We start from the raw sequence: 288,358 nt of genomic DNA, 5'->3' as shown, positions 1-288,358 counted from the left end.
CATTAAAACAAAATCACAGGGCAAAATCACCATGACAGATTCAACCTAAGGTAGTGCAGAGACAGTGGGTCCCACACCAATGAAACATATTAGTCCTAAACAATATTTACAGGACAAATATCCCTACTTGAAAACCGACAAAGACTGGGTGTTTTGTAAAATGGAATAAATGGACAAACAAAGAAGAAAAGTACAGATATCCGATCACAGGAACATTTGATAAGACTAAGTGTGATGTATATAAGTGACATAGTCAAGGGAAGGCAAGGCAGTAATAAGAAGGTTACCATACTGTCAGCCACTATATTTGGACTAATTCGGACTGAAGGACAGACATTTTATGCTCAAAGTCAGTTGAAACAGTTGAAGAGTCAAAGGGTGGCGGAACAAGGGAAAAAGAGAGACCCGGGATGTGGGCCCCTTCACCCTACAGCTCCCCCACCTTATGAAGATAAAGAAGGTGTGGAAGTGAGAGAAGGTTTTTACCCTTTAACAGCTACTGGTACAAAGGTAATTTGAAGATGAAGAAGGAGGAGAGGGTGAGAGTCTACAAAAAAAAAAAGAATAGAACGAGACGGAGAAAAAAGTTTCCGTAATTGGCGAATTGCGGAATTCGGGTCCCCCGGGTCCTCGTCAACCCCTCTAGGAAACCCAGGCAAAGACAAAGGCAGGAAGATTCCATATATGGCCAGCAGTTCATATAAGGGCAGTAGTGGACCCTGGGATCCGGAGAAGGACTGGGAAACAGGCAGTAAGAAAAAGATCTCATACAAACCAGTGAGAACTGCCATATGATGGAAGAACAAAGTTTGAAACGAGTAAAAGAATACTGTGTTTTCGAAGAACAATGGAAGGACTTAAAGCGTAAAGTCCGCAAACACCGAAAACAACTGAGGGACCTACAGGATGACGATTCTGAGGAAAACAGGAGACAATATGACGAACTAAGAGAACAACTCACGGAAGAGGAAAGAATGGAAGGTGATATAGAAGAGAAAATGGAAAGAAAAACTGGAAGAGGAAAAACGTAGAGGATATAGCGCAAGAAGTTCAGATGATGACCCAATGGGCGTGTTCCCTCTAATGTACAAACAAGGCCCGGGGGGGACAAATTTATGCTGAATACAAGCCCTGGAGTTTTGGAGACATTGCAATTGCTGCTAAATCCCTACCAAGAATGTCGAAAGGAGCCGAAATCTGGATAAGAGAATTTGAAACAAGGCACGGCCACCAGAACCTATGCCTTGGAGATAGGAAGGCAATTTTATCCCGGGCACTCACCCATGGACAGTTCAATGATGTAATGATCCGTTGTGGGTTATTGGCTCAACCCGCTGAGCTGGAGTTAAGCCAGTGCAGACAACACCTATGGGACTGCTTGAGAGATATGTCCCCTACCATGTGAGACATGAGTCAACTGACTATAAATTTGGACTCGACTCAGATTTCGGAGATTGGATAGATAACCTGAAACAGAAATGGCTTGAGGAATTGGGAGAGTGCCATGACCATTCTGAAGCCACCGAGAACATGTTTTATGACAGAGCCTGCCGCAACCTCCCAGAAAAAGTACAGATGCAACTGAGGGATGTCGTGGGCTGGGATAGAAAGGCGGGTGGGGAATGCGAGGATTATATGAGACACCACTGCCAGAACTGGCTTTGTGATAAACAAGCAGAGAAATCAAGAAAACAGGGGCTTGATGGTGCAGTAAAAAAGGCTCAATTGGAGAAGAGTAATAAAGGAGGTGAGCCTGACATGGTGATGATGAACACTCCTGCTCCTACAGTGCCCCCAAGTGGACCTGCACCGGAACCACAGCCCATAGTGCCTTATGTACAATTTCCCCCTCAGACCTATGGGAACCCACAACCATGGGGCCCACCATCACCCAGAATGCCACCTATGCAATGCTGGGGGTGTGGACAATTTGGACACATGTGGAACCAACATGAGGAACCAATGTCCACAAAATCCTCAATATCAAGGATGGGCTACAACACCTGGAGTGAACCGTAGAGGGAGAGGAAATTTCAGGATGAAACCGAGGAGGATACCAACAATAAGGTGGACATGAGCAGCAACCCCAAACCTATGGAGGACCCCCCCCAGCAGGCACAGGGAGGTTACCAGCCTGGTACTGGCCACCAAGGAGGATGTGGAGGAAATCAACCACAGAGGGGGAAGAGGAAGTGTCTGGCCACAAGGAAATCAGAACACCACCAGTTCCTATTTTCCTGACGATCAGCAATGAAGAGGCCCCGACCCTTTCCTCCAGTGTCCCCAGTACATATTCGAAGATGGGGAAAAAGGACCTGAACTCTCTGACACTGCCCTGACTGATGCTGACTTGGAGCTTTTCGTTGACGGTTCTGCATATATGGATCAAACTACAGGGATGAAACATGCAGGGTTTGGTATTGTGACAGTTGATAGAACCACTCACATACAACAACCATTAGCAGCTCAACAGGCTGAACTTTTGGCACTAACCACTGCCTGTAAAATGGGAGAAGGGAAAATGGTTACAATTTTCTCTGATTCTGCTTATGCAATAGGGGTTTGTCACTCCTGGTGTGGTGTCTGGAGGAGTAGGGGGTTTCACAATGCTTGTGTAACTCTATTCGTAATAGAACTATGGTTTTAGATCTCTTGGAGGCTATGATGTTGCCCTTTTGTGAATATGGGTAATGCCGTGGCAGCTGAGGCTGTTAAATTGGCTGCCTCAAAGTGTCATAGCCACTCCATGTTCTTCTCTGCTACTGTTGGGAAAGATGCTGATGATTTGGCATGTAAACAGGCTTTGGATGTTGGTTCTCATTTGGTATGGCAACAGCGGGGTTGTAAACAGACCATGTCTGCCAGCTTGTCTTATCGCCTCTGTTTGCCAAGTGGCCCATGGTATGGCCCATTTGTCAAGGGGGGATAGGATAGAGGCAATTTTTTTGGATTGGTTCTGTTCAAATTTTACTCAGCATGTGAAACAGTTGCTGTTTCGATGTGCTACATGCATGCAATTTAACATTGCCAAAGGAACACCTCTGAAACCAGGTCATTTCCCTACACCAAGAGGACCATTTGTCCATCTTGCCATGGATTTTATAGATCTTGCAGAAAGAAAAGGAAAAGTTACTGTTTAGTCCTTATTGACAGGTTCACCAGGTGGGTGGAGGCATTTCCACACCACACACTGTAATGCTAAGACAGTAGCAAAGCTACTAGTGAGGGAGATAACACATCAGGAACACCAAATCTAGGTATTATCTGCAGACAATGGTACCCACTTCACTGGTGATGTAGTGAAGCAGGTAGCCATAATGATGGGAGTGGACCAGAAGTTTGTTTCTATCTACACACCAGCTCTGTCAGGAGGAATGGGCCAAAATTCACCCAACTTATTGTGGGAAGCTTGTTTTGACCCAAGTTCAACAATTTAAAGGCAATGCTACCAAATACTAATTGAGTGTATGTAAACTCGCTGACCCACTGGGAATGTGATGAAAGAAATAAAAGCTGAAATAAATCATTCTCTCTACTATTTTTCTGACATTTCACATTCTTCAAATAAAGTGGTGATCTTTACTGACCTAAGACAGTGAATTTGTACTAGGATTAAATGTCAGGAATTGTGAAAAACTGAGTTTAAATGTATTTGGCCAAGGTGTATGTAAACTTCTGACTTCAACTGTAAATAGGAATGCAAGAACACAAAATAGCAGGATGTGTAAACATATGCTCTGATAAAAGCATATCAACAAATGCAATATTAATATAGAGTAACAAGGATATTCACACATCATCAATGTAAACATCCTGAAGGCCAATCAGATTGAGAGGGGCCGGTCTTTTTTTACACTGGCTGTTGATGATAAGCATATTCAGTTCATATCCATATGTGAACCATTTCAGGAAACTAGGCGTATGTCGCAAGTCACGACTTCACCGGAGAGCCGTTTGAATGTAAAAAAAACATGTTTTATCAAAATGCGTTTTTTGTAAGAAATGCCTTCTCGAACATGTGAACTTTCATGCCATCTGTAAATACGAATAAAGTTGTTCAATTACGAGCTTAGTTGGTTTAGCCAAAGAAAGGAACCTTCCTGCTAGCCATGATTGGCTGAGATAATGAGTGGGCTGGACATGCCGAGATATGCCATGCTTCTACACCTGCATTGCTTGCTGTTTGGGGTTTTAGGCTGGGTTTCTGTACAGCACTTCGAGATATTAGCTGATGTACGAAGGGCTATATAAAATAAACTTGATTGATTGATTGATTGATATGAGTTTCAGATCAGAATAAACACAAATGCTTTGTTTGTAAATTATGGCTATCCATCAAATAATAAAAAATGGTGCTGTCTGGTTTAATATGATTTATACATTTACTCAAGTATGACAATTTAGTACTTTTCCACCACTGGATGTGGCTGGGGGTTATAGCATTTCTTTCACATGACTCATCAATATAGACAAGTGTGTCTGGGTAAGCATCATCTATTATTTCTAAAATATTTATCTGGACACTTTCTGTTTACCTGGAAATTTTCCTTATTGTAGGCTACTACCACTTTTAATCTTTACTACACTACTCACTGTTTAGCACATGACCTCTAAGGGGGGCTAGCTTAAGAGGGTGTAAACAATGCTGAATGGGTGTAGACAAAGGAGAGCTCTCCAGTAGATACTACAACATTCAAGGCCCTTTTTGTCAAAAGTTCAACTTTCAAAGCAGAATAACTTTCCAATTTTTCCTAAAAAATGCAGTGTATGATATATCATTTTGTAGCTCTGAGTATCTACTAACTACTTTAAAATTTTGCTACATAAGACCGATTTGAGCCAGTGATTGAAATTAAGACCCCATCCCATATATATTTTAGATTAAGGCTGTAACTGTCATGATCGTCGTAACTTTGAGGTAGAGTGGACCAAGGCGCAGCGTGATAACAATACATACTTCTTTATTGACGAGAAGACGAAAACGAAACGAACACTATACAACCTAAACAAAACAACAAACAGATGACCGTGAAGCTATTCAAACAATAAGTGCAGACACTGGCAACTTACACATAGACAATTACCCACAATAGCCTAATGCCTATGGCTGCCTTAAATATGGCTCCCAATCAGAGACAATGATAGACAGCTGTCTCTGATTGAGAACCATTCATGCAACCATATACATACCTAGACACCTACACTAAACACAACCCCATAAACTCTACAAAACCCCCTATACAATACAACCACCCAAGACGAGACAAATACACACAAACATCCCCCCTGTCACACCCTGACCTAACCAAAATAATACAGATAACAAAGATAACTAACAAAGATAACTAAGGTAACCTAACAAAATGTGGGAAAAGTCAAGGGGTCTGAATACTTTCCGAATGCACTGTTCCTCGAAATTGCCTCGCTATTCATGTTGAACTAAGCAAGCTGCTAAATCATTCAGCGTACTTCTTGCCAAGGCTACTGTAGGTTATCTGAAATTAGATGTAGGCCTATCAGGGACTTTAGTCTACCTGCATCTAGCTAAGCAAATCGTGGCAAAGTTGAAGTAAGTAGTGGTCCATGTATCATCCGTTCATTGGTAATTCCATTCAAACCAGGAAGTAGAAAAACTGGAAATAGTTCATGTGTTTGGTTTCAGAATTTTATGAATAAAAATTGGATATCAACAATTTTTTTGTTTATGGTGTCCAAATGGGGCATCGATTAATTAACAGAAAATAAATAACGACAAAATGTATCCTGTTTTTCGTTTTGTAGTACACACACACTAATATAATATTTACTGTGGATAGTCAGTCCTTGTTTTATTCATTTATTGGTCTTTTTACCTATTTTATCGAATTTATATTACTTTTTTTTTTTTTTTTACGTTGATATTATTATTATGAACATATCAAATACAAAAACATAAATATACAAACAAGAGGAAATAAACCTAACAGACAGGGGTACTACATATTCAATTTGTCAAAAAGTATTATGGTGCATATTGCTTCATTGTTTTTAAATTTACTGATATAATTTAAATATTATTTAGAAATTATATTAAATAATGTGAAGAGGGGTTTGTTCTCAGACCCACTTCTCAGAATCTTCCATGAAAAACAAACAAATTTACAATGAAAGTTAAATCAGGGTCCATATCAATCTCTCAAATTAACATTAATAGCAGTTTCTTTTAAAATTAAAATATTCTAACTCACTCCAAACTCTTCTGACATAAGAACAGTCCCAAAATAAAATAAAGTTTCTGGGTCACAACCCCAAAATACACAGTTGTTATCAATAGCTATTTTGAATCTGTGTATAATAAAGGTCTTTACATGGTGGATTCTATGAATGAGTTTGTATGATACTTCTTTCACCTTATTAAATATACAATATTAGCCAGACAACAATTCCAGTTCCAGTTCACTTGTCCTTGGGCCACATTCCAGTAAATGTTAGCAGAGGAAATATTAACATCTTGACATAGTTTTCTTATATACATGTTATTACATTTATAGTTTAAAATGTTAATTCCTTCTAGCTGTATTGAGGCTACAAAATCGTCAACAGTTGCACTTGGAGTATTGTTATATTCTCCTAAAAGAAGAATAACACCTTTAGGGACAGCTCTAACAACAATTTGATACTCCTCAGGAGTGGATGTAACATTGTGTTCTCATGAATTCTGGATAATCATATAGTTGTCCATCAATATTCAATAATTGCTTAACCCAGATAATGCTGTTGTCAAACCAGTTCTGGAAAAACAAAGACTTGTTTTTGTATTTTATGTCTTTATTATTCCAGATTGTATATCTATGTGGTGAAAAATGTTTGTACATGAGGTTCCAAGTTAGAAATACTTGTTTATGAAAGTTAGCAAGCTTAATAGGGATCGTACCCACATCAAAGTTGCATTTGAGTAAGAATTCTTGACCACCAATCTGTAGGAATATTAAATTAGGGATTATATTCCTAATGCAATCCTTATTTCTTAACTTGTGTGACCAATAAAAAAAAGAGAAATTAGGCATCCTTGTTTAATTCCACGTCTAATGTCGAATCTCTGAAGTTCCATGGGATAATGTAACAGAGCTGTTACTATTATTGTAAACTGTCTTAATTACACTTTGAAAATATTGACCAAAACCAAAAAATCAAAGAGTCAAAAAGTAAATAATGTTCAACTGTATCAAAAGCCTTGTAAAAGTCTTCAAATAAAATAAAGCTATCTTCCATAATGTGCTCATTGTAGTCTATCAAGTTCAATACTAGTCAAATATTATTACATACATGTCTGCCCTTCATAAAACCAGACTGGGTATCATCAATGATGTGGTCAAGACCTTTAAGTCTTTCTGCAAAGATGGATGCAAGTATCTTTCCATCATTGTTCATTAATGTGATTGTTCTACAATTTTCTAACATCCTAGGATTTTTGTTTGGTTTGGGGATTACAGAAATGAGGCCTGTCATAGAAACAGCCAGGTCCCCTAAATCAATTGCCTCCTTAAAAACATTAAATATAAATTCAACAATATCCTCCTGAAAATATGTATAGAATCCACTAATAAGGCCAGCGTTCCCTGGAGATTTGTTATCTTTTAACTTGCTGATTAATTTATTTCTATTAATGAAATTAAAAAATGTATCACAAGACTTTTTAATGTCTTCATCTATGAATTTTGCATAATATTTGACAGAGTCTAGAAAGGCAGATATGTCACTAGTAGGACAGACATTACTGGTGTAAAGATTACCATAGAATTCTGAAACATATCATAGGGGTTTTCATTTTCTTTGCCATCTATATTAAGCTTATGAATAGAGGTAAATTCAAATTGTCAAAGTATTTTGTTTTTTTCACCTTCAACCATCTCCTTCTTGATCTTACAAATGCACCTTTTGCTCTCTCTTCAAACATTCGGTCCATTTCTACTTGTAGAGAAAATAACTGACCCTTTCCTTCTTCATTAAGGACCTCCATAGAGATTAGAGAAAGTATTTCCCAAGTTGATCTTCCCTCAATCTTTTAAATTCAGCAATTACTTTACCTCTCTTCATGACTGTTTGTCTTATTTCATACTTCATTAATTCCCAATATTGCCAATAAGACTTAAATAGTTGGGCTTCCAATTTTCTTGTATAATATCTTTGGCATCCATCTTGAAATTATCATCTTCCAACAGTCCACTATTGAGTTTACAATAACTGTGATTTGTTTTATTAACTTCAGATCCATTAATATTTAAAGATAAAAATATCACTTTATGATCGGTAAGAATGAATGGTTCAAAGGATACCTTGAGTACAGTGTTATCTAATGAATTAGAAATCAACCATGACTGTCTGGACATGTCCTTGTTACTCCAAGTGAAGTCCTTTTTATCAGGATATTTTGATCTCCAATTATTGACTAATCCAAGACAATGATTATTCAATTTAGAATTAACAATGCTGGATCTGTTAGGAGGGGGATATGTGTCTATCATCACAATAGATACAGAATTAAAATCTCCACGCTCCCCATCCAACCTGACAGAGCTTGAGGGGATCTGCAGAGAAAAATGGGCGAAACTCCCCAATTGCAGGTGTGCCAAGCTTGTAGTGTCATACCCAAGAAAGACGGCTGTAATTGCTACCAAAGGTGCTTCAACAAAGTACTGAGTAAAGGGTCTGAATACTTATGTAAATGTAGTATTTCCGTTTTTTATTTTTAATACATTTCTAAAAACCTATTTTTGCTTTGTCATTATGGGGTATTGTGTGTAGATTGAGGGGGAGGGGGGAAACACTTTCATCCATTTTAGAACAAGGCGGAAAAAGTAAAGAGGACTGAATACTTTCCAAATGCACTGTATCAAAAATGTTTTTCTTTGTTCCTACATTTATTTTTTGTACTGTGACAAACACTCTAGACCTCATTTGCACTCTCTTGTACCCTTAGGAGTGTCCCAGTTGAGGCCCGGGAACTGAAGGGGGCTTCAGAGTGCCCTACAACCCGATGGCACCGGATGTGGGGCAGCCATGAGGTCTATGTGCATCGGACTGAGGTGAGGTTGAGAGAGAGAGTGGTTATATACACTGAACAAAAATATGAACACAACATGCAACAATTTCAAATATTTTACTGAGTGCCAGTTCATAGAAGGAAAACAGTCAATTTAAATAAATGTATTAGGCCCTAAGCTAATGAAGAGTACGATTGCTGATCTAGAACCAGTTTTGCCTTTCAGATCATCATACAGGGGAGATCTGGTCCTGTATCCATAAAGCATCTCAGAGTAGGAGTGCTGCTTTAGGATCAGTTTTGCCTTTTAGATAATAATGAATGAGATTATATGGACAGATCCCAGATCAGCACTCTACTCTGTGACGCTTTAGGAATATGGGCCCAGGTAATATTATAGTTGCACCACTGAACTCTATTTTTACATATAAGAGACAGTACTTAGTCATCCTTTGTCTGGTAGATGTAAATGCACTCTTACCAACATGGCAGAAAATACACACTGAGCATTCGAGATGAGTGTAAGGGATTGGGTCACAATGTAGTCAAACATGCACCTACTATGTTCAGATCCACCACCACATATCTCCCTTTCTAGGTACCTGTGGCCAGAGCAGCTGTCCACTCTGGTGGCCATTGCTGTGTAAACAGGAAGGATGACCCACCCTCACCCGACCGGTTTCCTCGGTGCAGTGGCGTCGGCGCTCTTCACCTCGTACGCCGTCCAGCGCCGACCAATCACGACCTGGGGGCTGGGCCTGGTCAAGGAGGCCTGTCCAATCTCCAAGAGCTTTGTTCAATCGCAGGGCTTTGCTGTCAGGGAGACAGAGAGACTGGGGCTACTTTAATGAGAAGTGGGAGTGGTAAGAATAACCAATAACATCAATGATAACATGAAAATCAATAGGGGGCGGGTGTGTTTTGGTTGAGCTGCCATATCATTTTAAGTTCATTATTTGCTAATTCAATAGACACTTTTTTCATGTTAAGGTCAATAACATTGGATGACATTTATACAGTACAATACAGAATCAAGTGACGGGCAACATTCAATTTCAATAATGTGGATGGATACAGATCTTAGCTTATGATTTCAAACCATAACCCTCAGCAAGTCAAGGCAGTTGGCTGAAAGGTGGAATTAATTACATGCTGATGTACAGTAAATAAGGAATTAAAAAACTAAATCAATGTAAAAGCATTCATGTCTGCTCTGGAGTGACGTTTCCCCAGAGGTATCTAGGATCAGCTTCCCCTCCCCCAATTCTAACCTTAACCATTAGTGGGTAAAATTCAAAAACCAACCCAAGATTATTATCTAGGGGCAACTTCACCCCACACCTCCATCCCCTTCTATGACCCCCTTCCCCTCCATAGGTACCTGGAGCTGAGAGGCCTCTCCGAGAGGACAGGCCCCGTGCTTTGGCCGGCGTCCTATGGGCCGGCAGAGAGAGACAAGGTCTATGAGAGCTTCAGCCTGAAGGGATCCAATGATCGCCCTGGATGCCCTGCTGGGGGCGGGGTCAGACTGGGAGGAGCTGATGAGCCGCGGGGGCTTCCATGGAGGTCAGTTCACAGTGCAGTGTTTTGCCTTAGAGAATGATAGAGGCTTCTAGTGGCCAAAAGGCCCTATTAGCATAGGCAGCGCCATTGAGGGCTTCCACCATTTTAATGTAGTTAACTGGGTGGGACTTCCAACTGGGTCATCAGGAGATATCAGCCAATCGTGAAGAAAATTGACTACTTCAAAATGGAGATTGCCTCAATAGCAATGGCCATGCTGTCACAGACGCTATAATGGCACAGATACAAAGATGAGTTCTATCGATCTCTATGGTTTGGCCGCATTCCTGTCTGACTACATTGCTGATGCATGCCAGATCTTACAACATCTGGATAGCTGTTTAAAATTTCAGCTAACCACATCATATGATATAGCAATCTCATGCTCGACTGTGCAGTAAAGGACGTGGCATGCAACCATTGGTTGATGCAATGCAATGTGATCCGCCGGGAATGTGACACGTGTTTTTATGTCACAATTTCTTGGTAGTGAGTGACTTGTTGGCCATCTTAGAAAGGACAATATTGGCAACACTGTCTGAATTGAGGAAATACATAAACTAAATTAAGGTTTGTGTGGTCTCTTGGGCCCCTTTTTTTATACTCGCATTCCATGCATTGTTTACTTCACAGGACTTTCTGTAGAGATTGAGAAACATTTTCCGCCATCCACTTCCTTATGGATGAAACACAGGCTTCCAGGGTAGGCAATTTTGGGGCTTCACCATGTTTCATCTAAATGTACAGCTGTGTGTCATCCCTGGATGCCCTGGATCCAGCAGTGAAAGTTGGCATTGTGTTTCCGAATGACATCACCAAGAGGTAGAATATATAGTGAAAAGAATAGTGGTCCTAAAACAGAACCTTGAGGAACACCGAAACATACAATTGATTTTTCAGAGGACAAACCATCCAGAGACGAACTGATATCTTTCCGACAGATAAGATCTAAACCAGACAAGAACTTGTCCTTGTAGACCAACCGATCACCACAAAGGTCTAGGGGTACGAGGACAGGTGCAGAGCCTTGGTCTGATGCCATTGAAAGGTAATTTACTACCTTCACAAGTGCAGTCTCAGTACTATGATGTGGTCTAAACCCGTTTCGTATACATTATTTGTCTTCAGGAAAGCAGTGTGTTGTAGCGCAACAGCTTTTTCCCAAAATCTTGAGAGGAATGGGAGATTCGATATTGGCAAGGTCAAGGTTTGGCTTTTTCAGGAGAGGCTTTATTACTGCCACCTTTAGTGACTTTGGTACACATCCAGTGGATAGGAAACAGTTAACTATGTTCAACATAGAAGGGCCAAGCACAGGAAATATCTCTTTCAGTAGATTAGTTGGAATAGGGTCCAGAAAGCAGCTGGAAGGTTTAGAGGCCATGACTATTTTCGTGAATGTATCGAGAGATATAGGATTAAAAAACTCCAGTGATCCTAGCAGTTCTATGCAGATTCAGGACAACTGAGTTTTGGAGTAACACGCAAATTCAAAGAGGAGTCCGTAATTTGCTTTCTAATGATCATAATCTTTTAGTAGAAGAAGTTCATGAATTCATCACCACTCAAGTGGAGGTCATCCTCTCTTGGGGAATGCTGGTTTTGAGTTAGCTTTGTGACAGTATAAAACATTTATTTTGGTTTGTTTTTATTCTCCTCAAATTTAGGTTGGAAAAGTAGGCTGATCGAGCAGCAGTGAGGGCTCTTCGATATTGCACGGTACTGTCTTTCCAAGCTAGTCGGACGACTTCCGGTTTGGTGGAGCACCATTTCTGTTCCAGTTCTCTGGAAGCTTGCTTCAGGGCTCTGGTATTTTCTGTATACCAGAGAGCTAATTTCTTGTGACAAATATTTTTTGTTTTTAGAGTTGCAACTGCATCTAGGGTGTTAAGCAAGGTTAAGCGGTTAACATATGTTTGTACTCCAATATCCTTGGGTAGGTGGAGGGAGTCTGGAAGGGCATTTAGGAATCTTTGGGTTGTCCAAGAATTTATAGCACGGCTTTTGATCATCCTTGGTTGGGGTCTGAGCAGATTATTTATTGCGATTGCAAATGTAATAAGATGGTGGTCCGATAGTCCAGGATTACGAGGAAAAACATTTCGATCCACAATATTTATTCCACGGGACAAAACTAGATCCAGGTTATTACTGTGGCAATGAGTTGGTCCGGAGACATGTTGGACAAACCCACTGAGTTGATGATGGCTCCGAAAGCCTTTTGGAGTGGGACTGTGGACTTTTCCATGTGAATATTTAAATCAAACATTTGAATATTATCTGCCATGACTACAAGGTCTGATAGGAATTCAGGGAACTCGGTGAGGAACGCTGTATATGGCCCAGGAGGCCTATAAACAGTAGCTATAAAAAGTGATTGAGTAGGCTGAGAAGATTTATTGACGAGAAGCTCAAAAGACAAAAATTGTTTTGGAGGGTAAATATAAATTTGCTGTCGTAAATGTTGGCAACACCTCTGCCTTTGTGGGATGCGCAGGAGATACGGTCACAAGTGTAACCAGGAGGCCTCCATTTAACACAGTAAATTCATCAAGCTTGAGCCATGTTTCAATCAGGCCAATCACATGAAGTTTGTGATTAGTTAATTGACTATGACTGTTTTGGAAGTGAGGGATCTAACATTAAGTAGTCCTATTTTGAGATGTGAGATATTGGGGCGGCAGGTAGCCTAGTGGTTAGAGTGTTGGACTAGTAACTGAAAGGTTGCAAGATCGAATCCCCGAGCTGACAAGGTAAAATAATCTGTCGTTCTGCCCATGAACAAGACAGTTAACCCACCTAGGCTGTCATTGAAAATAAGAACTTGTTCTTAACTGACTTGCCTAGTTAAATAAAGGTAAAAATAAAAATAGAAATTATCACAATCTCTGTCAATATTGACAGGAATGGAGGTGGTCTTTATTACCAGTGAGATATCTAAGGTGTATACCGCCATGTTTAGTTTTGCCCGACCTAGATTGAGGCAGTCTCAATGAGCTGACTATACTGACAGTGCTAGTGGCAGACTCCACTAAGCTGGCAGGCTGGCTAACAGCCTGCTGCCTGGCCTGCACCCTATCTCATTGTGGAGCTAGAAGAGATAGAGCCCTGTCTATGTTGATAGATGGGATGAGAGTGCCCTTCCAGCTTGGATGGAGTCCATCACTCCTCAGCAGGCCAGGCTTGGTCCTGTTTGTGGGGGAGTCCCAGATAGAGGGCCAATTATGTACAAATTCTATCTTTTGGGAGGGGCAGAAAACAGTTTTCAACCAGCGGTTGAGTTATATTGCGCTTGGTGACCTCTGACTGTTTCATCCTAACATCCTTGGTACCGACGTGGATAACAATATCCCTATACCATCTACACTTGCCAGTTTTAGCATCAGCCAGCACCATCTTCAGATTAGCCTTTACATCGGTAGCCCTGCCCCCTGGTAAACAATGTATGATCGCTGGATGATTCTATTTAAGTCTAATATTGCGGGTAATGGAGTCGCAAATGACTAGGGTTTTCAATTTGTCAGAGCTAATGGTGGGAGGCTTCGGCGGCTCAGACCCCGTAACGGGTGGAGGAGAGACCTGAGATGGCTCTGAATCAGACTTGTTGCTTAGTGGGGAAAACCGGTTGAAAAGTTTCTAAATCTGCAGAATGAGCGACACTGGTTGTGCATGCCGAAAGCATTTCTTTCCAGAAGCCATGAGAAAATTGTCTGGCTGAAACTGTGCAGAGGGATTAACAATACTACCTGTATTTACTGGTGGCACAAACGCTGTATCATCCTTTCCTACACTTAAATTGCCCTTGCCTAACGATTGCGTCTGAAGCCAAGTTTGCAACTCTGCTATCCTCACCACAAGGCGATAGTTCTCCTGTATATAAAGAGTACAGCGACTGCAATGAGAAGGCATAATGCTACTTAGCTTTCTTTTTTTGTCTGGAGGAGGTCCTGCAAATCCAATTGTGAGATGCTACCATCCCGCCATACTAACATCCCGCCATACTAATCAAACCCAAATAAGAGGTGCGTTTGATTCAGATTGGGTGCACATTTTTGAAAACCATATTTCTTTTCACTCCTTAATAATTGTTGGGTGTTTATTGGACAGCTAGCCAGTCAATAGGAGATAGGAAAGATATAAGAGTGTGCCAGAAGGTGAGTGGGACATATTTGTAACTGTGAGCACTGACAGCAGTGGCACAAACTACAAGACCAACCCCAGGCCACATGGTTGCATTAGAATCCACTTCCACATAACTTCACCTCAGTAACTCACCCACCTCCATCTACTTGATTCATAACTGTACACACATCTCTCTCGCCCCTCCTCCTTCCCTTTATCTGCCTCTTCCTCCCTCATCTATTTTATATTCACTTCTACATCCATCTCACTCCCCCATTCACCTACTTCTCCCCCAATTCCAGGTGACAGTGAAAGTGCGGCAGTGATCGCCTGCTGCTGGAGGGCGTCCCGCCCGGCAACTACACCCACCTGGAGTACAAGGAGCGGCTGGAGAGCAGCGCTGAAAAGCTCTACGCCCTGTCACACACAGGAGGTGACAAGTACGATCCATAAAGCACTGAGGGGGAGACGAAGAGAGAAAATGTGTGAGAGAAACTGTGAGTGAGAGAATGAGACTCTAATGTTTTACTGTCTTAACCACATGCATTATCGCTGTACTCTGTCTTGCCCAAAAGTAACTACGCTTGGTAGGAAGTCAATTGATCCTGTGTGGCGCTGTCACAGTGTAATAGAAAAACTGTCATGTCAACGTAGATGCCTGGAGGGAATGGTTCTGTCCCACTGATCAAGAGCAAGGTTGCATCCCAAATAGAACTCTATTCCCTATGGGCTCTGTTCAAAAGTAGGGCATTATATAGGGAATAGGGATACATTTGGGACACATATAAAGTCTACACCCACGCACAATGAGGAGGAGGATTCAGTCATACAAGAGGCTATTGAGCATTGACAATACATGATAAATTAAGGGAGTACAGTGCATTCGGAAAGTATTCAGACCCCCTTGACTTTTTCCACATTTTGTTACGTTACAGCCTTATTCTGAAATGTATTATTTTTCTCATTCATCTACACACAATACCCCATAATGACAAAGCAAATAGGTTTTTAGAAATGTTTGCAAAAAAAAACATTACCTTATTCTGACCCTTTGCTATAAGACTCGAAATTGAGCTTAGGTGCATCCTGTTTCGATTGATCATCCTTGAGATGTTTCTACAACTTGTTATCCACCTGTGGTAAATTCAATCGATTGGACATAATTTGGAAGGGAACACACCTGTCTATACAAGGTCCCACAGTTGACAGTGCATATCAGAGCAAAAACCAAGCCATGAGGTAGAAGTAATTGTCCGTAGATCTTCGAGACACGATTGTGTCGAGGCATAGATCTGAGGAAGGGTACCAAGAAATGTCTGCAGCATCGAAGATCCCCAAGAACACAGTGGCCTCCATCATTCTTAAATGGAAGAAGTTTGAAACCACCAAGACTTGGTCACTGACAGAGTTCCTCTGCGGAGAGAGGAGAACCTTCCAGAAGGAAAACTCTCTGCAGCACTCCACCAATCAGGCCTTTATGGTAGAGTAGCCAAACAGAAGCCACCCCTCAGTAAAAGGCACATTGACAGCTCGCTTGTAGTTTGCTAAAAGGCACCTAAAGGACTCTCAGACCATGAGAAACAAGATTCTCTGGTCTGATGAAACAGATTGAACTCTTTGGCCTGAATGCCATGCGTCATGTCTGGAGGAAACCTGGCACCATCCCCTTGGGGGAAGCATGATGGTGGCAGCATCATGCTGTGGGGATGTTTTTCAACGGCAGGTACTGCAACACTAGTCAGGACAGAGGGAAAGATGAACGGAGAAAAGTACAGATAGATCCTTGATGAAAACCTGCTCCACAGTGGTCAGGACCTCAGACTGGGGCGAAGGTTCATCTTCCAATAGGACAACGAACCTAAGCACACAGCCAAGACAATGTAGGAGTGGCTTCGGGACAAGTCTCTGAATTTCCATGAGTGGCCCAGCCAGAGCCCAGACTTGAACCCAATCAAACATCTCTGGAGAGACTTGAAAATAGCTGTGCGGCGACACTCCCCATCCAACCTGACAGGCCTTGAGAGGATCTGCAGAGAAGAATGGGGAAAAACTCCCCAAATACAGGTGTGCCATGCTTGTAGCATCATCCCAAGAAGACACGAGGCTGTAATCGCTGCCAAAGGTGCTTCAACAAAGTACAGAGTAAAGGGTCTGAAATGTGATCTTTCCGTTGTTTATTTTTAATACATTTGCAAACATTTCTAAAAAACTGTTTTTGCTTTGTCATTATGGGGTATTGTGTGTAGATTGAGGAAATAAAACTATTTAAATCAATTTTAGAAAAATGCTGTAATGTAATAAAATGTAGAAAAAGTCAAGGGGTCTGAATACTTTCAGAATGCACTGTATTTACAATAACCGTTGCTAAATTAGGGCTGGGAATTGCCAGGAACCTCCCTATACGATATTACCACGATACTTCGGTATCGATACGTATTGCGATTTGATGTTCCAAACATATTGCTCACTATATGTCTGCTGCAGAGGGACCAGAGAGCCATGAGAAAGCAAATTTTGTAGATAAGTGCTCAAAACATGTTGGCTCACTATTTTAAAAAGATGGAGAAAAAGCTATGTGATGAGAAGTACAGCCGACTAGCACTAGCTAACGTTAACTACCTAGCAAATCGATACTCAGTCACAGTATCAATATAAAATTGGCAAAATTATATCACGATACCCTATACATTTTTTGACGCATAAATTACTACATAAATTGTGAACATTTAAGAACTCTGGGTTGGACTGTCATTTTGCAACCACGCTTCATATAATGTGGACATGTTTATGTGTGAATGTTAATTGTTAAGCTGCCAAGTGTTAAACGGTAAACACTAAACTCCAGTAAAAGTGTAACAAAAACCTCTTAAGTGACCAAAGGACAATGGATACCCATGACGTAAGAACTGCTTAAAAATCGGTTTTAACTGTGGGAACTGCATTTGGTTGTTTGTTTAAATGACATGATTACTTTGTTAGTGTCTTCTTTACATTGAAATGTGTCTTACAAATGGTTTCCCTTTGGTGTAACATTGTGGTTATTATGAGATAAGACTTGACTAACTAACATTCTTCCAATAAAAAAAGTAATACATTCAACAAACAAGATGTTTCTGTAGTTAAGTTTAAAACTTTATTTTTTGGTCATTGTAGTTTAAAGTATTTTTTTTGTATTTTCCATATTTTTATTATTCATAATTCGCTATAAGAGAGAGGAAAGGGGAAGGGTGGGTTGATACCGGGTTAAAGTAAAAATCCAATCTCCTCTTTTATGCCGTTCTGTTCAATCCTCCTTTTTGCAACACTCAACGATTTCTGAGTAAGTGTTTGTATTTCTTCTGTCCATTCGCCCAATATCAAGGAACTTAAACTATAAAGGAGTCAGTCTCAAAGCGATTTGATGTTGTCAAACGTTGTGTCCTTCGCTCGTTTGGCGTCCATGTCTTTTCTCTCCACTATGATGATCTCACGTGGTCGTGTCTTTTGTCTTTAAAATGGAAGGAGCTGGAAGAGAGAACGGGACGAAGGTTTGGATTGGGTGCGGCTTCTGTTGGCGCCGCTTATCATCATCATCCTCAGTTGGGCTATAACCGAGGCTTTAGCGACGATGAAGCTGAGAAGTGTAGCTGACCAATGAGGTCTTGCCGCTTCTCCCTGCAAGCCCATCACTGTGTCACGTGATTGCGTCACTTCTTGGTTGGGTGTGGTCATGTCCAGAGGGCGAGGGGGGTGGACCGTTACAGAGGGACAGTTCTTTTGGGAGGGGAGAACAGAGGAGCTCAGTTTCCAGGAAGGTGGAAGGGAGAGGGGTGCGTCTGTACCTGCATCGCTGTAGGGGAAAAAACAGAAGGAAGAATTGAGTATCGATTAACACAATATTACTATGGACCAAAAAATAAGATGAGTAGTGGTGTTTCAGTTCAAAGGGCACCATTCACCTATTTGATATTTATCGAGGATGTAATAGTACCTTTAGACAAAATATTACAAAAGTACTTTTCGACTACAGTCATCACAAAACACATTAGAAACCAGCATTTATAACTACAGTTTTTAGGAAAGTTCTATATAAACGGCCAACAACAAGACAATATATATGCGAAGAAGTCCAGATACTGCTTCTCCAATAGAAATCCCAGATCACGCTTGTAGGTGATGTCATGGCAGCGAAACTCATGCGCAAAAACACACCATGGGGTCCAACGGAGTCGCGCCGAACTGCGCATGTGCAAACCCGTCAAACGAAAAGGCACTTATTCGCTATAGTTTTTGACAAATGTAAACGTGTCAGTTTAACTTTCACAAGGTTATAGTAATGACATGTTCAGCTACTTAAGACATTGAATCAGGGGTGAAAGTACATTTAATTTCTTACTGGTACGAGACACACAAGCTCGCTTAATTACATATCGAATCCCTATTAATTTCATATATGGTCTTTCTATAAATAAACGGGGCCAATGTGTCACATTAGGATAAACATTTCAAAATGTTTTGAAACAAAAATAAAAAAGGATTTTCATGCAGTTCCACATGTGTACTGAGAGGAATATATAAAAGTGAATATATTCAAATTAGCCCATAACTCTACCTATACAACAACATAGGCCTAGGACTATACATCCTTTAACTTTAAGCAGGGTCATACAGACATTGGCAAGTCAAATTCAAGAACTTTCAGGGACTTTTTCAAGAAATTAATTGTCATTTTCAAGGACCTCAATGTTATATAATTGTACATACAGTGCATTCGGAAAGTATTCAGACCCCTTGACTTCTCCCACATTTTGTTACGTTACAGCCTAATAATGACAAAGCAAAAATGGAAATATTGCATTTACATAAGTACTCATTTACATAAACCCTTTACTTTGTTGAAGCACCTTTGGCAGTGATTATAGCCTCGCGTCTTCTTGGGTATGACGCTACAAGCTTGGCACATCTGCATTTATGGAGTTTCTCCCATTCTTCTCTGCAGATCCTCTCAAGCTCTGTCAGGTTGGATGAGGAGTGTCGCTGCACTGGCTGGGCCACTAAAGAACATTCAGAGACTTGTCCCAAAGCTACTCCTGCATTGTCTTGGCTGTGTGCTTAGGTTCGTCAAGAGTGCAAAGCTGTCATCGAGGTTACTTTGAAGAATCTCAAATATAATATATATTTTCATTTGTTGAACACTTTTTTGGTTACTACATGATTCCATATGTGGTATTTCATAGTTTTGAAGTCTTCACTATTATTTTACAATGTAGAAAATAGTCAAAATAAAGAAAAACCATTGAATGAGTAGGTGTGTCCAAACTTTTGACTGGTACTGTATGCCTATTGTAATGACATTCAGCGATTGTATAATTGAATTGCATCCACTGTTTTCTGCGCACGTCTCGGCCACTCATCTCTGCCTTGGGAAGTTGGAGCGTATACCACCCGGTTTCATGCGGTAATGTAAAATAATGATGTAATAGCCTAGTTTTCTTGGTATTTTGTATTAATTGTGATCGGCTCACGTTTTACCAATACAGCGTAGCCCCACTATTTATTTTGCAGGGACGCCGTACCGGACCGGCTTACTTTTACCCACGCATTGAATCAAATCTAGGTTGTGCCTTTAGATTTAGAGAAAGTTACAACTAAGGATGAATTTTTCACTTCTACCATTGACTTCCCAAACCCCGGTCTTTTTGCACTGCGGAAATGTCGCCCCTCTAGTATAACACTCTGGTCCCCTTCTCTGCATTAATACAAGCTTAGGGAACCTTCATACCTTGTGGATGTCCTATGTAGAAGTGTTGGTGGGCCCCTTGCTGGAGGCCGTGTTGGGGGTGCTGCGAGACTTGTCCAAGGCCGTGCTGGGGGGGCGGGGCCTGGAGCATCACTACCTGCGGGTGGCCGTGTTGGCCCTGGTGGTGGGGTCCCTGCATGGCCCCTTGGACGTGAGCCTACGGAGAGGGACCAGGGACATACATCAAATGTGTCACACAATATATAAAACACAGGTAAAAAGACATGATCTGCCTAAATATAAACATTAGGACATTGTGTTCGTTCTTACAATCACTCTAAATTCCATATTGCTTGGACATAGAAATTGATGGACAGTTATGCTTTTTCATTTTAGTCATTTAGCAGACTAATCCAAAGCAATTTACAGGAGCAATTAGGGTTGAGTGCCTTGCTCAAGGACACAGAGACAAACGTTTTACCTAGTCGGCTCGGGGATTTGAACCAGCGACCTTTTGATTACTGGACCAACGCTCTTAACTACTAGGCTACCTGCCACCCATTTTGGATGGAATTGAGTAATTTTTTTTCACATCTTCCAAAAGTTGTTTACTTTAAAAATCTGGCATTAGATAATACATTTTTGACAGCTTCGAATAGATATGCAACACAGAAAAAGAAGGATATCTGTTTGTGGGTTAGCAACTTTCAGTTATGAAAGAATAAAGGATGCTGTCAGAAAAGTGAGGAATTCCTGATAAAATCAACAACATTATTATCTCTGGTTACAGTCATAACCAGGGTTATATAAAAAACAATTGCTGAAATATGGAGTTTTCCAAAGGCACATTTAAATGTCATGTTGCAAAATGTAACTCCAGCAGTGTAAATGTACCTGTGTTATCTGCCCCAGACCGGGGTACGTGTGCGTGATTCCCTGGTGGCCATGCAGGCTGTAGCCCTGAAGGGGGAACGAGCCCTGGGGCGGTGTTTGTCCGGGGTGCATATTAGGGGGGGTGGGGACTGAGAGCGGCCCGGAGTGATATAGAGACTGGGTTTGGAGTCCCGACTGGGCAGAGATGGAGAAGGAAATCATTAGCATAGGATAAACTTAGAAGAAAAAAAGCTCAGACTCAGCAATATGACGTGACCACGAGTAGTAGTGTGAAACAAAGACGATAGCTGTGTGACGACAACAGTCGAGAAGATTCATCTCTTGCTTCACGCTCTTTGTATTGAAAGTCAGCCCACTTGTCCCATCGCTGTCCGAGTATACCTTTAACATGGACCTTCAAAATGCCCAACAACGCTGTATGTCGATAAAAAAAAACGTGGGCAAGACAAAAAGGGGTATGTTCTAGAACTGGTATGCGTTCCGGAGAGGGATGGTGAGATTTGAAGCTGGGATGAGGGGTGTTGGTCTTACCTGTCCAGGGCTGGGGGCGTGCTGCTGAGGGGGAGGCTGGTTACACGTAGGGGTGCTGGAGGGCCGGGGCTGGTGCACTGCACCCTGGTGATGGGAGAACAGCTGTGGGGCTAGAGAGGGGCGAGAAAGAGAGAGCTGAAGACACTTTCCATTGTACATTTCCCAAAACAATGATCCAGTAGCCTGGTACAAGATCTGTTTGTGCTGCATACACAACTCCTATGGTCGTTGGTTGGCTATACAGCACAAACAGCAAACAGATCTTGGACTAGGTTACCCCCAAAACAATGATCCAGTCTAAATCCAGGATCCAACCAGTTTTGGACTCACCATAGATACCCTGCTGTGGCACCAGAGGCCCCTCACCTTGGCCGGGGAACTGAGGGCCCATGGCCTGGGGGTGACTCCCTCCCTGGCCCAACATCCTCGCACCGCCCTGCAGCATGGAGTACATCGGCTGGGGAAGGGAGAGCGGGTGAGATACATAGAGAAAGACAGAGACATTGTTTTCAGTATCTGACTGCTACAGTTATGATGACCAAAACTGGATAACCACTAAGGCAAAGGGAGGCGGTTCGATTCAAAACTCTGGGGATAGGAAATTGAGGTCTGGCCCCCCCACAGTACAGCCATAGACACAGACAAACACACACCTTCCCACCCACACTCACCCACTTCTCCACACACCTTCCCACCCACTGACCTGTCCAGGGTAAGGCGTCATGGCCTGGATGACCTGCTGCTGGCTGTACTGCAGGTAGGGCTGGGGGTAGGGCGACGGCACCAGGGGGGCTCCGGCTGCAGACGCTGCCGCCTGTAGCATGGCCTGCGGCGGGCCCGAGTTGCCATGGTCCGAGCGGGGGGCCCCCAACCCTAAGCCTGGGGGAGACCAAAACATGACTGCATAACAACGTTGACAGGGAGGAGAACTCGCTCACAGTCACATAGACCACACTGCCCAAAATGACGCACTAGTAGATATGAACATGCTTTAAAAGAACAATAAAGAACTGATTTGATCCCCAGGGGGAAATTACGTCACATGCTTACGATTTAAACTTCGGAGCAAGGATAAATTCACTACTAGTTTTGCCCGACATTCAACTTTACTATAGAACTACAACAGTTTGCCATGCATTAGTAGATAAAGAAGTTAGAATACAAAGAAGTAGTAATAATAATATGTATTCGTAAGATAAGTAAGATGTATATAGAGCTCGGCCCCAGATGTATTTTTCTTTTTTTACCTTAATTTAACTAGGCAAGCCAGTTAAGAACAAATTCTTATTTACAATGACGGCCTATCCCGGCCACCCCTAACCCGGACAACACGGTGCCAATTGTGCGCCACCCTATGGGACTCCCGATCACGTCCGGTTGTGATACAGCCCGGGATCAAACCAGGGTCTGCAGTGACGCCCCTAGCACTGAGATGCAGTGCCTTAGACTGCTGCGCCTCTCGGGGGCCCCTGTTTGTAATGTTTTGCCAACTCAGCTTGATACTGACCATAGTAGTTGGCCAGACAGCACAAACAGATCTGGGACCAGGCTAGAGTATGTCAAGGTGTAAACAATGCATGCACACTGGTAGTGCAGAGCGCGCATACCTTTGACTCTGGGGTATTTCCCCTGGCAGACTGTAGACATGGTATACTGGTACATATGTGGAGGCTGGAGGGAAACAGAAGCCAGGAGACAAGAGGTCAACACAAAGCTACAAGCCGCATTGGCTTTTCAATGAGTGGATTTAGGCAATTTTAACATGAACTCGTACTAGATCCTAAAATGCGCTCAAACAATAGCGTAACACTGTATATAGTCACACACTACATCACCACTGGTGAAACTCAAGTATAGCATTGACTGTAATTATTATATATTATTATATTATTATTCAGGGCTCGAAACACCCAGTTTATAATCAAGTATAATATTACCAATAATCCCAAAGCCTCACATTCATACAAACAGGGGGAGCAGTATTTGATGGGGAAACGGAATGTCCCACAGCATGCAGTCAATTCAATCACAGTGTCATAAGTGTCTTGTGTGTGCGATCTGTGTGTGCGTTACCTGTACAGAGTGGATCTGGGAGATGTAGGAGAGGTAGGGGGCGTTGTAGATGGGACCCTGGCTGCCTGGGTGCTGCAGCACCATCGCAGGGCTGGGAGGGGGTGGCCGGGGGGGCGTGGGTGAAGGGTTGGGCTTCGTCTGCAGACACAGAGGGAAGGGGAAGAACCATTTATATCAGTTTGGTAAGTAGATGTCTAGGCAGTGTTTGGTACACTCCAGGGTGAACTCTCCCCTAGATACAGATAAGACCAGCTTCCCCTCCCCCAATCTAGGGATGGGCACGGTTATTTGAATATTCGATGTCTCCCCAAAATGAATGACATTATATGAATATTGAAATGATTTCAAATGCTCATCCCTACTCCAATCCTAAATCATTAGTGGGGAAAATGTAAAACGGACACAAAAATAAGTATCTATGGGCAACTTTACCCTACACCAGGGATGGGAAAATATTATTATTATTTTTTTTTTAAATTGGGAACTCAGGGTCTCAACTTACGGTTGAGAGCTAGAATAGTAGAATACACACGGTGCAAATGTTTTTCTGTTTATTTTTGTGCAACAGCAATCTCTTATGTCAGACAGCTAGGTTTCCATCCAATTTGCAACAGATTTTCATGCAAAGTTTAAAATCTGCATAAAATAATATGCGCATTTTCCCACCAGAGATGTGTTTCCATCAAACTGACTTATTGCGGATAAAAGTATGTGCGTGATGACGTTGCGCACATAAAAATAATGTTTGCGGTTAAATTCCCCATGTACCGAATGAAAAATACAAGTTAAATGGTTTCCATCGCATTTTCAACTCTGATAGTTCTGTCACAAAAACTGTTACGTTATATAGCAAATGTGCTCACTCTGGTCTTGGTACGTGTGCTCTAGCCAACAGCTCGCAGATACAGTGCAGGTAGGCAACTAACAGCGCCGTGAAAAAGTATTTGCCCCCTTTCTGATTTTCTATATTTTTGCATATTTTTGACACTGAATGTTATCAGATCTTCAACCAAAACCTAATATGCAGTGTTAGGTTTCCACCAGACATAAAAATGGACCCATCTCGTCCAAAAAGTTGACTCAAGTTTGCCGAAAGCACCTGGATGATCATCAAGACTCTTGGAAGAATGTTCTATGGACAGATGAGTCAAAAGTATAACTTTTTGGACGGCATGGGTCCCATTATGGCTGGTGAAAACCAACCACTGCATTCCACAGTAAGAACCTCATACCAACGGTCAAGCATGGTGGTGGTAGTGAGATGGTTTGGGGATGCTTTGCTGCCTCAGGACCTGGGACGACATGCCTTAATAGACGGAACCATGATTTCTTCTCTGTATCAGAGAATTCTACAGGAGAATGTCAGGCCATCCGTCTGTGCGCTGAAGCTGAAGTGCAGCTGGATCATGCAGCAAGACAATGATCCAAAACACACAATCAAGTCTACATGAAAATGGTTAATAATTTTTTTTTTTTTAGTTTTGGAATGGCCTAGTCCAGACCTAATCCCAATTGAGATGTTGTGGCAGGACTTGAAACGAGCAGTTCATGCTTGAAAACCCACAAATGTCGCCGAGTTAAAGCAGTTCTGCATGCAAGAGTGGCCCAAAATTCCTCCACAGCGATATGAGACTGATCAACAACTACAGGAAGTATTTGGTTGCAGTCATTGCAGCTAAAGGTGGCACAACCAGTTAAAGAGTGTAAGGGTGCACTTACTTTTTCACACAGGGGAATTGAATGTTGCATAAATTTGTTAAATAAATAAATGAAGTATCCATTTTTTTTGTTATTTGTAAACTCAGGTTCCCTTTATCTAATATTAGGTTCTGGTTGAAGATCTGATAACATTCAGTATAAAAAAATATTCAAAACTAGAGAAAATTAGAAAGGGAGCAAATACTTTTTCACAGGACTGTACATTATGAGATTATTATGGATAAGAGTGATATTATTTTTATTTGTCAAACGGCAGCGAAGCATCGATCAATAAGACCCTAGATATTTTGTCACAGAAATAAGACCCTAGATATTTTATTGGAAAGAAACATCAAGCTCATCACATGCAATTTCACCACCCTGTGAAGTTCATCATAACTTATTTCATCTGTAGCCTAATAAACTGCATGGTTTTCCAAGTCGTAGTGGGAGAATCACACAACATATCATCGCGTGACTTCAATATGGCGGTTATTATATCAATACTTGCGCATAAAAGGCATTTCCACCACAATCTCACATAATTCATTTTACTGACACAAAAAAAGAGCCCACCAGGTCGAACAAACAAATTGTCTGTCTGCATTTATCAAATTGTACCGGCATGTCCTTTTTCCATCAGACTGGCCTTGACTTTTTTCATGCATCAGGTAAATCATCCACATGAAATGGTTAGATAGAAACCTGGTTAGACACTCAAAAAATACTAAACACTCAAACATTTCAAAATCAAAATTTCACTTAGGGCTCTCAAAAAAAGTCTGACTGCATGTGTGGGTACGCGGACCCGCGAGCCACTGCGGCCCCTCATAATGAGTTTTTGTGGCCTTCCCCCCCGATCAAAGTTGCCCATCCCTGCCCTACACCATTTCGTGCGTAGACCTCTAGACATCGTTTGGTGCGTAGACGTCTACCATCGTTTGGTACATAGGCGCGTCTAGACAGTGTTTTGTGGTATAGATACAGTAGATAGATAGCAGACGCTTTTAACCAAAGCCGACTTACAGTCATGATGTGTGCAAGCGTCATACTCTACCAACTGAGCCACACGTCAAGACAAAGTCATTGTTTGGTTAGTAGACATCAAGACATTTTCGATCCTAATAATTTTGCTCTTCTTGACACCTTGCTTACCAGAGTGAGCGCGATTGTGTTTGGGTTGAACTCTTTGGCGTTGGGATTCAGAGTTGACTTCCTGACTTGACTGAGAGAGTGAGAGAGAGGACACTGTTAGTACTGTATACACAATGATATCCACTGCTCTGTAACCAAATCCATCTATAAACCAGAAAGTAGTGCTGAGCGATGTGCTTTTTGAGGTAGGTTCGGTTTCGATTATTAAACAAAATAATCCCGGTTTTTCGATTTAGGTTTCGATTATTTTAAACATTAACTGCATGTATTATGTGAGTTGAATGCTTTAACAGAATGAAACAATTATTAAAAATCCCATGGTGGTAGTGACTGCCCATAACTGCTTCAATAAAATATTTCACATTTCTATAGAGCTGCTGTCTATGTATACTTATGACTGCTAAATACCAACTATCAATCACTTAGATTATGTATTTTCAGGTAGATACCTCGTGGAGCAACTTCTCTTTATCCCTCTCGATCGCAAGTCTTATTTCTCTTCTCTCCATTTCAGTGTCTGGACAAGTAGACGTGCAATGGATTATGATCATTGGCTAAACTATGTAGAATTGTGGCCTGTTGGGAACTACAACTCCCTACTACATTGCACAGTTTGGGCTTGATCTGATTCATCTCTAGAGAAACTGCATGTTGAGCTCACAGAAGAAAAAAAACGAACAAAATGGAATTCTAATAATTGAACCGATGTTGGTCAATTAGTCGTTTAAAAAAAGAAAAATAACTGACATTTTGGTTAATCGCTCAGCACTACCAGAAAGAAATCCCCTTTCAGTCTTCAGCAAAACTCACTCAATCACACCCTCCACTCGCTCTGCCTTCTCCTGTCTGGACTCCTCACTTCCTGGGGTCCTGGCTGACTGGGATTGTCCTGGCGATTGCCTGTCTGAAATGGGGCTGGCGGTGGAGGCGGCTGCGCTGGAACTGGGCTCCTTGGCGGGGTCCCCTGAGGGGGAAGCGGAGGGCTGGGAAGTACTTTGGGGGGCGAGGGTCTGTTTGGAGTCTAAGGAGGCGGGGCTGGGGTACGAGGGGAAGGGCTTGGCCGTGTCAGAGGGAGATACCGCTGCTGCACTGGAGCCACATCCGCTGGGCTGAAGCTGAGGAGAATCACATCAAATCAATCTTTATTTATACAGCCAATTCATACAAAGCAAGTGCAACGCAATGCACTCTATGCTAAAAAGAAAGAAACAAGAGGGAAATAAAATTACAAGGAGTATGAAACTTTAGTAAGGGGTGCTAGACCGCTTGCATTTCTCAAAACACATTTCCAAGTTAATTTACATGCTTAAAAGGATTTAACAGTAGAACTGGGTTATAAACTAGAAATGTAAGTCATTTATTTCTGACTACTTATGTGAATAAACTCAGCAAAAAAGGAAACGTCCTCTCACTGTCAACTGTGTTTATTTTCAGCAAACTTAACATATTTGTATGAACATAACACGATTCAACAACTGAGACATGTGTTCCACAGACATGTGACTAACAGAAATTGAATAATGTGTCCCTGAACAAAGGGGGAGTCAAAATCAAAATGAACAGTCAGTATCTGGTGTGGCCACCAGCTGCATTAAGTACTGCAGTGCATCTCATCCTCATGCACTGCACCAGATTTGCCAGTTATTGCTGGGAGATGTTAACCCACTCTTCCACCAAGGCACCTGCAAGTTCCCAGACATTTCTGGGGGGAATGGCCCTAGCCCTCACCCTCCGATCCACCAGGTCCAGACGTGCTCAATGGGATTGAGATCCAGGCTCTTCGCTGGCCATGGCAGAACACTGACATTCCTGTCTTGCAGGAAATCACGCACAGAACGAGCAGTATGGCTGGTGGCATTGTCATGCTGGAGGGTCATGTCAGGATGAGCCTGCAAGAAGGGTACCACATGAGGGAGGAGGATGTCTTCCCTGTAACGCACAGTGTTGAGATTGCCTGCAATGACAACAAGCGCAGTCCGATGATGCTATGACACACCGCTCCAGACCATGACGGACCCTCTACCTCCAAATCGATCCCGCTCCAGAGTACAGGCCTCGTGTAATGCTCATTCCTTCGATGATAAACGCGAATCCGTCCATCACCCCTGGTGAGAAAAACCGCGACTCGTCAGTGAAGAGCACATTTTGCCAGTCCTGTCTGGTCCAGCGACGGTGGGTTTGTGCCCATAGGCAACGTTGTTGCCGGTGATGTCTGGTGACGACCTGCCTTACAACAAGCCTACAAGCCCTCAGTCCAGCCTCTCTCAGCCTATTGCGGACAGTCTGAGCACTGATGGAGGGATTGTGCATTCCTGGTGTAACTCGGGCAGTTGTTGTTGCTATCCTGTACCTGTCCCGCAGGTGTGATGTTCGGATGTACCGATCCTGTGCAGGTGTTGTTACACGTAGTCTGCCACTGCGTGGACGATCAGCTGTACGTCCTGTAGCGCTGTCTTAGGCGTTTCAGAGTACCGACATTGCAATTTATTGCCCTGGCCACATCTGCAGTCCTCATGCCTCCTTACAGCATGCCTAAGGCACGTTCATGCAGATGAGCAGGGACCCTCCTGGGCATCTTTCTTTTGGTGTTTTTCAGAGTCAGTAGAAAAGCCTCTTTAGTGTCCTAGTTTTCATAACTGTGACCTTAATTGCCTACCATCTGTAAGCTGTTAGTGTCTTAACGACCGTTCCACAGGTGCATGTTCATGAACTGTTTGGGAAACAGTGTTTAAACCCTTTACAATGAAGATCTGTGAAGTTATTTGGATTTTTATGAATTATCTTTGAAAGACAGGGTCCTGAAAACGGGACGTTTTTTATCCGTCCAACTTGGTCCTGCTTCTTGAAATACCACCAGCCCAGGACTTGACAGAAAAATTATTTTCATCAAGAGAATTTAGACTCAGGGGTAATTGCAGATTTCTCGTACACACATGGCTAAGGAGCAGCGACAGAAGTCTTACCCTGAATTCTTTGCCGAATTTCCGCAGCTCTTCAATTTGTGACCTTTGCTGAATGGAGGGAGCTGAGAGGAAACGGGGAGAGAAAGAGGGAGAGAAAGGATACAAAAAAGTTCTCAAGCAGGAGAGAATGTGTTTTTGGCTGCACTTTTCTTTCAGACAGCACCTTATGGCAAACAAATGCTTTTCTACAGGAATACTCTTCTCATCTACGACAACAGCTAATTGACACACTAACATGCACACACTTTTTGAGGTGAGACACCACAACAGCAAACAGTTAAAAATAGGGTGTGGCCACTAGCCATCCTACCGACCAGAATATCTGCTGTCATTTTCTGTTCATTTCCCAAAGGTGTCTACATGCTGAATCAGAGCAAACTGTCACCATTCATCGACACCCAGCAGGTGCTTTAACCATTCGTTGTCGAGGTGTGTCTGACCTTTAATACACACAAACTCCCTCCCACAAACACACATTTCACAGACACACACACCTTTACTCTTGCCATCTTCCATGTTGCCTGGACTCTCTGCTGATCGATCTTTGGCAGCCATACAGAGAATCTCGTTCACTGTAGAACAGACAGACATAAAGAGAGACAGAGATAGAAAAAAAAACACACAGGGGACCAATTAGCCACTGGAAAACCCCAACCACTTGAACAGATTCCCACAAAACACCTGTCTGGTTCTTGTACAGGTGACCCTGTCCTGACGACAGTTGGGGCCCCTTTCATTACTTAATATAGACTCAATAAGCAAAGAGAAAAAAAATGGAGACCGGACGTGGAAGATGTAGTAGTGCTTTCAGCCAAATGTATGAAAGTTTGTTTTATAAATACTTATTATCATGAGCAATTTCTTTGTCGTCACTACTACTCAACTACCACAACCTGTCTCCACTTGTTTAAATATATAGTTTGTTGATTGTTCGTACCATCGATGGGGAAGAGCGGGGCGAGGCCTGATGTTATCTGGGCGGGCATGGAGACAGATGACGTGTCCAGGTACTGCACTGAGTCCTGCGAGACAGATTTCAGGGAGCGGGAGGCTGAGGGAGGACAAGACAGAACAGAGGTCAGAATGAAAGACAATGAGTCGTTATAAATGGTTAGCATGTCTGGCTGTGTCTGAAATGGCACACTGTTCCCTTTAAAGTGCACCACTTTGTGCCCTGGCACCCTATTACCTATATAGGGCCAAAAGTGGTGCACTATATACAGTTGAAGTCAAAAGTGTACATACACCTTAGCCAAATACATTTAAACTCAGTTTCACAATTCCTGACATTTAATCCGAGTAAAAAATCCATGTCTTAGGATCACAACTTTATTTTAAGAATGTGAAATGTCAGAATAATAGTAGAGAAAATTATTTATTTCAGCTTTTATTTCTTTCATCACATTCCCAGTGGGTCAGAAGTTTACATACACTCAATTAGTGTTTGGTAGCATTGCCTTTAAACTTGGGTCAAACGTTTCAGGTAGACTTCCACAAGCTTCCCACAATAAATTGGGTGAATTCTGGCCCATTCCTCCTGACAGAGCTGGCGTAACTGAGTCAGGTTAGTAGTTCTCCTTGCTTGCACACGCTTTTTCAGTTCTGCCCACAAGTTTTCTATAGGGTGGAGGTCAGGGCTTTGTGATGGCCACTCCAATACCTTGACTTTGTGGTCCTTAAGCCATTTTACCACAACTTTGGACGTATGCTTGGGGTCAATTTGGAAGACCCATTTGCGACCAAGCTTGAACTTCCTGACTGATGTCTTGAGATGTTGCTTCAATATATCCACATAATTTTTCCCCCTCATGATGCCATCTATTTTGTGAAGTGCACCAGTCCCTCCTGCAGCAAAGCACCCCCACAACAACATGATGCTGCCACCCCCGTGCTTCACGGTTGGGATGGTGTTCTTCGGCTTGCAAGCCTCCCCCTTTTTCCTCCAAACATAATGATGGTCATTATGGCCAAACAGTTCCATTTTTGTTTCAACAGACTAGAGGACATTTCTCCAAAAAGTACGATCTTTGTCCCCATGTGCAGTTGCAAACCTGGCTTTTTTATGGCAGTTTTGGAGCAGTGGCTTCTTCCTTGCTGAGCGGCCTTTCAGGTTATGTCGATATAGGACTCGTTTTACTGTGGATATAGATACTTTTGTACCTGTTTCCTCCAGCATCTTCGCAAAGTCCTTTGCTGTTGTTCTGAGATTGATTTGCACTTTTCGCACCAAAGTACGTTCTTCTCAGGAGACAGAACGTGTCTCCTTCCTGAGCGGTATGATGGCTGCGTGGTCCCATGGTGTTTATACTTGCGTACTATTGTTTGTACAGATGAACATGGTACCTTCAGGCATTTGGAAATTGTTCCCAAGGATGAACCAGACTTGTGGAGGTCTACAATTTTTTTTCTGTGTCATGCACAAAGTAGATGTCCTAACCGACTTGCCAAAACTCTAGTTTGTTAACAAGAACTTTGTGGAGTGGTTGAAAAACACGTTTTAATGATTCCAACCTAAGTGTATGTAAACTTCCGACTTCAACTGTATATAAGGAATAATGTGCCATATCAGATGCATATGAAATATGAGTTAGTAGTTTACTAACCAACATCTACCCTTAGTAGCAATTCTCATTGGATTCATTGGACTTAAGTCTATGATGAGGCAGAATGTCTGTGTCTTGAGTTCTGGAGTGCGTCTTGAACAAGTGTGTAGACAAAGTGTGAGATAAAAGGCATAGTTGTATGTTAACCTGTGGACTGGGTGTGTGAGTTAGGTGTCCGGACCGGTCGGTTTGACTGGGCGGGTCTCTGTAATTTGGGAGACATCCTGGAAGACACTGAGGCAGGGAGAAAGAAGAAAGGAGGTTCAATTTCCCGACAATCAACTGGCAATATATTATTGTAAGCGTCACCTATTACTTTCAAGACACAGTGCAAAGTTAAGAAATAAGGCCCGATGAGGACACAGCCCTTAGCCATGGTATATTGGCCATATATCACAAACCCCAGAGGTGCCTTATTGCTATTATAAACTGGTTACCAACGCAATTAGAGCAGTAAAAATAAATGTTTTGTCATACCCGTGGTATATGGTCTAATATACCACGGTTGTCAGCCAATCAGCATTCGGGGCTCGAACCACCCAGTCTATAAAAACAAATAATTCATGACTTCATGATGTACACTTTCTGGAGTAACACATCCACGTGGACACACAGATATCCCATTACAACACAGATAACTCCCCGAACACACACAAACACACACTAATAACTTCACTCACCTCCGTTGACGGGCCTACCAGTGTCCGACAGAGACAGCGAGTTGGAATGGGGGGTGGGGGGACTAGCTGAAGAGGGGGTGGCGTTGGCCGAGGCCGGACCCCCGGGGGAGGTAGGGGCGTAGGGGCTGGCAGTGCCAGGGCTGCCCTGGGGCTGGTGGGGGGAGTAACCTCGGCCAGAGAGGGGGCTGCTGCACTCCGAAGAGGGGGGAGGGGGCTGGGGGCCACCAGTGGCCAAGGGCAGGTGAGGTTTGGGGGAGGAAGAGGAGGGAGGGGCTGAGCGGTAGCCGGCGCTCATGCGGTTGTGACCTTGGGGTCCGCCGCTTCCTCCTCCAGGGCCTCGCTCCGCCCGCTCGCGTTCTCCTCGCATGCTGCCCCCCGACACGCCCATCTCCCTAGCTCGCTGGGGTAACGGAATGTATTTGCTTTCCCTGAAAGAGAGAGAGATAAACAGAAAGAAAGAATGAGGGGGGGAGTGGACTGTAGATCATGCTTTCCCCAATCCATCCACTGCTGCCAAAGACTTTCAGCATGATGAGGGGATCAGTTTGAGCAAGGTGAGGGGCAGAATCACTCATCTTGATCACATAATGAGCAGTTAATTGGGATGCCAGTTGATTTGTAGATCAGCCATTCTACTCAGTCCGACTGAAATGTGGTCAATCTGAAATACACAAACCACTTAGCAGTAGCCAATAGTGACACCCCCCCCACACACTAGCCAAAGGCTACATCCCAATTTTCCACCCTTCTCCCCAAGTGTGGACTTTTTTACTCACCATCATGTATTTAAAAACATGAAATCATTGGCTAGAAAGAGTTCATTTCCACCATTGTTGAATCCATGAAGTGCACACTTCTGGAAAAGGGTGGAGAATTGTGACATAGCCAAAGAATACAGCCTGACCGGAGCACTCACCTGCTGACTATGCTGGGGCTGTCGCAGCCTTTCTCCCTCTCCCTGGGGCTTTCCCTCCCCCGCTCGCCACCGCGCACCACTGCGCTGTACTTGTCCTCCTCGCTCTTGCCCTCCTCGTTCTCCAACGAGACGCGATGGCGGTACTGGGGGCTGGACTCGATCTCACTAGCCATGCGGGCGGCACGCGCCTCCCGCTGCCGGAAGCCCTCCGTGCTGCCCCTCTCCAGATGGACCCTGAGGGACAGGGAGGGAGATGGAGAGAGAAAAGGATAGAGAGATGGTGAAGATCAACACTATGCATAGATACATACATACAAACAATCATGTATGAAGATCAGATCTGTGTTCAAATACTTTTGTGTTTGCTTGAGTCTGCTTGGAGTGCCAGATGGGCGAGAATTGCAGTTTTGGGACTCCTCTATTGGATTATTAAGCCAGGCATGCTCAAACAGGAACAGATTAAGTATTTGAAATTATCTTTCAAGTATTTCAAACCCAGCTCTGATGGAGATTCAGGGGCATAATTCTTTCAAAAGGTTGTCCTTTCGCTTAGACTCTGTTTAGGCCTTGAAGACTTTTTTGTGTTGACATGGGAGGTGGACTTACGTGTACATTGAGAGGCTGGAGTCGTAGGTAGACTCGACGCCGAAGTTCACCTTGTTGTAACGAAACATTTCGTTGGCATCCCAACCGTTGGACTGAGAGAGGGCGAGAAAACTTTGTGTAAGTTGCAAAGCCTGTGGCGGAAAGCTCCAGGTTGTGTGTGTCAATGGAGGCTCCTCAGAGGAGGAAAGGGAGGATCATCCTCCTCAGTGAATTTCATAAAAATTTAAATAGTGAAACTATACTAAATATATTCACATCGCCAAATAATTAATTATAACACACTGTTTTGCAATGAAGGTCTCCAGTAACCTCAACAGAACTCTCTGGGGTAGCACCATGGTGTAGCTGGAAGACAACTAGTTTCCGTCCTCCTCTGGGTAAACTGACTTCAATACAAAACCTAGGAGGCTCATGGTTCTCACTCCCTTCCATAAACTTACACAATAATTATGACAATTTCCAGAGGATGTCCTCCAACCTATCAGAGCTCTTGCAGCATGAACTAACATCTTGTCTACCCAACCAAAGTAATCGAGAATGAATCTAGTACTGAAAGAGTTATCTACAGGTAGCTAGAACTGCAGAGCATAAAATGTGGTGGGTAGTTGACTAAAAGAGAAAGACAATAGTTGAACAGTTTTGAACAAATTAATTTCTTCAAAAATGGAGAGAGCTAGCTATATTTTATTGTATTTTTTACATTTTTACTTTCACTTGTTTAGCTAGCGAAGGCAGCTAGCTAGTCTACTCAAATACCTAGGTCAAACAGAGAGGGATACTATGAAAGCTAGCTGGCTATCTAACACTGGAACGCTTCCAAATCAAGCTAAACTTTTGGTTTTATAAATGTATTGCCACCGGGGCCTGCCGGTGTAACTGCTAAACTGCTTGCTGTACTGCATGATTGTAGCGGGTTTACTAACACGTTAGTTATAGTAGCTATGTTGACAACGATGTAGACAGTGTGTAGCGTTTATGGTATGAAGTTTTGGCTTGGGAAGGTTCTCTCACCTGGTCACAGATAGCTGTTGTGGAATGAAATTCACAAGCGAAGGGAAAAGGTGAGAGGAGGAGACCGCATAGATGCGAGAAGGAATTATACAATGAGTAAAGTGATCATGCAGTTTGTATAAGGCAGCTATGACAGTGAACTGTGTTTTTGCGGGTGATCAGGGGTGTATTCATTCCGCTGATTGTGTTGAAAAAAATTTCTTAAACGGAACGGGGATAAACATACCTGAATTTATCCAATAGAAACTTTCATTTTCAACTGTTGGACTAATGATTACACCCTAGATCAGTTAGATGGAGGCAAGAGTTTGCAAGGCGGTAGAGGGCAGGTCCCAACAGAGATCATTGGGGCGCTGTCTACATTTTTCATGCTGCGGGCTGGAGCGGGCAGACAGACGACTCTGGGTAAAAAAATATTTTTGTTGTCCCTCAGATTATGTGGAAACTGTCATTTTTCTGGTTTGTATGCATTAAAGCAAATGTATGCTTGATCTGTAAATGTGGTCGCAATTTTCGGAGCCTCCGGGGGCATGCAGAGGCCAAATCAAGCTCCGTACCACATCACCGTGCGCCTCTCAAATTGTGAAACAATGCAGAGGGCTCCGTATATCTCTGCATTGACATGATTGGTTGACGGTAGGTGGAGGCGGTACATCCTGTATAAACACAAACTCACTTCCTTGACAACTTCCTACACAATAGCTCTGCTCCGCTAAGCGCAAGAAGTATGTGTCAGGAGTTCACCTAGTGGTCATGATTAGGACTGTACCAAATGATTGATGTATTAGAATAATTGATTAAGCTTATGTTGTATTAATAGAAGGGGAGGGGTTATAAGACCTCTCCCTCACGTTTATAGGGTCCTAGACTACAGATTAACAATATATATACATTAGGAGGTTTTAATATTGTTCCACAGTTGTGTTCTAGTTCTCTTTCTGCCTCTTATAAAGAGACCCCTCTGATAAATGTGTGACTGAGTCAGAACTCTGCAGGGGAGTGTAGGAGATAAGACTAGTCAGACATTCCACTATAAATCAACTTAGACATTTACTGGTAAGTTTTTAGATAACACCAAAAGCCTTGTTTATATAGCTGTGTAGGTAGGCATGGTTTTGGTCACGAGTAAAAGATAATGACGTAGGCAGCGACATCACTAGGGCTGGACTTCGGGTTTAAAAAAATAACTTGGGACCTTTTGTTTGATGCAGAACTTACTCGGAAACATGCGTACTATGTTCCTGATTGTCAACATCGGTCTGCAATTGCATTAATAAAGGTTTTGAATGTTTAAATTAAAGATATTGTCATAATGCTAATTTCACCAATGAACCAATGATTGACAAGAAACAAGGAAACGAACCCCAACATATGAATGCCCTGAAGTCTGGAGGCTGCACCTCAGTAAATGCTGTACGGCCACTTCAGATGTTGGATGACCATGCAGAGCCTTTTAGCCTACCTATTGTATTAAAAGCACATATTTTTTTGCATTATTCACACACTCAGAATTCACTGCTTCAACTTCAGTAGCCTACCTCTTCTCTCCTAGTTGGGCGTGCGAGTTCATGGGTGGAGAATCACGTGGCAGTTCATTTCATATCAAGGTAACTTAAATATGATTAGACTGTAGTTTACTACAGTGTCAGTAAATAAATACTGATAATGGAAAGAAATGGCACTCAACCAACGTGAGTCGAGGTGTAATCAGAAAATATAATAATTGAAAATGAAAAGGCACGTTGTGCCTATAGGTCAGGCTATAATGGTGAGCGAGCACTGCAACGTTTTCATTTCCAATAAGTATTGATTACCCATTTATTTGTCTCTGCCTGCAAATCGGCCTCCTAAAAGGTAGCCTATATTCTATATGCAAAATGTAGCAAGTGTCGCGGTCATCATTCTTGCTACTTCAAGTTCAGTAGCCATATGTGCGAGGTCCGGTGCGCGTGTGGTTTTAAATAAATAGAGTAGGCTATAGCTTATGTGTGGATGTAGAAGCACTGGGCAGATATCGTTACAATAAAATGTACAGTTGAAGTCGGAAGTTTACATACACTTAGGTTGGAGTCATTAAAACTTGTTTTTCAACCACTCCACAAATTTCTTGTCAATTAACAAACTATAGTTTTGGCAAGTCGGTTAGGACATCTACTTTGTGTTCGACAAGTAATCTTTCCAACAATTGTTTACAGACAGATTATTTCACTTATAATTCACTGTATAACAATTTCAGTGGGTCAGAAGTTCACATACACTAAGTTGACTGTGCCTTTAAACAGCTCGGAAAATTTCAGAAAATAATGTCATGGCTTTAGAAGCTTCTGATAGGCTAATTGACATAATTTGAGTCAATTGGAGGTGTACCTGTGGACGTATTTCAAGGCCTAACTTCAAAGTCAGTGCCTCTTTGCTTGACATCATGGGAAAATCAAAAGAAATCAGCCAAGACCTCAGAAAAAAAAATGTGGACCTCCACAAGTCTGGTTCATCCTTGGGAACAATTTCCAAACGCCTGAAGGTACCACGTTCATCTGTACAAACAATAGTATGCAAGTATAAACACCATGGGACCACACAGCCGTTATACCGCTCAGGAAGGAGACGCGTTCATACTTTGGTGCGAAAAGTGCAAATCAATCTCAGAACAACAGCAAAGGACCTTGTGAAGATGCTGGAGGAAACAGGTACAAAAGTATCTATATCCACAGTAAAACGAGTCCTATATCGACATATCCTGAAAGGCTGATCAGCAAGGAAGAAGCCACTGCTCCAAAACTGCCATAAAAAAGCCAGACTACGGTTTGCAACTGCACATGGGGACAAAGATTGTACTTTTTGGAGAAATGTCCTCTGGTCTGATGAAACAAAAATAGAGCTGTTTGGCCATAATGACCATTGTTATGTTTGGAGGAAAAAGGGGGAGGCTTGCAAGCCGAAGAACACCATCCCAACCGTGAAGCACGGGGGTGGCAGCATCATGTTGGTGGTGATCCTAACTGACCTCAGCTCACTGGTCACCATAGCAGCACCCACCCGTAGCAGGTATATTTCACCTGTCACCCCCAAAGCCAATTACTTCTTTGGCTGCCTTTCCTTCCAGTTCTCTGCTGCCAATGACTGGAACGAACTGCAAAAATCCCTGAAGCTGGAGACTCATATCTCCCCCACTAACTTGAAGCACCAGCTGTCAGAGCAGCTCACATATCACTGCACCTGTACATAGCCCATCTGTAGAAAGCCCATCCAACTACCCCATCCCCAGTGTTTTTTTTTTCTCCTTTGCATCCCATTATCTCTACTTGGCACATTCATCTTCTGCACATCTATCACTCCAGTCTCTATCACTCAAGTGTTTAATTGCTAAATTGTAACTTTTTTCTTTTGTGTTATTGACTATATGTTTTGTTTATTCCATGTGTAACTCTGTGTTGTTTGTGTCGCACTGCTTTGCTTTATCTTGGCCAGGCCGCAGTTGTAAATGAGAACTTGTTCTCAACTAGCCTACCTGGTTAAATTAAGGTTAAATAAAAAAAATAAAAAAATAAGACCGGGAATTTGTACTAGGATTAAATGTCTGGAATTGTGAAAAACTGAGTTTAAATGAATTTGGCTAAGGTGTATGTAAACTTCCAACTTCAACTGTACTTCCTATATATGATTAGGCTATAGTTTACTACATTGCCTAGAAATAAATATGAATCACCCATATTTCTCTGTCTAAAAATCTTCCCACTACGAAAAGGTAAGCTATAAAAATAGCTCAAGAGAAAGGGCAAGTCTCTCCAACTATGCTCTCTTTAACTACATTTAGCATATTGGCTGATATAGCCCAGTAATACAGATAGCCTAATATAAATGGGCCACGTGAAAATCTCTAGTAAGTTAACCTATTTCTTAAGTTATTTTTGTGCATTTGATATTGCCTATGGGGCGCAAAATTGCTGGGACCATGGCGGGCAAGTGAGCTGCGTCACATAGGCCTAAAATAATATTGCTGTTTGGGACCAGTTCTTGTGGTAGCGGGTGGAAGTCGGACTGAAAGGCAGCAGGTGCGGGCGGGGTGTGGTATGAAAAGCTGCGGGTGTTGGCGGTTGCGGGATGAAGATAACAGTCCCATGCAGACCTCTACAAGGTAGTATTGAATGTGTACACTGTCACCTTGCTTACTCAAATTTCTGGCCCATAAAAAATGTAATCATCCTCCCTCATCTTTAAAAGGCACAGACCGCCACTGGTGTTTGTGTGTCAAAAAGAGTGATGGTGTGTGTGATTGTCAGAGTGAGTATAAGCGTTGGTATGTGTGCATACATATAAGCGTGTTTAGACTCACAGCATCGTTCTCCAAATCGAAGGCGTCTCCGTTGCCATCTCCTCCCTCCCACCTCTGCAGCACCTTCTCTTTGTGTTCCCCATTGACACGGGTCGAGCTGATGGACGTGTCTATGAACGTGTCTGCACATACAGGGTAGAAACACAAGCGTTATCCAAAAAGTAACGCGTGAGACAGAGAAGAGGTATATCTCTTTATATGACCCATAAACTGTCCCCACAACGTGTGTTTATCGTAAGCAGACAACACATTACATTCTTACACAACATAACTATGACCCCATGCAAATTACCCTAACTTCTTATTAGTTTAGCCCTCAGATGTCAACTTGGAATTTTGCCTTAAAGGAATAATCCACTCAAAATCCCCTTTATTTGTTTTATTAGTCCATTGTTGATACAGTCCCAAAAGGTTTCGCATTACAGCAATCATGTTTTCAAGATATAGGACATTCAAAAAGCAAATTGCAACATCATCATAATGATGTGACAAATTACAATTAGCTTTCTGAAAGTCCTATATATATATATATATATATATATATATTGAAACTTGATTGCTGACAGGTTTATGTGAATATTCTAAAATCTGAATAAGAAACAGAAGTTCAATGTGATTCCACTGCATTTTCTACTGATGGTTTGGTCACAAACTGTTGCGATAAATAGCATACTTGCCCAATTTGGTTTTGGCGCATGCTCTATAGACAACAGTTCGCTGATAAAGTGGACAGGCAAGGTTATGATGATGATATGGATAAAAGCAAGATCATTTTTATTTGATAATTAGCAGCCAAGCACCAATCATCATGTCACCAGCATCATTCAAATAATAGCCTACCCTCGATATTTATTTCCATGGCGCTCATCACCGTGCACTTAACCATCCTTTGTGATGAAGTTATGAAATAAGTTATGCGGTTCATCATATCTTATTCTACATAACTATGCTTTTCCACATCGTGGTGGAGGAGGTGGTAGTAGTAGTACAATGTAACATATCATTGCGTGACTCCAAGTTTAGTGCGACATGATGGTTTTTATATAAATATTTGCATATAAAAAGGCGTGTCCACCGCAATTGTCGCATAATCTATTTCACCGCCCAAAAAAGCATCCACTCTTGTCTAGCGTATTTTGTTTCGTTGACATCAGGACATTTTACTGACAAATTTCCTGTTTCCATCAGGCCTGTCGTGACTTTTTATATGCGTCAGGTATTTCATCCAAATTAAATAGTTGGATGGAAACCTGGTCAATGTAACCATCGACAATGACCTACAAATCCATTAAACCACTCACCCCTAACCGGACAATCTACACGTTGATCAAACACTAACCTATAACACATCCCTCCCTCCGTCCAACCCTCTCCCGATCCCACTTCTCCCTAGCTGTCTCAATTGCTTCAAAGATCGACCTTCTTCTGCACTTGCAAAGTGAAAACAATATGATGGAAGATCATCATTAGGTTGGCTTTCACCTGGTCTGTTCTTATAGATTAGTGAAGATGAAAGAGAGGTGAGGGGGTGACAGATTTGACACAATTGAGAAAAAGCACTCATCTGTACCTCTGGTGGCGTAGTTTAGGTCCACGTCTCGGCAGGTCATGGTGACCACGTCGTAAGAGCTGAAGACCATGGTGTCGGTGATCTCCTCCCTCCGGGGCAGGGCGGGCCTCTCGTCTTCGCCTCGCTTGTGGACTGCGTCCACTGCCAGCTCACACTGCAGACAGAAAAACATTTAAGTCAAATGGAAGTAGGGCTGACCCCGACAAAAAATACCTTCTGTATTTTCGACTAATCGATTGGTTGACATTTTAAAAAGTGTATTTTTCCATATACGTAGACACGCCCTGTGTGTTTAAATAAATCAACTACACACACACACAGTTTGGATACCTACTCATTCCAGGGTTTATCTGCATTTTTAGTATTTTCTACATAATAAATAATAATAATGAAGAATTCAAAACTATGAAATAACACACATGGAATCATGTTCTTCAAAGTAGCCACCCTTTGCCTTAATGACAGCTTTGCACACTCTTGGCATTCTCTCAACCAGCTTCACCTGGAAACTTTTCCAACAGTCTTGAAGGAGTTCCCACACATGTTTGGACACACTTACTCATTCAAGGGTTTTTCTTTATTTTTACTATTTTCTACATTTTAGAATAATAGTGAAGACATCACAACTATGAAATAACACACGTGGAATCATGTAACCAACACAGTGTTAAACAAATCAAAATGTATTTTATATTTGAGATTTTTCAAAGTAGCCACCCTTTGTCTTGACAGCTTTGCACACTCTTGGCATTCTCTCAACCAGCTTCATGAGGTAGTCACCAGTAATGCATTTCAATAAACAGGTGTGCCTTGTTAAAAGTTAATTTGTTTGAGCCAATCAGTTGTGTTGTGACTAGGTAGGGGTGGTATACAGAGAATAGCCTTATTTGATAAAAGACCAAGTCCATATTATGACAAGAACAACTCAAATAAGCAAAGAGAAACAACAGTCCATCATTACTTTAAGACAAGAAAGTCAGTCAACGCAGAAAATGTCAAGAACTTTCAAAGTTTCTTCAAGTGCAGTCACAAAAATCATCAAGCACTATGATGAAACTGGCTCTCATGAGTACCGCCACAGGAAAGGAAGACCCAGAGTTACAGTACCTCTGCTGCAGAGGATAAGTTAGAGTTTCCAGCCACAGAAATTGCAGGCCAAAAAAATGCTTCCCAGAGTTCAAATAACAGAGACATCAACTGTTCAGAAGAGATTGCGTGAATCAGGCCTTCATGGTCGAATTTCTGCAGAGACACCACTACTAAATGACATCAATAAGAAGAAGAGACTTGCTTGGGCCAAGAAACATGAGCAATGGACATTAGATAAGTGGAAATCTGTCCTTTGGTCTGATGAGTCCAAATGTGATATATCTAGTTCCAACCGCCGTGTCTTTGTGAGACAGAGTAGGTGAACGGATGATCTCCGCATGTGTGGTTCCCACCGTAAAACATGGAGGAGGTGGTGTGATGGTGCTTTGCTGGTGACACTGTCTGGGATTTACTTAGAATTCAAGATACACTTAACCAGCATGGCTACCACAGCATTCTGCAGCGATACGCCATGCCATCTGGTTTGCGCTTCGAGGGACTATCATTTGTTTTTCAACAGGACAGTGACACCACACACCAAGGCTTTTTAAGGGCTATTTGACCATGAAGGAGAGTGATGGAGTGCTGCATCAGATGACCTGGCCTCCACAATCACCCGACCTCAACCCAATCGAGATGGTTTGGGATGAGTTAGACCGCAGAGTGAAGGAAAAACAGCCAACGAGTGCACAGCATATCTGGGAACTCCTTCAAGACTGTTGGAAAAGCATTCCAGGTGAAGCTGGTTGAGAGAATGCCAAGAGTGTGCAAAGCTGTCATCAACGCAACGGGTGGCTGCTTTGAAGAATCTATACTTATTTAACACTATTTGAATATTACATGATTCCATGTGTTAATTCATAGTGTTGATGTATTCACTATTACTCTACAATGTAGAAAATAGTAAAGATAAGAAAAACCCTGGAATGAGCACAGTTGAAGTCGGAAGTTTACATACACATTAGCCAACTACATTTACACGACATTTAATCCTAGTAAAATATCCCTGTCTTAGGTCAGTTAGGATCACCACTTTATTTTAAGAATGTGAAATGTCAGAATAATAGTGGAGAGAATGATTTATTTCAGCTTTTATTTCTTTCATCACATTCCCAATGGGTCAGAAGTTTACATACACTCAATTAGTATTTGGGAACATTGCCTTTAAATTCTTTAACTTGGGTCAAACGTTTCAGGAAGCCTTACACAAGCTTCCCACAATAAGTTGGGTGAATTTTGGCCCATTCCTCCTGACAGAGCTGGTGTAACTGAGTCAGGTTTGCAGGCCTCCTTGCTCGCACACGCTTTTTCAGTTCTGCCCACAAATTTTCTATAGTGTGGAGGTCAAGGCTTTGTGATGGCCACTCCAATACCTTGACTTTGTGGTCCTTAAGCCATTTTGCCACAACTTTTGACGTATGCTTGGGGTCATTGTCAATTTGGAAGACCCATTTGCGACCAAGCTTGAACTTCCTGACTGATGTCTTGAGATGTTGCTTCAATATATCCACATAATTTTTCTCCCTCATGATGCCATCTATTTTGTGAAGTGCACCAGTCCCTCCTGCAGCAAAGCACCCCCACAACATGATGCTGACACCCCCGTGCTTCACGGTTGGGATGGTGTTCTTCGGCTTGCAAGCCTCCCCCTTTTTCCTCCAAACATAACAATTGTCATTATGGCCAAACAGTTCCATTTTTGTTTCATCAGACCAGAGGACATTTCTCCAAAATGTATGATCTTTGTCACCATGTGCAGTTGCAAACCGTAGTCTGGCTTTTTTATGGTGGTTTTGGAGCAATGGCTTCTCCCTTGCTGAGCGGCCTTTCAGGTTGTGTCGATATAGGACTCGTTTTACTGTGGATATAGATACTTTTGTACCTGTTTCCTCCAGCATCTTCATAACGTCCTTTGCTGTTGTTCTGGGATTTATTTGCACTTTTCGCACCAAAGTATGTTTATCTCTAGGAGACAGAACACATCTTCTTCTGAGCGGTATGATGGCTGCGTGGTCCCATGGTGTTTATACTTGCATACTATTGTTTGTACAGATGAACGTGGTACCTCTGTACAAACTCCCTCACGACGCCAGGTCAGCGGAGTCAATCACCACCTTCCGGAGACACCTGAAACCCCACCTCTTTAAGGAATACCTAGGATAGGATAAAGTAATCCTTCTAACCCCCCCCTCCCCCTTAAAAGAGTTAGATGCACTATTGTAAAGTGGTTGTTCCACTGGATATCATAAGGTGAATGCACCAATTTGTAAGTCGCTCTGGATAAGAGCGTCTGCTAAATGACTTAAATGTAAAATGTAAATGTAAATGTACCTTTAGGCATTTGAGAATTGCTCCCAAGGATGAACCAGACTTGCAGAGGTCTACAATTTGATTTCTGAGGTCTTGGCTGATTTCTTTTGATTTCCCCATGGCACTGACTTTTAAGGTAGGCCTTGACATACATCCACAGGTACACCTCCAATTGACTCAAATAATGTCAATTAGCCTATCAGAAGCTTCTAAAGCCATGACATAATTTTCTGGAATTTTCCACGCTGTTTAAAAGGCACAGTCAACTTAGTGTATGTAAACTTCTGACCCACTGGAATTGTGATACAGTGAATTATAAGTGAGATAATCTGTCTGTAAACAATTGTTGGAAAAATTACTTGTGTCATGCACAAAGTAGATGTCCTAACTGACTTGCCAAAACTATAGTTTGTTAACAAGAAATTTGTGGATTGGTTGAAAAATGAGTTTTAATGACTCCAACCTAAGTGTATGTAAATTTCCAACTTCAACTGTAGGTGTGTCTAAACTTGACTGGTACTGTGTGTGTTGGTGTGTATATATATACAGTATATAAATAAATGTATATATATAAATGAATGTGTTGATCCCATGTTTCATGAGCTGAAATAACAGATCCCAGATCGCAATATGCAACAATTTAAAAGATTTTACTGATTTATAGTTCATAAGGAAATCAGTCAATTGAAAATGAATTAGGCCATATTCTATGGCTTTCACATGACTGGGAATACAGATATGCAGCTGTCAGTCGTAGATACCTTGGATCAGAAAACCAGTGACCACCATTTGCCTCATGCAGCGCGACATCTCCTTCGCATAGAGTTGATCAGGCTTTTGATTGTGGTCTGTGGAATGTTGTCCCACTCCTCTTCAATGGCTGTGCGAAGTTGCTGGATATTGGCGGAAACTGGAACACGATGTCATACATGTCGATCCAGAGCATCCCAAGTGAGTATATGCAGGCAATGGAAGAACTGGGACATTTTCAGCTTCAAGGAATTATGTACAGATCCTTGCGACATGGGGCTATGCATTATCATGATGAAAAAATAGGTGATAGCGGCGGCTGAATGGCACGACAATGGGCCTGGGGATCTCCTCACGTTCTCTATGCATTCAAATTGCCATCGATAAAATGCAATTGTGTTTGTTGTCCGTAGTTTATGCCTACCCATACCATAATCGCACAGCCACCATGGGGCACTCTGTTCACAACGTTTACATCAGCAAACCGCTCGCCCACAGGACTTACACGCCAACAGGCCTTACACGTGGTCTGCGGTTGTTTGGCCAGTTGGACGCACAGCCAAATACTCCAAAATGACGTTGGAGACGGCTTATGGTAGAGAAATTAACATTCAATTCTCTGGCAACAGCTCTGGTGAACATTCTTGCAGTTAGCATGCCAATTGCATGCTCTCTCAAAACTTGAGACATCTGTGGCATTGTGTTGTGTGACAAAACTGCACATTTTAAAGTGCCCTTTTATTGTCCCCAGCACAAGGTGCACCTGTGTAATGATCATGCTGTTTAATCAGCTTCTTGATATGCCACACCTGTCAGGTGGATGGATTATCTTGGCAAAGGAGAAATGCTTACTAACAGGGATGTAAAAAAAATGTTGCACAAAATTTTAGAGAATTTCTGGGATATTCTGGGCCATCAGAGTTTCCTGCGCCAGTGAGCTCGGGACAGACACAGCTGTAGTATATTTGTGCAAGGAATAAGAAGTAATCAGGTATTTTATGAGGTTTCCACTGGATCAGAGGATTACATTTTTCCCTTTCATGCCGAGTGGTTATCGAAAGGGAAAGAGCAGAATTTTTTTTTTTATACATTGAGGAACCATTGTCAAATCTCAAAGTATTCTAAAAACAGACTTCCTTGTTTGAAAAAAATATATAAAATAAGAAAAGACTTCCTTTACCTGCTCTTTGAGGTGAATAAAAAATTACTTAGAGATGCTCCACAGCTCATTAGTGGTGGTGAGCTAAGACAATCAGAAATACTAATCAGACATCCCTAAATGGGCACATTTATAGGCCTAGATTTGCGCACAGGCCAGGTAGCCTAGGCCTACTATTATATTACTCAACATTGACAGGAGCACTCCTAACAAAACACAAATAAATTGACAAAACTCATAAATGGAATGACATAAACCAAAATCTGTTTCACACACGTGTAGCATAGGTTACGAGCTCTGAAATGAACAGGTCCACTCAGACAATGAGAACGGTAAACGACTGTCATAATTATATATTAAATGCATTAACAGAAATTACTGTAACCAAACAAACATTGTAGATTAGAAATGATGGGAATTAATGGTAAATGTAGGCTACTACTGGTGATACTGTATAGGTAATGGGGAATTGATAGACACTAACAATCAAAGGGCAAACAATTTACACAGTGAAGTTATTAAACAACGAATGCGCACAAAGTGGCGGAAGAGAGCCGTGCATCTTAGCCACACTCCCCGTCTTGGACCGTCCCATCCCCGCGGCCTCCGCAATGGATTAGTCCACTAAAACAGGCCTGAATCGGAAAGGTGTCTCATTTGTCGTGAAAAAAATATTTCTGTAAATCTATTTGCGATTGCTCAACTAAAATAATCTTAGTCGACCAACAGCCTATCTACCAAACAATTGACCAGTCGACTAAATGGGGTCAGCCCTTGAGGGAAGACAACCTTCTTTAGACCGTAAGGACTAGTAGAGACATCAGAGCCGCGAACACAAACCCTGGTCCCTGGTCAAGAACTACAGAGTGTGGTTTGGATCTTAGAGACTTTCATGTACTTACCCGTGAGCCGAGGGTCTTGAAGATGCCCTCGTACACGTTGCCGTTCTTCACTCTTACGTCACAGGTGGAGCCCTGTAAAGGACGCAAAAAAGAGAGGGGCATGGAGGGAGGTATGTAGGCAGGAGAATGAGAGAAGGAGCAGGAGATTGAAGAAAATACTATCAAACACACTCTATGATGAGCCATCTCGACAACATTATGGTTCGATATAACAAGATGCTAAATGTCCGTGCAGACATAGCCCTGAGAAATGGCTGTAGACGCCATTGAATTCTACAGCCATGTCTCAGGACTAAAACAAACAACAACAAAAAACTGACCAGTGTTAAAAATGACTCACCACCACAGCTGTGAGGAAATGTATCATTCTGGCATTGTTGTAGACGCCCTCAAACACCTAGGAAAGGGACCAGAACATTCACCTTGAAAGAAACTCCATTCATTAGACTGCAGCTTTGTGCAGCATGGCCGACGTTTCAGAAATCGATGACAATATATGTGATCTTCAAATATCGACAAAAAATACACACTGCTTTCAAACGGAGAACAGATGTTAGTTGCGTGCCTATTTCTTAACTGGCATAAAAAACTGAAAACAACATTAAAATGTACTGAACGGGGATGTAATTTCAAAACAAATCCAGGGGGTAATAATTACATAGTTCTATGGAGTTTTGGTTTTGTTGTTCTACAACCTTTGAGTCATACTCACAGGAGAGGACAGGAAAGGTGGCTTCATAGAGGTTCGACTCCTGGGGGGGAAGAGTACAATGGGGTTAGAACAGATTTGACATTGAACAAAAATGCAATAGTCCTTTCACTATATAAAAGGCTGGTCCTACTATACAGATTGCATTAGGTGTGCTAATGTCATAGCAAACCACAAAATTAAGAAAGTCACATTTCTAAATGTACTCCTACAAAGTGTAGATAGCTGTAATATGCACTTGACAAAACTGTGGATGTAGAACAATACAAAGCAGAGGTTTGGTGACTAAACCAATCAGCTAACATGAGATAACTCATTTCCTTACAAACCTAGCGTGACATCATTGGAAAATAGCAAGATAACTTTGTATACCTTTTCGTCTGACAATCTCTGTGAATGAATTTATGACTAATCTCTTGCTTTGTTAGCAAAAAGTCATTAGTTAAAAATTCTTTATTTCGCGCCACAAAAAAACCCCCGCTTAGAGTCAACATCCTCCTCTGAAACACAGTGAGCGGTTGGCAGAACGATCAATATCCCATATTCTCCCGCCTTATTATTTGCTCATACTCGGATTGGCTAGTATGTATGGAGGACCGTTCGCGCCACCCCCAAAATAAAATCTGACTAGGAGCTGTGAGATAGCAAGTCATTATGAGATGGTAAGTAGAGCCTGACCAAAATTTTGGGCTGATATTAGTTTTTCACTGAAATATTTATAAAATCGGTCTTTATTCTACACATAAAGCGCAGATATTATAAACATAGATTGAACAAATGCATACATCTGCTTATTTGTGGTCATTTAAGAAAGAAAATCAATGATTGTCTGAGGGCGCTCTACGTGCTACTCATTGAACATCATATAGCTAGGAAGTCCCGATGTGAGAGAGTGGGCATGGTGGTTTGACGGTGAGTAGCTTGCAACAGCCAGCGTATTTGAATAAGTAAATAATCAAAAGTATTTTGTACATAGTGTTGATGCAACCTTCTCTTTTAACCGAAAATAGCTTCTGGTTATCAGATCAGCGATTACGCACCTCGAACTGAAGTAAGATGTTTTCTTTCATGAGCCTGATGCAAATGATATAATGTTGCTCCCGTACTAAGAAAATAAGGAAATACAGGGGGCGCAGATCAGGATGCCTTGTGAGAATTCGTCGGCGAGTGGGTAACCTGCCACTACCATCCGTTCTATTGGACATTGTGCAATCACTGGAGAATAAACTGGATGAGCGCCGTTCGAGACTATCCTACCAACGGGACATTAAAAACTGTAATATCTTTAGTTTCACAGAGTCGTGGCTGGCTGGGTTTTCCATGCATCGGCAGAACAGGACAGCTACGTCCGACGAGGGGTGGGGGTGTGTGTCTATTTGTCAATAACAGCGGGTGCGCCATGTCTAATATTAAGGTAGTCTCAAGGAATTGCTCGACTGTGGTAGAGTACCTCATGATAAGCTGAGAGACCACACTATTTACCAAACGTTTTAATGCATATTTTTCGTAGCCCTCTATTTACCACAACAAACTGACGCTGGCACTAAAACCGCACAAGCTAATAAAAAAAACCTCTAGACCACCTTTACTCCACACACAAAGACGTGTACAAAGCTCTCCCTCGCCCTCCATTTGGCAAAACTGACCATAATTCTCTCTTCCTGATTGCTGCTTACAAGCAAAAACTAAAGCAGGAAGAACCAGTGACTAGATCAATAAAAAAGTTGTCAGATGAAGCAGATGCTAAGCTACAGGACTGTTTTGCTAGCACAGACTGGAATATGTTCCAGGATTCATCCAATGGCATTGAGGAGTATAACACCGGTCATCGGCTTCATCAATAAGTGCATCGACGACGACGTCCCCACAGTGACCATACGTACATATTCCAACCAGAAGCAATGAATTAAAGGCAACATCCGCACCGAGCTAAAGGCTAGAGCTGCCACTTTCATGAAGCGGGACACTAATCTGTACACATAAGAAATCCCACTATGCCCTCAGACGAACCATCAAACAGGCAAAGCGTCAATACAGGACTAAGACTGAATCCTACTACACCGGCTCAGACGCTCGTCGGATGTGGCAGTGCTTGCAAACTATTACGGACTACGAAGGGAAACCCAGCCACGAGCTGCCCACCGACACCAGACGGGCTAAATGCCTTTTATGCTCGCTTCAAGGCAAGCAACACTGAAGCATGCATGAGAGCACCAGCTGTTCCGGACAACTGTGTGATCACGCTCTCCATATCTGATGTGAGCAAGACCTTTAAAAACAGGCCAACATTCACAAGGTTGCGGGGCCAGACGGATTACCAGGACGTGTACTTGGAGCATGCGCCAACCAACTGGCAAGTGTTTTCACTGACATTTTCAACCTCTCCCTGACTGAGTCTGTAATACATGAGTCTCCATTCAAGCAGACCACCATAGTCCCTGTGCCCATGAAAGCAAAGGTTACCTGCCTAAATGACTACCGCCCCATAGCACTCACGTCGGTAGCTTTGAAAGGCTGGTCATGGCTTACATCAACACCATTATCCCGGAAACCCTAGACCCACCCCAATTTGCATACTGCCCCAACAAATCCACAGATGACCCAATCTCAATTGCACTCCACACTGCCCTTTCCCACCTGGACAAAAGGAACGCCCATGTTTGAATGCTGTTCATTGACAACAGCTCAGTGTTCCACATCATAGTGCCCAAAATGCTCATCACTAAGCTAATGACCCTGGGACTGAACACCTCCCTCTGCAACTGGATCCTGGACTTCCTGACAGAACACCACCAGGTGGTATGGGTAGGCAACAACACATCTGCCACGCTGATCCTCAACACGGGGGCCCCTCAGGGGTGCATACTTAGTCCCCTCTTGTACTCCCTGTTCACCCACGACTGTGTGGCCAAGCACGGCTCCAACACCATCATTAAGTTTGCTGACGACAACGGTGGAAGACCTGATCACCGACAACGATGAGACAGCCTATAGGGAGGAGGTCAGAGACCTGGCCGTGTGGTGCCAGGATAACAACCTCTCCCTCAACGTGAGCAAGACAAAGGGAGATGATTGTGGACTACAGGAAAAAGAGGGCCGAACACTCCCCCATTCACATCGACAGGGCTATAGTGGAACAGGTCGAGAGTCAAGTGCCTTGGTGTCCACATCAACAATCTATCATGGTCCAAACACACCATGAAAAGTTGTGAAGAGGGCACGGCAACACCTTTTTTCCCTCAAAAAAGATTTGGCATGGGTCCCCAGATCCTCAAAAAGTTCTACAGCTACACCATCGAGAGCAGCCTGACCGGTTGCATCACTGCCTGGTATGGCACCTGCTCGGCAACCGAATGTAAGGCACTACGGAGGGTAGGGTGTACGGCTCAGTACACCAAGCTTTCTGCCATCCAAGACCTATATACTAGGCGGTGTCAGAGGAAAACCCCCAAAATTGTCAAAGACTCCAGTCACCCAAATCATAGACTGTTCTCTCTGCTACCGCACGGCAAGTGGTACCGGAGTGCCAAGTCTAGGTCCAAAAGGCTCCTTAATTAACAGCTTCTACCCACAAGCCATAAGACTGCTGATCAATTAATCAAATGGCCATCCAGATTACTTTTGTGATACTTTTCTTTTTCACTTTAGTTTATTTAGTAAATATTTCTTAACGGCATTGTTGGTTAAGGGCTTGTATGTAAGCATTTCACGGTATTCGTTGCATGTGACAAATAAAATTTTATTTAATTACAGTAGTTAACATTTTCTTGCTAGCTAGCTCTATCTAGCCAGCAAGGTAGTTAGCCTAGCAATCTGTTACTTATGTGCAAACACTGAAATCATCCTTGATACAAACACTTACTGTCTAGGCCTATTATATTAGTGGGCTTATTTATATAGTTAGTTTTCTGAAATATGCAATCTGCAAAAAGCAAGACAGTTGGCACAGCCTTATCATTCAGGCCAAGTGCTAGCTTGCATTCATGATAAGATTGTTTGCTAGCTAGCTAGCTAAATTAGAACATCTGCATGACTAAAACCAGTGTTGCAAGCATTTTCCTGCATGGATGTTTTCAGTCATCAGCGCATGCTATTTTCAGTTTAAATATATAGCTAGCCAATACATTTTCTATTGTATAACAGTGTAACTTACAATATGGTTTCAGGAAGAAAATATTTTAGTAAAGAACAGCTAGCATGTGCTTGTCATAGGAAGCTCTTATTGCCATTAAGTGTTTCTATACATGACTTTTGAATGTTGTAAAGCACTAGTGAATCTACTGAATACAAATGTGACGCTTACGAACTGTGCATTACTGCATAGGTTGTGAACTTGTTTTAGATATACTTTGAGACAAACAGTTTTAGATATACTTTGAGACAAAATTAAATTCATTCAGCCAGCCACCCCTTGTGGTGGTTTAGCAAAAACACTTTTGCATACTTCTTATCCACTGCCACAGATATACACATCTTTAACTCGTACCTAAGGAAGTAAACTGAACAAGTGTGTATTGTATTGATATTAAGTGCCTTCAGAAAGTATTCTCACCCTTCAACTTTTTCCACAGTTTGTTGTGTCACTGGCCTAAACGCACACAATACCCCATAATGTCAAAGCGGAATTATGTTTTTAGAATTTTTTACAAATTATAGTAGTAGTGTCTTGAGTCAACAAGTATTCAACTCCTTTCTTATAGCAAGCCTAAATAAATTTGGGAGTAGAAATGTTTAACAGGTTACATAAGTTCCATGGATTTTTGAATGACTACATCTTCTCTGTACCCCACATATACAATTAATCTTTAAGGTCCCTCAGTCGAGCAATGAAAACACAGATTCAACCATAAAGACCAGGGAGGCTTTCCAATGAATCGCAAAGAAGAGCACCTATTGGTAGATTGGTACAATTGTTAAAAAAGCACACATTGAATAAATAAAAAAAGCTGACATTGAATATCCCTTTGAGCATGGTGAAGTTAATTACACTTTGGATGGTGTATCAATATACCTAGTCACTACAAAGATACAGGCATCCCTCAACTCCTTCTTATTCATCACAAAACCATTTGATGTTGCCAATTTTTTTAACGATTACTTTAATATGATGCCAACAACGAAGTGAGCCATCATATTTATGCATAAAAAAACGAATAATGAAAGAAAAGAATTGCAAGTTTGAATTTTGTAAAGTTAATCTGGGAGAAGTGGATTTTTTTTTGTAATCGATCAATAAATGACAAATCTCCTGGCATTGACAACTTAGATAGAAAGCTACTGAGGATGGTAGCTGACTCTAAAGATATGACAGATAGGAGTGGCCATAATCTGAGTCTAGAGGAAAGTGTTTGTCATCAGGCCTGGCGGGAAGCCGAAGTAATTCCGCTACCCAAGAGAGGTAAAGCGGCCTTTACTGGTTCTAACACCAGACCTACAGTTGAAGTCGGAAGTTTACATACACCTTAGCCAAATACATTTAAACTGAGTTTCACAATTCCTGACATTTAATCCTAGTAAAAATTCCCTGTTTTAGGTCAGTTAGGATCACCACTTTATTTTAAGAATGTGAAATGTCAGAATAATAGGAGAGAGAATGATTTATTTCAGATTTTATGTCTTTCATCACATTCCCAGTGGGTCAGAAATTTACATACACTAAATTAGTATTTGGTAGCATTGCCTTTAAATTGTTAACTTGGGTCAAACGTTTCAGGTAGACTTCCACATGTTTCCCACAATAAATGGAGTGAATTTTGGCCCATTCCTCCTGACAGAGCTGGTGTAACTGAGTCAGGTTTGTAGGCCTCCTTGCTCGCACACGCTTTTTCAGTTCTGCCCACAAGTTTTCTATAGGATTGAGGTCAAGGCTTTGTGATGGCCACTCCAATACCTTGACTTTGTTGTCCTTAAGCCATTTTCCCACAACTTTAGAAGTATTCTTGGGGTCATTGTCCATTTGGAAGACCCATTTGTGACCAAGCTTGAACTTCCTGACTGATGTCTTGAGATGTTGCTTCAATATACCCACAATTTTCCATCCTCATGACGCCATCTATTTTGTGAAGTGCACCAGTCCCTCCTGCAGCAAAGCACCCCCACAACATGATGCTGCCACCGCCGTGCTTCACGGTTGGGATGGTGTTCTTCGGCTTGCAAGCCTCCCCCTTTTCCTCCAAACATAACAATGGTCATTATGGCCAAACAGTTCTATTTTTGTTTCATCAGACCAGAGGACTTCTCCAAAAAGTACGATCTTTGTCCCATGTGCAGTTGCAAACCGTAGTCTGGCTTTTTTATGGCAGTTTTGGAGCAGTGGCTTCTTCCTTGTGAGTGGCCTTTCACGTTATGTCGATATAGGACTCATTTTACTGTGGATATAGATACTTTTGTACCTGTTTCCTCCAGCATCTTCACAAAGTCCTTTGCTGTTGTTCTGGGATTGATTTGCACTTTCTTCACAAAGGTACGTTCATCTCTAGGAGCCAGAACGCGTCTCCTTCCTGAGCGGTATGACACCTGCGTGGTCCCATGGTGTTTATACTTGCGTACTATTGTTTGAACAGATGAACGTAGTACCTTCAGGCAATTGGAAATTGCTCCCAAGGATGAACCAGACTTGTGGAGGCCTACAATTTTTTCTGAGGTCTTGGCTGATTTCTTTTGATTTTCTCATGATGTCAAGCAAAGAGGCACTGAGTTTGAAGGTAGGCCTTGAAATACATCCACAGCTACACCTTCAATTGACTCAAATGATGTCAATTAGCCCATCAGAAGCTTCTAAAGCCATGACATCATTTTCTGGAATGTTCCAAGCTGTTTAAAGGCACAGTCAACTTAGTGTATATAAACTTCTGACCCACTGGAATTGTGATAGAGTGAATTATAAGTGAGATAATCTGTCTGTAAACAATTGTTGGAAAAATTACTTGTGTCATGCACAAAGTAGATGTCCTAACCGACTTGCCAAAACTATAGTTTGTTAACAAGAAATTTGTGGAGTGGTTGAAAAACAAGTTTTAATGACTCCAACCTAAGTGTATGTAAACTTCTGACTTCAACTGTACATTTTATTGTAAAGATATCTTCCCAGTGCTTCTACATCCACACATAGGCTATAGCCTACTCTATTTAATTAAAACCAGACGCGCACCGGACCGGCTTGTATTTTTACTTTGTCATTATGGGGTATTGTGTGTAGATTGACGAGGAAAAAAACAATTTAATCCATTTTAGAATAAGGCTGTAACGTAACAAAATGTGGGAAAAGTCAAGGGGTCGTTCTGAACGCACTGTATGCTGTCTCGATGGTGGTTATACACGGCTACTATACAAAGCCTACTAATGATAACGACATGACTTATTATAATGATCATAATAATAATTGTAATAACAACAAGGAGATCAAGAAAAAGGAGGGTATAGGAGCGGGAGCTGAGTGCACAAGTGTGAGAAACAGCTGTCGTTAGATTACAAAATAATTGTTCTTCCTGTTTGGAACAGTGTAAACACTAAATACAGAATAAATAATACCAGTCTGTTCTAAAAAATATATATATAATAATTGTAAAGCCTTTATTACAGCATAGCAAAGATTAAAAAGAGCCAAATCTGTGATATTGCTTTATCCAACATTTTGTCGTTGCATGAGGCTTGGCGCTCACGGAATCAGTCGGCTATTAAACAGGGAACAGAAGCAAGATCCGTCTCATTTCTGTAGATATACAGTACCAGTCAAAAGTTTGCACACACCTACTCATTCAAGGGTTTCTTTATTTTTACTATTTTCTACATTGTAGAAAAATAGTGAAGACATCGAAACTATAAAATTACACATATGGAATCACGTAGTAACCAAAAAAAGTGTCTAACAAATCAAAATAGATGTTATATTTGAGATTCTTCAAAGTAGCCGCCCTTTGCCTTGATGACAGCTTTACACACTATTGGCATTCTCTCAACCAGCTTCATGAGGTAGTCACCATTTCAATTAACAGGTGTGCCTTGTTATTTTGGGGAATTTCTTTTCGTCTTAATGCGTTTGAGCCAATCAGTTGTGTTGTGACAAGATAGGGGTGGTATACAGAAGATAGCCCTACTTGGTAAAAGACCAAGTCCATATTATGGCAAGAACAGCTCAAATAAGCAAAGATAAATTACAGTCCAATATTACTTTAAGAAGGTCAGTCAATCCTGAAAATGTCAAGTACTTTGAAAGTTTCTTCAAGTGCAGTCGCAAAAACCATCAAGCGCTATGATTAAACTGGCTCTCATGAGGACCGCCACAGGAAAGGAAGACCCAGAGTTACCTCTGCTACGGAGGATAAATTCATTAGACTTAACTGCACCTCAGATAACTGCACCTCAAATCAAATAAATACTTCACAGAGTTCAAGTAACAGACATCAAAAGTTCAGAGAAGACTGCGTGAGTCAGGCCTTCATGGTCGAATTGCTGCAAAGAAACCACTACTAAAGGACACCAATAAGAAGAGACTTGCTTGGGCCAAGTAATACGAGCAATGGACATTAGACCGGTGGAAATCTGTCCTTTGGTCTGATGAGTCCAAATTTGAGATATTTGATTCCAACCGCCGTGTCTTTGTGAGATGCAGAGTAGGTGAACGGATGATTTCTGCATGTGTGGTTCCCACCATGAAGCATGGAGGAAGAGGTGTGATGGTGCTTTCCTGGTGAGACTGTCAGTGATTTATTTAGAATTCAAGGCATACTTAACCAGCATGGCTGCCACAGCATTCTGCAGCGATCCGCCATCCCATCTGGTTTGCGCTTAGTGGGACTATCATTTGTTTTTGAACAGGACAATGACCCAAAACACACCTCCAGGCTGTGTAAGGGTTATTTGACTAAGGAGAGTGATGGAGTGCTGCATCAGATGACCTGGCCTCCACAATCACCTAACCTTAAGGCAATTGAGATGGTTTGGGATGAGTTGGACCGCAGAGTGAAGGAAAAGCAGACAACAAGTGCTCTGCATATGTGGGAACTCCTTCAAGATTGTTGGAAAAGCATTCCTCATAAACCTGGATGAGAATGCCAAGAGTGTGCAAAGCTGTCATCAAGGCAAACGATGGCTACTTTAAAGAATCTCAAATATATTTTAATTTCTTTAAACACTTTTTTGCTTACTACATGATTCCATATGTGTTATTTCATAGTGTTGATGTCTTCACTATTATTCTACAATGTAGAAAATAGTAAAAATAAAGAAAAAAGCCTTGAATGAGTAGGTGTGTCCAAACGTTTGACTGGTACTGTGTACAAATGATTTATAAAGCCAGGCACATTTAACAGATACAATATTGATTATAGACCTAATTACGTTGGGATTTTCTCTCTCCTCAATTTTCTTAGACAATCAGGCTAAACCTTATTCCCACGAGACCAGTATTACTAGAAAATGTTGGTTATGTAATTATCACCCCAGAATATCCGTTATTCCAGAGGACGATTCGGACGGGATTAGTTTTTTCCAAACTGCCTCCTGTAATTCTCAGCAGATAGAGATAATTATGAGATGGCCGTGTTGGAGAGGGAAAATAAATGAAGATAAGTGGCTACAAACTACAGTCGTGGCCAAAAGTTTTCAGAATGACACAAATATTAATTTCCACAAAGTTTGCTGCTTCAGTGTCTTTAGATATTGTCAGATGTTACTATGGAATACTGAAGTATAATTACAAGCATTTCATAAGTGTCAAAGACTTTTATTGACAATTACATGAAGTTGATGCAAAGAGTCAATATTTGCAGTGTTGACCTTTCTTTTTTAAGACCTCTGCAATCCGCCCTGGCATGCTGTCAATTAACTTCTGGGCCACATCCTGACTGATGGCAGCCCATTCTTGCATAATCAATGCTTGGAGTTTGTCAGAATTTGTGGGGTTTTGTTTGTCCACCCGCCTCTTGCGGATTGAGCGCAAGTTCTCAATGGGATTGAGGTCTGTGGAGGTTCATGGCCATTGACTCAAAATATAGATATTTTGTTCCCCGAGCCACTTATTTATCACTTTTGCCTTATGACAAGGTGCTCCATCATGCTGGAAAAGGCATTGTTCGTCACCAAACTGTTCCTGGATGGTTGGGAGAAGTTGCTCTCGGAGGATGTGTTGGTACCATTCTTTATTCATGGCTGTGTTCTTAGGCAAAATTGTGAGTGAGCCCACTCCCTTGGCTGAGAAGCAACCCCACACATGAATGGTCTCAGGATGCTTTACTGTTGGCATGACACAGGACTGATGGTAGCGCTCACCTTGTCTTCTCCGGACAAGCTTTTTTCCGGATGCCCCAAACAATCGGAAAGGGGATTCATCAGAGAAAATGACTTTACCCCAGTCCTCAGCAGTACAATCCCTGTACCTTTTGCAGAATATCAGTCTGTCCCTGATGTTTTTCCTGGAGAGAAGTGGCTTCTTTGCTGCCCTTCTTGACACCAGGCCATCCTCCAAAAGTCTTCGCCTCACTGTGCGTGCAGATGCACTCACACCTGCCTGCTGCCATTTCTGAGCAAGCTCTGTATTGGTGGTGCCCCGATCCCGCAGCTGAATCAACTTTAGGAGACTTACTGGCGCTTGCTGGACTTTCTTGGGCGCCCTGAAGCCTTCTTCACAACAATTGAACCACTCTCCTTGAAGTTCTTGATGATCCGATAAATGGTTGATTTAGGTGCAATCTTACTGGCAGCAATATCCTTGCCTGTGAAGCCCTTTTTGTGCAAAGCAATGATGACGGCATGTGTTTCCTTGCAGGTAACCATGGTTGACAGAGGAAGAACAATGATTCCAAGCACCACCCTCCTTTTGAAGCTTCCAGTCTGGAATTCAGACTCAATCAGCATGACAGAGTGATCTCCAGCCTTGTCCCCGTCAACACTCACACCTGTGTTAACGAGAGAATCACTGACATGATGTCAGCTGGTCCTTTTGTGGCAGGGCTGAAATGCAGTGGAAATGTTTTTTGGGGATTCAGTTCATTTGCATGGCAAAGAGGGACTTTGCAATTCATCTGATCACTATTTCATAACATTCTGGAGTATATGCAAATTGCCATCATACAAACTGAGGCAGCAGACTTTGTGAAAATGTATATTTGTATCATTCTCAAAACTTTTGGCCATGACTGTACAGTAGAAAAGCTAAAGTATGCCATGAAGGCTTTCTTTGAGAAAAGGAGTGTAAGAGGTTACGTTTTTTTCTCGGCATGAAGATATTTCAACAAGTCTAGGCAATAACTGGGCTTCACTGATAACTCAAGCTTGATTGCCAAGTTTCTAAACTATAGCAAACCATCTTTGAATAGAGGAAGTGTGATCATAATCATTAGGATATTTTAGCAAGACGTCCTAAACGTTTAGGTCAGTTGTATGCTGCTTTGCGATCTATTAAAAGCAAGGTTTACATTAAATAGGCGCAATATTTTTTTACTGATGCATTTGGCAATATTCAACTCATATGCACAAAACATATGAACAAAAGCATTCACTGTGAAAGTTGATATACCTAGGCCATTCATATATAGGCTATGTGCAGCACTTCAATGTATCAAATCAGTTATTGTTTTCTTGCTCAAACCGTGAGCAACACCTGTCAAACTCAGATATTACTCTCAAAACACAGGGATGTCGATTCACACGGGACTAATATTAAATCAGAGGACTTTGGAGTTCGCCCACAAAAAAGTGGGTTATTCTGCCTAGAACTGTTACTCTCCTGCCATGTACAAATTACTGACATTGCAGATTCGGACGGGATTAAAATGACAGACGTGGCGTTTTGCGCTTGAGCACATAATTACATTACCCGACCACCCCCAATAAAAATAATCCCGTCCTAATAGGGTTTAAAGCAAGAGCTGTTGCTCGTCTCTACTGCATCCGCCTCATTGTTCTCAATCCCAATATGCTGTTTAATTTTGCTAGTATGCACATAGCAACATATGAAAAGGCTCCAATTCTACGGCGCACAGAAGATTGTCCGCGGTTCTCCACCTGGTTACACTTGTGATCATATCCCCCGCGCATCCCTCAAAAGTGGAGGTGTTGCTACCATTTGTGAAAGCAAATGTTTATATATATATTTTTTTTAAACTGCTATTTTGTCTTTAGTCATGAAATCTATGCAGCCTACCCAATCACTTTTTATACCTACTATTTACAGGCCTCCTGGGCCATATACAGTGTTCCTCACTGAGTTCAATGAATTCTATCGGATCTTGTAGTCATGGCAGATAATTCAAATTTTTTGTGACTTCAATATTCAGGGAGAAGTCCACAGACCCACTCCAAAAGGCTTTCGGAACCATCATCGACTCCACTCTCCCAATCAACACATGTGACTTTGTTGTTGTTGTTTAGGATAGTTATCATTATTTTAGTTGCGGAAACCTAGTCCCACTCAACATGCCTCAGATACCTCTTTTGTCCCACCTCCCACACATGCAGTGACCTCACCCAGCATAACTAGTGCGTCCAGAGATGCAACCTCTTATCGTCACTCAATGCCTAGGTTTACCTCCACTGTACCCGCACCCTACAATACCCGTCTGTACATTATGCCCTGAATCTATCCTACCACACCCAGAAATCTGCTCCTTTTATTCTCACACTAAACAACCAGTTTTGATAGCCTTTAGCCGTACCCTCATCCTACTCCTCCTCTGTTCCTCGGGTGATGTGGAGGTTAACCCAGGCCCTGCTTGTCCCCAGGCGCTCAAATGTTTTGACTTCTGTAACCGTAAAAGCCTTAGTTTCATGCATGTTAACATCAGAAGCCTCCTCCCTAAGTTTGTTTTACTCACTGCTATAGCACACTCCGCCAACCCTGATGTCCTTGCCGTGTCTGAATCCTGGCTTAGGAAGGCCACCAAAAATTCTGACATTTCCATCCCCAACTACAACATTTTCCGTCAAGATAGAACTGCCAAAGGGGGAGGAGTTGTAATCTACTGCAGAGATAGCATGCAAAGTTCTGTCATTCTTTCCAGGTCTATGCCCAAACAGTTCGAGCTTCTAATTTTAAAAATGAATCTCTCCAGAAATAAGTCTCTCACTGTTGCCGCCTGTTATAGACACCCCTCAGCTCCCAGCTGAGCCCTGGACACCATATGTGAATTGATTGCCCCCCATCTATCTTCAGAGTTCGTTCTGATAGGTGACCTAAACTGGGATATGCTTAACACACCGGCAGCCCTACAATCTAAGCTAGATGCCCTCAATCTCACACAAATTCTCAAGGAACCCACCAGGTACAACCCTAAATCCGTAAACATGGGCACCCTCATAGATTTTATCCTGACCAACTTGCCCTCCAAATATACCTCTGCTGTTTTCAAATCAGGATCTCAGCGATCACTGCCTCACTGCCTGTATCCGCTATGGGTCCGCGGTCAATCGACCACCCGTCATCACTGTCAAACGCTCCCTAAAACACTTCTGCGAGCAGGCCTTTCTAATCAACCTGGCCCGGGTATCCGGGAAGGATATTGACCTCATCCCGTCAGTAGAGGATGCCTGGTCGTTCTTTAAAAGTAATTTCCTCACCATCTTAAATAAGCATGCCACTTTCAGAAAATGTAGAACTAAGAACAGATACAGCCCTTGGTTCACTCCAGACCTGACTGCCCTCGACCAGCACAAAAACATCCTGTAGTGGACTGCACTAGCATCGAATAGTCCTCGCGATATGCAACTTTTCAGGGAAGTCAGGTACCAATACACGCAGTTAGTTAGGAAAGCAAAGGCTAGCTTTTTCAAAACAAACGTTTGCATCCTGTAGCTCTAACTCCAAAAAGTTTTGGGACACTAAAGTCCATGGAGAATAAGAGCACCTCCTCCCAGCTGCACTGAGGCTAGGAAACACTGTCACCACAATAAATCCACGACAATCGAGAATTTCAATAAGCATTTCTCTACGGCTGGCCATGCTTTCCTCCTGGCTACCCCAACCCCGGCCAACAGCTCCACATCCCCCACAGATACTTGCCCAAGCCTCCCCAGCTTCTTCACCCAAATCCAGATAGCAGATGTTCTGAAAGAGATGCAAAACCTGGACTCGTACAAATCAGCTGGGCTAGACAATCTGGACCCTCTCTTTCTGAAATTATCCGCCGCCATTGTTGCAACCCCTATTACCAGTCAGTTCAACCTCTTTTGAATCGCCCGAGATCCCCAAAGATTGGATAGCTGCCACGGTCATCCCCCTCTTCAAAGGGGGGAGACACTCTGGACCCAAACTGTTACAGACCTATATCCATCCAAGTCTTCGAAAGCCAAGTTAACAAACAGATCACTGACCATTCTGAATCCCATCATTCCTTCTCCGCGGTGCAATCCGGTTTCCGAGCTGGTCACCTCAGCCATGCTCAAGGTACTAAACGATAACATAACCACCATCGACAAAAGACAGTACTGTGCAGCCATCTTCATCGTCCTGGCCAAGGCTTTCGACTCTGTCAATCACCGTATTCCTATCGGCAAACTCAACAGCCTTGGTTTCTGAAATGACTGCCTCGCCTGGTTCACCAACTACTTCTCAGAGTTCAATGTGTCAGATCGGAGGGCCTGTTGTCCGGACCTCTGGCAGTCTATGGGGGTACCAGAGGGTTCAATTCTCTGGCCGACTCTTTTCTCTGTATATATCAACGATGTCGCTCTTGCTGCGGGTGATTCCCTGATCCACCTCTACGCAGACGACACCATTCTATATACATCTGGCCCTTCTTTGGACACTGTGTTAACAAACCTCCAAACAAGCTTCAATGCCATTCAACGCTCCTTCCGTGGCCTCCAACTGCTCTTAAACGCTAGTAAAACTAAATGCATGCTTTTCAACTGATCGCTGCCCGCACCCGCCCGCCCGACTAGCATCACTACTCTGGACAGTTGACTTAGAATATGTGGACAACTACAAACACCTAGGTGTCTGGCTAGACTGTAAACTCTCCTTCCATACTTCTCCTTCCGATAGAATCGGCTTCCTGTTTTGCAACAAAGCATCCTTCACTCACGCTGCCAAACATACCCTCGTAAAACTGACTATCCTACCGATCCTCGACGATGTAATTTACAAAATAGCCTCCAACACTCTACTCAGCAAACAGGATGCAGTCTATCACTGTGCCATCCGTTTTGTCACCAAAGCCCAATATACCACCCACCACTGCGACATGTATGCTCTTGTCGGCTGGCCCTCGCTACATATTAGTCGCCAGACCCACTGGCTCCAGGTCATCTATAAGTCTTTGCTAGGTAAAGCTCCGCCTTATCTCAGCTCACTGGTCACCATAACAACACCCACCCGTAGCACGCGCTCCAGCAGGTATATCTCACTGGTCATCCCCAAAGCCAACACCTCCGCCATTGCAGTCTTTCCTTCCAGTTCTCTGCTGCCAAATGACTGGAACGAATTGCAAAAATCGCTGACGTTGGAGACTTATCTCCCTCACTAACTTTAAGCATCAGCTATCTGAGCAGCTTACCGATCGCTGCAGCTGTACACAGCCAATCTGTAAATAGCCCATCCAATCTACCTACCTCATCCCCATATTGTTTTTATTTACTTTTTTGCACACCAGTATTTCTACTTGCACATCATCATCTGCACATCTATCACTCCAGTGTTGATTTGCTAAATTGTAATTACTTTGCTACTGTGGCCTATTTATTGCCTTACCTCCTTACGCCATTTGCACACACTGTATATAGACTTTTTTCTATTGTGTTATTGACTGTAGGTTTGTTTATTCCATGTGTAACTCTGTGTTGATTGTGTCGCACTGCTTTGCTTTATCTTGGCCAGGTCGCAGTTGTAAATGAGAACTTGTTCTCAACTGGCCTACCTAGTTAAATAAAGGTGAAATTAAAAAGATATTGCCACAATCATACCATGGATCTAGTTTTGTCCCGTGGAATAGATAAATGTTTTCCCTCATAATTCTGGATCGTCGGACCACGTTATTACGTTTGCAATCACAACAAATAATGTGCTTAGACCCCAACCCATGATTATCAAAAGCCGCATTATAAATTCTCAAACAACCCAAAGATTCCTCAATGCCCTTCCAGACTCCCTCCACCTACCAAAGGACGTGGGAGTACAAAAATCAGTTAACCACCTAACCGAGGACCTAAACCTTGCGTATTACCCTAGATGCAGTTGCACCGCAAAAAATATTTAAAAAGTAATTGCCTCTAAACCTTCCAGCTGTCTACTGGATCCTATTCCAAGATGCAGAATATCTAAGCAAACAGCTGGAGGCAGGGCTTTCTCCTATAAAGCTACATTTTTATTGAATCCATGATCCATGTGATCCATGTGAGAGTTGGAGACTTGGTCTCGACCTTTAAGTCTTTACTGAAGACTCATCTCTTCAGTAGGTCCTATGACTGAGTGTAGTCTGGCCCAGGGGTGCGAAGGCGAACGGCAAGGCACTGTAGTGACAAACCACCCTTGTTGTCTCTGCCTGGCCGGCTTTCCTGTCTTCACTGGGATTCTCTGCCTCTGACCATATTACCTGGGCTGAGTCACTGGCTTGCTCGCGCTCTTCCATCCTTCCTGTCCTTGGACTCGTGCGGTGGGGAGATCTTTGTGAGCGATATTCAGCCTTGTCTCTGGGTAATAAGTTAGTGGCCCATTGATTTCCCTTTGGTGGTGTTGGGGCTGTGCTTTGCCAAAGTGGGTGGGGTCATATCCTGCCTGGTTGTCCCTGTCTGGGGGTAACATTGGAAGGGGCCACAGTGTCCCTGACCCCCACCCCATCTCAGTCTCCTGTATCTATGCTGCAATAGTCTATGTGCCGGGGGGGCTAGGGTCAGTCTTATATCTGGTGTAATTCTCTTGTCTTATCTGGTGTCCTGTGTGATCTTAGATATGCTCCCTCTAAATCTCCCATCTCTCTGTCCCCTCCTGGAGGACCTGAGCCCTAAGACCATGCCTCGGGACTACCTTGCCTGACGACTCCTGGCTGTCCACGTCCCTAGTCCACCTGTTCGTGCTGCTGATCCAGTTTCTGCTGTTCTACCTGCAGCTATGGAAGTTTGACCCCCTTGGACATGCTGTCTCGACCTCTAAATGCTCAGCTATGAAAAGCCAGCTGCCAGTAACTCTTGAGGTGCTGACCTCTTGCGCCCTTTACAACCACTGTGATTATTATTTGACTCTGCTGGTCTTCTATGAATGGTTAAACATCTTGAAGAACGATCTGGCCTTAATGGCCATGTACTCTTAGAATCTCCACCCGGCCCAGTCAGAAGAGGACTTCCCACCCCTCAGAGCCTGGTTCATCCCTCTAGGTTTCTCCCTAGGGAGTTTTTCCTAGTCCCTTGCATCGCTTGCGCTCTGAGGTTTTAGGCTAGGTTTCTGTATTAGCACTTAGTGACAACTGCTGTTGTAAAAAGGGCTCTATAAATAAATTTGATTGAATAGTCGTGCAGGTCGACCACTTATAAAAGGGTCAATCTGGGATTCAAACAAAAATAAAGCGTACTCCTCGCCACTTCATTTGGTAAACGGCTGAGAAATGGGGCAGAAGAAACGTAACCACTCTCAAATACATAGAAGCAAGGACTCTCACATATGGAGGCAATGACGGACCATCCATGAGATCAAAATAATTAAAAAAAAGTTAAGCTATACAATGTTTGTAGACCATGCAATTGTAAACAAACACTGTATAGCTTACTCTCATGGATGGAGTACGTAATGGAGTAAAACAAAACTTACTTTGGGTTCTGATGGGGTAAGACATTCTTTTTTACACTATTAAAATGCTCTGAATTTAAGAAATTGTACCCTCTGTCATCTTTAACTATCAGGAAGCCTGAAAGAACAGGCCGAGTGGGCAGGGATCTTATATTCATGAGCTCACCTTGACTAACAGCTCTTTGATACACCCTTGTGTTCATTGCCAGGTAACAAGGTAAACAATTGGCCACATGTCATTACGAGCCTAAATAGTATGCCTCAACCCATCTTCTCTGCAAAATGCTCACATGGTCAACAGAGCTGATCATGGACTGTTGGATATCAGACCAACAGCAGCAATACACAATTGCATCTCCATTGATTTGTAACTAATTACAGAATACAGTTCACTGATAAGCTTCTTCACAAGAATGAGTAAAGCCTGGGTCATCTTACAGGATTAGACATAAGGGAATGTACATGAAAACAGCATACAATAAGTGTACTGGACATTTTATTGGTGCCTCTACATTAGCATTATAAATGACAATATGTTCAGAATTGTATATATATTGATCAGATATTTATTTGATCATTTACAATAGGTCAGAATAGCAGAAATATTGATCAACATGAACACTCATGAGAAAAAATGGTTAGACATTTGACATAAAAAAAATGTTTTTGCCATAAGCCTAATATTGGGACCCGGCCTTTAAAGTTTGCCGGTACCATTGATTCATAACACTCATTGCCCATCCAAATGCTTTAAAAAAATATGAAGCAACTAAATGTGATATCAAACCAAGTGAAAGTGAATTACTTAGGCTTTTGGAATCTCAACAAACTACAGAGATTGATGGGGAGGGGGACCCATGTACCCTGCTTCAATCAAGCAGGATTCAGATTCCGAGTGTTTAAGTAACGTGTCGTGACTACCATTAATGTGATGACTGCTATTTATCAAATAATTACCTACTCCGTTTAATTATTACTCGATTAAATTGTAATCATGTAACAATTAACTCATTAGGAACTTAGTCACTCTTTAAAACAACTTTTCCCGTGGTGCCCCATCTCCCGACTTAAACTCTAAAGATACATAGATCTCTTACATCAATACAGTCAATTATTACCTGTCTCATTCTGAACGTCACAAATATCTTAATCCGCAACAAACCTAGCCTGAGTGATGAATCAGCAATTCACAAATAGTTAGTAAATAAATAAGCCTAACTAAATAATCACACAGAAATACATAAACACACAAGGTATAGGTTATCGATTACGAACATAAAATGAAAAGTCCCAAGTGAACTAACCCGATATGACGGCTTGTTACACAATGGAAGGGGGGGATAAAGAGCGGGGAGAGAAAGAGAGTGGACTTAACGTACATACACTTGGAAACTACGCTCACCGTAAATATAAATATTTAGCACCCTAACAACCACTCATTCGGGTTAGAAGTGCAACATATATTTACACGTAGATGTCTTTCTCTGTAGTCTCTCTGTTGAAACCACTATCCGTTTATGGCGAGTAGTTCGATGCAAGTCTCTAGTTGTCCACCAGAGGTCAATGTCCTTAGTTGTAGGCATCGGTCTTGGAGTGTTCGTTAGAATGGATAGTCAAAGGTGCACAGTGGGATCTGCAATTCCCCCTGTCCGTTAGAGTAGATACCTCCGAGGTATCAATGATGGTGAGAGAGATTTGTCCTTCCCTCTCGTCTTGGTCAACTGTCCTAGACTACTTTACATACCAGCTGCAGACTTGGAATGTTTTGGTCTAGTCTTCAACGTCTTCACTCGTCAAGAGTTTGAAGGTCTTACCATTTTCTGGTCTTGTAGTTTTAACCATTTCATGACATCCGGCTTACACCGTACACCTGCTTGGTCTACTGTACATTTTGTTACAAGTCCTTTTAAGCACTCTGGCCAGAAAGGCGGTTCCATCATGTTGACACGAACTCTGAGCTCACATGGAAGTGGCTACTGATTGGCACAAGTTTTACAAGAAAAACTATTCTCATTTAGAAGGATAAAATCACATTGCTATATTTATTCATACAAGTTGTACAACATTTACATGTAAATCTGATATACACATTGTGAAAGCTCTTAGTTACAATGTTTCCATTATAACTTATTTCTGATAAGTTTAATGACATCACAAAATAGACAAATTTTCCATATTCCATCTGTCATATTTCCCAACATTTGGATATTGAAATATATTGTCCCAATGTTCATTGTTTGAAGTTTTCGCAAAGTCTCTCTGTTGTACTCAGACATTCCATTCTCAATACTGCAGAGCCAAATGGAGAGTTTCTGCCAGGTATTTACGATCCGGTTGTTAAGTCAACTCCCCCAGGAGAGAGCGAGAGAGTTTGGCTGTCTGTCAGCCATTGGCCTAGCTGATGGGTCCTTTTGATCCTCACCAAGGAGTTTAGGTTTAGTTTATTAATTCGAACATTTAAAAAAAACAAGCACACATCAAACTTAAAAGCCATACATGCACATGAATAAAATCAGAGGATAACACACAATAAAGTCTGGGACTTATTTCCATTGTGGGAGAGAGAGATGGTTTACATGGGATGACACATGTACAGGGTTGCATGTGTGATTGCAGGGTACATTGAAAATCTTAGGCTTCAAGCTCCAACATGCAAGTCTAAGTGGAATAAAATGAATATGGTAATAAAAACAATAGAAATAGCACAACATACAAAACTATGGCAGTGTTGAATAAATAAAATGTCCATTGGGATGAAGGCAGAGTAAAGACTTGAGGGGGTGGGGGGCAACGATCTTAGGAGGAGCAACATAACCATTGAGGGGGTGTGGGGATCAAGTGAAATAAATAAAATACAAAAATAAAGTAATACACATCGTCACAACTGCAACAGTGATGAATGTCATTGGGGTGGGTGCAGAGTAAAATGCCATAGGGGGCAGCAGGAGAGAGAATGTCCATAGGGGAGAAGCAGGTAAAGTAAGTGACCGTTGAGGGTGAATGTCCATAGGGTGTGTATCAGCGGGGAGGGTGGAGTGGTAGCTGACCAGTGATGGCCAATAGTTTATACCATCAGACTGCAGAATGGCCAGCCTTAATTTGCCATGATGCTACTGTACTGCCCGCGTCAGAGTGATTGAAGCAGGGAGACAAGGGCATGGCTTGGGTGGCTGGGGTTCCTGATGATCTTCTTGGCCTTCCTGCGACACCTGGTGTTGTAGGTGTCCTGTAGGGCAATGGTGCGTTCGGATGCACATACAGTTGAAGTTGGAAGTTTACGTACTCTTAGGTTGGAGTCATTAAAACTTGTTTTTCAACTACTCCACATATTTCTTGTTAACCAACTCTAGTTTTGGATAGTCATTTTTCCAACAATTGTTTACAGACAGATTATCTCACTTATAATTCACTGTATCACAATTCCAGTGGGTCAGAAGGTTACATACACTAAGTTGACTGTGCCTTTAAACAGCTTGGAACATTCCAGAAAATTATGTCATGGCTTTAGAAGCTTCTGATAGGCTAATTGACATCATTTGAGTCAATTGGAGGTGTACCTGTGGATGTATTTCAAGGCCTACCTTCAAACTCAGTGCCTCTTTGCTTGACATCATGGGAAAATCAAAAGAAATCAGCCAAGAACTCAGAAAACAAATTGTAGACCTCCACAAGTCTGGTTCATCCTTGGGAGCAATTTCCAAACGCCTGAAGGTACCACGTTCATCTGTACAAACAATAGTACACAAGTATAAACACCATGGGACCACACAGCCGTTATACCGCTCAGGAAGGAGACGCGTTCATACTTTGGTGCGAAACGTGCAAATCAATCTCAGAACAACAGCAAAGGACCTTGTGAAGATGCTGGAGGAAACAGGTACAACAGTATCTATATCCAAAGTAAAACAAGTCCTATATCGACATAACCTGAAAGACCGCTCAGCAAGGAAGAAGCCACTGCTCCAAAACTGCCATAAAAGGCCAGACTACGGTTTGCAACTGCACATGGGGACAAAGATCGTACTTTTTGGAGAAATGTCCTCTGGTCTGATGAAACAAAAATGGAACTGTTTGGCCATAATGACCATCGTTATGTTTGGAGGAAAAAGGGGGATGCTTGAAAGCTGAAGAACACCATCCCAACCGTAAAGCACGGGGGTGTCAGCATCATGTTGTGGAGGTGCTTTGATGTAGGAGGGACTGGTGCACGTCACAAAACAGATGGCATCATGAGGCAGGAAAATTTGGTGGATATATTGAAGCAACATCAAGACATGAGTCAGGAAGTTAAAGCTTGGTCGCAAATGGGTCTTCCAAATGGACAATGACCCCAAGCATACTTCCAAAGTTGTGGCGAAATGGCATAAGGACAACAAAGTCAAGGTATTAGAGTGACCATCACAAAGCCCTGACCTCAATCCTATAGAACATTTCTGGGCAGAACTGAAAAAGCATGTGCGAGCAAGGAGGCCTACAAACCTGACTCGGTTACACCAGCTCTGTCAGGAGGAATGGGCCAAAATTCACCCCACTTATTGTGGGAAGCTTGTGGAAGGCTACCTGAAACAGTTGACCCAAGTTAAACAATTTAAAGGCAATGCTACCAAATACTAATTGAGTTTGTAAACTTCTGACCCACTGGGAATGCGATGAAATAAATAAAAGCTAAAATAATTTTATTTTTATTTTTTATAATAATAATAATAAAATCACTACTATTATTCAGAAATGTAACATTCTTAAAATAAAGTGGTGATCCTAACTGACCTAAGACAGGGAATTTTTACTTGGATTAAACGTCAGGAATTGTGAAAAACTGAGTTTTAATGTATTTGGCTAAGGTGTATGTAAACCTCCTTCTTCAACTGTATCACCCTCTGAAGAGCCTTGCGATCCGTGGAGGTAGAGTTATTTACCATCTCCACAGCAGCCCCGTTGATGAAGATGGGGGCATGACCAGCCTGGGTCCTCCTGAAGTCCACAATCAGCTCCTTTATTTTGCTACCGTTAAGGGATAGGTTGTTTACCTGGCACCACGCCTTTAGAGTGCCCACCTCCTCCCTGTAGGCGTCATTTTTGGCAACCAAGCCTACTACTGTTGTTTCATCAGCGAACTTGACGATGGAGTTGTAACTGTGTGAGTCTACGCAGATGTGGGTATACAGGGAATACAGGATGGGACTGAGGACGCACCCTTGTTGGGCCCCCATGTTGAGAACCAGTGTCGAGGAGGTAATGTTGCCTACCTTCACCACCATGGGGCGGGCCTTCGGGAAGTCCAGGATCCAGTTGCATAGGGAGGAATTCAGACCCAGGGCCGTGAGCTTTCTAATGAGCTTATCGGGCACTGTGGTATAGAAGGCCGAGCTGTAGTCGATAATAGTAGACATCTTGAAGCAGGTGGGTATTGAAGTGGGAGACAAATCCAGCTATGGCCTCCTACTTGTCAGGCCTCACACTGGGCAGACAGGGGTCCTGGGATGGACAGCTCGCACAGCTTCCCCACATTTGGCGCTGGATCAAGGGTGGCCTCGTTGAAGAGGAGATCCAGGAGCCTGTCTATGTTGCTTTGGGAAATCTGATTTTGTATGACAGCCTTCCTGCTGCGGATGGAGCTGGAAAGAGGAGCTGGAAAGTGACATATTAACAGCATCCGTATTAGCTTCCTGGTAAGACCCATCAAACGTTCTCCCGAATTGATGAAGCAACTTTGCGCTAAATGTACACTGCACACACGACTGTAATTCAGTGCAGCCTGTCCACCCAAAATGAAAAGCAGACTGCTGGTGGATTTCTTCAGAAAATAGTGTAACGTTAAATTTACACTCTGGCATCCAGTCACAGCACAGTGTGCTTTCGCCGGCATGCTGGTAAGTAGCTTGCTAGCTAACAGTCACACCACTGATGAAAGGTTACCAGTATCTTTGTAAACAAAGCCAAAGCAAGGTGTAGGCACACGTGATGACGGTTTAAAAATAAAGATTCACCCATTTTGAATGTTATATTGTTTTTGTGCATCTCTGAGTGATGTTCTTTCGATTACCTGGGTCATTTCATGTTGCCATGTGTATTTGAGCTATTTCCGTTCAAGCAGGCATACATTTGGCCAGCATGACGTCGCATTGCGATAAAGCCGCTCTCACTACGCTGAAAGTTAATAGGAATACGACTTTTAGATTGCGAAAACATCTATCATACATGTCAGATTTCAATGCTGGCCTATGTCATAACGCAGGAGGTTGTCTTCTCTTGAATAAGCCATTGATCATATTTTTCGAGAAATGTGAAATTTAAAAGAGGGTTTAACAGATTTCCACAACGATTTTCACGTCGCTTCCAACTTTATTATAACGACAACAGGAAACATTTGTTGACAAAAATATTGTTCTTTACATATTAGAGTTACGTAAAACTAAATTATAGGAATGAGTGGTTTTCGGTGGAATTTTCCTTCAAGGCGGTACATACTTACATTAGTAAAGATGATAACACGCTACCATTGGTGTACATTTAAAATGGTAATGGTGGTAATGCCTACCTCCTGATTCCAAGTGTTTGACATGGGGGAGGGGACCAGAAACTTAATCAAAGTACCAGCTACAGTCATTGTTCATACTTAGGTAACCCTTATTTCAACTGGTTTTATCCAAGTATCATCCAATTTGACAGAATACATGATTTCCACTGTTCAGGACCTTTAATATACAGCTATTGCAGGGTTCTCCCCAAAGACTGTAAGAGGGGCACTGCACCACCTTGTGGACTAGCTGCGCCACTATGTAAAAACATAAATACAATTGTTTTTATTTGTCACCATTTAAGGCCAAGCACCACACCCTAACACTGTATATATTTTTTGCTGTAGATTGCAGGAAATGGCAGTTACAGGTGTTCAAAAATGCCAAATTCTGTGACTTACAGTACCATCTCACAGTAAGTCAGATTTGTTTTTTGGGGGGAGTGGCAGGAACAGGCTTCCATACTTCAAGAAACAATAGCTATCCTGTATAAAAATGTGATGTACCAACACTAGATTGCTCCTTTAATGGATTTAATTGAATTAATGAATTAAATCTGATGTCAAACAGAAGTCAATTAACATGCACCAACTCACATCAACAAAACTGGAACAATAACTCCCTCTGTGATTGACTAAAGGCTATACATAAGGTTATCCTTGGAAGTTGAGGCGGGCCTGATGCAAAGTACACATTGGATTCAGGTGATACAGATCGCCTAAACGTATCTCACAATAACAACTCACTATGTCACAACTCCATCTGCGGACCGCGGTTACTACATGCCGTGCCCACTACTTGTCACTACATCCAGCGCCCACTGCCATTGAGGCTGCTAGCTAGCTACTTCCCTCTAAGTAATGTTAACAGAAAGCAGTGTTCGGCAGGCAGGGGCAAAAGACACTGGGAGAATCTCAATTTCATACTCTTTGTGTCTCTCCTCACCTTCTCAAAACTCATTGAAGGTGGTCAGGGAGGAGGGACCTCTGGCTTTCTCATCCAATCGGTTTTGAGAAAGAAGCAAGGATAAAGGACAGAGGATGCGAGGAGTAGGCAATTGAGAGTCTCCCATAGTGCACCGGTGTCCCCTAGCTAGCTAGCAGCCTCCTTTGGTCGGGTTTTCAGTGGGTGACATCCAACGTAATTGGTACATTGCCGCCACCTACTGTGCTGGAGTGTGGACCAGAGACAGCGCTAGCAGCACAGTGGGTGTGGCATAGTGGGCGTGGCATGTAGTAACCTCTTGTCTACTGATAGATGACATATTTTCTTGGTGCCGTGAAATAGCTTCCATAAGTACTACAATCACGCACAATATATTTTCACAGGCCCATCAACAAAATCCCATTTCCCACCACAACAAGCTACACATGCTTTGACCGGTAGGCCTTGAAGCCATGATTAAAATCACCAGCCTTTCCTATCTGGACATCCTAATTTCACTCACCTCCCAACCTGTGCTCTGTTGTTGATCCCACTGGCTGTGGAAGACATACTGACAGGGCCCGGAGTCCAGTTGGAGGTTTTTCGCCCACCGGAACTGGGCTGTTGTTTCAACATGGCCAAGCAGCAAGCTTTCACAAAATCAAGTTACAAAACTAAATATTATTCGAGCAAATAATTGGAGACAATTTGATACACCTACAACGGGAAGTTACTTTTTCGTAGCAGGTTAGGAGAACTCAAGCAGCATGTTTGGAGAATTAACGTTGAATGTTAGTATACTTAACTAGATCGGTTAATGTTAGGAAAAAGGGTTAGCGAAAATGCTCTCCTAACCTGCTACCTATGGTCACTTCCGGTCGTAGCTGTATCTCAGTTGAGTGTTTTTAGGGAGTCCCAAATAATTCGTTTAGCCTGTATTAATCTCAATGACTGAGAACTACCATGCTAACTAACGCTAATAGTAATTGGCATCGCAAACTGGAAAGCTACATACAGTAAGGCGGCCCGACATTAAAATATACCTTGGTTTCTGATTGTATTCCCTGGCGGGCTACTTTGTTGCTAAACAGAGAATAAGTCGATACAAAATAGCAATGTTTTCACACCAGATCGTGGTTGAGGATTCTACTGATCCAAGCTAGCTACGTTAGCTAGCTGGCAGTCTCTTGGACATTCGCTTGGTAGCTTCCCTGTCTGGATTACTTGCTTCTTTAGGTCAATTTGACGTATTCTTCTTGAAGGTTAAACCTTAGAATCTCAGTTGTGATGCTAGTATACTGGTCATAAGCTTTTTAAATTGTATTTTCTTCAGGTTTCGGGATGAAAAGCCGCAGTCGCTCACCACCTCTCGATGTAAGCTTCACTCGATCAGAGCGCTGTTGAGTGGTCGTCACAAACCAATAATAAATCAATTGTTCCGGGTCAGGGATTTTTGGAATCCTTCAGAATAAGAGTCCCATCGTGTGTAATAATTGGGTTGAAAATGACGCACAATTATCGATGTATTTTCTACTAGTTATCGAGTAAAAGTATTTCTATAAGATACGTTTTTTTTGTTCAAGCCAAAACGGTCAACAATCTGTTTTGTGTGTGTACTCCTATCATTTATTGCACTTACACACGTTTCTGTGTTGCAGTGAAAGGGGTGTCCATTATACTCAGGAACACTTCTAGCTTCTAAATCCAGAGTTAATATACAGAGGAGCGTAACTACTCATTTTAAGGCCCTCAGCTTTTCATTTATACCTATCAGCCTAAATCCAATCGTTTTCTCATATTGGGCATATACACTGCTCAAAAAAATAAAGGGAACACTAAAATAACACATCCTAGATCTGAATGAATGAAATATTCTTATTAAATACTTTTTTCTTTACATAGTTGAATGTGCTGACAAAAAAATCACACAAAAATGATCAATGGAAATCAAATGTATCAACCCATGGAGGTCTGGATTTGGAGTCACACTCAAAATTAAAGTGGAAAACCACACTACAGGCTGATCCAACTTTGATGTATTGTCCTTAAAACAAGTCAAAATGAGGCTCAGTAGTGTGTGTGGCCTCCACATGCCTGTATGACCTCCCTACAACGCCTGGGCATGCTCCTGATGAGGTGGCGGATGGTCTCCTGAGGGATCTCCTCCCAGACCTGGACTAAAGCATCCGCCAACTCCTGTACAGTCTGTGGTGCAACGTGGCGTTGGTGGATGGAGCGAGACATGATGTGCTCAATTGGATTCAGGTCTGGGGAATGGGCGGGCCAGTCCATAGCATCAATGCCTTCCTCTTGCAGGAACTGCTGACACACTCCAGCCACATGATGTCTAGCATTGTCTTGCATTAGGAGGAACCCAGGGCCAACCGCACCAGCATATGGTCTCACAAGGGGTCTGAGGATCTCATCTCGGTACCTAATGGCAGTCAGGCTACCTCTGGCGAGCACATGGAGGGCTGTGCGGCCCCCCAAAGAAATGCCACCCCACACCATGACTGACCCACCGCCAAACCGGTCATGCTGGAGGATGTTGCAGGCAGCAGAACGTTCTCCACGGCGTCTCCAGACTCTGTCACGTCTGTCACATGTGCTCATGTGCTCAGTGTGAACCTGCTTTCATCTGTGAAGAGCACAGGGCGCCAGTGGCGAATTTGCCAATCTTTGTTATCTCTGGCAAATGCCAAACGTCCTGCACGGTGTTGGGCTGTAAGCACAACCCCCACCTGTGGACGTCGGGCCCTCATACCACCCTCATGGAGTCTGTTTCTGACCGTTTGAGCAGACACATGCACATTTGTGGCCTGCTGGAGGTCATTTTGCAGGGCTCTGGCAGTGCTCCACCTGCTCCTCCTTGCACAAAGGCAGAGGTAGCGGTCCTGCTGCTGGGTTGTTGCCCTCCTACGGCCTCCTCCATGTCTCCTGATGTACTGGCCTGTCTCCTGGTAGCGCCTCCCTGCTCTGGACACTACGCTGACAGACACAGCAAACCTTCTTGCCACAGCTCGCATTGATGTGCCATCCTGGATGAGCTGCACTACCTGAGCCACTTGTGTGGGTTGTAGACTCCGTCTCATGCTACCACTAGAGTGAAAGCACCGCCAGCATTCAAAAGTGACCAAAACATCAGCCAGGAAGCATAGGAACTGAGAAGTGGTCTGTGGTCACCACCTGCAGAACCACTCCTTTATTGGGGGTGTCTTGCTAATTGCCTATAATTTCCACCTTTTGTCTATTCCATTTGCACAACAGCATGTGAAATTTACTGTCAATCAGTGTTGCTTCCTAAGTGGACAGTTTGATTTCACAGAAGTGTGATTGACTTGGAGTTACATTGTGTTGTTTAAGTGTTCCCTTTATTTTTTTGAGCAGTGTATATTGCACCTTACACAATTTTCTGTATCTCGTGTCGCAGTAAAAGTTTGGTCCATTCTACTCAGGAGGGCCTCTAGTATCCAAATCCAGAGTTTACATCAAGAGGAGCTGCAAAATGAGCAGCGATATTCCTCTGGGTGTAAACTGTGGACATGGAAACTAGAAGTGCTCCTGAGTAGAATGGACTCCGCTTTTACTGAGACACAAAGTACCAAAAATGTGGTCTTTGTGGTTGAATCTGTGTTTGAAATTCACTGTTCGACTGAGAGACCTTACAGATGTGTGTGTCGGGGGTACAGAGATGAGGTAATCATAAAAAAAATCATGTTAAACAGTCCATACAACTTATTTAGACTTGCCATAACAAATGGGTTGAATACTTATTGACTCAAGATATTTCAGCTTTTCATTTATAATTCATTTAAAAAAATGTCTAAAACCATAATTCCACTTTGACATTATGGGGTATTGTTTGTACGCCAGTGACACAAAATCTCAATTTAATCAATTTTCAATTCAGGCTGTAACACAACAATATGTGCAAAAAGTCAAGGGGTGTGAATACTTTCTGAAGACACTGTAGTATGTCCAGTGGCAATTTTAACATGTAAATCTTCGTGGGGCAAACTCAACATTTTCAGGGGGTTGCATGCCAGCAAAGCCACTACAAAATACTGAACAATACATTAATTGCACTATAACGGTGACAAATGGTGCCCAAAAACTGTTAGAGCCTACATAAAGCTGTCCCAACAGCAGAGCTTTCCTTTCAGCACCATGAAGTGAATCCTTACCAATGCCACACCTGGCTATCAGCAGAGCTTTGTCTGGCAGCAAAACAGTTCATTCAGCCTCATTTACTGCCGTTTTAAAAACCATAACAAAACAACCCTCGCAATATCAACTGGAATTACATGGGTCTATTACTGAACTTTTAGTTAAAATAGAAACATTTGAATGGGAAGAGACTGTAACTGGCAAACATGGTTACAGACCCAACAACATTATTTAGTATCTCCTCGTCAAGAAAAGTACATGAGCTAATTATAATGCACAAAGTAAGCAAAACTGTCACGTTCGTCGTATTGAGGAGACCAAGGCGCAGCGTGGTATGCGTACATTCTATTTATTTAAACGAATGACCACTGAACAAACGGCTATACAAATGAGTGCTGACAGGCAACTACACATAGACAAGAACCCACGAAACCAAAAGGGAAAATGGCAACCTAAATAGGATCCCCAATCAGAGACAACGATAAACAGCTGCCTCTGATTGGGAACCAATTCAGGCCACCATAGACCTACAATATGCCTACACTAACAAACACCCCTAGACATACAAAAACCCTAGACAATACAAAAACACGCATACCCACCCTCGTCACACCCTGACCTGACCAAAATAATACAGAAAACATAGATAACTAAGGTCAGGGCGTGACACAAAACAATGAAATCATTCCAACATTGCCTAAAATTATGAATAAGATACTAATGAGATAGACCTATATAAGAAATGGGCCTATAACAATTGAGATGTACAAACTATGCCATAAGGGAAGAATGAGTAAATAAGAGGCAATCTGTAATTTCGATAAAGACATTCATGAGCGAGCTAAGATGGACTTAGTCAATATAGCTATTTGTTCAATACTTTTTAAACGTACAGCGGCATAATTCAGAACATGGGCCATTCTTACTGTATTATCCCTGTACACCAAGTCAGAACCATAGAATAAATAAAGGAGGCATATAAGCAGACAAAGAGAGCTCTTACAATATTCAATGATGGCATTTCTCTAAAACAGGCTATAGGCTACATGTGCACTACCAAGTCAGAACAGTAGGCTAAGTTCTGAGGGGGAAAGGGACCAAATTATTAGGGTAAGGCACATGGGCTACTAATAGCTTACTACACAACATACACTTAGTATTACTTTCTTAGCTACAGTATACAGTAGGGTGCCGTCTTTCGGATGGGACGTTAAACGGGTGTCCTGACTCTCTGAGGTCATTAAAGATCCCATGGCACTTGTCGTAAGAGTAGGGGTGTTAACCCCGGTGTCCTGGCTAAATTCCCAATCTGGCCCTCAACCATCACGGTCACCTAATAATCCCCAGTTTACAATTGGCTCATTCATCCCCCTCCTCTCCCCTGTAACTATTCCCCAGGTCGTTGCTGCAAATGAGAACGTGTTCTCAGTCAACTTACCTGGTAAAATAACGGATAAATAAATAAAAAATAAAATAAATACATATGTTCCTGGCATATTACATAATTTATGCAGCAGCATGCAGCATACTCTGGGAAAAAAGTTTGAATCATGACGTCAGTGATCTTCAGGTCGGAGCTCTAGAAAGAGGCCTGAGTTCCCAACTTGGAATTCCAAGTTGGATGACGGTTCAAAAAACATATGTTCCCAGTTGTCTTGAACTCAATGAAGTCTGAGATTTCCCAGTTCCGATTTTCCAGTTGTTTTGAATGCGGCAGAAGTCATTCTGGATAGACAGCATGACCAATGTATTCAACATTTTCTAGCCCATGTGGTTGCGTGTTAATGTTGATACTATTTAGCTTGGAAAAGAGACTCTTTCAGACAGATATTTTAAATCCTTAAACCCAGACTTGGACCTCACACCCTCTCCACCGAATAGCAGGCAAGGGAAGTAAAATAGTGATTGCTTTGCAACTCTTGCAGTTAGCCATTGATTCCTTCCAAACCACTCATTGTAGAATTTGCTTTTTCCAACTTGTTGTGTAATGTTTATGTCCAATGTCCGATGAGCACCGATACGTTTTATCTATAATTTCTCTTCATATAACAAGGATTGAAAAGGATTTGCCAGTAGATTGTCGACGTGATTCATCATGATGACTGCTTGCTAGGTAAGATTTTGAAAGTATAATATTGACATGATCAGTCCAATCAAAGCTATGGTAGATATAATGTGATTTTAAGTCATTTTATTTATGGCCAATGAGGGATGGGCACTTCTAATGTAAATCTATGGCAGCACCAAAGGGGGCTTGAATTGCCTAGCTCTCCCTGTACATTATGCGGTGACGTAGTGTCCCTATGAGTGACAGAACACTGAGCCAATCACGGCGCAACTAGAGAGGATTACCAATGCCTATGCTCTGTATTTTCCGCTGGCTGCCCCTCAACCACAGAAAGCACTGAGCTAGGCTGAAACACCTGTATTTTGGAGCTGCCTTACTCAAGTAAGCAAAAAAGAGATCATGTGTTGCTTAATTTGGCTTTATTTGCTCAATAAATGTGTTTTTACATTGTTTGCAAACTGATATGACACAAATGAATGCCAAAATAACATGCAAAACAGGCAACAATATATATGTATTTATTATTATTATTTTTATTTTAGCTGAACAGGTGGGGCTCCAAACCTGCCCTGAATGACGGGTCACCGCTGAGTATGTTCAATAGGAAAAACGCACTAAACGTTGTGCAATATGAATAAGTTGATTGTTATAATTATAATAACAATATTATTAATATAATAATATTAATATTGTTATTTGTATTACTGTTGTTACCATAATAACTATTTAACTTCCATAATAAGTAACTATCTAATTACTTTTAATGCTGGTAACAATAATGTCAATGCTATAATATAATTTTTGCTAAAACGGTGATTAACTTTTGTTTATTTCTTCATACTGTAAAAAAATAAAATAATAATAAAAAGTCTGCTCATATTTCCTCATAAAATATGACGAATTTCGACCATTTAATTATTTTTTTACCATCTTCATTGCGGGACTCTTACTTTGAAGGGAAATCGCCGAGGTCACGGACTTATTGTTGCTAGGGTGTCTTTTTCCCCCCAAAGTAGGGTTAACCAAAACCACCCCACTTTTCAGCTAGGGGCGTATTCCAGCCTACATAGTCCACGTATTTAGTCAACAGCATAAGAGCGGTGATTGGGTGACTGCAGGTCAAAATCCGTGCTGATTTAGGCCTGGGCTGTCTGGGACGCCATACAGGCACTTGGGGAATTGTGTTCCAGCACCTCTATGAAAACAAAGTATCCTATTGCTGGCCCAGATTCACACATCGAGGCAAAAAAGGTTGATGAGAGCGAAATGAAGGAGGGATCTTCATTGAATAGCAATAATTTCTAAAATGTATTAAATCGTTTTTTCCCCCTTATGAGTCTACACACAATACCCCATCAAGGATCTCTCTTTACTTTGCTCCATTTATCTTTTCCTCGATCCTGACTATTCTCCCAGTCCTTACCGCTGAAAAACATGCCCACAGCATGATGCTGCCACCACCATGCTTCACCGTAGGGATGGTTCCAGGTTTCCTCCAGATGTGATGATTGGCATTCAGGCCAAAGAGTTCAACCTTGGTTTCATCAGACCAGAGAATCTTGTTTCTCATGGTCTGAGAGTCCTTTAGATGCCTTTTGGCAAACTCCAAGCGGGCCTTATACTGATGAGTGGTTTCTGTCTGGCCACTCTACCATAAAGGCCTGATTGGTGGAGTGCTGCAGATATGGTTGTCCTTCTGGAATGTTCTCCCATCTCCACAGTGGAACTCTGGAGCTCTGTCAGAGTGACCATCAGGTTCTTGGTCACCTCCAAGATCAAGGCCCTTCTCCCCTGATTGCTCAGTTTGGCTGGGCGGCCAACTCTAGGAAGAGTCTTGGTGGTTCCAAACTTATTCCATTGAAGAATGATGGAGGCCACTGTGTTCTTGGGGACCTTCAACGATGCAGACATTTTTTGGTACCCTTCCCCAGATTTGTGCTCCGACACAATCCTGCCTCGGAGCTCTACGGACAATTCCTTCGACCTCATGGCTTGGTTTTTGCTCTGACATGCACTGTCAACTGTGGGACTTTATATAGACAGGTGTGCCTTTTCCAAATCATGTCTAATCAATTGAATTTACCACAGGTGTACTCTAATCAAGTTGTAGAAACATCTCAAGGATGATCAATGGGAACAGGATGCTCAATTTCGAGTCTCATAGCCAAGGGTCTGAATACTTACAGTACCAGTCAAAAGTTTGGTTACTACATGATTCCATGTGTTCTTTCATAGTTTTGATGTCTTCACTATTATTCTACAATGTAGAAAATAGTACAAATAAATAAACTCTTGAATGAGTAGGTGTGTCCAAACTTTTGATTGGTACTGTATGTAAATAAGGTTTCTGTTTTTTTATTTCTAATTCATTTGCAAAAAAAATGTAACATCTGTTTTCGCTTTGTCATTATGGGGTATTGATGAGGAACATTTAAAAATGTATCAATTTTAGAATAAGGCTTTAACTTAACAAAATGTGGAAGAGGTTTAGGATTCTGAGTACTTTCTGAATGCACTGTATAGTCCTTTTCCCACACATCTTCATCTAAAATTGTTGAATGAGTTGTAAATGATAGATATTATATTCCTTCACTTTTAGCCAGGTACATACTGATCGTTTTTTCTTATTATCTGCTAAGCTATTACAATTATAACTAGCTATACTTATTTCACCATTTACCATAATGAGTGTCAATTCTATTTACCATTATACATGTTTGTAAACTTACCATTAAAAAGTACCATGATGATAGTGTCCATATTGCTGTACCATGATGTTTGCATTGCTACTGAGTAAACCTCCAATTTTTCTCTACAGTTTCCACCTGCTAAAACCTCCCCCCATCCCAAATTGTGTTGTTGTCCCAGTGACTGGCAGACCACCTCTGTCCACCTGGCTCCTAGGGCCTTTGAGAGAATAGGATCCATCCTTTAAAAAGAACACACAGTGCCATCTACAAAACAGAAGCAGATTAACAGCCAAAAGCATTTGCAACGCCCTCACCTCAACTGTATTGTATACTGTTATTTATAAAACACATACATACACACACACACACATATACATATATATATATATATATACAGTGGGGAGAACAAGTATTTGATACACTGCCGATTTTGCAGGTTTTCCTACTTACAAAGCATATAGAGGTCTGTAATTTTTATCATAGGTACACTTCAACTGTGAGAGACGGAATCTAAAACAAAAATCCAGAAAATCACATTGTATGATTTTTAAGTAATTAATTAGCATTTTATTGCATGACATAAGTATTTGATACATCAGAAAAGCAGAACTTAATATTTGGTACAGAAACCTTTGTTTGCAATTACAGAGATCATACGTTTCCTGTAGTTCTTGACCAGGTTTGTACACACTGCAGCAGGGATTTTGGCCCACTCCTCCTCCATACAGATCTTCTCCAGATCCTTCAGGTTTCGGGGCTGTCGCTGGGCAATACGGACTTTCAGCTCCCTCCAAAGATTTTCTATTGGGTTCAGGTCTGGAGACTGGCTAGGCCACTCCAGGACCTTGAGATGCTTCTTACGGAGCCACTCCTTAGTTGCCATGGCTGTGTGCTTCGTGTCGTTGTCATGCTGGAAGACCAAGCCACGACCCATCTTCAATGCTCTTACTGAGGGAAGGAGGTTGTTGGCCAAGATCTCGCGATACATGGCCCCATCCATCCTCCCCTCAATACGGTGCAGTCGTCCTGTCCCCTTTGCAGAAAAGCATCCCCAAAGAATGATGTTTCCACCTCCATGCTTCACGGTTGGGATGGTGTTCTTGGGGTTGTACTCATACTTCTTCTTCCTCCAAACACGGCGAGTGGAGTTTAGACCAAAAAGCTCTATTTTTGTCTCATCAGACCACATGACCTTCTCCCATTCCTCCTCTGGATCATCCAGATGGTCATTGGCAAACTTCAGACAGGTCCTGGACATGCACTGGCTTAAGCAGGGGGACCTTGCGTGCGCTGCAGGATTTTAATCCATGACGGCGTAGTGTGTTACTAATGGTTTTCTTTGAGACTGTGGTCCCAGCTCTCTTCAGGTCATTGACCAGGTCCTGCCGTGTAGTTCTGGGCTGATCCCTCACCTTCCTCATGATCATTGATGCCCCACGAGGTGAAATCTTGCATGGAGCCCCAGACCGAGGGTGATTGACCGTCATCTTGAACTTCTTCCATTTTCTAATAATTGCGCCAACAGTTGTTTCCTTCTCACCAAGCTGCTTGCCTATTGTCCTGTAGCCCATCCCAGCCTTGTGCAGGTCTACAATTTTATCCCTGATGTCCTTACACAGCTCTCTGGTCTTGGCCATTGTGGAGAGGTTGGAATCTGTTTGATTGAGTGTGTGGACAGGTGTCTTTTATACAGGTAACGAGTTCAAACAGGTGCAGTTAATACAGGTAATGAGTGGAGAACAGGAGGGCTTCTTAAAGAAAAACTAACAGGTCTGTGAGAGCCGGAATTCTTACTGGTTGGTAGGTGATCAAATACTTATGTCATGCAATAAAATGCAAATTAATTACTTAAAAATCATACAATGTGATTTTCTGGATTTTTGTTTTAGATTCCGTCTCTCATAGTTGAAGTGTACCTATGATAAAAATTACAGACCTCTACATGCTTTGTAAGTAGGAAAACCTGCAAAATCGGCAGTGTATCAAATACTTGTTCTCCCCACTGTATATATACCCCTTTCACCCTGAAACACACACACGCTGGTCCCCCGTTGTGACCATTTTTCCCAATCATCTCTGAGCAGTCAGATGTTTTGATCATTTTGTGCCGCCAGGGCCACAATCATTTGCCCCCTCTCTGATTTGCCCCATCCCCATGGGTAACTGCAGCTAGTGTTACCAGCACTGCCACTACCTGGGTGGGGGTCTCCACCGGAATTCCCACCGACTAGGTACTAGGTCGTCAAGGTTCTCATTAGCAGCTTTGAGAAATTCCTTGTATATAATACTCACCCATCCGGGGGCTTTGGCTTTGTTGGACCAACTCTGCCAGGCAGGCTCAGACTCTTGAGGGGGCGATGCTGCTTAGTGGGTCTCTGACCGTGTTTTTCGTTCTGTCTTTGCTGCGTTTAGGTTACTTGCCTTAGGCCTATAAAACAGATAAGGACTTATCCTGACTGTGTGGATCGCTCAGGTGGGTGTCTAGGGTATAGGGTTGGGGACCGTTCCATCATGATAGGACAATAAATAAATAGACTATATTTGTAATTGATTTTTAAAAGTATATCCCATATCTGCATAAAATCTTAACCGCTCTCTGTCACAAATCCTGCTCGCAAACACACATGGGGTCTGGCACACACCCCATCTTCCATTACAACCACACTCCCCCGACATACTGTGCCTTCTATGTCCTCTGTTTTTATCTCTACCATGTTGATTCCTACCTTATTTCGGGCTTTTGAGTACTTGTGTTCCAGTTCCTTATGTTTGAAGATGTATTATTTCAATCATTGTCCTTTCTTCTAATGCTGTCTGTTGTCTATTTATAAATACTATAAATAGAAAGTCAAATACTAATTATTTTACAACATTCCCTATTTTGAATGGTGTAGTGTATTTGTAGTTTATTTATTTATCAATTGTTGTATTTGATTGTTTTCATGTTTTTTATTACAATCCCTACCATGGTTGTTGGGTGTTCCATTATTCGACTCCTCTATGGGGACTTTGTATTATTTAGAATAGCTGTCACGTTCTGACCATAGTTCTTTTGTATTTTCTTTGTTTTAGTGTGGTCAGGGCGTGAGTTGGGTGGGTATTATCTATGTTTTCGGTTTCTATGTGGGGTTTCTCGTTTGGCCTGATATGGTTCTCAATCAGAGGCAGGTGTTAGTCATTGTCTCTGATTGGGAACCATATTTAGGTAGCCTGTGTTCTATTGTGTTTTGGGGGTGGTTGTTTTCAGTCTTTGTGTGTCTGCACCAGATAGAACTGTTTCGGTTTTCACGTTTGTTGTTTTGTATTTGAAGTGTTCAGTTTTTGGTTTATGATTCAATTAAGATGAACACTAACCACGCTGCGCTTTGGGCCTCTCCTTCCACCGACGACAGCCGTTACAATAGCCAGGGTATTCTGGTGTCTCGGAACAGTTGGTTATCAATGTACAGTTTATCAACTACGAGAGCTTTACGTTTCCCTTTTACTCTATTCACTTTGAAGAGTGGGTACAACTTTGGCCGTTCTGCAATTTCCTTCGTGAACGGATCATTCATGCCTATTTTCGTGACAGCGAGTCTTTTTCCCAGGTGTTTAACCATTATTTTATCCTTAAAGAATGCAAATTTGGCAACAGTTGGCCGCTTGTATCGCTGTCCTCTCTGTCTGAAACGATGTACTGTACATGTTCGAGATTGATTTTGTCGACAGTATCGCCTGGGATCTCTATGGCTTTAACCAGGAAATCTTTCATCACACTCTCTGGATCTTCATCCTCATTCTCTTTAATACCGGTAAGTACCATCATATCTTGCATAGATCTAGTCTGTCTTTCAAATAAGGCTTTGTCTCAAACATGTTCTCTTTTTTAAGTACTTTAACGTACATTTCAATAGTATTGACTGCCTTTTAGCTTGTTTGTTTCTTTTTTCCATTGTAACTCATCTCGAGACTCACCTACAACTCCTTCATATCTTTACTGATAGTTCAAGTATGCCCAATTTATAATTTATCGACTTTAGCAAGTCGGTTTCTACACTTACCATTCTAGGTGGTGAAAAGCATAAATTGTCTGTCAGTTGAGGAGTTTCGTTTTCTTTTGGGATTTGGTTCTCCACGCTTACTCTCCGACATGTTTTGGTATTGACTGTGTTGGTAATGTTGGTCGATACATTTCTCAAGCCTTATCATTTGTTTTGTGTTGTTATCCAGATTGAAGGTTATTGCCCATGAGTATACAAGTATGTGGAGTGAAGTGCTGATATTTTGTCAGATTTACAGATACTGAAAATTACGTTTTTATCTTGAGGCATTCTGCTCTGCTGTCTTCAGTCCGCCATTGTTCTTCCTTACCTCTTCCCTGGAGAGCGAATCTTTGTTGGACACTTTACAGCTATTTGTTACTGTATTGTTAATTCTATAGAAGTTGTCTCTAATATAAGAGGGTGATTTGTAATCCTCAGAGACTGTACTAATAGGATCTGGTGTCATACGATGAAGATTGCATCATTCAATAGTTTTTTGGATGAAAATCAAGTCAACTGTTATCAATACCATTTTTCATTATAGCACTATAGAGCTATTTGCTACTGTATTGTTAATTCTTTAGAAGTTGTCTCTAATAAAGGGGGTGATTTGGAATCCTCAGACACTCTGCTAATAGGATCCAGTGTTATACAATTCAGATTTGCATCATTAGGGTATTTTTCCTACAGCCACCACTGCCGAAAATCGTCATTTTCAATACAGACCTGTTTTACAGTACTATACAACTATTTTCTACTGTGCTGTTACTTCTATAGATGTTTTCTACAATCAAGGTGGTGATTTGGAATCCTAAAAGACTGTACTAATAGGATCCAGTGTTATAAGATCATGGTTTGCGTCATTATGATCTTTTGTTTCGGTAGAAAACCATGGCCACCGCTGAAGGAGAATTGTGACTTTCAATGAAGATCTGTGGCAGTGCTATACACCTATTTGTTACTGTACTGTTAATTCTATAGAAGTTGTCTCCAATAAAGGGGGATGATTTGGAATCCTCAGACACTCTGCTAATAAGACCTGGTGTGATATCATGAAGACTTGTCATTCTGTCACCCCCTGACCTTAGATCCTTTTTATGTCTCTATTTTGGTTTGGTCAGGGCGTGAGTTGGGGTGGGCATTCTATGTTTTGTGTTTCTATGATTTTCTATTTCTATGTTTTGGCCGGGTATGGTTCTCAATCAGGGACAGCTGTCTATCGTTGTCTCTGATTGGGAACCATACTTAGGTAGCTTTTCTCCCCACCGTTCTTTGTGGGAAGGTGCCTTTGCTTGTTGGCACTATTGCCTTTAGCTTCACGGTTTGTTTTGTATGGTTTATTGTTTTTTGTCGGCGTCATTCTTAAATAAAGTAAAATGTACGCTCACCATGCTGCACCTTGGTCCTCATCCTTCAACAGCCGTGACACATTCAATCGTTTTTTGGAGGAAAACATATTGTCGACTGTTACCAAAACCGTTTTTTCATTGTAGCGCTATACAGCTATTTTCTACTGTACTGTTCATTATATAGATCATGTATCTAAGGTTTGCGTCATTAAAATCGCCATTTTCAATACAGACCTCTTTTACAGCACTATACAGCTATTTGTTACTGTACTGTTGTAACTATACAAGTTGTCTCTAATAAAGGGGGGTGATTTGGAATCTTTGGAGGGAGTTGAAAGTCCGTGTTGCCCAGCAACAGCCCCAAAACATCACTGCTCTAGAGGAGATCTGCATGGAGGAATGGGCCAAAATACCAGCAACAGTGTGTGGAAACCTTGTGAAGACTTACAGAAAACGTTTGACCTCTGTCATTCCCAACAAAGGGTATATAACAAAGTATTGAGAAACTTTTGTTATTGACCAAATACTTATTTTCCACCATAATTTGCAAATAAATTCATAAAAAAATCCTACAATGTGATTTTCTGGATTTTTTTTCTAATTTTGTCTGTCATAGTTGAAGTGTACCTATGATGAAAATTACAGGCCTCTCACATCTTTTTAAGTGGGAGAACTTGCACAATTGGTGGCTGACTAAATACTTTTTTGCCCCACTGTAGATGACCACTTGCCGTCCAAGCATGTCTGGGAACACCTCGTTGACAAATGCCTGGAACACTGACGGAGCATTGGCTAAGCCAAAAGGCATCACCAAGTACTCGTAGTGACCAGACAATCTTCCATTCACCCCCCTCCCGGATAAGGGTGAGATTGTATGCACTCCGCAGGTCCAATTTGGTAAAGAACCGGGCCCCGCGGAGATGTTCGATAGCTGCGGGCACCAATGGGAGAGGGTAACGGTATTTGGTGGTGATATCATTTAGTCCTCTGTAATCAATACATGGACGTAATCCTCTATCCTTTTTCGCCACGAAGAAGAAGCTTGCAGACGCAGGAGAAGTGGACGTGCGGATGAAACCTTGTTGGAGCGCCTCATGGATGTACTGTGCTCCTCCATGGCCTTGGTTTCTGCCACCAACAGACGGTAGATGCGCCTGCGCGGTGGCGCAGAGCCTGCAAGCAGGTCGATGGCACAGTCACAGGGGCGATGAGGAGGGAGACAAGTGGCGAGGGTTTTGGGAAAAAAACTCCCGCAGGTCCTGGTATACCTCCGGGATGTTGGGCTGAAGGGCAACCACAGGACTCTCAACCGACGTGGAACCACAGGGAATGGGAAATCAGGTGCTCCGGCATTCGGTAGCCCAGTTCGTGACTCTCATCCTCGACCATGAGATGGTGGGGTTATGGCATTGGAGCCATGGGAGGCCGATGATGATCTTGTGAGCTGGTGCACTAATGATGAAGGTAATGTTTTCCTGATGGCTGGACTCCACTGTGAGGGTGAGTGGTATGGTGATGTGTGTGATGGTTCCGGATCCTAGTGGCCGATTATCAAGGGCTTGAACTGGGAGAGGAGAGTGGGTATGAGGTGATGTCCAGAGAGGAGGCCAGGTCAATAAAGTACCCCGCGGCACCGGAAATTACTAGCACTGTAGAAACAGTACATGAGGGACAGCCAGCTAGTGAGAGTGACACTAAAAAGGGTTTGGTGGAAAGTGATATTCTCACCTACCCCAGGAGGTGGAAGATCACGTGATCCTGAGTACCGGACACTGCTGAAGCTGGTTCCCCCCTTGACCACAATAGGGACAGAGCCCCAGCTGTTTCCATCTGCGTCGCTTAGCTGCGGAGAGGCGCGTGACCCCTACCTCCATGAGTTCAGGCTCTGATACAGAATGGTCACGGAGGGAGAGAAGCGATGAGGGTACCGATGCTCCCGAAGTAGGTTATCCAGATGGATGGCCATCGCGATGAGTGCGTCCAAGGAGAGGTTGTCGTTTCTACATGCCAGTTCCGTCTGGACCTCCTCACGCAGTCCTCTTCTGAATGGCGTGCCGGCTCATTCCATCCGCTGGATGCTGCTACTGTCCGGAAGGTGAGCGCGTACTCTGCAGCGGTCTGGTCATCCTGCCGTAGTGGGAGTAGGCACTCACCCCCCACTCTGCCCTCCGGTGGATGGTCAAAGATACCTCTGAACAGAGCCATGAACCTCTCATACGAAGCCAGCTCCTCCCCTCTCTCCCAGACGGCCGTAGCCCACTCCAACTCCCACCCAGTCAGCAGAGAAATAACCGTGGCAACCTTTGACCTCTCGGTGGTAGGGGCTATTTTGTGCACCAGATGGGCTGGTGCACAAAATAAAGGGAGCACTGGAGTAGGAAGCCACAGCATTTAGATGAGGTTCCGTCATATTTATCCGGGAGGGACAAACGGGCATCGCTGACCTGGGCGGACTGCTGAATGGACTGGTGTGCTGGCTCACTGGGTCGACTGGCAGTAGAGTATCCTCCGCTAGTTGAAGGCAATGCCGCTCGAGTATTTTCGAGATGTTGAATAACGCGAAGGACCTCATCCATCGCCGTCCCCAGTTGTGCCAGCTGGTCGTGGTGTTGACAAAGTAGGTATCCCTGTTCGTCGACCGTCTGGGAGATGCCCTGATTCCCTGCTACTTCCATTTGTCGAGGCAGTATTCTGTATGGAGACGCTGCGAGTCGAAAAGCAGGTGGTGAGTTTAATAATACAAGAAACATAGACCTATACAAAACAGAAGTACCATCTGGACATGAAACACATAACCAATACTGCCTGGGGAATGGAACTAAGGGAGTGACAGATCTCGGGGAGGTAATCAGTGTAGTGATGGAGTCCAGGTGTGCCTCATAATGAGGCGCAGGTACGCATAACGATGGTACTAGGTGTGCGTAATGATGATTGCTAGGACAAGTGGTTAGTAAACCGGCAACATCGAGCGGGAGTAGATGTGACAGACTCTCCAAACTCCCGCCAGTGGAGAGTGCTTGTTCTGTTGTTGAAATGTTTGCTGTTGCTTTCACACGTTTCAATGCATGTGGTAAATCTATATTCCATCTAATCCTACAATAATTGCTAACATTAGCGTTTCATCATTCCATCCCTGTATCATTTATTGCAACACTTAGAAATTTCTGTTTCTGCGCACCATGCTTTGGAGTCAATTCAATGAGAGAAAATGTTTGTTTGATCCATTTATGAATGGTGAGGAAATATAATGAATTCTAATTTACACAGATGTACCAATGTAACAATGGTTGTGGAAATTGACTTTTACATTGTAGAACCAGTTTATTGGCTGTAATTGCCAATTGGGTAATTGCATGGCACTGGGGGGGTTGCTTGACTTCCTGTTAGACAGATTCGATTTGGTTTCTCAAGGGGAGGCTGTGCAGTCTTGCGCTCTACCTGTGTCCTTTCAGATAGGACAGGCTCAAGGGATTATCCAGTACTTTTGTATACCCTACTATTTAGCCAGTAGTTCTGAAATTAGCGCCCACTAACCAAAAGTGGTCCCTTCAAATTGTGTACTACATCACATATCGTATGTGCAGATATGTGCACCACGTCATTGCTCTCTCGCTCTACTGTGTGTGCATCTTGCTAACTGTTACTCAAATGGTAAGGTGCTGAAGTACATTGGCTAGAACTCGAAATTACTAGGGGGCCGGCCAAATAGGGAAAATGGTGATTCACAGCTTCCAGAAAACAGATACTTTCAAACTAGGGATTTCGTGGCTAATTGAGGTGAGACAGTAATTCTGCCCATATATTTTACATGTATGAATTACACATTGACACATCCAGCCCAAAGCAGGTTTAAAAAAATACTTACTAGTCGCCAATGTACCGGAGCATGTCTTTAAGCCTTATATGATATTGTGCTTTCACCATTTGATCACCAAAACCTGCAAAATAAATCTGCACTCTGAGCACGTCAACCTGCCTTGCCTTCTGCTGATTTTATGCCCGTAAGACTGCTACAAGATCCCTATTCTACAATTACATAATCAAAATGTGTTGTAGACAAAATAATGAAAATGCTGTCTGGTTGTAAGATTTGTAGTTGATCAAGTCATTGCATGTAAAGATTTTTTTTACTTGACTTGTGACTGGACTTGACTTGTTCTTATAATGCACGACTTGGACTTGACTCAACATTCGACCCGTTCTACTTGGGACTCGACTTGAGACTCGGAACTTGTGACTTGAGACTTGAGTTGAATAATAGTGACTTGGTCCCACCTCAGTCTGCAGGTTTCATAAGCAATCTATACAGTCCTTTGCCATTTATTCTGTAAGATTCTGTATCTCTGCATTTGCGCCCTGGTATTCATTCAGTATGTGTGTACACCTCTGTTGTCCATTACAGAACCACTACTTTTCTCACTTTCCATCCCCATGTTCATCTTTGTCAGTGTGTGTGAATAAAGTTCCCTGTGTGTGTTAACTCTTGGATTGCCTTACTCCCCTCTAATCTGGGCGGTGTCATTGGGTCACAGCCAGCAAATACTTACACAGAACCCGAACCGGCTGCGCGCGTGCGCCATCGTGCATAAATTGATTTTGTCCCCCCACACCAAACACGATCACAACATAAAGGTTAAAATATCAAAATAAACTCTGAACCAATTATATTAATTTGGGGACAGGTCGAAAAGCATTCAACATTTATGGCAATTTAGCTAGTTTGTAACGGTTTTCTTCCGTTGGTGAAGGAGAGGACCAAAATGCAGCGCGGCTAGTGTTCAACATGTTTAATAAACAAAGAGACGATAACGTGAACACTATACAAAATAACAAACGTGAAAACCGAGACAGTCCTATCTGGTGCAGAACACAAAGACAGACAACCACCCACAAACCCCAACACAAAACAAGCCACCTAAATATGATTCCCAATCAGAGACAACACAACACCTGCCTCTGATTGAGAACCATATTAGGCCAAACATAGAAACAGACAAACTAGACACACAACATAGAATGCCTACCCAGCTCACGTCCTGACCAACACTAAAACAAGTAAAACACACAAGAACCATGGTCAGAACGTGACAGTTAGCTTGCAATTGCTAGCTAATTTGTTCTATTTAGCTAGCTTGCTGTTGCTAGCTAATTTGTCCTGGGATATAAACATTGAGTTGTTGTTTTACCTGAAATGCACAAGGTCCTCTACTCCACCAGTTAATTCACACATAAAACGGTCAACCGAATCGTTTCTAGAGGGGGGACAAAATACATTTATTTATTTAAAATATATTTATGCCCAATAGCCACGATGGCGCACGTGTGCAGCCGGTTTGGGTTCCGCAGTAGCCCTGGGCAACGCAGACGCTCGTTGGCGCGCGGAGCAGTGTGGGTGCAATAATGGAACAACATAGATTTCTACATTTATAAGGTCGAGGGTTCGAGACCTGCTCCCTGCTGTTTCATTACAATATGAAAGATAAGGGCCATATGTTCTGAAAACCATTTGGCAAGTGATGCTTATTGACGTTTCCAAACGTTAAAACCAGCACCAGAATTGTAGTTCACATGGCTAGTTGTGGTTAATCGCTGAAGAGTTCGAGAGCTAAACTAGGCCTACAGTACCGACATCGTCATCATCAAACATAACTGTGTCACATATTTAGTGCGCATATACACACTATATTACGGTTACGGGCACTGACGGCAAACAATGGCGGCCCCCGGTGGGAACGATTAGATAAATGTTTTGTAATACCTATTTTCACAGCAATTTACCTATTGTTCTGATACTTCTGCAATATTGAAAACTGTTTCGTGACCAGTAAAACGGATCACATTGTTAATTCTGATATGAGGGCAGTTGGTAAGTGGACATGGCTAACGTTAGCTATTCAGAACCAGAATTGAGTTTTGTAACGTTAGTTGAGGTCGGATGAGATAGAGCAAGTCTACGTTGAATCAATACATCTTATTCAAATGCTCTTGCTTTTTCGAAAATGCAGGCATCTGAGTTTTTTGTCAAATCAAGATCACATTTTATTTGTCACATGCTTAGTAAACAACAGGCTTAGACTAACAGTGAAACGCTTACTTGCGGGCCGGGAACCTTCCCAACAATGTAGAAAGGATTTTTTGTTTAGAAATAATTACACGAGTAAAGAACTTGGCTATATACACGGGGTACCAGTACCAAGTCGATGTGCAGGGGTATGAGGTAGATTTAGTTAGGATAGTCTTGGAGGTAGTGCCACATTGTCATTCTAACATGTTTCATTTGATCATATTTACTGATCTATTTTCAACAAGTAAAATAATGTCAAATGTTGATTATCTGCACAACCTAACTCTCCTTCTCTTACTTTGATAGTTGCCATGAAACTTTGACATGTTGGCACAGAAACTGCACCTGCTCCGACACAACGTCCTGTCATTTGTATCCTCTCGGACTGGCAGTGACCTCACCAGGCGCCAGTATGATGTCATCGTGGTGGGGGGAGGACATGCTGGGACTGAGGCGGCGGCCGCAGCAGCCAGATTGGGAGCAGAGACCCTCCTCATTACCCAGAAGATCATGACTATCGGTGAGAGAGAGGAAGAGCCTCCTGTTATTTACTTGTGGGATCAGTAGGAATAGAGCAGTGTTTCGCACGCAGGAAGCGGCGCAGGTCCTAATCCAGGCACTTGTCATCTCCCGTCTGGATTACTGCAACTCGCTGTTGGCTGGGCTCCCTGCCTGTGCCATTAAACCCCTACAACTCATCCAGAACGCCGCAGCCCGTCTGGTGTTCAACTTTCCCAAGTTCTCTCACGTCACCCCGCTCCTCCGCTCTCTCCACTGGCTTCCAGTTGAAGCTCGCATCCGCTACAAGACCATGGTGCTTGCCTACGGAGCTGTGAGGGGAACGGCACCTCCGTACCTTCAGGCTCTGATCAGGCCCTACACCCAAACAAGGGCACTGCGTTCATCCACCTCTGGCCTGCTCGCCTCCTTACCTCTGAGGAAGTACAGTTCCCGCTCAGCCCAGTCAAAACTGTTCGCTGCTCTGGCACCCCAATGGTGGAACAAACTCCCTCACGACGCCAGGTCAGCGGAGTCAATCACCACCTTCCGGAGACACCTGAAACCCCACCTCTTTAAGGAAGACCTAGGATAGGAGAAAGTAATCCTTCTAACCCCCCCCCCCCCCTTAAAAGAGTTAGATGCACTATTGTAAAGTGGTTGTTCCACTGGATATCATAAGGTGAATGCACCAATTTGTAAGTCGCTCTGGATAAGAGCGTCTGCTAAATGACTTAAATGTAAAAATGTAAATGTTTCTCTGAACCACCCACCCACTCACACTCCCTCCCTCTCTCGCACCCTTCTCCTCTCGTTGTACCTCAGGGGCCCTCTCCTGTAACCCCTCTCTGGGGGGCGTGGGGAAGGGCCAGCTGGTGAGGGAGGTGGATGCTCTGGACGGTCTGTGTGGGCGAGCAGGCGACTGGGCCGGGGTCCACTTCTCCATCCTAAACCGCAGCAAAGGGCCCGCTGTGTGGGGCCCCCGGGCACAGCTGGACCGGGAACGCTACCGCCAATTCATCCAGGTACCTACCACTCGGCACAGCCAGGATCTGTTCAAATTCATTTAATTGAATTGTTTAAACAGGAATCAGACAAGTTGTTTACATAAAGTCCTGTGTCGGCTTAGTTGATAAGAGTGTGGCGCTAGCAATGCCAAGTTTGTGGGTTTAATTCCTGCATGTATCACTTAAAAATAAATGTATGCACTCACTGTACTGTAAGTCCCTTTAGATAAAATCGTCTACCATGTGGCAGATAAAAGAGCACATATTGGCTCCAAATCCATTTGGCAGTGATACTCTTTTTAATTGACCATCTATCTCAAGAAAATCTGTCTATCTAGAAAATGATTAATGCTTTAATCCTCTCCTGACTCCTCTGCAGTCAGAATTGCTGTCCACTCCCAGGCTGACAGTGTTGGAGGGCTCAGTGGAGGAGTTGCTGGTGTCACAACCCAACCCAGAGGAGCCTGGACACCACAGAGTCACTGGGATAAGACTGGGTAGGAAAGACTGACAGACTGATAGACTGACTCTCTCACACAAACACACTACACATTCAAACACTACACTCTACACAGTGTCTCTCTTAGTATCTGGTACTAGTGTTTTCCTGTTGAATCTTTGACCATTCCCCTAAAGCGTCATGCTGTCATCTGTTTATGTCCTCTCTTTCTCTCGCTCTTAAACACACACTCCTCTCTCTCAAACACTCCTCGCTCTACACCTCTCTCGCTCTCTGTCAATTTTAATTAAATTCAAAGGGCTTTATTGGCATGGGAAGCAAGTGGAATAGATAATAAACAAAAGTGAAATAAACAATCTGAAATGATCATGAGAAGATTACAGTCACAAAAGTTTCAAAAGAATAGTGATATTTCAAATGTTATATTACTGGCTATGTATAGTGTTGTAACAATGTGCAAATAGTGTGCAAGTACAAATGGGAAAATAAATAGATAAACATAGTTTGTATTTACTGTTAGATTCTAATGAACCTATTAAAACTCACTGACAATTAGTAAAGCTCAAACCAAGTTTATTCACCCATTGGGTTATACAGCTGCATAAGACACAGACATGGTTCCAACAGTGGTAGTGTGTATATACAGTTGAAGTCGGAAGTTTACATACACCTTAGCCAAATACATTTAAACTCAGTTTTTCACAATTCCTGACATTTAATCCTAGTAAAAAATCCCTGTCTTAGGTCAGTTAGGATCACCTCTTTATTTTAAGAATGTGAAATGTCAGAATAATAGTAGAGTGATTTATTTCAGCTTTTATTTCTTTCATCACATTCCCAGTGGGTCAGAAGTTTACATACACTCAATTAGTATTTGGTAGCATTGCCTTTTTAAAATTGTTTAACTTGGATCAAACGTTTCAGGTAGCCTTCCACAAGCTTCCCACAATAAGTTGGGTGAATTTTGGCCCATTCCTCCTGACAGAGCTGGTGTAACTGAGTCAGATTTGTAGGCCTCCTTGCTCGCACACACTTTTTCAGATCTGCCCACAAATTTGCTATAGGATTGAGGTCAGGGCTTTGTGATGGCCACTCCAATACCTCGACTTTGTTGTACTTAAGCCATTTTGCCACAGCCTTGGAAGTGTGCTTGGGGCCATTGTCCATTTGGAAGACCCATTTGCGACCAAGCTTTAACTTCCTGACTGATGTCTTGAGATGTTGCTTCAATATATCCACATCATTTTACATCCTCATGATGCCATCTATTTTGTGAATTGCACCAGTCCCTCCTGCAGCAAAGCACCCCCACAACATGATGCTGCCACCCCCGTGCTTCACGGTTGGGATGGTGTTCTTCAGCTTGCAAGACTCCCCCTTTTTCCTCCAAACATAACAATGGTCATTATGGCCAAACAGTTATATTTTTGTTTGATCAGACCAGAGAACATTTCTCCAAAAGTACGATCTTTGTCCCCATGTGCAGTTGCAAAACGTAGTCTGGCTTTTTTCTGGCAGTTTTGGAGCAGTGGCTTTTTCCTTGCTGAGTGGCCTTTCAGGTTATGTCGATGTTTTACTGTGGATATAGATACTTTTGTACCGGTTTCCTCCAGCATCTTCACAAGGTCCTTTGCTGCTGTTCTGGGATTGATTTGCACTTTTCGCACCAAAGTACGTTCATCTCTAGGAGAAGCGTCTTCTTCTTGAGCGGTATCGCAGCTGCGTGGTCCTATGGTGTTTATACTTGTGTACTATTGTTTGTACAGATGAACGTGGTACCTTCAGGCGTTTGGAAATTGCTCCCAAGGATGAACCAGACTTGTGGAGGTCTACAATTTGTTTTCTGAGGTCTTGGCTGATTTCTTTTGATTTTCCCATGATGTCAAGCAAAGAGGCACTGAGTTTGAAGGTAGGCCTTGAAATACATCCACAGGTACACCTCCAATTGACTCAAATGATGTCAATTAGCCTATCAGAAGCTTCTAAAGCCATGACATCATTTTCTGTAATTTTACAAGCTGTTTAAAGGCACAGTCAACTTAGTGTATGTAAACTTCTGACCCACTGGAATTGTTATACAGTGAATTATAAAGTGAAATAATCTGTCTGTAAACAATTGTTGGAAAAATTACTTGTGTCATGCACAAAGTAGATGTCCTAACCGACTTGCCAAAACTATAGTTTGTTAACAAGAAATGTGTGGAGTGGTTGAAAAACAAGTTTTAATGACTCCAACCTAAGTATGTAAACTTCCGACTTCAACTGTATACCCCAATTTGGGTGACGTTCCCTCCTCTCTAAACATTACATCTTTATTATTAGGCAGGAAGTTAAGTGATGCGGGCAACAAACTGTTCCTTCTCCTTTAATGTGACCAGACCTGACCTTTGCCCCCCATTCCTCACTAAACCACATCTCTCCATTAGTGCCTGCCAACATGTGATTGCCTTTTCTTTACTCAGTACATTCCAAGCTTAATTGCCTTCATCATATGCATTCCTTCTACAGAACCATTTACTTCGAGTGTAGATACCAGACTATGGCACTCAATATTTCAATATATAGTCTTCACTGATTGCCCTTTTCTTGTGGCAACAGGTGACATATTCCACATACGTTTTTCCAGCTGCAGATTATGATCGATAATGTCAAAAGCCACACAGAAGTCTAACAAAACAGCTCCCACAATCTTTTTATTAAACAGTTTTTACAGTCATTTTCTCACTTCAAATAATATTTTTGCAGGAATCTCTTTGAGAATGATTTTGCCGACGATTGTATCTCCGCCGGGCTTAGAATTAGTAACTGGAATAAGCAATTTCATAAATGTGTCAAGTGCAGCGTTTGCTTGTTCCTCATTACACACCAGCAAATATTATTTATATCATCAACATAATAATCACTACAAAACTTATTGTATGACCTCTTATACACTATATTAGGCCCAGGCTTTGGAACTTTGGTTTTCCTAGATGTGGCTACTATATTGTGATCACTACATCCTATGGATTTGGATACTGCTTTAAAGCAAATTTCTGCAGCGTTATTAAATAAGTGATCAATACATATTGATTTAATTCCTGTGCTATTTGTAACTACCATGGTTGGTTGACTGACAACCTGACTCAGGTTGCAGGCACTGGTATAAGTTTGATGTTTTTTCTTGATTGGGCAGCTTGGTGAAAGCCAGTCAATATTTAAATCACCCAGAAAATATACTTCTTTGTTGATATGACATACATTATCAAGCATTTCACACATATCATCCAGATACTGTCTTGGTGGTCTATAGCAGCTTTCCACAAGACTGGGCTTTAGGTGAGGCAGATGAACCTGTAGCCAAACAGTATTTAACATGAGATCCTCTCTAAGCTTTACAGGAATGTGGTTCTGAATATAGACCGCAACACCACCCCAGTTGGCATTTCTGTATTTTCGGTAGATGTAATAGCCATGTATTGCTAACACTGTATCATCAAAGGTATTATCTAAGTGCGTTTCAGAGACAGTCCGTATATGAATGTAATCTGTTTCAAGAAAGTTATTGACTTTATGAACCTTGTTTCATATGTTAATATGGGCTATTTTTTAGCACTTTTCTGGGTTGCTTTATTGTTTTGAATGCTTTACTGGGAAGCTTATCAGAAGTAGACTTGCTTATGTTATTTATATTGGAGCTGATGGTGCACGGTGAGCTGCACACAGTGGACTTCCTACTAGGGCACACCGCCTCAGTGTTAACAGTGTAACTCTGGTTCATAGGCACATGATTACTGCATACAATAGCTGTAGAATCAACAGAGGTATTCAGGGCAGTTAGGGGGACAAATTAAGTTACTTACAATGTGCCTTCCAACGTCCCTGGGATAATGTACATTTGATGCAGTATTATGACAACTTATTGTCACAATGGTAGGGATAAACTGAGCTGGTCTTGGGTCATTGAGAAGTCTTAACGCAGCCTTGAAATGCATCCAGGAGCCAAGATGATTTGGATGGATGTTATTCCTGTAGAGTATCTTCTGTTTCCAGAAGGAGTCATAGTTATCTATAAAAGTGATTCCAACAACGCTACAGTACTCTTTTAGCCAGATGTGTAATGCCAGTTGTCTGTTGAATCTTTCACACCTGTGGCCCAACGATGGTACCGGACCTGAAATGATTGACCGCTTTTTGGAATCTTTCAATGCTAGAATCAGTTCTTTAAAATACATTTTCAGAAGTTGCGAGCTAGCCCTCCCGATGTCGTTTGACCCCACGTGGACTACGACAGCGTCAGCTCCCGGCATCTGTCGTAGAATGGTCAGAAGCAGCCTTGTAATGTCCTGTACTCGTGCTCCTGGGTAGCACAGGGGTTTTGCACTTAAACCGAGATGTTTCTCACCATAGGGCTGCCGATGATGACAAGTAGTGAAACAGCCGGGGAGGTCCGGCCGTTCTTTCTCCTCGAGTGGTTTACAAGACCCCTTGAGGACTGAAGGGCGGTGGGGCCCGATGGACCAGAGCCGGTTGTAGTATATGTGGTAGAGACCCCCCTGGGCTGGAGATAGTGTAGAGGATGAAGGAATCTCTGGAAGCAGGTGGGCAAAACTGTTGGTCAGCAGGATGGGATCCCCCAAAAGCCATTTCAGCCCCATTCACCAAAGACCGCAGCCTTGCGCTAGGCTTACGGTGTGTGACGTGCCTCACATGGGATGCAGGATCGATAACAGTGGCATCCACCAGTCAGTCAGAGAGTGGCAACGACCAGCTGAGGAGTAGAAAAGGAAAAGGTCTTCGAGTGGGAACTATCCAGGATACGCTGCAGTGTCTCAATTTGCTTACTCTGGACGTCCAGCTCAGACATACAGTACCAGTCAAGAGTTTGGACACACCTACTCATTCAAGGGTTTTTCTTTATTTTGACTATTTTGTACATTGTAGAATAATAGTGAAGACAAACTATGAAATAACACATATTGAATAATGTAGTAACTAAAAGTTTTAAACAAATCTAAATGTATGTTATATTTGAGATTCTTCAAAGTAGCCACCCTTTGCCTTGATGACAGCTTGCACACTGTTGGCATTCTGTCAAGAGTGGCTACTTTGAAGAATCTCAGATATCAAATATATTTTGATTTGTTTAACACTTTTGGTTACTACATTATTCAATATGTGTTATTTCATAGTTTTGATGTCTTCACTATTATTCTACAATGTGGAAAATAGTAAAAATTAAGAAAAACCCTTGAATGAATGAGTAGGTGTGACTGGTACTGTATATTCCTCAGTAAGCTGACAATTTCCACATTGGAAATTTGGCCTGACAATATTATCCCGGAACTGTGACAAGTAGGTGCAGCTCCTACATGGGATGAAATGTTCACCGTAGTCTCTGAAGGTGGTTGCTGCCAATCTGGGAAAAGTCTGTTTCCCCGTATGGCAGAAAGTGGTAGACGCCATTTTGAAACAACTCTGTTCAAATCCTTGCAAATAAAATAGGTTGTCGAGGAATCAGCTAAAAGTCAATCAATCCACACAGTGTGATTTGTCAGATTGAATCACACAGTTGGTGGGATCACCACAGTCATAGGCAACAAGCCAGAACCCAACCACAGACTAGAATCCAGCCACCACCCACAATAAACACAACCAACTGCACAGGGAGGCTGTGCACGCTCCTATTATGCACAACTAGAATGACAGAGACATAGGACACAGACACAAGGAACTCCAGCATAACCCCTGGAATATGAACAAAGGAAACCATACATTCAATTAAATAAACAGAAATTCTACCTCATGAGACTTGCAAACATTCATGTGCACAATAAAGATTGTGCCCACTCAGAGGGTAAGACATGGGCTAAATAAAAATGTAACTAACATGAAACAGAAATGTCGAAGTGTATCAATAAATGGTATGGGGATGGAATGTTGAAACGCTAACATTAGCAATTATTGTAGGATTAGTTGGAATATAGATTTACCACATATGTATTTAAACATGTGAAAGCAACAGCAAACATTTCAACAACAGAACAAGCCCTCCCAACTGGCCACTGGCAGTAGTTTGGGGAGCGCAAGTGCGTCTTCGCCACAGTAATAATTTTAACAAATTCCAAATGCAAGCTTCATAAGTAAATTATAAATCAAGCAATTTTGACAAAAGACCATGTGAGTAATTGTTACTTGATGCCCCATTGCTGGTGAGCTTGCAAAGTAGGCCTAAACAGTAGTGATGCTACGTTTGATACTGGAGCTCCGAGGCATGCGTCGAAATTGCTAAGCAGATAATGCAGTGTTCACATACTAGTTGGTACTCGGAAACTCAAATGTGCGACTTGCTGATTCATTGAACGTGGCACGTGTATAACTAAAACCAGTTAGCAAGTCAGACATTTCAGAGTTTCATATTTCCATCTAGCACTTATACAGTGGCAATAAAAAGTATGTTAACCCTCAGGAAATACCTGGACTTCTGCATTAAATTGTCATAAAATTTGATCTGAACTTCATCTAGGTCACAATAGACAAACACAGTCTGCTTAAACTAATAACACAAACAATATGTTTTCATGTCTTTTATTGAACACACCGTGTAAACATTCACAGTGCAGGGTGGAAAAAGTATGTGAACCCTTGGATTTAATAACTGGTTGACCCTCCTTTGGCAGCAATAACCTCAACCAAACGTTTTCTGTAGTTGCGGATCAGACCTGCAACGGTCAGGAGGAATTCTGGACCATTCCTCTTTACAAAACTGTTTCAGTTTAGCAATATTCTTGATGTCTGTTGTGAACTGCTCTCTTGAGGTCATGCCACAGCATCTCAATCGGGTTGAGGTCAGGACTCTGACTGGGCCACTTCAGAAGGCGTATTTTCTTCTGTTGAAGCCATTCTGTTGTTGATTTACTTCAGTGTTTTGGGTCGTTGTTCTGTTGCTTCACCCAACTTCTGTTGAGCTTCAATTGGAGGACAGATAGCCTTACATTCTCCTTCAAAATGTCTTGATTAACTTGGTAATTCATCTTTCAGTCTGATAGCAAGCTGTGCAGGCCCTGAGGCAGCAAAGCAGCCACAAACCATGAATCTCCCTCCACCATACTTTACAGTTGGGATGAGGTTTTGATGTTGGTGTGCTGTGCCACTTTTTTTCTCCACACATAGTGTTGTGTGTTCCTTCCAAACAACTCAACTGTAGTTTCATCTGTCCACAGAATATCCAGGTGTGCACTTTTGCAAACTTCAGACGTGCAGCAATGTTTTTTTTGGACAGCAGTAGCTTCTTCCGTGAACACCATTTTTGTTTAGTGTTTTATGTAAACTCGTCAACAGAGATGTTAGCATGTTCCAGAGATTTCTGTAAGTCTTTAGCTGACACTGGGATTCTTCTTAACCTCATTGAGCATTTTGCGCTGTGCTCTTGCAGTCATCTTTGCAGGACGGCCACTCCTCGGGAGAGTAGCAACAGTGCTGAACTTTCTCCATTTATAGACAATTTGTCTTACCGTGGACTGATGAACATCAATGCTTTTAAGGATACTTTTGGAACCCTTTCCAGCTTTATGCTGGAAGTCAACAATTCTTAATCTTAGGTCTTCTGAGATCTCTACTCTTTCCTGTGGCTATATTGTCTCACATTCCTACCGCCCAAAAGGACCAACTGGAAGGACAACCAGGAAAGTGCATTAAAATATAATTTTATTCATAATTCTGGCTTGTAAAGGTCATGATAGGAAACTTTCCTGATTCAAACATTTCTGCCCGACGTAGAATTCAATGCCATTCAACGACTGGTTTCCAGGCATCCCAGCAGCTTGTGAATTCTTGTAGTTTGTACATCCAGGTACTGAGCACCACAGCATGACTAAACTTTACAGATGTTGTCGACACAAATGTAATATTTATTCGCAAGCTGATGTTCTATGAACGAGTGTCTGGTACAGTGAGTAACGTTAGCTCTCTGACACCCATTCTCAACTGGATGCACCTCGACAGGGACGTACTACATCCTGAAATCGCAATGAATTCTTGATATTGTGGTTTAGTTACAACCAGGAGATATAGATGGCCTTTTTCTACCAGTGAGATGCAGAAACGCTCGTATTTGCGTGTAGTGAGGAAATTCTTGATTTTTATGACACATACAGTGGGGAGAACAAGTATTTGATACACTGCCGATTTTGCAGGTTTTCCTACTTACAAAGCATGTAGAGGTCTGTAATATTTATCATAGGTACACTTCAACTGTGAGACACGGAATCTAAAACAAAAATCCAGAAAATCACATTGTATGATTTTTAAGTAATTAATTTGCATTTTATTGCATGACATAAGTATTTGATACATCAGAAAAGCAGAACTTAATATTTGGTACAGAAACCTTTGTTTGCAATTACAGAGATCATACGTTTCCTGGAGTTCTTGACCAGGTTTGCACACACTGCAGCAGGGATTTTGTCCCACTCCTCCATACAGACCTTCTCCAGATCCTTCAGGTTTCGGGGCTGTCGCTGGGCAATACGGACTTTCAGCTCCCTCCAAAGATTTTCTATTGGGTTCAGGTCTGGAGACTGGCTAGGCCACTCCAGGACCTTGAGATGCTTCTTACGGAGCCACTCCTTAGTTGCCCTGGCTGTGTGTTTCGGGTCGTTGTCATGCTGGAAGACCCAGCCACGACCCATCTTCAATGCTCTTACTGAGGGAAGGAGGTCGTTGGCCAAGATCTCGCGATACATGGCCCCATCCATCCTCCCCTCAATACGGTGCAGTCGTCTTGTCCCCTTTGCAGAAAATCATCCCCAAAGAATTATGTTTCCACCTCCACGCTTCACGGTTGGGATGGTGTTCTTGGGGTTGTACTCATCCTTCTTCTTCCTCCAAACACGTCGAGTGGAGTTTAGACCAAAAAGCTCAATTTTTGTCTCATCAGACCACATGACCTTCTCCCATTCTTCCTCTGGATCATCCAGATGGTCATTGGCAAACTTCAGACGGGCCTGGACATGCCCTGGCTTGAGCAGGGGGACCTTGCGTGCGCTGCAGTATTTTAATCCATGACGGCATAGTGTGTTACTAATGGTTTTCTTTGAGACTGTGGTCCCAGCTCTCTTCAGGTCATTGACCAGGTCCTGCCGTGTAGTTCTGGGCTGATCCCTCACCTTCCTCATGATCATTGATGCCCCACGAGGTGAGATCTTGCATGGAGCCCCAGACCGAGGATGATTGACCGTCATCTTGAACTTCTTCCATTTTCTAATAATTGCGCCAACAGTTGTTGCCTTCTCACCAAGCTGCTTGCCTATTGTCCTGTAGCCCATCCCAGCCTTGTGCAGGTCTACAATTTTATCCCTGATGTCCTTACACAGCTCTCTGGTCTTGGCCATTGTGGAGAGGTTGGAGTCTGTTTGATTGAGTGTGTGGACAGGTGCAGTTAATACAGGTAATGAGTGGAGAACAGGAGGGCTTCTTAAAGAAAAACTAACAGGTCTGTGAGAGACGGAATTCTTACTGGTTGGAAGGTGATCAAATACTTATGTCTTGCAATAAAATGCAAATTAATTACTTAAAAATCATACAATGTTGATTTTTGTTTTAGATTCCGTCTCTCACAGTTGAAGTGTACCTATGATAAAAATTACAGACCTCTACATGCTTTGTAAGTAGGAAAACCTGCAAAATCGGCAGTGTATCAAATACTTGTTCTCCCCACTGTATGTCAATAACATATTAATGGACATATACAGTGAAAGAGCAGCAGTAAAATGTCCCTTAACATAACTTTGCCAACTGACTAATAATGAATTATATCAGAATAGAGAGTCTGAAAACAATCATTGTTAAAATATGGAGAGTCCGGGTGCTGGTAAACAGCAACACGTGAAGAGATGTTTTCTCGGTGCTTCGATCCAGGGCGAACAATTTACTATTAATACTTGACCAACACCTCCCCCACCGTGTTAATTTTGTAATATTTAATTTGGAATCGAACCCAATTTACTAATCTGGCATTTTTTTCAGTTTCCCCCCCCCCTTTAATTGTAAAATGTCGAGACAACAAGGGCCGCAGGCCACAAAGGAGCAGGCCTCTGCTGAAGCCTCGGGCTCGCCTGACACGGACTCTGATCCCCCCCGACCTAGCCATGGTAATGGCGGCTATCATTCAATCTGAACAGACTGCGCTGGCTAAGGTGGAGTCATTATCCACTGATCTATCCGCACAAATAGCTATCCTCACAACCGAGGTCAACATAAAGATCGACTCCGTTAAAGAAGACTTGGCGAGACATGACACCCGTCTGAATAGCCTGGAAGGCGGCGCAAATATTTATTCCGACAAAAAGGTTTTAAATTATCTGGTAATGCCAATATGGAATACTATCAAACGCATCTCAAAGATGCTCTCTGGTGGTCAAACTAGCAGTAACAGAAGAAATGGCTGATAATTAAATGACGTACCACAGAATGCTGCAGCAGCACGCAGGGTGTGCCGCAGTATGACGCAACATTTAAAGGAGGAACCACTGTACATCCACAGGAGGACAGGCAACATAATACTAACTAGCTATTGTGGGCTCATACTGTAACCCTGCACTAGTCGTGCTAACGCGACCAAGGACCAACTAGTGAATTCATATCTTGATTAGAAACGTGCCTCCACCCTGCTGCCCAAAAAATGACAATTATTCATCCACGCAGGGTACACACTACCGTTCAAAAGTTTGGGGTCACTTAGAAATGTCCTTGTTTTTGAAAGAAAAGCACATTTCTTTTGTCCATTACAATAACATCAAATTGATCAGAAATACAGTGTAGACATTTAATGTTGTAAATGACTATTGTAGTTGGAAACAGCTTTTTTTTTTATTGTTATGGAATATTCTACATGGGCATGTTAGCTAATCCAAATGTATCATTAGAAAACCCTTTTGGAATTGTGCTGATTTTAAAGAAGCAATAAAAGTGTCCTTCTTTAGACTAGTTGGAGCATCAGCATTTGTGGGTTCGATTACAGGCTCAAAATGGCCAGAAACAAAGAACTTTCTTCTGAAACGCGTCAGTCTATTCTTTTTCTGAGAAATGAAGGCTTTTCCATGCGAGAAATTGCCAAGAAACTGAAGATCTCATACAACTCTGTGTACTACTCCCTTCACAGAACAGAAACAGACACCACACAAGTTCTCAACTGGCAGCTTCATTAAATAGTACCCGCAGTCCCAATGTTTGTTGTGACATACGTGTACAATGAAATCCTTCCTAGTCAGAAACTGCCACAGACACTTACCCAGGCGACTATTTTGGTTTTGCTTAAAAAAGACGAATCCCCTAGACTGTGGCTCATACCGCCCTATAATTATTTTGTGCTGCAATTATAAAATTCTCACTTAGGTCCTCTCGTGCCGTTTAGAGACAGTGATGCCTAATAATTAACTGACCAAACCAGATTTATCTCAGTTAGGCAATCCTTCTATAATTATATTTAATGTTCTTTATTCTGAGTGGGAATATCTATTTACAGTACTGGAGAGATTTGGATTTGGCCCGTCATTCCTTTCCTGGATTAAGATTTTGTACTCGTCCCCAGTGGCTTCTGTTCGCACCAACAATGTTACCTCCAGCTACTTCCCTCTCCACAGGGGGGGCAGGCAGGGTTGCTGTTTATCCCCTTTCCTATTTGATATGACTATTGAGCATCTTGCTATAACATAACTCACAAGTTGTCCTTATATGCAGACGATCTTCTTTTATACTCTTGGACATGCTACAAGGTTTTGGCACATTCTCTGGTTATAAGTTAAACCTAACAAAAGTGTGCTCCTCCCCATTAATCAGTTAGCAGAAGGTATTGGGAATGCCAACTTCCCATTTAAGGTGGAGCATCAGGTCTCTACTTATTTGGTGATAAAGGTCACACACTCATTTAAGGCTCTGTTTAAATATAACTTCAAAACACTCCTGGAGCGCACTAAGCAGGATTTCATAAGGTGGTCGTCTCTTCCCATTTCATTAACAGGTCGCATTAATTCTGGTAAGATGACTGTACTACCTAGTGTAGCAGGCTCAATGAGGTGTGGTTTCCACGTCACCAAGTTCAATAACAAAACACGCACACGAGCACAACTAGAATACAAATGGGCAATTTATTAGGGAGATTGGCACAGTGTGGGAAAGGGGGGAATTCAGCAACCAGTCCACAATCCGTTCTCATTGCCCGTTCTGTTCTCCAGGGGCAGGAAGTCCATATAAGGCTTGGTTAGGTACACTGTGCATGGCTCCCGACAAAAGTTAGACTTAACCTGGTCCCCATTAATACAATACGTGGAGAGCCTGCCTTTTACTCAGTGTAATTTGCGTAGTTTGGTAAGCAGTGATGTCTGTTCTAGTGGCCATTTGTGCTGATAATAATTTTTATACAACTTTTTTTCCCATAGTTTTTGTTTCTATTACTGTTTGTTTCTTTCCTATTTAACTTACTTTTATAGATGCCTTGGTGGGTGGTGGGTGGTGTGGAGGGAGGGAGGGTATGGATGGGAGAATGAGGGGTTGGGGTTGTACTGCTTTTGTTGTTATATCTGAAAATCTATAAATCTATATATTTTTTTTAAATAAATAAAAAATATGGAGAGTCAGATGGGGCCATATACACTGAGTGTACAAAACATTAGGAACACCTTCCTAATATTGAGTTGCACACCCTTTTGCCCTCAGAACAGCCATAATTCGTTGGGCCATGGACTCTACAAGATGTCGAAAGCGTTCCACAGGGATGCTGGCCCATGTTGACTCCAATGCTTCCCACAGTTGACCAAGTTGGCTGGATGTCCTTTGGGTGGTGGACCATTCTTGATGCACACGGGAAACTGTTTAACCTGAAACCTAGCAGCATTGCAGTTCTTGACACACTCACGCCGGTGCGACTGACTTAAAAATCCTTCTTTAACCTGTCTCCTCCCCTTCATCTACACTTAAAGTGGATTTTACAGGTGACCTCAATAAGGGATCACAGCTTTCACCTGGATTTACCTGGTCAGTCTATGTCATGGAAAGTTCCTAATGTTTTATATACTCAGTGTACATTGCACACGTCAATGTCTCAATCTGAGTTAACTTTCTTTTTTTTTTTCTTTATGTATTTATTTTCTCCCTGCTGTGATATAATTTGAAAGATCTTATTTAAACCATCTTATAATCCCTCCTGAGTCTCAGCCACAATTTACATGTGGATGTTTCACTGAAGATACAGTAAACTCCCTGTAATTTTTTGGAGAGGATGTTTGTAAATCTATTCGACTCCCCGTCTCATAATGTCTACATACAGTATTTATAAAGTCTAGGTCTGGGATTTTCACACCAAATGTTGAAGCACAAACCCTGAATATTATAGCAGCTTATACTTAAGGATGCTATGTTTCAAATGTTCCTTTAGGACATATTCTCTCTATTCTCTCCTCTTAGTGGATGGAAGCCACCCCATCTTGTCCAGCTCAGTGGTACTTACCACTGGCACTTTCCTGTCCGGCTCCCTCTTCATGGGCCAAACCACCTCTCCCGGGGGGAGGATGGGGGACGCCCAATCATGTGCCGGACTTTCATACACACTGAAAGAGACATTGGGGTTGAGGGTGGGTCGGCTGAGGACTGGCACACCCCCTCGGATAGTGAAGGAGTCCGTAGATCTGTCCTTGGCTCAGCTCCAAGCCCCGGACAAACAGCCCACTCCCTTCAGTTTTCTCAACACGCACACCCACTGCAAGGTAAAAACTACAAAGAAAGACTACAACTGCCAATATGCCAACATAAAACATTACACCCGGCAAATATTGTTTTTGGGTTAATTCGAAGGTAAAGATGTACTGCTGCACATTTGCAATATTGAATTTGACTCTTTGCACTTAATTGGATTTCAGGTATTTCTAAATGTTATTCTTTAAGAACCAGACAAAATTATAAACAAAATGTTGCGTAATACACCTTAAATTCTCTAGAAGCTGGCTGTGATGCTAACATGCTATGCCCTGTAGCCAGAAGAGCAGCTCCCCTGCTACCTGATCCACACCACACCTGGAGTGGAGAGAGTGGTCAGGGAGAGTGTCCACCTCAACTGTCACATACAGCAGGACGCCAAAGGTCCCAGGTACATGCAGACAGAGACACACTCACCCACACACACAGTAAACTGTGTGTAAACTGTGTACACATTACTTTACACACTGAATTCTGTCTTTCCTCCTCTTAGATACTGTCCCTCCATCGAGTCGCGAGTGCTGCGGTTTCCGGGGCGACGGCACCAGGTGTGGCTGGAGCCGGAAGGTTTGACCTCTGACCTGTTGTACCCCCAGGGCCTGTCCATGACCATGCCCCCTGACGTGCAGCTCCGCCTCCTTAGGGAGATCCCCGCCTTGCACCGAGCCGAGATCCGCACTCCTGGTATGCAGCCCTAAATACAGACACCCACTCTGTGTCCCAATAATCTGTCCTTTCTCCTGAAGTGTGCACTTGTTCACTTCCAATCCAATGAGTGAGTGGGAAGAGTGCAGGCAGACAAATGGTATGCAGAATCTCAGGTCAACCTATCCCGTACCCCTTGACTGTTTATGCACCTTCCTAGATCTGAAAGAATTGGATGGGCGTTAACAATATAGTAATAGCTCCACCTTGCTAGCCTTCTTGTATGCTAAGTAGGATTTTTGCCATTTTACTTACACCCATCCAGTTCTTTCAAGTCTGAGGAGGAATCCAGAAGTTAACTCTAACTGCTGAACTTTCGATCAGATTTAAGTGCACCTGTTAGACACAGTTATCATCAAGCTTGATTGACCTAAACATGTTTTAGTTCGCTGCCTACAACTACATTAGCACTCTCCGAGGTGTGTCATTGCGGTTGTTTTGGAGAGACTACACTATAGTTGGACTGCGCTTAACCACTGATCTACAAATCACCTTCCATCCCAAATAACTACTCATTATTATGTGAAATAACTAAAGTTATGAAGTTTAGCGATTCTGCGTCTCACCTTGCTCAAACTGATTTCCTCAAACACGCCGATTATAACCTCCTTATCTCTCTGGATTCCAGGTTACGGGGTGCAGTATGACTTTGTGTGCCCCACCCAGCTGACTCCGTCTCTGCAGGTGAAGAGCACTCAGGGGCTCTTCCTCGCGGGTCAAATCAACGGCACCACGGGCTACGAGGAAGCAGCCGCACAAGTAGGGGTTAAATCTGTTCTAATCTGGGACACCTGGGTCCCAGGTGTTCCAGATTCTTATTGGGCAAGTACAGGTATTCCCTCCCTGTTTTAGTCTGTTTTCTGCCATTTGGTGCCTAGACTCTCTGGCCAAGAAACGGTGACATTAATTGTTCACTTTACTATCAGAAAAGAAAACCAGCAGCACTCTTGGACTGAAGGCTGTTAGCAGAATAGCCATTTTACATGTTTACCATTTTGGTCATTTAGCAGACGTGCTTATCCAAAGCGACTAACAGTACAGCGTGTGCATAAATATTTTGTATGATCACTGTGGGACTTACACTCTCAACCTTGGCAATGCTACCAGCCGTTTGCCACACTTTACCAACTGACCCACCACAGGACCCTACAATATATGCTACAACAAACCCATTTCTCTCCAGGGCTTGTGGGCGGGGGTGAATGCAGGTCGGACGGCCCTCTCCCTGCCCCCCATGGCACTGTCTCGTACCCAGAGCTACATCGGGGTGCTGATCGATGACTTGGTGGGCCGAGGGGTGACAGAACCTTACCGCATGTTCACTAGCCGCGCCGAGTTCAGAACCTACCTCAGGCCCGACAATGCAGACCTCCGTCTCACCCCCAGAGGTATCATAATGTGTGTTTCTGACAGTACCCAACTACTGGGTGCACTTGTTTTGGCTTACATAGGGCCCCGGGTAGGTGGAGTTTGCATATTTTAGACCATTCCATTGGCCCCAAAAGGAAATCTCCACCCACCCGGGTCACAGGGCAAGCTAAAACAAACACACTCCAGTAATGTAGTGATACATGAACAGAGTGTATTATTGTCTGTGTTCAGTTGAGGTCAAGCATGAGTCACTGACAGGAAATCCAGCAGCTTGGAGCTTAATATTGTTAACAAAGTGCACACTGTCATTGGCTGCATAGGTTTATAAGATAAGAAAATGATTACTGTCATTAGCCAACTGGAGGAATTTTAAGACATATTGCATCTCTGGCCATGATCGACTGATCACAGACTGAGCAATCTTACTGATACAAATAATGGTCAGTCTGCAGTCACCAACTGCAATGTAGTCAATCTCAAAATTCCATGTCAGACTTTGTGGATTAATAATATTTGACCTTTGACCCGGTCTGCAAGGGTTTGAGGAGGTGGGCTGCGTGACTTTGCAGCGATACAAGAAAGCAGTAAGTGTGAGGGACGGCCTCCAGGAAGCTCTGATGGCCCTGCAGTCCGTGGCTCTATCCTCCACCCGCTGGAGAGAGAAGCTGGGCAACATCAGCCTGAGTGAGAACAAGAGCACCACCTTAAAGTGAGTAGGAAGTGGTTCAGCATGCATTTACTGGGATGCACTCAGCAGAAAACAATGTGGGACGTTTAGATAGAAATATACAGTGTATTCAGACCCCTTGACTTTTTCCACATTTTGTTACATCACAGCCTTATTCTAAAATGGATTAAATATATACACTGCTCCAAAAAATAAAGGGAACACTTAAACAACACAATGTAACTCCAAGTCAATCACACTTCTGTGAAATCAAACTGTCCACTTAGGAAGCAACACTGATTGACAATACATTTCACATGCTGTTGTGCAAATGGAATAGACAAAAGGTGGAAATTATAGGCAATTAGCAAGACACCCCCAATAAAGGAGTGGTTCTGCAGGTGGTGACCACAGACCACTTCTCAGTTCCTATGCTTCCTGGCTGATGTTTTGGTCACTTTTGAATGCTGGCGGTGCTTTCACTCTAGTGGTAGCATGAGACGGAGTCTACAACCAACACAAGTGGCTCAGGTAGTGCAGGTCATCCAGGATGGCACATCAATGCGAGCTGTGGCAAGAAGGTTTGCTGTGTCTGTCAGCGTAGTGTCCAAAGCATGGAGGCGCTACCAGGAGACAGGCCAGTACATCAGGAGATGTGGAGGAGGCCGTAGGAGGGCAACAACCCAGCAGCAGGACCGCTACCTCCGCCTTTGTGCAAGGAGGAGCACTGCCAGAGCCCTGCAAAATGACCTCAAGCAGGCCACAAATGTGCATGTGTCTGCTCAAACGGTCAGAAACGTCGCTGCACAGATATTTTCAGGCTCTGGCTGGGCCACTCGAGGAAATTCAAAGACTTGTCCCGAAGCCACCTGCATTGTCTTGGCTGTGTGCTTAGGGTCGTTGTCCTGTTAGACTGGGGCAAAGGTTCACTTTCCAAAGTCCTGAGCGCCATGGAGCAGTTTTTCATCAAGGATCTCTACTTTTCTCCGTTCATCTTTTCCTCAATCCTTACTAGTCTCCCAGTCCCTGCCACTGAAAAATATCCCCACAGCATGATGCTGCCACCACCATGCTTCACCGTAGGTGCCAGGTTTCCTCCAGATGTGACACTTGGCATTCAGGCCAAAGAGTTCAATGTTCGTTTCATCAGACTAGAGAATCTTGTTTCTCATTGTCTGAGAGTCCTTTAGGTGCCTTTTGGCAAAATCCAAGTGGGCTGTCATGTGCCTTTTACTGAGGAGTGGCTTCCGTCTAGCCGCTCTGCCATAAAGCCCTGATTGGTGGAGTGCTGCAGAGATGGTTGTCCTTCTGGAAGGTTCTCCCATCTCCTCAGAGTAACTCTGGAGCTCTGTCAGAGTGACCATTGGGTTCTTGGTCACCTCCCTGACCAATGCTCTTCTTCCCTGATTGCTCAGTTTGGCTGGGCGGCCAGCTCTAGGAAGAGTTTTGGTGGTTCCACACTTCTTCCATTTCGGGAAATGCTGGAGGCCACTGTGTTCTTGGGGACCTTCAATGCTGCAGACATTTTTTGGTACCCTTCCTCAGATCTGTGCCACGACACAATCTGCAAAAATGTCTATATGGGCTATTGTTTGTAGATTTAGGATTTTTTATTTAGTCCATTTTAGAATAAGATTGTAACGTAACAAATCAAGGTGTCTGAATACTTTCCAAATGCACTGTATGACATGTAGAATACATTTTTTTAGGAAATGTCTCTGGAACATTCAACAAGGTTTGCCTATATAGCCCTGACTTTCTATTGTTCTATGTATGGGAACAGTATCCTTAAAACATCCGTATCTGGTATTTGTGTACACACACAGGTTGTCAAGAAGATAGTGACTCCTCATTCTGAAACAGACTAACATTCTGAAACAGACTAACAACACTGCAACCTATGCGTCACGTCTTACTACATTTTCAAAATACCTTTCTATTTTCTCAAGCAGAGGTGTATATAGTCTGTTCATTAACCTTTACTATACCATTTATCTTTCTCTCTCAGTGGTTTGGATCTGTTGCAATACAAAGATGTGTCCTTTGAAATGTTGGCCTCCGTCTTCCCAGAGTGCCTTTCACAATATTTTGAGTACTCACAACGACTCAAGATTGAAGGTAACGGCTCTTTTTAAGTCTCAATCAGTCTGCGTCTGAAAGGGCAGTCTATTTCCTACATAGTGCACTACTTTTGTGGCTCTGGTCAAAGGTAGTGCACAATATAGGGAATAGACTGTCATTTCAGACACGCACTCGGCACGTTTTAAAGTAAAGTTTAACAGACAGCTTTGTGGCTTTCAGCTGTGTACAGACCCCACTGCGAGAAGCAGAGTCGAGAGATGGAGAGAATACGGAGGGAGGAAAGTCTGTCTCTCCCCTCTGACATGGACTACCTCTCCTTACCAGTGTCCCTCTCTCAGGAGGTCAGAGAGATACTGGACCGAGTCAGGCCCAACACTGTGAGTCTCAGTAAAACTACAACATAAACCACATTCCCATCCACAGTTTATGCGAGTAAAGTCATATTGAAAAAATATATAATTAGGACAACTGATGGAAACAGGAAGTTTCGGTAAAATGTTATAAATACCGACAGATAATGTGTTTGATCGACAAACTGGGCTATTTTCTTTGTCAGTAAAATGAATTATGCTAGAAATGGTGGTGGAAACATATAAAATTGTATTTGTTACATGCGCTGAATACAACAGGTGTTGACCTTACCGTGAAATGCATATTTACGAGCGCTTAACCAACAAAGAGTTAAAAATAAATAAAGTGTGAAATAAACTAAAGGAAAAATAGTAACAAAAAATAATAAGGCTATATACAATCAGTACCGAGTCAATGTGCAGGGGTACGGGTTAGTTGAGGTAATGTGTATACGTAGGTAGGGGTAAAGTGACTATGCATAGATAAGACAGAGTAGGGTGTTGAAAGTGCACTGTGATGAGCTTGATGCTCATTTCCAATAAATATCGAGGGTCTTATTCTGATGACCTGATCAATGCTTGACTGCTGTTTGACAAATAAATATTCTCATTCTTATCCATAATAATCTCATCATGTAGACTAGACTGCACTGTATCTGCGAGCTGTTGGCTGGAGCACACGTACCTCCTCTGGTCTTGTTACGTTTGCTATTTAACACAACAGTTTGTGACAAAACTATCAGCAGTTGAAAATGGGATGGAAACAAATTCGGTACATGAAAACTTAAGTGAAAAATGAAATTTTATGTGCACTACGTCATTGCACAGATTTCTATCCGCAATAAGTCCGTTTGGTGGGGAAAATTGGCATATTTTCTTTATGGGGATTTTAGAATATTTTCATAAATCTGTCGCCAATTGGATGGAAACTTAGCTACAGCTAGTAATTTTTTTATGACAAAAAAATATATAACTGACCGAGTGTGACGTGCGCCCATGTCCGGACACTCATACTTGCGTCCTAAATAGGTTGTTTGGGTATGCGAAAATAAAAAAAAGTGTGACCCATGTGTTTGACAACAGCTGATAATCAGATAAGGTGATGGGCTGTACCAAAATGAACAAATGACAATTGCGCATTCGATGAGACATTCTCAGTGTGGGTGAGCCTAGTATGTTGTTACTTGTTGCTTACTGCATACATTTTATCTAAACAATGCATTCTAAATAGTATGTAGTATACAGTATGTAGTTTTAGTGGTAAGTGGTAAGCAAGACCGATTCCAGACACAGCCTAGGTGTTGTGAGATAGGCCTTATATAATGACATGTTACACTACCACAATATAGTAAATAGATCTAACACCCTTCATAAGAATCCCAGTGGTTATCCAAATCTTCACCTGCTAAATGAGGTGTCCAAACTCTTAAGACTACAGTGCCAGTCAAGTTTGGACACACCTACTCATTCAAGGGTTTCTTTATTTTTTACAATTTTCTACATTGTAGAATAATAGTGAAGACATCGAAACTATGAAATAACACATATGGGCTCATGTAGTAATCAAAAACAGTGTTAAACAAATCAAAATATATTTTAGATTCTTCAAAGTAGCCACCGTTTGCTTTGATTACAGCTTTGCACACACTTGGCATTCTCTCAAACAGCTTCACCTGGAATGCTTTTCCTAACAGTCTTGAAATAGTTCCCACATATGCTGAGCACTTGCTGGCTGCTTTTCCTTCACTCTGCGGTCTAACTAATCCCAAACTACCTCAATTGGGTGGAGGTCAGGTGATTGTGGAGGCCAGGTCATCTGATGCGGCACTCCTTCACCTGTTCAAATAGCCCTTACATAGCCTGGAGGTGTGTTGGGTCATTGTCCTGTTGAAAAACAAATGATACTCCCACTAAAGTGCAAACCAGATTGGATGGTGTATCGCTGCAGAATGCTGTGGTAGTCATGGTAGTTAAGTGTGCCTTAAATTCTAAATTAATCACAGACAGTGTCACCAGCAAAGCACCCCCACACCATCCTACCACCTCCTCCGTGCTTTACAGTGGGAACCACACATGCAGAGATCATCCGTTCTCCTACTCTGTGTCTTACAACACGGCAGTTGGAACCCAAAATCTCCAATTTGGATTCATCAGACCAAAGGACACATTTCCACCGGTCTAATGTCCATTGCTTATGTTTCTTGGCCCAAGCAAGTCTCTTCTTCTTGGTGTAGTGGTTTCTTTGCAGCAATTCGACCATGAAGGCCTGATTCACAAAGTCTCCTCTGAACAGTTGATGTTGAGATGTCTGTTACTACAAATTTTATTTGTCACATGCGCCGAATACAACAGGTGCAGACCTTAGTGAAATGCTTACTTACAAGCCCTTAACCAACAATGCGGTTTTAAGAAAATCCCCCCCCCCCCCCAAAAGAATTGTAATAAGAATAACAAATAATTAAAGAGCAACAGTAAATAACAATAGCGGGGATATATATACAGGAGGTACCGGCACAGAGTCAATGTCAGGATGCTCTCGATGGTGCAGCTGTAAAATCTTTTGAGGATCTGAGGAACCATGACAAATCTTTTCAGTCTCCTGAGGAGGAATAGGTTTTGCCGTGCCCTATTCACGACTGTCTTGGTGTGCTTGGACCATGTTAGTTTGTTGGTGATGTGGACGCCAAGGATCTCAACCTGCTCCACTATAGCCCCATCGATGAGAATGGGGGCGTGCTCGGTCCTCCTTTTCCTGTAGTCCACAATCATCTCATTTGTCTTGATCACGTTGAGGGATAGGTTGTTATTCTGGCACCACACGGTCAGGTCTCTGACCTCATCGTTGTCAGTGATCAGGCCTACCACCGTTGTGTCATCAGCAAACTTAATGATGGTGTTGGAGTTGTGCCTGGCCGTGCAGTCATGAGTGAACAGGGAGTACAGGAGGGGACTGAGAACGCAGCCCTGAGGGGCCCCCGGGTTGAGGATCAACGTGGCGGATGTGTTGTTACCTACCCTTACCACCTGGGGGGCGGCCCGTCAGGAAGTCCAGGATCCAGTTGGAGGGAGGTGTTTAGTCCCAGGGTACTTAGCTTAGTGATGAGCTTTGAGGGCACTATGGTGTTGAACGCTGAGCTGTAGTCAATGAATAGCATTCTCACATAGGTGTTCCTTTTGTCCAGGTGGGAAAGGGCAGTGTGGAGTGCAATAGAGATTGCATCATCTGTGGATCTGTTGGTGCGGTATGCAAATTGGAGCAGGTCTAGGGTTTCTGGGATAATGATGTTGTGTGCCATGACCAGCCTTTCAAAGCATTTCATGGCTACAGACGTGAGTGCTACGGGTCGGTAGTCATCTAGGCAGGTTACCTTAGTCCCTGTGCCCAAGAACACTATGGTGGTCTGCTTGAAACATGTTGTGATTAGACTCACAGGGAGAGGTTGAAAATGTCAGTGAAGACACTTCCCAGTTGGTCAGCGCATGCTCGGAGTAATGTCCTGGTAATCCGTCTGGCCCTGCGGCCTTGTGAATGTTGACCTGTTTAAAGGTCTTACTCACATCGGCTGAGGAGAGCGCGATCACAAAGTCGTCCGGAACAGCTGATGCTCTCATGTAAGTTTCAGTGTTACTTTACTCGAAGCGAGCATAGAAGTTATTTAGCTTGTCTGGTAGGCTCGTGTCACTGGGCAGCTCTCGGCTGTGCTTCACTTTGTAGTCGTAATAGTTTGCAAGACCTGCTACATCCAACGAGTGTCGGAGCACGATTTAATCTTATTCCTGTATTGACGCTTTACCTATTTGATCATTTGTCAGAGGGCATAGCAGGATTTCTTATAAGCTTCCAGGTTAGTCACGCTCCTTGAAAGTGGCAGCGCTACCCTTTAGCTGTAATCCATGGCTTCTGGTTGGGGTATGTACGTACGGTCACTGTGGGGATGACGTCTTCTATGCACTTATTGATAAAGCCAGTGACTGATGTGGTGTACTCCAATGCCATCGGAAGAAAGACGATACATATTCCAGTCTGTGCTAGCAATACAGTCCTGTAGTTTAGCATCTGCTTCATCTAACTACTTTTTTTATAGACTAATCACTGGTGCTTCCTGCTTTAATTTTTGCTTGTAAGCCGGAATCAGGAGGATAGAATTATGGTCAGATTTGCCAAATGGAGGGCGAGGGAGAGATTTGTACACGTCTGTGTGTGGAGTAAAGGTGGTCTAGAATGTTTTTCCCTCTGGTTGCACAGTTAACAGGCTGATAGAAATGAGGTAAAACTGATTTAAGTTTCCCTGCATTAAAGTCCCCGGCCACTACGAGCGCCGCCTCTGGATGAGCGTTTTCCGGTTTGCTTATGGCGGAATACTGCTCAAGTGTGGTTTTAGTGCCAGCCTCGGTCTGTGGTGATATGTAGACAGCTACGAAAATACAGAATAAAACTCTAGGTAGATAGTGTGGTCTACAGCTTATCATGAGATACTCTGCCTCAGGCGAGTAAAACCTTGAGACTTCCTTAGATATCATGCACCAGCTGTTTACATAAATGCATAGGCCCCTGCCCCACCAGAGGCTGCTGTTCTGTCCTGCTGATAGTGTATAACCCGCCAGCTGTATGTTCTTAATGTCGTCGTTCAGCGAAACATAAGATATGTTTTTAATGTCCCGTTGGTAGGATATACGTGCTTTCAGTTTGTCCCATTTATTTTCCAGCAAATGAACGTTAGCTAGCAGAACGGTAGGCAAGGGCAGATTAGCCACTCGTCGCCTGATCCTCACAAGGCATCCCGATCTCTTTCCGTGAAACCTACGTTTCCTTTTCCAGCGAATCATGGGGATCTGGGCCAGGTCGGGCATCCGTAGTATATCCGACTAATTGCAGAACTCCTCGTCCAACTTGAGGTGAGTAATTCCAGTTCTGATGTCCAGAAGCAGCAACAGTATGTACAAAACAAGTTACAAACAACGCTTAAAGACAAACAAAATAGCATGGTTGGTTAAGAGCCGATAAAACGGCAGCCCTACCCTCCGGCGCCAACTCCAAAGCATTTATTTGGGCTGCAGTCTGAGGCGCAGTGTACTCGAATGAAATTATCATTTTAAGAAGGCATACCAGGTGACTACCTCATGAAGCTTGTTGAAAGAATGCCAAGCGTGTGCAAAGCTGTCATCCTAGCAAAGGGTGGCTACTTTGAAGAATCTCAAACAAATCTAAATATATTTAACACTTTTTTGGTTACTACATGATTTCATAGTTTGTCTTCACTATTATTCTACAATGTAGAAAATAGTAATAAAGAAAAACCCTGGAATGAGTAGGTGTGTCCAAACTTTTGACTGGTACTGTATGTGGGCTTATAGCTTTCATCAAGGAACACTGCTATCTACCAAACGTTGAGCTGCCCTGTGCTTAAATAGTCATGATAATACATTATTTGTAAAATTATTAATGTTGAGCAGATTGATGTTTTTGAGTTTGACACTTGTCTTGTCTTTGTAAATTAGCTGGGCGCTGCTACCCGTCTACCAGGCATGACGCCTGCTGGGATCATCCACCTTCTCAACTATGTCCTCAGGGCCGGGCAGAGGAACAGACACACAGAGCACAGAAACCGATCGAGCCAAAAAGAGGGGGGAAAGGGACAGCTGTGTGCAAGCAACATACCGATATCTCAGTGAAATAATGTCTAAGATTATTTTTTTTACAAAAATGAACTATGGTAGTTTAGGAAATCATCACTGTTTAATTTAAAATGACCTGAGATTTCAAACCAAACAATTGTGCCCAATTTCACTAATTTCATCTATTCAGCCTCACAAACAGTAACAAAAATACAACATACAAGCTAAATTGATTATCGAGTGAACATTTCTAGTTCTGTAACAAACATTTTAGTGAAACCAGCACAACAGTAGTAGTGCAACCAACATTATATCCCATGTGACCTTTTTGAGGTCACTACTGTTGGTGGTGACTGTCTGTCCATCCAGCTCGCCTGTCCCTCTGGAGAAGAAGTCAAACGGAAATTTCCACTTGGGCTGTGGCGTTCCCCTGGGGGGTTCTGGGTAGACTGTAGTGTCAACAAACATCACTTCCATGGTCACAACAAAAGGCGAGACGAGGGGACACTGAAGAGGAGAAAGACAGTGTAGTGTGCAGGGGGAAGAAGGTGGTTGAGAGGGAAACAATGGCATTCCAGGTCATTTCTTTTACAGTGACATGTCTCAGACTGCAGCTATATCATATTAATGTGGTTCCAGAGAAGTTCAACACTTCTGGCTGTGAAATCTGCTCAGCACAACTACAGAAAAGATCATACATAATAAGCCCTTGAGGTTTATGCACACGTTTTAGGGATAGTTTACCGAAATTACACACGTTTCATTGGTGAACTATCCCTTTAAAATGGCAAAGGAGGTCAGAGGACACCCACCAGTTTAAATGAACAGAGACTAGAGGGGTATTCAAGTCTTACCCTACGAGGACCAGACTACTGCTGGTTTTCTGTTTCTACCGGATAATTAATTGCACCCACCTGGTGTCCCCAGGTCAAAATAAGTCCCTGGGGACTTATGGGGAGGGAAAAAAGCAGTGGAACTGGATTCGAGGTCCAGATTTGAATTTGAGGGGATTAGAAGATATGGAGAGAGCTTAAACTGTTCACCCACTGCAAGAGGAGACATGCTTGACCCTTACCTTGACCTTCTGACAATGGAAGAGGTATTTGGCCCCTAGGATGTAGTTCTGGGGAAAGGCCAGGAGACCTGTCTGAGCCCACAGCACCTGGACTGACAGGGAGTGGGGGAGGAGACACCCGGACTCACACGACTCCTTCAGAGACAGAGGGAAGAGAGAAGTCAGGGGGAGGGTTTAGTTTTTTGTAAAAAAAAAATAAAAATCTAGTCCAGGGGAGGGTCATTTAATTTTGTAATTTAAATTTCAAAATAAGTTGTTTATTAGGCTATATATCGATGTGTGCTCAATGTCGCCCCTCATCTCTGATTTTCTGCTGGGTGTTATAATGTGCGCCTATAGGCTATTTAGTGTGGTCTCAATCAAAATGATCCATAGGACATGCTCAGAGAAGCACAGCACAGCAAAGTTACACTCCATTTAGACTTGAGTATCCGGAGAATCAGCAATTGTGGGTTTGATTAGAGGCTGAAAATGGCCAGAAACAAAGACCTTTCTTCTGAAACTCGTCAGTCTATTCTTGTTCTGAGAAATGAAAGCTATTCCATGACAGAAATTGCCAAGAAACTGAAGATCTCGTACAACGCTGTGTACTACTCTCGTCACAGAACAGCGCAAACTGGCTCTAACCAGAAAAGAAAGAGTGGGAGGCCCCGGTGCACAACTGGGCAAGAGGACAAGTACATTAGAGAGTGTCTAGTTTGAGAAACAGACGAAACAAGGCCTCAACTGGCAGCTTTATTAAATAGTACCTGCAAAACAACAGTGAAGAGGCGACTCCGGGATGCTGGCTTCTAGGCAGAGTTCCTCTGTCCAGTGTCTGTGTTATTTTGCCCATCTTTATCTCTATTGGCCAGTCTGAGATATGGATTTTTCTTTGCAAGTCTGCCGAGAAGTCCAGGGTCCCGGAGTCACCTCTTCACTGTTGACGTTGAGACTGGTGTTTTGCGGGTACTATTTAATGAAGCTGCCAGCTGAGGACTTGAGGCGTCTGTTTCTCAAACTAGACACTAATGTACTTGTCCACTTGCTCAGTTGTGCACCGGGGCCTCCCACTCCTTCTATTCTGATGCTCCAGATACTCAACTAGTCTAAAGAAGGCCAGTTTTATGGCTTCTTTAAATCAGAACAACAGTTTTCAGCTGTGCTTGGATTAGCTAACAACGTGCAATTGGAACACAGGAGTGATGGTTGCTGATAATGGGCCTCTGTACGCCTATGTAGATATTCCATAAAAATAATTAAGTCGTTTCCAGCTACAATAGTCATTTACAACATTAATGTCTACACTGTATTTCGGATCATTTTGATGTCATTTTAAATGGGAAAAAACAAGGACATTTAAGTGACCCCAAACTTTTGAACAGTAGTGTGCATTTTATGGACACAGTATATTTTACATGTTCTTTTTGTTCTTTTTTTGTTCCACATTTCAGCTCCCCTATCTCTGAACACTATCCAGTTTTGATTTCTATTTGCATATTATCAACTCTGGCGTGATGTTTCACAAAAGTTATGAATCTTTTTATTTTCATAGTTTCTACAGATTGAAAATAAAATCTGCTAAGAGTATTTTATTATTGATCAACTGACAATGACTTTTCAGATCACTCAGCAGTGCTATTTGCAGAGTTAACTCCAGGTAAATGTTGCAATTCTTCAACCATTCCTGAACCTGTGACCAAAAACAACGATCTAATGATTGTCTCTTCGCAGCACAATCTGCAGAGCTGGGATGGTTGTATCCCCCATATACAGGGCCTTCGTCAAGTATTCAGACCCCTTGACTTCCACATTTTGTTAGGTTACAACCTTATTCTAAAATTGTTTATTTTATTTCCCCCCCCTAAATCTACCCCCAAAAGACAAAGCAAAAACACGTAAGTATTCAGACACTTTACTCAGTACTTTGCTGAAGTACCTTTGGCAGTGATTACAGCATCAAGTCTTCTTGGGTATGACACTACAAGCTTGGCACACCTGTATTTGGGGAGTTTCTCCCATTCTCTGCAGATCCTCAAGCTCTGTCAGGTTGGATGGGGAGCGTTGCTGCACAGCTATTTTCAGGTCTCTCCAGAGATGTTCGACCGGGTTCAAGTCCGGGCTCTGGCTAGACCACTGAAGGACATTCAGAGACCACTCCTGCGTTGTCTTGGCAGTGTGCTTAGGGTCATTGTCCTGTTGGAAGGTGAATCTTTGCCCCATTCTGAGGTCCTGAGCGCTCTGGAGCAGGTTTTCATCAAGGATCTCTGTCCTTTGCTACGTTCATCTTTGCTTTGATTCTAGCTAGTCTCCCAGTCCCTGCCGCTGAAAAACATCCTCACAGCATGATACTGCCACCACCGTAGAAATTTTCCTCCAGATGTGACGCTTGGCATTCAGGCCAAAGAATTCAATGTTGGTTTCATCAGAACAGAGAATCTTGTTTCTCATGGTTGGAGAGTCTTTAGGTGCCTTTTGGTAAAGGCATGTGCCTTTTATTGAGGAGTAGCTTCCATCTGGCCACTCTACCATAAAGGCCTGATTGGTGGAGTGCTGTAGAGATGGTTGTCCTTCTGGAATGTTCTCCCATCTCCACAGAGTACCTGGTCAGAGTGACCATCGGTTTCTTGGTCACCTCCCTGACCAAGGCCCTTCTCACCCGATTGCTCAGTTTGGCTGGGTGGCCAGCTCTTCTAGGAAGTCTTGGTGGTTCCAAACTTCTTCCATTTAAGAATTATGGAGGCAACTGTGTTATTGGGGACTTCCAATGCTGCAGAAATGTTTTGGTACCCTTCCCTAAATCTGTACCTCAACAAAGTCCTTTGACCTCATGGCTTGATTTTTGCTCTGACATGCACTGTCAACTGTGGGACCTTATATAGACAGGTGTCCAATCAATTGAATTAACCACAGGTGGACGCCAATCAAGTTGTACAAACATCAAGGATGATCAATTGAAACAGGTTGCACCTGATCTCAATTTCAAGTCTCATAGCAAAAGGTTCTGAATACTTATGTAAATAAAGGCATTTTTTTGCAAAAATGTCTAAACCTGTTTTTGCCTTGTCATTATGGAGTATTGTGTGTAGATTGATGAAAAAATATATATAATACATTTTAGAATAAGGCCGTAACGTAATAATGTGGAATAAGTGAAGGGGTCTGAATACTTTCCGAATGCACTGTATCTGTAGTCATACATCTAGTATTCCACAAAATATTAAACTCAATTACATGAAGTAAATTTTTCTAACACTGACATTGAGGAATATCAACACACCGACAAAACACTGTTGATTTTGGAAGTAACTGTGCCTTTAAAGACGAGCATCATTGCCTACTCAACTCACGCTGTGCCGTTGGCATGTGCCAAATGTAATATTTAAATGAGTAAATTAAGAGTCTGCCTGAGGTAAAGCATTAAAGGGATAGTTTACTATCCTTTTAACAGACTCACCTGTGGCGTCACAGAGCATGCCTGTGTGATGACTCTTGCCCAGTCTGGTTGTGACCCCACAGTCATGGCAACCAGGTTGGGTGTGGCAACCCCCCGGAGGACCCTATAGAGCTGGGAGCGCAGCTTAGAGCAGTTACTCGAGGGAGAACTAAGAATTGACAAAGAATGAGAGAGACACAGAAAATAATGAACTAAATCCTGCAAAGAGGTTCAGGAACTTTCTTTAAAGGGATATTTCGCTGAAAAATTATGAACTTTCTGTACCTTGAAAGAAGCTCATACTTGAGTACTGTGACTATGCAACTATGAGCTTCTTTCGAAAAGCAAGACGATTAACAAATACGTGTGTTTCAAGTTGCCACAACAACAGATGCGATTGTAACGGATGTACAGTCAGGTCCAAAATGATTGGCACCCTTGATAATGAAGAAAAGAAGAAAAAAAACACCAATAATTTTGGACTGGACTGCATATAAAACTACAAATGGAAAAGCCAGGTGGACAGGGCACTGTCACTAAGGGATGAGCATGATGGATGGGTAGTGTAGTCTCACCTGAAGGTACAGCCTGTGATGGTGTTGTGAGTGAAAAGGATGGGCATGCGGCTGCTGGGGTTAATAGAGCACTCTCCCCCCAGTGACACACCCAGAAGAGTTAGCTGACCCTGAGTCAAAGAACAGGAAGTCTCAGTATATTGGCACTACGCCTCACCCCATTTAAACCAATGCAGTGTAGTATAAGAATGGAAAAGTAAATATAGCTGCAAGCAGCAATGAAACGTGGTGCTGGCTATGAGCAGGCTTAAAGAGAGTTGCATGGAAGCATTATACATCCTCCCTTGTAAAAATTCAAAACAAGTTCTATGTTAGTTTAGGTCAAATTAGGATTCTAGCCTATTGAGACAAATATTTTGGGAAAATAGAAAGTTATATTCCAAAATGCATCATACGGGGATGATTTCTGTATTTTGATAGTTAAATATCTTGGAAACTTGAGTGCTGCCAATCAACAATGGACTATTGAAACGAATAACAAAAGAGTGTGTGGAATTGTCCTTTAACTCTTAACATACATTGAGTTGTCAATCGGATGTACGGTTCATGATGATTTTCGAAGATGTTTGTTCCTTAAATTGAGAGAAACTCTTACTGAGTGTTGTGGTTCCTACTACTGACCACAAAACCCTCAAATCAGTTTCAAGTTTAGTTATTGGGGTTTAATTCAGAACACAATATTTTTTAGAAAGGTTCAATTTTGTCCATTTGACGTTTATCATTTAGATTTTTTCAAACATAGTAGCGACTGACATGGTGAAAATACTGTATATTTGGAGTTCTGAGTCAATCAGATTTACAGCTCATGAGAAGATTAAGATTTTATTTAAAATCCAATATGGCGGACCTCATGAGTCAAATTTGTTCCTTATGATGAGAAACACTGATATACCAAGCTTCGTGTTTATACGTCAAACAGGGAACTGGGGCTGAGCCTTAGACTTTGAATGCTTATTACAGCACCACCTATAGGCCATATTGCCAAAGTATATATGTTTTTACCAATCGTGCATTGCGATATTGAACAAGTGTGAAAGAATAAATTAGAAGAAAAAAAAATCCATCAAAACAAAATGTTTTCTTGCAGCTTTGCTGCCAGCACCCCTGATAAGAACATTCAGTACATAGTGTCAAGGTTGTGATTCTTTAAAGCAACTGTAGTGTAGGCCCATTGATTTCACTGATCTTTTGTCTTCTCTGAATAGTTTTTCAATTAAAACAAAGTCGCATACATGTCTCTGTATATCAACAAGTAGTATGCCAAAAAATGAATAACATTGGTTCTGCATGTCATGACGTGTGCTATTCCCAAAGGATACAGGTTGGACTGCTTCGCCAAACTGACCAATCACAGGAGTCCCCATTGTTAGTCCCACCACAGGGGTTGGTTCAGGAGTAGGAGGGGGCGTGGATAACTGTGAAATAGATGACTTTCAATTAAATTTGAATATTGAACCATAGCATTGATACAATAGACATACAGTGCATTTGGAAAGTATTCAGACCCCTTCCCCACATTGAGGAAAACAATTTACACACAATAGCCCATAATGACAAAGTGAAAACAGGTTTCTAGAAATGTTTGCAAATGTATTAAAAATAAAAAACAAATACCTTATTTAAGTATTCAGACCCTTTGCTATGAGACTTGAAATTGAGCTCCGGTGCATCCTGTTTCCATTGATCATCCTTGAGATGTTTCTACAACTTGGAGTCCACCTGTGGTAAATTCAATTGATTGGACATGATTTGGAAAAGCACACACCTGCCTATACAAAAAGGTCCCACAGTTGACAGTGCATGTCAGAGACCAAGCAGAGGTCGAAGAAAAACCAAGCAGAGGTCGAAGCAATTGTCCATAGAGCTCCAAGACACGATTGTGTCGAGGCACAGATCTGGGGAAGGGTACCAAAACTTTTCTGCAGCATTGAAGGTCCACAAGAACACAGTGGCCTCCATCATTCTTAAATGGAATTAGTTTGGAACCACCAAGACTCTTCCTAGAGCTGGCCGCCCGGCCAAACTGAGTCATCGGGGGAGAAGGGCCTTGGTCAGGGAAGTGACCAAGAACCCAATGGAACTATGGAGATGGGAGAACCTCCCACAAGGACAACCATCTCTGCAGCACTCCACCAAATTAGGCCTTCATGGTCGAGTGGCCAGATGGAAGCCACTCGTCATTAAAAAAGGCACCTAAAGGACTCGGACCATGCAAAACAAGATTCTCTGGTCTGTTGAAACCAAGCTTGAACTCTTTGGCGTGAATGCCAAGCGTCACATCTGGAGGAAATCTGGCACCGTCCCTACGGTGAAGCACGGTGGTGGCAGTATCATGCAGGCGGGATGTTTTTCAATGGCAGGGACTGGGAGACTAGTCAGCATCAAGTGAAAGATGAACGGAGCACAGTAGAGAGAGATCCTTGATGAAAATCTGCTCCAGAGTGCTCAGGAACTCAGACTGGGCGAAGGTTCACCTTCCAACAGGACAACGACCCTAAGCACACAGCAAAGACAACACAGGAGTGACAAGTCTCTGAATGTCCTTGAGTGGCCCAACCAGAGCCCAGACTTGAACCCGATCAAACATCTCTGGAGAGACCAGAAATTAGCTGTGCAGCGACGCTCCCCATCCAACCTGACAGAGATTAAAGGATCTGCAGAGAAGAATGTGAGAAACTCCCCAAATACAGGTGTGCCAAGCTTGTAGCGTCATACCCAAGAAGACTTGAGGCTGTAATCACTGTCTCAGGTGCTTCAACAAAGTACTGAGTAAAGGGTCTGAATACTTACAGCACCATTCAAAAGTTGACACCTACTCATTCCAGGGTTTTTCTTTGTGAAATAACATATGGAATCATGTATTAACCAAAAAAAGTGATAAACAAATCAAAATATTTTATATTTGAGATTCTTCAAAGTAGACACCCTTTGCCTTGATAACAGCTTTGCACACTCTTGGCATTCTCTCAACATGCTTCATGAGGTAGTCACCTTTTGGAATTAATTTCATTAACAGGTGTGCCATATTGAAAGTGAATTTGTGGAATTCTTTCCAATGCGTTTGAGCCAATCAGTTGTGTTGTGACATGGTAGGGGTGGTATATAGAAGTTAGCTATTTGGTAAAAGACCAAGTCCATATTACGGCAATAACAGCAAAGAGAAACGACAGTCCATTACTTTAAGACATGAAGGTCAGTCGATCTGGAAAATGTCAAACTTTGAAAGTTTCTTCAAGTGCAATCTCAAAAACCATTAAGCGCTACGATGAAACTGGCTCTCATTTCCGCCACAGGAAAGTAAGATCCAGAGTTACTTTTGCTGCAGAGTACAAGTTCATTAGTTAACTGCACCTCAGATTGCAACCCAAATAAATACTTCAGAGTTCAAGTAACAGACATCTCAACATCAACTGTTCAGAGGAGACTGAGTGAATCAGGCCTTCATGGTCGAATTGCTGCAAAGAAACCACTACTAAAGAACACCAATACAAAGAAAATACTTGCTTGGGCCAACAAACACAAGCAATGTACATTAGGCCGGTGGAAATCTGTCCTTTGGTCTGATGAGGCCAAATTTGAGATTTTTGGTTCCAACCACCGTGATGGTGATTTATTTAGAATTCAAGGCACACTGAACCAGCATGGCTACCACAGCATTCTGCAGCAATACGCCATCCCATCTGGTTCACGCTTAGTGGGACTAAAATTTGTTTTTCAACAAGACAATGATCCAAAACACACCTCCAGGTTGTGTGAGGGCTATTTGACCAAGGAGAGTGATGGAGTGCTGCATCAGATGACCTGGCCTCCACAATCACCCAACCTCAACCTAATTGAGATGGTTTGGGATGAGTTGGACCGCAGAGTGAAGGAAAAGCAGCAAACAAGTGCTCAGCATGTGTGGGAACTCCTTAAAGACTGTTGGAAAAGTATTCCAGGTGAAGCTGGTTGAGAGAATGCCAAGTGTGGAAAGCTGTCAAAGGCAAAGGGTAGCTACTTTGAAGAATCTCAAATATATTTTTATTTGTTTAACACATGATTCCATATGACTTATTTCATAGTTTTGATGTCCTCACTATTATTCTACAATGTAGAAAATAGTCAAAATAAAGAAAAACCCTTTTGACTGGTACTGTATGTAAATGTAATATTTCAGTTTTAATTTTTAAAAACCTGTTTTTGCTTTGTCATTATGGGGTTGTGTGTAGACTGAGGGGAGAAAACAATTTAATCAAACTTTAGAATAAGGCTGTAACGTAACAAAATGTGGAAAAGGTCAAGGGGTCTGAATACTTTCCAAATGCACTGTACCAGGGTAGGTGTCAATTCCATTTCAGTTTAGTCAATGCAGGAAGTAAACAGAAATTCCAAGATTGAATTGAAATGGAATTGACCCCAACTGAGACAGATATTTCCCGGATGCATAACTATAACCATCAGTCATGTGTTTTCATGGTCATCACCCACATTCACTGTTAAAGGGATACTTTGGCAATGATTTTAACTAGCATTAGCGCATGACTAGAAGTCTATGGGTATCGGTTAGCGCAATAACTAGAAGCTAGCAGATACCCATAGACTTCCCGTCCTTGCACCAGCTAGTTAGCAACTTCCTTCAAACTGCATGCAGAGACAAAAAATGGTATCCACAAGTGCATCTGCCTCTGGGGAAGTAGATAAAGGGCCTCATTGCCAAAATCGCAAAGTACCCCTTTAAGTTTGTCAAAGTCCCAACATCAGCGTATAGCTACTCTGCAAAAGGGCTATTTGACACGAGAATGCATGCACATCGCTGGAACATGTTTGTAAACCAAAAATTGCTCTATACACCATCGATTGAAAGCCTACCTGGAAACGGACAGTGTGCTTCTGCAACAGATTCGTATTGGAGTCAGTGTCTACCAAGACCATGTTTACCGTTGCCATAGCGATCTCCCCTATAATTGTGTACCATATAAGATAGTCCACCTGCATGTGGAAAAGAATGAGAAGATGTGAGCTAGGAAGATTAAATGGATATTCAGTCATTTTGTCAAAATTATTTAACCTGATTGTTTAATCTCTAACCTTTGACACCACATTGAGACAGGAACCATTTTGTTCTCTCGGTTTAGGCCAACCATGGCCAACTACTGGAGTGACTGGGATCTAACACAGGAAGAGAATGAGAGGTCAGTGTGTGCAGTCCAAATCTTTCCCCTTAGCCTCAAAGAATGCACTTCACTCCCTTCCCCAAAGTACAATGCCTAGTGAAAGTCTACACCCCTTGCAGTCTTCAAATGTTGCTGCTTTAAATTCAAAACTGGATTACATTTTTTTCCTACTGATCTCACAACCTACTCCACATTCCAAATGAACAGAAAATTCAAAACAAAAGATGTCTTGATTGCATATACTTGGTGGAAGCACCTTTGGCAGCCATTAAAGCTGTTTTGTCAACATTTCTCAAGCTCAATACATTTTGTTGGAAATCTTTGATGGACAGCAATATTCAAACCTAATCAGATTTTCAAGCAAATTTAAGTCAGGACTGAGCCTGGACCACTCAACACCTCTTAGAGCTATTCTGGTGTGTCTTTGGCTTTAAAATGTGTGTAATTTAAAAATAAACTATCCCAGGGTTAAGTTTTCAGAAGATCGAGACGTGTTTCTCTAATCCTTTACCTTGGCTTTCCAGTCCATCCTGGTGAAAAGTATAACCATAACATGATGCTGCTGCCACAATACTTAAAAATAGAGAGTGGTTCACTCTGTGGTGTGTTGTATTGAATTTGACCCAAACCTGTGGTTTTTAATTGTAATTTCTTTGCTGTGTTGTATTACTTAACAGCCTTATAGCAAACCCAATGCATGATTTGGAGTGGATTGTTATTTTTTTTTTTTTCCCAATTTTGTGATATCCAATTGGTAGTTAGTCTTATCCCATCGCTGCAACTCCCGTACAGACTCGGGAGACGCGAAGGTCGAGAGCCATGCTTCCTCCGAGACACGACCCTGCCCAAGCCGCACTGCTTCTTGACACACTGTTTGCTTAACCCGGAAGCCAGCCGCACCAATGTGTCGGAGGACACACCGTACAACTTGCGACCGGCCAAACCCTTCCCTAGCCCGGACGCTGGGACAATTGTGCGTCGCTTCATGGGTCTCCCAGTCGCGGCCGGGTGCGACACAGCCCGGGATCAAACCCAGATCTGTAGTGACGCCTGAAGCACTCAGGAGGCCCATGGAACAGATTTTCTTTTAACACAGGCTTCCTTATTTTAACTTTTTCATACAGGGCAGTAATTTGGATTTACTGCAATGTTGTTGGTCCTCTAATTTCAAGTACGGTGGTGGCAGCATCATGTTATGGGTATGCTTGTCACTGGCAGGGACTGGGCAGTTTGTCAGGATCAAAAGGAATATAAGGTTAAGAGGAAAACCCGCCATAGTCTTCTGAAAACTTTATCCTAGGGTTAGGTTATTTTTCAGTGGGACAATTACACAAATTGTAATGCCAAAGACACACCCGAATGGCTTTCTGACCGGTGTTGAGTGTTCCTGAATGGTCCAGTATTCGTCTTGACTAAAATCTGATTGAAAAACAGAGACATGGTTTGAATATTGCGGTCCATCAATGATTCCCAAACAATTTTACTGAGCTAGAGCAATTTTGACCAAAACAATGGATATATTGTATGTTGCCTTAAGAGTTGTGCAAAGTTGGTAGAGTCTTATTAAAAATGATTCACAGCTGCAATGGCTGCCAAAGGTGCTTCCACCAATAATTAACTCGGGTGTGAAAACACATGAAATCAAGACATTAATTAAAAGCATTTTCTATAATTTTTCATTCACTTTGAAAATGTGGAGTAGGTTGTAGATCGGTAGGAATAAAATCCAATTTAATCACTTTTTAGATTTCAATTTTAGGGCAGCAAAATGTGAAGACTGCAAGGTGTGTGTAGATTTTCACTAGCAACTGTGTACTCATTCACCTTTCTCCCCGAAGGATGTACTCGTTCACTGCATATATTGAAAGCATGGGATTTGTGTAAGAAGAAAAGGTGGAGCTGCTCTCACACCAATCCAATGCTTTGAAATCTATGAGGGGAAGTGAATTAGTGCACTTCGGAAAGTGAGTGCCATCCAATCTGAGACAAGTCGCATGTTTTTGCCCTCCAATGTGTGGTCAATCTTACCAGATTATCTGGTAATATCTGAATACTCTCACGGACTGGAATCTGTAATGACAATAATTAGTTGTGGCAGAATGTGTTAACATTACTGGAATATTTACAGTGGAAGATAAGGCAATATCAATGTGGCCAATTGCAACAAAGAAGCTGAACTTCTTACATAGTACTGTGTTATTGCTGGCTTTCTTAAAATTATATTAACGGGAGATTACATGCACCTGCGTACTAAAATAAGATTGATTGCAATGCAAAACCCACAAGAATAAACCAGTGATTTAGCTGATCTCACGTTGATACCAGACAGCTGTAACTTTTGGTGTCTAGGTTCTTTATTCCCGCCCCCAATGAAATAACGACATATCAGGAGCATCGGAAACCGAAAGGCTGATGAATGTAAAATACTTAAGTACAAGATTCTAAAAAAGTAGTAGGCCTATATTTCACTCAAACATTTAATCGTAAAATAGAAAATTATTATAGCCTAATGTGCCATTTGAAATAACTTAGTTAGACTACATTTTCATTTGATAAAGATGACTCAATTATGATTGGCTTGATTTAGTTACACATTTTAAAATATGGACAGTGCAGGGATATCCCCCCATTTTTACATTTTGTCTGAGAACTTAAGCTAATTGATTGCACACAAATTGGTCATTTTAATTTATAGGATTCAGATATTAAATAAATGGTAACACTTTACTTGACACCCAGCGCCATAACACATTATGACACAGTCATAACGACATGAGTGTCAAAACCCCCAAAACCTACCATGGTAGTTATATCATGGCTGGTTATGACCAGTGGTAAAGTACTTACGTAAAAATACTTAAGTCTTTTTGTGGTCTGTCTACTTTACGATTTCTATTTTTGCCAACATTTAGTTCACTATATTCCTAAAGAAAATGTACTTTTTACTCCATACATTTTCTCTGACACCCAAAAGTACTCGTTACAGTTTGACAGGAAAATGGTCCAATTCACACACTTATCAAGAGAACATCCCTGGTCATCCCTACTGCCTCTGATCTGTCGGACTAATGCATCGTTTGTAAATGGTGTTGGAGTGTGCCCCTGGCTATCTGTAAAAATAAATATTTTAAAAATGTAAGTGCCGTCTGGTTTGCTTAATAAGGAATTTGAAATGGTTTATACTTGTACTTTGATACTTAAGTATATTTGAGCAATTACATTAACTTTTGATACTTAAGTACATTTAAAACCAAATACTTTTAGACTTTTACTCAAGTAATATTTTACTGGGTGACTTTTACTTGAGTCATTTTCTTTTAAGTTATCTTTACTTTAACTCAAGTATGACAATTGAGCACTTTTTCCACAACTGGTTATAACACCTCCTACATAAGAGTGTCAAAACCCACAGAATTTAGCACAAGGCAAAACACTCCATTACACCATAGCCTACTTGTCAACAGTATCTTTGTTATTTACACATTTTCTGAAATTGACCGTATTACATTGTCATTGTAATGTCAGACATGAACCTACCCCAATGCTATTTCTGATGACTGGGATGAATGCAGGAGCAGATTTTAGGAGCAGGACAAAACACCCTCTGACTGATGACTGACATAAGGGCATGTATGTGACAGGCTTATCTGGCTTATATGATTACTATGGTGATAATGCTTCTTGACAGTGTCAAAGTGTATTTTCTACAAGTTATTTAAAATGATGAAAAAACATGACTAAAGGAAGGACTTAACAAACTTTCAAACGAAAGGCAACTTCTTGGCAGGAAAAAAAACAATGAATAAATGTGGGTTTGAACACCTATGTAGGCATCATAACCAGCCATAAAATTACACTATTTAATTTTTTATTTCACCTTTATTTAACCAGGTAGGCCAGTTGAGAACAAGTTCTCATTTATAACTGCGACCCGGCCAAGATAAAGCAAAGCGACACAAACAACAGAGTTACACATGGAATAAACAAACGTACAGTCAATAACACAATAGAAAAAAATCTAGATACAGTGTGTGCAAATGAGGTAAGATTAGGGAGCTAAGGCAATAAATAGGCCATAGTGGCGAAGTAATTACAATTTAGCAATTAAACACTGGAGTGATAGATGTGCAGAAGATGAATGTGCAAGTAGAGATACTGGGGTGCAAAGGAGAAAAAATAAATAAATAAACAATATGGGGATGAGGTAGTTGGATGGGCTATGTACAGGTGCAATGATCTGTGGGCTGCTCTGACAGCTGATGCTTAAAGTTAGTGAGGGAGATATGAGCCTCCAGCCTCAGTGATTTTTTGCAATTCGTTCCAGTCATTGGCAGCAGAGAACTGGAAGGAAAGGCGGCCAAAGGAGGAATTGGCTTTGGGGGTGACCAGTGAAATATACCTACTGTAGCGCGTGCTACAGGTGGGTGCTGCTATGGTGAGCAGTGAGCTGAGATAAGGCGGGGCTTTACCTAGCAAAGACTTATAGATGACCTGGAGCCAGTGGGTTTGGCGACGAATATATGAAGCGAGGGCCAGCCAACGAGAGCATACAGGTCGCAGTGGTGGGTAGTATATGGGGCTTTGGTGACAAAACGGATGGCACTGTGATAGACTGCATCCAATTTGCTGAGTAGAGTGTTGAGGCTATTTTGTAAATGACATCACCGAAGTCAAGGATCGGTAGGATGGTCAGTTTTACGAGGGTATGTTTGGCAGCATGAGTGAAGGATGCTTTGTTTGCGAAATCGGAAGCCGATCCTAGATTTAATTTTGGATTGGAGATGCTTAATGTGAGTCTGGAAGGAGAGTTTACAGTCTAGCCAGAAACCTAGGTATTTGTCCACATATTCTAAGTCAGAACCGTCCAGAGTAGTGATGCTGGACGGGCAGTGATCGGTTGAAGAGCATGCATTTAGTTTTACTTGCATTTAAGAGCAGTTGGATGCCACGGAAGGAGAGTTGTATGGCATTGAAGCTCGTCTGGAGGTTAGTTAACACAGTGTCCAAAGAAGGGCCAGAAGTATACAGAATGGTGTCGTCTGCGTAGAGGTGGATCAGAGAATCACCAGCAGCAAGAGCGACATCATTGATGTATACAGAGAAAAGAGTCAGCCCGAGAATTGAACCCTGTGGCACCCCCATAGAGACTGCCAGATGTCCGGAAAACAGGCCCTCCGATTTGACACACTGAACTCTGTCTGAGAAGTAGTTGGTGAACCAGGCGAGGCAGTCATTTGACAAAGCAAGGCTGTTGATTCTGCTGATAAAAATGTGGTGATTGACAGAGTCGAAAGCCTTGGCCAGGTCAATGAATACGGCTGCACAGTATTGTCTTTTATCAATGGCGGTTATGATATCGTTTAGGACCTTGAGCGTGGCTGAGGTGCATCCATGACCAGCTCGGAAACCAGATTGCATAGCGGAGAAGGTACGGTGGGATTCGAAATGGTCGGTGATCTGTTCAACTTGGCTTTCGAAGACCTTAGAAAAGGCAGGGTAAGATAGATATAGGTCTGTCACAGTTTGGGTCTAGCGTGTCTCCCCCTTTGAAGAGGGGGATGACCGCGGCAGCTTTCCAATCTTTGGGGATCTCAGGCGATACGAAAGAGGTTGAACAAGCTAGTAATAGAAGTTGCAACAATTGCGGTGGATAATTTTAGAAAGAGAGGGTCCAGATTGTCTAGCCCAGCTGATTTGTAGGGGTCCAGATTTTGCAACTCTTTCAGAACATCAGCTATCTGGATTTGGGTGAAGGAGAAAAGGGGGAGGCTTGGGCAAGTTGCTGTGGGGGGTGCAGGGCTGTTGATCGGGGTAGGGGTAGCCAGGTGGAAAGCATGGCTAGCCGTAGAAAAATGCTTATTGAAATTCTCAATTATCGTGGATTTATCGGTGGTGACAGTGTTTCCTAGCCTCAGTGCAGTGGGCAGCTGACAGGAGGTGCTCTTATTCTCCATGGACTTTACAGTGTCCCAGAACTTTTTGGAGTTTGTGCTACAGGATGAAAATTTCTGTTAGGAAAGCAAAGGCTAGCTTTTTCAAACTGCTTGTGTATGTTGGTTCCTAACTTTCCTGAAAAGTTGCATATCGTGGGGGCTATTCGATGCGAATGCAGTACGCCACAGCATGTATATGGTCACAACAGGTGTAAATATATGGGTCATGACCATGTTATGACATGGTTATGATCGTGTCATGACGCTGGGTGTCAAGTGTTACCAAAGAAATGTAGTATCCAAAATCCAGATTTGGGCCAAACTTCTTCCTACTAATGATTTAAGACATAAAAATGTTCAAAAGCCACACAAAAGTCCACCTCCTCCGTGGGCTAGGTCGGTCTTCTGTGCACGGTTCTGCGGCTCATCCCATGCGCCTTGAACCTTGCTCGCTTGTGCCTTGAACCTTGCTCGCTTTCAGTGGATACAGCTGGAGAACTGCATTGTGCACCACTCCGGAGCCATGACCAATATATATTGTCCTGCTAATAACATATGAGAATATCCAACAGGCTTTTATATAATTCTAAATGAATAATAAATCGCTTTGTTTAAAATAATTATATTGGAGATGATTTTTGTTTTCAAATAACGTAAAATGAGCGAGAAAAAGGCCATTCTTGAACATGGGGTGAGTCATCGTTACTAATTTGTAAATAAAGCCAGTTTGTTATTTAGAATTATTTCTTTTTAGAGGGAGAAATACCTACAGTTATCTCATGGGTCTCCCAGTCGAGGCCGGCACGGGTACTGAACTAGCATCTGTAGCAACACAGCTTGCGCTATGCGGTGTCTTAGACCGTTGCGCCACTTAGGCGCTGTACAATGTGACCGGTTGGGAGTGGCCTACGGTACTGCAGTAAGAGCAAAATAATCCTAACAAGAATAAAAACCTCAGTTTTAGTAAGTAATATTGAAGTCGTGCACAATTATCAGTTTCTATTTAGGTTTATGTCGCCCATTCATTGTCAGAGACACAGTAGGACCCAAAAGCATAATCAGTGCTCTATCTCCTCCTTGCGCTGGTCTGGAGCAATGAAGTGGTGACGCAGTGTACCATACTGAACCAGAAATGACCTCTAAGTCTCACCCCATAAGCTCACAACTTTTAAAGGAGGAACCACTGTAGTATGAAGCTGCATCTTGGAGTATTGCTTCTCCATATTATGTCATTTATTCCCCGTGAATCCCCCCTTTCAAAGAAATGTGTAATTGAAGTCGCTTGCATTATTTACCACGGAATTAATTAGCTTTGTTTCTTAAGGATCAAATTATATTGTAACAAAATAATGTTTCAGGAATGCTAATCGTATCTGTTACTAACCACAGAAACTATTTCAGAACAATCAGATGATTGGTGTCGAAATAGTCTTTCTTGTGCTTCGAGGTGGAACGACCCTTGGAACTATTTGTCAATCATTCCGTACATCTACCCTTGGTCTGCTCAATAAGCAGGTTCAATAATACCCACCAGAGGGTGAAAATGTCTCAAAAGATTTTGAACTAAAAGTTTAACACTGACATCAGCTTTAGGGAGTGGTAATCAAGTGGCCAATAACGGTTGCAATTGAAATCAGTTCTGTGGGTGATTGTATTGTGTATTGATCATTTAACGAGAGATTATCTTGTGTTAATACGGAAGCCAACAGTGGTTGCAATAGGCCCAAGATATTTATATTATAGAGATACTGTACGCATGCATCCAAAACTTGAACACACACACTAACCTTGAGCAGGCTGATGTCATGGAAGTAGGACTGTGCATTGAGACTGGGGTCTGTGGCACAGGATAGGGGGGTCAGTGTGCGGGTGCAAGAGAGAGAAATAGATCGCAGGAACCCTACAAGGGGAGACCAGAAATAAAAATATAGAACAAACCAAAAACGTTGTAATACAAAAAGTATTACTTGAGTACTGGTCAAAACAAACATGAGCAACTCTTATTGGACAAGTCCTGGTAGACCATCCCTGTTTCAGTCAGTTTTCTTCCATTTGGTGCCAAATGAACATGACCCCGGTCTCCCAAGACTATTAGCACCACCCAGCAGTTCAGCAGTGCGTAAGATTTCTACTTTATTCAGAGTATAGGGACTCGGTTCAGAAGAACACAACGTTGGCCAACAGTCAGATAGAAATATGCTATTTAGAACAAAAATGTCTATCTGACTGTTGAAGGAATCATGTCAACTCTATTCATGTCATGTCTATCTGCAAGGTTCAACAACATTTGGCTACTGAACAGGTGCCATCTTACTGGCAGGGTTACGCTCGACACAGGAAGACGTGGCGGCCCCTGGTGAAGGCTGTCGAAGGACCCCACGAATGGAGGAGCTGTTGAAATGGGACATGATTGTGTCATCAACCTGCGACAAAGTAACAAGACCGATCAGAGAGAAAAATTACTAGGCCCGTCTGAATGATTAAATCGCTGGTTAAGATTATTATACAGACACCACATCTCAACATACCCTGTAGAAATCTTTGGTGTGGGTACTATAAGTTGCAGATCCCTTCCAAGAGAAGTGGTAGGAGGAGTCCAATGGTGTATTAGCAAGAGCTGGTAGGATCTGTGAAACTGTAGTATTATCTGTAGAGAAGGAATGGATGGATCACCATCAGGAAAATGTGTGTGTGTGTGTGTGTGTGTGTGTGTGTGTGTGTGTGTGTGTGTGTGTGTGTGTGTGTGTGTGTGTGTGTGTGTGTACCCTCTTTTGGTCGAATGCAGACAAATTTGTTTGTGACAGTGACGCATGAAGGATCCACATTGACTCTGAATATCAACCAGCTCTCAATGCATTCACCATATCTGTAAAACAAACAATTCAATTGGTCAAATCAATGTTCCTTGATGTGCTTTAGCAATACATAACTAAATAAATCACTTTACAGTGCATTCGGAAAGTACTCGGACTCTTTTACTTTTTCAACATTTTGTTACGTTAGTCTTATTCTAAAATTGATTAAATTAAAACATTTCTCTACACACAATACCCCATAATGACAAAGTGAAAACAGGTTTAGATTTTTTTGTAAATGTATTAAAAGGTATTTCTGTTTTATTTAAGTATTCAGACCCTTAGCTATTGTAAGAATATTTAAGATAAATACACAGCACAGAGGACTAAAGGTCAAGAGGGAATTAACCATCAATGGAAATAGTTGTTTCTTTGTAATTGGAACTGAAGATTAATGGGTCAGGGACACGGGAGGAATTTCAGTTCGAATTGTCTATACATTGAGCCTGAAACAGAATTGGTATTTGGCCCAATTTTACTGCAATGAATTCTAATTGGTCAACCACAGGCTAGGCTTGGGTATAACTACATCCTGTCTCTTTTTTCAATGGAGAAACCATTGAGGACAGGGAAGAATAAACATCTACTTCCCAGCATAACTGATTTGTTCTCTTTGAATAAATATATTTTGCTACCCCTGATTTCCTTTGGGCTATGTGTTATTGAAGAATAACATCAACAGCTAACACATGGTGCCGTGACCCGGATGAATTGGTCTTGACCAACAAGAAAAAAAACAAATCAACTGTGCGTTGATCCAGGGGAAAGATAAGAGGGCTGCGCGCAACCCACTTCGGGGGAGTCAGCTCTTAATCTCCTGACTGCTAACATATTGCTGGGTGAGTCTAGACCTATATCTAAAAGAACCAGATCAGGTTAAAATAAGTGCATGCATTGAGTGATACATATATGTGATGTATAGGGGTTCGAATCCTCTGTTAAAGCCCTATCAGTTAAAATAAGCCACAATTGATTAAGGGTGTGAAACCTTGTTCCATAGAAGTGAGTTTCTAGTTGAGTAGCAATTTAGGGTAATGTAAGCCTTATACAAGCTTTTGAAGTGAACACACATTTTAGGGGTAACCAGGCCCTGTAGAAACAATGTGTTCTATAAGATAGGAGGTTAGAGTCCTCAAGGGGTTGTAAAACTATAAATACTTTTGAAGTTAATGTAATGCCATTTAAAAAAATGAGAGATCCACTCTGGAAAAGGGCAGGACAGCTGTTCTGGATGTGAACATGGAAAGTATCAAATTCACTGGCTAGTGATATGAAGAACATTTTCAAATTAGAGTGTTGGCAAGAGATCAAATAAATATGTCATAGTTGACAAAGATGGAATCTGTCTGATATACAAAAAGCTTGGGGAGAAATAGAATGTCTAACTTATTGACAAAGACACAATGGTCTTTAACTGTATTAGCCAAAGTAAGAAAACATGATAAATTCCTTTGTGATACTCAGGATAGGACTTTGCAGAGAGAGAGAATTTGAGGGCTCTTGGTAAACACAGACATTAAAAGCCGAAATTCAACAATTACAGGAGGCAAGAGTGGAAAAGGCAGACTTGGCCCCTACCTGTGGATTCTCTATTCCCTCAATCTACCCTCATTCTGAGTTGCGCAGGGCAGATCAGGTTAAGCATCTGGTCAGCACTTCCTGGCTTTGAGTCAACAGATTCTGACAGCGGTGACGAACGAGGTCTTAAGGAGTAAAGACAAACCTCCAGTGACAGAAATCACACAAATCAGCATCTCCAAAACAGTTGGATGAATGGTCAAAGCCTTTGAAGCATCCACAAGACGTGGGACCATTTAAAGTGATATAAGGAACTCCACAATCTACATCCTTATGATGGGTTACAGTTGTTAGCCTTTGTTTTGAACAACCGTGAACATGGTGTACTTGAAGAAAAGGTTTATAGAGCTGTGGGTGGTGAAGAGCAAAGATGTGGCTGATGGACGGAGAGCCATTCATGTTTTCCTTTAGGGTCTGACCAATGCTGTGGGGATGTTTTTCAGCGGCAGGGACTGGGAGACTAGTCAGGATCGAAGCAAAGATGAACGGAGCAAAGTAGAGAGATCCTTGATGAAAACCTGCTCCAGAGCACTCAGGACCTCAGAATGGGCAAAGGTTCACCTTCCAACAGTACATCAACCCTAAGAGCACAGCCAAGACAACGCAGGAGTGGCTTTGGAACAAGTCTCTGGATGTCCTTGAGTGGCCCAGCCAGAGCCCGGACTTGAACCTGATCTAACATCTCTGGAGAGGCCTGAAAATAGTTGTGCAGCGACGCTCCACATCCAACCTAACTGAGCTTGAGAGGATCTGCAGAGAAGAATGGGAGAAACTCCCCAAATACAGGTGTGTCAAGCTTGTAATCATATCCAAGAAGAGTCAAGGCTGTAATCGCTGCCAAAGGTGCTTCAACAAAGTACTGAGTAAAGGGTCAGAATAGTTATGGAAATTAGATATTTACATTTTTTTAATTTTTTTATTAACATTTCTAAAAACCTGTTTTTTCTTTGTCATTATGGGTATTGTGTGTAGATTGGTTAGGGGGGAAAAACGATTTAATCAATTTTAGAATAAGGCTGTAACGTAACAAAAAGTGGAAAAGGTGAAGGGGTCTGAATACTTTCCAAATGCACTGTACATCCCACCTTGACACCAATGTAGCAAACAGTGGCGGTGAACGCAGCATCCCTTGCGAGGATCGAACCTGGACAGCCATGACCCCAAGGCAAATGCACAGGCGTATAAACTTACATGACTTCATCTAAACATCCATTGAAGACAGAGCTCAAGTCAGGGATGTCACAGTCCACAATGTCACAGCAGCAGCCAATATCACAGAAGTCTGGGGTCAAATCACATAAACACACTACAAGACAGCAAAGGTTAATCTCAAAACTATGGCAGTGCACTAATGTATTTTGTCAATGACAATAGACATAAGTTCCTTGTGACGTGTAGCTACCAACCTACCTTTTGGAGTTAGACTTGTTTTGGCAGTAGTTTCAACAGGAGGTGGGACTGTTTCAATGACTGGCTCGGTGGTGGCTTCAGATGATGGAGCCTGGTCCGTGGTTACCGTGGAAACACCATCTTGAGTGACAGTTTCAGCAGAAGCAGTTGCAAAAGTATCCAATGCAACAGTTGAAACGGTATACATCGGGTCAGTGGTACTGAAAGGCTCATAGGTTTTTGGACTGTTCGTTGTTATTGAAGACTCTGTGTTGACTCCTCCATCTGTGGCCGCATGGGTCACACGTACAGAAAGTACAATAACTAGCTGCACTGCGCGATACAAATGGTATGTGGACATTTTTGTCTAACAGGTGCGAACTCTACCGGCTAACGTTAGCTAGATAAAAACATAGCTAACGTTAGCTAGCAAACTGATTTGGCTTGAATAGGTTGCAAAGCTACTTCTGCATCACGTTTGCTAGCACCGCAAAACAATAGCTAACATAAACTAGGAAACGAGACGAATTACTCATGTGAATTTATCTATGCACGAAAATCCAACACTATTGAAGACATGCTAACAAAATGTAGCTATAAAAAGCCTCACGTTGCCAAGGAAGCTCAAACCGCTTAGCTTACATCCGTTTCTTCTTCTTCTATGGTATTTTGGAGGTCCGCAAACAATCCCCTGCCTACTGTGTACGGCCAGTCGTGTAAAGCCGTAACGGACATTTTGGTGACCTTATTTGACCTTTTCTGCTGCTTTTGAGACATGGTTCGATCCCTCCATGGGGCACTACTTGAGTAAATAAAACACTAAACAATACAGTAACTATTGGTCACTCTTATGTATTATTATTCTAATAAGTATTCATTACAGAATTGTGTCAGTTATTAATGATAAACCTTTAAACTGCACTCTTCCGCCCCTCCCTCCCCAGCTCTCCATTTTTCAGCTCCAGATGACAAAACCTACACACAGTCCAAGGGTTGCAGGTCTGCCAATTTCCTTCTGGTCACACATTGTATTCAGAGAGGCGGCCACACGGAGGAGCACTCTTTTCTATTCGAGGACGTTTTTTAAATTATATGTATGTCTAGTAGGGTTGAGGTTAGCACACCTGTCTAGTGATTATTTGGCCGGGTTTCAATACCTGCTATAGTAACTATTGTTTTGCTCTCCCAAAAGCAACACAGGCCTAATACGAGACAAATAGCTACCTGTAAAGTAATGAGTGACCATTTTAGAAAATCATGGGACAGTCTTTGGTTGCATGCTATTTTACGTCAATCATATTGCTGCTATAGCCTATAACTGATGCTTCGTGGTCTTATGCTGCCATCTATTGGAAATATTTAGCATTTAAGTTATTAATTCACATAGACATTGGTGAAGCAGCTGAGAAAGTGTATTTTTCTTATTAATTCCTGAGATCAGTCTCAAACCTGCCCCACCTATCCCAGCCAATTGCTGGACTTTCACATATAGGTTACTAGGTCACATCCAGTTCAAACCACATTTGAAAAATAAAATGTGGCTTGTTTATCAAGTGTTCTGCCTTGCAATAATATATATTATAAAATAACTTTTTTAAATTGCTAAATGCTTGCATAGGGTTTGATTTTTAAAAAGCAAAACGCTATTTAGTACTATAATGGTATTTACTAACATAATATTATTACAAAAATAGTTTAAAGTGTTCTAGGCTACCCTACCCAAGAATTATGGTTAAGGCTAAAATAGGTTATAACTAGGGTTAGGGTTAAGGCTAAAATAGGTTATACCTAGGGTTAGGGTTAAGGCTAAAATAGGTTATTCCTAGGGTTAGGGTTTAAGGCAAAAAAACAGTATGGGTTTAAAGCTCTTGCGCCTCCCTGTGGCCTTCTGTGGGTACTACATAACCCATCCGTGACACTTGCTAGGCTCATAATCGGAGGCAACAACTGCGTCAGATCTACAAATCAATGAGCTAGACCTATCCATTTGGTTTGCAACTCTGTGAACCTGCGCAGCATTCGCTCCATCCAATGCCTACTAACAAACCGATTGGCGCATATCAAATTACCCAGCAGCCATTTAGAAACAACGAATCGTCCAAAAAATAGGTTATTTCTTCATTTAAAAATGTCTTCTGGCTGTTAAAAAAAACAAAAAACGGCCACATCTTGACAAAGAGGACAGGGACATGCGTTTTGTTTAGGTTTACACCTTTTTCTGAAAGAAAATAACCATGTTAACCATGATCAGAAAACGTTTAACGGCTATGCGCCAGGCATCGTTAACACTGTTGATCACAATTGTGTACCCAGGTGAACAGTGAGTGCACTCACCAAATAGCTGGAACCTAGTTAATTACTTGAGATAAGCCTAACAGGCTGACTACACCGCTCGCGAGCGTTGCAAAATAAATTTAGACATACATGTTATTCAATTATTGCACCCACACTGCTCGTGTGCGCCAACGAGCGTCTGCGTTGCCATGGGCTAAAATAGAAGTCAGTTCTATTTCTGACCCAGATCGTGCTGCAAGTCCTGCCTCTCCCATCTCCTCATTGGTTTATAGAAGCAGGTACCCACGTGCCATCTCCTCATTGGTTATACCCATGTGGGTGACTGAAAGACGAACGAGGTCAGTGGCAGTAATGCACCTAATTTATGAAAGTTGCCAATTGCAATATAAAGTCAAGAGAAGAAAAAGCCTGTAAGGAGGAGAGATGACTAGAAACGATTCGGTTGACCGTTTTATGTGTGGATTAATTGGCGGAGTAGAGGACCTTGTCCATTTCAGGTAAAATAACTCAATGTTTATATCCCAGGATAAATTAATTAGCAAAAGCAAGCTAGCTAAATAGGACAAATTAGCTAGCAAGTGCAAGACAGCTAAAAAATGTTTAATGCTTTTCGACCTGTCCCCAAATTAATATAATTGGTTCAGAGTTTGTTTTGATATTTTAACCTGCATGTCGTGATCGCATTTGGTGTGGGGGGACAAAATACATTTATGCACGATGGCACACGCGCGCAACCGGTTTGGGTTCCGTGTATGAGTTTAACGTGGGCATGTCTCATTGCCAACAATTGCGAAGCAGGCATTGTGACGTAGAACAATAGTTTGGGAATAGAACGTTCGGAAGGCGAGTTGGTGCCACGGTGCTCAATAGAACTAACAGGAGCTGGCAGGGTGAAAAATGCCCTAATAAGTGCTGTTTTTTCACAATTACTTCAAAACTACGGCAAGCAGTTGGGACAGATGGTAATATTATGAAACTGGGCTCCACGGCGGGGTGGATGCAATGAACTAGTTATCAGAAAAAAAGCATTGTTAAAAATGTTGTGTCCAGCCTACTGATATGCCTCTGTACTCTTGTAATTTTTCATAGTGGAACCATCCACTCCCAAGGAGAACACGAAGTAATAAAAAATGTCCCCATACGTAACTTCAGGCCATTTTATCATGTCAAGTAAGTATTAATCATGGACGGATGGGATACGGTGATACCATCCGACCTCCGAAGATCCATGTGTGTGTTGCCAAACGTAAGCCATGTTTTGTTTTTGTGTTAACGATGCATGTTTTTTATTATTAGCTAGCCGCCGCTCTGATGTAATTTGCTAGTGTTGCCGGAAGTTGTGAAACTGAAACAAAAACACAATCGCCTTAGAATGGAACTAGCTGAAGTGGGCGGTCTTTAGCTAAACGACCCTAAACAGTTTCCCATGCATTGTCAATGGGGTTTGTAAACCAACCCGGATGTAATATAAAATTCTGGCCACACGTTGACTCAGTGGCGCTTCTCCATGCAGGACATGGGAGGGATGCACATTCTGTAAACAGGAATCGGTGCGTCACAGGTCACTGAGCTAAGGTTAGCTAGTTAGTCACAGAAATGTACGTTCAGTCTTATTTATTTCAGTCCGATTTGACTTCTTACGAAGTCATTATGGCTCAACATAACCACGGTTATGAGCTAAACTCAGCAAAAAAAATAAACATCCTCACTATCAACTGCATTTATTTTCAGCAAAACTTAACATGTGTAAATATTTGTATGAACATAACAAGATTCAACAACAGACAAACTGAAAAAGTTCCACAGACATGTGACTAACAGAAATTGAATAATGTGTCCCTGAACAAAGGGTGGGGGGGTCAAAATCAAAAGTAACAGTCAGTATCTGGTGTGGCCACCAGCTGCATTAAGTACTGCAGTGCATCTCCTCATGGACTGCACCAGATTTGCCAGTTCTTGCTGTGAGATGTTACCCCATTCTTCCACCAAGGCACTTGCAAGTTCCCAGACATTTCTGGGGGGAATGGCCCTAGCCCTCACCCTCTGAGGTGTGTCAGGGGTCCTGCCGGGGCCCGCCTCTCCTCTGGCGCCCCGAGCACCTGGGTCTCCCAGGCATGTCCCTATGGCGGTGACGGATGATACCATCACACCTGTCACAAAGGGAAGCCATAAGCTAAACCAAGCCAACCATGCCACAGAGCAGGGGCCCGACACCCTGGAAGAGCTTATGTCGTGACCCCCTTGGAGGAATAGGAACCCGGTGAGGGATAATTTACCCAGTACCTCTGCAAACACAGGGGAAGACCCCTGTGGGAAAAACAGGCAGACAAAAAAAACAGCAACCAAGTAATGGATTTGTTTTTTGGTTTTACACCAACTGCAATATTACCAACCAGGTTAATATCAAGCAGTAAAAACAGCACCATATGGAGTAACACCCGTTAAGGAACCCCAAAGTTAATGTCTCAACGTAGTTTTCCACGACACTCACTCTGTAGGGGAAAGAAACAGCACCTACAGCCGGGGAGCAGCATGTTAAGCAATTCACAACAGACATAGAACAAGCCAGTCGGCAAGTTGTGTAAGGTAAATTACAGTTTGTTGGTCGGCAGGAGCCACCAATATATTAATGCACACGGAGTCGTAGTGTACACAAGCACGACAATCCACTGGCAGAAGATACAGATCAACCGTGTACAGCAAGTGGAGCAATCAAGAGGGGCTGGCCATGTGGCCAGCTGTTTCAGGATGCAAACAGCCAGAGAGTACACTTCCACGCAAGATATTACACTTATCAAGCGATCTTCAGAAAGCTTGTACCTCAAACCATACGGACGTCTGCCGAGAAAATGAAAGAGAACGTTTGCGGCCATGGGGTCTATATATAGGAGCGGACCCCAGCCGTGACACATGTGTACACGGAAGTAAATCCTCAACTCGGATGTATCCCTCCGCCGCGGGGTGATACCAATATAGTGAAACAACCTCTTATCTGGATGCCTCACTCTAGTTCCCGAGAGAGAGCACCATACTGGTTAGCCAACTTTGTTTTATAACTTTGTAATCATCTGTAAAGTTATTTTACATGCAATCATACAAGCTAGATATATTTTGTTAAAAAGCCTGTCGTCATTCATTGATTGTTTCTTTGGAGCTAGCTAGCTAAGCTATCACTAGCTAGCTAACGTTAGGTGGATAATAATGTGATGTACAGTAGACTACAGTAACGTTACAGTATTGCAAGTTGGTTGATGTGGGGTGCAGTAGAATACGGTACAATATTACTAAATGATAACGTAGCCTTGTGACCAGCTAGCAGTTGGTTGATGGGGTAGGGTACTGTCACGCCCTAACCGTAGAGTGTTTTTATGTCTCTATTTTGGTTTGGTCAGGGTGTGATTTGGGTGGGCATTCTATGTTCATTTTCTATGTTTTGTATTGCTTTGTATTTGGCCGGGTGTGGTTCTCAATCAGAGGCAGCTGTCTATCGTTGTCTCTGAGAGCCATACTTACGTAGCTCTTTCCCACATGGTTTTTGTGGGTAGTTATTTTCTGTTTATTCTCTTTATTATTTTGTTCTTAGTGTTCAGTTTCAATAAAAAGCATGAACACTTACCACGCTGCGCTTTGGTCCACACCTTCAACAGACGACCGTTACAGGTACAGTATACAGCATCAATAGTCTTCCAACTGTTTTGTTATTCGTTGGGTCCCTTAAAATTTTATTTTTGACTGGGTAAAATAAGCTAATGGTTGTGTGCACTCTCACTAGATAGAATTGTGGTTTGGTGGCAGATTTTCAAAAGAAAATAGACATAGCGTTACAGTATATCATCAGCAATTCTCAATCAGATGATATACACAGCTAACCCATATTGAATTTCATTTATTCATAAATGTGGACACTAATTATTGTTAATATTCTAATTATCTAGGCCCTTCATTCCCAAACCTGAAGCCCCCTGTCCCCAGCAGGAAAGACCAGGAGAAAGTGTTGGCTTAAGGTACAACTTCCTATTGAGGAAATGTACGATGAATCTATGTCATATTAAGACATGAATACAAGCAATCTATCAAATGTATTTTAGAAAGCCCCTTTTACATCAGCAGTTGTCACAAAGAGCTTATACAGATACCCAGCCTAAAACCCCAAAGAGAAAGCAACGCAGACATAGAAGCACAGTATCTAGGAAAAACTCCCTAGAAAGGCAGAAACCTAGAGAGGAACCAGCCTCTGAGGGGTGGCCAGTCCTCTTCTGGCTGTGCTGGTGGAGATTATAAAAGAGTACAGCCATTTAGGCAAGATTATTCTTCAAGACGTTTAAATGTTCATAGATGACCAGCAGTGTCAAATAGTAGAGGGTTATAGAGGGTGCAATAGTTCAGCACCTCAGGAGTAAACGCCAGTTGGCTCTTCATAGCTGAGCATTTAGAGGTTGAGACAGTAGGTACGGTAGAAAGAGACAGGATCAAACAGCGGGTCTGGGACAAGGTAGTACCTCCGGTGAGCCTTGAGCAGGTCTGGCTTCCATAGCTGCAGACAGAAACAGCAGAGACTGGATCAGCAGCACGACCAGGTGGACTGGAGACAGGAAAAGCCAGGTAGTCCTGAGGCATGGTCCTAGAGCTCATGTCCTGCAACCTTTATTTAACTTGTGTAGACTAAGCCCTAGAGGTTTGTAACTTCACATGATTTAGCCTACTTGTCAGTCCAGATCTGAATATTTGATATCCTTTTTACTATACACTGTTGATAGCTTTCGAAAAAATTACTAATCACTGAATGTCCTACTACAAGGATGTGGTCAGAACACACACACACACACATCAGATTGCAAGGGCAAGTACAATGAGCAGTTGGGAAAATGAAGTCTGCTGCGTGGGTTGCCAGATATACACACACACGTAATTCATTTGTTGTATTGTATTTTTTATGGATCCCCATTAGCTGCTGCCAAGACAGCAGTTACTCTTCTTCGGGTCCAGCAAAATTCAGGCAATTATACAACTTTAAATACATTACAATACATTCACAACACATTATGTGCGTGCTGTACGGAGTCGCATTAACAAAGCTCATGCAGCCCTGTTACAAAGTTATAACACTGGAATTTGAGATGTAATCTACACCTTGATTTGGCCTTATAGAAATCCTCATTATTTAGTTTAAATGATTTTGAATTTGAGCGTCATTATTTCTATATAACCTACACTTTCTCGTTTTGAACTTGTAACACGATTAGGACGGGTGTGGTTTTGTGACAATGATCAAGAGCTGCTGCTTACCGATTTGACAGATCCAACACAGTTACACCTCAGACACCGCCAAAACATCAGATATGCGGGTGTCGGCTTTCGCCGGGTAACACTTGATCTGATTGAATCTAGGCCTTACACTCATTCAGTCTATTTAGTTGTATGATTATTGTCAGTTAAGAAAATTGTGCCTCTCTCTTTTAGATCTGCCACCCCCAGCAGTTCAGCTGCAGTCACAGCAGTCCTCTGCTGTGGTATTTAATTTACCGGCTGCACCAGTTCCTACTACACTGGCCGTGGATGGAGAAACTTTTGAGGATTCCCAGATGGATACAGGTTATTCAGAATTATATTACATACACATATGCTCACTCACACCAACAGATGTGCACACAAACATGTTGTTGAGCTGATTACTTACTGTCACTTTGTGCATCTCTCTTTCAGATCTGCCATGCACTCCACCACTGCCCGACAGGCCCAGTGTATGCACTTCTGGGTGAGGCTATCAAGACTGACAAAAGCAGAGATGGGTGGTTGACAAGGAAAAATTAAACAACATGCACACACACACACACTGTCACACACACATTATCCCCAATGTAAATAAATTGTAATTACTTGTTTATTTTATGTATGCTCCATTTTATTTTAGGATTGGAGATATCTACATATCCATTATCGATATCTACATAATTACTCTAAATATCTATCCAATAAAAGTGTGACTGTTAATATTGTATAAGACTATTGTGTAATTTTTCTGAGTTGAAAAACAGGCCTCCCTCTCACACACACACACACATTAGACCCAATGTTAACACATTGTTTATTTTATGTATGCCCCATTTTATTTGAGGATTGTGTGCAATAAAATACATTCACAGTTAAAGCAACAGTTTGGTTTATCAGATATTTCTCTGATTAAAATGAATGACCAAAAGGAAGTCGGCAGACCTGCAACTCTCTGGGAGTGTGTGCAGGTTTTTGTCATCTGGAGCTGAAACAGGGCCTCAACAGCACACATGTGAAAAGGGTTCCCAGGAGTGGCAGGCTAATATGTTTATTGTCCTGCAAAAAAAGTATTTTTTTATGTACCAAAGCCATTCCCTGGCTACCCATCCACATCTTTTGTTCTCCACAATACATGTATGTAGCGATTAAATTCAGGGTCAGGCAACCAAGGCCAAGGAATGGAGAGAGAGAGATGACCTGGAAGGAGTACCAGACCTCAGAGATGGGTGGCTAACAAGAAATAAAACACACTCTCACACACATGAGTATGTCAATATATTGTAACTACTTGTTATATGTATGCTCCATTTTATTTTAGGATTGGAGATATTTAGGCCTACAGATTGTGTTATCCATTTCCCACAACGAACATGTGCAGTTGTGCTTACTCACAGTTGGTGGAGAGGTCATGGTTAGGAGAGATGGTGGCTGACAAGGAAAATGAAAATAAAACATGCACACACACTCCCTTGGAGTTTGTCATCTGGAGCTGAAAAATAGAGAGATGGAAATGGAGGGGAGGAAGAGTGCAGTATAAAGGTTTATCATCAATAACACACAATTCTATCATTAATACATAGTGATAAATAGTTGCTGTTTTGTGATTGTTTAGCGTTTTATTTACTCAACAGTAAGTGCCCCAAGGAGGGATCGAACCGTGTCTCAAAAGCAGCAGAAAAGGTCAAATAAGTTTACAAACATTGGTTGTGGTGGGAAAATAAATATAGCCAGTTACAACTGTTATGGCTTAACAGATCACAAAAATATATAAATTTTTACCTGGCTAAAAGAGAAAGAATATATATTTTTCATAGGCAAAGAAACTCAAAAGGGGTGATTATATTAATTAACAACAATTTTGATACGATTGTGCAAACTGTACTATTGGACCAAAAACATATCTGGCTAATTAACAGGTATGGGCCAAATAATGACTTCTTCGAAAATATACAGTGCATTTGGAAAGTATTCAGACCCCTTCCCTTTTTCCACATTTTGTTACGTTGCAGCCTTATTCTGAAATGTATTTAAAAATATATATTATCATCAATCTACACACAATACCTCATAATTGTCACAATTCCAATAGTGGTGATGAAGGAGTCAGGCGCAGAGAGCAGGGTAGTGAGTAGCAAGTGGATTTAATATTCCAAAAAGATATATAACGAGACGGCTATGCCACACATCCAAGGGCGCGTCAAGTACAGTCCAAAACAAACAGGACAAAATCCACATGGAACAGACACCACAAGAAAAATACGACACCACAAACAGAAAAACAAGCCCGCACAAAAGTCGGCGGGCCAACTGGGTTTAAATAGCCCACAATAAACCTAAACACAAAACAGGTGCAACAAATCAGACAAAACTAAATGAAACAGAAAAGGGGATCTGTGGCAGCTAGTAGGCCGGAGACGACGACCGCCGAGCGCCGCCCGAACGGGAAGAGGCACCATTTTCGGCGGGATTCGTAACAATAATGATAAAGCGAAAACAGGTTTTTAGCTTTTTTCCCTAATGTCTAAAATATTAAAAACAGAAATACCTTATTTATATACGTTTTCAGACTCTTTGCTATGAGACTAGAAATTGAGCTTACGTGCATCCTGTTTCCATTGATCATCATTGAGATGTTTCTACAACTTGATTGGAGTTCACCTGTGGTAAATTCAATTGATTGGACATGATTTGGAAAGGCACACACCTGTCTATTTAAGGTCTCACAGTTGACAGTGCACGTCAGAGCAAAAACCAAGTCATGAGGTTGAAGGATTTGTTTGTAGAGCTCCAAGACAGAATTGTGTCAAGGCACAGATCTGGGGAAGGGTACCAAAACATTTCTGCAGCATTGAAGGTCCCCAAGAACACAGTGGCCTCCATCATTCTTAAATGGAAGACGTATGGAACTACCGAGACTCTTCCTAGAGCTGGCCGCCCGGCCAATCTGAGCAATCGGGGGAAAAGGGCCTTGGTCAGGGAGGTGACAAAGAGCCTGATGGTCACTCTGACAGAGCTCTAGAGTTCTTCTGTGGAGAACCTTCCAGAAGGACAACCATCTCTGCAGCATTCCACCAATCAGGCCTTTATGGTAGAGTGGCCAGACGGAAGCCATTCCTCAGTAAAAGGCACATGACAGCCCGCTTGGAGTTGCCAAAAGGCACCTCAAGACTCTCAGACCATGAGAAACAAGATTCTCTGGTCTGATGAAACCAACATTGAACTCTTTGGCCTGAATGCAAAGAGTCACGCCTGGAGGAAACCTGGCAGCAGCATCATGCTGTGGGGAAGTTTTTAAGAGGCAAGGACTGGGAGACTAGTGAGGATCGAGGCAAAGATGAACGGAGCAAAGTACAGAGATCCTTGATGAAAACCTGCTCCAGAGCGCTCAGGACCTCAGACTGGGGCGAAGGTTCACCTTCCAACAGGACAAGGACCCTAAGCACACAGCCAAGACAATGCAGGAGTGGCTTCGGGACAAGTCTCTGAATGTCCTTGAGTGGCCCAGCCAGAGCCTGGACTTGAACCCGATCGAACATCTCTGGAGAGACCTGAAAATAGCTGTGCAGCAACACTCACCATCCAACCTGACAGAGCTTTAGAGGATTTGCAGAGAATGGGATAAACTCCCCTAATACAGGTGTGCCAAGCTTGAGGAAGAATCAATGCTGTAATCACTGCCAAAATTGCTTCAACAAAGTACTGAGTAAAGGGTCTGAATTTAAAAAAATGTATTCTAAAAAAATTCAAACTGTTTTTGCTTTGTCTTTATGGGGTATTGTGTGTAGATTGATGAGGGGGGAAACGATTTAATCAATTTTAGAGTAAGGTTGTAACGTAACAAAATGTGGAAAAAGTCAACGGATCTGAATACTTTCCGAAGGCACTGTAATATATGTAGCAGAAAAGCTAAAAAAGATGTGTCCTCCGAAGAGGGGTGGTGGATGGGTTATATTTTGGGTTAATATATTTTGTACTTCCAAGAAATGTAATGAACTATATGAATCATGCATTGAACTGCATCCATCTATTCTGCCAACAATGCCTTACTGTACGTCATGGAATTTTGAGTCAAATAGTACCTATTTTTAAAACCTCTTATGAAGTTGCTTTTGTAGCATAAACTTGGAATTTAATATTTTTGACTGACATGATTGTGTTTGTTGAATATCTGCAGAGTAGTTAAAACACCGTCAGTTCCACTTTAAGGGCCCTGAGTATAATGGACACCCCTTTCACTGCGACGCAATGTACAGGAAATAGTGAATGGTTCAATATGTTCGAACAATTTGAAAAACGGAATGGATTTAAACTGATTGCATCAAAATTAGCAGCAACGCTGGTGGGAGTGTTAACTCTGGATTTGGAAACTAGAAGTGCTCATTGCTGCAACAATGTACAGTAAATTGTGTACAGACAAAACATTGTTGATCTAATTCTTTGTATCATAACTTGTATATAACAGAACGCTATTTGTGCACATTTTCCACAAGTGTCACTCTAATTATTCATTTACAACGTGTTCAGGATAGAGCTCCTATTTTGAAGCGTTCAAAAAAAATCGTGACCCGGAAGTACTTAGTTATTCTTGCTTGCTTCTCAGCGGTCCTTTTGTTGAGGGCTGGGTGCTATCCAGTTGAAGGTGAAACATATTGAAATATAACTCGGTGAAATCTAAACCGGTATGAAAAGTCGATAATTAAAGCGTTTTGTTGAAATATTCTTCGGGGAAATCCATTAAAATTTCACCCCCAACTTCAACTATTGATGTATTATCTGGCGCAAGGTTAGCGGGCTAACGTTAGCTGATTAAACTAGCTCACCTAGTTAACAAGCCTGCTACATTTTTTTAATTATTTTAAACGGAAAAATTATCACAGGAATATTATGGCAGAAGCCGATAAATTAAACATCGACTCCATCATACAGCGACTTCTGGAAGGTAAGAACAGCTCTTTTTCCCCCACATTTTTTATGTGGTGAACTAGCAACTTCACATGCTAGCTAGCATCAACAACTAAGCTCACCGTATGCTTCCCAGTCGAAACAGGTCGCGCATATATTATGACGACATTTTGTGACGTTTATGTTATTTTTGGTGTTCGGCGATTTTTTTATTTTTCGTCTGTTCGAGCAAATTACTTATACTGTAACGACCCTTGGTTTATAAGCGCGGATATCGACTGCCGCTTGAGCATGCTTTTGGGGCACAGTCGATAGCGCGCTGGACTTCGGGCTAGAGGGTTCGAGGCCTGCTCCCTGCCTGTTTCGTTACAATACAATAGAAGCCTGACGGGGCGCTGTTTTGAAGTTACCACGCCCCACCATTTGGGAAGATATATATTTGGGAAGATATTGTAATGCTTTTATTAATGTCTACTTTTGTTTTTACCACATTTATTATATTCTAGACACCTTAATGCATACTTACAAATGTTATTATGTGAGATAAACATACAAAATATGTCAACATTTTCCTCAAAGTATATATATTTTTTAAAGTTCAAATGTTCTTCAAATGTTCAAAAACACTTTAACACATGTACTTTTGTCCTCTGACAAAACATTGAATTAAAATATTGTGTATTTATTCCGCTTCTTCTCGGTAGTGCCAATATGGCCAACTGGAGGCTTCTTTGCCTCTCGTTGGCCTATACATAGCATATGCACTCCAGGGTTTATATACATTATGTTAGCTTCACATAGTCGAGTTGTGCTAAGAGCAAACCGAACCTAGCATGCAGACACCTTTATCTGGCTAGCTGGATAGGTAGTTGGCTAGCCCTTGATCATGACTCTCAGTTCCGTTACATTACGTATAATTCATTGGACGAAGGTGTCTTCTTTACCTATAGCTGTATGGATCTGGGGAAAACTGCTACAGTAAGTGTCTTTTATTTGAAGGATTCCTTCTCACTGATTGAAGACAAGGGCCATATTTTTCGAAAGCCGGATCGCAAATGAAGTTAATTTTTTTGTTAAATATTATTACATTTTTTTCAAACAATACAAAACATACAACAGACAACTTACAGACCTACAGTTCTCACCCCTATCCCCAGTGCCTGCACTACTCTCCACCACAAATTGCACCATTTTGGTCTTCTCCGTCGCCCACGCTCTTTCAGTAATTAGATAATGAATCATATGATTTTTCCATTGTCTTAACAATGGAGGATTGGTTGATTTCCAGTTTAAGTATACGTTTTTTTAATATAACTGAAGAGAAGAGTATCACCCAACACATCAGGTACATTACTGCACCCTCATGACATGTCTTGAAATATGCAGACAGAAGGATTAAAGGTAAATTTACATTGTAATACTTCTGACAGCCAACTTTCTAACTCCGCCCATACCTTTTTGACTTCATAGCATTCCCAGAAGGCATGGATTATTGAGTCATTGTTAGTTTTACACTTAAGACATGACTGTCGTTGTGCTATATAATTTGTGAATTTTGTGTCTTGTGTAATAAATTCTATACATTTGTACTGGATTAAGCCTACATTTTTGTTAACTGTAATTTTATTAGTTATGTTCCAAATTTCCCCCATCTTGTGCCAATATCAGTTATTTTTAAGTATTGGGTCCACTAGTTTCTTTTTTTCCCTAAGAAGCTGTCAGTTGGATAAGCTCTCTGCAAGGTTTTGTATATCTTACCTATCATATGAATATTTTCTGACTCAAATACGATTCCTTTAAGATTTTTTTGAGTTGCTTTGATATTCGCTGCTGCTGAAAAGTCAGTTGAAAACAGCTACACAGTTATCTCGCTCCACATGAGGCACAGTGTTGTGTATGAACAAGTATTCACTTTGTCCTTGTCTCCTGTACAGTGAAGGGCTCCCGACCTGGCAAAAATGTGCAGCTGGCGGAGAACGAGATTCGTGGCCTCTGCCTCAAGTCCCGGGAGATCTTCCTCAGCCAGCCAATACTGCTCGAACTCGAGGCACCACTCAAGATTTGTGGTGAGGCCAAGTTGTCACTTCTGGGGTTGGGAAGCGGGTGCCTCAAATGTGGTTCATCAAAGTAGTAGAACTTTATTAGTTCCAAGAAGGGAAATTGATTAATCATCATCACCGTTAACATCAGCAATACAAAGTGTAAAGACAGGAGATGGCTCAGGAACAGAAGACATGCTCCTTAGCAATAAGGGAAGCAAGTGTAGAAAAGTAAAGTGCTACCAGCACCATATGTAGACTAAGGCAATTAGGAAAACTATTCTCTATCTGTTTACCAACACTCGACAGAAAGGAATCATAACAATGAATACTGAAAAAAATTATACTAGTCCTACTAGCTAGTTTAACTGAAGTATTTTATTGTGGGTGATGATGCCCAACAGCCTATTTTATAATCCCCTCTCTGTTTTGAACACAAACATCAATACAGTAACAACCCGAACAAACATTTTCCTGTTAGTATCTTGTGACCTTACACACCATGGTCAACTCTGCCCACCCACAGGTGACGTCCACGGTCAGTACTACGACCTGCTGAGACTATTTGAGTACGGAGGCTTTCCCCCGGAGAGCAACTACCTGTTCTTGGGGGACTATGTGGACCGAGGAAAGCAGTCATTGGAGACAATCTGCCTGCTGCTGGCCTACAAGGTCAAATACCCAGAGAACTTCTTTCTGCTGAGGGGCAACCACGAGTGTGCCTCCATCAACAGAATATACGGCTTCTACGATGAGTGTGAGTTGTTGGGGCTTGGACAGATGCATAACACAGACAGACATGAAAAAAACACGATAGAGCACCTGCATCCACGTGAGGCTTCATAACTGAGCATAACAGTCATGGGCACACACACACACAGTAAATGCATATAAAAAATAATGTGAGTACACAGAGATAATTGTAAGCACTACAGTATGAGCGGTATTCTGACTTCTCCATCAGGCTTGGGTGGTATACCGTATTTGGAAATAGCCACGGGGTGTTTTTATAAAAAAAATTGTACCATTGAAGTTATTTATTTGAAGTTTTTCCAGAAATGGTTATATTTGTAGCTACTTTTTAAGGAAATACCTGCAGTCAACTTGTGCAATGCATTAGGGGATAAAGCATATCGCTTTCGTCATTTCACCTGTCATATTAACTTACATTATGAACAGTTGAGCCATTCACGTGTTTGTAAATACAGTGGTTCTTCCTTTAAAAGTTACAAGTTTATGCTGTGACCGTTTGTGGTAGATGGTGGCATTCTGTCATTGCACTTAATGGAGGCGTTTTCAGTCTGAGTCTCTCCTCTGCCGCTAGAGTCCTGCATCAGGTGGTCCTGGAGTTAAGAGAGAACTTGGGTAAATACAATGGGGGAATTTCACTTGACATGTGGACTGGTGATTTTCAAGAAAATAGGCACGGTGTGCTTTTGGTTTCTCTCCCTCTTAAAAACAGAAATAAATCATTCTAAGTAACAAACTGGCTTTATTTACTAATTAATAACAATGTCTCACCCCATGTTCAAGAATGGCATTTTTCCTTTTACTCAGATTACAATCGCTCACTTTCAGTTATTTGAAACGAAATCATCTCCAAAATGTAGTTATTTTTTAAACAAGTCAAAAAAGTTGGTTGCAATTTCAGTAAAAAAAAAAAAAAGAAGAAAAAGTAAGGAGCTTGTCTGTCGGCCCTGCATTAAAGATCAAAATTGGTTAAAGAAAATTGTGATAAATTTAAATGTATAGCACCGTCTCTTCAAAAACATTTGAAAACATGTTTTCACAAGGGCTAGTAGCAGGACAATAGACACAATGTGGTCCCCCCAAAAAACTCTCTAACATAGGGTCCAGCATATCTATTAATGATGTCATTGAATGTCTCGCCAGCTTTGATCCATGCCTTGGCCTGCACTACGCAAACTTCTTTGTTTGTCAAACGAATCATTGCTTCAACTACAGAACAGTACAAAACAAGAGAACAAACACATGGTTAATGTTATGGGGGGAAAAAGTGAGAGAGAAAAATGTGTTTAAATAAAATGTCTTACAGAGCCTTTCCATATGTCCACTCAAGTTTCTTCAACTGTCTTCTGACTGTGATTAGAGCGATGCTTTTGCCAATCGCTCATCATCTTCAACCATCAGTGAGTCCATCCCCAGCTAGCACAGTGGATCTGGGCCGATTCCGGCTGAGAGTCAGGGCACTCGGCTGAGAGTCAGACTCGGCGGACGTCATGTGGTACGAGTCTGGCAATATTACTAATGGCTAGTATGCGGGGATTGAGCTCAGGCCGATTCCGGCGTGAGTTATCTGGCCCAAATGTGTTAGTTGGCCGACTCGGATGTCCATGTCCCATCGCGCTATAGCGACTCCTGTGGCACGCCAGACGCATGCACTCTGATACGGTCACCAGGTTGACGTGTTTCATCTGACACATTGGTGTGGCTGGCTTCTGGGTTAAGCATGCATTGTGTCAAGAAGCAGTGCTGCTTGGCGGGGTTGTGTTTCGGAGGACGCACGGCTCGCGACCTTCGCCTCTCCCGAGGCCGTACAGGAGTTGCAGCGATGGGACAAGACAATTGGCTCTTACCGAGTCCATCAAATGCATTCTTTTCTAACCACATCTGGATGGATCCATAACAAATTACTATTGGAATAAATATCACTGAATGACAGAAATATTGGAATAAAGTAGGCTAATGCAACTTGTTGCTTACTGGAACACCCAAAGTGATCCAATTGTTATAATAGGATTTGAAGCAATAGCCTTACCCGCGTGTGATCAACTATTTCAGCCGCGTTTCGCGCTGCTCTGAGACAAGCAAGACTACATAATAAACATATACATTTTAAAACGGTATTTTATCAAATTCAATGATTTGTCCTATTGTAAAGTGTAGCCTAAAGACCAAAATGGGCAAACTTGCAATGTATTCGATGCTTAATTACTCTAAAACCACGCTTGTGGAAAAACAAAATGCCTCCAGCTGTACAGCCCTACTGTAAATAAAAACACAGAATATCTATATAAGGGGCTTTTATATAATTATAATGCAGGGTTAATAATAATAATGATGATGATAATCATCGTTGGATAACAGATCACAATATTAAAAACTTTCACATGCATTCATGAATTAAATCTCTTTAGCCGACATGTTGCAGTTCATCTGATGAAGGTGCACATGGGCCTATTTATATAATGAATATGAAATCGGAGGGAAGAAATTATAAAGTAATAAAGAATTAGACCTCTCACTAAAGGCGTCAGTGATACAAAAGTTATACTTAAATCCGAACTGGTTGGAGATTATAAGAGTACATGGCCATAAAGGCCAGAATTTTTCAAGCTGTTCAACATTCATAGATAACCAGCAGGGTCAAATAATATAAACAGTGGTAATAGAGGGTGCAACCGGTCAGACTTTTCATAGCCGAGCATTCCAAGGTTGAGAGAGGTTGAGAGAGGTCGACTGACTGACTGCGTATGGACAGGGGTCGCGTTTTATATTGAAAGTCAAGTGTTTTTTTGCACATGCTGTATATAGATTTTTTTCTACTGTATTATTGATTGTATGTTTGTTTATTCCATGTGTAACTCTGTGTTGTATGTGTGGAACTGCTTTGCTTTATCTTGGCCAGGTCGCAGTTGCAATGAGAACTTGTTCTCAACTAGCCTACCTGGTTAAATAAAGGTGAAAAAATAATAATAATAACATTTCTAATGTTTATCATAGAAAGAATGTAACCAGCTACCTTTCCTAATTTTTTGCTTAAAGTTAATCTAGCATTTTACTGGAGAAAAGTAGGCTGGCTACACCAAAAAAAGTAGCTACACATCAGTCAGAGCGCTGTTTACTGATAGAACGCTCGTTCTTGAATACTCATCCGAGTAGAGAAGGGCAACTGAAGGACAAAATTGATGCAGAGCAGAAATTACAATAAGAAGCATTTTAGATCTGCGTTTACAAAAAGCCGCAAAATATTTCTTATTAATTTGATATTTTTTCCTATGTGGAAAACAAAGAATTTTGTGTTAACGCGACACCTAAGTTTAACTTGCTAGTTATCTAAGTGGCTGAATTAATAAGATTACAATGCATCATATTGTATTAGCTTTGGGCCGTGTTTGAGAAGTCAAAAGCCCTTTGGATGAGTTATCTGTGCAGCTGCCACTGCTCTCTTGATTTTCCTTGCGTTTCTTCTCAGCCCGTGGCCGCCTCCCCCATCTTCTCCAAGTAGAGCAGTCAGGCCCATTGCCCTAGCGACGTCACACAGACACTGTGTACACATGCTGTTCCAGAGCCAGTACTGTACTGTTCTTCCTCCAGACAAGCATGCGTCAAAAATGTGTTCATTTGCACATTGTCTCTCGTTCACATTTGCTTGTAAAGTTCCAAACTCACCAAAAATGACATTAGGTAGCTCCTACCTAATATACATATATATATATATATATATCTTTATGAGCTGGATGGCCAGTCTTTGCAATTCCTGGGCTTTTCTTTGTGTACTAAGCTGATAATAACGTAAATCCCGGGATGAGAGAAAGACAGTATGACAATATGAAAATCTGGATGCTGCCCAACTCTATTCTCCATACACTTAACTTGAATTTTCACGGTTAGGCATCGGATGTTGCCACACGGATCTCAAGTCGCCCCATATCTTCAGTATATAGAATAAATGCATTAACATTCTGAACTCGTATGCACCCAATGCCATAATGACTTTAATTCAACATGACTGGTCAAATAAAACATTATTAAATTAAGTTGAGCAAACAAGCTGAACTCTTGAGTTTTTGTGAGAAACTTTGACATTTTTTAAAAAGTTCGACAAACAATTTTGATTTGTTGCTTACAGAGCATGTGTTATGTGAAACGCAAAATAAGAATGCAAAAATTTATGTGAGTGATTTTCGGGGCAAAGCAAAGACCAGGTTTATTAGCTTTGAAGATCAGATAGAAATGCATTTTGTATAACAGTAATTATTTTATGTCATGAAGAATTGGGCATCGTCATCTCTCTTCATTACGTTGCAATTCCCAACATTCTGAACTGTTCATTTTACTGAATAGGCCCTAGATTAATTTAGATATTTCCCCTTGTAGGTAAGAGGCGGTACAATATCAAGCTGTGGAAGACCTTCACCGACTGCTTCAACTGCCTGCCTGTGGCGGCCATCGTCGACGAGAAGATATTTTGTTGTCATGGAGGTATGAAGTTGTAGTATTTATCAAATGGCTCCTCTGCACACATTTGCTGTTGATTTTGAAACACCCTTGTGTCCTTGCCATAATGTGCCATGTAGACTCCCATTGCAACTGTAGAATATCAACTGCATAGAATGAGTGAAAGGAAAAACTCAGCTGAGAGAGAGAAAATGTACATATTTTGGATAGGGCCAGGCTGGGATGTATGCTGTAGGTTTTGTCATTCTGACCATGACCGATGAGCTTTAGGCAGACTGAGAAGTGTAAATCACCGAGATGAGTTCCATTATCGTAAACGGTATTCTTTTTAATTATCTTTTAGGTGGTTGTAATTGAAAAGCCATATAAAAAAATATATACAACCTTTGCACCCAAGCTATCTCTCGTGCGACAGACTATACCTCATAAAAAAAATGTAACTCCTCCCATCCCCCAGGCCTGTCCCCTGATCTCCAGTCTATGGAGCAGGTGCGGCGGGTTATGCGACCCACGGACGTGCCCGACCAGGGCCTGCTATGCGACCTGCTGTGGGCAGACCCGGACAAGGATGTGCTGGGCTGGGGAGAGAATGACCGTGGCGTCTCCTTCACCTTTGGCGCCGACGTGGTCACCAAGTTCCTCCACAAGCACGACATGGACCTCATCTGCAGGGCCCACCAGGTCAGTGACTACCGAGGGGGAAGAGGTAGGGTTTAGGGAGCAGAAAGATCCCAGCAGGTATATAGTTTTTTAACCTTTATTTATACAGGTAAGTCAATTAAGAACAGATTCCTATTTGGTGACCTGTTAGAATGACAGCAGAATACCACCCTGCATCCCACTGCTGGCTTGTTTCTGAAGCTAAGCAGGTTTGGTCTCTGGATGGGAGACCAGATGCTGCTGGAAGTGGTGTTGGAGGACCAGTAGGAGGCACCCTTTCCTCTGGTCTAAAAAATATATCCCAATGCCCCAGGGCAGTGATTGAGGACATTGCCCTGTGTTGGGTGCCGTCTTTCGGAAGGGACGTTAAACGGGTGTCCTGACTCTCTGTGGTCATTAAATATCCCATGGCACTTGTCGTAAGAGTAGGGGTGTTAACCCCGGTGTCCTGGCAAAATTCCAAATCTGTCCTTCATACCATCACGGTCACCTAATCATCCCTAGTTTACAATTGACTCATTCATCTCCTCTCCTCTGTAATTATTCCCCTGGTTGCTGCTGTAAATGAGAATGTGTTCCCAGTCAACTTACCTGGTAAAATAAGAGTTAAAAAAAGTCTTGAAAAAATGCGTCCTTAAATTAAGATTAAGTCATTTTAGAAGCTTGCAGGATTCATTACTTACCAACAACAGCTGCAATTCCCAATAAAACCACATCACGTTTTAATGTTTATTTTCTTTGCTAAGTTTAACACTATCATGAATCCTAGTCGAAGTTTTGTAGTTCAGAGTGAAGTATTTATTTTGTTTCATAGCGCTAGTTTCTCACCCTGGCTTTAGCCGCTGGGGGAGCAGGCCTGCTCAGGCAAGTCCAGATGGGTTGCCTAGCAACACATGCCTTGAAAGGGAGGCAACCTCAGCGCAACAAATTCCCATGATTCTATGCTAGATTAGGACCGAACAATTAGTGACAGCTAAAATGGCTTTGAAAAAATACGATTTCAGCTAATGGGGAGAAATATCTAACAAAATAACTACATTATGCATTCACTGATCATATCATAAACTTTACTTATAATTAGTGTTGCACGGTATACCAGTACCACGGTAATATTACAGTACCAAAACGTCATGATGCTTATGATACTAACATTTTACAATACCGTAGTACTGTTTCTAAAAAATACTAATCTTACACCTTTGACACAACAGTAGGTTTACTACCTGGCCCGGCCTTTACTACCCGGCCCGGCCTTCAACCAGTTTAGTGGTTTTGTTTGTGATATGAATAAATTACTTCCCTCTAGTACAGGCTCTATGTGGTTTGAAAGTGAATAAGCCTAGAATTCCTTGCACACTTATCCACAGTGTTACATAGCTAAAGGAGGAAGGACAAAGCTACCTTGGTTCCTTAAAATCACATCATTGTTAACCCATTACAAACCGGGGTCGGTTTTGCAATGGAAAACAAACTAGCATTTATTGGTCAAATTCAGATTGTACCTCCTCATTTCACTCCATTTCATACCGTTTCGTGCCTACTAAACACAGCCCTACTTCGTTCCTCAGGTGGTTGAGGATGGCTACGAGTTCTTTGCGAAGAGGCAGCTAGTGACACTGTTCTCGGCCCCCAACTACTGCGGCGAGTTTGACAACGCCGGAGCCATGATGAGCGTGGACGAGACCCTCATGTGCTCCTTCCAGGTAAAGGGATATCACTAAAATAACTTTCTAATCTTTACGTTTTAGTAATGTGTTGAGGACGTTGTTGTCTGCGTGTCCTTTGTTTTGGCTGTAATGGTACTTGTCTGTATTAGCTGGTGTAAACAAATTTCCCCTTTTGGGATCAATAAAGTACTATTTTAAAACTGCACTAATGTTTTATAGTATTATATAGTTGGCATTTATTATAGGGTTTTCTTGATTTTGAATGCAAGTCTCTTATTTGTTTGTTCTCAATCCTTCCCAGATCCTCAAGCCTGCAGACAAGAAGCTGTTCTATGGGGGTGGAGGGGGCATGGGCTCCGGACGTCCTGTCACCCCCCCCAGGAAAGCCAAGAAGTGAAATGACTCGCCCCTCCTTCAGCCTCCACCTGCACTCCCACCATGCCTGCCCTCTCTACCTCTCTTTCCTCTCTTTCACCAAACAGCCAGAAATCAAACCAGTACCCAGGGCTTTTTCCTTTTTTTAATCGTAAGAAAAACATGTAATGCTATGAATTGTTTATGAGTGGGTGTTTGAGAGAACGAGACATGGAATGCGTGTGTTTCAGTCTGCGAGCGAGCATTAAAAAGTGTGTGCGTGTGTGTGCATTATGTGCGAAAATTTGAGAGATTTGTACTATCCCCTTCTCTTACCACTTTGCCCCATTGAAAGGATGGAACCACAGTGTCGTTCTGTACAGTAATTGTGACTGGAAAAAGCTGGGTTCGGAAGACAGTGGAGACAGCTGACCAGATGAATTTAGCAGCAAACTCGTGCAAACAGATGGTGTGTTTGTGCAAAGGGGATTAGTTTCTTTTTCCCTGTCCCCTGTACTGTAAAATATCAAACCGATGTGTATGTGCCGTGTGACTACTCCCGCTTCAAGAAAGACATTTCAATATCCTCGAGCAGGAGAGGTTAAATGTGTCAATTGTCTCAAAGGAAAGCAAGCATGCCCTCCACTCGCACACACATACAATGACCCTTTTCACAGATTCATACGAGCCAGAGCTGTAAAAACCACACAATTTAGGTTTGTACAGATTTGATTACTTGAAAGAGATTTTTTGTGAATTCGTTTTGTAGTCTCATCAAGTTGACCAATAAAGCAAGAATCTGAATGAAGTTCTTCTTTCATTGCTTGTCTATTATCATTGCTAACCACTGCAGTTTGTTGTCATATAAAAAGGAATGATACCCCTATCCTCTTTCTTTTTTTGTACTATGGCTTCCTGGCTCAAATATTTCATGTCGGCAAACCCTTCTGGGGGCTTCATAATTTAAATCCCATTTCTTAATCCTCATTCTATACCAACCTAAGTTGATTTTGAAACTGACATGGACTAGTGCTTTTGTTATGAAATCCAGTTGAGTTATATATTTTTTTTAAAGAACTGCACACATTACCTCTACATGTATTTTTTTATTGTGTCGAATTTTCGGTCAGAGACCTTTTTAAGACAGTCAACTTTGGGGCTGTAATTCTCTGCACTTCAAATGAGAGAAGCATGGTGCTGCGTGTTCACATGTCGTCCTGAAATACCTTCCAATAGCTTAGTCACATATCAACCAACTAGGTGTTGTCTATTTGCTGTCCATAGGGTGGCGCTCTGAGTTGCCACACTGAAGTGGGCTGAGGTAGAATGTAGTTACTTGAGGGGTCATTGGACTTTCATATGGTAAACGTTTCTCATTGGTTAAGCACCCCAGTAAGGTTATTGTCAATGAATGGCTTACGACAGAATCTCAAGTAAAACTATTAACTCATTAATGAACAACGGAACGCATTACTTGATGCTGCAGAATTGGACTTTTCGCTTGCTATAACCCTGCATGAAGCTTCTGCAACAAATAAATGACGAGGTGCAAATGTCATTTAAGTAATTCAATAATATTGATCCCATGTTGCTGGGTGGACTCGTGCTAAAAAATGTGGACCACTCTTTCACACTCCATTCTATATATATATAAAAAATATCACATTTCTCTTCTGTATCTCCCAGTCTCTGTTTTCATTCGTCTTGCTGTCATCAACACTCGTCCTTCAAGGCGCTCTGTCCATCAATATGCCTTCCTTTCACAACCCCAATAAGGTGAAGGGTGAAGGAAATAGCAGTGTGTTAAGTTTAGACCTAAAAATGCAACATATGACCATGCTCTATGACCATTGCTCTGTGAAAAATGGGATGTCAACTCAAACCTTTCCCTGTACTATAATTTCCCTGTACTGTACTTTTCTATTCTTGGCCACATCAATTCCTGCAGCGTCATTCCCTAGCATGTGCCATTTTCAATTACAGATAGTCATTTGAAGAAAGAAGTTGAAGAGAGTAGGTTACGAATGCACATACAGTGGGGAGAACAAGTATTTGATACACTGCCGATTTTGCAGGTTTTCCTACTTACAAAGCATGTAGAGGTCGGTAATTTTTATCATAGGTACACTTCAACTGTGAGAGACGGAATCTAAAACAAAAATCCAGAAAATCACATTGTATGATTTTTAAATAATTAATTTGCATTTTATTGCATGACATAAGTATTTGATCACCTACCAACCAGTAAGAATTCCGGCTCTCACAGACCTGTTAGTTTTTCTTTAAGAAGCCCTCCTGTTCTCCACTCATTACCTGTATTAACTGCACCTGTTTGAACTCGTTACCTGTATAAAAGACACCTGTCCACACACTCAATCAAACAGATTCCAACCTCTCCACAATGGCCAAGACCAGAGAGCTGTGTAAGGACATCAGGGATAAAATTGTAGACCTGCACAAGGCTGGGATGGGCTACAGGACAATAGGCAAGCAGCTTGGTGAGAAGGAAACAACTGTTGGCGCAATTATTAGAAAATGGAAGAAGTTCAAGATGACGGTCAATCACCCTCGGTCTGGGGCTCCATGCAAGATTTCACCTCGTGGGGCATCAATGATCATGAGGAAGGTGAGGGATCAGCCCAGAACTACACGGCAGGACCTGGTCAATGACCTGAAGAGAGCTGGGACCACAGTCTCAAAGAAAACCATTAGTAACACTACGCCGTCATAAATTAAAATCCTGCAGCGCACGCAAGGTCCCCCTGCTTAAGCCAGTGCATGTCCAGGCCTGTCTGAAGTTTGCCAATGACCATCTGGATGATCCAGAGGAGGAATGGGAGAAGGTCATGTGGTCTGATGAGACAAAAATAGAGCTTTTTGGTCTAACTCCACTCGCCGTGTTTGGAGGAAGAAGAAGTATGAGTACAACCCCAAGAACACCATCCCAACCGTGAAGCATGGAGGTGGAAACATCATTCTTTGGGGATGCTTTTCTGCAAAGGGGACAGGACGACTGCACCGTATTGAGGGGAGGATGGATGGGGCCATGTATCGCGAGATCTTGGCCAACAACCTCCTTCCCTCAGTAAGAGCATTGAAGATGGGTCGTGGCTGGGTCTTCCAGCATGACAACGACACGAAGCACACAGCCATGGCAACTAAGGAGTGGCTCCGTAAGAAGCATCTCAAGGTCCTGGAGTGGCCTAGCCAGTCTCCAGACCTGAACCCAATAGAAAATCTTTGGAGGGAGCTGAAAGTCCGTATTGCCCAGCGACAGCCCCGAAACCTGAAGGATCTGGAGAAGATCTGTAGGGAGGAGTGGGCCAAAATCCCTGCTGCAGTGTGTGCAAACCTAGTCAAGAACTACAGGAAACGTATGATCTCTGTAATTGCAAACAAAGGTTTCTGTACCAAATATTAAGTTCTGCTTTTCTGATGTATCAAATACTTATGTCATGCAATAAAATGCAAATTAATTACTTAAAAATCATACAATGTGATTTTCTGGATTTTTGTTTTAGATTCCGTCTCTCATAGTTGAAGTGTACCTATGATAAAAAATTACAGACCTCTACATGCTTTGTAAGTAGGAAAACCTGCAAAATCGGCAGTGTATCAAATACTTGTTCTCCCCACTGTACAGTATCAGTCAAAAGTTTGGACGCACCTACTCATTCAAGGGTTTTTCTTAATTTTTTACTATTTTCTACATTGTAGAATAATAGTGAAGACATCAAAATTATGAAATGACACAGCCAAAAAAGTGTTAAACAAATCAAAATAGATTTTAGATTCTTCAAAGTAACCACCCCACTGCCTTGATGACAGCTTTGCACACTCTTGGCATTCTCTCAACCAGCTTCACCTGGAATTATTTTCCATCTGATGCAGCACTCCATCACTCTCCTTAGTCAAATAGCCCTTACACAGCCTGGAGGTGTGTTGGGTCATTGACCTGTTGAAAAACAAATGATAGTCCCACTAAGTGCAAACCAGATGGGATGGCGTATCGCTGCAGAATACTGTGGTAGCCATGCTGGTTAAGTGTGCCTTCAATTCTAAATAAATCACAGTGTCACCAACAAAGCACCCCCACACCATCACACCTCCTCCTTCATGCTTCACGGTGGGAACCACACATGCGGAGATCATCCGTTCACCTACTCTGCGTCTCACAAAGACAGCGTTTGGAACCAAAAATCGCACATTTTGATTCATCAGACCAAAGGACAGATTTCCACCGGTCTAATTTACATTGCTCGTGTTTCTTTGCCCAAGCAAGTCTTTTCTTATTGGTGTCCTTTAGTAGTGGTTTCTTTGCAGCAGTTCGACCATCATCACGCAGTCTTCTCTAAACAGTTGATGTTGAGATGTGTCTGCATTTATTTGGGCTGCAATTTCTGAGGCTGGTAACTCTAATGAACTTATTCTCTTCAGCAGAGGCGATTCTGTGTCTTCCTTTCCTGTGGCGGTCCTCATGAGAGCCAGTTTCATCATAGCGCTTGATGGTTTTTGCGACTGCACTTGAAGACACTTTCAATGTTCTTGAAATTTTCTGGATTGACTGACCTTCATGTCTTAAAGTAATGATGCTTTGCTTATTTGAGCTGTTCTTGCCATAATATGAACTTGGTCTTTTACCAAATAGGGATATCTTCTGTGTACCACCCCTACCTTGTCACAACACAACTGGTTGGCTCAAACACATTAAGAAGAAAATAAATCCCACAAATGAACTTTTAACAAGGCACACGTATTAATTGAAGTCCATTCCAGGTGACTACCTCATGAAACTGGTTGAGAGAATGTCAAGAGTGTGTAAAGCTGTCATCAAGTCAAAGGGTGGCTACTTTATAGGATCTCAAATATAAAATATATTTTTTATTTGTTTAACTTTTTGGGCGACTACATGATCCCATATGTACTATCCTGCTAGAGCTGCCCCGGTCACCTGTAAGTGCTGTTATTGTGAAGGAGAAACGTCTAGGAGCAACAACAGCTGAGCCGCAAAGTGATAGGCCACTCAAGCTCACTGAAAGAGACCGCTGAAGCGTGCAAAAATAATTTTTCCTCGGTTGCAACACTCACTATCGAGTTTAAAACTGCCTCTGGAAACAACGTCAGCACAATAACTGTTTGTCGGGGGCTTTATGAAATGGGTTTCCATGGCCGAGTAGCCGTACACAAGCCTAAGATCACCATGCCTCGGCTGGAGTGGTGTAAAGCTCTCCCCCATTGAAGCAGTGGAAACGTGTTCTCTGGAGTGATGAATCGCGCTTCACCATCTGGCAGTCGACGGACGAATCTGTGTTTGGCAGATGCCAGGAGGACGCTACCTGCCCGAATGCATAGTGCCATCTGTAAAGTTGGGAGGAGGAGGAATAATTGTCTGGGGCTGTTTTTCATGGTTTGGGCAAGGCCCCTTAGTTCCAGTGAAGGGAAATCTTAATGCTACAGCATACAATGACATTCTAGATTATTCTATGCTTCCAACTTTGTGGCAACAGTTTGGAAAATGCCCTTTCCTGTTTCAGCATGACAATACCCCCGTGCACAAAGCGAGGTCCATACAGAAATGGTTTGTCGAGACCGGTGTGGAATAACTTGACTGGCCTGCACAGAGCCCTGACCTCAACCCCATCGAACATCTTTGGGATGAATTGGAAGCAGACTGCGAGCCAGGCCTAATCGCCCAATATCAGCGCCTGACCTCACTAATGCTCTTGTGGCTGAAGGGAAGCAAGTTCCCAGCAGCAACATTCCAACCTCTAGTGGAAAGCCTTCCTAGAAGAGTGGAGGCTATTATAGCAGCAAAAGGGGGACCAACTCCATATTAATTCCCATGATTTTGGAATGATATGTTCGACAAGCAGCTGTCCACATACTTTTGGTCATGTAGTTACCTCAATTGCTACCACACTTATTGCGCTATGAATGGACAAGTCAAATGCAAATGCCTATTCAAATCAGACAAGCTTGCAAAACTAATGACACTATGTCAGAAACAAGGAGGCCTCTTTTGCTCCCATCCAACAGGGCTCGTTTTCCTGTCGGCTCCCATGAGTCTTGTGCGTGGGATATCCCTAAGTGAAAGGAATGGTGTGAACAACCATGTACTGCTGAATGCCCTTTACGACAAGTAAAGGCCCCAGCATGATGCAGGGAAAAGTCCTAAAATGGCCCCGACATCTAAAGGTCCCCACTAATGCATAAAAGTATGACTTATGGAACTAAACCTTATGGAACTGCATTCTGAAATAATATGCAACTGGGTGCTATGCCCAGTTGCATGGTGTCACCTGGGCTATTTATACCCAGTGAGTCATTCTGACTACATAGAGACTCAGCTGCCACTTCTATTCTTACTGTATCTAATGCTGTAACAAGTACCCCGCTTATACCAACGCTATAGCTACTTTACCTATAGCCTAGACAGTGTACTACTAATTAACGCAGCACTGTCAATACCTCAACACAGCAACATTCATGTTTTTATCGATGTTCTTTCATTGCTCACACTGAATTTGCAGAACAAAAAGGTCTTAAGGCCTGCACAGAAGGCATTTGCTCTGTACGATAGCTAATTAACGTTACGCTAACTACAGAACTTGACCAGAGTTAAAGCTATACACATTCCTTTCTCTGTGGATAGGCTCTGAAGTATTTTTGAATTGTCCAATGTTGTAAACAAGATTTTTGTCCCTATTTGTTTTCAATACATATTGAGTTATGTTACTGTATGAACTTATCAGTGACTTGGCCAAGGGTGGTATCTCACGAACAGGATCCATGAAGCAGACAGCTACCTTTGGTAAACACCCAGTAAATATTTGAGTTTATGAAGAAAGACCAAATGTACTTGTTATCTCAAAGTTTAAGGAATAGTTCAGCCAAATTACAAATTGTATTTGTTTCCTTACCTTGAAAGCAGTTGGTTTGTTAGCCACTGTAATATTAGCATTTTATTACCAATTATCAACGTACGTTAATGTTCCCCAATTAGCATGAAAATATTTCATGCCAATTTCAATGCCGACATTAGTGGTTGGTGGCAGTGTTAGTTTAAAAGTCCTTAAGAGTCTATTGACGCACCCGTCAGTTTAAGCTAGCGATATCAGTTTTGGCTGCGTCTCATTCTACCGCATCCGCCTATGTCGGCCTTCCGCATCTGCGGTGGAAGGTGGCTGAGCTACAGGGGTGTTTGTCAGACCGTGAGACATCCTGAAAATGTCTGTAGCGTCCAAACTATTATGATCACTCTATGGTGTTCTCAGTTTTGCTCAAAGACCCCCACAAGTGTCACGGGACTCTTCTGAAGGTAACCCATACAAACTAATGGAAGTATGGAGGTAGTTTTGTGCCAACAAAAATAAGGGGTTGTGTGTCCCAAAAAAAAGCAACATTTTTCTGTGCTTTCATATATTTCCTAGATATAGGACAGACACTTCAAAACCTTATTCCTTATGATACATTTTTGGACTGTCTTTTTTGCCATTTATGAATGTGTTATTCAATGTGTTTCTAAGGGCTATAGTAGTAAATGCCAAATTCTATATAATTCAACTTTTTTTAATACCTAAAGGGGTCCTAAAATTCCAAATCAAATAGCTAAATGATCCATGGTATGACCATCTTCAAACAATTCCATATGTTAGCTGAGTTACTTGCGTCTCCTTAGCTCTGACATTTTGAGTTACTGGAAGTTTAACTGTGCAAGTCAGCAGGAACAGGCTGCGTTCATGTTTCGTAAGTTAGCTACCCACACAGCTGCAACACTGCGATAGTTATCACTCGCACAGAACCGGGACGCATATAGGATCCGAGGGTGGGGGGCTAAGGCAGCACATGGCGATCCTTCAGGCTGGCATGACGGTGTGGCACGTTAGTGCCGCTGTTGGAGTGGCAGGAAGGGGTGTTGTGGGTGTCCCGGGGTGCCTGGGTTACACCACCCCAAGTTATCACAGGCAGCACAGAGGGTACTGACTGACACTGCACCCATAGACAGAGATCAGCAAGAGTGAGGGAGGGAGGGGGAGAGAGAGAGAGAGAAAGAGAGAGAGAGAGAGAGAGAGAGCGAGCGAGCAAGGATATTGAGTTAAATGTCACTGCGCTACCCTGAGGGAGACACTGACAGGCCGACCCTTTTCACAGCCCCCAAATCTCAGAGGTCAGGCAGGCCATACAACAGCTGAGAGGACCCAGCCTGGCTGAAGAGGGGAGGAGGGGGGGGATGAAGGAGAGGAGAGGGGTGGTGAGAGACATTGGCAGAGGAAAAGGAGCATAAAATGTGTCATAAAAATGTCAGGGGACACCGAAGGAAAATTAATTCAAGGCTGAGAATAAAATAAGTGCTTGTACAGCAATAATTTGTTTTTGGTTGATATACATGTATGGTCGGGACGTTTGGCATGTGTACTGTACACATTGAAGTTATCAAGAGTATGTATCTTGCCACTTGTACTGTACACTAATGTACTGCCTATGAAATAGTTGAAGTCAGGGCTATTTTTATTCAGAACACACATATGGTGTTTAAAAGAAAACATATGCATCAAGCCTTATAATAGTTTGTTTGTGACCGTGTGTCAATTACTGTATGCATGCATACATAGAGTGCATCAAGTTTTAATTTGCTCATCTATCACTTATTCCCAAATCAACCCCTTGGCACTTGTGTAGATGTGATTTAATTAGATAGGTGTAAGCAATATGGTGGTAGCTCCATCTTGCCCTCTGATAGGCCAGGTGTAGTTGCCATACTGCAGACATCTATTGAATCCTTTTAAATCAATACAATTGCCTAGAGGGCAGGGCCTGAGGGTTAATTTGGGATTCAGGATATGTATGTGGCCCTTCACTACTCACCTACTGTACAATTCATTTTATGGGGCTGCTTTGCCCATCTGCAGGGAGAGGAGACCTAGGTCATAAGGTCAGCCGCAGCTGCCTGGGCATCTGAACTCAAGGCCTGGAGAGCCCATTGCTTCTCAGTATCGAACAATGCTTCTCAGTATTTGTCGATGTGCCCTTGAGCAAGGCGCTCAACCCTAATTGCTCCTATAAGTTGCTCTGGATAAGAGCGTCTGCTAAATGTCTCATATGTAAATGTAAAATGAACATTCGAGTCATGGTAGGCGCATTGTTTAAAGCAAACGGTCACTCACAAATCCATAAATTGTGCGTTTAAACCAAATGAGAGTTCAAGAAATGTGTAAATACATTTCCTATGTCACTTTATTGCACCACATTCATTGCTTTTCCGTCTTCAAGGTTCTTTGTTAAAACCGAATGGTGGTTCAAAGAAATGTGTAAATGCCTTTCCTATGTCCCTCCGTTGTACTACATTCACCATTCGACCGAGACTTAACTACAGACCCACGAGTAAGGCAAACGGGAGCAAATGGAATCTTTTCCTCCTGAACTGTCCTGACCAATGAACCATGGCCATAGGCGGTGCCCGGGAGGACCGTTTGTCAGGTCATTCATCACGGATGAATGACAACTTCTGTTTCCCTCTAGAAGAAACCCCGTAACAGCCTTTAGGTCAAGAGGTGGCCATTTAAAATGAGCTGTTACACAAGTAGTAAATTAAACCAGTGGTGAAGACAACCGTTTTTTATTGAGTATTACATTTAGAGAAAGATCTGGACTCGCATGGGGTCATCAAACTGGGTTAATAAATACAACTAGGCTTTATTTTTTTGTCTATGAAACTGGCCACAGTTTTCTCTTACAAGTGAAGTAAGAAAAACAACCATACTCCGAGAATATTTCAAACTTGAAGTGAGATACATTACAGAACTGATTGAAAGTGCATAAATCTCAATGATCAATGACCCTTTGACCAATGACATATGATACTTCCATAAAGTCCAAGTAATGCACCAGTTAACCACTGACCTAATTCCTAGAGATTTATGTCTCTGACTTTCAAAGTCCATTTTTGGTAAATTTAATATTCTATGTCACTATCTTTTCTCTTTGAAATACATTTTACCAGGGTCTTATCATTTGTTGCTCGTCAGTCAGCAGGCATTAACCGAATCAATGCTCTGGTTCTGCCACAAGAAGACATTGTACAGTTGCTGCATGGGTGTCGATTTCGGGGATCAACTGTCACACATCTACTTAATCTGCGTCATATCTCCCCAACTGCCTTTCCCTCCTTCCCCTCCTTGTTTAAAAAAAGAGGAATAAAATTGTTCTCTCCACGGCGGGGTTCTCTCTACTGCGCGATAGTAAGATATACCTGCTCTCCTCTCCTGCTGCCCCACCAGTCATTCCTTTAACTCATACTCTTATGCCTTTCTTCTTTTATTCCCTCACTCCTTTTCTCTGCCCTTCTATTCACTCTCACTCCCCTTCTTTTGTTCTTTCTCTTTGTTCTTCTCATTTGCTCTCACATTCTAACACGCTGTGTTACTCCATGCTTCCCAAGGTCCCCCCAGGCCTCAAATGGTATGCTTGATCTCTTTCATCTGTCCAACAAGTCTTTTGATACTTGTTTAATGAAAGGAAAGGAGGTACAGTGAGATAATTATTATGATAAATGCCCCCCAACAGAAGTGGCATAACTGTGGTTTGAACTATCTGTTCGGTTCCATGTGAACCCCCGTGCATCAATGTCCCACCCTGGTTGCCTTCGATGTCACTGCGCTCCGCTCATGCTTGTACTAAGTTAACCTTCCACCACCTCTCTCTATCCGTCTCGCTCTCTCGCACTCTTTCTCTGTCTCGGCCCCCTTCCTCAGCAGAAACCAGTTGAGCCGTCACTCAATGTTTCCCCTCCTCCCCCAGATCTTCTGTCTCACTCTCTCACCTTCTCCCCTATCCTTATTCCACTGACCATGCATGTTCCAAAAACAGTTCTTATTCCATGGTACACCGCCCCCCCCCTTCAACTCCGTATCCCCCCACACACCCCCTTCCCCCCTCCTCCCCCAGGCCAAGTCCACAATTCCTGTCCAAGTCTACCAGCTTACCTCCCTATTACTCCACCTCGAGCCCCACCCTCACCATTCCATATCTCTCATGCTGGAATTTAGAGGCGTGTACCCGTGGGGTCCCCACCAATAGTGTGGCCGTGCTGATATAAAACCCTGCAGCAGTGTTTGCTTATTCGCCTTTCTGTCAGTCCAGCACTCCTGCTTGTGGAGGGGTCGAAAAAAGCCAAGGGACCAATACAAGTCCTAGCACCACACACAAAACAAGAAGGAGCAACACAACGAAAATCAAAAGAGCACGGCTAGACACGGCTAGTAGCAAGGATGGAGAACGCGCACACGAAGACGCCGGCAGAATGCCTGGCCTTCTTCGGGGTGAACATGGAAACTGGTCTCACCCCAGACCAAGTCAAGAAGAACCTGGCCAAGTATGGCCCCAATGGTGAGACCCACGGAGGGATGGAGGGGTGCATGAAGAACGGGGAACATAGAAAAGAAATGGAAACTGATGGTAGAATAGACTAAGTGCAGTACAGCGGGCAGTGAGGTTCTGTGTTGGATTATTTATTTTTTTGAAAAGGGTTAGGTTAGTTGCCACAGGTGGTAGACATGGACATGCAGAGACGGAGAAGCAGAGACTTTTGGGGGCTTTGAAGAGCTATTTAAAGAGGAAAGGAAGCGGAGTGGGAGGCAGAGAGACGGGTGATGGCTCAAGAGTCTTCATGGGTAATATGCAGGGCGAGCATTTTATTTAATTTTTTATTTAACCTTCATTTAACTAGGCAAGTCAGTTAAGAACAAATTCCTTATTTACAATGATGGCCTACCAATAGGCCTCCTGCGGGGACGGGGGCCTGGGATTAAACAAATTATATAAATACTATATAAATATAGGACAAAACAAACATCACAACAAGAGAGACAACACAACACTACATAACGAGAGACCTAAGACAACAACATAGCAAGGCAGCAACACATGACAACACAACATGGTAGCAACACAACATGATAGCAGCACAAAACATGGTACAAACATTATTGGGCACAGTCAACAGCACAAAGGGCCAGAAGGTAGAGACAACAATACATCACACAAAGCAGCCACAACTGTCAGTAAGAGTGTCCATAATTGAGTCTTTGAATGAAGAGATTGAGATAAAACTCCAGTTTGAGTGTTTGTTGCAGCTCGTTCCAGTCACTAGCTGCAGCGAACTGAAAAGAGGAGCAACCCAGGGATGTGTGCTTTGGGGACATTTAACAGAATGTGACTGCCAGAATGGGTGTTGTATGTGGAGGATGAGGGCTGCAGTAGATATCTCAGATAGGGGGGAGTGAGGCCTAGAAGGGTTTTATAAATAAGCATCAACCAGTGGGTCTTGCGACGGGTATACAGAGATGACCAGTTTACCGAGTAGTATAGATTGCAGTGATGTGTCCTATAAGGAGCATTGGTGGCAAATCTGATGGCCGAATGGTAAAGAACATCTAGCCGCTCGACAGCACCCTTACCTGCGGATCTATAAATTATGTCTCCGTAATCTAGCATGGGTAGGATGGTCATCTGAAGCAGGGTTAGTTTGGCAGCTGGGCTGAAAGAGGAGCGATTACAATAGAGGAAACCAAGTATAGATTTAACTAAGGGTAGAGAAAGCTTGTTGGACACTAGGAAAGCTTTGTTGTAGAGCATTTGAAACAAAATCTGAGGGGCCAGCTGGGTATAAGACTGTATCATCTGCATATAAATAGAAGAGATTTTCCTACTGCCTGAGCTATGTTTTTGATGTAAATTGAGAAGAGTGTGGGGCCTAGGATCGAGCCTTGGGGTACTCCCTTGGTGACAGGCAGTGGCTGAGACAGGACATTTTCTGACTTTATACACTGCACTCTAAAAGCATAATTTTTGTCCTAGTGCAGGGGGGGGGGGGGGGGGGTCCTTAGATGGCTAACAGGGATGAATGATATGAAATATGATCACTGAGTTGCTGATCATTGACCAATTACATGCAGCGTGAACTAGATAGACCAAGCAAAGTTAGATGGTAGTCTGCTTCGATTAGCTCGCTGAAATGCCCACACCATTTTGTGTTAATTTAACATTGCATAAGCTGGTCACAATTGCATTTCTGGCCACAGTTTGTTAATGATCATGCTTTTGTAGCAAAAAAGTATTTGATGAATAAGCAAGTGTATCAATACACTTACAGTAAAGACTACAATCAGCAACATGGTAATTGCTATTATCAGATAATTGTCCACAATTCCATGGGCTACATTTCAATGCATTTCTGGTTTATGGCTAGTTTATGGGCAATCCAAATGTTATGTTGAATTAGTGTGTTCTTCCAGATTTTAAGGCTTGTTGATACAAAGCAATAGTTAAAACACTGATACATTATTCATTGGATCTGTTGTACACTAAGACACTTTAAAGTACAGTTTAGCTAGGTCAGATGTTTGTTTTTGGTTCATCCAAAATGGTTGAAAGTAAATATGAAGAAATTCACCAAACTGTGCTTTAAAATGTCTTAGTGTACAACAGATCCAATAAATAATGTATCAGTGTTTAACTATATTATATATCTGCCCAGTCCAAGTGGTGATGAACTAAGCTAAGTCTGACAAATCATACAATATCATGCAATTTATTTTGTGCTAATATTGTTTTTTGGGTTCTGCCCACCTTCCCTTCCCTGCATCGTGATTGGCCAACCCCAGCACTGCCAGCTGAGGAGGGTAAGTGTTTTTTTTCACATCAACTGTCACTCATCCGAATTCACAAATAAGAAGCACATTGTGGAAATGTACCAACATTTATCAATATTATGTTTACTTTTTACACGTGACTCACATCAAAATGACTACTGGCTTCAATCCAAAATAAAATCAACCTTTATCAGGAGTAAATTGTAACATGCAAGCAATCGTTTGATTGTGAAATGTCTTGCACATTATTGCATAATCCTCATACTCTTGTATAATCCTGGTAACTGAGCATCCACATTTATAGATGAATGACTCCAAATCAATCAATACATGGGTAATTTCCCCTTTTTATATGATAATCACTTATTTGGGGTTGGAAATCAAGCAAAACATTACATACATTATCTCTCTTACACAGCATTCGGCATAATACGTATCTTGCCTCCAGACACTTAGACAAAAATAACAAATACACACAAATTCTCAGAACATTATTTAATAATACTTTTTTTTCTATTTCTCTCTCTCTCTCTCTCTCTCTCTCTCTCTCTCTCTCTCTCTCTCTCTCTCTCTCTCTCTCTCTCTCTCTCTCTCTCTCTCTCTCTCTCTCTCTCTCTCTCTCTCTCTCTCTCTCTCTCTCTCTCTCTCTCTCTCTCTCTCTCTCTCTCTCTCTCTCTCTCTCTCTCTCTCTCTCTCTCTCTCTCTCAGGTAAGACCACCTGGGAGCTGATTGTGGAGCAGTTTGAGGATCTGTTGGTCAGAATCCTGCTGCTGGCTGCCTGCATCTCTTTTGTGAGTAAACAAAGGCTATGCTTGTATTATTTCATCCTGGTTATTTTGCTCACGATAATAGTAACAGTAGCCAAGAACACCTGTGAAATTATTTCAAGATGTTAATATCAAGTTTAATTTCCTTCCCACCCCAGAGTGTGAAGAAAATACTTATTTCATATTTTTTTAGGAGGGGGACCACCCATCATACACACTCATACCTAATCTACACATTTTTTGTTAAGACCCTTAATTGATATCAAACAGCTGTGACAGTGGCACTTAAAGTTGTAGGCCTACACCTGTAATCCAAGCCACTGGCCTGAAGGATGATCCTGCATATCACTGCTTTGTCATTGCCGTCTTGTCACTTTATCAAACAACTTGTACCTTCTCTTGGCACTCTAAGTCCCCTTCCCGCTTAAAATATATTTTTGAACAGGAGAACTTGGGGTGGGGGTACATTGAACAGGACAAATATAAGCACCCCCTATTTGATCTTGAGAGGGGTGGTTGGAGGTGTATTAATTCCTACCACACGCTTTCCACCCCTTTGGGCAGCTGTCAGGATGGCCTTAGAAGGCGAATATTGAGGAGCGGGTGAGAGACGGGGGGTGCAAGGAGTAAGGGGGGGTCGAGGGGGTAATGATTTATTTTAAGAAAGACTCAAGCCAGGGAAGAGAAACTGTATCCTTCGGGAAAAGGTCAGGTCCGATGGAAGGAACGATGGGCTTCCACAGAAAGAGGTAGAGAAGGTTGAAGTGGATACTGTAGGAGCATGGAGTTATGGGACATGGAGATCAAGTGTACAGTGATTGTGTCATTATTGTGAAATACAGCAAACTGGAGCACTAAACTGTAAACTGGAGCGGTTGCTTAACTTTAGACAACAGCTGAACAACATCAACACAATTTAAGATTTTTTTTTTAACACAGCCAGCTGATTCGGTGTTTACCCATTAAAGTGTTGGGGGCATATATAGAGTGTGCGACTATTTTTTAAATATTTTGACATGGATTTACTATTCCAAAATTGCAAATGCACAAATGCTACATTTCAAATGCATAAAACATACGATTTACACAATTCAAACATTTTCGCACACTGCATTTATAAATTAATTAACAAAATGCAAGTTAAGTAGGTCTATTTCTAAACCTGTAACAGTTTTGCCTCCTGTTGTTGTGCCCATGGACACTAGCATTGAGTCTGTGTAAGAGTATCAGACAGTAAACAGACTAAATTAGAACAGTGATGGAACAAACACATGAAACCATTTTCTAAATGCCTGATAGTACCCTGCAGTGCCCTCTGAACACTGCTTATTCACAATCATCCGCAACATCCTCACAGCTTCCCTACGGCTTTTAAGCCAAGGGCTTCCCTCTGGGGAATTGTCATGTCCTAAACTCCATAACATCATTATAAACATGTGTAAACCATATATAAATCAACAAAAACCTACAGACAACCACAGACTATCAAATAGCCCATAGAAATTCTTTGCTTTGCAGCAGATTCAGAATCAGACAACTTTATTGCCATGCCGCAAATGTTACTAGGAATTTATTTTGATGTTTTACACAAAACCACTGTATCAGATAATAATTGCATTGATTTAACGTTGATTTAACTGTGATCAAACACGGTTTCTCCTGCAGACAGTGTGACTGTATGCTATGATGCAAATGCTGACACCAAATGCTAACCATTTTCCGCTGTTGTCCACCTGTTTGTGCTCAGGTGCTGGCTTGGTTTGAGGAAGGCGAGGAGACCGTCACTGCCTTTGTCGAGCCCTTCGTCATCCTCCTCATCCTTATCGCTAACGCTGTTGTTGGAGTGTGGCAGGTCAGTCGTGTTGACATACACACGTACACGTTGAGCAATGATACATACCCGCAGCTGTGATGACCTATAGCATGTGGGTTGGTGACATCGTGCACGTGGGTTAGGGTTACTGAGAAAGAGCAGTTTGCTCAATTGAAACAGAATTACTTTTGGACACCAGTGAGAATGACAGCCGGGTCAGGCATGTTTTGAGTAATAACAAACAAACAGACAGCCACCTGCAGTATTGACTGTGGCTCTGTTAGTTGTGACTGTAACATGGTCTATTTCCTTAACATTTCTAACAGTTGTATTGTCTGGAGTTGTGTTTATGAGTTAGGGCTATATGTTATGACTAGGTGTATAGTTATGCCTGTATGTTATGACTAGGTGTATAGTTATGCCTGTATGTTATGACTAGGTGTTTGTATTGGCTGTGGTTATGTCAGTGTTGACTGCAGTCCTGTTAACTTGGTGATTGTATTGACTGTAGTTGTGTTAGAGTTGAAAGTGGGTGTTTGTATTGACTGTAGTTGCACGCGTGTCTGGTTGTCTGCCACAGGAGCGCAATGCTGAGGACGCCATCGAAGCTCTGAAGGAATACGAGCCTGAGATGGGCAAAGTCTTCCGTACTGACAGGAAGAGCGTGCAGAAGATCAAGGCCAACGTGATGGTTCCTGGTGATATTGTGGAGGTGTCCGGTGAGAGACCCATCTTTCTCTTAACGACCTATATTTTTATTCTGTAATTTCTTGTACACCGTTTTAAAGACCTAGGGACACCTAGACTACAGACTCAGGCTGCAAATTAGCGCAAGCTAAAGCATGATGGGACAATTCATCTGACTGTGTCTGTGTCCCCCTAACAAATACATGTATTTTATTATCGCTTACCCGATCAAATGTTTTCCTTCCTTTTTTAGCACTTTGGGCGTTAAGTGGCTTTATTGTGTAAACTGTTGAGAAAGAAAGTTAGGTACCCACAGAGTGTATATTTGAGAGGATTCTCAAGAGCAGGACATACGAGTGCAAGATGGAGGGGAGATGGGGAGGCCTCTTACCCATATAAGGCAGCGAGAGGGAGGGAAGGAGGGAGAGGGCAAACGGCTGTGAAAACATGCTGAGGGAAGGAAAACAAAATCTTGGGTATAAATACCCCCCTACCACCTGCCACACCTCTTCTCCCCTTCTTGCCCTCTCTCTCTCTCTCCCCGCTCTCCCATAACCCACTGGTGTTCATTCATCATAGTACACCTGTTGCCCTTCAAGTCAGTCATTTCTATGGCATTCCTATGGCTTATTCTGATTGGTTAGTGTATAATGTGTCAGTTGAGGTTAAGCATGCATACTTATCTCTCCCCCCCCCCCAGTCGGTGACAAAGTCCCCGCTGACATCAGGATTGTTGCCATCCGTTCCACCACCCTCCGCATTGACCAGTCCATTCTTACTGGTGAGGATCCTTACACACCACGACTCCCTACTATATAATACATAACATGTTGTTTTAACTATGCAGGAACTAAAACAACGATACACAGTTACATTATTAAAAATCATTACGGATAAAGAACACAATAAAGTCTAAAGACCTATTTACATTGTAGTCCTATAAGAAATGTGAGAAAGGGTGCTTTTTACACCTGTAAGGCATTGTCTTGCATACTGTTTTCTTGTTATGTGTCCTCTCGTTGACCATTGTCTGTGGGTCCCCCTCAGGTGAGTCCGTCAGTGTGATCAAGCATACTGACCCTGTCCCCGACCCCAGAGCCGTCAACCAGGACAAGAAGAACATGCTTTTCTCTGTAAGTATCCCTCCATCTCCCCTTCCCTCCATACCTCTATCTCTCTATTCTATTCTCCCCTCCATCACTTAATCCTTCTTTTCTTCCCTACCTGCCTCCATCCTTTTTCTACACCTCTATCCCTCACTCTGGCCCTCAGTCTTTCCCTCTCTTTCGTAACACACCCTCTAGCGTTCTCTATTCATGACAAGTCAACTTTTCTTAATCATCTTAGTTCCTAGATGAACAGAAGGCCTACAGTAGTGTATAACAGTTTGCAACAGGGTGTACAGTGTGAAATAGTGTATAACCATATAAAAAATGTAAAAAACATTGTACACTAAATTCTACGTTATTTTCTCACGGTCTATCCTCCACCACTTCCACCTCTACCAACCACAGGGCACCAACGTCGCTGCCGGCAGGGCCATTGGCGTGGTTGTGGCTACCGGCGTCGCCACCGAGATTGGCAAGATCCGCGACCAGATGGTCGCCACCGAGCAAGAGAAGACCCCCCTGCAGGCCAAGCTGGATGAGTTCGGCGAACAGCTGTCCAAGGTCATCTCCCTGATCTGTGTTGCCGTGTGGGCGATCAACATTGGCCACTTCAACGATCCCGTCCATGGAGGTTCCTGGATCCGTGGTGCCGTCTACTACTTCAAGATCGCCATTGCCCTGGCTGTGGCCGCCATACCCGAGGGTGAGGGAGAGAGGGATGGAGGGAGGGAAGGATGAATAGGGAAAAGAGAGATGTCATGGGGAGGGGAAGGGGGCATGACTGTGTGTGTTTGGAGGAGAGATGGGTTGTGCGGTGTATGTGCGTGCCCGTGTATGTGCGTGCCCGTGTATGTGTGTCTTTGTGTCTTTGTGTGTAGTTTTGGTCAGGTATGTGCGGTTCACACAATGCTCTTTATTTGTGATATTCCATTGTGACTAAATGCACACTATGTTATTCTCACTATATCACTACTATTTGATTTACTCACGGTTTCGACTATCATCTCTCTACCAGGTTTGCCCGCTGTCATCACTACCTGCCTGGCTCTCGGTACCCGCCGTATGGCCAAGAAGAACGCCATTGTCCGCTCTCTGCCCTCTGTGGAGACCCTGGGTTGCACCTCCGTCATCTGCTCTGACAAGACCGGAACCCTGACCACCAACCAGATGTGTGTGACCAAGGTGGGTGCTGCACAGAACAATAGTACCCTATAACGGGTCTGCAACTGGCAGCCCACGGGCCAAATCCGGACCCCGAACCGATTTAATGTGGCTTGCCAAGGTTGTCTTAGTAGAAACATACAGACACATTTGTACACAGACACACATTTCACTGGGACATTGGGCAGCATATTGTTCACTATGTGACCAATTTGGGCACATTCAGACACTTGACAGACTCACGCACATACACAAACTGAACAGTAATTTCACAACTTCCCTTTGTTTCTTCCTCTCCAGATGTTCATCATCAAGAATGTCGATGGCGACCATGTCAACCTGGACATGTTCGACATCTCCGGCTCCAAGTACACCCCAGAGGGAGAGGTGTAAGTAGTCCCGTTTCTGTGGCAACCAGCGTTAACTTTACGACATAGGTACCATTCAAGCTACTGAGCCTCACATGACAATTATGTGAACGCATATTCTCTTTATTCCCTCTTTCTCTATTCTGCCTATATCTTCCTTCTCTATTCTCCCTTTTTCTTCCACCTCTCTATCTCTTCCCTCTCTTAGCTCCCAGGGAGGTGCTAAGACCCCCTGCGGATCCTATGATGGCCTTGTTGAGCTGGCAACCATCAGCGCCCTGTGCAATGACTCCTCTCTGGACTACAACGATGTAATGAATTGATTTGTTTGTTATTTATTTATCACAGTAGTAGGCAGGGACAGCGCACCATTCATTCATTCCATCCATCAATAGTTCAGTTTTCCCATCAAGTTTTCCCATCAAGTTTCCCATCATTTTCTTCTGTAGTCCCCTAAACACAGATAAAACGACATGGCTAACACATATTTATGCTCTGACAAAGTCATTGTGACAAAGCTTTGAATTTTGTTGTTTAGTTGTCACATACAGCGGATAGGTGCAGTGACATTTGTTGTTTTACAGGGTCAGCCATAGAAGTACGGCACCCCGGGAGCAAATTAGGGTTAAGTGCCTTTCTCAAGGGCACATTGACAGATTTTTCACCTTGTCAGCTCGGGTATTCAAACCACAACCTTTTCCGCTTGGCAACTGAAATGTACTCCCTGCAGTCATGTCTAACATAACATCATAATAACATGTTTTATGATTACGAAGGTGTTCCGTTGCTGTAGATTCTACCCTCTGCCTCTTCTTAACTTCTTTCCTCGGACACTTCATCTCTACTTATCTCCCTTCCCTCCAGGCCAAGAAGATCTATGAGAAAGTGGGCGAGGCCACCGAGACTGCCATGTGCTGCCTGGTTGAAAAGATGAACGTGTTCAACTCCAAAGTTACAGGCCTCTCCAAGCCTGATAGAGCCAATGCCTGTTGTGCTGTGATCAAGCAGCTGATGAAGAAGGAATTCACCCTGGAGTTCTCCCGTGACAGGAAGTCCATGTCTGTGTACTGCACCCCCGCCAAAGGCGATGGTGGAGCTAAGATGTTTGTGAAGGTCAGCTCCTCTCTCTCTCTCCACTTTCTAGCTCTCTTCTTCTAGTCCTCTTCCTCTAATGCTGTTGTGTCAAACATGGGCTTATGCCTTATTGTTCCGTTGCAAGTAGTTTATTCGCCACTAAATTATAGTCTCTCAACAGTTCTACTGACAGCTGTATTTTCAAAGCGGTAATGGAAGGAGTTTGATTTGGTCCCTTTGTGAAAACCCAACCTCTCTCCGTTTCCTCCTCACTCAATAGGGTGCCCCCGAGGGTGTGATTGACAGATGTGCCTATGTTCGCGTTGGCACCACCCGCATTCCCCTGACTAGCGCCGTCAAGGACAAGATTTTGGCTGTGATCAAGGAATGGGGTTGCGGCCGCGATACCCTGCGTTGCCTGGCCCTTGCCACCCGTGACACCCCCCTGAAAGTCGAGGAGATGAAGCTTGAGGATGCCACCAAGTTCATTGATTACGAGGTGAGGAAGAAATATTTCCCTCTGTAGATAGATGGGTGGACAGCAGGATGGATAGATGAGAGGATGGGATGGATACATGGACAGATACATGGATGGACACCTTTTTTTGGATGGATGTCTAGCCAGGTATATCCAAGTTGGTTTTGACTCATCCTCACCTTTCTCCCTCACTCCTCTCGTCCCCAGACTGACCTGACCTTCGTTGGCTGCGTTGGTATGCTGGATCCCCCGAGGAAGGAGGTTACGCCCGCCATTCTGTTATGCAAAGCTGCTGGAATCCGCGTCATCATGATCACTGGTTAGTGTACCACTACCTCCTCTCTAGCACCCATTCCCAATACAGACCATCTTCCTTTACAAAGGGATTGTGTATATGTTTCTAGTTTGATCTAGTTTGTGTCGTCTGTTTCTAAGTAAATATTACAATCTCCTGTGAGTTTGATCTAGTTTGTGTCGTGTCCGTTCTTAAGTACATATTATACTTGTCTGTTTTTTTGCTTCTGTGTTGAAAGTGTTGTTGCATCCACAATGGTTTTTGTTGTGTCTGTGCTATCACGTGTCTATTGTGTTTATATCTCTGTGTACATAGACGTCTTTATTCCACGTTATATTAACATGTTTTTTGTTGTCACATATTACCTGGGGTTGAATTGGAGAGAAAACATTTTTTTCCTGTAAAATTACTGTAAAAAACAACAACTGTAAACTCACCAGTAATTCAACTAAAATGTCAAAATGAGTTTCACGTTGAAAACGCAGTTCCCCTTCAATTCCGCCCCTGCTCATTATTACTGCACAGTACATCTTTCTCTTTATCCTTCATCTGATTGGCTAATGTCACCCTTCGACTCCCTCAGGTGACAACAAGGGAACCGCCGTGGCCATCTGCCGTCGTATTGGCATCTTCACAGAGGATGAGGATGTGACTGGAAAGGCCTTCACTGGCCGTGAGTTCGACGACCTGCCCTCATTTGAGATGCAAAGCGATGCTGTCAGAAAGGCTAGTTGCTACGCCCGTGTGGAGCCATCCCATAAGTCCAAGATCGTTGGGTTTCTGCAGGGCCAAGACGAGATTACTGCCATGGTGAGGCCAAGACATATGTGTAGATACACATGCTATATACTATAAAATACACAAGTCTTCAAACATTTGATAGTAGTTCAAGTGAATCCAAAAGTTTACCCCAAATCCCTGTAACGTAACTGTTAGTGCACTGGAAGTGAGTGTTCCTCCAGCGATCTTTGAATGACTGACTTGTAAATGCACCACTTCGACTGACCCTCTCTCTCTCCCTCCCTTGAAACCAGACCGGTGATGGTGTGAACGATGCCCCTGCCCTAAAGAAGGCCGAGATCGGCATCGCCATGGGCTCTGGCACTGCCGTTGCCAAGTCTGCCTCTGAGATGGTCCTGGCTGACGACAACTTCTCTTCCATCGTGTCCGCCGTCGAGGAGGGCCGCGCCATCTACAACAACATGAAGCAGTTCATCCGCTACCTCATCTCCTCCAACGTTGGTGAGGTCGTCTGGTGAGTGTTCCGTCCATATGGGACGGACTGGGTTCGAACCCTGGGCTCTCTGATACTGTGTTAGCCCATCGAGCTAAAAACCTAGGTCTTAGGTCGTCTGGTGAGTGTTCGTATGGGACCAAATTTTGAACCCGGGCTCTCAGATTGTGTTAGCCCATCAAGCTAAAGCTTAGGCATTAGCTTAGGGACCTAACTTCTCTCCTCCTTGTCCTCCCCATCCCTCCAACTGTAGTCTGCTTTCATCTATTATTCTCTGGGATTTGTACTTTTTTAAACTTGTAACCACTTGTAAAATCTAAATCAATCAATCCACCTTTTCTTCCCTTCACTCATTCAGTATCTTCCTGACTGCTGCCCTGGGTCTGCCCGAGGCTCTTATCCCCGTCCAGCTGCTGTGGGTCAACCTGGTGACTGATGGTCTGCCTGCCACCGCCCTGGGCTTCAACCCCCCCGACCTGGACATCATGGGCCGCCGCCCCCGTTCCGCCAAGGAGCCCCTGATCTCTGGCTGGCTGTTCTTCAGATATATGGTCATTGGAGGTAAGTGTGGAAGAATAGGACAGGGGAACTATCTGTTTATGTTCCAAATGGCAACCTATTCCCTTCAAAGCGCACTATTTTTGTCCTTGGCCTATAAGGTTTGCACTATATAGGGAATATGGGCCCTGGTCAAAAGTAGTGCACTATGAAGGGAATAGGGTACCATTTAGGACATATCCCCTGTCTGCTTTGCATTAGTAGGGCCCTGTAAGGGCTGGTTGAACACCACCAAGGTGTTCACCACCTGAGTCTGTGTCTGACGGTAAGTCTCTTTGGTCCGCACCAGGATATGTCGGTGCAGCCACTGTCGCAGCTGCCGTCTGGTGGTTCATGTACGATCCCACCGGCCCCGGAGTCACCTTCCACCAGCTGTCCCACTTCATGCAGTGCCACGGCGAGAACGAAGACTTCACCGGCATTGCATGCAAGGTGTTCGAGGCCTCTCCCCCTATGACGATGGCTCTGTCCGTGCTGGTCACCATTGAGATGTCCAATGCCCTCAACAGGTCAGACGCAGAATGCACACGCACAGGCACATGCACAGACACACACTCATACACATACAGATGCAAGAGCACAGACACACAGACACACACACACACACACACACACACACACACACACACACACACACACACACACACACACACACACACACACACACACACACACACACACACACACACACACACACACACACACACACACACACACAGATGCAAGAGCACAGACACACAAGCACACGCAGAGGCATGCACTCGCGTACACACACACACACACTAATCATGTGATGTTAAATTGTCTCCTTTAACCCCCCTCCCTTAAAGCTTGTCTGAGAACCAGTCTCTGGTGCGCATGCCCCCATGGAGCAACTTGTGGCTGGTTGGAGCCATGGCTCTCTCCATGTCCCTTCACTTCATGATCATCTACGTCGACCCCCTGCCCGTAAGTACTGTCACTGTGGAAAAGGTCTCATCACAGTCCTCTGTCACCGTGGAAATGGTCTCATCACAGTCCTCTGTCACTGTGGAAACGGTCTAATCACAGTCCTCTGTCACTGGGGAAATGGTCCCATCATATGCTTATATGCTTAATAAATTTGACATTTATATTGCTCAGAAGACACTACTGAGTATTTTCTGTCAGTAGTTTGTCAGTTGTTCTTCCCTAATAACCCTGTGTTCTTCTCTTCCCTTCTCCCGCCCAGATGGTCTTCAAGTTGACTCACTTGAACGTGGAGCAATGGTTGATTGTCCTGAAACTCTCTTTCCCTGTTATCCTGATTGACGAGGTGTTGAAGTTTGTCGCCCGTAACTACCTGGAGAGTAAGTGTGCCTCTTAACACACACACACACAAACACACCCTTACCATTGTAACCAAATGATGATATTCTATCCTTGTATTTGCAAGCAATTCTGCTTCTAAAGTACTTTGAATAACAGTTATACCCTAGCAGTTCTACTGTATAACATTCCTTGTTTTCCATTTGAATAACAGCTTCGATAAAAATCTTAAATTAATTCCTTCTTACATTCACCCTGGTTATCTTTTATTTGGTATGAAATGAATAATCCTTCCATCTGGTTAAGACAATGTGTATCATAATGTTAATGCTTGTTTAACCTCTTCTAAATGTCTCTCTCAATTGTTTCAATCATTTTATCACCGGCTCTCACTGCCTTCATTTCTTCTGTATCTCTATACTCCGCTCTCTCTTTCTCTAACTCCCCGTATTCCTTCTTCCTATCTTCATACTCGCTCTCACCTCTCTCTCTCTCATTCTCTTTTATTTAATCATATAACTCCATCCTTTCGTTCCTCAATAACACGTTGAATCATCTTTCTACAGACTAATCCTGCCTATCACCCACCATTAGCCTGTAACCACAGCAAGGTATCCCACCAACTGCATCGCTAGCGGTTCTCTCTTTGTGTGTATGTCATTGTGTTTATGTCAGGAGAGTGTGTGTACATGTGCAAAGTGAATCTGTGTTTTACAACCTGCCCAAGTTGCGTTTTTGTCGTTTTCAGTCTTTCCGGGGATCTCTAGCCTATATGCTCAAATGTGTGTGAACATGCTACTTCTGTATTGTATCTGTACTGCTCTGTATTCTGCTGGTCTGGTTTATGAATGTTGTTTTCCACTGTTATACGTATAATTCGTATCAGTGATGTATCAGTAGGCTTTGGGGATTTGTCCCAGATCTGTTTGTGCTGTGTAGCCAACTTGTATGGTTGTTACATGGAAGTTAGTTATACAGCACATACCAGGATATCATGAATCATGTCCTGTTGTTTGTTGCTGTTGTGAGTTGTCTAGATGCTTCGGCATTGGCGTGGGGGGGGGGGTCTGAGTCTGAGGGGGTAGATGTTTGACGCAGTAACTGTTGTTGCCATAAACATTTGTAACATGATCTATTATTCGATAACAGTGTGATATATTTTTGCTCAATATACTGTACCTCTGCAGTAAATAACCATATTGTAATATTTACATAGTGAACGTTCAGATCCTATACTAATAATATTGCATAGAAATCTTTATAGATTTATAAATTACAAGAAAGTCTAGTATTTAGCTATTGTAGTATTATAGCTATTGTGATAATACTACTATGGTTGAAATAACATGGTAATTATAGTTTCATTACATATTACATAGCTCTGCTGCTAATTTCATCAGCTTTCATTTGAAACTAACATTGCAGTTATCTCTTTCCCTCTGATTTCCTGCTTTTCTTCTTTCACTCTAGAAAAAATAGAAATCTAGAAGAAGAGGAATTAGAGAGGTGGAGAAAGGGAGGACAAGGAGGAGAAGATTGAAAAAGATGACTATCACAACCAATGAATGAGGAGCTCTTGTGAGCCAACCAATAGAACAGAGGGGACAGAACAGGAAAGTCAACGAGAAAAAAAATAAACAATTTTAAAAATGCACATAAAACAACCTCTGTATATGGAAAGAGATTAAATTGGATTGGGGTTTTACTCCACCAAAACAATATTCAAATATTTAAGATTTTATTCATAGAAATAATGTATTAAAAAGAGAGTTTTTGTTAAACTTGGATACTCTTGACTGTTGTTTTTTTTGTTCAGTTTCTCCACCACAATCCAACTTGTGTTACATTTCTCTACTACTCATTACTTTATCCGGGTCTTTGCCCCTATGTGCTCTACATCAGTCCAATGTAGGAGAGAAGTACTGTGCTTGAAGGTTGTCCATGACAACAAACAAAGGACAAGTTCACTCACAACAATAAGGTATTATATCTTTACCATTAATTAAAAAGTGATCACAACCACTGATGTGTTGTGAAGCACATTTTATTGACTATTTTTAACAACGGGCTTTTCAAGACATAAAATCAATGGTTCACTCTCAACAGTACATCTGCATAAGCGGACAAACATTCAAATAAATGGTCTACATCTAAGCAATATTGGAGTGTGTTGTGTGTTTTGATACTTTCCTTTGGCTTCTCACAAATCCCACAACATTGGAAAATGTTCAACTGGTAGTGATTCCGACCTCGTATGGTAAAAGTCTGCCCAGTTGCATTGTGTTGGAAATACAGAGAGGAAAATCCCACTAGATGTCAGTCCGGAAAGGGATGTCAGCATCCTTCATTTTTCTTTCGTAGTCTTCATCAAACAGTTGTGCCTGGGCAGGGGAGAAATGATTGGTCCAATCACCTACTACACCTGAAAGAAAACAAGAAGAGATTGAGATTGAGTCATTCCAACACACTCAGATACTGAAATACTAAATATCCTGAAATAGTCAATACACTGAAATAGTTAATGTATCGAAATATACTGAAATAGTCAATATACGTGCTGAGAAAAACTTGTTCCAAGAATCAGGCAGAACTCATTTATCAGCAATAAGAGTTTATTCAAGCAATTGCAGGGAAGCTTTACCCTCCAGATGAAACCGGAGAGTAACATAAAAATGTAAAATGATACAGTAATTTGTATACTTCACCTACACAAAGAATTGCTTACCCCTCCAAGGGGGAGGCAAGTTTACATGAAAGATAAGGGGTACTTTACTCCCTTAAAGCATTAATACAAACAAAAGCAGGTTCTAACCAGTTCTCACAGCCTATGTGTCTAAGATAGGGGAGTGATAAGAACTTTCGAGCCTAAACAGACTGGAAGTCAGCCTGGTTGGGCCTTTGGTGCACCAAAGATAAGGAGCCAATAACAAATCACTCTTTTGTGCAGTGTATGAAGAGGTTATTGGACAGTTGAAGGACAAACACCAGTGAATAGTACTATTCAACTCAAGCATTTACATAGCATTAGACTGTAACAAAAACATTTTGCCCCATCATACTGAAATAGTCAATGTATTGATAGAGTGCATTTACTCCAATAAACAACTGTCCAAGGCAGTTAATACATAACATGCTCAGAGTAACTATAGAGACAAATAGTAATGGCATCTTTTTGTAGCCACTAACTCCGCCATGGTTAGTTGGACAAAGCCTATGGAGAAAATTAATGGCGTTTGTAACGGCGTTCCTCTCTCTCTTCATAAGAAGAGGAGGAGTAGTGATCGAACCAAGGCGCAGCGGGTTGTGAATACATGATGAATTTTATTTTAAATAAACAAAACGAACAAACACGAAAACGAACTATACTTGAAAATGATACAAAATAACAAAACGAAAGTAGACAGACCTGAACGACGAACATACATAAACACGAGAACGCACGAACAGGGAAAAATAGCCTACATGAAATGAACAAACCGTAACAGTCCCGTATGGTGCGACAAACACTGACACAGGAGACAATCACCCACAACGAACACTGTGACAACGCCTACCTAAATATGACTCTTAATTAGAGGAACGCCAAACACCTGCCTCTAATTAAGAGCCATACCAGGCAACCCTAAACCAACATAGAAACAGACAACATAGAATGCCCACCCAAACTCACGTCCTGACCAACTAACACACAAAACTAAACAGAAAACAGGTCAGGAACGTGACATAACCCCCCCCTCAAGATGCGTACTCCGAACGCATCACCAAAAAGTCCAGGGGAGGGTCTGGGTGGGCATCTGACCACGGTGGTGGCTTAGGCTCCGGGCGTGGTTCCCACCCCACCATAATCAATCCCCGCTTCCGTATCCTCCCCACAATGACCACCCTCCAAATAACCCCACCTAAATTTAGGGGCAACACCAGAATCAAGGACAGCTCTGGGACAAGGTAGCTCAGGACATAGGGATAGCTCAGGACAGAGGGATAGCTTAGGAGAGAGATGTAGCTCAGGATAAAGAGGTAGCTCAGGATAGAGGGGCAACTCCGGACTGAAGGGCAGCTCCGGACTGAAGGGCAGCTCCGGACAGAGAGACAGCTCTGGACTGAGGGGCAGTTCTGAATTACTAGCCGCTTCTGGCTGAGGGACAGCTCATGGCTGACTGACGGCTCTGGACGCTCATGGCAGGCTGACGGCTCTGGACGCTCATGGCAGGCTGACGGCTCTGGACGCTCATGGCAGGCTGACGGCTCTGGACGCTCATGGCAGGCTGACGGCTCTGGACGCTCATGGCAGGCTGACGGCTCTGGACGCTCATGGCAGGCTGACGGCTCTGGACGCTCATGGCAGGCTGACGGCTCTGGACGCTCATGGCAGGCTGACGGCTCTGGACGCTCATGGCAGGCTGACGGCTCTGGCTGCTCATGGCTCTCTGACGGCTCTGGCTGCTCATGGCTCTCTGACGGCTCTGGCTGCTCATGGCTCTCTGACGGCTCTGGCTGCTCATGGCTCTCTGACGGCTCTGGCTGCTCATGGCTCTCTGACGGCTCTGGCTGCTCATGGCTCTCTGACGGCTCTCGACGCTCATGGCTGGCTGACGGCTCTGGCCGCTCATGGCTCGCTGGCGGCTCTGGCAGATCCTGTCTGGTTGGCGGCTCTGGCAGATCCTGTCTGGTTGGCGGCTCTGGCAGATCCTGTCTGGTTGGCGGCTCTGGCAGATCCTGTCTGGTTGGCGGCTCTGGCAGATCCTGTCTGGTTGGCGGCTCTGGCAGATCCTGTCTGGTTGGCGGCTCTGGCAGATCCTGTCTGACGGACGGCTCTAGCGGCTCCTGTCTGGCGGGCGGCTCTAGCGGCTCCTGTCTGGCGGGCGGCTCTAGCGGCTCCTGTCTGGCGGACGGCTCTGTAGGCTCATGGCAGACGGGCGGCTTTGCAGGCTCATGGCAGACGGGCGGCTTTGCAGGCTCATTGCAGACGGATGGCTCAGACGGCGCTGGGGAGACGGATGGCTCAGATGGCGCTGGTGAGACGGATGGCTCAGATGGCGCTGGTGAGACGGATGGCTCAGATGGCGCTGGTGAGACGGATGGCTCTGGCCGGATAAGGCGCACTGTAGACCTGGTGCGTAGTGCCGGAACTGGAGGCACCGGGCTAAGGATAAGCACCTTCCTACTAGTGCGGGGAGCAGGGACAGGGCACACTGTATTCTCAAAGCCCACTCTATACCTGATGCAAGGTACCGGCACTGGTGACACCGGGCTGAGGACAAGCACATCAGGATTAGTAGGGGGAGAAGATACAGTGTGTTCAGGGCTCTGGAGACGCACAGGAGGCTTAGTGCGTGGTGCCGGAACTGGAGGCACCGAACTGGATACACGCACTACAGGGAGAGTGCGTAGAGGAGGAACAGGGCTCTGGAAATGCACTGGTAGCCTAGTGCGTAGTGTAGGCACTGTAGGTACTAGGCTGGGGCGGGGAGGTGGCGCCGGAAATACCGGACCGTGGAGGCGTACTGGCACTCTTGAGCATTGAGCCTGCCCAACCTTACCTGGTTGAATACTCCCGGTTGCCCGACCAGTGCGGGGAGGTGGAATAACCCGCACCGGGCTATGTAGGCGAACCGGGGAAACCATGCGTAAGGCAGGTGCCATGTATGCCGGCCCGAGGAGACGCACTGGAGACCAGACTCGTTGAGCCGGCCTCATGACACCTGGCTCAATACCCAATCTAGCCCTCCCAGTGCGGGGAGGTGGAATAACCCGCACTGGGCTATGCACTCGTACAGGAGACACCGTGCGCTCTACTGCGTAACACGGCGCCTGCCCGTACTCCCGCTCTCCACGGTAAGCCTGGGAAGTGGGCGCAGGTCTCCTACCTGCCCTTGGCCCACTACCTTCTAGCCCCCCCCCAAGAAATTTTTGGGAATTACTTACGGGCTTTTTGGGCTTCCGTGCCAGACGCGTTCCCTCATAGCTCCGGTTCCTCTCTCCGGTAGCCTCTGCTCTTCTCAGTGCCTCCAGCTGTTCCCATGGGAGGCGATCCCTACCAGCCAGGATCTCCTCCCAAGTGTAGCAACCCTTTCCGTCCAATATATCGTCCCATGTCCATTGCTCCTTCTTTTCCTGTCCCTTACTCCGTTGACTCCGCTGCTTGGCTCTGGTATGGTGGGTGATTCTGTAACGGCGTTCCTCTCTCTCTTCATAAGAAGAGGAGGAGTAGTGATCGAACCAAGGCGCAGCGGGTTGTGAATACATGATGAATTTTATTTTAAATAAACAAAACGAACAAACACGAAAACGAACTATACTTGAAAATGATACAAAATAACAAAACGAAAGTAGACAGACCTGAACGACGAACATACATAAACACGAGAACGCACGAACAGGGAAAAATAGCCTACATGAAATGAACAAACCGTAACAGTCCCGTATGGTGCGACAAACACTGACACAGGAGACAATCACCCACAACGAACACTGTGACAACGCCTACCTAAATATGACTCTTAATTAGAGGAACGCCAAACACCTGCCTCTAATTAAGAGCCATACCAGGCAACCCTAAACCAACATAGAAACAGACAACATAGAATGCCCACCCAAACTCACGTCCTGACCAACTAACACACAAAACTAAACAGAAAACAGGTCAGGAACGTGACAGCGTTTTGGATAAACGCTGAAAATAAGGTCTGTGTTTTGTTCTATGAGATAATATTCATCAGCTAATGTCACTTTTTGGGAATTTTGAAAAATGTATGTAATTAAAGAAAAAACAAAGCACATAAAGGCTTCATAATAATTCATAAAGGTCAAGTTAACTGACTATGATCTCATAGAACTAAACTTGTAAGATCTCCTAAGCCTGTGTTAACCTCAGACCTTATTTTCTGAGTTTATTATTCTTTTTCCATGAATTTTTCCTATACGGATGGCTGAACTGGGGGGCCAGGACCGAGTTTGGGAAACCCTAGACTAGACGTGACATAGTAAACCAAAAAATCTGGGACACTCAAATTAGTATGATATGTTACGTTTGGTATGGTTATATAAGACAGAAGGTTAGTTAAGGCAAAAATGACAGGAGGGGGGATGGATAGGCGTATAACGCAAAACTCTAACAGCCCAAAAGGAGGGTGGGTGGGTGGTTGGTTGGATGGGTGGGTGGGTGGGCGTACAACGCGAACGCCTAGCAACACAAAGGTTGAGTGTTCCAATCTCATCACAGACAACTTTAGCAGTTCAGCTAATTAGCAACTTTGCAACCAGTTATTACTTTTTAGCTACTTTGCAACTACTTGGCATGTTAACTAACCCTTCCCTTAACCTACCATTTAACTTAACCCTAACCCACCTAACGTTAGCCACCTAGCTAATGTTAGCCACCTAGCCACCTAGATAACGGTAGCCACAACAAATTGGAATTTGTAACATAGCATACATATTGCAAATTCGTAAAAAAATATTGTACAAATTGCAATTCGTAACATATCATACAAAATGGATGACGGACAACCACAAATTAATTCATACTATACCGAACATAACATATAATACTAATTTGAGTGTCACAGATTTTCGTTTACTATGTTACGTCTACCCCTGAGTTCAGGTTGATCATATATATAAAGACAGCTAGGGAGAGCCACAGCAGTGTGCAATCTGCCACGGACTCAGATAAGTCACATATGTATTAATAGTAGATAGAAGGAGGCAGACCTTTTCTCATGAAGGGGGAGATGGACTGGTCAAAGACTGGTTTGGGGATAAAGGAGTAGTTGGTCATCGGGTTCTCCTTCATGGTCTTAAAGGAGGTCAGCTCCACAATGCGGCTGATGACATCATCAGCGAGCGACAGATCAAGGTAGCGCATGATGCGCTCCACTTCTCGTTGAGGATTCTGTGAGGAAAACAAAAAATGAGTATTTAGCTGGAATACGTGGGGGGGATAGTACCCGCAAAACACCAGTCTCAACGTCGACAGTGAAGGGGCAACTCCGGGATGCTGGCCTTCTAGGCAGAGTTCCTCTGTCCAGAGTTGGTGTTCTATTGCCCATCGTAATGTTTTCTTTTTATTGGCCAGTCGGAGATATATCTTTTTCTTTGCAACTCTGCCTAGAAGGCCAGCATCCCGAAGTCGCCTCTTTACTGTTGACGTTGAGACTGGTGTTTTGCGGGTACTATTTAATGAAGCTACCAGTTGAGGACTTGTGAGGCGTCTTTCTCAAACTAGACACTCTAATATACTTGTCCTCTTGCTCAGTTGTGCACCGGGGCCTCCCACTCTTCTTCTATTCTGGTTAGAGCCAGTTTGCGCTGTTCTGTGAAGGGAGTAGTACACGTTGTTGTACGAGATTTTCAGTTTCTTGGCAATTTCTGGCATGGAATTGCCTTCATTTCTCAGAACAAGAATAGACTGACGAGTTTCAGAAGAAAGGTCTTTGTTTCTGGCCACTTTTGAGCCAGTAATCGAACCCACAAATGCTGATGCCGCAGATGCTCAACTAGTCTAAAGAAGGCCAGTTTTATTGCTTCTTTAATCAGAACAACAGTTTTCAGCTGTGCTAACATAATTGCAAAAGGGTGTCCTAATGATCAATTAGCCTTTTAAAATGATAAACTTGGATTAGCTAACACAATGTGCCATTGGAACACAGGAGTGATGGTTGCTGATAATGGGCCTCTGTACGCCTATCGGGCATATTCTGACCTTGAATTTAAGCATGAGGAAACGCATGTGCCAGACAGGTCTGCTTTTGGGGTGGAGATCATAGAAATGGAGGTGTGGCAGAGATGTGTTTACAGATAAGAGAATTCTGACCCTGGCTTCCCACATAAATCCACCACCTTTACGAGAGAGAAAAGCTATACATTTATAAATTACAGTGCTGGTTATAAACTGTATATGTGCAAGTTTTTGTGTTGTGTGCTTCTCTATGTGTGCACATGCATCCGTGTGTGGGGACATTTGGTGCAGCTCTCCCCTACCTCTTTCATGTCTTCATAGAAAATGTAGAGTATATTCCTCTTCTCTCGTTCCTCCCAGTAACCCTTCACATGGTCGTACCAGGACCCCCATGCCACTGTGGGAGAGTACAATACACAGGTTAACCACTGACACTCAAAACCAACCAACTCTCATTCTATCAGCATTTACATTAGCATTATCATAAAAGTATTCTGTCTCCATGACAAACACAGGCTAGAATTATTTTTCAGAAAAGGCATATTATTTTCTATGAACTGTTCGTGCAGGAGAAGCTGGGTCCCATGCCGCTGATTAACATTGCGCACCGCACGGGTCCTCTACGGAACGGATCTCGGTGTACGATTGTATGGACCAAAGCTTTAAAGTTAAGCGGCGAATTGTTTGCCTTGCAGCAGAATCCAGGGGTCTGACCTATGCAGGGATGAGGGTCAGCATCTATCCAGGGCTGAGTGACCAATTAAATTAATCGTGTAACAATTAACTCATTAGGAATTTGGGGCCACCACGGGAGAAGTTGTTTAACGAGTTACCATCTCCCGAATTAACTCTAGAAGATATATAGATATCTCTTACATCAATAACAGTCACTTATTAATCATTACCTCATATCAGTCTCATTCTGAATGTTGCAGACTTCTTGAATCCGCAAGAACCCCAGCCTTTCTGATTATTCAGTACTACACAAATGTATTTAATCATTTGTTTACTAACTAAATAAATAATAACACAGAATACACATACACACTTACGTGAGACAAACGTCCCTAGTGGACTGACAAGATATGACAGCTTGTTACACATATGGAGAGGGAGGGGTAGATAAAGAGAAGGAGAGACAAAGAGAGTCAAACTTATCGTACATTTGGAAACTACCCTCAAAGTAATAATAACACTTTGCTCATGAAGCACCGCCCGTTTGGGGTAAGGAATGTAATGTATTTACGTGTAGATGTCTTTATCCTTTGTCTCTCTGAAACCAATCGATCCTTCTATGGGAAGTGGCTCGATGGGTGTAAGGCTCTGGTTGTCTACCAGAGGTCCCAATGTCCTTCTTAGTTGTTCTGGGTTGTAGTGGATGTTTCTTCAGATACACCAATTATTGTCTGAGATAGGATCTTCTCCTTCCTTTCTCGGGTAGATAATCAAGTTCTAGATCCCTTTACATGCACAGCTGCAGACTGTCAAATGTTCTGGTCTAGTCTTCATCTTCTTCACTCGTGTTGAGAGTTTCAGAGTTTCTAACCATTTCAACGTGTGGCCAACGCTCCACGCTTTTCTGGTCTGATAGGTGAGGTTATCTTATCACCTCGTGTTGAGTCTTAGTTTCAACCATTCGTAATGTTTAGCTCACGCTGTCTGTATGCTGGTCAGAATATGTTCATTTTTAGACAGTCCTTTTAAGCACTCAGGTTGGAAAGGTGGTTCCATCCCACTGACATGCTCTTCTGACCTCATTATGGGCGTGGCTTAGTTAATGTGCCACGGACATGAAAAACTATTATCTCATTAGAAAACCAAAATCAAATTCCTATCTTAACAAACACAGTTTCATCGTTCTTCATATTCCATTAACATCATATTGGATGGAAACTTGAAAGCTAGAATGTGTTTAGTTCATACAGTTTTTAATAACATCACAAAATAATAAACAATATTGCAGGATTATTCTTTAGACCCTTCTTAACATTCCTATCTTATAAATATTATTCCAAAGTTCACTCTTTGGGTGTTATAGTCTCTGTAACAAAGACATTCCTTTCCCAATACTGAGGAGCAAAGGGAGAGTTCTCTTTCACTTAATTTATGACAGGGTGTGACGGCGTCATCTCTCCTGTGGGAGAGAGGGGGGTCTGGCTATTGTCAGCCATTAGCCATGCTGATTCTGAGGCCTTGGATCCTCACCCAGGAGAGTCATGTCAGCGGTGAGCGACCAATTGGTGGGTTTCCCTGTGGGTCATGCTTTTTATTTTTATATCCATGGGCTTATCAACATTATAGATAATAATGACATTTTTGAAAAACAATGGCAACACTAGCTATTCTCGAAGGAATTTAAAAGGCCTTAATATTCCTATCAAACGTTCCAGCTGTCTTGATCTTCTAGCAAGAAACCATATTGATATAACAATGCTCCAAGAAACACACCTGCTCCAAAAGGACACACATAGAATAGAGAACCATTTGTACAAACTGGCCCCAAACAAAACTAAGGGTGCGATCATAATGATACATAAGAAAATCACCATCCAAATTCACCATATTGTTAGAATTAACTCAATTGCAACTGGTTATTGGGACAGACATGAATGCCAATCTGAACATGCAGGACAAATCCAATAAGACCAACTATAATCCACAGGCAACCAAGGCTGTCCAACATATACTCTCTGATTACAACCTCAATGATTCAAACAGGCACCAAATATTGTCCCGAATCGATTTCGTGCTATTATTGTCACGCCCTGGCCTTAATTATCTTTGTTTTCTTTATTATTTTAGTTAGGGCAGGGTGTGACATGGGGGATGTATGTGTTTTGTATTGTCTAGGGTTTTTTGTATGTTTATGGGCAGTGTTTAGTCTAGGTGTGTGTATGTCTATGGTTGCCTAGATTGGTTCTCAATTAGAGACAGCTGTCTATCGTTGTCTCTGATTGGGAGCCATATTTAGGCAACCATAGTCATTAGGTAGTTTGTGGGTGATTGTCTATGTCTAAGTTGCCTGTGTCTGCACTTATTGTTTATATAGCTTCACGTTCGTCGGTTTGTTGTTTTGGTTAAGTTTGTAAAGTGTTCTTCGTCTTCGTTAATTAAATATGTGTTCATTTCACGCTGCGCCTTGGTCCTCCTCTCTTTCATGTTACAACGATTGTGACAGAACCACCCACCAAAATTGGACCAAGCAGCGTGAAAGGAGGGAACAGCGCTTTGTGGAGGAATGGACCCGGGAAAAGGATGAGTGGAGAACAACCTGGGAAGAGATAGACAGGTGGGCGATCGATCCAGAGAATGTGCCGGAGCCCGCCTGGGATTCGCTGGAGCAGTGCGAGGAGGGTTACAGGATAATGGAGTTGGAGAAAGGAGCAAGACGGCGCGGTAGGAAGCCCTCGAGGAAACGCCAAAAGTTTCTTGGGGAGGGGCACATGGGGAGTGTGGCGAGTTCAGATAGGAGACCTGCGCCAACTTCCCGTGCTTACCGTGAGGAGCCGAAGAAGGAACCAGAGCCAGTCGGGCTGATATTGGAGGTGAGCAATGGGAATGATACAGAGACTGTAAAGGATTTAATGGGGAGTTTGGAGGAGAGTGAAATGAGGGAGCTGCTGTGTTGGTGCTTGAGGCGCAACATCCACCCGACAGAGCGTGTGCGGGATGTGATGTTACCTGAGTCAGCTCTCCATATTCGTCCTGAGGTGCGTGCTAACCGTCTGGGAATGACAGTGCCAGTCCCACGAACCAGGCCTCCTGTGCGCCTCCCTAGTCCTGCACCTCCTGTAGCAGCCCCACGTACTAGCTCTCCTGTGGCAGCCCCTCGTACCAGTCCTCCGGTTCCGGTACCACGCACCAGGCCTATAGTGCACCTCGACAGTCCAATACGCCCTGTTCCTCATCTCCGCACTAGCCTTGAGGTACGTGTCCCCAGCCCGGTACCACCAGTTCCGGCACCACGAACCAAGCCTCCTGTGCGTCTCCAGAGCCCTGTGCGCCCTGTTCCTGCTCCCCGCACTAGCCTTGAGGTGCGTGTCCCCAGCCCGGTACCACCAGTTCCGGCACCACGTACCAGGCCTATAGTGCGCCTCGGCAGTCCAGTACGCCCTGTTCCTCTTCCCCGCACCCGCCCTGAGGTGCGTGTCCTCGGCCCAGTACCACCAGTGCCAACACCACGCACCAAGCTTTCTGTGCGTCTCCAGAGTCCACTACGCCCTGTTCCTCCTCCCCGCACTAGCCTTGAGGTGCGTGTCCCCAGCCCGGTACCACCAATTTCGGCACCACGTACCAGGCCTATAGTGCGCCTCGGCAGTCCAGTACGCCCTGTTCCGCCTCCCCGCACTAGCCCTGAGATGCGTGTCCCCAGCCCGGTACCACCAGTTCCGGCACCACGCACTAGGCCTAATGTGCGTCTCCAGGGTCCAGTAGGCCCTGTTCCTGCTCCCCGCACTAGCCTTGAGGTGCGTGTCCCCAGCCCGGTACCACCAGTTCCGGCACCACGTACCAGGCCTATAGTGCGCCTCGGCAGTCCAGTACGCCCTGTTCCTGCTCCCCGCACTAGCCTTGAGGTGTGTGTCCTTAGCCCGGTAACACCAGTTCCGGCACCACGCACCAGGCCTACTGTGCGCCTCAGCCGGCCAGAGTCTGCCGTCTACCCAGCGTCGTCTGAGCTACCCGTCTGCCCAGTGCCGCCAGCGCTGCCCATCTGCCAAGCGCCATCTGAGTTGCCCTCCAGTCATGAGCTGCCCTCCAGTCATGAGCTGCCCTCCAGTCATGAGCTGCCCTCCAGTCATGAGCTGCCCTCCAGTCATGAGCTGCCCTCCAGTCATGAGCTGCCCTCCAGTCATGAGCTGCCCCTCAGTCATGAGCTGCCCCTCAGTCATGAGCTGCCCCTCAGTCCGGAGCTGCCCCTCAGTCCGGAGCTGCCCCTCAGTCCGGAGCTGCCCCTCAGTCCGGAGCTGCCCCTCCGTCCGGAGCTGCCCCTCCGTCTGGAGCTGCTCCTCCGTCCAGTGGCGCCCTCTAGGATGGTCTTCAGTCCGGGACTCGCTGTAAGGGTCCTCGCTCCAGAGGCGCCACCAAAGCGGGTATTGACTATGGTGGAGTGGGGGCCACGTCCCGCACCCGAGCCGCCGCCGTAAGAAGGCCCACCCGGACCCTCCCCTTCTATGTCAGGTTTTGCGGCCGGAGTCCGCACCTTTGGGGGGGGGGGGGTACGTAATTTTGAACAAAAATTCAGTCAATGACCCTCTGATTTTATAGGACACCATTAAAAGTTTTATTGAAAACAATGAAACTTCATTTGCATCTGGGCTGAATGAATCTAAATGAAAGAAGATATCAGAATTGTAAAAGTTAATAACAATGTTAGAGCATTCTCAACAAACACTTTTTTCAGACCAGGTACGGACTACACTCTTCAAAGTCAAGACATAACTAAATCTATTGATAAGATAGTGAGCAAAATTTGCCATCCAACAAGTTAGACATTTACTTCCATGGTAATCGACCCAGTCATCTACTGAATAACAAGCTTCACAGTAACGATACATTTGTGGATATTGCAACTATTGAATCTGAATGAGGTGAATTACTATCAGACCCCATGTATTGGTCAGATGCACATGGTTAGCAGATGTTATTGGGAGTGTAGCAAAATGCTTGTGTTTGTAGTTCCGATAGTGCAGCAATATCTAACATGTAATCGAACAATTTCATAACAATGACCTAATACACACAAATCTAAGTAAAGGAATGGAATAAGAATATACACAGTTGAAGTCTGAAGTTTACATACACTTAGGTTGGAGTCATTAAAACTCGTTTTTCAACCACTCCACAAATTTCTTGTTAACAAACTATAGTTTTGGCAAGTCGGTTAGGACATCTACTTTGTGCATGACACAAGTAATTTTTCCAACAATTGTTTACAGACAGATACTTTTACTTATAATTCACTGTATCACAAATCCAGTGGGTCAGAAGTTTACATATGCTAAATTGACTGTGCCTTTAAACAGGTTGAAAAATTCCAGAAAATGATGTCATGTTTTTAGAAGCTTCTGATAGGCTAATTGACATCATGAGTCAATTGGAGGTGTAGCTGAGGATGTATTTCAAGGCCTACCTTCAAACTCAGTGCCTCTTTGCTTGACATAATGGGAAAATCAAAGAAATCAGCCATTACCTCAGAAAAAGAATTGTAGACCTCCACTAGTCTGGTTTATCTTTAGGAGCAATTTCCAAACGCATGAAGGTACCACGTTCATCTGTACAAACAATAGTACGCAAGTATAAACACCATGGGACCATGCAGCCGTCGCACCCCTCAGGAAAGAGACGCATTCTGTCTCCTAGAGATGAACGTACTTTGGTGTGAAAAGTGCAAATCAATCCCAGAACAATAGCAAAGTACTTTGTGAAGATGCTGGAGGAAACAGGTACAAAAGTATCTATATCCACAGTAAAACGAGTCCTATATCGACATAACCTGAAAGGCCGCTCAGCAAGGAAGAAGCCACTGCTCCACACCGCCATGAAAAAGTCAGACCACGGTTTGCAACTGCACATGGGGACAAAGATTGTACTTTTTTGGAGAAATGTCCTCTGGTCTGATGAAACAAAAATAGAACTGTTTGGCCATAATGACCGTCGTTATGTTTGGAGGAAAAGGGGGAGGCTTGCAAGCCGAAGAACACCATCCCAACCGTGAAGCACGGGGGTGCAGCATCATGTTGTGGGGGTGCTTTGCTGCAGGAGAGACTGGTGCACATCACAAAATAGATGGCATCATGAGGATGTAAAATGATGTGGATATATTGAAGCAACATCTCAAAACATCAGTCAGGACGTTTGGTCACAAATGGGTCTTCCAAATGAACAATGACCCCAAGCATACTTCCAAAGTTGTGGCAAATGGCTTAAGGACAACAAAGTCAAGGTATTGGAGTGGCCATCACAAAGCCCTGACCTCAATCCTATAGAACATTTGTGGGCAGAACTGAAAAAGCGTGTGAGAGCAAGGAGGCCTTACAAACCTGACTCAGTTACATCAGCTCTGTCAGGAGGAATGGGCCAAAATTCACCCAACTTATTGTGGGAAGTTTGTGGAAGGCTACCTGAAACATTTGACCCAAGTTAAACAATTTAAAGGCAATGCTACCAAATACTAATTGAGTGTGTGTAAACTTCTGACCCACTGGGAATGTGATGAAAGAAATAAAAGCTGAAATAAATCATTCTCTCCACTATTATTCTGACATTTCACATTCTTAAAATAAAGTGGTGATCCCAACTAACCTAAAACAGGGATTTTTTTACTAGGATTAAATGTCAGGAATTGTGAAAAACTGAGTATTTGGCTAAGGTGTATGTAAACTTCTCACTTCAACTGTATGTGTAGGCTGGGGATTAGAAGAAAGTGATTGGTAGTAGGATTAATAATAGTAAGCAGCATGGCAGCAGCATACGTGGTGGGTTGGTGTGTGTAAGTGTACAGTCTATTTGGAAATTATTCAGACCCCTTGACTTTTTCCACATTTTGTTACGTTACAGGCTTATTCTAAAATGGATTACTCACAATACCCCATAATGTTAAAGCAAGAACTGGTACCTCATTTACATAAGTATTCAGATGAGACTCGAAATTGAGCTCAGTTTCTCCCATTCTCCACTGCAGATCCTCTCAAGCTCTGTTAGGTTGGATGGGGAGCGTCTCTGCACAGCTATTTTCAGGTCTCTCCAGATACTGTCAACTGTGGGACCTTACTCCATTTGCACACACTGTATATAGATTTTTGTATTGTGTTATTGACTGTACTTTTGTTTACACATGTAACTCTGTTTTGTTGTTTTTTGTTGCACTGCTTTGCTCTATCTTGGCCAGGCCATAGTTGTAAAATGAGAACTAGTTCTCAACTGGCCTACCTGATTAAATAAAGGTGAAATATATATATTTTTTAATACATAAAAATATAGACAGGTGTGTGCCTTTCCAAATCATGTCCAATCAATTGAATTTACCACAGGTGGACTCCAATCAATTTGGAGTCTCATAGCAAAATACCTGAATAAGGTATTTCTGTTTTTTATTTTAAATACATTTGCAAAAATTTCTAAAACCCTGTTTTCACTTTTCATTATGGGGTATTGTGTGTAGATTGCTGAGGAAAAAAACTGGTAATATATACACTGAGTGTACAAAACATTAGCAACGCCTTCTGTCCCCCTTTTGCCCTCAGCCTCAATTTGTCGGGGCATGGACTTTACAATGTGTCAAAAGCGTTTCACATGGATGCTGGCCCATGTTGATGCCAATGCTTCCCACAGTTGTGTCAAGATGGCTGGATGTCCTTTTTCCTCCAAACATAACGATGGTCATTATGGCCAAACAGTTACATTTTTGTTTGATCAAACCAGAGGACATTTCTCAAAAAAGTATGATCTTTGTCCCCATGTGCATTTGCAAACTGTAGTTTGGCTTTTTTCTGGAGGTTTTGGAGCAGTGGCTTCTTCCTTGCTGAGCGGCCTTTCAGGTTATGTCGATATAAGACTCGTTTTACTGTGGATACAGATACTTTTGTACCTGTTTCCTCCAGCATCTTCACAAGGTCCTTTGCTGTTGTTCTGGGATTGACTTAACTTTCCGCACCAAAGTACGTTCGTTCATCTCTAGGAGACAGAACGCATCTCCTTCCTGAGCGGTATGACGGCTGTGTGGTCCCATGGGGTTTATACTTGCGTACTATCGTTTGTACAGATGAACGGGGTACCTTCAGGTGTTTGGAAATTGCTCACAAGGATGAACCAGACTTGTGGAGGTCTACAATTTTTTTCTGAGGTCTGGGCTGATTTCTTTTGATTTTCCCATGATGTCAAGCAAAGAGGCACTGAGTTTGAAGGTAGGCCTTGAAATACATCCACAGGTACACCTCCAATTGGCTCAAATTATGTCAATTGGCCTATCAGAAGCTTCTAAAGCCAGGACATAATTTTCTGGAATTTTCCAAGCTGTTTAAAGGCACAGTCAACTTAGTGTATGTAAACTTCTGACCCACTGGAATTGTGATACAGTGAATTATAAGTGAAATAATCTGTCTGTAAACAATTGTTGGAAAAATTACTTGTGTCATGCACAAAGTAGATGTCCTAACCGACTTGCCAAAACTATAGTTTGTTAACAAGAAATGTATGGAGTGGTTGAAAAATCTAAGTGTAAACTTCAGACTTCAGCTGTACATATGCTATTTGGCCAAAAATATGTGAACACGTGCTCATTGAACATCTCATTCTAAAAGCATGGGCATTAATATGTAGTTGGTCCCTCCTTCGCTGCTATAACAGCCTCCACTCTTCTTGGAAGGCTTTCCACTAGATGTTGGAACATTGCTGCAGGAACTTGCTCCCATTCAGCCACAAGAGCATTAGTGGGGTCAGGCACTGATGTTGGATGATTAGTCCTAGCTCGCAGTCAGCATTTCAATTCATCCCAAAGGTGTTCGATGGGGTTGAGGTCAGGGCTCTGTGCAGACCAGTCAAGTTCTTCCACACCGAACTTGACAAACCATTTCTGTATGGACCTCGCTTTGTGCACTGGGGCATTGTCATGCTGAAACAGGAAAGGGCCTTCCCCAATCTGTTGCCACAAAGTCTGAAGCACAGAATGGTCTCGGATGTCACTGTATGCTGTAGCGTTGACTTCCCTTCACTGGAACTAAGGGGCCTAGCCCGAACCATGAAAAACAGCCCCAGACCATTATTCCTATTCCACCAAACTTTACAATTGGCACGATATATTGGGGCAGGTAGCGTTCTCATGGCATCCGCCAAACCCAGATATGTCCGTCGGACTGCCAGATGGTGAAGCGTGATTCATCCCTCAAGAGAACGCATTTCCACCTTTCCAGAGTCCAATGGCGGCGAGCTTTACACCACTCCAGCCAAAGCTTGACATTGCGCATGGTGATCTTAGGCTTGTTTGCGGCTGCTCGGCCATGGAAACCCATTTCATTAACCTTTTCAGGACGGGCAACTCTACTGCCAATGCTTGTCTATGGAGATTGCATGGCTGTGTGCTCATTTATCCAAAGCGATCCTGGCATTGAAAGCGCCGTGCTCTACCAACTGAGCCACACAGGACCACATTGGTATTAGTCATTAGGAAAATGCTAGTTTCATTATATGACTTACGTTCTCCATTCATGAACTTGTGGATGTAGCCGTCCCACGGTCCAGGCTCAGGCTGGGTTAGATTCATGCGGTCAAAGTGGTAGTAGCTGACCAGGTTGTCCTTAGCATTCCTCGCAACATAGATAGCCTGGAGAGAAGATGGCCGGGGGAAGGTGTAGCATTTTGTTTGTCATTTACTGTTCTATGGATCATTTTTCAGATAACGTTAACTGAAAATATATACTTCATTCTAAAGCATTTCCAAACTCATAAAAAATCTAATCTGAATCTAGTACCTTTCACACTATAATGCCGACCAGAACTGTAATGTGCTAGCTCTGATATTTCCCTTCACATCGTCCTTTTCAGCACGGTTCCAACAACTACAGTGGATGCATAACTAGCCCAGCACAGTCCAGTTCGGCTCAGCTTAGTAGTATGAAAGGGGAGTTAGGGGTCGTACTCCAACTTACCTTGCATTTGTTTTTCCAGAACCCTTCGGGCACCAACTTGAAAGGCAGATGGGTCTTGATGACCCTTGGGGGGTCCATTTTTTTAAGGAGGCTCAAGCCTAGGAGACACAATAGGATAAGTAAAAGATTAGGGAGTTCTTGAAGGGTTCAAGTTTGGGTCATTCTTACATTGCACTGGCTTTTGCATCCCTCGCCTTGAATTTGGGGATGTGGTTTGATGTGGGTGTGTTATGTTTACTATGTTTGTTTGCTATGTTTCTTTGGTATGTATGTTTGTTATGTTCATACCCTGGCAGTTATTGTTGTTTGACCCTCTATACTCACCGTAGTTGAGTTATCCTTAACATCCTAAGCCACTGTATTATTTTTGACTTTGGTTAAAGGACTGACAGTTGTGTTTGTGATGCTAACGTTAGCTCACGAATGTGTGGATGTTTGAATTGGGAACAAACACAAGCCGTTTATAAATAACAAGTCTCATTCTTTCAACATAACATCGGTGACGATTGGTAGTTCTACTGTCTGTAAATAAATGGGCGGGATGTAGGTTGATTCTTCTGCTATGATTGGAAAGTGTGCACTGTCTACAGCACAAGTGTGGCTGTGATTTGGTTATGGCCAGCAGTGCCTGGACGTAATACTGTGTGGGCAGGATTGAAATCTAAACCCAACACAAGGAAAACTGTGGCATTGTCGATTCCTTAAATCTCACAAATCTCAGTTTTGGAAGATAGCTTACTAACTTTAGGACCAAAGTTCTCTCATTTACACTTTTTTTGTCAATTTTGCAACTACAATTTATGTTTACGACTAATATTGATGCCAAATAAGCTGTTTTCAAGCTGAGAAGTTGGTTTTGGAGTCCCTATTTAAAAAGCCAAATTCAATACATCTGCCAATTCATTTCCAGCAATATTGCCACCACCTGTCTGTGCGCTGCCCGCGTCTTCGTGTAGCCAGTTAGTGATGCTAATGATAACCATCTTTTGGGTAGACAGAAAGGGTTTCACCAAAACCTTCTCAATTAAAAGTTAACTACAAAGTAGGCCTTCCTGACAGAATGACAACATGATTGTTTGTATCAATTGGGTGGGCATTTGTTTTGAAAACTCTGCCATCACATGTGCAGTAGCAGAACTAAAACTTCACTAGCCAAACACATTTCTCTCTTGCTAGGTGTGCACTTGAATTAAAGGGAAATTACACTCAGAAATCAAAATGTGTATTTTTTCCCCAGATCTAATAATGGTCTTCTGATGTGATTTAGGCATTGACATGGACTCAGAACATACAATTTTGTTGTTTCTATATAAACAATTGTATTTTTGATAGTGAAAAACTGAAGAAAATAAAAAATAAAAAGAGTTGTTTATTAAAGTATCTACCCAGTGTTCCAGATTTCTATGAAATATTACATAAAATGTATTACAATGTGAATTTAAATTATAATTAAGGATGTTAATAAGAATTTTTTCTCTGTGTCCTTGCTTGCCCTGTTAGGAAAGAATAGAGTGGTTTAGGGCGTATACCTGTCAAAAAATGCTGATTTGCTAGCTCAGCCAATGAGACGTGAATACCCTTGGATATGCAAATTAGCAACGAACTCCACGTGGGGCAGGGCTGCAGGCTTGCCTTTTTTTACCAAAGGCTACTACTTGTAGTCAAATTGTATGGATCAGGGGTGTCAAACGCATTCCATGGAATAGTGGAGGCTCCTCAGAAGAGGAAGGGGAGGACCATCCACCTCAGTGAATTTCATGAAAATTTTAATTTTCAAACATTTTAAAAGTTATCCTTATTAGATAAAACTATACTAAATATAATCACGTCACCAGATAATTGATTAAAACACTATTTTTCTAAGAAGTTCAACAGTAGCCTCAACAGCACTCTAGAGGGTAGCACCATGGTGTAGACGGAGGACAGCTAGCTTCTGTGTACATTGACTTCAATACAAAACCTAGGAGGCTCATCGTTCTTACCCCCTTCCGTAGACTTATACAGTAATTATGACAACTTCAGGAGGACGTCCTCCAACCTATCAGTGCTCTTGCAGCATGAACTGACATGTTTTCCACCGAGTCAAAGGATCAGATAATTAATCAAGTACTGAAAGCATAAGCTAAAGCTAGCTAGCACTGCAGTGCATAAAATGTGGATAGTAGTTCAAAGAGAGAGAAATAAAACAGTGTTGAACAAACTACTTTCTTCCTAAATGAAGGAGAAGCAAGAGAGAAATAGAGAAAGATTTCATATTTTTTATTTTCACTTACTTAGCTAGCAACTGCAGCTAGCTACAGTGGTTTGTGAAAGTATTCACCCGCCTTGCAAGTTTTCCTATTTTGTTGCCTTAAAGTAGATTTTTGGGGGGGTTCGTATCATTTGATTTACACAACATGCCTACCCCTTTGAAGATGCAAAATATTTTTTATTGTGAAACAAACAAGAAATAAGACAAAATAACAGAAAACTTGAGTGTGCATAACTATTCACCCCCCCACCCCAAAAAGTCAATACTTTGTAGAGCCACCTTTCGCAGCAATTACAGCTGCAAGTCTCTTGGGGTATGTCTCTATAAGCTTGGCACATCTAGCCACTGGGATTTTTGCCCATTCTTCAAGGCAAATCTGCTCCAGCTCCTTCAAGTTGGATGGATTCCGCTGGTGTACGGCAATCTTTAAGTCATACCACAGATTCTCAATTGGATTGACTAGGCCATTCCAAGACATTTAAATGTTTCCCCTTAAACATTCAAATGTTGCATTAGTAGTATGCTTAGGGTCATTGTCCTGCTGGAAGGTGAACCTCCGTCCCAGTCTCAAATCTCTGGAAGACTGAAACAGGTTTCCCCTCAATAATTTATCTGTATTTAGTGCCATCCATCATGCCTTAAATTCTGACCAGTTTCCCAGTCCCTGCCAATGAAAAACATCCCCACAGCATGATGCTGCCACCACCATGCTTCACTGTGGGGATGGTGTTCTCCGGGTGATGAGAGGTGTTGGGTTTGCGCCAGGAGTAGGAGTAGCGTTTTCCTTGATGGCCAAAAAGGTACATTTTTATCTCATCTGACCAGAGTACCTTTTTGTTTGCTTATTTTTGTCTTTAAGCAATGGCTTTTTTTCTGGCCACTCTTCCGTAAAGCCCAGCTCTGTGGAGTGTACGGCTTAAAGTGGTCCTCCAATCTCCATTGTGGAGCTTTGCAGCTCCTTCAGAGTTATCTTTGGTCTCTTTGTTGCCTCTCTGATTAATGCCCTCCTTGCCTGGTCCATGAGTTTTGGTGGGCGGCCCTCTTTTGGCAGGTTTGTTGTGGTGCCATATTCTTAAAAATGTTTAATAATGGATTTAATGGTGCTCCGTGGGATTTCAAAGTTTCTGATATTTTTTTATTACCCAACCCTGATCTGTACTTCTCCACATCTTTGTCCCTGACCTGTTTGTAGAGCTCCTTGGTCTTCATGGTGCCGCTTTCTTGGTGGTGTTGCAGACTCTGGGGCCTTTCAGAACAGGTGTATATGGACTGAGATCATGTGACAGATCATGTGACAAAGTCCACACAGGTGGACTTTATTTAAGTAATTATGTGACTTCCGAAGGTAATTGGTTGCACCAGATCTTGTTTAGGGGCTTCATAGCAAAGGGGGGGAACACATATGCACGCACCACTTTTCCGTTTTAAATTTTTTAGAACTGTTTGATTGTTTGAAGTTATTTATTCCATTTCACTTCACCAATTTAAACTCTTTTGTGTATGTCCATTACATTATATCCAAATAAAAATCTATTTAAAATACAGTCCGTAATGCAACAAAATAGGAAAAACGCCAAGGGGGATGAATACTTTTGCAAGGCACTGTAGTTTAGTCTATGTCTTGAGGTAGATATGTACATACAGTATAGGTAGGGGTAAAACAGGATAGATAATAAGCAGTAGCAGCAGTGTATGTCAGTAGAGTTAGAGCAAAAGGGGGTCAATGCAGATAGTCCGGGTAGCTTTTTGGTTAACTATTTAGCAGCCTCATGGCTTGGGGGTAGAAGCTGTTCAGAGTCCTGTTGGTTCCAGACTTGGTGCATTTGTACCGCTTGCCGTGCGGCAGCAGAGAGAACAGTCTATGACTTGGGTGGCTGGAGTCTTTGAACATTGTTAGGGCCTTCCTTCTGACACCGCCTGGTATAGAGGTCCAGGATAGCAGGGAGCTCGGCCCCAGTGAGGTACTGGGCCGTACGCACAACCCTCTGTAGCGCAGTTGCTTTACCAAGCGATGATGCAGGCAGTCAAGATGCTCTCATCGGTGCAGCTGTATAACTTTTTGAGGATCTGAGCCTAGTGTCTGCTGGTTTTAGTTTAAATTAAGACCTACAGTGCATTTGGAAAGTTTTCAGCCCCTTGACTTTTTCCACATTTTGTTACGTTACAGCCTTATTCTAAAATGTATTAAAAAAACATTTCACTCATCAATCTAACACAATACCCCATAATGGCGATGCGAAAACAGGTTTTCAGAAATTTTTGCAAATGGTAAATTCAATTGATTGGACATAATTTGGAAAGGCACATACCTGTCTATTTAAGGTCCCACAGTTGACAATCCATTTTAGAACACTTATGTAAATGTTGTATTTTTGAATTGTTTTGCAAAAAAATCTAAAAAACTGTTTTTGCTTTGTCGTTATGGGGTATTGTGTGTAGATTGATGAAGGAAAAAATAAATTATTTCAATTTTAGAATAAGGCTATAACGTAACAAAATGTGGAACTAGTCAAAGGGTCTGAATAATTTCCGAATGCACTGTATACAACAAATCAAATCAAAAATCTAATTAAATCAAATGTTATTGGTCACATACACATATTTAGCAGATGTTATTGCGGGTGTAGTGAAATGCTTGTGTTCCTAATTCCAACAGTGCAGTAGTATCTTACAATTCACAACAATACACACAAATCTAAAAGTAAAAAAATTGATTTAAGAGATATATAAATATTAGGACGAATGTAGGGGGGGTTGGAATTTACTCAAATACAGTAAAATACAGTTTATATACATATTAAATGAGTAAAAGGTATGTAAACATTAAAGTGACTAGTGTTCCATTATTAAAATGACCAGTGATTTTATGACTATGTACATAGTGCAGCAGCCTCTAAGGTGCAGGGTTGAATAAAAGAGTGGTAGCCGGCTAGTGATGGCTATTTAACAGTTTGATGGCCTTGAGATAGAAGCTGTTAATCAGTCTCTCGGTTCCAGCTTTGATGCACCTGTACTGACCTCGCCTTCTGGATGATAGGCCGTGGATCGAGTGGTTGATGTCCTTGATGATCTTTTTGGCTTTCCTGTGACATCGGGTGTTGTAGGTGTCCTGGAGGGCAGGCAGTGTGCCCCCGGTGATGCGTTGGGCAGACCGCATTACCCTTTGGAGAGCCCTGCGGTTGCAGGCGGTGCAGTTGCCGTACCAGGTGGTGATACAGCCCGACAGGATGCTCTCGATTGTGCATCTGTAAAAGTTTGTGGGTCTTAGGGGCCAAGATGAATTTCTTCAGCCTCTTGAGGTTGAAGAGGCGCTGTTGCGCCTTCTTCACCACACTGTCTGTGTGGGTGGACCATTTCAGATTGTCAGTGATGTGTACGCCCAGGAACTTGAAGCTTTTCACCTTCTCCAATGCTGTCCTGTTGATGTGGACAGGGGCGTGCTCCCTCGGCTGTCTCCTGAAGTCCACGATCAGCTCGTTTTGTTGACGTTGAGGGAGAGGTTATTTTCTTGGCACCACTCCACCAGGGCCCTCACCTCCTCCCTGTAGGCTGCCTCGTCATTGTTGGTAATCAGCCCTACTACTGTTGTGTCGTCTGCAAACTTGATGATTGAGTTGGAGGCGTGCGTGGCCACGCAGTCATGGGTGATCAGAAAGTACAGGAGGGGGCTTAGCACGCACCCTTGTGGGGCCCCTGTGTTGAAGATCAGCATAGTGGAGTCAGGAAGTCCAGGACTCAGTTGCACATGGAGGGCTTCAGACCCAGGGCCCTGAGTTTGAGGATGAGCTTGGAGGGTACTATGGTGTTGAAGGCTGAGCTATAGTCAATGAACAGCATTCTTACATAGGTATTCCTCTTGTCCAGATGGGATAGGGCAGTGTGCAGTGCGATGGCGATTGCATCATCTGTGGATCTATTGGGACAATATGCAAATTGAGGTGGGTCTAGTGTGTCTGGTAAGGTGGAGGTTATATGATCCTTAACTAGCTTCTCAAAGCACTTCATGATGAAGTGAGTGCTACGAGGCGATAGTCATTTAGTTAAGTTACCTTTGCTTTTTTGGGTACAGGAACAATGGTGGATATCTTGAAGCAAGTGGGGACAGCAGACTGGGATAGGGAGAGATTGAATATGTCTGTAAACACTCCAGCCAGCTGGTCTCTGCATGCTCTGAGGACGCGGCTAGGGATGCCGTCTGGGCAGGCAGCCTTGCAAGGGTTAACATGCTTAAATCTCTTACTCATGTTGGCCACGGAGAACGAGAGCCCACAGTCCTTGGGAGCGGGCCGCGTCGGTGACACTGTGTTATCCTCAAAGTGGGCGAAGAAGGTGTTTAGCTTGTCTGGTAGGAAGATATCGGTGTCCACGACACGGCTGAGTTTTCCCCTTCGTAATCCTTGATTGTCTGTAGACCCTGGCACATACGTCTCGTGCCTGAGCTGTTGAATATCGACTCCACTTTGTCTCTGTATTGACGTTTTTCTTGTTTGATTGCCTTACGAAGGGAATAACTACGGTGTTTGTTTTCAACCATATTCCCAGTCACCTTGCCATGGTTAAATGCGATGGTTCGTGTTTTCAGTTTTGCGTGAATGCTGCCATCTAAACACGGTTTTTGGTTTGGGTAGGTTTTAATAGTCACAGTAGGAACAACATCCCCTATACACTTCCAGATGAACTCAGTCATCATGTCCTACAGACAATGCTATTCTTAGAGGCAACCCGGGAACATATCCCAGTCCGTCAAGGTGAGGGGTATTCCTTACTAATCAGTTACCTTAATTCATATTGGGACCAATCTTGTCCAGAAAGTTGACTCAAGTTTGCGAAAAGGCACCTGGAAGAACCTAGATGATCATCAAAACTCTGTTCTATGGACAGATTAGTCAAAATTATAACTTTTTGGACGACATGGGTCCCGTCATGCCCGGTGAAAACCAAACACTTCATTCCATGGTAAGAACCTCATACCAACGGTCAAGCGTGATGGTAATGTGATAGTAGTTTGATGGTTTGGGGATGCTTTGCTGCCTCAGGACATGGACGACTTGCTTTAATAGAAGGAACCATGAATTCTGCTCTGTATCAGAGAATTCTAAAGGAGAATGTCAGGCCATCCGTCTGTGAGCTGAAGCTGAAGCGCAGCTGTTTCATGCAGCAAGACAATGATCCAAAACATACTATCAAGTCTACATGAAAGTGGTTAAACATTTGAAGTTTTGGAATGGACTAGTCAAAGTCCAGGCCTAATCCCAATTGAGATGTAGTGGCAGGACTTAAAACGAGCAGTTCATGCTTGAAAACCTACAAAATGTCACAGAGTTAAAGCAGTTCTGCATGCAAGAGTGGGCTAAAATTCCTCCATAGCGATGTGACAGGCTGATCAACAACTACAGAAAGCATTTTGTTGCAGTCATTGCAGCTAAAGGTGGTACAACCAGTTATTGAATGTAAGGGGGCACTTACTTTTTCACACAGTGGAATTGGGTGTTGCACAACTTTGTTAATGAAATATATAAAACAAGTATAATTTTTTGGTTATTTGTAAACTCCGTTTCCCTTTATCTAATATTACGTTTTGGTTCTAGATCTGATAACATTCAGTATAAAAAATATGCAAAAAAATCAGAAAGGTGGCAAATACTTTTTCATAGCACTGTATTTGCTGCTTCGTCACTCAATCCCGTTTTAAAAGTCTCCCTAAATGTTTTACATTCCCTGAGACCAACCAGAAATGTTTCCTTCTGCAAATAGCCTACTACTGTAGGTGTGTTTCGTTCGGTGCAGCAGAAGCAGGGGTGTAGTGCTGCCAGATAGTTGCTATGTAACTTCTTACAATGGTGCTGGTTTAGTCAATTTAGATCAAAGCTGAATCAATGTCTTCGAAGATCATATAATGATTCATTAGTATTCTACATAACAGAACCAAATATAATAGTATATATTATAATGTTACTGTTACACCAAAAACACCACATAATTTCTTACGGTATTTTAGGATACATAGCGTAGCTGAATAGTCAAACCCCCCCCAAAAAATGCAGCCAAAACTCAACCACATGCCACTTCGCAGAATGTACTTGGATTGAAACAAAATACAGGAAGGCTATATACATCCGAATTTGTTAACACCATCTGCTCTAATATGCTTACAAAACAGTAATTCCAGACGATCTAAATGCATATTTCAAATCAAATCAAATCAAATTTTATTTGTCACATACACATGGTTAGCAGATGTTAATGCGAGTGTAGCGAAATGCTTGTGCTTCTAGTTCCGACAATGCAGTAATAACCAACGAGTAATCTAACCTAACAGTTCCACAACTACTACCTTATACACACAAGTGTAAAGGGATAAAGAATATGTACATAAAGATATATGAATGAGTGATGGTACAGAACGGCATAGGCAAGATGCAGTAGATGGTATAGAGTACAGTATATACATATGAGATGAGTAATGTAGGGTATATAAACATAAAGTGGCATAGTTCAAAGTGGCTAGTGATACATGTATTACATAAAGATGGCAAGATGCAGTAGATGATATAGAGTACAGTATATACATATACATATGAGATGAGTAATGTAGGGTATGTAAACATTATATTAAGTGGCATTGTTTAAAGTGGCTAGTGATACATTTTTACATAAATTCCCATTATTAAAGTGGCTGGAGTTGAGTCAGTATGTTGGCAGCGGCCACTAAATGTTAGTGGTGGCTGTTTAACAGTCTGATGGCCTTGAGATAGAAGCTGTTTTTCAGTCTCTCGGTCCCTGCTTTGATGCACCTGTACTGACCTCGCCTTCTGGATGATAGCGGGGTGAACAGGCAGTGGCTCGGGTGGTTGTTGTCCTTGATGATCTTTATGGCCTTCCTGTGACATCGGGTGGTGTAGGTGTCCTGGAGGGCAGGTAGTTTGCCCCCGGTGATACGTTGTGCAGACCTCACTACCCTCTGGAGAGCCTTACGGTTGTGGGCGGAGCAGTTGCCGTACCAGGCGGTGATACAGCCCGACAGGATGCTCTCGATTGTGCATCTGTAGAAGTTTGTGAGTGCTTTTGGTGACAAGCCGAATTTCTTCAGCCTCCTGAGGTTGAAGAGGCGATGCTGCGCCTTCTTCACAACGCTGTCAGTGTGGGTGGACCAATTCAGTTTGTCCGTGATGTGTACACCGAGGAACTTAAAACTTACTACCCTCTCCACTACTGTCCCGTCGATGTGGATAGGGGGGTGCTCCCTCTGCTGTTTCCTGAAGTCCACAATCATCTCCTTTGTTTTGTTGACGTTGAGTGTGAGGTTATTTTCCTGACACCACACTCCGAGGGCCTCCTCCCTGTAGGCCGTCTCGTCGTTGTTGGTAATCAAGCCTACCACTGTAGTGTCGTCCGCAAATTTGATGATTGAGTTGGAGGCGTGCATGGCCACGCAGTCGTGGGTGAACAGGGAGTACAGGAGAGGGCTCAGAACGCACCCTTGTGTTGAGGATCAGCGGGGTGGAGATGTTGTTACCTACCCTCACCACCTGGGGGCGGCCCGTCAGGAAGTCCAGTACCCAGTTGCACAGGGCGGGGTTGAGACCCAGGGTCTCGAGCTTGATGACGAGTTTGGAGGGTACTATGGTGTTAAATGCTGAGCTGTAGTCGATGAACAGCATTCTCACATAGGTATTCCTCTTGTCCAGATGGGTTAGGGCAGTGTGCAGTGTGGTTGCGATTGCGTCATCTGTGGACCTATTGGGTCGGTAAGCAAATTGGAGTGGGTCTAGGGTGTCAGGTAGGGTGGAGGTGATATGGTCCTTGACTAGTCTCTCAAAGCACTTCATGATGACGGAAGTGAGTGCTACGGGGCGGTAGTCGTTTAGCTCAGTTACCTTAGCTTTCTTGGGAACAGGAACAATGGTGGCCTTCTTGAAGCATGTGGGAACAGCAGACTGGGATAAGGATTGATTGAATATGTCCGTAAACACACCAGCCAGCTGTTCTGCGCATGCTCTGAGGACGCGGCTGGGAATGCCGTCTGGGCCTGCAGCCTTGCGAGGGTTAACACGTTTAAATGTTTTACTCACCTCGGCTGCAGTGAAGGAGAGCCCGCAGGTTTTGGTAGCGGGCCGTGTCAGTGGCACTGTATTGTCCTCAAAGCGAGCAAAAAAGTTATTTAGTCTGTCTGGGAGCAAGACATCCTGGTCCGCGACGGGGCTGGTTTTCCTTTTGTAATCCGTGATTGACTGTAGACCCTGCCACATACCTCTTGTGTCTGAGCTGTTGAATTGCGACTCTACTTTGTCTCTATACTGGCACTTAGCTTGTTTGATTGCCTTGCGGAGGGAATAGCTACACTGTTTGTATTCTGTCATGTTTCCGGTCACCTTGCCCTGGTTAAAACCAGTGGTTCGCGCTTTCAGTTTCACGCGAATGCTGCCATCAATCCACAGTTTCTGGTTTGGGAATGTTTTAATTGTTGCTGTGGGTATTATGTCGCCGATGCACTTTCTAATGAACTCGCTCACCGAATCAGCGTATTCGTCAATGTTGTTGTTGGACGCAATGCGGAACATATCCCAATCCACGTGATCGAGGCAGTCTTGAAGCGTGGAGTCAGATTGGTCGGACCAGCGTTGAACAGACCTGAGCGCTGGAGCTTCTTGTTTTAGTTTCTGTTTGTAGGCTGGAAGCAACAAAATGGAGTCGTGGTCAGCTTTTCCGAAAGGAGGGCGGGGGAGGGCCTTATATGCGTCGCGGAAGTTAGAATAACAATGATCCAGGGTTTTACCAGCCCTGGTAGCACAATCGATATGCTGATAAAATTTAGGGAGTTTTGTTTTCAGATTAGCCTTGTTAAAATCCCCAGCTATGATGAATGCAGCCTCAGGGTGTGTGGTTTCCAGTTTCCAGATAAAGTTCGTTCAGGGCCATCGATTTCAATGAAACTGATTGAGATCAAATGATTGGCATGCAGATGCAGTTTGATGTTTCACCGGTAAAACGTGAAGAATGATGATGGCCTATTTTGAAATTACAGTAGGTATGCATAACTTGGTGTTTGATGGTGTGTTGATGGTATTAAAAATAGAAAACGTTCTTGAGACAATATGTTTGGGCATAGGCTGACGTGAAGTTGCAATTGGAGGATGCATTTATACATTATTCTATAATGACATTCAATGGGCGCACTCTGTGTGCAATAATGGTGTTTAACAAAACAAATGTTTATGACTACCTCATCTCTGTACCCCACACATACAATTATCTGTAAGGTCCCTCAGTCGAGCAGTGAATTTCAAACACAGATTCAACCACAAAGACCAGGGAGATTTTCCAATGACTCAAAAAGAATCAAATCAAATCAAACTTTATTTGTCACATGCGCCGAATACAACTAGTGTAGACCTTACAGTGAAATGCTTACTTACAAGCTGTTAACCAACAGTGCAGTTCAAAAAGAGTTAAGAAAATATTTACCAAATAAACTAAAGTAAAAAATAATAAAAAGTAACACAATGAAATAACAATAGCGAGGCCATATACAGGGGGTACTAGTACCGAGTCATTGTGCAGGGGTAGGTAGGGGTGAAGTGACTATGCATAGATAATAAACAGCGAGTAGCAGCAGTGTATAAAACAAATGGAGGGGGTGGGGGTGGGGGGTGTCAATGTAAATAGTCCGGTGACCATTTGAGGAGCCTTTTGGTCCTAGACTTGATGCTTGCCATGCGGTAGCAGAGAAAACAGTCTATGACTTGGGTGACTGGAGTCTCTGACAATTTTATGAGCTTTCCTCTGACACCGCCTATTATATAGGTCCCTAATGGCAGGAAGCTTGGCCCCAGTGATGTACTGGGCCGTACGCATTACCATCTGTAGCGCCTTACGGTCAGATGCCGAGCAGTTGCCATACTAGACGGTAATGCAACCGGTCAGGATGCTCTCGATGGTGCAGCTATAGAACTTTTTGAGAATCTGGGGACCCATGCCAAATCTTTTCAGTCTCCTGAGGCAGAAAAGGTTTTGTTGTGCCCTCTTCATGACTGTCTTGGTGTGTTTGGACCATGAACGTTAATTGGTGATGTGGACACCAAGGAACTTGAAACTCTCAACCCGCTCCACTACAGCCCCGTCGATGTTAATGGGGGCCTGTTCGGCCCGCCTTTTCCTATAGTCCACGATCAGCTCCTTTGTCTTGCTCACATTGAGGAAGAGGTTGCTGTCCTGGCACCACACTGCCAGTTCTCTGACCTCCTCCCTATAGGCTGTCTCATCGCTGTCAGTGATCAGGCCTACCACTGTTGTGTCACCGGGAAACTTAATGATGGTGTTGGAGTTGTGCTTGGCCACGCAGTTGTGGGTGAACAGGGAGTACAGGAGGGGACTAAGTACACACCCCTGAGGGGCCCCAGTGTTGAGAATCAGCGTGGCAGACATGTTGTTTCCTACCCTTACCACCTGGGGGAGGCCCGTCAGAAAGTCCAGGATCCAGTTGCAAAGGGAGGTGTTTAGTTCCAGGGTCCTTAGCTTAGTGATGAGCTTTGTGGGCACTATGGTGTTGAACTCTGAGCTGTAGTCAATGAACAGCATTCTCACACACGTGTTCCTATTGTCCAGGTGGGAAAGGGCAGTGTGGAGTGCGATTGAGATTGCGTCATCTGTGGATCTGTTGGGGCGGTATGCAAATTGGAGTGGGTCTAGGGTATTGTCGGGTTCACCTAGGGGTCATAAAAAGGGTTGTACCCAAATGTTTGGTGTATTAGAATAATGTATTATGCTTATGTTATATTAATAGAAGGGGAGGGGTTAAAAGACCCCTCCCTCCTTACAGTTACAGGGTTTTAGACTACTGATTAACAATAGATATATTCATTGTAGAAGTTTAGTATTGTTCTACATTTGTATTTTAGTTTTCTCTCTCTCTGCCTCATTATAAAGAGGCCCTTAGACAGAACTCTGCAGGGGAGTGAAGGAGATAAGACTAGGTAAACATTCCACAATAGGTCAACTTTAGGGGAAGGGGACATTTATTGCTAAGTGTTTAGCTAACAATAAAGGCCCTGTTTATACAGCTTTTTAGGCATGGTTTTGGTCCCAGGAGTAGAGGATGATGATATAGGCAGTGACATCACCAGGGCGCGACTTAGGGTTTAATAAAACCACTGGAGACCTTTTGTTTGATGCAGAACTTACTCAGAAACATGCGTGCTATGTTCCTGTTTGTCAACTTCTGTCTGCAATTGCATTAATAAAGGTTTTTGAATGATTTAATTAAAGATATTGTCATAATGCTAATTTCACCAATGAACCAATGATTGACAAAGAAGGACGTAAGTAACGAACCCTAACAGTATCCGGGAGGATGCTGTTGATGTAGCCATGACCAGCCTTTTAAAGCACTTCATGGCTACCGACGCAAGTGCTACGGGGCGGTAACCATTTAGGCAGGTTACCTTCATTTCCTTGGGCACAGGGACTATGGTGGTCTGCTTGAAACATGTAGTTATTACAGACTCGGTCAGGGAGGGGTTGAAAATGTCAGTGAAGACACTTGCCAGTTGGTCTGTGCATGCTTTGAGTACACGTCCTGGTAATCTGTCTGGCACCACGGTTTTGTGAATGTTGACCTGTTTAAAGGTCTTGCTCACATCGGCTACCGAGAGCGCTATCACACAGTCATCCAGAACAGCTGGTGCTTTCGTGTATGCTTCAGTGTTGCTTGCCTCAAAGCGAGCATAAAAGGCATTTACCTCGTCTGGTAGGCTCGCGTCACTGGGCAGCTCGCGTCTGGGTTTCCCTTTGTAGTCCGTAATAGTTTTCCAGCCCTGCCACATCCGACGAGCATCATCTTAGGTAGGTTCCATTGTCCCTTGAGATTCACCCTAATAAAATGTTGTAGTTGTAGGTAACTAAAGAAGTCCTTGTTAGACAAGTGGTATTTCTGTTTCAGCTGTTCGAAGGACATAAGAATTCCCTCCTCATAACAATGTTCCAGAAGAGTGATCCCCTTATCCGACCACGGTCTAAAGTTACTATTCTCAAAAAACATAGGAATCAATATATTGTTCCATAGAGGGGTTTTAGGGGAAAGATATCCCTCTCGTCTGAACAGCTCATGCAGTTACACCATGCCAGGACAGAATTTATAATTAAAGGGTTGTCTGTGGTAGTTTTTATAGATTTCCTGTCCCAGTTGTAAAATAATTATGCCCCAGAGTCCTCTTTTACCTCAAACTTTTCAATGTTCAACCATGAGGGAGAAGGACCATTGTCAAACCTCTGAGCCAGAAATCTAAACTGCGCAGCCCAGTAATACATTCTGAAATTGGGGAGGTTTAAGCCCCCTTGACCGTAGTCAAGGGTCAGTTTGTCCAGTCTAACCCTAGGGGTTTTGCCGTGCCATATAAAATATCTGGTCAGCTTGTCGAGAGAGGAAAAGAATGCTGCGGGCACAGGGATGGGGAGAGATTGCAACAAATATAGAAATCTGGGCAAGACATTCATTTTAATTACATTAATTCTACCCAGTAGAGTGAGAGGCAAATCCATCCATTTACACAGGTCACCCTCCACCTTTTGCAACAAGCTGACCAGATTGAGTTTATAGAGGTTGTTCAGGTTACCATCCACCATCATGTTCAAATATGTGAAGCCCATAGGCGACCATCTAAAAGGAAACTTATGCTTGATGGTATGATTTGGCTTTTATAAAATTGACATTACATCCAGAGAAAGAACTATATTACTGTAATAGGTTATGTAAGTGAGAGAGGGAATGTTCTGGATTCGTTAGAAATAAGATAAGGTCGTCCGCAAAAAGTGATAATTTATGGGTATGGGGGCCTGCCTCAAAGCCATGTATGTCAAGGCACATTATAATGGCCTCAGACAATGGTTTGATGGCGAGGGTGCAAAGGTGGGGGCTAATTGGGCAACCTTGACTGTTCCCCCTATAGAGAGAGAAAGAGGAGGAAGTAATCCCATTGGTAGCAATCCTAGTTTAAGGAGATTTATAGTGATTTTATCAAATGTACAAACATGGTGCCTAAACCAAACTTTTCCAAGACGCAAAAGAGATATGGCCATTCGATCCTATCAAAGGCCTTTTGGATGTTGAGGGAGACTGTGACACTAGGCATTTTGTTTTTGTTAGCAAGGTGAATTATATCAAAGAACCTTCTGGGATTATTGGAGGACAATCTATCAATTATGAAGCCAGTATGATCTGGGTTGACCAACATGGGGAGACATGACTCCAGTCTCTTAGATAGCATCTTGGTAACCAGTTTACAATCTGTATTAAGGAGAGAGATTGGTCTACAGGAGGCGCACTTTAGAAGGTTTTTCCCTTTCTTGTGAATCACTGTAGTCACCGCTTGAGAAAAAGACTCTGGAAAGCAGTTGTCCTCCCCGGATTTTTTAAGTACCTCCGTAAGGTAGGGTACCAACAGCTCCTTTAAATAATTTATAGAACTCTGGAGGGAAGCCATCCTCCCCAGTAGAATTATTAGAAGGTAAGGATTTAATGGCGTCCAACAATTCAGGGACTGAGAACTGTTCACTCAGGCTCTCTCTGTCTTCCTCTGACAGGCATGGGAGGTTGAGAGAGGAGAGAAAAGTGTCAAAAGATATCTCATTAGTAAGAGTTTCTATAGCATTAATTGTCCTCTTACTTTCCTCTGCTACTTTGTGTGCTTTCTCTCCAAGCTCATAGTAACGCTGTTTCGATTTAGCAATGGCCCTCTCAGGTTGATACGTGTATTATATTTTTATTGACCAAAAGCCTGTATAGGTCTTTAGTCGGGCCTCTTTGGTAGGTTTTCTCTAGCTCAGCGATTTCAGATTCAAGGACTTGAAGTTCGGCACCGTGTTTTCTCTTCAACCCTTTAGTATAGGAAATGATCTGTCCCCTCAGATAGGCTTTCAATGCGTCCAAAAGAATGAAACTGTCAGGAGCGGACGGTTTGTTTGTCAAAGTAAAAATATTGATCTGCTCTTTGATGAATGCACAAAATTCAGGTTGCTTCAGGAGTGTAGAATTTAGTCTCCATCTATATGCTCCATTTACCTTGGTGGGAATGGAGATTTATAATACCAGAAGAGAATAGTCACTAAGCAACCTGGGGAGATAATTGGTATCTAACACTCTATGAAACAATTGGGTTGATAACAAAAAATGAGCTATGCGTGTATGTGTGTTGTGTGGGTGTGAATAAAAAAGAGTAGTCCCTATCCTGTGGGTGCATCTGTCTCCAGATGCACCCACAGTAAATTGAGATCCTTCATGAATGACATGGTGAGCTTGGTGGCTTTGGTAAGAAGGGAGGGTTTATCAGAGGACCTATCAAGAACTGTATCTAAACAAAAATGTTAATCTCCTCCTGCCAGTAGTCATCGTGGTGGTGCTTGAGCAACCTGAAGGAAGACATTCTGAATAAACATATGGTCATCGTAGTTAGGAGCATAAATATTCAATAGGGTCCAAGAGTCTGAATACATATGCCTCTGTACCAAAACAAACCTTCCTGAGGGATCAGACATGGTGTTGCTGACACAGAAGGGGATGTGTCTACTTATCAAAATTGCAGTTCCTCTTGCTTTGGAGTTAAAAGAGAATGTGAAAACTTGTCCTACCCATTCCCTCTTCAATTTCTTCTTCACTGGCTGTAAGATGTGTTTCTTACCACCTTTAATTTCTTAAGGTATGTATAGACTATTTTCCTCTTAACCGGGCTGTTAAGACCTTTTACGTTGAATGTGACATATTTTTAAGCATGGGTTGGGTTTCAAATATATAACCGAATGGATAATCACTTATATTAAAATTGTCAGGTAATGTTTCAACTTTAGTTTGAACACTGAAGTGACCTATGTGTCTTTTTTGGAAGGAAACAACATTAAACATAGAAAAAAACATAAACCCCACCCACCCCGATTGTCGGACTAAAACTACAATCCCAAAAATCAAACATGAAAACCCTTGTAGAGATAAATGTTGCTCGCTTTCCATCTTGCTCTTACTAGCTAAACCTTGGCGTAAACTAAAACCTACGAGCTCTCTAAATTGAAAACAAACGTTGTGAATAGACATTTATGGCTGAATATTTACTGTCCACAATAAGGGCTGCTTGAGTCTCTTTTCAGGAGAGGAGAAACATAAATGGGGGGGGGGGGAGCAATGGGACTAAGCCTACTAATTTGCTTTGCCCAGTGGATATTGACAAAACCAAGATGCACTCTCCTGTAAATGTAGTAAAACTCACCACGGATTACTCTCTATGATCACTTGGCTACATAGCTGATGCTTGCTGGACTGTTCATTAATCACGGTACTCCATTCTGTTTATTTTTTGTTTATCTGTTGGTCCCAGCCTCGAACTCAGGCCCTGTGAGTAGTTAACTGACCTTCTCTGCCCATTCATCGCTATTTTACCTGTTGTTGTTGTTGTCTTAGCTGAGTAGCTGTTGTTGTCTTACCTGTTGTTGTCTTAGCTAGCTCTCCCAATCAACACCTGTGATTGCTTTATGCCTCGCTTTATGTCTCTCTCAAATGTCAATATGCCTTGTATATTGTTGTTTATGATAGTTATCATTGTTTTAGTTTACTGCGGAGCCTCTAGTCCCACTCAACATGCCTCAGATAACTCCTTTGTCCCACCTCCCACACATGCAGTGACCTCACCCAGCATAACTAGTACGTCCAGAGATGCAACCTCTCTTATCATCACAAAATGCCTGGGTTTACCTCCACTGTACCCGCACTCCACCATACCCCTATCTGTACATTATGCCCTGAATCTATTCTACCACGCCCAGAAATCTGCTCCTTTTATTCTCTGTCCCCAACGCACTAGACGACCAGTTTTGATAGCCTAAAGCCGTACCCTTATCCTACTCCTCCTCTGTTCCTCGGGTGATGTGGAGATTAACCCCAGGCACTCTCATTTGTTGACTTCTGTAACCGAAAAAGCCTTGGTTTCATGCATGTTAACATCAGAAGCCTCTTCCCTAAGTTTGTTTTACTCACTGCTTTAGCACAATAAGCCAACCCCGATGTCCATGCCATGTCTGAATCCTGGCTTAGCAAGGCCACCAAAAATTCTGAGATTTCCATCCCCAACGACAACATTTTCCGTCAAGATAGAACTGCCAAAGGGGGAGGAGTTGCAATCTACTGCAAAGATAGCTTGCAAAGTTCTGTCACACTTTCCAGGTCTATGCCCAAACAGTTCGAGGTTCTAATTAAAAAATTAATCTCTCCAGAAATAAGTCTCTCACTGTTTCCGCCTGTTATAGACCCCCCTCAGCTCCCAGCTGTACCCTGGACACCATATGTGAATTGATTGCCCCTCATCTATCTTCAGAGTTTGTTCTGTTAGGTGACCTAAACTGGGGTATGCTTAACACCCCAGCAGGCCTTTCTAATCGACCTGGCCCGGGTATCCTGGAAGGATATTGACCTCATCCCGTCAGTCGAGGATGCCTGGTTGTTCTTTAAAAGTAATTTCCTCACCATCTTAAATAAGCATGCCCCTTTCAAAAAATGTAGAACTAAGAACAGATATAGCCCTTGGTTCACTCCAGACCTGACTGCCCTCGACCAGCACAAAAACATCCTGTGGTGGACTGCAATAGCATCGAATCGTCCCCGCGATATGCAAGCGGATGGGCCTTCAGGGGACGTTGCGATGGAGGAGCATGTTGAAACCCCCTCTGGCGGATTACGTCGGTAGACCAGTCGTGATGGATCGGCGGGCTCGGTGTCGGCAGTAAAAGGGGTCCAGGCCAATTGGCAAAATAGGTATTGTAGCCCAAGGAGTGGCTGATGGACCTCTTCGGCTAAGATGGGCCTAGCACGAGGCTAGTTCCAGGCTAACTGGTGCTTGCTTCGCGACAGAGACGTTTGCCAGGAGTAGCCACTCGGATAGCAGCTAGAGCTTGCGGTAGGAATCCGGAGATGTGGAGATTTGGTGGAGAAAATGTCACGAATCCCGTTTCCTGAGTCTGGGTTTTGCCTGTGTTCTGTCCTGGAGTGTTTTTCCGGTGTCCTGGAACGCACCCTGTCTGGTTGCCGGGCGATGTAGCTAGTTGGGAGATCTCTGATTACCCGCACCTGTATCCCATCAGCTATCTGCACACCTGGTCCTGATCATCATCTCTCCTCTTCATAAGCTCGGACCTGACATCCATTCCCTGCCGGATCGTTAGCCATGAACAGTATGTTGTGCCAGCGTATCAGCATCCCGTTTGATAGAATTTGTTTTGTTGTTTTGTACGTCTTGCTTGCCTTAAGCTTACCTCCGTTTGTTCTGTTTACAGTTATTCATCCGGATTACTTACCCCATTCCTGCCTGGTCGTCGGTGGCTTCCGCTACTCCCTTGGATCTACCTATTCACTCCCATCAACTCACCGCCGCTGCCCGCTACGCCACCTGGATCTTTCTACCTCTGCATATTCACTTGTAAATAAATACTCACCTTCTTCCTACTCTCCTTGTCCTGGTCTGCTTCTGGGTTCGATTTTGAAATAACGTGACAGAAAAAGCAGTCTGGTATGCTCTGGGTTGAATCGCGCTGTGTAGACTGGCAGGAGTTGACCGGGCTAAGGTTAGCTGATGACCGCTAGCAGTGGCTAACTGACTACTAGCTAGTTAGCAGGCTAGCTTCTGTTGGGGGTTCCGATTCTAAAGTATAGAAAATAGCAGATCCATACCACATTGGGTGAGGCGGGTTGCAGAAGAGTATGTTGAAATTGACGTTAAAAATATATACGAAATATATACGAAGAAACAAAAGATATATACACGGGACAAGAGAAAGACATCTGAACTGCTACGCCATCTTGGCGATTAAACGTAGCAAGCATGCCGGCAGACTCGGAAGAGGCTGCTGAGAGAAACAGTCGAGAACTGTCGTCTGAGTTATGAGGGCTAATGCTAATCTTGCTAGCTGTGGCCTTATCATTATCTTGGGATTCAACAAAGTTTTGGTCATCCTTCTTGCCTCTCGGCCGGAGGTCCATGGCTCTTTGGGAAGGTAAGTACTTAACAGTTTATCAGCCGACGTTATAATATTGTTTCAACGTTGTCATTTAGGTAATAGTAGGATCATTTTGAAGAGCTCGGTTTGTTAACGTCTGCTCAGCTCCGCGGCATCACGTGCTCCCCATATTTTGATTTGTTTAACACTTTTTTTGGTGACTACATGATTCCATAACACATGAAGGTCAGTCAATCCAGAAAATGTCAAGAACTTTGAACATTTCTTCCAGTGTAGTTGCAAAAAGCATCAAGCGCTATGATGAAACTGGCTCTCATGAGGACCACCACAGGAAAGGAAGACCCAGAGTTACCCATGCTGCAGAGGATAAGTTGGGTTGCCTGGTTTGTAAATGTGTTTAAGCTGTATCACTGCCATTTAGTGGCCAAAATACTTGAACGACACAATATTTGGTTCAGGACACCAGCACTGCAGGTGGCGTTAAATTACCATTATCAGCTTTATTTTTATTTTTTAACACAAAAGAAGAAGGAATTTGACTACTTCAAAATGGAGATAGCCTCAATGTTGCTGCCTATGCTGTCATAGATGCCATAATAGGACAGATTACAAAATCATCCATCCATACAAGGCCTAATACAACATTTTGTGCAGTGTGTGTGTGTGTGTGTGTGTGTGTGGATAAAAAGAAAAAGGCATATTTCCTCTCGACCATGAACAATAAAGTAAACTTTATATTTGTTGCGTCAGCCGTCGTGCATCATAAAACACTGTTGCACACTCAAAGATTCAAAGGTTTACCTTCCTTAAACCTGTTTGGGAAACCCCCCCCCCCCTTTTCTCAATTTCCGCCTGAAAACATACCCTAATCTAACTGCTTGTAGCTCAGGCCTAGAAGGAAGGATATGCATATTCTTGGTATCATTTGAAAGGAAACATTCTGAAGTTTGTGTAAATGTGAATTGAATGTAGGAGAATATAACACAATAGATCTGGTAGAAGAAAATACAAGGAAATCAACAGACATTTTTTGTTCTTTTACTGTTGTTGCATCTTTAAAAATCAACAAGAAAGGCCAAACATTCAGTTATGATACTGGGGATCATTTCAAATCAGAACATAAGTAGGCAACAGTATTTGACAAAAGTTTCAGATGGATACCTTCAGGAATGAGTGAGGTACATGCCATTGAGCATGAAGTCAACCAGGTGTCCCTCACAAGTTTCCCAAATGTACCCAATTGGCCGAATTGGTACAATGATACAATGATACAAATAATTATATACAAAATACAAAACAATTATTCTAACATACCCCAAAAAATATATATTTGAAAAATTCAAGAAAAAAAAAATGAATATTTCAAACAAATATAAATTAATAAGGGTAACTATTTACACTTCAATGTTCAATCATGTGAAGACTCTCAGTCCTCTACACAATGTTGCGCTCCTGATGCCATATCAGTCTCTCTCTGGTGTGAAACAGAGGGTCACAGCACAGGTGGTGCAGGTGACAGGGGACTTCTTATGGCACAGGGCACAACGAAGCCGCCCTACTGAGCCCCTTTTTCCCTGAGGCACATTCCTGCCTGCAATGATGAATTTCAGCATGTGCGTACCACTGGTTGGAGCAGAAGGGACAGAGGTAGAGGGGACAGAAGGTGCTACAGTGTTCTTGCTGTAGTTAGCAAGCTCCTGGATGAGCAGCTCCCTAAAGGCTAGCTGTGAGATTGGGGGCTGTCCACAGTTCTTGGCCATTTCCTTCTGGAGGATGAAGGAATTCACCACAGCAATGTCAATAAAATGATAAAACAAAGTACCATTTCATGGTTTTGTGAAGAACATTGTAGTATCCTATCAGCGCATCCGATAGGTCTACACCTCCCATGCTCTTATTGTAATCCTTCACAGTAGTTGGAATGGGGACATTTCTGGCGGTCCAAGCGCCTGTAGGACCTTTCAAACGTCGAACAACGTGATCCCCACCGAAGGACTTGTGAATAGTGGAGCACATGACTACCTCTCGAGTGTCCATCCACTTCACAAAGAGCAGGTCATCTTCACGGATCCATCTCATGGTACCCCGCTCAGCCCGCTTAGGCATGTCGTTCACCCTGGTTTTTGGAAAGCCCACTCTGTTGGTCCGAATGGTGCCACAGGCCCACATCTCCAGCTTCCTCAGGTCTGTGAACAGGGTAGGGCTTGTGTAGAAGTTGTCTACAAATAGTTTGTAGCCCTACCCCAGCAGCTGGAAATCTAATAACTGCATCACAGAGTCATAACTGAGTCCCTTACCGCTCGCACAAGTGTTCTTCCCCTCATAGACAAAAAAATTGCAGGTGTATGCACACGCAGAATCGGCCAAAACAAACAGCTTGTAACCCCATTTTGTCGGTTTGTTGCGCATGTACTGTTTTAGGCCAATTCTGGCCTTTGAGGCTACCATTCTCTCATCTATGGAAAGGGTCTGGGCGGGCTGAAAATAAGTCTTGCATGCCTCAACGATATCGTGGTAGAGAGGTTTGATCTTGCAGAGCTTATCAAACCCTGCCGTGCCTCGTTTCGTCTCGTTGTCCTTATCAACTTCTGGGGCACTGATGTGAAGCGCCCGTGAAATTGTCAGAAACCTTTTCCTAGACATGACCGTTGAGGGGAAAGGCAGTTGATAGAGAGGTGCAGTTTTCCAGTAGTCTTTCAGGGTTTTCAACTTCACCACCCCCATGTAGATGACCATAGAAAGGTAGCAAAACAGATCTGACATGGAAATGGCCTTCCATGTCTCTGTCTTGCCTTCCTGCTTCTTAGCGCCATATTTATTTGTGTTCATCACCTGGGTATCAACAACTGCCGAGGTGAAAAACAACTGGAAAAGTTGCATGGGGCTGTACTTGGAAGTCAGGTCCAATTGAGGGCCTACTGGGCGTTTTGGTCGGAAAAGTGGAGATGGTGGGGACACATCCTCCTCCAGAACAGAGTGCCAACGGTCCTCCTCCGCTCTGGCAGGTTCCACGCTGGACGCTCTGGACGGTTCCACGCTGCCCTTCCTCCGCTTCTTTGCCGCTGGCTTACCACCCCTTGATGGCCGGGCGGGGGTAGGTGTGGTGCCGGAAACAGCAGTGGTCCAGCTGGATGGACCAGCTTCAGTGGGGGATTTGCACCTTGGCTCCCAATCAGAATTGCTGGGACTGTGAAATAAAGACACAGACACAGACACATATTATATATACACAATTAGTAACTATGGTGAGGTTGTCCATTCCATTTTAGATAGAAAATACATGTAAACAATTAGGTAATAATTATACAGACACATATTATATATACAAATAGTGCCTATGGTGAGGTTTTGTCCATTCCATTTTAGATAGAAAATACATGTAAACAATTAGGTAATAATTATACAGACACAGACACACATATTATATATACAAATAGTGCCTATGGTGAGGTTTTGTCCATTCCATTTTAGATAGAAAATACATGTAAACAATTAGGTAATAATTATACAGACACAGACACACAGACATACACCCACAATATAGAGCAATATGTACTTTCTACATTTCAATATACTTGTGTACTTTATATTTCATGTCCTAGTCCTATTTTTATATAAGGCAAATAAAATACAAATATCTCAAACAACTCAAATGAATAATATTTGATATTATTAATTTCAAACAACGTTACTTACCGATCCAAAACTGCGTCTTCCCCGTAGAGGAACATCTCCTCAAATTCAGAATCAAAAGATTGATTAGACTCACTAGATTCATTTTGGTGTTCACTTCCACTATCTCTATCTATTTCGTCAATTATATCGTGTAGGTCCGTGTACTTGGTCTTCGTCTTCGATTTGACTGATTTATTTGCCATTATTATGTCTTGAAAATGCTCTAAAATAAACTGTTGCGGTGCGTAAACGGCGTGGCTGCTTCTTGTAGAATTTTCAATGGCGAATGGCTGTGTGTACGCATGAGTTTAGGACAAAGGATATTCTTCCCGGGTCGAACCATTACATGTTCCCATTTACCTCAGTTCATTGGCTATCTATCCAGCTAGATTTCAAGAAGATCAGTGGTCATTGGTCCGAAATACAGTCAATCAACGAAGGACAGGTCATTTGATTGGCGCGTAATGAGGTCGTTGTTTGGTGTGTTCAAATCAGTTCCTTTCGGTCAATATGTCCCGGGAAAAGAACCATGATGTTTGGTTGTTTTACTAACAAACAGAGGATTGTAATGAAACCGAACATGACTGGATAAACGTCCGTTTAGAGTGAGTAATTACAATGAATGTTACGTCCAAAGTTGAAGGACGCTGAATTTTCCACACAAGCCGTTTACAAAATGTTTCGTGTTAGGCTATAAAAATGGATTATATCGAACAAAACGCCACTTTATTGTTTCGTCGTGACCTTTAGGATTGCCAAAAGAAGAAAATTTCCTAAGGTAATTGATGAATATTATTGCAATTTCTGACTTTCGTGACTAATCTACTTTGCTGTAACTGTACCTAATGTGTTGTTTACTGATCGATAATCGCTTTTGCAGTGAAGCTTTTCGAAATCGGACATGGTGGCTAGATTAACAAGAGGTATAGCTTTGATTTGATGTATAACACTTCTGATTTAATTGAAGTTAAATATTTATAATAATGTCATTTCGCCAATTTTTGTGAAACGTTCTGCTAGCGGAACCCAGGGGCTAGACAGGTTAAGAAGTAGCAATCACAGCACAAGTCATTTTGGCCTTGTTCTCTGTACTTGCTTTTTACACACACACGCACAAACACGCACACACACGCACGCACACACACACTGGGGGGAGATGTTTGTGGGTTAATAACTCATTGACTCTGATTAAGGTAGAGGAAACGGGTTGTTATTAAGACCAGCGCCCAAACATTCCTCCAGGAATTGGGTTTGTGAGCCGTGGGGTACACATCATATGGCACTGCACTGCGGACCAGAGTTACGAGATGCATTTGAGCTAAGTAGGAAGAAGAAATAGAACAGAAGCTTGAAAATAAACACTTTATCTCTGCCTATAAATACTTTATCTGTGCCTATTTGAGCTTGACTGGCTTAATAACCTAATAGAAACTTCCCAAAATTGCAAACCCTGCCCAACTGGCACTCCAGGCAGACTCAAGCAAAAAACGTATTGCAAGAAGTATTTGAAAATAGGTATTTGACCCAGGTCTGCTACAATGATAAATATTGAGCTCTGAACAGCTTGTAGGATGAGAAAGCACACACACACACACGCACCAGAGGTGAAGGGCGGGGGGGAGTTGATCTCCAGGAAGGGGATTCGGAAGGAGATGGGTGCTCTCCTTGCGACCTCTGCGTCTCCGTTGTTAAGCAGCAGGTCCACAATCTCCTGGGTCCACGTGGTTCCTGAAAGACAGGAAAGGTAGAGGGGCCAATTGAAATATAATTACTAGAAGCCCCTCAGACCACGGCAAGTTGACTGGAACATTCATGGGTACCGCCAACAGTCCACCTATCACGGAAGATTGACTTGAATGAGAATGTCCATTCTAGTAATTCTATTTCTTTGGAATTTACATTACTCCAGGGGTATGCAGTGGACATTCCAAACCAGTGGCCAGTACAATGAATGTGTTCTCCCACTCCAAAATACCCACAAGAAAAAAAGATTATATGGTGTAAATATTGTAGTATTCACTGTAGTGTTTTTGCGGACTTTACTGTAGTATTCACTGTAGTGATTTTGTGGACATTCTGTATTTACAGTTTACTATAGTTTAAATACTGTAGTAAAAAAACTGTAGTATATAATATATGAATTACTGTAGTGCTTTTTTGGACTGTAGTATACTGTAGTATTTATGTAGCATTTTTGCAGACTGTAGTATACTGTGTATTTTAATATATACTGTGGACATTAATATAGTATTTACTATAGTGATTTTGTTTTATTATCTTTGACATAGAAGTGGGGGCTTTAACCTTCAGGAAATGTACTGGACAAATACTAAAAGAGCCCATTTTCCATAACCTGTAGGTAGGACTGGGGTCTGAATGAATAGTTCAGAGCTTCTGCTCTTTTCTATAACCTGTAAGTAACACAATATATGGTCTATACTTGGCATATACAGGTAACTGTCAAAATAATGGAAACACTTATGTAAATTAGGGATGCAAAGTATATTGAAAGCAGGTGCTTCCAGAGAGGTGTGTGAGGTAATTAAACAATCAACATCACGCTTAGGGTCATGTATAAAAATAGTCAGTGCTATCAGGGATCCTTGGGACATCCCTGCCCCAGTGGTGTAAAGTACTTAAGTAAAAATACTTTAAAGTACAACTTTTTTTGGTATCTGTACTTTACTTTACTATTTTTTATTTTTGACTACTTTTACTTCACTACATTCCTACTTTTTACTCTTTCCTTGACACCCAAAAGTACTTGTTACATTTTGAATTCGTAGCAGGACAGGAAACTGGTCCAATTCACTCACTTATCAAGAAAACATCCCTGGTCATCTCTACTGCCTCTGATCTGGCGGACTCACACAAATGCTTTGTTTGTAAATTATGTCAGAGTGTTGGAGTTTGCCCCTGGCTATCCGCAGGGGTGGATACGTTACTTTCTAAATGTAATCCATTACAGTTACTAGTTACCTGTCCAAAATTGTAATCAGTAATGGAACTTTTGGATTACCCAAACTCAGTAACGTAATCTGATTACATTCGGTTACTTTTAGATTACTTTCCCATTAAGGGGCATTAGAAGAAGACAAAAATGTATGTTACCAATTGAACAACATCTATTGCAGGATAAATCAATGTTAAAGTTTACCGGTCGGGGCGCCCGGGTCGGGGCGAGGGGACGGACTAAAGTTAAACTGTTACATCAGCATCCCAATTGCACGCTCCCTCAACATGAGACATCTGTGGCATTGTGTTGTGTAATAAAACAGCACATTTTAGAGTGGCCAATTGTTGTCCCCAGCACAAGGTGCACCTGTGTAATGATCATGCTGTTTAATCAGATTTTTGATTTGCCACACCTGTCAGGTGGAAGGATTATCTTGGCAAAGGAGAAATGCTCACTAACAGGGATGTATTTAACAAATGTGTGCTTAAAATGGGAACAACACTTTACATGTTGCATTAAAAATTTTGTTCAGTATAGAATTAATACCAAGGTGCATTGAAGCTGTTCTGGCTTGTGGTGGCCCAACGACCTATGAAGACACTTGATGTTGGTGTTTCCTTTATTTTGTCAGTTACCTGTATGTTTCTCACTTATGGGTGGCACAAATTGAGATATGGGGGAGGGAAATAGGCAGGGTATACGCAAATGAAATACTGTAGTATTACTATAATAAAACAACTGTAGTTTTTCTGCGGGCTGTAATGTTTTTGCGAACATTACTGTAGTACAGTGTTATTCTTTTACCTATTTTACGTAGTAAGTACTACACAAGATCAAGGGATACTACAGTGTGAAGTATAGTATTGTACAGTATACTACAGAATCATATAGTAAATACTGTAGTATTCTATAGAAAAGTATTTTTTCATGTGGGTAGTCTTCTGTTGAGATACTGTAACTCCACGACGTCTCCCAGGTTAAGAAGATCAAGCTATGAACCACAATCCAAAATCAATGAAAAGGATAAGCACCTTTTTGTTTTCAGGATTCGCTGTGCTTATTTGGTTCATTCATTTTGGTTTGAGGCATATAGCTAGCACAGGAGGCACCTTCATTTGGGAGGACGGGCTCATAGTAATGGCTGGAATGGAATTATTGGAACAGTATCAAACACAGGATTTACATGCGTTTGACACCATTCCATTAACTCCATTCCAGCCATTATTATGTCCTCCCCTCACCAGCCTCCTGTGAAGCTAGCTCTAGACAACCGATGCCGTGGTGTGTGGACTCATCTTGGCGTTCGACTACTTTTAAGGTCTCAAAGTATCTGACAAACGTTGATTTCATACTTGTCCCTTTGATCTAGCCTGGTTAAACCAGGCTGAACCCTATGACCGCATCATTCTGGTTTAACCAGGCTACCTTTAATCATCTGTGAATGACAAAATGAATAAATAACCTCTTTCCAGTTACCTGCTTTGGGGTAGGTGGCAATGAGGAGATCGGAGGGATCGGGGCAGAAGGCCCTGATAGAGTCCCAGTTGTGGACAATGTGGCACATGAGAGGGACCCCTTGGATCTTGATCAGGGGGAAGCGGTGGAATGCGTCACCCGCTGCCATGATGGCCTCGCTGAACGACAGCTCTTCTGTCCCAGCCATGACTTCAAATTCCTCCACGAGGAAGCAGAACCGCAAGCAGACCACAAGGAGACCAAGAGAAGACCACAGGGAGCCCAAAAACGTAAAAGTGTTTAAGTCCGGTATTCTGCTTATCTTCTTGGAGTGGTTGGTCCTCTTTGTCAGTATGCACAGTACGTTGACTTGCTTGTTCTTCTCTCTGTATCACTCTAGCTTTCTAACTTCTCTCTCTCTCTCTCTATGCAAGATCTCTCACTTTTCTTTTGTTTATCCTAAATAGCTTTCTCTGTATCTCTTGTCTTCTGAAGACGTGAAAAGCACAGAAGAGCATACGGGATCTGTCTCTACCTTAGCTGCTGTAGATTACGGTGTCTGCTCTCAAACTAGTCTTTGTCTACTTTTTTCTCTCTCTCTCTCTCTCTCTCTCTCTCTCTCTCTCTCTCTCTCTCTCTCTCTCTCTCTCGCTCTCTCTCTCGCTCTCTCTAACATTTGACAATATGATCTTACTCCCTTCTTACTATCCCTATCTCCTAGAATATTTGTCTAGGTCCAAAGTGTTCTCTCCCTTCTCCTACTCTGTTTTTAACCTCCTCTCTCTGGCTGAGTGCTGTCTGCCTGCTCTGAGCTCTATCCCGGTGTAAGCCATTCGGACTTCCTATACTAAAAGTGCCCTTATGTAACTCCCCAGGCCAGACTGAATTCCACTTTTTTTTTATACCAGTGAATCTGGAGTTCGAGGGAGGGACAAGGGAGTGTCTAGAACTATCTGTTCCAAACAGAGAAGTTAGCCAAATATCCCTTCGGCTATTTACTTCCTAAGTAAATTCAGGTTGCTATAGTCTAACTAAGAAATAAACAAAAGACAGCACAATAATATTTGATTGACATAGATTAGTTTAATTAGATAAGTATTCACTTTTTATATTATGGCTGCTTTAAAATTCCATTGTTCTTTGTCTAATCTCCTGCTCACACACACATTTTACAGATCCCTTGGATGCCCTCTTATGAAACGTTGAAGCCTTCTAGTTTGCAAACACTCCCTAAAGTTAGTTAACTTTGAACTTAAGTCCTATAGTTGTCTAGTCTTGTGAGCCAATGACTGGAGCAACAGGCCTCACGCACTTTGGCAGTCAACATTTTTTCACAAAAGTCTGCTCTCATGTGTCCGTACTCACACTGCATTGTTGAAATATATCCACATGCACAAGACATAGTTCAATGTCTTATATATAAAAAGAGTGTAAGTTCTGTAACTCAACATCAAGTAATAAAAGCATAATTAACAACAGTAAGTTTAGAGGGAGACTAAAACAAAATACTGTTGCTTACATGCAGGATATGAATATTGAAGAGCTTTAGCAAATATGAATACAACATTAAATAATTTGGTACCTCTTGCATTACATTTGAGGTAAGTAACCAAAAAAAAAAAGTTTTAGAATTATTATTATTATATATATATTTTTTACTAAAACAAGTTTACATCTTTACATTCAGGACATGTAAACCAAAACGTAATATTCTGCGTTAGTTAAACACACAGCAACCGACAACCGAACGGTGCCGTTGAATGTTAATTAATTTCTCCTTAGAGGCCCTACTTTTTGGAATGCTGCTGACCATCTCGCTCCAGCAGATACACACTGGTCCCAGAAGTGGCTGCAATCAGGCCTGTCCACTTCCCCGCCAGACACACGGATGAGCCGAACACGGCCGAGGAAAGGCCCAGCAACCTAGACTCAGTCTGAGTGGGAAGGGAGAGGGAGAGGAGGGAGAGCAAGGGGGAGAAATAGAAAGATGGAGGGTGAGAAGGAGGAAGAAGGGGAGGAAGAGTAAAAGAGAGACAAATAAAGACAGAAATAGAAAGAGGTGGTTTAAGAATATTAGATTTCTATGAATTCATAATTATATACATTTCTTCATTGTTGATTTTAACAAATATATGTATTTCCATGCATTAATAGGACAAAGAAGTGCCATTGATTACCAGATGAGAACAATGGTGAAGGCCCTTGATGTGATTACATTGAGCAGTGTCACCGGCCACATCATCATGATGATGCAAAAAGCATCATATAATGCAAAACGCATCATTCCAATATCTTGAAAACTTGACTGCTGACACGCAAAACATTTTGGGACTGTATTAACAGTGGACTAATGAAAAAAAATATGGATTTTTTTTGAGTGGACTGTCCCTTTAACCTTTGATTGATGGAGCCATTTTCTTTTTTACTATAACATCAGAGGGTATAACAACAACATGCTGTAGGAGGAAGGTAAACAGTTGCTAGCTAAGAGGTGCCCATTGTAAAATGGCAAGTAAACTGTTGAGTGCCATTTTTGGTTTATAAAGTGCAAAAATAAATATTTTATCGCTTCTCTCAGTTTTGCTTATTGTATAATCGACTCACCGCGCAATAATAGGCTTGAACAAAGGTGCAAGACATCTTACTTCACAAGAATTCCTACATAATTATAAACTTTGCTACTTTATACTGTACCTAAAATACCAATATACTAACCGTCATAGTCCACCGGTTGATGACTCTCAGCATATTTGATTGGCTCCCAGCGGCCACGATATGATCCTGGCCAAGCCAATGGCATGTGTAGATCTGTGTGAACAACAATTTGACACAAGCACTTTTAGAACAAATCATTCCAGAACGGTTCTTTGGGTGTCCCAATGGGATAACCCGTTGAAGAACCCTTGTGTTTTCCAGGTAGAACCTTTTTGGTTCCAAGTAGAACCCTGTGTGGAAAGGGTTCTACGTGGAATTGAAAACGGTTGTACCTGGAACCCAAAAAGAGTTATTCAAAGGGCTCTCCCATGGGGACAGCCGAAACACCTGATTAAGTTCTAGATATAACCTTTGGAATAGTAGTTGAGGTTTAGATCATTTTTTGTGTGGCTATATTGATGGACTCACTTTGCTCTCTCCTTGGTAGTCATGTGGCACTTCAGTCACTTTCTGACCTGAGACATAATCCCAGATCTAAAAGAGAGAGAGAAAGAGTGCAAGAGAGAGATAAGTATGCACGCTATGCATATGCATGCATTGCAGCTGTCTTGTCTGCACCCACTTTGGCACCCAAATGTCCCAATACATTGTGTAATAACCTATAGTTTTAGGGTCATGTCCTGGTATCAATATGGAGATAATAATCACATTGATTAAAATAGGAAAACAATTGTTAACGTTTGTGTAAAGTTACAGTAACTGAGCTGAGGGAAAACTATTTTGTATTAAGATGACAATAATAATATGTTGTCAAAGTCAGAGACAATGATTGCGGGATTATGTGACTTACTGTAACTAGACAGATCTCTAACCTTTAACCATGAGAAAAAGGTTACCCTAAACCTCTCAGTATGTACTGAATAAAATCTGATTACTTCTGGATGACTATCCTTGGTTAGCCTGCAACTGCCTTCTCAGTTTATGCTGCAAACAGATACACTGCGTATACAAAACATGAGAACACCTGCTCTTTTCATGACCAGGTGAATCCAGGTGAAAGGTACAGTATGATCCCTTATTGATGTCACTTGTTAAATCCACTTCAATCAGTGTAGATGAAGGGGAGGAGACAGGTCAAACAAGGATTTCTAAGCCTTGAGACAATTGAGACATGGATTGTTTATGTGTGCCATTCAGAGGGTGAATGGGAAAGACAAAACATGTAAGTGCCTTTGAACATGGTACTGTGTGGTAGTAGGTGCCAGGTGCACCAGTTTGTGTCAAGAACTGCAACGCTGCTAGGTTTTTCATGCTCAACAGTTTCCCGTGTGTATCAAGAATGGTCCACCACCCTAAGGACATCCAGCCAACTTCTCACAACTGTGGGAAGCATTGGAGTCAACATGGGCCTTATGTTTGGTATATTCAGTGTAAATTCAATCTCTAAATAACCCTCCAGCAATCTTGGTCGTCACTATCTGGACAAGTATAAACCCAACCTATTTCTCTTCTTAAAATCTGATTTGAAACCTAACCCTAACCTTAATCCTAACCCTAAACACACTGCTAACCTTATGCCTAACCCTATCCTTAAATTAAGGATTTAATTTAAAAAAGCTTATTTTTGTTTTCATACATTTTAACCATATACACTGTAGCTAGTGGGAACCATCAATCTTGTGCAAGTGCTGGTTCAACTTCCTCCTGCATCTTCTTGATTTACTGGCGTCACGGCTAAGAGGTCAGCTGCACTGTCAATTTCCAGTGAAAGCTTTCCTAACCCACATTTTATTTTAAATAATTCATTTAAATACTATAACAGTTTAGTACACTGTTTCCCAACTCTGGTCCTTGAGTACCCCCAACAGTACATATTTCTGTTGTGGCCCTAGACAAGCACACCTGATTCTACTCGTCAAATAATCATCAAGCCCTTGACAAGTTGAATCAAGTGTTTTTAATTAAATTTTTTACTGTAATATGTCTGCACATTTTTCAAAAGTTATCTGGGCTGTGACTTAATTTTTGTATTCTGATTACGTCATCCCTGTTACATGTAATCCGTTACTACCCAACCCTGTTTGTTTGTTGCTGTTGTTGTCACCTCCAGTGCGTTGTCCTTCCTCCAGGAGCCAGACAGGATGTGATTGACAGCTGGGTCGATCTGAAGCGTGTCACCACACACGTGAGGACCCGAAAGCATCCTAAAAGCAGGGTAGACAAAGATAATGCCTGATAAAAATCTGTCCATGGCTAATCTGGATGCATACACCATAATCCTGACGCATAAACCATAATGATTGAAGACAAATAAAACAATTACAGTTTTACCTGACAGAGTGCTGCTGTCTGGTATCCCAAAACTGTGAGAAGACAAATATTATCAGACAGATGTTTTAAATAAATTGAATTAATTGAATTGAATGACTTTCACTGGAAAAATCGTCTTGCTTGCCACGGCAGTTTCTAAATTGATCTCCTAAAACAGGGGTGTCAAACGAAATTCCTGGAGGGCCATGTGTCTGCAGGTTAGCACTCCTACCTTGTACTTCATTGATCAACTAATGTCATTGTCACCGCTCTAGGTCTTAACTGAATATGAATTTACAATAAATAACATAAATAACAAAAGCCAACAGATACACGGCCCTCCAGGAATCGAGTTTGACACCCCTGTCCTAGAACAAATGTTAGAATGCGGTCTCTAGTTACCAGACCAGACTAGTTTTTACAAACCACAAATCAAGCTTTTTAAGATTTTGGGATTTTATACAGTAAACTGCGATTGTTACCTGTATGGTGTTGTCCCAACCCCCAGAGATGAATTCTCTCTCCATCTCTGGGTGAAAAGTCACTGCGAAAACCCGAAAACAATGTCCATCCATAACTGTTCTTGTGGAGCTGAAAATAAAATGGTGGAAAATAAATACTGGTTGAAACAACGACCTAAAGTGACTCAAAATGTGTTTATTTTGTAAAGGAAGATCGGAGTTCCAACCTTCACACATATTTTGTATTTATTTGACAGCACTGGAATAGACAGATGAGAAGTGCTAAAACAGAATTAGCACCCACTTCGCTAGGAGTATATTTGGTCCGGGGTCAGGGGGGCTAACCACAACACCAGACTCAGGCACACTAAAATGTTTTATTTTAAATAATGATAAAATTGTCATAATGTTCCACATCAGGAAAAAAATCTATTGTAGAAAATGTTGTTTTCAGGGATTACTAATATTTTACCCACCTGGCCTTGCAGGTCATCAGTCTCTGGTGAGTGGAGAGGTCATACAGATGAATGGCTGAGTCGGACCCCCCTGTGGCTGCTTTCTCTCCAGAGGGAGAGACGGAGAGAGAGAGGGTCTGTCTCTGTCCACCTCCTCCCTCTCCACCTCCAGTCTCCCCCACGTCTCTCACCCCCCACAAACACTCTCCTCCCCACACGTACCAGCTCCTCACAATGCCGCTGGCATCTCGAGAAAGCGACACAGGAGAGAAGGAGTTGGTAATTGTCCATTTCAATACAGAGGAGAATCCTTATTTCTCCCATTGACATCGATGCATGATTATGTGTTAGTTAGTGGGATTCACCACACACAGTGCCTAGAGAAAGTACTCACACCCTTGCAGTTTTCACATTTTGCTGCTGTTAAGGAATTTAGCCTCAGCTGCAGCCCCACGCTAGGGAATACTGTGTGTGCGCTGAAGCTGAAAGCTAGATTGTGTCACTGGCGGTCGGGGCGGGGACTTCATGCAGAGCTAACCATCAATGACTGGGTTTGTCTGTGGTCTGGGATCCAGGAGACCCAAAGTACGAAACATACTGTACATGAAATAGATACTTTTATCGTTTTCTGTATATTAGAGAATCCCAATGATGCATGTCTATCAATAGCGCTCTTTCAATCGGTCTATTTCAGTACAACATACTATGGGGAGTCACACTCTCGCTGCTTCGGTTGAAGGATATACAATCATGCCTGACAAGGCCACCTTCCACAGGTGATAAGCATGAGGCTCGGATTCATTCCTTCAATTATTCCTTTCTTCACGTCGGTGTGAACAAGAACGATTCACGCTAGTAAAACAAACAATTGGAAAACTAGATTGTTTTATAGTGGTAGAGTGTGCTCAGCCCCTGGACGTTGTGTGCTGAATTTTGTACTTGTTTTCATAAGTCTTCTAATCACAAACAATTACTTATTCTTCAATTTGTTGGTGCAATGAGTAATATGGCTAAGAAAACGACAGAGACGACGATGGCTACAAGCTGGGTTCGGGGTCGAGATCATGTCCCCAGTCATGTGACTATAACATTTCTCTGAAAGACACTCATGATCTATGTATAGATCTATGTATAGTTTGTCTTGGCTTGGAACACTCTCAGGCAGCCCTCGCTCGAACCATTCTCTGTGTGCATTGCCACGTACTGCGTACAAACTCTTTGGAAAGATTTCTTGAGAAATCTTGGAAATACCGATGGTGACTTTCCTTTCCCGGCCTAGCCGAGGTGCAGGAAGCAGAGTTGGATTGGTGGTCGGAGCAAAGGACTTGTCTAAGTGGGCGTGGGGTATGTGGTGGCTGCCCGCTCCCAACCTGGCTCCTGTGCGCTCTGGGGTATGGGAGGCTACTCGAAGAGATAGCACCAACACTGCAGTAATACCTAGCAATAATTTTTTTTAAACAACTCACATAATCCAAATATTATTACATGTTTTTATTAAGAAATATCAGAACGATGCTAGAGACTGGAATACAAATATATACATAAATATATATATACATATAATGTATATAAACATATCAACATATAATGGTGTGTATAGACAGTATACGTACAACAGTAGTTATATAGGATGAGACATGACTAGAATAAAGTATTTAGAGTGCATTTGGAAAGACTTTTTCCACATTTTGTTACGTTACAGCCTTATTCAAAAATGTATGATTTTTTTCCCCCTCATCAGTCTAGAAACAATACCCCATAATGACAAAGCAAAAACAGTTTTTTGAAATCTTTACAAAATGTATAAAGAATAAAAACAGAAATATCACATTTACATACATATTCAGACCCTTTACTCAGTACTTTGTTGAAGCACCTTTGGCAATTACAGCCTCGAGTATTCTTGGGTATGACGCTATAAACTTGGCACACCTGCATTTGGGGAGTTTCTCCCATTACTGTCTGCAGATCGTCTCAAGCTCTTTCAGGTTGGATGGGGAGCGTTACTGCACAGCTATTTCCAGGTCTCTCCAGAGATGTTTGATCGGATTCAAGTCCGGGCTCTGGCTGGGCCACTCAAGGACATTCAGAGACTTGTCTTGAAGCCACTCCTGCGTTGTCTTGGCTGTGTGATTCCTGACTAGTCTCCCAGTCCCTGCCGCTGAAAAACATCCTCACAGCATGATGCTGCCACCATCATGCTTCACCGTAGAGATGGTGCCAGGTTTTCTCCAGACGTGATGCCTGGCATTCAGGCCAAAGAGTTCAATCTTGGTTTCATCAGACCAGAGAATCTTGTTTCTCATTGTCTGAGAGTCTTTAGGTGTCTTTTGGCAAACTCCAAGCGGGCTGTCATGTGTATTTTACTGAGGAGTGGATTCAGTCTGGCCACTCTACCATAAATAACTGATGATGGAGTGCTGCAGAGATGGTTATCCTTCTGGAAGTTTTTCCCATCTCCACAGAGGAACTCTAGAGTTCCGTCAGAGTGACCATCGGGTTCTTGGTCACCTCCCTGACTAAGGCCCTTCTCCCCCAGTTGCTCAGTTTGGCCAGGCGGCCTGCTCTAGGAAGAGTCTTGGTGGTTCCAAACTTCTTCCATTTAAGAATGATGGATGCCACTGTGTTCTTGGAGACCTTCAATGCCACAGAAATTGTTTGGTACCCTTCCCCAGATCTGTGCCTCGAACACAATCTTGCCTTGGAGCTCTACAGACAATTCCTTCGACCTCATTGCTTGGTTTTTGCTCTGACATGCACTGTCAACTGTGGACCTTAAACTGTTGGGTTCTGAGAATATGAAAATATACTTATTCATGTCACTAATGGAGTGGTGTGGTTTAGACGGTCTACACCAGAAGTTAATGGTTATAGGAGGAAGGTATATAGTGTGTGCAATTAAGCTTGGAATGTGTTGAGTGCAGGGAAGTGATTACATCTGGCAGGCATTGATAAGGGGAGAGAGCCATGGATTAGTGATGGAGGGGGTTGAGGTCAGGTCGGGTCACCTTAAGGGAGATATAAATGTTTATGGCTTATCACTAGTGTCCTGCCTAGCAGTAAAGAATGATGTTTCTCAGCCTATGAGGAACGGTTAAATATCAGTGCTTGTGTGAAAATGGTTTTGTCTAATGCAGCTGTATTGATCCTCTGGGAATAATAAACTTGGTTAAGCTTTCATAGTGTTCATAGAGTTTTTTTACTACGAATTAGAACCTAACAATAGACAGGTGTGTGCCTTTCCAAATCATGTCTAATCAATTGAATTTACCACAGGTGGAGACCAATCAAGTTATAGAAACATCTCAAGGATGATCAATGAAAACAGGATGCACCTGAGCTCAATTTTGAGTCTCATAACAAAGGGTCTGAATATGTACAGGTGAAGGTTGGAAGTTTACATACACCTTAGCCAAATACATTTAAACTCAGTTTTTCACAATTCCTGACATTTAATCCTAGTAAACATTCCCTGCCTTAGGTCAGTTAGGATCACCACCTTATTTTAAGAATGTGAAATGTCAGAATAATATTAGAGAGAATGATTTATTTCAGCTTTCTTTCTTTCATCACATTCCCAGTGGGTCAGACATTTACATACACTCAATTAGTATTTGGTAGCATTGCCTTTAAATTGTTTAACTTGGTTCAAACGTTTCGGGTAGCCTTCCACAAGCTTCCCACAATAAATTGGGTGAATTTTGGCCCATTCCTCCTGACCTCCAGCTGGTGTAACTGAGTCAGGTTTTTAGGCCTCCTTGCTTGCACACTTTTTCAGTTCTGCCCACAAATGTTCTATGGGATTGAGGTCAAGGCTTTGTGATGGCCACTCCAATACCTTGACTTTGTTGTCCTTAAGCCATTGTGCCACAACTTTGGAAGTATGCTTGGGGTCATTGTCCATTTGGAAGACCCATTTGCGACAAAGCTTTAACTTCCTGACTGATGTCTTGAGAATTTGTTTCAATATATCCACATACTTTTCCATCCTCATGATGCCATTTATTTTGTGAAGTGCACCAGTCCCTCCTGCAGCAAAGCACCCCCACAACAAGATGCTGCCACCCCCATGCTTCACGGTTGGGATGGTGTTCTTCGGCTTGCAAGCCTCACCCTTTTTACTCCAAACATAACGATGGTCATTATGGCCAAACAGTTCTATTTTTGTTTCATCAGACCAGAGGACATTTCTCCAAAAAGTACAATCTTTGTCCCCATGTGCAGTTGCAAACCGTAGTCTGGCTTTTTTATGGCAGTTTGGAGCAGTGGCTTCTTCCTTGCTGAGCAGCCTTTCAGGTTATGTCGATTTAGGACTCGTTTTACCGTGGATATAGATACCTTTGTACCTGTTTCCTCCAGCATCTTCACAAGGTCCTTTGCTGTTGCTCCGCGATTTATTTGAAATTTTCACACCAAAGTACGTTAATCTCTAGGAGACAGAACACGTCTCCTCCCTGAGCGGTATGACGGCTGCATGGTCCCATGGTGTTTATACTTGCGTACTATTGTTTGTACAGATGAACGTGGTACCTTCAGGCGTTTGGAAATGGCTCCAAAGGATGAACCAGACTTGTGGAGGTCTGCAAAGGTCAAGCAAAGAGGCACTGAGTTTGAAGGTAGGCCTTGAAATACATCCACAGGTACACCTCCAATTGGCTAAAATGATGTCAATTAGCCTATCAGAAGCTTCTAAAGCCATGACATAATTTTCTGGAATTTTACAAGCTGTTTAAAGGCACAGTCAACTTAGTGTATGTAAACTTCTGACCTACGGGAATTGTGATACAGTGAATTATAATTAAATAATCTGTCTGTAAACAATTGTTGGAAAAAATTATCTGTGTAAATCACAAAGTAGATGTCCTAACCTAACCACAAGAAATGTGCGGAGTGGATGAAAAACAAATTTTAATGACTCCAACCTAAGTGTATGTAAACTTCCGACTTCAACTGTAGCATGCTTCTGTGTACTTCAGCTAAACAGTATGTCTAGTTAATCCTGTTGAACGCATTTTTTAAAAATGTATCAGGTAGCAAAACTGCATAAACCTAATGTCAAGTTAAAGTGCACTGTTTGCTAGTTAATGTTAGCTGGCTGGCTCGCTAGCTAACGTTACGTTTATGCTCTCCACTTTCTGGAGGACCGCGTTTTGAAATCAGTGGAATTCGAGTGTGATAGCTAAGGAGATGGAGAAAACACCTGTCTCTGGATTACATCTTCAAACTAAGGGCAACCATGGCATCTGACAGGAGACATGTCCAACCATGATGTATATGGTTAAGATTTTCAGATATTACACGTTTCTAAGTTTGACAGAAAGTGTTTAAAGGCACAGTCATCTTAGTGTATGCAAACTTCTGGCCCACTGGAAATGTGATAGAGTGAATTATAAGTGAAATAATCTGTCTGTAAACAATTTTTGGAATAATTACTTGTGTCATGCACCAAGTAGATGTCCTAACCAACTTGCCAAAACTATAGTTCGTTAACAATAAATTTGTGGAGTGGTTGAAAAACGAGTTTTAATGACTCCAACCTAAGTGTATGTAAACTTTCGACTTACATTTACATTACATTTACATTTAAGTCATTTAGCAGACGCTCTTATCCAGAGCGACTTACAAGTTGGACTTCAACTGTAGGTGAAACCAGGCTAAACAAGTGCTGCGCAGTATGCTAGCCAGGTTGGCTACTCGCCGAGGCGAGCTAGCTATTACTAGCTATTCCTCCCTCCCTACAGTAGAGTTTCTGGGGTACAGTACATCTCTTATGTAGCGTTAAGTCGCTTGGTTATTTTAAACGAGCCGTGCTGTGGTCAAAGAGGCTAGCTAGCCTACCTTAGACTAAAAAGCCTCCTGGCTAACGTCGGTTAACATGCTTAACTTCCAGCAAGTGAATCTTATTAGCTTTCCCCCAGCATTATGGCACCCCAATGCTATTTTCAATTCCTGGAGTTGGAGGAAGCAGGGTTTACTTGCACCTCCAATGAGGAAGCAGGTCCCGAGCACTTGGCTGGGGTAACCCCCAGAGCGAGGGGCATTGGCACGGGTCTGACTGAGCAGTGCGCCCCTCCCCCCCAAAATACTGTGACAACAGTGCCCCCACGTTTGGTTATGGTCCAAATGGGGTACTACGTCAGCCATTGCCAGAGCCCCCTGTGCCCGTAAATAGGCCAGGCTTCATTACGGCTATACAGTCTCACGGAAACACAACGTACAGTACCAGTTTGGACACACCTACTCATTCAAGGGTTTTTCTTTATTTTTTTACTATTTTCTACATTGTAGAATAATAGTGAAGACATCAAAACTATGAAATACCACACATGGAATCATGTAGTAACCAAAAATTGTTCAACAAATCAAAAAATATATTTTATATTTGAGATTCTTCAAAGTAGCCACCCTTTGCCTTGATGACAGCTTTGCACACTCTTGGCATTCTCTCAACCAGCTTCATGAGGTAGTCACCTTGAATGCATTTCAATTAACCGTTGTGATTTGTTAAAAGTTCATATTTGCATTTGAGCCAATCAGTTGTGTTGTGAGAAGGTATAGTATACAGAAGATAGCCCTATTTGGTAAAAGATAAAGTCCATATTATGGCAATAACTCAAATAAGCAAAGAGAAACGACAGTCCATCATTACTTTAAGACATGAAGGTCAGTCAATACGGAAAATTGCAAGAACTTTGAAAGTTTCTTCAAGTGCAGTGGCAAAAACCATCAAGCGCTATGATGAAACTGGCTCTCATTTGGACCGCCACAGGAAAGGAAGACCCAGAGTTACCTCTGCTGCAGAGGATAAGTTCATTAGAGTTAACTGCACCTCAGATTGCAGCCCAAATAAATGCTTCACAGAGTTCAAGTAATAGACACATCTCAACATCAACTGTTCGTAGGAAACTGCGTAAATCAGGCGTTGATGGTTGAATTGCTGCAAAGAAACCACTACTGAAGGACACCAATAAAAAGTGACTTACTTGGGCCAAGAAACACAAGCAATGGACAATAGACTGGTGGAAATCTGTTCTTTGGTCTGATGAGTCCAAATTTGAGATTTTTGGTTCCAACCACTGTCTTTGTGAGACGCAGAGTAGGTAAACGGATGATCTCTGCATGTGTGGTTACCACCATGAAGCATGGAGGAAGAGGTGTGATGTGTTGGGATGCTTTGTCTGTGCTTTATTTAGAATTCTAGGCACACTTAACCAGCATGGCTATCACAGCATTCTGCAGCGATACACCATCCCATCCGGATTGCGCTTAGTAGTGGGACTATCATTTGTTTTTCAACAGGACAATGATCCAAAACACATCTCCAGGCTGTGTAAGGGGTATTTGACCAAGAAGGAGAGGGATGGAGTACTGCATCAGATTACCTGGCCTCCACAATCACCCGACCTCAACCCAATTGAGATGGTTTGGGATGAGTTGGACTGCAGAGTGAAGGAAAAGCAGCCAACAAGTGCTCAGCATATGTGGGAACTCCTTCAAGACTGTTGGAAAAGCATTCCTCATGAAGCTGGTTGAGAGAATGCCAAGAGTGTGCAAAGCTGTCGTCATGTCAAAGGGTGGCTACTTTGAATAATCTAAAATCTAAAATATGTGATTCCACATGTGTTATTTCATAGTTTTGATGTCTTCACTATCATTCTACAATGTAGAAAATAGTAAAAATAAAGAAAAACCCTTGAATGAGTAGGTGTGTCCAAACTTTTGACTGTTACTATATGTAAAAAAGCTTGTCCATGTTTAATGCTGCCCCCTCTGCTACCCCGCGTTCCACAGGGTTTAAGGGGTATATCAATCTCTCCAGGGTGGGAGTAATAAGTAGGGTCTCTGGCCACAAGGAGGTGTCCTTTCCCCATAGATGGTTCATTATTTGTATTCATTGCTGATTCCTGCCTGTAGCTCACTTGTCCCTATTAAGTGTTGTTAGGATTTGTGTTTATTGCACTATAACCCAATGCTATATCACATGTGATTGAATATTAGCAACTGTTGGCCTGGGCGCCTGGGTGTCTGTGTGTGTGTGCTGGAAGTAACAGTTAGCCCCAGATAAGTGTGCTGGGAAGCTGTGGTTAGCCTTGAGCGAGAACAGTGTGCTTTGTATGCAGGTGCAAATAGCTCAGACAATGTTGTTGCAGAGCTGTCTGACCTCAGTCTCTGGGGTGAGGGAGCGTAATCTGCACAGCAACAGCGCCGGACACCAAAGAGCGCCAAGAGGCTGGGACCAGTCTGAGCGCCGGCGATAGGCTGAGCAAAGTTTAAACCACGCTCAGCCTCTACTGTGATAGGCCAACAGAGGAGTTGGAACTACATCTGTCACAGTATAAGAACAGCTGTTTACTTACATCCTGCCAGTTCTCTGTTCTATCATGCGAGGTGATACGGAGAACCCGTATATACGAAAATTGCATTTACCATTCATCGCTTGAGTTTAATAAAAATACTTAAAGTATATTCGGTGACTCTGAATCACATTTTGTCCTGATACCAAATTTGAATTGACGCAAATCCCTAATAGTGTCCAGTGATACAGGTTATGGGCTCTATGGGCGATTAGTTGTTGGTAGCGGAGTCGAGGGAACGAGCAGGGTTGGACACGACCACGCTATTATCCCACACACAGTCTCTGTGGTTCATATGATCCCTGAAATGAGCTGTCTGTTGTCAGCTCAATGCTTTTCATTCCTGGGAATTAGAGTCAATTATGATTCACCCCTGTATGTTAGAATAGAAGGGGTCAGTTTTTCAGAGCTGTCTCAGGGCTCTACGCTGACATTTTTACAAGAAGCACATCTGCTCCTATGTCAAAAAATGTAGGCTCACACAAATAAATTTAGGAGCACAATGAAAGTATTTGAGGAAGAGTGTTTTTATGATAAGAAATGTCGAAAAGTGCATGAATAAACGTTTTGGGGAGTGTTCCACGCTCAATCAAGCACAATGTACCCTCAAATATTCAGTAATTTAGGTGAGACAAAAATGATCAGCTGCCCCTTTAAGGGGTGGGCCGTTAGCGTGGTGTGTCTGTCGAGATTCTCCAACATCTCTTCTCTTTGCTAATAGTTAAGCGAGCTCAAACTAACATTGACAAACAACCTAGCGTGTGACCAAAACGCTATAAATAGCCAAGAAACATGAGGACAAAGTCACACTTTAGTAGACTTTCGGGTAAATTCGACCAACTTCTATGCTAAAAATGTATCTTTCAGCCCTTCACTCACAGTGCGCCAGTGCTGTAAGATTCAATTGATGGGATCCACAGTTATTTTTGCGATTAGCTACCAGCTATGAGGCAAAACGTCAGAAATACTTTGAAAATAGCTACGCCAGCATTTATTTTTGCTACAAATCACAACTTGCACATGTGCTCATACTTGTCTTTTTTAGTTTGCACACATCAATTTTTAGGCTCATTTGCGAGTAAAATAGCTACACTGTAGAGCCCTGTGTCTGTCCCATTCCCAGCTAGGTTACTAAGCGCTTTGTCGCCTGTACCTACGACGGGTCGGTGAGGTAACCAACATGATAACGTTTTTTCTATGTCTATATTTAATGCGTGCGGTCCAGCGCTTTGTGCCAGCCAGTTACCGGAACGCATCTTCCCGCCTAAACCAAGTGAGGCTTGTTGTGACAACAGTACCCCCAAGTGGAACTGTCACTGATCGCCGGAGCCTGTGTACCCAGGCTTTAGGTAAACCATGGCACATAAACAGTTTTTTCAACCAAGTTCCACAGTGTTCACGGGTGTCAGTAGTTAATGACTTTTTTTTGCCATGTAGTACTGTAGCTAACTACTGGAACTACACACTACTCTTTTTGTAAAAAATAAAGTCTAGACGATCATTTTATTTCTTTTTCGGCATCAGACCTGCCTAATTTTAACTTTTTTGTGTGTTTAATAGGCTAAATTACACATGATCTAAACATAGAGTATGACCCCAAAGTGATCTGTTCTTGCAATTTGTAGTTTATGACATTTCAGATTTACATATGATAATTCTTCACAAAGTAGTTTGGATGTGGTGAACTACTTTTTCTAAGTAACTTTAGTAAGTATACTATATTTTTCTTAAGGGTAGCTTTAGGGTAGCTTAAAACCTCTTCTAGTGTGAAGTAATTGGTAGCTTGGTAAACTATATTTTCAGAGTAGCTTCCCCAAAACTGGTGCATTGTGGAGGAGCAAAGCCGGATGCCAAGACGTCCCGGATGTCATATCCTCACATATCTTTGCTTACAATCATAGCACGAGTAACCTGCGTAACTCGGAAACACGAGTAATTGCTTACACATAACTATAAAAAGTCTGAAGTAAACAAGTGTTTTCCATCACCATGTGCCTCAAATCATACAGGATGCAGAATTGTCAGAGGCCCTAGGAACTCGTGACAGTTGAATCTTCTACTGGCTCAAAATGCGGAACATCACTGTACCAGAAACATGACAAAGTAGCAGAACTCTCACCGTACTCATTGTTCAACTGAAAGTTGTATCAGCTTCATATCAATCAACGTTTGTAATGATGCATGTATACATCATTGAGAATGTCTAACTTGAGATTGAAGAAACATGATTTAGTACCATGCCCTTGCATCTAAGATGTTTATTACTTAAACGACACCATGGCCTAAAATCTTCTCTCTCTCCTGCCAAGTCAACGTATTAGAAATTACAGGTCTACATATTGATTGTACCCTTGAGTGCACTTAACTGCCTTGGTCTGAGGGGCTTCTCCCATTTTAGTCATTCTATTTCTATGAGTGTGTGACCCTTTAGGACAAGTGATGTTTGTTCAGGAGAGGGGCCCTCGGAGAGGGCTAACATGTATCACTAACAGCCAGGTCCACCCATTGACTTGAATTTGAATGTCCATTCTAGTAATTCTATTTCTATGGGAGTAAGATGTATTACTCACAGGTAGCCAGCAGGAGACAACGTGACTGGGAGCTCAGAGTGAATCGTAGTGCAGTAACTGGTAGAGAGGACAGAATGCTGCTGCTGTCCCTTAGTGTCTGTAGAAAATTCCCATTGTCCATACTGTAGAGCTGAAAAAGACAGATGGAGTTAAATTAATTCAGACGTCCCAAGGACGGATCTATAATTTATCATTCTCCTACACGTCAATTGGTCGGCCACATATCAACGGGGTTGTGTTCATTAGGCAGGAAAAGGAAAAATATATTGTGGGGAGGTACTATCAAACATTTGTTTTCATTGTCCGGTGCAAAACGTTTTGTTACAGTGTGCCTTAATGAACATAAATCCAGAAAAGGTGTTCAAGTCCGATACCTTGATGGCTCCGTCACTCAGACCAACAGCCAACAGAGTCCCTTCATTGTTGAACTGGCACGTCATCACCTCACTCCCACACTCCCTGAGACATGGACAGAGAGATGGAGGTGGAGAAGGCCTTCACACCTCTGGATATTTGTCAATTGTCAGTGCATATTGTGAAATTTTTGATGTAGACACACACACACACACACACAGATACACACAGAGTATTTTGTCATTTGTACAGTGCATTCAGAAACTATTCAGAGCACTTTACTTTTTCCACATTTTGTTACATTACAGCCTTATTCTAAAATGGATTCAATAGTTTTCCCCCCTCATCAATCTACACACAATACCCCATAATGACAAAGCAAAAACAGGTTTTTAGTATTTTTTGCAAATGTATTAAAAATAAAAAACTGAAACATCACATTTACATAAGTATTCAGACCCTTTACTCAGTACTTTGTTGAAGTACCTTTGGCAGCGATTACAGCCTCGAGTCTTCTTGGGTACAACGCTAAAGCTTGGCACACTTGTATTTGGGGAGTTTCTACCATTCTTCTCTGCAGATCATCTCAAGCTCTGTCAGGTTGGATGAGGAGCGTCGCTGCACAGCTATTTTCAGGTCTCTCCAGAGATATTCGATGGGGTTCAAGTATGGGCTCTGGCTGGGCCACTCAAGGACAGACTTCAGACTTGTCCCAAAGCCACTCCTGCGTTGTCTTGGCTGTGTGCTTAGGGTTGTTGTACTGTTGGAAGGTGAACCTTCGCCCAGGTTGAGGTCCTGAGCGCTCTGGAGCAAATTTTCATGAAGGATCTCTCTGTACCTTGATCCGTTCATTTTTTGTATTTAATCCATTTTAGAATAAGGCTGTAATCTAACACAATGTGGATAAGGTCAAGGGGTCTGAATACATTCTGAATGCACTGTATATGAAAGGAGTGAAAAAAATCACCATGTAATTTGTAACAAGATACTTCAGAAAATCTTCAAAATACTGAAAAAAACGTTTCTACAAGGATTTTTTAATAGCGGATCACAATTTCTTGGGCCCTACAATCCCAAATGTAATGCATTGGTATCAGAAGTCTTATGGCACTATCGTGTGAGGCCATGAGAGGTGTTGGTGGATGAGTGGAGGAGCTTGAAAGAAAGCACTTCCAGAGCAAGGATAATGGGGTGAATTAGGTACAAAAGTAAAATCGACTTTTGTATTTTCTGTGTTTTAAAATACAAACACATTTTTTGGCAACAGTACTTTGTAGTTTATTTTAATAATTAGTTTGGATGGGTATCTCTGCACACACACACACACACACACACAGACACACAAGGCTTAACCTACTTACAACACAGAGTGAATGTGGAGCTCTCCTTTGGTTTTAGGCTGGGTGTGTGTAGTACTTATGTACACCTCTTCTTTATAGACATTGGTCTGTGGGCCTTTACCTATATCTCTCAATTCAGTGAGTTCTGGACCAGTTGTGGCACTCTCTTTATGTGTGTCTAATTCTGCTTCTTCACTGTCAAGGTCAGTCTCAGATCCAGGGTCTGTGCTGGGGTCTGAGTCAAAGTCACTCAGCATGTAGCTATGACTGGGTTGTTTCGACTCTTCTTCACCATCACCATGAGCTTGAAAGACTCCTCTCCTGGAGGCTGCAGCGGCATTGTTAGACATCTGGATAGAACATGAGACGTAATATAGATTTTCTTTATGAACTTTATAGATCAAAGGTATTTATAAAGAAAAACGTACACAATAGCAGCTATGTTGACACTGCCATGTTGATCTGAGCCTTGCTGTTGGAAAACCACTTTAGACTACAGTGACTGACTTTCGGCTGTCACAGATGCACCTCCCCAACTTATGTCTACAGTCAGCTTCACTATCATTACTGCTCAAACACACCATTGCGATGAGCGAGCAAGGGGCCAGGGTTCCGGTATTGAACATAGAGAAGTTAGATTTCAAAATTCCTAATAAGACACTTTGGTTATCATGTTTGTGCACAAAACATCACTCACAGTCGAAGATATGAACATTTTATATTCATCTAATGTCTGCCATGTTTTTGGATGACGTTGTCGCAGCTCGCGCTACTCCCTGTGCGCACTGAGTGCTAATGCATGTGTGAAGTTGGGTTGTGTAAATCGGATGCAATCCGGATATAGATGGTCCGTGAATCGGCGAAAGTGAGTAGATCAAAATAAATTAGATTTGTCACATGCACAACAGTGAAATGCTTACTTTCAAGCCCTTAACCAACAATGCCGTTTTAAGAAGAATAAGAATTAAGAAAGTATTTAATAAATAAACTGAAGTAAAAAATTATAAAAAATAAATAAATAAAAATTCAAGAGCAACAATAAAATAACATTAACTTTAACTTTGACTCTATATACAGGGGGTACCGGTACAGAGTCAATGTGTGGGGGCACAGGTTAGTCGAGGTAATTGAGGTAATATGTACATGAAGGTAGAGGTAAAGTGACTATGTATAGATAATAAACAGAGTAGCAGCAGGGTAAAAATGTGAGGGGGGGAGTTCAATGCAAATAGTTCGGGTAGCCATCTGATTAGCTGTGCAGGAGTCTTATGGCTTGGGGGTAGAAGCTGTTAAGAAGCCTTTTGTACCTAAACTTTGCGCTCCGATACTGCTTGCTGTGCGGTAGCAGAGAGAACAGTCTATGACTAGGGTGGCTGGAGTCTTTGACAATTTTTAAAGCCTTCCTCTGACACCGCCCGGTATAGAGGTCCTGGATGACAGGAAGCTTGGCCCCAATGATGTACTTGGCCGTACGCACTACCCTCTGTAGTGTCTTGTGGTCGGAGGCCGAGCAGTTGCCATACAAGGTGGTGATGCAACCAGTCAGAAGGCTCTCGATGGTGCAGCTGTAGAACTTTTTGAGGATCTGGGGACCCATGCCAAATCTTTTCAGTCTCCTGAGGGGGAATAGGTTTTGTTGTGCCCTCTTCACAACTGTCTTGGTGTGTTTGGACCATGATAGTTCGTTGGTAATGTGGACACCAAGGAACTTGAAGCTCTCAACCTGCTCCACTACAGCCCCGTCGATGAGAATGGGGGCATGCTCGGCCCTCCTTTTCCTGTAGTCCACGATCATCTCCTTTGTCTTGATCATGTTGAGGCAGAAGTTGTTACCCTGGCACCACACTGCCAGGTCTCTGACCTCCTCCCTATAGGCTGTCTCATCGTTGTCGGTGATCAGGCCTACCACTGTTGTGTCGTCAGGAAACTTAATGATGGTGTTGGAGTCGTGCTTGACCATGCAGTCATGGGTGAACAGGGAGTAAAGGAGGGGACTGAGCACGCACCCCTGAGGGGCCACCGTGTTGAGGATTTAGAATATATATACATAGTTCACCTTTATTTAACTAGGCAAGTCATTTAAGAACAAATTCTTATTTACAATGATGGCTTACCAAAAAGCAAAAGGCTTCCTGCGGGGACAAGGGCCGGGATAAAAAATAAAATCGAAATATAGTACAAAACAGACATCGTGACAAGAGAGACACCACAACACTACATAAAGAGAGACCTAAGATGACAACATAGCATGGCAGCAACACATGACAACACAGCATGGTAGCAACACAACATGACAACAATATGGTAGCAACACAACATGGCAACAGCACAACATGGTAGCAGCACAAAACATGGTACAAACATTATTGGGCACAGATGGCAACAGCACAAATGGCAAGAAGGTAGAGACAACAATACATCACGCAAAGCAGCCACAACTGTCAGTAAGAGTATCCAAGATTCAATGAAGAGATGGAGATAAAACTGTCCAGTTTGAGTGTTTTTTTGCAGTTCGTTCCAGTCACTAGCTGCAGCGAACTGAAAAGAGGAGCAACCCAGGGATGTGTGTGCTTTGGGGACCTTTAACAGAATGTGACTGGCAGAACAGGTGTTGTATGTGGAGGATGAGGGCTACAGTAGGTATCTCAGATAGAGGGGAGTGAGACCTAAAAGGGTTTTATAAATAAGCATCAACCAGTGGGTCTTGCGATGGGTATACAGACATGACCAGTTTACAGAGGAGTATAGAGTGCAGTGATGTGTCCTATAAGAGTATTGGTGGCAAATCTGATGACCGAATGGTAAAGAACATCTAGCCGAGAGCACCCTAACCTGCCGATCTATAAATTATGTCTCCGTAATCTAGCATGGGTAGGATGGTCATCTGAATCAGGGTTAGTTTGGCAGCTGGGGTGAAAGAGGAGCGATTATGATAGAGGAAACCAAGTCTATATTTAACTTTAGCCTGCCACTTTGATATGTGCTGATAGAAGGACAGTGTACCTTCTAGCCATACTCCCAAGTACTTGTATGAGGTGACCCCAAGACCTTTGTTTTCGAGGTGTTCAGAACAAGGTTAAGGGCAGAGAAAACTTGTTGGACACTAAGAAAGCTTTGTTGTAGAGCGTTTAACACAAAATCCGGGGAGGGGCCAGTTGAGTATAAGACTGTATCATCTGCATATGAATAGATGAGAGAGCTTCCTACTGCCTGAGCTATGTTGTTGATGTAAATTGAGAAGAGCGTGGGGCTTAGGATCAAGCATTGGGGTACTCCCTTGGTGACAGGCAGTGGCTGAGACAGCAGATGTTCTGATTGTTCAGATTGCATACCAGAGAGAATACTATAGACATCAAGAAAGCCAGTCAGTTGATTATTGACACGTTTTTCCATACTTTTGATAACCAGGGCAAAATGGAAATTGGCCTATAACAGTTAGGATCAGCTTGATCTGCCCCTTTAAATAAAGGATGCACCGTGGCTGCCTTCCAAGCAATGGGAACTTCCCCAGAGAGGAGAAACAGGTTAAAAAGTTCAGAGCTAGGCTTGGCGATGATATGGGCAGCAACCTTAAAGAAGAAAGGGTCTAAACCATCTGACACAGATTGTTTTTTGGGTCAAGTTTAAGGAGCTGCTTTAGCACCTCGGACTAAGTGACCACCTGCAGGGAGAAACGTTGTAGCGGGGGAGGGGAAAATAGGGAGGAGCATCGGGGCTAGTCGCATTAGAAGGGGTGGGAGATGAGGAAATGTTGGACAGGCAAGGAGGCATGGCTGGGTCAAATATGAATGCTGACTTAATAAAGTGTTGATTAAAGAGTTCAGCCATGTGCTCCTTGTCAGTAGCAACCACATCATCAACATTAAGGGACATGGGCAGCTGTGAGGATGAGGGTTTGTTCTCCAGGTTTTTAATTGTTTTCCAGAACTTCTTGAGGTTTTTTTCCCCTCTGGTAGCACATGTAACATGCTGGTAGAAATTAGGTCAAATGGATTTAAGTTTCCCTGCCACTAGGAGCGCCGCCTCTGGATGAGCATTTTCTTGTTTGCTTATGGCCTAATACAGCTCGTTGAGTGCGGTCTTAGTGCCAGAATTGGTTTGTGGTGGTAAATAGACAGCTACGAAAAATATAGATGAAAACTCTCTTGGTAAATAGTGTGGTCTACAGCTTATCATGAGATACTCCACCTCAGGTGAGCAAAACCTTGAGACTTCCTTAATATTAGATGTCATGCCTCATCTGTTATTGACAAATAGACACAAACCACCAACCCTTGTCTTACCGGAGGCAGCAGTTCTATCTTGCCGATGCACGGAAAACCCAGCCAGTTGTATGTTATCCATGTCGCCGTTCAGCCACGACTCGGTGAAACATAAGATATTACAGTTTTTAATGTCCCGTTGGTAGGAGAGTTTTGCGCTCATGCAGTTTATTATCCAATGATTGCACGTTGGCTAATAGGACGGATGGTAGAGGCGGGTTAGCCAATCACTGTCGGATTCTTACAAGGCACCCCGACCTACGTCCCCTATATCTCTGTCTCTTCTTCATGCGAATGACAAGGATTTGGGCATTGTCCGGTGTCTGAAGTAAATCCTTTGCATTCGACACGTTAAAGAATTACGCTGAAAACAACGGTCGGACATCTTGGTCACAGTCTCTAGTTGTTATTATACCTCAGTGTGAGCAAGATGCAGGACTTCGCTCTCACTCAAGGTCCCAGGGTTCCGGTCTGGAAGCACGTTTTCCACTGCACCTACAGGCCCACTCTGGTATTGCAGTTTAAAGGTGGAATAAATAATATATATTTTTCTATAAATAGACTTAATGTCTTATCAGGCGATCATAAATTAAGTACAGATCAGGGCTGGGTTATAAAAAAAGATCAGAAACTTTGAACATCCCACAGAGCACCGTTAAATCCATTACTAAAACATTGAAAGAATATGGCACCACAACAAACCTGCCAAGAGAGCAAGGAGGGCATTAATCAGAGAGGCAACAAAGAGACCAAAGATATCCCTGAAGAAGCTGCAAAGTTCCACAGCGGAGATCGGAGTATCTGTCCATAGGACCACTTTAAGCCTTACACTCCACAGAGCTGGGCTTTACGGAAGAGTGGCCAGAAAAAAATAAGCAAACATGTTTGGTGTTCATCAAAAGGAATGTGGGAGACTCCCCAAACATATGGAAGAAGGTATGCTGGTCAGATGAGACTAAAATTGAGCTTTTTGGCAATCAAGGAAAACGCTATGTCTGGTGCAAACCCAACAACTCTCATCACCCCGAGAACACCATCCCCACAGTGAAGCATGGTGGTGGCAGCATCATGGTGGCAGCATCATGTTTTTCATCGACAGGGACTGAGAAACTGGTCAGAATTGAAGGAATGATGGATGGTGCTAAATACAGGGAAATTCTTGAGGGAAACCTGTTTCAGTCTTCCAGAGATTTGAGACTGGGACGGAGGTTCCAATGACCCTAAGCATACTGCTTAAGCAACACTCGAGTGGTTTAAGGGGAAACATTTAAATGTCTTGGAATGGCCTAGTCAAAGCCCAGACCTTAATCCAATTGAGAATCTGTGGTATGACTTAAAGATTGCTGTACACAAGCGGAACCCATCCAACTTGGAGGAGCTGGAGTAGTTTTGACTTGAAGAATGGGCATAAATCCCAGTGGTTAGATGTGACAAGCATATAGAGACATACCCCAAGAGACTTGCAGCTGTAATTGCTGCAAAAGGTGGCTCTACAAAGTATTGACTTTGGGGGGGTGAATAGTTATCCACGCTCAAGATTTCTGTTTTTTTGTTGCATTTCTTGTTTGTTTCACATTAAATAATATTTTGCATCTTCAAAGTGGTAGGCATGTTGTGTAAATGATACAAACCCCACAAAAATCAATTTTTATTCCAGGTTGTAAGGCAACAAAATAGGAAAAATGCCAAGGGGGTGAATACTTTCACAAGCCACTGTACATACACATACATACCCATATATATAAACTCGGCCAAAAAATAAACATCCTCTCACTGTCAACTGTGTTTATTTTCAGCAAACTTAACATGTAAATATTTGTATGAACATAACAAGATTCAACAACTGAGACAAACTGAACAAGTTCCACAGACATGTGACTAACAGAAATTGAATAATGTGTCCCTGAACAAAGGGGGGGTCAAAATCAAAAGTAACAGTCAGTATCTGGTGTGGCCACCAGCTGCATTAAGTACTGCAGTGCATCTCCTCCTCATGGACTGCACCAGATTTGCCAGTTCTTGCTGTGAGATGTTACCCCACTCTTCCACCGGCAAGTTCCCGGACATTTCTGGGTGGAATGGCCCTAGCCCTTGCCCTCCGATCCAACAGGTCCCAGACGTGCTCAATGGTATTGAGATCCGGGCTCTTCGCTGGCCATTGCAGAACACTGACATTCCTGTCTTGCAGGAAATCACACACAGAACGAGCAGTATGGCTGGTGGCATTGTCATGCTGGAGGGTCATGTCAGGATGAACATGCAGGAAGGGTACCACATGAGGGAGGAGGATGTCTTCCCTGTAACGCACAGTGTTGAGATTGCCTGCAATGACAACAAGCTCAGTCCGATGAGGCTGTGACACACCGCCCCAGACCATGACGGACCCTCCACCTCCAAATCGATCCCGCTCCAGAGTACAGGCCTCGGTGTAACGCTCATTCCTTCAACGATAAACGCGAATCCGACCATCACCGCTGGTGAGACAAAACCCGACTCGTCAGAGAAGAGCACTTTTTGCCAGTCCTGTCTGGTCCAGCGACGGTGAGTTTGTGCCCATAGGCGACGTTGTTGCCGGTGATGTCTGGTGAGGACCTGCCTTACAACAGGCCTACAAGTCCTCAGTCAGCCTCTCTCAGCCTATTGCGGACAGTCTGAGCACTAATGGAGGGATTGTACCTTCCTGGTGTAACTCGGGCAGTTGTTGTTGCCATCCTGTACCTGTCCCGCAGGTGTGATGTTCGGATGTACCGATCCTATGCAGGTGTTGTTACACGTGGTCTGCCACTGCGAGGACGATCAGCTGTCCGTCCTGTCTCCCTGTAGCGCTGTCTTAGGCGTCTCACAGTACGGACATTGCAATTTATTGCCCTGGCCACATCTGCGGTCTTCATGCCTCCTTGCAGCATGCCTAAGGCACATTCACGCAGATGAGCAGGGACCCTGGGCATCTTTCTTTTGGTGTTTTTCAGAGTCAGTAGGAAGGCCTCTCTAGTGTCCTAAATTTTCATAACTGTGACCTTAATTGCCTACCGTCTGTAAGCTGTTAGTGTCTTAACGACCGTTCCACAGGTGCATGTTCATTAATTGTTCATGGTTCATTGAAAAAGCATGGGAAACAGTGTTTAAACCCTTTACAATGAAGATCTGTGAAGTTATTTGGATTTTTACGAATTATCTTTGAAAGACGGGGTCCTGAAAAGGGGCCGTTTCTTTTTTTCTGAGTTTATGTATACATAAACATTCATACATATACATACTTTTTTTAGAATATACCTTTATTATTCCCCGCAAACCCTACCACCCCTCCCCCAATTGGAGTAAACTAATAAACAATAACACTTAAGCTTCTACCTTCAGTTTATACATATTATAAACATTTTACAGTCACAATCTATTTTACAACAGTTATATTTTCTTTGTTTTTAGTCCTTCCTCTATTTCTGATGTCCATCCAGTCTGATTTCTATTTGTAACTGTGCTATTTCACAACATATCTGAACCTATAAACATTTTACGTTTATGTTTTACATTGGTTATCTTGTTGTTATTAGTCCCACCCTTCAGCTCCATTCAACCCCTATCTCTTAACCCCATCCATTTTGGATTTCTATTTGCCATATATTTTTCAACTGTGCTGTGATGCTTCACAAAAGTACTGAACCTTTCTATTCTCATAGCTTCTACAGATTGTAAATTAAAGATAAAATGTTTTGCTAAAATAATTATTATATTATTGATTTACTATGACTTTTTAAATCACCCAGTATTGCTATCTGCAGCGTTAGTTCTAGGTAAATATTGCAATTCTTCAGCCATTCCTGGACCTTTGATCAAAAACAAGCTACATATGGACAGTTCCAAAATAATCTAATGACTCTGCCTCCTCACAGCAAAATCAGCAGAGGTGGGAAGATTGTATCCCCCATATATATAACATTCTATTGGTTGCAAGAATTTATTATAATAATTTCAATTGAAAAATTTGAAGTTTTGAATCCGGCGTTGTTTGCGTGTCAATTCATAAACCATGTACCATTAAATAGGTACATCAAAAATCTCTTCCCAACTATTTTGCCTTTTAAATGGCACAGCTGTCATTTTTTTGGTCCTTAAATGAAATTAGTATATGTTTTTATTCTACACAATTTTCTTTAACCATTTATGGTCTTTAATGCAGGGCCGACAGACAAGTTCCTTACTTTTTCCCCCTTCTACTTGCCTCTTCCATTATTGTGGTAATGCTGCAATTAGTTGGTTGTAATTTTGGGTAGATCAGACATTTCCATATGTCTGTGGTAGCTGCATGTGTGACATAACTCCACCAGTCCTATTTATTATATAATTTATAAAAATGATACCTTTTAAAAAAATAAAAAAAAGTTTTTTTTATTAGTATATTTGAGTTTAACCACAAAATTTGCTGTATTATTTGTTCTGTCTTTTCAACTTTCTAAGGCTTGTTTAAAAAAGAACTATATTTTGGAGATTATTTTGTTTTCAAATAACCGAAAGTGAGCAGTTGTAATCTGAATAAAGGGAAAAAGACCATTCTTGAACATGGGGTGAGAAATTATTAAAATTTACTAGAGAACCATTTTGGATTTAAGTATAACTTTTGTATGACTGATGCCTTTAGTGAGAGGTCTAATGCTTTAATATTTAATAATTCATATTTATTATATAAACAGGCCCTTTTAATTTTGTCTGGCTTGCCATTCCAAATTAAATTGAATATTTTTTGTTCATATAATTTAAAAAGCAGGTAGGCAAAACCATAAGCAAATAGGTAAACTGTGATATGACTAAAGAGTTAATCAGAGTGATTTTTCCCCAAGTAGATAGGTATTTTCCTTTCCATTGTAGCAAGATCTTATCTATTCTAGCTAACTTTCTATAAAAATGTATTGGAGTGAGATCGTTTCTTTCTTTCGAGATTTGTATACCGAGTATGTCCACATCCCCGTCAGACCATTTTATTGGTAAACTACACGCTAATGTAAAAGTTTAAAAAATTGTGATCCAATACGTACCATAGTTCACTTATCATAACTTGGTTTTAATCCAGAGAGGTTAGCAAAAGTATCTAGATCCTCTTTGAGGCTGTGGAGGGATTCTAATTGTGGTTTAAAAAGAAAACATGAATCATCAGCGTACAATGACACCTTTGTTTTTAAGCCACGGATTTCTAGTCCCTTAATTTTATTGTTGGATCTAATTTTAACAGCTAACATTTCGATGGCAATAATAAATAGATATGCCGATAGTGGGCAACCTTGTTTTACTCCTCTTGACAGTTTAAAACTTTCTGATGTAGCCATTATTTACTATTTTACACCTAGGGTTACTATACATAACTTTAACCCATTTTATAAGAGATTCTCCAAAATTGAAATATTCTAGGCATTTACATATAAACACCAGTCGTACTTTATCAAAAGCTTTTTCAAAATCAGCTATGAAAACCAGGCCTGGTGTCTCTGATATTTCATAGTATTCTATTGTTTCCAGTACTTGTCTTATATTATCTCCAATGTATCGTCCATGTAAAAAACGGGTCTGATTAGGATGAATAATATCTGACATTACCTTTTTAATTCTATGTGCAAAGCATTTAGCTAGAATTTTTTTCATGGACTGGATCTTTATATATACCACTTGGATCCTGTTTCAGTAATAATGAAATCAAACCTTCTTGTTGCATGTCCGATAATCTACCATTTATTTAGGAGTGGTTAAAACATGCTAATAATGGTCCTCTGAGTATATCAAAAAAAGTTTGGTATACTTCCACTGGTATTGTCACGCCCTGATATGTTTCACCTGTCTTTGTGATTGTCTCCACCCACCTCCAGGTGTCTCCTGTTTTCCCCATTAGTGCCCGGTGTATTTATCCCTGTGTTTCCTGTCTCTCTGTTTTTTCCTAGCCCTCCTGGTTTTGACCCTTGCCTGTCGCCGAAGCTGCCTGCCTGACCACTCTGCCTGTCCTGACCTCGAGCCTGTTCGAGCCTGCTGTACTCTTATAATCTAAACCCGGCACAGCCAGAAGACTGGCCACCCTGCAGAGCCTTGTTCCTCTCTAGGTTTCTTCCTAGGTTCCTTCCTTTCTAGAGAGTTTTTCCTAGCCACCGTGCTTCTACATCTGCATTGCTTGCTGTTTGGAGTTTTAGGCTGGGTTTCTGTATAGCACTTTGTGACATCTACGGATGTAAAAAGGGCTTTATAAACACATTTGATTGATGGGAAAGTTTTGACACATTGCCCTATAGTCTGTTCAATAGTGTGCAACTGCAGCTCGCAATTCGGGGCGTTCCTGCATGTGGGCATTCCTGCATCTGCCGGTGGACAGACAAGTCCCTCTGTTTTCATCTCTGACAGGGCGCAGCCATCTTGCTTAGACTCTTGTGTGTTTCAAGATGAACAAGCTATGCAAAGTATCTATCTTAACGAGAGGTGACCATTTCAGGACTAAGCATAGTTATAAACACACTTTTATATAGCAAGAAATAAGCTAGAAACGTGGCGTGAGTTACAGCCGACCCACACGTATAAAGCAAGAAATAAGCTATAAACGTGGCGTGAGTTACAGCCGACCCACACGTATAAAGCAAGAAATAAGCTATAAACGTGTGTGAGGTAGAATGCCCCTGATACTGTAGATCCCATTCCATACTATCATACAGTATTGCGCAGTGTATACTATAGACACAGTAATATTACACAGTTGGCTTCATTTTGCATTAGTTTATGCTAGCACCACCATAGTGAGATTAAACTGTTGTTTTTTCACACAGTTGCTGGGTTGCGATAGTTTCCTGTTACACTATTTTACAGTACAGACAGTAACTATCATAGTTTCCCATGTAGACTCACAGCTCAGCTCTATTACACTGAGGGTTTCAGTGTGTGGCAGGGTTTAATATAGTTTTTCTGTTGCACTACTTTCGGTAGGCTACATACAGTAACAAGTGACTATCAAGAGCAGCTGGTGGCCCATCAAGATTACCCTGTCTAGCATAGCTGTGATCAGGGGAAATGGTGGGAACATGTAAAGTGTCGTTGCCGGCCAATCGTGAGTGAGGGCGTCCAGACCCAGAGGGCCTGTAGGGTCCGACATCGAGAACCAGCTAGGGCAATGAGTGTTCTCCTGAGAATCAAACAGGTCCACCTGTGCTCTCCCGAATCTGTCCCAAACCTGAGGGTGTAGACTCTAGTCCCCCTCCGGCGGACCGTCTCTCAAGAGCATGCCCGCTGCATTGTTCAGGACCCCGGGGATATGTGCTTCTAGCAGCGATGCCAAGCGAGTATGGGCCTACGGCAAGTGTTCCCGATCCATTGGACCAGGAAATGCTGTCCTACCAGTTAAGGCTGAAACGGTTGGGGTGCTAGGCGACCCACCCTGAGCGCCAGCATATTGATGTATTGACCACTCCATTGGGGGATCCAGCGGCCGCTGGCCGCCTTGCCTCTGAACGCGGCACCCCAACTCGTCAGAGAGGCGTCACCGCCCACCCGCTCCTTTAACAGGAAGGAGCGGGATAGCCACTTCGATAGGGTCCTCAAACATGTATCCATCACCAACAGTTGACGGTGTCTGTGTTGTTTTGGGTGCCGGCCATGGGAGTTGAACCATCGCTGGAGTGGCCTGATGGCGAATGCCCAGTGGAACCAACAGTGAAGCCACAATCAGTAGGCCGGGTAACTGTTGGTACTCTAACACCGTCATGGCTCGTCCAAGCCAGAAACAGTTGAGGTAGGATAGGATATGGACATCCCAAGGTAGATCACCTTCTGTGAGGCCCAGAACTCAAATTGTGGTTCAAGAGGGTCCTCGTGTCCATTGTGGCTATTTTGCAGTACAGACAGTAACTATCATAGATTCCCATGGAAACTCACATCTCAGCTTTATTACAGTACACTCAGGGTTTCAGTGTGTAGCTGTGTTTACTATAGATCTGTTGCACTTCTTTACAGTACAGACAGTAACTATCCCTTAATTGGAAACTGACAGTTCTATTACACTACTGTTTTTCTCACAAAGTGTGTAGCTTTGTTCACTAAAGTTTTTCTGTTTTATATACTGAGTTTTGAGACATTGTGCATTATGTGCCCATTGTGCTGCACACAATTTCAATTTAGTATTGAACGATGCATGCCAATATATACTAGAGATACTGTAGACTGTTGATATTGCAACCACACAACTCAAACGTCGGTTTGATAGTATGAACAAAAATCTGAGCATTTCAAATTGGGTGTCAGTGAAAAGCAGCTAAAATAGGCCCAGGCATATTGCAATATTTAAAAATACATTCGCGGGAATACATAGTTTGGAAGGCAAAAGTCTATTGATTAAAAGAGAAGACAATGAAAAGACTAATCTGTCAATTTGAGCGAATAGTAGCCTATTTTATTGGCTCCAGCTGAGGGCATCATCCATATCCCCTGTGATGTGACCCGTTTCAGGAAACTAGGCGGATGTCGTAAATCACGACTTCACAGGAGAGCCGTTTGAACGTAAAAAAAGTTTTTTATCAAAATGTGTTTTTTGGCAGAAATGCCTTCGGGAACATGTGAACTTTCAGGTGCCTTAATAACATTATTTTATGCCATCTGTAAATACGAATAAAGTTGTTAAATTACGAGCCTAGTTGGTTTAGCCAAAGAAAAGGCCAGGAACATTCCTGCTAGCCATGATTGGCCGAGACAATGAGTGGGCTGGACATGCCGAGAGATGAGTTTTAGATTGGTCTACGGTGTAACATCTTGTGTCTATAAAAATGAGCTGCTCGTTATACGTACATAATCCTTTCTAATGCAGTTTTTTTCAAAATATATAACTTTAGCCATGGAGAACTGCAAATGTGTTGCTACTGCTCTCAGTAACATTGCTGCCTTTAATTTATCAGGCGCTATCGACAAATGTCAGTGGGAAAAAGTTATGATGGGACTACATTCTGGAGGACGATCATGCCATTCTGACTCTGAAAAATGACTCAGACGATGAGGAAATCCCTGATTTAGGTAAAAACATTTCCATTGAAGAAGACATTGTAGAGTCTTCTGATCAGTGATGGGGAAGAAACGGCGATCAACGTGTATGAACTGTGTGTAACGTTAGCCATTTTGCATTTAATGTTAGCTAGCTAACAATCCTCTACTGTGATAGGCCAACGGACGAGTTGGAACTATCACTGTCACAGTATAACAAAGGTTGATTGTATTTCGAGTCAGTTCTCTGCTTTACCCTGCGTGGTGATACAGTGAACCTGTATATACGAAAATTGAATTTACCATTTATCACTTATGTTAAATAAAAATACTTAAAGTATATTCGGTGACTTTGAATCACATTTTATCCTGATACCAAATTCGGTGGAAAGCTGCTGCCATCCCATGTGACAAAAGCAGCAGTCTCTACAAGGAATTGATGACAGCACTTGGTATGCAAAGCATAAACATGTTTTGATTATTTAATTGACCTCCAACATGATTGGCACTACTTTTATTGATCTCACATTGTTTCTGTCTCTTGGGGCCTCTACAAAGACCAGAGTGAACACTGTCTGAGATTGCTGGTGTTGTGAAGAACAGCACTGTGACATGGATCAACAGCTGGTTGGACTGGAGGATGATACCGTGCTGGTGGAAAGCTATGGCAGGCAACAATACTTGATGCCGTACTTCAGGCCGCTGCCACAGATCAAGCAGTACCAGCACTTCAGGTGAAAATAATTTTCATTGTATGAGGTTATTCTTATATAAACTTGGGAGGTGAATTGATGTTGTGCAAGGTTGTAATGTCTTCTGATTTTTTGTTATTCCCTGTTTTACAGCTTCGATGCTCTGGAGCCTGGTGTTGTTGCCAAGGAGCATTCAGACTGTCGGGACCAGATTTCAGCTGCTGTGCATGCTGACATCCTTCCTACCTACCATATTCCTATCATCCTACCTGTACAGGCAAATGATCTGCCTGTACAAGCACCACCTGGACTGGACACAGCTAGACAAACTTATCTTTTTGAGATGATCAGGGAGTTTTGCGACGAAGAGGCTATGGACATTGCACGCCCTGCACCAAAGTCAAAAGCAGGACAGAAACAGGCTCTCCGAATATAGATTCCCTTGTTCATTCGTGGTTTACACCTTCTGTAGAGACCCATCCACTTAGCAAGACTTAGCAAAATATTTATATATAAAATAAAAAATTATAGGTGTCGTAACATGATTTTGTGACATACCACAATAACATCATGTGACCGTATCAACTGTGCACCACACAAATATATGGCGCATGCATCTGTTTATGTACTGTACATGAGCACCTCACTCAGGTTTCAATTCAGGTTGCATGGCCTTAACTTGTATGGAATACTATGTGATAAGTGTGGGTGTAACAGTATATAAAGTATGCTAATGTATTGGTGTGAAGGCATTTGGGCAATGGTGTAAAGTACTTCAGTAAAAATACTTTAAAGTACTACTTAAGTATTTTGGGGGGGTAATCTGTACATTACTTCACTATTTATAGTTTTGCCTACTTTTACTTCACCACATTCCGAAAGAAAATAATGTACTTTTTACTACATACGTTTTCCCTGACAACATTTACATTTACATTTAAGTCATTTAGCAGACGCTCTTATCCAGAGCGACTTACAAACCAAAAGTAGTCGTTACATTTTGACAGGAAAATTGTCCAATTCACACACTTATCAATATAACATCCCTGGTGATCCCTACTGAATCTGATCTGGCAGACTCACTAAACACAAATGTTTTGTTTGTAAATTATGTCTGAGTGTTGGAATGTGCCCTTGGCTATCAGACAATTAAAAAAAAAATTTTTTTTTTTAATTTTGCCGTTTGGTTTAATATAAGGAATTTGAAATGATTTATACTCATACTAAAGTATGACAATTTAGTACTTTTTCGACCACTGGATGTGGCTGGGGGTTATAGCATTTCTTTCACATGAAGTGTGTCTAGGTAAGCGTCATCTAATATTTTTATCTGGACACTTTCTGTTCACCTGGAATATTTCCTTATTGTAGGCTACTACCACTGTTAGTCTTGATCTTTACTACACTACTCACTGTTTAGCACATGACCTCATGGGAATCCTTAAAGAGACGGGTGGGGCTGGCTTAAGAGGGTGTGAACAATGCTGAATGGGTGTTGACAAAGAAGAGCTCCCCAGTAGGTAACAAAACATCCAAGGTCCTTTTCTCAAAAGTGAGTTTACAAGTTTATCAACTTTCAAAGCAGAATTGCTTTCCCATTGTTCCTCAAAAATGCAGCGTATGATATACCATTTTGTAGCTCTGAGTCTCTACTTTTGTCCAAAGTTTTAAAAAAAAGACCAATTTGAGCCGGTCAGTCACATATTCACTCTTTGTCATTGGGTCAATCAGTGCCACAAACTTTGTCTTTCGACAATAATTCCCTCCAGGTTAGATAGACATCAGTCATATTGTACAATTTCCTTTTTGTAGGCCTAGATTAGATGGTTGCATACAAGGCAAAGCTGCAGGAAGCTATTTTAAGTAGGGGGTGCTGACTGATTGATCACCTTCATCATAAAACATTGCATGCATCTATGCAGGCTAGCAAAATCCAATTCCTAAAGTGTTTCGTAGCCTAAGCACAGGACAAGATTCAGTAACAGTATCACTGCAACCTAAAGGCATCCGCATGCTTCATTTAGGCTGGTGCCTAGCCAAAGTCGGCTACGCGAAACGAACGTGTGCTCACATACTCCCTGAAAAGACCTACGCTTGAAACACAAGAAAAAAGAAGCAATAGCACTGTTTGTCCATTTTGAGATGCCGTAACCAGTATACACTTCCTCAAAATAGTCAGAATTAATCTAAGATAACTCTAGAAATCTGTCATTCATTTTGACGTTTTTGCTGCAAACTAAGATGTTTGGTGTAGTATTTTTCAAGTGAAAACAATGTGCATGAAAATGAATAGCTTCTCGTTGAATGACAAACACTTAATTGAAGAATCCCTACTGTTGTGCGAGAGAGGCAGGTTAAGGTGGCCAGGGTCAGAGTAGTGCAGATGGTATCATATGCTAAGGCATTAAAGAAAGTAGAGGGTGGATCATGGGTGGGGGAATCTGAGAGGATCCCTGTGAATAGTAGATCTGTGCCAGAACTGAGGGATAGGCCAATATGTTTCAGTAAGGTTGGCTTCTTAGCGTTCATAGCGATGGTTATCAACTGTATCGCAGAGATGGAATGTAAGATACAGAAAATAGATGTTGTGGTGGCAGCTGAGAGAAGTACTTGGGGGTATGAGATTTGACTTCAGAAGAGTTAGGTTAGAGTGTGTGTTGAGTGGTAATATCCCATCCTCTAAGGTCGTTGGCCTGTGTTAGGATCAGACTGGGTTAAAGTAATGGAATAAGGGCCTCCCGAGTGACGCAGTGCTTTGAGGCACTGCATCGCAGTGCTAGCTGCGTCACTACAGATCCTGGTTCGATCCCAGGCTGTGTCACGACCGGGAGACCCATGAGGCGGCGCACAATTGGCCCAGCGTCATCCGGGTTAGGGAAGGGTTTTGCCGGCCGGGTTGTCCTTGTCCCATCGCGCTCTAGCGACTCCTGTGGCATGGTGGGCAGGGCGCAATGGACGCTGACATGGTCGCCAGGTGTACAGTGTTTTCTCCGACACATTGGTGCGGCTGGCTTCCGTGTTAAACAAGCATTGTGTCAAGAAGCAGTGCGGCTTGGCGGGGTAGTGTTTCGGAGGACGCACGGCTCTCGACCGTCACCTCTCCCGAGTCTGTACGGGAGTTGCAGAGATATCACGAAATTGGAGAGAAAAAGGGGTAAAAAATGTAAAGTAATGGAATAAAGTCATGAGTTTGAATGAGTATAGGGTTAGTTGGTAGGGTAATTAAAAATAGATGTATATTTTATATACACAGTGCATTCAGAAATTATTCAGACACCTTGACTTTTTTCACATTTTGTTACGTTACAGCCTTATTCTAAAATGGATTAAATAGTTTTTTTGTTGAAGCGCCTTTGGCTGTTATTACAGCCTTGAGTCTTCTTGGGTATGACGCTACAAGCTTGGGACACTTGTATTTGAGGAGTTTCTCCCATTCTTCTTTGCAGAGCCTCTCAAGCGCTGTCAGGTTGGATGGGGAGTGTCGCTGCACAGCTATTTTCTTTATATTTTACATTTTATTTTGATTATTTTACCCCTGTCACGCCCTGATCTGTTTCACCTGTTCTTGTGATTGTCTCCACCTCCTCCAGGTGTCGCTTGTAGTGTATTTCCTCCAGTGTATTTATCCCTGTGTTTCCTGTCTCTCTGTGCCAGTTCGTCTTGTATGTTTACAAGTCAACCAGCGTGTTTTTCCTGTGCTCCTGTTTTCTATTCTCTTTTCTTTCCGGTTTTGACCCTGGCCTGTTTTTTCTGGACTCCGTACCCACCTGCCTGACCCTTCTGCCTGCCCTGACATTGAGCCTGTCTGCCACTCTTTACCTCTTGGATTCAGAATCTTGTTTTGACCTTGTGCCTGTCCATGACCATTCTCTTGCCTACTCCTTTTGGATTAAATAAACAACAAACACTCTAACCATCTGCCTCCTATGTCTGCACCTGGGTCTCGCCTTGTGCCCTTATAACCACTTTTTCTTCCCAATTTCGTGGTATCCAATTGGTAGTTACAGTCCTGTCCCATCGCTGCAACTCCCGTATGGACATGGGAGAGGGGTGCGTCCTCCAAAACACAACCAAACCGCACTGCTTCTTGACACAACGCCCACTTAACCTGGCAGCCAGCCGCACCAATGTGTCAGAGGAAACACTTCATCTGACGACCGAGGTCAGCTTGCAGGCGCCCGACCCGCCAGAAAGAGTCGCTAGAGCACGATGAGCAAAGTAAAGCCGCCCCCGGCCAAACCTTTGCCTAACCCAGACGACGCTGGGCCAATTGTGCACCGCCCTATGGGACTCCCGATCACGGCTGGTTGTGATACAGCCCGGGATCGTACCCGTGTCTGTAGTGACGCTTCTAGCACTGCGATTCAGTGCCTTAGACCGCTGCACCACTCGGGAGGACCCCAGGTTTTTTTAGTTTTTTTTAACAAATTTGCAAAGAAATCTGAAAACCTGTTTTTGCTTTGTCATTATGGCGTATTGTGTGTAAATTGAGGGGGAAAACAATGTAATCCCTTTTAGAATAAGACTGTAATGTAACAAAATGTGGAAAAAGTCAAGGGGTCTGAATACTTACATTACCAGTCAAAACTTTGGACACACCTACTCATTCAAGGGTTTTTCTTTCTTAGAACTATTTGCTACATGGAATCATGTAGTAACTAAAGAAGTGTTAAACAAATAAAAATATATTTTACATTTTAGACTTCACCCTTTGCCTTGATGACAGCTTTGCACACTCTTGGCATTCTCTCAACCAACTTCACCTGGAATGCTTTTCCAACAGTCTTGAAGGAGTTCCCACATATCCTGAGCACTTGTTAGCTGCCATTCCTTCACTCTGTGGTCCAACTGATTGTGGAGGCCAGGTCATCTGATGCAGCACTCCATCACTCTCCTTCTTGGTCAAATAACCTTTACAAAGCCTGGAGCTCCGTTGAGTCATTGTCCTGTTGAAAAACAAATGATAGTCCCACTAAGTGCAAACCAGATGCGATGGTATATTGCTGCAGAATGCTGTGCCAGCCATGCTGGTTACGTGTGCCTTGAATTGTAAATAAATCACTGACAGTGTCCACCAGCAAAGTACCTCCACACCATCACACCTCCTCCTCCATGCTTCACAATGGGAACCACACATGCGGAGATCCTCCTGCGTCTGCGTCTCACAAAGACACATCGGTTGGAACAAAAAATCTCACATTTGGACTCATCAGACCAAAGGACAGATGTCCATTGCTCGTGTTTCTTGGCCCAAGCAAGTCTCTTCTCCTTATTGGTGCCCTTTAGTAGTGGTTTCTTTGCAGCAATTCGACCATGAAGGCCTGATTCATGCTGTCTCCTCTGAACAGTTGATGTTAAGATGTGTCTGTTACTTGAACTCTGTGAAGCATTTATTTCGGCTGCAATTTCTAAGGCTGGTAACTCTAATGAACTTATCCTCTGCAGCAGAGGTAACTCTGGGTCCATTCCTGTGGCGGTCCTCATAAGAGCCTGGTTCATCAGAGCGCTTGATGGTTTTTGCGACTGCACATGAAGAAACTTTCAAAGATCTTGAAATATTCTGGATTGACTGACCTTCATGTCTTAAAGTAATGATGGACTGACGTTTCTCTTTGCTTATTTGAGCTGTTCTCGTCATAATATGGACTTGGTCTTTTACCAAATAAGGCTATCTTCTGTATACCCCCCTACCTTGTCACAACACAACTGATTGGCTCAAACGCATTAAGAAGGAAAGAAATTCCACAAATGAACTTTTAACAAGGCACACCTGTTAATTGAAATGCATTTTAGGTGACTATCTCATGAAGCTGGTTGAGAGAATGCCAAGAGTGTACAAACCTGTCATCAAAGCAAAGGGTGGTTACTTTGAAGAATCTCAAATATAAAATATATTTTGATCTGTTTAACACTTTTTTGTTTACTACATGATTCCGTATGTGTTATTTCATAGTGTTGATGTCTTCACTATTATTCTACAATGTAGAAAATAGTACAAATAAAGAAAAACTCTTCAATGATTAGGTGTGTCCAGACTTTTGACTGGTACTGTCTATAATTATTTTATATATTTTTTGGGGGGGTTCCCCTGTCCCATTTTTTATAATAAAGTGTAATGGATTTATACTATAATTCAGTTGGGGGCGGTAATGCAACATATTGGATGCCAACTGCCGTTAACTATCACCGAAGAAGAATCGCTACTGTTGACCAATCACCGACAAGGGGCGTAGACTTCGGCTGCCTACTCCAACTTGGCTCCCAAAAAAATATGGTGTGCACAAACCCGAAAAAAAACCTTGCCAAAAACCAAAACAAACAAAAACGTCACAAAACGTTGTCATAATATATAAACATACTGTTCAGAACTGTTTCGGCTGGGATGCATGCAGACACCTTAAGTTAATTTAACTCATGTCTGTTAACAAAAAAGCCTTTTGTGAACAGCGTGCACATTTCTTTGTAGGCTAATGCATAATTATAATGGGTTTTTGTGTGTGAGAGAGAGCGAGAGGGGTGTTGAAACTAAATTAGTAAAGACAAGATTGTGTCTAATAAAAGCACAAAAATAAACGTATTCTGGACCATGGAAAACTATGCGAGCCATTGCAGAGAAAAGCGCTCACCTTGATCCAGCACCGTGTTGCTTAGTGGACTAGTTTGTAAGCCTACATTTTTTACATTAGCAGGAGCAGGCCTGCAAGCCAAGGGCGAAAACATGCCATCTTCCTAATTTGATATTGTTCCCATTCCCCGTTCGCCAAGTCTAGAATTGTAAACTAATAGAAAACAGTCATATATTTTAATATCTCTCCTCAACCCCCAATTTCATTGCAGGAAAACATAGTTTGGAAAGCAAATGGTTATTGCTGTAAAGAGAAGACAATGACATCTGTCTTTTAGTTCTCAACTTGAGTCCTGGGCTTCAGGCTATTCGGCGTGGGAGAGTGTGAAATGTGGGGAACTGGTGTCCAAGTAGGCACATGTAAGACATTTAACTTGTTTAGTATAGTCGGTTTGTAATTCCACTCACTAGTTGTAGCTGTATAGTCTGCTTGTTTGTGGTGTTGGTCTTGGCTAGCTTAAAAATAGCTTAAAATACACCAGTTATGCTATTTTGGATCACCAGGCTGTTGATGTCATGCAGCCTGTCATTTTTGTGTTTATACTATTTCATAACGGCAACGGCAAGTTTGATGTCTGACGACAATAGAATGTTCATGATGTCACTGTGACAACTGTATAGACATGTCGATAGACGTAGTATAAACCAGCCTTTAGTCTTGAAAACTTTGGATGTTTAGTAAAATAAAGTACTCACTCTGTTTAGCACATGGCCTTACATGTGAATCCTTAAAGAGATGGGTGGTGCTAAAGTTTAAGATGGTGTGAACAATGCTGAATGGGTCTAGACAAAGAATGAGCTCTCCAGTAGGTGTACCGAAAAATTCAAGGGCCATTTTCTCAAAAGTGGTGTTACAAGTTTATCAACTTTCAAAGCAGAATTACTTTCCCATTGTTTCTCAACTGCAGTGTATGATATACCATTTTCTAGCTCTGAGTCTCTACTTTTATCCAATGTAAAAAACACAATTTCAAATGTTGCTACATAAGACCGAATCGAGCCAGTCAGTCACATTTTTCTAAGTAGTGAGAATGCTCGGAAGCAGGCAATATTGAAAAGTCATCTTTAGACATGTTGTAATTTTCTTAAATGTTGTTTTGTAATTTACAAAATCAAGCAGACAATAAGAAAATTGCGTTTGCAAAAGTTGACATTTTTTCTGTGAGCCAATGGGGTAACCTAGGTAACCACAGGAGGTTTCCCCACAGGCGGCGGGGCCATGACATTCTATCTAATAACAACTTGAGCTTCTCAATTACACTCCATGCTATTCTCAATACTACACTCAATCTGCCTCGACTCAGTTACTTTGTTACATGGCAGACTGTGTCTTGATCTGTGTAATGATATCCCCAATGCTCAATAATACTTATGTTTTTTTCCTCCACTGTTCCCACCCTGTGCCGATGCACCACCAATGCGCTTGTGGTTGGTCCTTCAACCAATGGCATACCTTTACATTGCAGGCAGTGCAGACCAGACAACCCTACATCTCTGACCATCTCATGTTTGAGGTTCACGACTCGACATTTACGCTTGTCCTCTTGTCCGCTCAACTAAAATAAATAGTCGGACAAGAAGAATATAGATTTAAGTTGTCCGATTGGACAAGTACAAAAAAGCACAACAAATAATATCAAACAATTAGTCCGATTAGAATTGGATCAGATAGGCCAACATTGGAATAATATTCAAATCTATTTTTCATGTACATACATTTTTTTAAAAGCCTACATGTCAACGTGTAGGTGATATACATATTGGCTACAGCCTCATGTCCAAAATGATGCTGACATGAGGGAGGCGCCAGAAAATGTAGCCAAACTTTAATGAGACTTTTATTAAGTACATAAATATAGGCCAAAACGCCAGTCATATTTGACAAATATAATGAAGGATAATTAACATTAACATCTAAAGCAGGTGTCAAACTCGTTCCACCAGGGGCACAGTGTCTGCGGCTTTTTGTTCCTCCGTTGTACTTGATTGATGAATTAAGGTCACTGATTAATTAGTAAGGTACTCCCCAAACCTGGTTGGCTGGGTTTTAATTGAAAGAAAAAACAAAAAACCTGCAGAAACTAGGCCCTCCACGGAATGAGTGTCACGACTTCTACCGAAGGTGGCTCCTCTCCCTCAATGAACACAAAAAAACATCAAGTAACTTTGAAAAATCTATATTGAGTGCTGCCCCTCTACTTAAGAATCTGATGTACTTATGTTGATCAACACACCCCTTCTGAGCTTTCTAGAACCGTTTACGATAGAGATGATATTCACAAGTTGATCTCTCACATATTTTGATTGTCCACATAGTGCTCTCAGATCATGGTTTTCAGACCCAAATGTTCAGTGGTGATTGTGTGAACATTTTAAATGGACAATCAATGACATAATACACTTAGCTTGAGTATGTTATTATTTATCCTCTATCCCAGTCCCTAATTGAACCTTAAGCCATACCCCCTATACCCCTTTGGAGATACGGGAGGACTGGTACAGGAGGACAACTCTTTTCCTAATCGTGGTCATTTTTTGGAACACTGACTTATAAACATGACCTGTGGAATGCACCTGGAATTTTGACTTGGGAGCACCAGTGCCTCTCAGATAATACATTGAATGGCAAATGGTTACATCTGTATCGTTGTTTAAAGTCCAGTGTGCTCAGACTGTTGTTTCATTTGTATCATTTGAGAGGAGTGCACCACGAGCAACGTCATTTGTATCATTTTACTTTGTTGGGAGAACCACTAGCAGAGGCAAGTCTGATGAGGCTCTGTCATAGAAACAAACGGAGCATGGCTCCGTCTCAGTGGTTGCACCTTTACAATGCAGAAAATCGCTTGTCTCTAGCTCAAACCGTTAGAAAATCAAGACCTATTTTACTCGAGCTTCTTTCCGGCAGTGGATTGCTGTACACTCTTAAAAAGGGGCACACACAAATTAATCATCATGAGTAACGCTTCGAACACTGTCGGTGTGACAGTGTTCTTGTGCAAAATAGTACGCAGCGTCATCTGGATATGTATGCAACAAAAGTTCAACATTCACCTTCTTATACCATTTCTGTCAAGCCATCTACGCATACAGTCTGACGCATACGTTTGATAAATCCAAGGTATGCACCACACCGAACGCTCTGCAACGCAATGTTGCAAGGCAAACAGAGCGTTTCATTGGAAATGAAATGAATGTAATCTGGTGTACCAAAATACAATGACACTGTCGGTGTGATCGAAGTGTAAGGAATTACGTAAACTATGAAAACACAGATCAAATAAACCCAATTTAACCTATAAAAAACATTTGTTACAGAAAATAGATGATTTGCAGTATGGATCAGATTTGTATTTTCGTAGCAGGTTCGGATAATTAACGTAGCAGGTTAGAAACATTCGGTTAAGGTTAGGACATTAGTTAGGCTAGGGTTAGTTAAAATGCTCCCCGAAATGACTCAAAATTACGATTTATGTGTAACTTCCGTAACTGTATAAAGAATCCCGGAGCAGACAACGCGAAAAGTCTGTCGATGTGGCTTTGAGCAAGACACTTAACCCTAATTTGCTCCAGTAACGCCACACTACTATGGCTGACCCTGTAAAACAACAGATTTCACTGCATCTGAATGTGACAATAAAAATTTTTTTTCCATTAATTATCCCAGTAAACCCAAATCTCGAACATGGCAGATACGGTGAACGTGAGTAGATTACATTGAAAATAACGGTTGGCCATCTTGGACGCTATCTCCAGTTGTTTTATAGTTCAATGACCTCACTAATGGTGCTTTCAAGACAACTGGGAACTCGGGAAAAAAATAGGTCAAAGTTGGATGATTGTTCTAAACGATTTTTCCCAGTCTGAGCTTGTTTTTTCCTGAGGCAGAGATTTCCGGAGTTCCCAGTTGTTTTGAATGCGGCAACAGTCACACACAGTATTTGTGCATGTGCACGGATTGCTTCACGCTGTTACACGGTGGTAGCAACAGGACCAACACAGCAGAGAAGTTTGGTAGAGAAGTTTCAACGCTCGTAGTTGTTGCGGTAATTGACCCACTATGCTGTTTCCTTTGTGCATCTACTTCACATCGCTGGGTATACCTTTAACTAGCTAGCTAAATTAATCTAGCTAGCTAGCTAGTTGCCAATACACTTGCCATGGCTGGCTGTCATGATCAAACCAACACACTTTGGATCAATAACAAAGGCAAAACCCAAAACTGAATCATCTCACCTTATACTTTTTTGAGTAATCCTTTTTTCTTTTTTTCTGATTGACTCGTGTGTTATGTTGTATTTGAACACCAACATATGTTTTCTATGCTAGCTCTCGCCTCTCCTCCAGGCAGTCATTTGAATCGAGGTGACAACTAACATCGTTGCTTAGCAACAAACATAATTTTAATCCCCTCGGCTCATGGAGATGTCATGACCCATGACGCAATTTTAGAGGCAAAAACAGGCGAGGTGCCAAATTGATGGGACATATGATTATTATCACGTACTACAACATCTATAAAAGCTACCTTGTAATAAATGTTTTGCACAATAAACGCAGTGTATGAGATAATAGGATGAGTTATGTTGAAACATAAATGTCTATTGTGAGTTTTATGTCAGGGTGAACCAATGGGCACGTTTGAGTGTTAGGGCAAAAGCATAGGGCTAAAGCAAAATTAGTACAGAATGAAGATAGGCAGGAACTGCTTGTCGAATAAAAATCCCTGATCAGGCTTGTAGGTGATGTCATGGCGAAATTGGCTAGTTATCCTATTCAATTACTAGAGGGGAAATGTAAAAAACTCTCAAACTTCCAGAATGGGGTGAAAATGGATTGGTCAGGGAGAAATCCAAACCAGTCTAATTGGAATGAATGGCACTAGAGGCATCATCCTGATTTTACTTATGCAGGAAAATAAAAGTAAGGCATTTGATATATCACAAATTGTATAATACCTAGAATTATAAATACCATACAGGTTTTATACACATTTCATGTAATATGTATGTAATCAGATCTCAATTTTTAGTTTTCTTGGAAAGCTGTGAGTGCTATTATATGACACAATATCAGAACTTGTTGCATTTACAACTTGTCTAAGTCCTATCATCAACTGATTTCAGTCAGTGTATGGCTGTGGATTGACTGCATTGTTTGAATGGAATGTAGACATATTGGCAGTTCATTTTAAAACATTTATGGAATCATTCCTCGAAAACTGTCTGGCTAGTTAGCTAGCAAACATACAGTGCAAATAAATTCTTCAAATTCATTATTTTACTAAATATCTTATCACAGCACTGGCAAACCATGGACCAACTCCCTGACCAAAATGGCTGCGCTTTATCACATCATAAGAAGGTTCATGCCCTTTCTAGTATTCTAATTCCTAATTCTATGAGTTAAACTCATGTGCTGAATCACGTCACTGAGTCTAACGGTCATCTCGAGCCAAACTGCGCATGTGCAGGCTGTCAATTCAAAGGCACCTTAGATATAAAGTTGTTTTTGATGAAAATGTAATGAATGACAAAGTATGTGGACACCTGCTCATCAAACATCTCATTCCAAAATCATGGGCATTAATATGGAGTTGGTCCCCCTTTGCTGCTATAACAGCCTCCACTCTTCTGGGAAGGTTTTCCACTAGATGTTGGAGCTTTGCTGCAGGGACTTGCTTCCATTCAGCCACTAGAGCATTAATGAGTGTCATGCTGAAACAGGAAAGGGCCTTCCCAAACTGTTGCCACAAAGTTAGAAGCACAGAATTGTCTAGAATATAATTGTATGCTGTAGCTTTAAGATTTCCTTTCACTGGAACAAAGGGGCCTAGCTCGAACCATGAAAATAAGCCCCAGACCATTATTCCTCCTGCTCCAAACTTTACAGTAGGACTATGCATTCGGGTAGGTAGCGTTCTCCTGGCATCCGCCAAACCCAGATTCGTCTGTCGGACTGCCAAATGGTGAAGCGTGAGTCCAATGGCGGTGAGCTTACACCACTCCAGTCGACGCTTGGCATTGCGCATTGTGATCTTAGGCTTGTGTGCGGCTGCTCGGCCAAGGAAACCCATTTCATGAAGCTCCAGACGAACAGTTCTTGTGCTGACGTTGCTTCCAGAGGCAGTTTGGAACTCGGTAGTGAGTGTTGCAACTGAGGACAGATGTAATTTCACGATGATATGGCTCTATACATAACTGAGCAACGCATTAAATCTGTACTTGGTTTGGGTACCGTGAAGAAATCCACAGTGGCGTGTCTGGTGAGGTATGTATGTCTGTTTGAGGTGTATGCAAATAGATTAGTAGTTAGGCATTTTCAACACAGAAATGTTTCTTAAAAGACTAGAAGAGAAGTCAATTTCTCCTCAACCCTCAACCATGAAAGACTATCATGCATGTTGTTGATGTTAGTTATGTATGTGCAGTTAAGAGCAAGGCGTGCTGCTTTGTTTTGAGCCAGATGCAGCTTTGCTAGGTCTTTCTTTGCTGCACCTGGCCATACTACCGGACAGTAATGAAGATGGGACAAGAACAAAGCCTGAACAATTAGTACAGTTAATATTTGTGTCAAAAACGTAGAATATCTTTTTATAACAGACATACCTCACCCCATCTTCACAACAACTTTGTCAATATGACTTAACCATGATAACTGACCATCCAATTTTACTCCTAGGAGTTCCGGTTCTTCAACTTGATCAATGGTCACACCCTTTATGCACAACTCGTGTTTAGCTCGAGGTCTAAGAGAATGCTTTGAACCAAATACAATGCTTGGATGTATTTAAGACCAGTTTATTGTTAACTACCCATTCTGACATTGACTATAACTCCTTGCTAAGAGTCTCAGTGAGCTCACTGGCTGTAGGTGCTGATGTATAGTGTGCAATCATCAACATATATTGTCCTTTTAGCTTCTTGTAAGACAAGTGGCATATCATTTGTAAAAATTGAGGAGTGTAACGGCCCAAGGAAAATGCTATCGCACTGTAAATATCTGATGTTACAGAAGCTTCCATTGAAAAATACTCTCAGAGTTCGATTATAACAAGTGAGTTTTAGTGAGCTTGTTCAACATTGCAGCTGACAGTGCAGGTAACTGCCGACTGACTGATCTACAAAGAATCTTGCATCATAAATACAGTGGCTTGTGAAAGTATTCACCCCCCTTGGAATTTTTATATTTTGTTGCTTTACAACCTGGAATTAAAATAGATTTTCGTGGGGGTTTGTATCATTTAATTTACACAACATGCCTAACACTTTGAAGATGCAAACAAGAAATAAGACAAAAAAACAGAAAACTTGAGTGTGCATAACTATTCAGCCCCACAAAAGTCAATACTTTGTAGAGCCACCTTTTGCAGAAATTACAGCTGCAAGTCTCTTGGGGTATGTCTCTATAAGCTTGGCACATCTAGCCACTGGGATTTTTGCCCATTCTTCAAGGCAAAACGGCTCCAGTTCCTTCAAGTTGGATGGGTTCCGCTGGTGTACAGCAAACTTTAAGTCATACCACAGACTCTCAACTGGATTGAGGTCTGGGCTTTGACTAGGCCATTCCAAGACATTTTAATGTTTCCCCTTAAACCACTCAAGTGTTGCTTTAGCAGTATGCCTAGGGTCATTGTCCTGCTGGAAGGGGGATGTGTCAGAAAACATAAATTAAATTAAGCAAGGTAATTTTAAGCAAGGTAATTTTAAAAATTGTCTCTAGTTTGAAGTATACCCACTACATGTATGACGTTTCCATACTATGCATGGTGCATGTAATATGAAAAATAATGAAAGTGTTTGTGTTGAGAGAGGGATGTGATTTAAGAAGCCATAAGAGATAATTGTTTTTTATAACTTTGCACAGCGAGTAGTCACCGCCCCTGAGTGAGGTCAGAAAGTGTGTCAGCCGGCCAGAACCGCCCCTTTCCTGCAAACTGTATAAATTATGTGTTAAGAAAGTAACATACCAGACCAGAAAGACGTGAAGCTGCAGCTGCACGTTTAAAGTGGTTTGAACTTTGAATCTCAACACGAGGTGAAGACAATAACCCCCCCCCCCCCCGCCCCCCGGACAATCACTGGTACGGCTGATTAACTGTCCTAAGTAAAGTATCTTCAAAAGCTAATTTAAGTAGGACCATCCTTTTACTCTGCTCAAACCATCGATACGGCTGGCTAGCCTATCTTTAAAGAAGCCTCTTCAAAAGTGGATGGAAGGAAAGTCAACTCTGTAGTTCTGTTCAGGACCACACGACATGTCACCGGATACCGGACAGATACAGAGAAGGACAACAGTAGAAGACTTGTCGGAACCATTTCGGACAATCAGAGCCTTACAAGTGTGCCGCGAAAAAAGGTCCAACTCCCTTTCCAAGGCTACCTTCTTCACCGAGAGAGATCCCCGGAGAACCCAGGCATTTCACATAAATACATTAATGATTTCACGTAGATACATTAATGTTTTCTTACTCAAAGCGGGCGGCGGTTTGTGTGCAAATATATGGTTACTGTAGGTGAGAGTAGTTTCTGAATGTACCAATGTTAAGTGTCTCTGTCCTTCTCTCACTCCCTCTCCATCTCTTCTTTAACAAGCAGCCATGTTGTTGCCATTCCGCTAGGGACCTGTTTTCAGAGTATTAAGTCCCCAGTCAATAACCAGTGCAAAGTGTGTATGTTTATCCTGTGTTCCCATTTAATTAGCTAGTAAATAAATAATTACATCAATTTGTGTAGTACTGAATCATAAGTAATGCTCGGGTTTTTGCAGATGCAAGGAGGTTACAACTGTTCAGAATGGTGATATGATACGAGGTTATGATTAATAAGTTGGCTGTTTATACACGTGATAGTTAAAGATCTTTTAGAGTTTATTTCGGGAGATGGTAACTCTTTAAAGAACAGCTCTCGTGGTGCCCCAGATCCTAATGAGTTAATTGTAACATGATTAATTTGATGTGGTAACAATTAAACATAGTTAGTTAATTAGATAAATAACAGTCTTCAAATGAATGTTAAAGTCACAACACAACACTTTGAAAGGTGGTGATCAACGATGGTCACCGACTAGGGGGCAAGAGGAGGAGGGATTTCGGTGGGAGGGTTCAGTCAGATGAGAACGAGGAAGATGGATCCAGCATGGCCGGACGGAATGGAGACGCTATCAAGGTACAACAAGAGGACGAGAAGGATGATGGTTTCCGGAGTGGAGGAATATGGAAGGTAGATAGACAAACTTGAATCTGATGGTGCATTGAGCAAAAATAGTGAAAAAGAGTAGGAGACAGGGATAAAGGAAAATGAAACAAAAAGGGCTAAAATGAGCATAGATTTCTGGTACTATTCACTAACATTTATGCTTTTTTGGGAGATCCGTTTGAAGTATTGAGGATGGTAAAGGATGAATTAGGAAAGACGAAGTCAGTCAGAGTGACGAGAAGTCAGGATCGAGGGAATGATGAACGGAGCAAAGTACAGAGAGATCCTTGATGAAAACCTGCTCCAGACAACGACCCTAAGAACACAGCAGAGACAATGCAGGAGTGGCTTCGGGACAAGGCTCTGGATGTCCTTGAGTGGCCGAGCCAGAGCCCGGACTTGAACCTGATCGAACATCTCTGGAAAGACCTGAAAATAGCTGTGCAGCGATGCTCCCTATCCAACCTTACAGAGCTTGAGAGGATCTGCAGAGAATGGGAGAAAATCCCCAAATACACGTGTGCCAAGCTTGTAGCATCATACAGAAGAAGACTCGAGGCTGAAATCGCTACCAAAAGAACTTCAACAAAGTACAGAGTAAAGCTTCTGAATACTTATGTAAATGATATATTTCAGTTTTTTGTTTATAATACATTTGAAAAAAATTCTAAAAACCTGTTTTTGCTTTGTCATTATTGTGTGTAGACTGATACAAAAATAACTAAACTAAATAATCAAGTTTAGAAAGAAATGTGGAAAAAGTCAAGGGGTGTGAATACTTTCCTGAATGGGCTGTGTATACAAAAGTATGTGGACATCCCTTCAAATGAGTGGATTCGGCTATTTCAGCCACACCCGTTGCTGACAGGTGTATAAAATCGAGCACACAGCCATGCAATCTACAACAACAAAAAAACAATGGCAGTAGAATTGCCCGCACTCAAACAAGGTTCAGAATGTACACTCAGTGTGCCTACACATTGCACACCCATTAGTTTGTCCATTTTCAACTCACACGATTTTACATGAATTTTGTCAACTTTTGAATTTCAATAGCTCCTTGGTGATGTGAGCTACTGGACTCAAACAGGGTTCAGAATGTCCAATGACTACCCTTCAATATTGCTCACGCTTTAGTTTGTCCATTTTCATCACACACGATTTTACATGAATTTTGTAAACATTCTAATTTCAATAGCTCCTTGGTCATGTGACCTACTGGACTCAAACAAGGTTCAGAATGTACACTCAGTGGGCCTACACATTGCACACCCTTTAGTTTGTCCATTTTCATCTCACACGATTTTACATGAATTTTGTAAACATTCTAATTTCAATAGCTCTTTGGTCATGTGACCTACTGGACTCAAACAAGGTTCAGAATGTCCACTGGCTACCCTTGTATATTGCACACCCTTTAGTTTGCCCATTTTCAACTCACACGATTTTACATGAATTTTGTCAACTTTAGAATTTCAATCGCTCCTTGGTCATGTGACCTACTGGACTCAAACAAGGTTCAGAAAGTACGCTCAGTGGGCCAACACATTGCACACCCTTTAATTTGTCCATTTTCATCTCACACATTTTTACATGAATTTTTCAAACATTCTAATTTCAATAGCTCCTTGGTCATGTGACCTACTGGACTCAAACAAGGTTCAGAATGTACACTCAATGGTCCAACACATTGCACACCCTTTAATTTGTCCATTTTCATCTCACACGTTTTTCCCTGAATTTTGTAAACGTTCTAATTTCAATAGCTCTTTAGTCATGTGACCTACTGGACTCAAACAAGGTTCAGAATGGCCAATGACTACCCTTGTACATTGCACACCCTTTAGTTTGTCCATTTTCATCTCACACAATTTTACATAAATTTTTACAAATTTATAATTTCAATTGCTCCTTGTTCATGTGACCTACTGACCTCAAACTACTTTCAGAATGTCCACGGACTGGCGGAGAAGGGTGCCGTGAGGCATCAAGTGTGGTAACGCGACCAATGATTATTTTCTGTTGCTTCTTCCGACACCCAGTCGATGGTGCTGCTAGATACTGCGATGGGTATTTGGTTCTCAAGCCTATAATTATTGCGCTGGCACTTGATGTCGATTGGGTGTAAAAACCCAGTTGAAGTCCGCTGAAGGTTAGTAACGGCGACTGATGTCCAGTTTGTTAGACAGAAAAGCCTCTGTTGATACCACGGGGTGGCTGTGACCCCCTCATGTCAAAGTGAGGAAATTTGATGAAGCGGGAGTAAACGGCGGGACATAAGTAAGAGTCTCTTGAGGTAGCCAAATGCCTCGTCATCTAATTACATTTACATTACATTTACATTTAAGTCATTTAGCAGACGCTCTTATCCAGAGCGACTTACAAATTGGTGCATTCACCTTATGATATCCAGTGGAACAACCACTTTACAATAGTGCATCTAACTCTTTTAAGGGGGAGGGGGGGGTTAGGAGGATTACTTTATCCTATCCTAGGTATTCCTTAAAGAGGTGGGGTTTCAGGTGTCTCCGGAAGGTGGTGATTGACTCCGCTGACCTGGCGTCGTGAGGGAGTTTGTTCCACCATTGGGGTGCCAGAGCAGCGAACAGTTTTGACTGGGCTGAGCGGGAACTGTACTTCCTCAGAGGTAGGGAGGCGAGCAGGCCAGAGGTGGATGAACGCAGTGCCCTTGTTTGGGTGTAGGGCCTGATCAAAGCCTGAAGGTACGGAGGTGCCGTTCCCCTCACAGCTCCGTAGGCAAGCACCATGGTCTTGTAGCGGATGCGAGCTTCAACTGGAAGCCAGTGGAGAGAGCGGAGGAGCGGGGTGACGTGAGAGAACTTGGGAAGGTACAAGTGACGCGCATGAATGGATGAACGAGATCCCCACTGTCTCTACCTACTATCTAGCGATACAACAGCCAAGGGAACAGGCTTGACAGAATCAGCGGGGAAAGAAGACCCTGTTGAGCTTGACTCTAGTCTGGCACTGTGAAGAGACATGAGAGGTGTCGAATAAGTGGGAGGCCTCGGCCGCCGGTGAAATACCACTACTCTTATCGTTTTTTCACTTACCCAGTGAGGTGAGGAGGCGAGCCCTGGGTGCTCGCGCCGGGTGCGACCCACTCCGGGGACAGTGGCAGGTGGGGAGTTTGACTGGGGCGGTACACCTGTCAAACGGTAACGCAAGTGTCCTAAGGCGAGCTTAGGGAGGACAGAAACTTCCCG

The 288,358-nt window shown here is 42.6% G+C and overlaps 9 protein-coding genes and 3 long non-coding RNA genes across 24 annotated transcripts; 6 read left to right on the top strand and 6 right to left on the bottom strand.

Moving 5' to 3' along the window:
* The first annotated feature begins 2,073 nt into the window (after positions 1-2,073).
* Positions 2,074-15,375, top strand: adprh (ADP-ribosylarginine hydrolase). Its single transcript, XM_071391156.1, is given in 9 exon segments — positions 2,074-2,137; positions 8,976-9,011; positions 9,014-9,065; positions 9,621-9,848; positions 9,850-9,885; positions 10,400-10,507; positions 10,509-10,588; positions 15,010-15,042; positions 15,045-15,375. Coding segments are annotated over 9 exon segments (753 nt in total). The 3' UTR covers positions 15,161-15,375.
* A 2,442-nt stretch (positions 15,376-17,817) lies between these two features.
* On the bottom strand, positions 17,818-74,938 carry LOC139570558 (ataxin-2-like protein). 5 transcript variants are annotated; one of them, XM_071392518.1, is made up of 24 exons: positions 74,577-74,938; positions 74,057-74,183; positions 48,382-48,421; positions 48,010-48,066; positions 47,670-47,741; positions 41,460-41,613; positions 39,890-40,011; positions 34,546-34,637; positions 33,940-34,173; positions 33,024-33,451; positions 32,491-32,577; positions 30,678-30,791; positions 30,235-30,312; positions 29,741-29,802; positions 27,588-27,892; positions 26,778-26,847; positions 23,925-24,062; positions 23,459-23,522; positions 22,555-22,751; positions 22,182-22,308; positions 21,852-21,961; positions 21,321-21,494; positions 20,469-20,643; positions 17,818-18,536 (listed from the first exon to the last, which is right to left on the bottom strand). In XM_071392518.1, exons 2-24 carry the CDS (start codon positions 74,167-74,169, stop codon positions 18,487-18,489), a joined length of 3,063 nt encoding a protein of 1,020 aa, XP_071248619.1. In that variant the 5' UTR covers positions 74,170-74,183; positions 74,577-74,938; the 3' UTR covers positions 17,818-18,486. The 5 variants fall into 5 exon arrangements, with proteins under 5 accessions (XP_071248619.1, XP_071248623.1, XP_071248620.1 ...); XM_071392522.1 differs by having other exon boundaries at positions 22,555-22,730; XM_071392519.1 differs by having other exon boundaries at positions 74,661-74,938.
* An 11,222-nt stretch (positions 74,939-86,160) lies between these two features.
* Positions 86,161-87,867, top strand: LOC139569718 (uncharacterized). The gene is made up of 2 exons (XR_011673935.1): positions 86,161-86,249; positions 87,366-87,867. It is a non-coding gene; the product is annotated as an uncharacterized lncRNA (long non-coding RNA).
* A 5,662-nt stretch (positions 87,868-93,529) lies between these two features.
* Positions 93,530-123,021, top strand: mto1 (mitochondrial tRNA translation optimization 1). Of its 2 annotated transcripts, XM_071391031.1 has the most exons (14): positions 93,530-93,695; positions 94,200-94,413; positions 95,217-95,416; positions 95,778-95,895; positions 109,299-109,597; positions 109,865-109,977; positions 110,080-110,270; positions 110,920-111,050; positions 111,475-111,679; positions 112,200-112,371; positions 114,338-114,447; positions 114,631-114,788; positions 119,581-119,657; positions 120,261-120,390. In XM_071391031.1, the coding sequence occupies exons 2-13, from the start codon at positions 94,218-94,220 to the stop codon at positions 119,629-119,631; spliced, it is 1,944 nt and encodes a 647-aa protein (XP_071247132.1). In that variant the 5' UTR covers positions 93,530-93,695; positions 94,200-94,217; the 3' UTR covers positions 119,632-119,657; positions 120,261-120,390. The 2 variants fall into 2 exon arrangements, with proteins under 2 accessions (XP_071247132.1, XP_071247130.1); XM_071391029.1 differs by lacking the exon at positions 119,581-119,657 and having other exon boundaries at positions 120,261-123,021.
* LOC139569634 (tectonic-3-like) lies at positions 120,480-143,253 on the bottom strand. 3 transcript variants are annotated; one of them, XM_071391033.1, is made up of 15 exons: positions 142,961-143,250; positions 142,372-142,635; positions 142,153-142,267; positions 139,294-139,394; positions 139,057-139,175; positions 138,843-138,951; positions 138,316-138,428; positions 132,624-132,665; positions 130,510-130,590; positions 130,291-130,410; positions 126,762-126,857; positions 125,443-125,546; positions 124,889-125,036; positions 121,453-121,587; positions 120,480-120,884 (listed from the first exon to the last, which is right to left on the bottom strand). In XM_071391033.1, exons 2-15 carry the CDS (start codon positions 142,556-142,558, stop codon positions 120,648-120,650), a joined length of 1,707 nt encoding a protein of 568 aa, XP_071247134.1. In that variant the 5' UTR covers positions 142,559-142,635; positions 142,961-143,250; the 3' UTR covers positions 120,480-120,647. The 3 variants fall into 3 exon arrangements, with proteins under 3 accessions (XP_071247134.1, XP_071247135.1, XP_071247133.1); XM_071391034.1 differs by having other exon boundaries at positions 142,993-143,250; XM_071391032.1 differs by having other exon boundaries at positions 142,372-143,253.
* Positions 143,254-146,213: 2,960 nt separating this feature from the next.
* On the top strand, positions 146,214-150,641 carry LOC139569636 (uncharacterized). Its single transcript, XR_011673913.1, has 5 exons — positions 146,214-147,679; positions 148,229-148,305; positions 148,581-148,649; positions 150,106-150,237; positions 150,349-150,641. It is a non-coding gene; the product is annotated as an uncharacterized lncRNA (long non-coding RNA).
* A 75-nt stretch (positions 150,642-150,716) lies between these two features.
* Positions 150,717-153,769, bottom strand: LOC139569637 (uncharacterized). Its single transcript, XR_011673914.1, has 2 exons — positions 151,309-153,769; positions 150,717-150,972 (listed from the first exon to the last, which is right to left on the bottom strand). It is a non-coding gene; the product is annotated as an uncharacterized lncRNA (long non-coding RNA).
* A 688-nt stretch (positions 153,770-154,457) lies between these two features.
* Positions 154,458-165,548, top strand: ppp1cab (protein phosphatase 1, catalytic subunit, alpha isozyme b). The gene is made up of 7 exons (XM_071391035.1): positions 154,458-154,855; positions 156,753-156,884; positions 157,384-157,614; positions 161,979-162,083; positions 162,517-162,740; positions 164,288-164,422; positions 164,688-165,548. Exons 1-7 carry the CDS (start codon positions 154,801-154,803, stop codon positions 164,781-164,783), a joined length of 978 nt encoding a protein of 325 aa, XP_071247136.1. The 5' UTR covers positions 154,458-154,800; the 3' UTR covers positions 164,784-165,548.
* A 10,209-nt stretch (positions 165,549-175,757) lies between these two features.
* atp2a1l (ATPase sarcoplasmic/endoplasmic reticulum Ca2+ transporting 1, like) lies at positions 175,758-191,005 on the top strand. 2 transcript variants are annotated; one of them, XM_071391020.1, is made up of 21 exons: positions 175,758-176,125; positions 178,402-178,419; positions 179,098-179,180; positions 180,904-181,008; positions 181,550-181,688; positions 182,357-182,437; positions 182,704-182,789; positions 183,171-183,468; positions 183,781-183,947; positions 184,227-184,315; positions 184,503-184,605; positions 185,159-185,407; positions 185,649-185,867; positions 186,054-186,165; positions 186,725-186,951; positions 187,176-187,396; positions 187,734-187,936; positions 188,223-188,442; positions 188,764-188,881; positions 189,144-189,261; positions 189,787-189,831. In XM_071391020.1, the coding sequence occupies exons 1-21, from the start codon at positions 176,008-176,010 to the stop codon at positions 189,789-189,791; spliced, it is 2,979 nt and encodes a 992-aa protein (XP_071247121.1). In that variant the 5' UTR covers positions 175,758-176,007; the 3' UTR covers positions 189,792-189,831. The 2 variants fall into 2 exon arrangements, with proteins under 2 accessions (XP_071247121.1, XP_071247120.1); XM_071391019.1 differs by lacking the exon at positions 189,787-189,831 and adding an exon at positions 190,691-191,005 and having other exon boundaries at positions 175,858-176,125.
* A 193-nt stretch (positions 191,006-191,198) lies between these two features.
* Positions 191,199-237,741, bottom strand: sult1st6 (sulfotransferase family 1, cytosolic sulfotransferase 6). 2 transcript variants are annotated; one of them, XM_071391027.1, is made up of 7 exons: positions 236,890-237,741; positions 234,057-234,185; positions 208,544-208,641; positions 208,092-208,218; positions 198,203-198,297; positions 196,934-197,114; positions 191,199-191,642 (listed from the first exon to the last, which is right to left on the bottom strand). In XM_071391027.1, the coding sequence occupies exons 1-7, from the start codon at positions 237,074-237,076 to the stop codon at positions 191,530-191,532; spliced, it is 930 nt and encodes a 309-aa protein (XP_071247128.1). In that variant the 5' UTR covers positions 237,077-237,741; the 3' UTR covers positions 191,199-191,529. The 2 variants fall into 2 exon arrangements, with proteins under 2 accessions (XP_071247128.1, XP_071247129.1); XM_071391028.1 differs by lacking the exon at positions 234,057-234,185 and having other exon boundaries at positions 236,890-237,221.
* LOC139569631 (piggyBac transposable element-derived protein 4-like) lies at positions 230,881-232,786 on the bottom strand. The gene is made up of 2 exons (XM_071391026.1): positions 232,479-232,786; positions 230,881-231,969 (listed from the first exon to the last, which is right to left on the bottom strand). Exons 1-2 carry the CDS (start codon positions 232,658-232,660, stop codon positions 231,021-231,023), a joined length of 1,131 nt encoding a protein of 376 aa, XP_071247127.1. The 5' UTR covers positions 232,661-232,786; the 3' UTR covers positions 230,881-231,020.
* A 190-nt stretch (positions 237,742-237,931) lies between the features above and the next one.
* LOC139569630 (WD repeat-containing protein 38-like) lies at positions 237,932-280,298 on the bottom strand. Of its 4 annotated transcripts, XM_071391023.1 has the most exons (12): positions 280,171-280,287; positions 255,389-255,717; positions 254,048-254,132; positions 253,674-253,803; positions 242,771-242,996; positions 242,316-242,424; positions 241,855-241,886; positions 241,628-241,727; positions 239,992-240,057; positions 239,584-239,676; positions 239,046-239,173; positions 237,932-238,802 (listed from the first exon to the last, which is right to left on the bottom strand). In XM_071391023.1, coding segments are annotated over exons 2-12 (1,299 nt in total). In that variant the 5' UTR covers positions 280,171-280,287; the 3' UTR covers positions 237,932-238,801. The 4 variants fall into 4 exon arrangements, with proteins under 4 accessions (XP_071247124.1, XP_071247123.1, XP_071247125.1 ...); XM_071391022.1 differs by lacking the exon at positions 239,046-239,173 and having other exon boundaries at positions 238,530-238,802; XM_071391024.1 differs by lacking the exons at positions 239,046-239,173; positions 255,389-255,717 and having other exon boundaries at positions 238,530-238,802; positions 280,171-280,298.
* Between the last annotated feature and the right edge of the window lie 8,060 nt (positions 280,299-288,358).

This window comes from Salvelinus alpinus, chromosome 3 (assembly GCF_045679555.1).
Source record: "Salvelinus alpinus chromosome 3, SLU_Salpinus.1, whole genome shotgun sequence".
NCBI lineage: Eukaryota > Metazoa > Chordata > Actinopteri > Salmoniformes > Salmonidae > Salvelinus > Salvelinus alpinus.
The sequence above is the reverse complement of the archived record's forward strand: the minus strand, read 5'-3'. Positions and strand labels throughout refer to the sequence as shown.

Coding starts and splice junctions, on each gene's coding strand:
- LOC139570558 (XM_071392518.1), bottom strand. CDS start 74,169: ATGTTGAAACAACAGCCCAGTTCCGGTGGGCGAAAAACCTCCAACTGG. Junction 33,452..33,939: donor AGCCCCAGCATAGTCAGCAG/GTGAGTGCTCCG, acceptor TCTCTCTTTCAG/GGAAAGCAAATACATTCCGT. Junction 22,309..22,554: donor TGACGCCTTACCCTGGACAG/GTCAGTGGGTGG, acceptor TCCCTTCCCCAG/CCGATGTACTCCATGCTGCA.
- mto1 (XM_071391029.1), top strand. CDS start 94,218: ATGTTGGCACAGAAACTGCACCTGCTCCGACACAACGTCCTGTCATTT. Junction 112,372..114,337: donor AACAAGAGCACCACCTTAAA/GTGAGTAGGAAG, acceptor TTTCTCTCTCAG/TGGTTTGGATCTGTTGCAAT. Junction 114,448..114,630: donor ACAACGACTCAAGATTGAAG/GTAACGGCTCTT, acceptor TGTGGCTTTCAG/CTGTGTACAGACCCCACTGC.
- LOC139569634 (XM_071391032.1), bottom strand. CDS start 142,711: ATGTCCACATACCATTTGTATCGCGCAGTGCAGCTAGTTATTGTACTT. Junction 138,429..138,842: donor TGTCGAGCGTAACCCTGCCA/GTAAGATGGCAC, acceptor CTCCCCTTGTAG/GGTTCCTGCGATCTATTTCT. Junction 121,588..124,888: donor CATGCTCTGTGACGCCACAG/GTGAGTCTGTTA, acceptor CTGTCTCTGAAG/GAGTCGTGTGAGTCCGGGTG.
- ppp1cab (XM_071391035.1), top strand. CDS start 154,801: ATGGCAGAAGCCGATAAATTAAACATCGACTCCATCATACAGCGACTT. Junction 154,856..156,752: donor CATACAGCGACTTCTGGAAG/GTAAGAACAGCT, acceptor TCTCCTGTACAG/TGAAGGGCTCCCGACCTGGC. Junction 164,423..164,687: donor CCCTCATGTGCTCCTTCCAG/GTAAAGGGATAT, acceptor AATCCTTCCCAG/ATCCTCAAGCCTGCAGACAA.
- atp2a1l (XM_071391019.1), top strand. CDS start 176,008: ATGGAGAACGCGCACACGAAGACGCCGGCAGAATGCCTGGCCTTCTTC. Junction 184,606..185,158: donor CCTCTCTGGACTACAACGAT/GTAATGAATTGA, acceptor CCTTCCCTCCAG/GCCAAGAAGATCTATGAGAA. Junction 185,408..185,648: donor GAGCTAAGATGTTTGTGAAG/GTCAGCTCCTCT, acceptor CTCACTCAATAG/GGTGCCCCCGAGGGTGTGAT.
- LOC139569631 (XM_071391026.1), bottom strand. CDS start 232,660: ATGGCAAATAAATCAGTCAAATCGAAGACGAAGACCAAGTACACGGAC. Junction 231,970..232,478: donor GAAGACGCAGTTTTGGATCG/GTAAGTAACGTT, acceptor TTTATTTCACAG/TCCCAGCAATTCTGATTGGG.
- sult1st6 (XM_071391027.1), bottom strand. CDS start 237,076: ATGGCTGGGACAGAAGAGCTGTCGTTCAGCGAGGCCATCATGGCAGCG. Junction 234,186..236,889: donor TGCCACCTACCCCAAAGCAG/GTAACTGGAAAG, acceptor CCTGTCTTTCAG/GAACCACGTGGACCCAGGAG. Junction 197,115..198,202: donor TCTATGAAGACATGAAAGAG/GTAGGGGAGAGC, acceptor TTTTCCTCACAG/AATCCTCAACGAGAAGTGGA.
- LOC139569630 (XM_071391022.1), bottom strand. CDS start 255,717: ATGTCTAACAATGCCGCTGCAGCCTCCAGGAGAGGAGTCTTTCAAGCT. Junction 253,804..254,047: donor TGAGTGACGGAGCCATCAAG/GTATCGGACTTG, acceptor TGTCTTTTTCAG/CTCTACAGTATGGACAATGG. Junction 242,425..242,770: donor CTGATGACCTGCAAGGCCAG/GTGGGTAAAATA, acceptor TTTTATTTTCAG/CTCCACAAGAACAGTTATGG.